The sequence below is a fragment of the Pleurodeles waltl genome, chromosome 8 (assembly GCF_031143425.1).
Source record: "Pleurodeles waltl isolate 20211129_DDA chromosome 8, aPleWal1.hap1.20221129, whole genome shotgun sequence".
NCBI classification, from domain to species: domain Eukaryota; kingdom Metazoa; phylum Chordata; class Amphibia; order Caudata; family Salamandridae; genus Pleurodeles; species Pleurodeles waltl.
The window spans coordinates 579,797,414-580,085,771 of NC_090447.1; positions in this window are offsets into that span (position 1 = coordinate 579,797,414).

Genomic DNA, 288,358 nt, shown 5'->3' on the forward strand with positions numbered 1-288,358 from the left:
CTTATGTGATCCCCAGGGGTCAGCCCGTGTTCGGAGGGACGACCCCACTATTTTTTTATTTTTTATTATATATATTTTTTTAATCTAGGGGGTGCGATTGCCCCCCAAAGCAACCCCAACCTATTGTTTTTCAATAGTGCCCCCATGGGGGGCAGTCCATTTACAAGAGGGCCTACCCCCCCCAAAGAAGATCCCTGGTGCCTAGGGGCGTTTCCTGGCCTTGGATCGCAGCCGCCCTGCGATCCATGTCCAGGAAACGGTGCCAGGGAGGTATCAGTGGAAAGGGGAGAGTCTCCCCTTTCCATTGATGCCTCCCTGGAATCTGGGGAGGCAGTTTTGGCCTTTTTTCCCCACCGGAATAGGGAGAGGACGCTTACCTGCTCCTCTGCTGCTCCGGTGGGGAAATTTGTGATGTCAGCGTGCCTCGCGGCGCGCTGATGTCACAGAGGGGCGGGAGGGAGGCAGGGGGAGACGCTGAAGATGTTCCACGTCTCCGAGACAGAAAAAAAAAAATTGGATTTTTTAAGCCCCTCTCTGGTATCGGCCACTGGTCGTGACTCGCACCAGGAAGGTAGTGCGGGCGTCGGCCAGTGGCTCACACCCACACTTAACGGGTTAAAAAACACATTTACCTTGCATTTCCATCAAGGAAGGTCCTGGAATCTGCAGGCAGACACAAATTTCCTACCACCCAGCGTTCCCCTAAGTCGCCCAAGGAAAATGTTACCTCACTTGTGTGGGTGTCAGAGTCACCAGATCCTCGGGGTCTGCGCACGTTCCCAACACGTCCACCACTGAACAGCTCCAAGTCTCTGATAGATAAATCACAGAGGCTAAGAGAGGGAAGAGGGGATTAGGAAGAGAAACAGCTGGGAAGGAGACCTGTAGTAAGAAAAAGGTTAGAACACACAATATGAAAATTATATCTCCTGAAATCAATACTAGACTATGATTCTAAGCATAGTCATTCTGAAAACATGAACAATCTAAGAATTAAGTTTAAAATGACTAAGTTTCAAGATGGCCGGATACCTGTAAGGGAATCAAGATGGATTAAATGAAAACTTTCTTATTCAAGTACTTTCCTTTACATGAGAATCAGAAAAACATTCTGACAAAATCTTAAACCAGTCATATAAATACTTTTTTGAGAATGCATACTAGGACCGTACAATATTGCATCTATACACTCTGATCTTCTGTGTACTCTTAAAATGTTTCAACACAAATTGCGCATATTGTAGATTTATATATATATATATATATATATATATATATATATATAGTAAACACCATAAAAGAATTATGCACCATGAATAACACAATATGGATTCAGGAAAAACAAATCACATAACTTGTCAACTTGAATATTACATAATAAATATCTTAGAATTAGTGGCATACAAAAAACAACATGAATGTAAAATTTCCTAGCTATCGTGAAGGAAAGTTTCAATTCTATTAAGGACACGGAGGCGAGGATTATGAAGTTCTTTCTTCACTTTTTATTAACCAGCAGATTCAAAGTAAAACAAAACATTTAACAGACTACAACTCCCATGAGTCCGTAGTCATGGAAACCATGAACCAATAACCATCAACATTATTGACAGTATAAATGCCATCGCGTAACGTCATCCACCCTTGACTTCACTGCGAAGGAACAGCAGAACTTCAAGTAGACGTTGACTCAGCACCTAAAAGCAAAAGTGATTCGACATCAGCCCCCAGATAATTAACCGCCAGACATAACCGCTGAAACCTAAGAAACATTAGGCATACAACGCAATTATAAATAAACAGTCATCAGGTACACATACCCAAATGTTACATCACTGTAAACAGAAAAACTATACAGTAGAAAACACATTGTACAACGGAGCCTGCATTCCAATACCTAACGTATACCACCTTGAACTTGGTCCCATGTCCATTCCGGGCGGGTGGAACTTAACATGTGACGGGAGGGATAATCCTCGCCTCCGTGTCCTTAATAGAATTGAAACTTTCCTTCACGATAGCTAGGAAATTTTACATTCTATATCAGGACCGGAGGTGAGGATTATGCAAGTTCAAAGCTTACTTACCACCAGCGAGGCCGCCTCATGGATCGGTTTAAAATAAAATTTCTTGAAAACTGACTCCGAGGACCAATCCGCTGCGTTCATGATGTCCTCTAATCTACCACCGACCTGGACGGCTTTAGAAGCCATGGCCCCTCGAGTTGAATGGGCGCCAAAGACCTGAATGTCCACCCCGCTTCGGAAAGGATCCATCTAACCCACCTAGCAATGGTAGGTGACGAGACCGCCTTGAACGGCCTCTGTAAGGATATCAATAACTCGTTCTCCCCAGAGGGGCGAAGAGCAGCCATGGTTTCTTCATATGCTTTCAAACAACGCACCACGCACAACTTTGGGGCAAAAGGAAACGCCGGATAAGAGACTGATCTAGTGCCACACTTTGTCCGTCGCGAGATCATGAAGGTAACGCCTTCAGGAGAAAAAACCCTGGCCGTCACATCAAGAGCCCCAACGTCTGAGACTCTCTTGCAGGAAATGAGACACAATAACATCGCCAATTTCGCTGACAACTGTTTCCTGGAAAGGAGAAAATTATCCTGCCAGGATGATAGAAGCCTTAGAACCAAGTTAACATCCCATAATTCAGAATATCTAGGGAGGGGAGGGCGGGACAGGCGTACGCCCTTGAGCAGTCTGCAAACCCATGGATGGGATCCCACTGGGTAGCCCTCTATAGGCGGATGCCCAGCCGAGATAGCGGACCGGGAAGAGTTCACTGTGCAATATGATAACCCTGAAGCGGCCAGTTCCGCCAAAAAATTGAGCACATCTGTAAGGTGGGCCCCCACGGGATCGGTATGTCTGCCAAGACACCAGCTAGCCCATCTAGACCAGGCTGATCTGTACCTCTTTCCAGTCCCAGGGGCCCAGGCTTGGGAAATGAGGGATTGAGCCTCTTGCGAAAGTCTGTGATCGTGCCAGCGGCTCCGGAAATCTTCCAGGTCGCCAACTTCAGGTAACCCTGGCGGACCAACGGATGGCACTGGCCCGATGCATCCCGAAGAATTGAAGGGTGTAGAGGAAGGCGAAGAGGAAAGTCGCATGACAGCTCCAACAGGGTTGGGAACCACGCCTGAGAGGGCCACAACGGAGTCACCAGAATAATCGTGGTTCGTTGACGGCGAACCAGAGATAGAACTCTTGGAATCAGCAAGAAGGGGGGAAATGCGTACCCCAGAAAGGAGGTCCAGTCCTGCTGCAACGCATTCACCGCTTCCGCCCCCGGATCGGGGCGCCAACTGAAATAGCGGGGAAGCTGCGCGTTCCACCTCGAGGCAAACAGGTCCACCGTACAAGGACCCCAATGGGCCGTAAGCGCCCGGAAAACCGCTGGGTCCAGCTGCCAATCGCTGGAATCCGTCAGGTATCTGGAGTTCCAGTCCGCCGTGGCATTGTGAATGCCCGGTAGGTATTCCGCTGTGACCGAAATCTGGTGGGCGAGGCAAAAATGCCCAAAATCCTTCGCCAGCTCGGCTAGAGGTCCTGGAACGGGTTCCCCCCAGGCGGTTGATATACTGAACCGCCGAAACATTGTCCATCCGAAGAAGGACCACACAAGAAACCCTGTCCCGGGTCATGGATTTGATCGCGAACGAACCCCCCAGAAGCTCCAGACAATTGATATGGAGATCGAGTTCCTGAGGTGTCCACCGACCCCCGAAGGACAAATCCCCGCAACGGGCTCCCCAGCCGTGTCGACTGGCATCTGACTCTATGATCAAATCGGGTGCAGAGCCGAAGATGGCCCTCCCGTTCCACGCTTCCATGTGATCCAACCACCACATCAGTTCCGTTCTGGCTTCCGCATTGAGGGCAATCCGTTCGGAGTAGGTCAGCCCCCTTCGTAAGTGATATGCCTTGAGGCGTTGGAGAGCCTGTAATGAAGAGGGCCTGGAAAAATAGCCTGAATCGATGAGGATAGTAACCCCACCACTCTGGCTAACTGGCGAAGCGAGATCTTGTCCCGTCTCAGTACGATCCTCAGCTTCTTCTTGATCTTTGCAATTTTCTGGAGCGGGAGACTCAGGGAAGCCGCCTGGGAATTTATCAGAAACCCCAAAAATGTCATCGACTGCGATGGGGTGAGGTCGGGTTTCTGGAAATTGATCACAAACCCCAGATCCTGAAGTAGCGCAATAGTCGTGTTCAGATTGGAAATAAGAAAATCCTTGGACTGATCCATCAGGAGGATATCATCCAGGTAAATAATGAGGCAGACTCCCCTCGAACGCAGGAGCTCCACCACCGGCTTGAGGAGTTTGGTGAAGCACCACGGGGCAGAGGACAGGCCAAAGGGGAGAGAGGTTAACTCGAATACCTGCTGCTGCCACCGGAATTGTAGAAACCTGCGATGCGGAGGAAAAATGGGGACTGTGAGGTACGCGTCCTTGAGGTCCAGACGGACCATCCATTCCCCTCGGAGTAACATATCCCGCAGGAGATGAATCCCCTCCATTTTGAAGTGGCGATACACCACCCACTCGTTGAAGGCCCGCAGATTGATAACCGGGCGAAACCCTTTGTCCTTCTTCTCCACCAGGAAGAGGTTGCTGATGAACCCCCTTGGATGAAGTGATGTGGGGCAAATAGCGCCTTTGCGCAATAGCTCCTGTACCTCCAAATCTACGAGGCGCGAATCCGCGTCCGAAAAAAACATAGGATTGGGAACTGAGTCCTGGACTGGGGTGCCCCAAAACTCTATGTGAACTCTATGTGAAAACCAGGGTCTTGCTGGAATTGGTGGCCGGAAGAGCGGCCCCTACCTCTTCCGGCCCCTCCAAAAACTTTTCCTGGGAAAATTTTCTTTATGGAGGACTGGGACTTGTCCAGGGCCGAAAAGGTGGCCACAAACCTCCCCAGGTCCTTGACGAAGGGGTCACCAAAAAGATTCCCCTGCGCCACCGCCACCGCCCCTGCCTCTGAGGTTCATAATTCCCCCAGCTTGGGGTCAATCTTAAGCAGCAGAGAACGGCGCCTCTCCATCGAAATGGCGCAGTTGGCATTACCCAGAAGGCATAAAGCCCGCTGGGCCCAACCCGCCACGACCTCAGTCTGAAGCGGTGTACCCGACAATTTGGCCCGCTCAGCCAATTGGATGATTTGTGTGAGGGGTCCCACGACGTCCAGGAGTTTATCTTGGCATGCCCGCCAAGACCTATCAATCCCCTTCTTGGGGTCCTTAACGTACTTCCCAAAGAAAGTACAAAGCTTCGGGTCCAACTCCGGAGTGGCGGCCTCTCTATCAGGAAGAGTGGGGCGGGGACACTCTGCCCTGAGTCGTGCCCGCACCTCTTTGTCCAGAGGTTGACGGATTTTACCCGCCACGTAATCCGCCACCTTAGGATCCGGGTGCCATTCGGAAGAGTGGGGATGATAAATGCCTTACGGCTCAAACATGTCGGAATCCGACTCCCCCGGGTCCTGAGCATCCGGGATAGAGGCAGCCGGACGCCACGGACGCCCCGTTTCCAGATCCTCAACTGAGGAAGAGTCTCCGTCCGAATCATCAACCATGCCCAATGCAGCTCCCACGAAGAGATCGGATTTGGGGTGACCTTTGTCACCAATAACCCTGGGCAAAGAGCCCTCCCGGGAGGGTAACCGCAGCTGCGAGAGTGCACCCTTATCAAAAAAGGAAGGAGGAACCTCCGATTCCCCAAGGTGCCCCGCATTACGCTTGCGTGGTTTCCTGGGGGAAGCCCCGTGGGCAACCCCCGTCACCCCCGTCACGCCAGGGCCCGTAGAAACCTGCGCGGCCAGTTGCTTCATGCTTTCTTTGAAAGGAGCCAAAGCCTGCGCATTGGCCTGCGATAAAACCACCTCCACCCCAGAAGGGAGAGCGCGGAGGGAAGGGGCCTCAGAGGGCATGAGGGGAAAGGACTCCTGGTCCTGGGCAGGTTGCATACCGTACAGACAGGAGAAAAAGCAAAAAATCTGCGCCCCAAAACTGTGGGAACAACCCCCTCCTACTCCTGTCGAAAGAGAGTGAAATCCCTGCAAGGGAAAATTCCTGAAGTAACCAACCGCCCAAGCTGTGTCCCAGGAGGGGGTCTGGCACCGGGCTGAAGGATCAAGCCCAAGGTGACAAAAAACGCAGCAGCGCACGTTGAAAAACGCGCGCGCAGCAGTCGCGGTGCCAAAAACGGGATGTGCGCCCTCTAGAGGGCCCGACACGTCAGTGCAGCAACAAACACGCTCGGGCTCAAAGCCTACCGTGCGACCGTAGCAACAGCGTTGCTACAACAAGAAAACCTGAAAAGGAATGGAGAAACCAATTGCGCTTGCCGCGCGCAACCAAATTGTCAAGTACACGCTCTACGACTAGGCAGAACAATAGCGAGAGGCAGGAAAGGCACTTATCTGTCACGGAGCAGTGAAGAAAGCGGGTGGATGACGTTACGCGATGGCGTTTTGTTTTACTTTGAATCTGCTGGTTAATAAAAAGTGAAGAAAGAACTGCATAATACTCGCCTCCGGTCCTGATATAGAATTAAACTCGAGGAGAGAATCGTGCGTCTAGCCGATTCGAGTGTCACCATGTAAAAAGCCAAGAAATGGTAGTACGCAATGAATATCAAAGTCAAATCATCATTAAACGAATCGCGCGTCTTGCCGATTCGTAAACCGCGATGTAAATGCCAAGAAATAACAGCTCACAATGAATAACAAGATCAAAGTACAATGAAACGAATCGCGCTTCTTTTGCCGAATCTTAAGCCACCATGTAAATGTCAAGAAATGGTAGTGCGCAATGAACAACAAAGTTAAAACATCATAAAACGAATTGCGTGTCTTGCCGATTCTTAAGCCACCATGTAAATGTCAAGAAATGGTAGCACGCAATGAACAACAAAGTTAAAACACCATAAAACGAATTGCGCGTCTTGCCTTATTCTTAATCCACCATGTAACTGTCAAAAAATGGTAGCAGTGAATAACAAGATTAACTTATCATGAAACGAATCGCAAGTCACCCTGCAAATGTCACAAACACTCAAACGCATATTTCACACGCGCAAAGTACTCTGAAGAATTAGGCCCAAGAACATGAGAGTTCTCGATAACGGCGTCGGGAGGCCAGCCCAACCACCGTCTTACCACCCAGAACAAGGATCTCCAAATGAAGAATGAAAGTCAGATGTCTGGAAGATCAAATAGGCCACTGGGACAGGAGCTCAGGAAGTAGCTGCTGCTCTGCACCGGGACCTCTGAATAGTGAGCACTTGGAGCTGGGCTGGCTCCTTTTTATAGAGTCTTGGCCCAGCCCACAACCACACACAGGCATGTTGCAGGGAAAGTCTCTAGAATGCTCTGGAAAGGGACCACACCCTAACACACTCTGAAAGCCTGCAGCAATACATTGGAAATGAACAACATTTGTAAGCACTTTAAAAATAAGTCTTCAGGATTGAACTCTGCAATGCAAAAGGTTAAACAATAACATATCAGCACAATGCATAAATTACGTTGTTTTGAGATTGCTGGGTTTTGCATTCTAGTCGCCAATAGAGCACACACTGCCCTGGTGTTGACAGTGGGTGAGCAAGTGGCTGTGAGAAGGAAGGGCCCAAAACATATTGTGGAGACAAAACTATGTATCACAAATGAACCTGGTTTTGTAAGGCGGGTGCCTGCATTTCTGGTCCTGGACTCGGCGACCATATAAGGAAACCTACCAAACCTTGTGTGACAGAACCTCATGAGAGTTCCACAAGTCACCCCATCCTGGATTCCCCTAAGGTAGCTAGTTTTATAAAATGTACAGATTTGCTAGATTTCCCTAAGTGACTGATGATCTAGAGCCCAAAATTGACAGCTAGGCACTTTGCAAAAAAACTTTCAGTTTTCAGTGTGAAAATTTCATGTGTCCTTGTTGCATTTCGGGGCATTTCATGTCCCCGGCACTAGGCCTACCCACGCGAGTGAGGTACCATTTTAATTGAGAGACTTGGAGAAATACTGGATGAAAGGACGTTTGTGGCTCCCCTCAGATTCCATAACTTTGCATCACTGAAATATGAGGAAAATTAGTTTTTTAATACATTTTGAGGTTTTCAAAGGATTCTGGGTGACAGAACCTGATGAGAGTCCCACAAGTCCCAAAAAGCACCAGTTTTTAGTGGAATAATGTGATGTGTTCATGTTGAGTTTTTGGTCATTTTTTGCGGCAGGCACTAGGCCTACCCACACAAATGAGGTACCATTTTATTGGGAGACTTTGGGAAACACAGAATAGCAGAACAAGTGTTATTACGAATTGTCCTGCTCTGCATTTGTGCCTTCCAAATGTAAGACAGTGTAGAAGAAAGAAGTCAGTTTGAGAAATTATTGGGACCCCCAAATTCAGAGATGTGCAAATAACCACCGCTTCTAAGCTTCACCTCTTGTGCCCATATCAGAAATACATAGGTGCCCTTGATACCTATTTTTCACTTTTTATATTTCACCAAATGAATTGATGTATACCAAGTATACAATGAAAACCCATTGCAAGGTGCAGCTCATTTATTGGCTCTGGATACCTTGGGTACTATATGGCCCTACAACCAGAAGGATCTGACAGATGTAACAGTATATTGCTTTCTAAAATCTGCCATAGCTGGAAACAGTTACAGATGATAGCACAGACAGAAATGGCTGTTTTGTAACTTAATTTCAATATTTTTTTTATTTCAAATGTTACTTTCTACAGAAAAAGCTTGGAGGATCTAAACAAATTACCTTTTGCTAAATTCAGAATTTCGTCAACCTTTCAGAAAAATGTATAGCTTTCCAGGATCCACCATTGATTTTACACCCATTTCTGTCACTAACTGGAAGGAGGTTGAAAGCACAAAAAAATATGAAAAAAGGGGTATGTCCCAGTAAAATGCCAAAACTGTGTTGTCAAATTTGTTTTTCTCATTTTAGTCTGCCTGTTCCTGAAAGTTCGGAAGATGATTATTTTAGCACAGCAAACCCTTTTTTGATGCCTTTTTCAGGGGAAAAAACAGATGCTTTCATCTGCAGCACTTTTTCCCAATTTTTCCTAAAAAAAACCTACATTTTAGCTGTATTTTGGCTAATTTCTCAGTCACCACTAGGGGAATCGGCAAACCCTGGGTACCTTTAAAATCCCCAGCACGTTGGGAAAAAAAGGACACAGATTTGACATGGATAGCTTATGTGGAAAAAAAGTTATGGAGCCCTAAAGAAGAACTAGTCATAATAGCCAAAAAAGGGCTCAGCAATGGGAGGGGTGGGGAAAGGCCCAGCAGCTAAGGGGTCAAAGTACAGTTGTTTTTTCCTTGTTACATAACTTCATCAGCCCTCACTTTAACACAGAAGGATTCATGGTCTCAAAAGCCAGCACACCCTAAAAAACAGATAGAAACAGGTCACCAAGTTAGCACACACTGAAAACGCAGAAACGAGCCTCCTGAAGCTGTAAACAAACATTGGCCCTCATTACAACACTGGCGGTTGGTGATAAAGCGGCAGTAATATCGCCAGTAGGCCGGCGGTAAAAAAAATGGAATTATGACCACGGCGGAAACTGCCCACACAGACAGCCACTTTAACACACTGACCGCCATGGCGGTAGCAACAAGCACCGTGGTGGTAACTGCCAACAGCCAGGAGGAGGACAATGTACCGCCCACACTATTACAACAGGCCTATCCGCCACCTTTTCCGGGGCGGTGCCAATGACATCAAAAGCACGGCAGAAACAATACACAGAAGGCAAAGGACTCTCCTCTGGAGACTCAAGGAAGAACCACGACGCCATGGAGCCCGAGTTGCACATCTTCCCTATGCTTCTATACCTCCTCATGCACTACGAACAGCAGTGCCGGCGAAGAAGACCACGGTGAGTACTGCCGCCTAGCACACGAGGGAGGGGGGAGGAAAAAGAGAGTGACACACACACGCAACACCCCCAGCCCCAACACAATCCCCAACACCATACACACAAACAGATGCAGTAACATTACATATACACCCCGTACCCCTCAGGAATAATGCAAGGACAAAAGGAATTGACTTAAATGAGTGCAATAAGATAAAATACTAGAAAATTGTGCTTCAAAAACAAAACAGTATATACATATATACAAATGAAGGGACACTGCCAAATCCTCAATGTCCATGGGCCACAGGGCCACATCACATAGGCCAAGGCCCCACTTGACTCCTGCAACAACACAGAGAGAACACTGCAGGGGCATCAGGTCGAAAATACACAGACACCTCAGGGGGTCTGTGAACAGGGTGGGGGACCTCAGCCAGAGGATGGTACAACACCACTGGTCCTAGAGGGTGCTACATGCCCTGTGCGATGTCCTGGAGAGTGCAAGGCCACAGTCTCTGAAGTGGGTGATTTACCCACTGCTTGGTCCTGGGGAGTGCAAGGCCACAGTCTCTCTAGTGGGTGGTTTGCCCACTGCTTGGTCATAGGGAGTGCAAAGCCCCAGTCTCTCTACTAGGTGGTTTGCCCACTGCTTGGTCCTGGGGAGTGCAAAGCCACAGTCTCTCTAGTGGATGGCTTCTCCACTGGTTCTGGATGGGGCCTTGTGCCCAGAGTGCTTCATCCTGGCAAGGGAGGGGGTGAGTGGATGGCTTCTCCACTGGTTCTGGAGGGGGCCTTGTGCCCAGTGTGCTTTATCCTGGCAAGGAGAGGGTGAGTGGATAGCTTCTCCACTGGTCCTGGAGGGGGCTTTGTGCCCTGTGATGCAGCACTTGGGGAGTGCAAGGTCACAGTCTCTCACCAGGGTGTCACACCTACAGGATTTGCAGGGTCCAGGATGCACTACAGCCCATGGAGGCACGCCTAACATTGCCCGCCGGCGGTGACGGCTGCTCGGTAGTTGCAGTGGTGGTGCTGTTGTCGGGGATGCCAGTGGTGGGGGGAGGATCCAGCCCTTCCCCTGCAGCCTTGGACGGCTGCTCACTGGGGCTGCTGCTACTGGCAGGGGTGCTGGTAGCGGTGCTGGTGGCGGGGATGCCAGTGGTGGGGGGAAGCTCTAGCCCTTCTCCTGCAGCCTCGGATGGCTGAACCGCCATGGTTGGTGGTGGGAACTCAGAATCAGTCCTAGCACTGGGCCTCCTGTCCTTCCTCCCTGCCGTTGAAGGTCCATTGCCCTTCCCCTTGGCAGCTGGTGGTGCCTCCCTGCCCTTCCCATTGGCAGCTTGTGATGCCTCCTTGCCCTTCCTCTTCATTCTGGTGGAGGTACACTGTCAGTGCTGCTGGCCGGTTTGCTAGAGCCTCTCACACCTGCAGTGGCTGCCCACACTACTGTGGCCATGGACTGGGTGGCTGAGGTGCTCGCTTGGGTTCTGACCACCCTAGTCCCGATGTGAAGGATGGAGGGGAGGGGTAGGGAAGCGGTCAACGGAAGAGAGGAAAAGCTTCTTAGGGACACTGGGGCGGGAAGAGGGTGAAGGTTTGGGAGTGGAGGAAGAGGGAGTGGTTGTTTGAGGTGTCTGTCTGCTGTGTTTGGGTGCAGGTGCATGGGCTGAATGCTGTTGTGAGGTGGATGGCTGTTGGGTGTATGAGTGCTTGCATTTGTGTACTTTGGGAGGAGGGGGCACAGACACAGTGGGAGAGGACACAGGGGACGTGTGCATGGATGTGAGGGTGGTGACTGCCAGTGAGGGGTGTGTAGTGATAGGCGTGATGGTGGTGGGGGTAGTGAATGAGGATGTGGTGCATGCAGGTGTGAGTGGAGGCGCTATTGGGAGTGTGGTGGACGTGGAGGAGGAGGGGGACACAGTGGAGGCAGTGGATGTTGGTATGTCTACATCTGGATGGTGTTTGTGTGGGAAACATCCTGAACAACTAGGTCTAAACCACTACTTGCCTGAACCACTACTGCTAAACAACTAAAAAGTCTCTACAACTAAGTACTGAACAACTACTGTCTGAACAACTACTGTGTCTGAATAACAATTGCCTGAACAACTAATTTTAAGGTAAGGTTTTCATTTTGGTTTTTATGGTTTATTAGTTGTTTAGAATATATATATATATTATATGTTCAGGCAATTGTTATTCAGACACAGTAGTTGTTCAGACAGTAGTTGTTCAGTACTTAGTTGTAGAGACTTTTTAGTTGTTTAGCAGTAGTGGTTTAGGCTATAGTTGTTTAGGACCTAGTTGTTCTGTCACATATTCTGTTTGTGAGTGCCATTGGGATCATGTGTGGTGCTTGTGTATGCCTGAGCCACTACTGTGTGTTGTCTCGGGTGCATGCTAGTCTGAATGTCTGCTTGGGATAGGTTGGGGTTGAGGGGAATGGGACTGGGTAGAGGAAGTTGGAGAGGGAAGGCTAGAGACAGGGACAATGGCTGTCATCAGGGAGGGTCCAGAGCCTGGATTGGTCTCTGTTGGGCTGCCATGCCAGAGTGAATGCCCTCCAGGAATGCATTTGTTTGTTGCAAATGACCTGCTAGCCCCTGGATGGCATTCACTATGGTTGACCGTGAAACAGAGATGGATCGCAGGAGGTCAATAGCCTCCTCACTCAGGGCAGCAGGGCTCACTGGGGCAGGGCCTGAGGTGCCTGGGGTGAAGAAGATGCCCACCCTCCTGGGTGAGCGGGCACGGGAAACTCGCTGAGGGGCTGCTGGGAGGGCAGTCCTGGTACTGGGTGGCAGCTGTACCTGTAGTTGGGGTGGGCACAGAGGTGTCCGCCACCAGCAGGGAGCTTCCATCGGAGGAGGTATAACTGTCAGAACTGTCCCCTCCTTTCTCCGCTGTGGTGCTCCCCTTGCCCTCCGTCCCACTGGTGCCCTCACCGTCAGTGGATTTGGCCTCCTGGGCCTTGTGAGATGCAGCTCCCTCCATCACCGGTGCCTCTGCTCCTCCACCAGATGATGCTATTGCACATAAGGACAGGGTGACAAAACAAAAAGGGGGGGAATAGACAAAGGATACACTTGGTCAATGGCAGCAACAACACCACAGTTGGCGTACACGACACACACACACACACACACACACACACACACAGGGAACAAACCTACACACTAGGCAAAGCACTATAAGTTTCAATGCTAGTCACAGCCCATGGTCAGGAATACCTAATGCCTATAGCAGCATACCTGACACTCACAGACCCCTGCCCAGAAGTGGATGACTACTAGCATGGTACCTACTCTGCAATGTCTGGCCTCGCCTAGGGGCAACCACAGACCCACATCCCCCACCAGGAGACCACCCCACCATGTGCAAGTAGTATGTAGGGAAACTGTACTCACCCACTTGTGGCTGCTGTGATACCCTTAAGCATCCATCTAGCTCCGGATAGGCCACCGCAGGTATGTGGGCTATCAGGGGGTCAGGGTTGTAATGAGGTCCATAGTAATGTGTTTTATATGTCCTGACAGTGAAATATTGCTAAATTCGTTTTTGACTGTTGCAAGGCCTGTCCCTCTCATAGGTTAACATGGGGGCTACCTTTAAATATGAGTAAAGTGTAGATTCCCTTTGGGAGCAGATAGACATGTGGAGTTTGGGGTCCCTGAGCTCACAATTGAAAAATACATCTTTTAGTAAAGTTGATTTTAAGATTGTATGTTTGAAAATGCCACTTTTAGAAAGTGAGTTTTTTTTTGCTTAAACCATTTCTGTGACACTGCCTGTGTGTGGATTCCCTGTCGGGGTCAGTTGGACAGTTGGGCTGGTTGCACATCTCACTAGACAGTGACACAAAGGGAGCTGGGGTGTAGTCTGCATTTCTTAATGAGCCATCTGTGTTAGGAGGGAGAGGAGGAGTGGTCACCCACACCTAAAAGGTCTGTGCCTGCCCTGACACAATGCAGTCTCCAACCCCCTGGTGTGTGTCTGGGGCCTGGCCTGGGCAAGGCAGGTTTTTACGTTCAAGAGAGACTTTTCTTTGAAGTAGGCCTACTTTAAAGGGAAAAATGGGTAGAAGAAGGGCACCCAAAACCACAGACTTTAGAACACTTCTGGAAACCAAGAGGAACCTCTGCCTGGAGAAGAGCTGAAGAGCTCAGGAAGAAGAGCTGCCCTGCCTGTATCTGTGCTTTGGGGAGCTATCCTGCAGTTGCTGCTTCTGCCTGTGCTAGATGACAAAGACTGGACTTTGTGTTGCCTTCCTTCTTGTGAAGAACTCACCAAGGGCTTGATTTAGAGCTTGCCTCCTGTTGTTTGAAGTCTCAGGGACAGGAAAGACTTTTTTCTGCCAGCACCTGGAGTCTCTGGAGAGACTCCTACTCTGCCAAGTTGTGCTCATCCAGTTCCTGGGACCCAGGAAGGAGAAGCTGGCAGCCCAAGAGTGAGAAATCCACGCACAGACCGCCATGCGTGCAAAAGATCGATGCAATTCCGATCTGCGGCTGAAAAATCAAAGCGCCGCCTGCTTCACGGCTGAAAATTGACACTCGCCTGCAACACGACTGGAAGATCAACGCCCGGAGCTGGGGAAACGACATGCAGCATCGCTGACGGAGGCTGGTGAAATTGCAACCTGCGCTGCGTGGTTTTCGCACTATTGTGCGGCTGAATTTCTGCTGCAAACACCGCAGGAGTGTAAAAATGTTGCAAGGCCTGCCTGGACCCGTGAGTGATGAACGGATTGATGCATCACTCTCCTGTGGAAAGAAAAAACGACGCACACCGGCCCAACTAAAGGAGAAACAACGCAAGGTCTCGCTTGTGAGTGGAATCGACGCATCGCAAGCCCTTTTTGACGTACACTAGCCCGTCACTGTACGGGGTTATTTTTGATACACCCAAGGTACATTTTCACACTAACAGCATTAGCATTGTGTTTAAAACTACATGAAGACTCTTTTTGCTTTTTAATTGATACCTTGACTTGTGTATTGTGGATTTTTGTCCTTTTGGTCTTGTTTTGTTTAGATAAATATTTTCTGTTCTTCTAAACCTGTGTTGTGTCATTTTGTAGTGTTTTCATTAAGTTACTGTGTGTGTTGGTAGAAATACTTTACATCTAGCACTCTGAAGTTAAGCCTACTGCTCATGCCAAGCGACCATGGGGGTAAGCAGGGGTTAGCTGAGGGTGATTCTCTTTTACCCTGACTGGAGTGAGGGTCCTTGCTTGGACAGGGGGTAACCTGACTGCCAACCAAAGACCCCATTTCTAACACATAGCAACACCTGTAATAGGAATTATAGTACAGCTAATTCATTAAACCTTGAAATTAGAAGTCATTCAATTACAATTCCTGTCCAAACTGCCCACATCAGCTAGTCAAAGGGTAGCAATAATTGACCCACTCTATTACATGTGCTCCCAAGTAACCATTAAGACATGATGTAGCGAGACAATAACATATGTGTCACTTTAATTGGTACGACTTTGGCACACATAGCATGGACATTGCATATTGTAAGAGTAGCTCTGCCCAGTCACTTACTGCCTAGAGAACAAAGCCATTGGGATAAATGTGATTTGTCCATATGTGAATGCCATGGAACTGCATAAAAAGGACAAATAGTCAAAATCAAACACCCAAAGTAGAATAGCCTTCCCTTACTACCTTCACATACCCCATAGTATGAAGATGATGGGACAATGGAGATACATCTACACACCTATATGTACTGTCTTATCATGGCCATATCTGTGTAGTGGTTGAGAGGCCTGCCACACATGGAGTAAATACCTGTACTAGGACAAATGTTACAAAGCCCCTGAACAAAATCTGTCAGGCACCCAGCTGCAAATATAGGTGATCAAGACAGATAGGATTGCTCAGTCACTTTAGAGCTACTAGAGCACATATGTTGAAGAATGGACCAGTACATACTCTATGGGCCAGATGAAACAGCAGCTTACAACCATAAATACGGATGGATGGAGTCACACATATGGCATTGTCGTCTGAGCATCTCCACATGCAGTCATAGATATGTCTTGACACAGGTGAAATAAACGTACACATAGGAAACCATGAATACCAGATCTACATCTAATAGTCAGGCAGTGTGGTTACTACATATTCCCACTAATCTACATACATGTAGCACCTACAACATTGTCACAGTTGCTATAGCGTGACTGCAAACACCATACAACCAGAACCAAGTATAAGGATATGGTCAATTCTTACCACATTGTGGCTTCTGTACTGCCCTCAAATGTCCATCCACCTCAGGGTAGACCACCACCAAAATGCAGACCATTGGGGGGTCAGGGTCTGGCAGAGAGACCTCCCTCATTGGGAGGACATCCCTAGCTGGGCCTCTGTGATCGTCCAGGCCCAGTGTCTCAGGTCTTCCCACTGCTTGCAATTACGTGTGCTCTGCCGGCTGTGGGCCTCCAGGGTCAGCACTTGCTTGGCAATGGCACGCCAGATCCCCTTCTTCTGATGGGCGTTCACATGCATGGATGACACAGACAAAAGGAGAAAGTCATGTATTCATACACCATACCAGTAGGAGTGGTCACTACACATCCGTCACTGCAAGTAGGCACACATACCCATCCTCTCTGCTCACATGCCCTCACAATATGGCATCTGCATGCATCTACACCTGACTAATTCACATCCCCGAATAAACATCACACAAAACACCTATCACACATGGCTGGACATTGAACTCACCTGCTCCTCTGGTGCCCCATATAGCTGTCCATTCAGGCGTGTGACATCCTCCAATAGATTATTGAGCTCTTAAGGGGTGAAGGCAGGGTACCTATCATCTGCAGGACATGGCATGATGGCTCCCAGATGCAGTACACAGCAGCTCATGTCATGGAGGTCTTGCTGGCAACAGTGTCAGGACTCAGCCCATGTTCAGCCTGGTGTTGAAGAATGTACTGTGTGCCATGTTGAATCACCTGGACAGCTGCACTAGGTTCCTCAAAAGAGTAAATTTGGCATTTGTGAAGGCAGACTTTTATGAGATGGGACACATTCCTCATGTGTTAGGCTCCATTGATGTCACCCATGTAGCCCTGGTCCCTCCCAGTGCCAATGAACTGGTGTATAGGAAGCAAGAACTACCACTCAATCAACGTACGTATAGCAAGAACTACCACTCAATCAACGTACAGGTGGTGTGACTGCCAGACCAGTACATCTTGCTGAACAAAAATGTCCCACATCTGGTGGCACGACTACAAACAGAGAGGGCCTGGCTGCTTGGTAAGTATGCATTATATTGTGTGTTTCAGTGTTATGTCTCCTGTCTTCACATAATAGCCAGTCACTGAAGCTATTTATGTTTTCTTCTACCATTGTGTTCACAGGTGATTCTGGCTATCCAAACCTTTGTTGGCTGTTGACAACAGTGAGGTACCCAGCCACGACAAAGGAATTCTGTTACAATAAGGCCCACGGGAGAACAAGGCGCGTAATCAAGCGTACATTTGTGCTCCTGAAGCCAAGATTCAGATGCCTGGACCTATCTGGAAGTGCCCTTTTCTACCGCCTCACAAGGCATGCCAAATAATCATTTCCTGCTGCATGCTCCACAATCTAGCCCTGAGAAGTCAGATACCATTGATAGCAGATGAGGGGAAAGCAGCAGGACCACTGACCAGTAATGCTGATGTGGCAAGTGATGAAGAGCCAGAGGAAGAAGGAGCTGCTGACTCTAGGACAGAGCTCATCAATCAGTATTTCCACTGACATCCAGGTATGTGAAGTAGACCTTTACATGTGTTGAATGTGCACATTTTGATATTGATGGCTGCCATAACCATCCTGACTAGATTTATCAGTGGTGGTGTAATGAGCTCCAATGTCTATATGTGAGTTGCGAAAGCAGACTAATAGATTGTAAGGTGTACAGTAACAGAGGATCAGCTGGGACATGTATTGTTATATCTGATCCTAACATTCACTTGTGGAATAGATTATTCAGTATTGAGCTATGTTTCTTACATTCTCCTATACTCTTTTCCTTCCACTCATTGCAATTGCCTCTGCAACAAATGGCTTGAGGTATTCATTGTCAGTAGCCAATGGTAGTAGATGACAGACCTGATAGTTGTTAATGACCAATAGCAGGTAAATTAGATATAGTTACAGTGAGATGAATACTAGTTTGCACTCCCTTCACACATATAGAAATGTGACAGCTTCATCCTTTCCTATTACCAGGGGGTTTGGGGGGATATGAAATTGTATTTTTTATGTTAGTTTTAGTATGTGGCACTTGTGTGAAAAATGTATCGTGGCCTCTGGCTACACAGTGGGTGGAGTAGTTTGTGATGACCATGGGGCCTAGCTGTGTTTGTATTCTGTCGTTGCTGTCCAAGGTGCAGATAAGTGTATAGTGACAAAGCAGTAATAACATTACTGCAGGTATAAGCCCTATGTTTGTGTATGGTTAATATACTAGGTTCTCAGTGATGTCATATGTGTGTTCTGTGGGATTTATGATCATGTAGCTATGTTATGTGTATGTGAGGAGTCTGTACCTTGTGAAATATAGGTCTATTCTGGCTTTGTAGGTGGGTTACCATGGCCATGACTTCTGTTACCTATATTTGTGCATTGTGTGCCACCATGCCTTCCATCCTGATAGTACTCTCTGTCATGCTCTATTTGCAGATTGGATTACTGACTATACTATGGCGTTGGCCTGGATTGCAACCTCTCTGACACCTGTCCCGTGACAACTCTGTTGTTATGAGTCTCATGCTGTGGGAGCCTCCATCTGATGACCATTACACTGGATGCTCATGGCAATTGTTGATGTATTATGAAAATCACCTATGCAGTAGCTGTGCTCATTTGTGATTTATTGTGTATATCATGATGAATAAGGTCAAAATAAAAGTGGTTAAACGAAAAAAGGGGTGATGAGTTAGGTCATGGTAGATGGATTCTTCAGAGTACCAGCTACACCAGTTGGTTACACAGGTCCAAAGTCCTTGTACCATGGAAAAATTGAGTCATGTCTCAGAACATTCTGCAGGGTGTCTCAGTGGCACTCAAGGGTGACATATCAGGCGAGGTTTCTTCCTGGCAGTGGGTTTGGTCTTGGCATCTGATCCAACCAGATGCCTGGGTGGAGGTCCACATTTGTGGGGAGTTCTTCAGCTACAGAGGAAGGGGTCGTGTAGTTCCCCTGGCAGGGCCTCCATTCCACTAGTTGCCGTAGGGCCTCCAATCCACTAGTTGCTTCAGATGTAGATGGGTCAGATGTTAAGTTGCTAGTGGAAGGGGCCTGATGGTGTGTTGAGGAACCTATGAGGGTGGTATTGATGTCCTTCAGCACCACTGCAACAGGAGCTATGGTGGCATTATGTGCTTGCCACTGTGCATGACTTCCTGGTGGTATTTCCTCTGCTGCCTTTGATTCTCCCCCAACATGGTGAGTATTTGGCCCATCCTGTCCTGGGAACTTTGGTATGCTCCAGGACTTGGGAGATGGTTTCCTGGTCAGTGGAGTCCCTTTGAGGACCCACCCTCTGACCTACTGCATCCCTCCCACGCACCCTACCCCCAGTTGCCTGTGCCTCTGGCACGTTACCCAAGCCCAGTGGTAATAGGGCCTTTATTGTCAGGGATGTCAAGATTTGACTCAGGTCCCTGTACTGTGGGTCACACAATTGATTGAACTGGCCTTGGGACACAGGTTGGAGGGTAAATGGTTGCTTGTGATGTGGTTCCACCAGGGGTCGGGGGTGTTGATGTGAGCAGGGTGAGACTGGGACTCATTGACTGACCAGGTGTCCCAGATGGGCCAGGTTGTTCGTCGTTGTTCAGACATCCAGGCGTGTTGTCCTCACTGGGTCCTTTATCCTGAGGGGGGCTGGCAGTGTCTGGTATCCTCACCATGGTAGCAATGGCTGGGTTATCTATGGAGGGAGTGAGACACAGATTTCATCTTGGAACGTGTGTTAGATTACCTTTTAATGAGATGCATGACAGTGGCTCTACATGATTCCCTGCAACAACATTGACAGATGCTGCATAGCATACCTTTGTTTTACATACTACTCTGTGACTTGATTGCGTTACTCCATGTTGGGACATGTCATACAGGTTTGATACAGATTGCACAGCAGATGAGTTCTGTTATTGTCTGATAATTGACATGACTGTTTACCTCTGTTACCTAGTAATTTGTGAGGCTTGCTAGATGTTACAAATTATAGCTGTACAATACACAATTGTCTCCTAGTGGAAACACAGTATATGAGTATGTAAGGATTAAAGTCATGCATATAGATGTTTTGCATGTGTGTCAACTCAGCCATCTTACTTTCCAACCCAGTTCAGTCTATTTCTGGAATGGGATCTTTGATCTGCACCCATTAGGAAGGGTCACTCAGCAGTAGCTGTACAGTGTTTTGTATGCTATTGTGAGTGTGCCACTACATTTCTGTCATTGCCATTTACTGGTCCTCACTAGGTCAATCTAGATGGTGTAGCTAGTACTAAAGTTGTACATGCATGAAATGTGATGTGTTGTGTACATGCAAGTTATTCAAAAGTAGTTTTAGTGCATTCTGGGATTGTAGTGATTTGATTTGCCAGTCATGAACATGCCATTGCTAAGGGCTGCGGGGCAGTTGGGCTGGGTGGAGTAGTGGCATGCAGGAGAAGGGAATTAGGTGAATAGGTGGGAGGTGCAGTGGTCAATTTCATTAATTAGGGAGTATTTGGGTGGTGAGGGGGCATGCAGGACAATACAGTGGTAAGACATGACTGTTGTAGGTACTTACCAGACTCCATCCCCCAGGTATTCTAGTCAAGCCCTCCGATGCAGTATGACCTTCTCCTCCCATGTTGTGAACTGTGGAATCCTACCACCAGTCTTGTGCACGGCGATCTGTTGGCATGATGCCATGGAATACACCTTCCCCCGTAGATCGCTCCAACTCTTCCTGATGTTGTCTTTTGTGCGTGGATGGCTGCCTACTGAGTTGACCCTTATGACTACCCTTTGCCACAACTCAATTTTCCTGGTAATCGATGTTTGTTGGACCTGTGCACCAAACAGTTGTGGCTCTACCCTGACAATTTAATCTACAATGACCCTCAACTACATTGCCAGTGAAACCTAGTATTGGTGATAAAGAGAGTGAGGAAGTGATTAAAAAGATGAATAATATTTGTGATGATGTGTGAGTGCTGTGACGTAAGTGGGTTATGGTTGATGTGTATTGTGTGGTTTTGTTAAATGTCAGTTGTGTATTTTTTGCAAGTGTTGGATGTGTGATGAGCGTAATGTGTAGTTGTGCCTATTATTTGTTTGGTTTGTTATCATTTCTTTGCTGGTGCTTGGCTGTGAGTGGTGCTCTGTTTGCAAAGGATTGTGTGTTGTGTTGGGGTGTGTTATATAGTGCAATGAGTAGGTGTGTCGGGTGTGTGGATGTGTGTCAGGTGTGGGGTATTCAAACTTTCCAATGTGGTGTGGTGTTCTGCCTGCTGTGAGTTTTGACCTCGGTGGTTCCCACCGCCAATGGTTTACCTCCATGGAAGAACCACTGTTCTGACTTGTGGCTCGTAATCTGGAGGGTGGATTTATGTCGGGCTGGCGGTGCTGGTGATGGAACTGCCTCTTTCTGGCCCTCCAGTGTCCTGGAGGTCTCTGAGTTTTGGCTGCTTTTTGCCAGTCTTCACTGTGTGACTCTTAATACGGCAATCAGATGACCGTCAACATGACGGTCTTTGGGGGGCCGCCACCACAATGGTCTTTCAAAAATACTGCTAAAGTCGTAATGAGGCTCTAAATCTAGGCATCAGGAAATGAAATAGGGAGCCGGAACGAAGAGAGTGCCTATGGGAATATTCAGCCATTTTGTCCTGAAAGATGCTGAGTGGATACCATAGAAACCTTTGTGAGCATAGCACAATGATTTAAACTGAATTTGTTCTGCTTCTTGTAACCAGAGATGCCCTCTAAGACTTCAGAGACTTTGTCAAATGTCCATAAATTGTGCACCATGTAAACCGACGAGTTCTGGACTTCTTGAAAAAAATGAGAATGGAGCATGTCAGAAGACTTAGGTTGCAGTCACTGGCATTGTTGAGTCTTGACCATGCCCTGGGGTGTATGACATACAAACATGTTTTTTCTGATGAATTTCATCGTTTGAAAGCAAGATGACACAGCCAAACCGATCTGCTCTTTAAGACTAACGTCTTCATCCGGGACACCTAGACTCCTCACCTTTGTGTCTGGTGACAGTGCATCACCTAGGCTGGTCATTCAGATTTCCAATTTAAAAGCAGTATTCTTCTAGAACATCCTGTTATTCCATTGTTTCATGCTGAGAGACAGGTGTTGAAGGTGCCAAGGATTTGGTAAGCAGTTTATCGAATCCCAAAATCAGTAGAATATTATTAACATAGGACTCTATCTTCACTTCACAGACTCAAATAATGTTGAACAGAGGGTGCATGCAAATATTAAATTAAAGGGGCGATAAAGATCAGGCCTGAAAGACTATGCAAGTATTAGCAAGAGGCTTCAAATGCTATGCAGGTAAAACGAGGATCTGAGTTTTTTTCTTAGAATAATGAAGCAAACCATTAACGGGACCCATATTGAAGTACTACCTCCACTGTCGAATGGAAAATAATGCACTCACTTAAACTGGTTATTGACCTACAAACAAGAAAACATATCTGTGGTTGAATCACTTCCAACTCATTCTCTTTTTCCTCTTTGTTTACCTTTTAATTTACTAACGGAAATACATATTTACTACAGCACAAATTCACATTAATAGAGAGTATTGCAAAAAAAAAGAAAATCAAATAGATATTCCATTGTAGGATGGATCACCATTTGCTTTACTGCTTTACCTTTAGCTTATTTGCTAATTTTTTTCACCTTTTACTACCACTATTATTTTAGTAACAACAATTATTAGGGATCAAAGGGATTCTATCTAGTACCTAGCTTGCGCTGTTGTGACATTTGTCTGTCCTTTATAGCTACACAGACTACCAGATCTTATCCTAGCTTGGTTTGCCCATTGTATTCAGATGTCCAGCTTTCGATAAAAAAAGACATCCAATTCGACAGTTTTTGAGTTTTCATATTATAGCGCCTCCTATTCTAGCTCAAGTAATTATGATGAGGCATGCAATTGAAGTGGCTATATACATCAAGTTCTGCTTTTCATCAGAGCCAGCCTAACATAAGCACTTCTCTGCTGATTTGCCTTAGCATTAAGGCGAGCTCCTGAAATGCCATTTGAACGGCAAACCTGTGCACCACATTCAAGGAAACATGTAGCATGTCTGCCTGGAACACCATGGACAAAAGGTGAAAGACTAACAAGTAATCCTGTACAGCATCTCTGCCCTCTAGTAAAAGTTATTTTAATAACATTGTTAAAAGGGTGTAGTTATGCATTTAATAGTAGAAGTATCATAGTTATCTTTACAAAATTCTCCTTAACTTGTGATGGAGTTACAAAGTGTTTGTTGCTACAAATCAACCGTTGAAATAATATGGATCATCGCCTTTTCCTTTAATAACGTATATACAGAGGTAAAGTCACATGTAAATCACAGGAAAAAGCATAATTAACTGTAACGAACAGCTGTCATAAATTTTCAGTTGATTCTCACAAAAACTCTGGTGATATGTTTAAAAAAGACCCTCGACTATGATTAGCTGGAAAGCAACCAGTCAGAGTAGAGATGGCAGAAAATGATGCTTTATGAATCCTAGCTATGTACACAGTTTGACCTATCTTCCTTCAGAATGAATGACTGAAAAGCAACCCATTCTGGTGTAAAAGCTTTCTATCGAATCAGCATTTCATCACTGAAATTACCCTTTCAGAATACTTGGTGCCAGCGATGATGACAGTGGCAGATACAGAGACGACAAAAACAGTTTAATGGCAACTAACCACACATTTGTCTCAGCCCTGAGTCTCAGGTTTAGGGGCACCATCTCTGTTCAGTTTAAACCTTTATTTTTATTTTGATAATTAGGAGGGGTCAGCGAACATATCTATGTGTGCCACTGAGCAGCTCTAGCTTCCAGCATTAACCACAGATACCATTTTGATGTTTGACTTGCCACGCAAATGTTTTAAACAATGGTGTGGTGTGTAGTAGTGCTGGTCACATAGCATATCTCTAGACAGCTGTGTCTACATTACTTGTCCCTGATTACAGCATGGCATCATTAGTTGTTGATGCAAAACAAATAATCCACCCAGGACTGCCGCTAGTGCAGTTCTGGCAAGGAGCAGGAAAGGGAGTCTCATGTTGGCAGATCTGCCTACCTTTGTCCCATTTTCCTGATGTCATTATCTTTTGCGGAGCTCATGAAAGTATCAAATCATAAGAGCAATGGCCTTGATAAACACCTGCGACATAAGTGTGATACTAGTTCCCTGATATCTATGTTTCGAGGTCAGAGAGTGAATGCATAAAGTAAACATGTAGTCTGAATTGACATACTTTTGTCATACTGGTTCATACCAGTTATGTCTTGTAATGTCATACTGGTTCATACTGGCTATGTCTGGAAGTAGGTGAAAAGTCTCCAGTGTAGGGTAGATGTCGGTGGTGAATCCTATAAAAAAAAACAGTATGACCACCAATTCAGAAACAGAGGTCTTTACCCGATGTTGTAACTAGAGGTCCTGCCAGTCTGCTGTACTGCTGCAGCATCCATTCCTGTTCTGAGAGCTGACATTGAGCCAATACTGAGAGAAGAGAAGCTGAGCAAAGCGTATGTGTATTTTCCTTTCAAGGGAACATTATCTACCGGCCAAAGTCAGATAACCAAAGCTTCTAAGCTGTGAACAGATATGGAGTGCTCTGAATCCCAAGAAACACAAGAAACAAGTTTTTTACTCCATGTTCTCATCGGGTATCTCATAGCTTTAGACGTTAGGGTGTAAGGTTGACAGGGACATTCCAACGATGCTAGAAATGTTCATATTATTCTTGCTAGTGGCATGTGTTAGTGCAGTTCTAATTATATTCTCTGTGGTTATCACTCATGTACTAAGCAATAGGAAGAGACTGTTGAAATAAACAGGTTTAAATATATTGGGTCAGATTTACAAGGCCCCTGCCCCCCTCACCGCCACATTTGCAGCAAACTTTTTGCCGCAAATGTGAGGCTAACGGGCCACTACCATAGCGCCATATTTACAAGGTGATGCAAACTAGGTTTGCGCCACCTTGTAACCCCTTTGCGCCACCTCACAAATAATATATGCATGATGTACGCAAAGGGGGTGTTCCCTTGTTAGAGGGTTGCTAAAAAAGGCACAATGGAATCTACAAGATTCCATTGCGACATTTCTAGCGTCATTTTTAACGCCTGCTTAAAGCAGGCATTAAAATGAGGCTCCCAATGATTTCAATGGGTCTCTTAACACTATATTGGTATTAGCATAACTTTTTATTTTACGCTAATCCAGAATAGCGTTACAACAGCATAAAAAAATGACGCTATTGCCCCTAACATGCGCCATTTCGTGCCGTATTGTAAATATGGTGCTACCATGGTGGCATTAGGGGACGCAAGGGGACCGCAAAAAAAGTGCGCATCACTAGTGATGCGCTACTTTCGTGTAAATATAGTACTTTTTTTTCCTAATGCAGTACTTGTGTGTGATATTCTAAAGAACAAAATTTGGTTTCAATAACCACTGTGTTCCTGGACTCTTTTTGGGACTGTTAGTAACCCATAAAGCACAGACGCCACACTGACAAGTAACAAAAATGGGGTTGTGTGGATCAACAACAACCTGGAGTTTCACTCTCAAGTGTGGTGTGCTGAGACAAGTTCAGGCACCCCTGGGTGGGAAAACTAAAATATGTAGAAGTAAACAAAAGGCTCAGGGGCATATTTATGAGCCCCTACCGCCACCAGTGCATCACTTTATGTGACGCTCTGGTGGTGCTATGCCCTGCACCGTATTTACAAGGTGGCATTAAGCCACTTTTTATGACTTAACACTACCTTGTAAATATGGCCCTTTGACACGCAGCACTTAAAAACATATTAAAAAAAATGTTACAGCATTTTAACTCTTCAAATGAAATGCTGATTAATTATTCAATTATTTTAAATACGTTAATTTAATTAATAAATAATCTGTTTTAAACAATATTTTTTTTTTTAATCCTACAGCTACTAACATTTGTATTCGTATTTGATATGTAGTAATTAAAAACAAAATTATGGACGTATTTCCTAAATTTTAGCTGAAATGCAATAGGAAATTTGCGGTATATGTAATCACATGGCCATGTGGATTGGAATATGTTGAGAGTATTGCATGTGAACTAAAGAAATAAATACTTGAGCACATCTGAGTTGTTAACAATAAAAAACAGTTATTCCACAGCTAAACACATGGAATTATTCCACTAAAATGGCTGGAAATAAATGGCCTTTTCCAACATAGCTCAGGTGCAAAAACATCCACACAGAGGTGACAGAGAAAAAATCCTATGACAACTGGAATCCAAATTTTTAATTGAACTCAGGATCTAATTGCCACTGGGGATGAAAACTGAAGAAGACATAACCTTTTGGGGTGTCTCACCAAAGGTTTCTTGAGCTTGGAGAGTGGGCTAAATTCTGAAGTATCTTGAGGTGTATCTAAGTAGTGTTCTGCTCTGTCTCTGGTTAGAAAACAGTGTTTGTTCAGTGAGCTGTGAGAGCTCTTCTCTTGCTCCAGAATGTTTCCAAAGTTGAACGTTTGCCAGTGTTGTCTCTGTTTTCTGATTAGAACCATATTTACCTATTAACATGAATCATTTTGCACTTCAAACCTATAATGCTGAGATGCATAGAACAATGGAACAGATTTGCAAGACCCTAGCGCCACTTAGTGCCGCCTTAGTATCATTTTTTTATGCAAAGGTGCAACATTCACAAATATATTTACAAAGTGGCCATATTTACAAAGTGGTGCAATGCATGCATTTCACCACTTTGTAACCCTTTGCACCACATTAGGCCTGCGCCAGGCATGATATATGCAAGGGGGTGTACCCCCACAGGGCAGGCATTAAAGAGAAGCTCCTGTGTTGGCCTATGGGCCTCTTTGTTCTTTGCTGCACAAGCGCCAACCTTTTTGGTGCTAGTGCAGCAAAGCGCCACAATATCATAAAAAATGTTGACGCTTTTGTGGTAACCACCCCCATAGTGCATTGTATTGTAAATACGGCACTGCCATGGTGTCATTCAGGGGGTGCAGGGGGATGCACGGAAAGTGGCACATTGAGCGCGAGAACTGTGGTTCATCGGGACTAATGCGCCACTTTCTTGTAAATATGCCCCTATATTTTCTTTGCATAGGCCAAACTGGGTTTTAACTCTATGTTCCCTCTTAGAGCCTCCTTAATATTCATTGCATGTTTATAGTTCTCATTAACACCACACATAGCAAAATGGGCACTCCTGTTTTGTGATGACATGCTGTTCTCGAAGAACTCCTGAGAAAACCTTAAGTTACTTTTCAAGGCTCTTCTTGTTTGTTCACTGTAGGCTACTCATTTACGAGACTAGTAATTGTTTATGTAACCAGATGTGTTCTGACACCTCTCATTATATTATGTAACAGAAAATTTAATAATATTCATTTTAGAAAGACAGTTCTAGAATTGTGGTATTATTTGACGTTTTGTAACTCCTATGTGATTTGACGATGTACTGTAACATTTGCTCACCTTATGTTGATTGTGCAATTTCCTTTGCTTTCTTTGGGAAATGTTATTACAGAAGGATGTGTTTTTTTTTGGGGGGGGCAGTCTCTTTCCCTGAGCTTCTAGGGATGCTGCACGTTTTTCAATTGATTTGCTATATATAATGAACACAGGCTATTTTTCTGAATTTGCTCTTACTTCATCTAGTTTAATGATTTCTGAGAATCAAGCTTATAACTGGAATAATATGCATTTTGAGTGTTTCTTTTTTTAAATTATTTTTTTATTTTAAGCAGCTTCTTTATTGGTGTTTAAACCTAGTTACAGCAGTCCTTGTCCACTCATTTAAACATTTAAACAATGTTATCAGTAGTGCTTACATTTGTCATTGGTAATGAGTCATAAAATATTACATTTATAGCTTGTGAGCCATTTGTAAACAAACCACAACAATAAAACCTGTATAACTTTCACCCTTTACCTAGATCATTCTTGCCTTTATTCTCTCGCTACTGTTGTCATACTTGTATTCGAGTTACTCTCACTCTGGTCCCTTCCCACGTTGGTCCAACCAAGACCTGTCTTATGTTTGGTACACAAGAATATTATCCATAATGTTCTACATATATCCTTCATTCTCTTCGGCAGACCATGTGTGCCGGATCACTGTCCCTACTAAGTATTGTTAGCTTACTTCTCCTGAGTCTAGGGGGCATTGCATCCGAGTTGGTCTACAGTGTCATCTGTAGGGTATCCCATTTATTAATGTGCACTCCCCTCCCCTGCTGTTTTTATATACGGACATTAACATTTATTTCTGCAGGGCAATATTTTATTAGTTCCCTAAGCTAGTGCATAGTAGGAGGAGCCTGCTTGCCTCCCATCTTATCACAGTGTTCCTTTTGCCTATGACCAATGCCAAATCTACGAATTTGGAGGTTTGTTTTGATCAGGGATCTCCAACCTTTTCTGTAACGAGAGCTACTTTTGATCGGTGAAAGTTATCATGAGCAACTGAAGGCTAAACAACTAGGACTTTGTTACCAGATGCCCAACGCCCAGCTTCACTGACCTTAAGCTTAATGTCCACAAAGCCAGACACTATGGTTTGAACAAAATACTGTAGTAAGTACTCAGATGGCAGAATGAAGAGAGTACACATTTATTTCTTCAAGCTACACGGATGTGGAGAAGCTCAGTCAATGACCATCCAGAGCATCCTCAGTCCACTCAATGACTGTCAAATAATTTTTAACATCAACATTCTAAGAATGCATTTTTCACTGTATTACATCACAGTACTGCAAATCAACACAGTACCACACATCTTCCCTTCTTCATGAAAAAAATAAAACATATACAAAATAACATCAACAAAGGTCAATACCATAAAAAATAAAATATAACAACAACATGTATAGGAAAAAATAGAGAGAGTTAATTCACCATATCACTTCGGAACGACTATATTTCTTAAACTTCGTCTTCTCTTGTTATTAACCAATTCACCCTCATCGTTATCTTTATTTTGTCTTTTCTCGCAAGAGTGTTCTGTCTCTAGAGCCCATTCTTTGGAACCACGTTTAACTTTTGCAACCTTAGCAAGAGTCCTCCAATGACCTCCTTGAACTTGAATAACATTCCCATGAATCTTTATCACTCTGACAGGTCTCCCAAATATTTTCATTCTTTTTTTCACATTTGTTGGCGACCTCATACAAACCATATTTCCAACTTGTAAGGAAGTTAACTTGACATCCTACTTGGTGTCATACCATTCCTTTTATTTTTTTTGAGTCTGAGTCATGTTTTCTCTTACTAACTGCATCAATCTTGTCACATCAGAATCATTTTTAAACCATCTTTCCATCTATGCTGGTCTGAAACTTGTGTTTGCCCTCCTTCCTCTTAATAACTCAAAAGGGGAAACTTTAATAGAAGAATGAGGTGTTGTTCTATCAAACCAGATCATACTGTTAACAGATTTTTCAACATCAGGGTGTGCATTTTTGGCCCACTTAATACATTCACCAACAACGCAGTTCATCCTCTCCGCTAAACCATTGGTTTGTGGATGATTAAGAGAGCGTTTTACCTATTTAATACAACAGGACTTTAAAAATCCCTCAAAATCATGGCTTACAAATTGAGTACCACTATCTGAAACAAGCGTCCTACGGAAACCTTCTCTCATAAACATTTCCTTGAGAAAGTCAATCACTACTCTAGTGGTAGGTTCCTTAAGCAGCCTAATCTCAGGGTACTTTGACACATAATCCATCAAAATGTACTTATTACCATTAGACAATACATCATAAGGTACCAAGATATCAATACCCAACTTTTCCCACTGTCTATCTGGGCACTCAATGGACATAAGAGGGAGCGTGACCATTTTCAAACTTTTATCAGCTGATGCACACACACAGCAATTGCCGATCTATTCCTCCACCTCCATATCCATTTTAAGCCACCAAAATATTTCTTGAATATGACGTTAGGTAAGGGACATACGCAAATGGCCCTCATGTGCTTTCCTGAAAATATCTACCATAACAGAATGTGGTGAAATAATCTTATCAGCACATAAGAGAATTCTATCTTCAATAGAGATCTCACTACTTACTTTAGAGTAAGTTTGCAACAACTGAGAAAACATTTTCTCACTGGGCCGCTCCTTTCTAACCATTTCATAAACCTGGTGTAAGATATCATCATTCAGCATGGCAATCATCCATTTATTCTCTGTACATGGTCTCATATTTGGTAGATCAAAAACTGATACTTTACAATCTTCACAATCTTCTTGCACAAGATCTGAAAATTCCATATTCTCATCTTCCTTCTTTTGTGGAAAACAAAACAAAAAATCAGCTCTCTCATTCTTTCCGCCGGATATATAGTCTATGTCAAATTGATACTGTAAGAGTTTTGAAACTAATCTCTGAATTCTGGGAGTACATCACTTATTCACTCCAGTACCCAGCATACAGACTAAAGGTTTGTGATCTATTAACAACTTGTAGCACCATCCCCAAACATAGGATCTGAACTTTTCAATGACCCATACACACACTAATAGTTCCTTTTCAAAAACAGAATATTGAAGTTCTGCTTCTTTACGCATCCTAGATGCAAATGCCATTGTATTTTTAACACCATCTAATTCTTGTGTTAACAGTGCTCCAAAACATACTTGGCTCACATCAACTGTAATACTGCATTATTGTTTGGGGACAAAAGGTTTGGGAGCTCCACTTTGACTGAACATTGCCTTAATTTTTTTCAAATGCCCTCATACACTCCTCACCCAGGAACGCTTTGCACCTTTCTTGAACAAATTGCTAACGGGAAGCACTTTGGTAGCAAAGTCTGGAATATACCTGAAGTAGAAATCACATAAGCCTAGAAAGGATTTAACACTAGTCTTGTCAGTAGGAGGAGGGGCTTTCACAATGGCATCCACTAATCCTGTTCTAGGTTTAATTCCTTCCACTGAAATCACATGCCCTAAGTACTCAACTTCAGCACACCCAAACTTACACTTTTCTGTTTTCAGTGCTACCCCATGTTTTTGAAAAATGCTCAATGCCTTCTCAAGAATTTCCTCATGATTTTTTTCATTGTTAGAAAAGATCAGAACATAGTCCTGAAATACAGGTACAACCTCAACTTATTTTAGCAAATTATACATGACTCTTTGAAAAACTGAAGCTGTGGAGGCTAATCCTCACAGCGTACGCCGGTATTGAAAAGTTCCTATGTCAGAAATTAATGCAGTGTCATAACGTGAGTCAGGGTGAAGTTCGCCCTGATGATAAGCACTACCCAAATCGAGTTTATCAAACATTTTAGCACCCTTAATACATGCAAAAATATACTAATCATTGGTAGTCAATGGGAGTCTACGCACATCTCCTTGTTTAAGGACCTCAGATCAATGCATACTCTTAATTGTGCATCCGTTTTACAAGCTACAATCAAAGGCGAAAGCCATAATGAAGATGCCATGGGCTCAATAATTCTGTTGTCACATAATTTTTTAAGTTATTTTTCTAAGTCTTCCCTAACACTAAAAGGAACACTTCTGAATTTATGTTTTAATGGGAACAAACCCTTCTTTGATTTAAATAACATGTTTGAACCCACAAATTTTACATAACCGATCTATGAACACTGAAGGAAACTTGTCCTTTCATTTACAATTTACCAATTCACATTCTACTACTAGAACTTGTTCTACTGCTCCAGGTTTCAATATCATGCCAAATAGACCCTGGTGAAACCACCCCAAGATGTCAAACCCTTTGACAACAACATACATGTTGCCTCTGATCACTCTGCCTTTAAACTCCCTATCATCTTCAGTGTATCACAAAAGTTTGATTCTACGACCTTCATATGAGACCAGCAGGTGCCATCAAGAGTCTTTCACCCCATTTTTCATTAAATAACTGTTGTGTTATCATAGTGGTTCTACAACTAGAATCAAACAATAATTTGATAACATTGTCCCCTACTTTTATTTCCACAATAAGATCAACTCTTTATGATTCTTGTCTTGATTGGAATCCTCAACAGCAGACACAGTTTCAGATTCTGATTCATATTCAGACTCCACAGCACATATTGTTGGTTTCTTTTGAGCCTTTTTTAACACACTTTGGCAAAATGCCCAACCTTTTGCAATAATTGGATATTACATTGACTGCAGGACACTTCCTCCTCTTAACATGTGGAGCATTACCACACCAAAAGCACATATTAGTGCTTTTAAACCATGAGTTTGAACCACTGTTTGATTTACCTACATTTTGTACAGTTTTGCTAATTGCAGCCACTTCCACTTCCACAACTTCAGCTTCTTTAAAGAGACTTGTGAAATTTCAGTGCTTTTAGCTACTTTGATGGGCTTCTCATGAGTTGGATTACTCATGGCTAATAATTTTGCCTGATTTGTTTGTCTCTAAATTCGCAGACAAACTGATTTCTAATCAGTTGATGTGTACATTTTTAAATACACAAATGGATGCCAGTCTACGTAATACTGAAATATATGTCTCTACATTCTCTCCTTCATTTTGTTTTTCTCTTTAAAAAAATGTGTCTAAGGACTATAGGACTGGGTTGTTTTTCAAACCTATTTTTCAATTTTAAAACAACTGTTCTGTTTCATATTCATTAGCAACATTATCACCTTCTTGTTGTGGTAAATCAAATACGTGTGTGTAAACGGACCAGCCCTTAAACCCCAATGAATGAAGAAGAATACATTTTTTCCTTTCTATGCTAAATCTTACAGCTTCAATTGCACCTAAATACATCTCAAACACATCAAACCACACATCCCATTTGACAAGATGTTCACCTGGGGTATCTAAGAATGCAGGTGGTGGTGACACCTCTTGAATAGTAGACATGTTTGAAATATAAGAACTAACTTAAAATGCTAAAGCCTGACTGGCTATAAAATCCAAGCAAGATTTTACAGTTATATATACAACACAAGTGCAGTGGCATAAAGTCTTAATAATAATACCCAAATTGAGTGTCTTGTGAAGACCAAACAATTTTTTTGATAGTAATGTGAAGTGGGTTAAATTTTAACAAAAGAAACAAAAAAAATGAAAATCTGAATGGCGTGCGAATCACCGTGATCCGCTCTTTGATGGTGAAGAACATTTTTTTTTTTTACATATAATATAGTGTGCGAATTACAGTGATCCGCTAGAGTGACAGTAACCATAAATTTCCTTGTGTAGGTGTGTGAACCACCACGATCCGCACTGAAGGTCAGGAACAGTCAGATATCAAACAGGAAATGGGGCCCTCAGGTGAGAAGAAGGAAATGACTGCCGGTGCAGAGTACAACGCAATGACGTGTCAATGCGATGTACTTAGGTACAACTCATGTACTACAGGTACGGCTAGGCAAATTAAAAGAAAATATCTGCACTGCCAGCGCTGAATGGCATGACGTGGTAGATCAAAAGGTAAAAGGTAAAATCCTCGGTGCTCACCCACATCGTCTTCCACACTGACGACTTCCACAACTGAACTAGAGTGTTGAGAAGGAAGGGGAAGGTAAAACCTCCTTCACAGCTCCTCTGTGGACTACTGTTACTCTCCCAACTCCAGAACGAAGATTGACACACCTCCGCAAAAAGCTAAGTATTTAAAAAAAACACAAGGAAAGCCACTAAAAGAAAGCATAGCAATGGCAGCTGGGATGATCCACTCTACTGCAATGTACAACAAAAGTTATGCGAAGAGTCCGGCAAGCAAAAAATCACCCGAGATGTTACGCATAGGTTGGTACGTGTAGCCAGCTCATTGCCAATAATCCTGTAGTGAGCACTCAGATGGCAGGATGAAGAGAATATGTGTTTATTTCATGAAGCTACGTGGTTGTGGAGCTGCACAGCCAACGACCATCCAGAGTACTGCACATCATCACAGTACTACAAATACTTTTACTAGGGGCACTATGATTAAGTCATCATGTCTTTCAGTGACACCATGGTCTTTGGGGATGTATGAACATGTGCATATGAATGGGATATATGTGTACTGGTAATAGAGCCCGGGTCATATGTACTAGTGGCACGGGAATACCTTTCTCCATATGTGGCACTGTTACAGGTATAACACAAACATTCATCCATTTTTTAAATGGGGGTAATTTAAAGTGCAAAAATGTTCATAATGTGGAAATCTTTTCTGCACTTGAAATTTCTCCCATTTAAAAATTTACTGTTATTTTCAGTTACAAATATGCCACTGTGTTCTACTGGCAACCAGGAGCAAGATGCCTGCTGTTTGTAAACACTTTGGAAAAGAAATTGAGAAAATGAAAATTAAAATGAAAAATTAACTTAACTGTTAGTTAAATTTACATTTAAATTTACATTGATTTAAAAGCATTGAGAAACATCCTTTTGTGCGCACCCAATACTGAGCTGACAAGGACTTTTATTTAGAGTTAAATACCTTAGTGCTTAAATTCTTCACCACAGTGCCCTGGGTCATAAATCTAACTCCAGCACTGCTCAATATTAGGACCCACATCCTGAAGATAATAAATTAAAATAAACACAGCCTTCTCTTAACTTTAAAAGGAAAATGTGACCCTGTGATAATTTAAAAGTGAACTCCAGGCTGTGTGCTACTCTGAAGGAGTCTGGGAGCAACTGGTTGGAGACACCTGCTTTAGATTTTGCTGGTTGAGCAAATCTTCTGAGAAGGCATACTTTTAGGATTTGAAGAAGCACTCCACAAATCAGCCACAACCTGCCTGCATCTAGAGCATTTTGTCATGAGCCCTGGGTGCATCTTTGTTACATGTGCCGGGTGAAAGTTTAAGCAGTGCAGGGTTTTCAGTTGCATATATTTAAATTGAGATTTGCTGTTCACTACGTTTAGGTATTCCAGTTTGTGTCTTCAGTCTGTGTCTGAGATTTCTTCCCCTAACCTCTGCTCCCAATGTGTCTTTAGAGTGTTTATAGCCAGGTAACATGCAAGGGCTAGGGCTGTATTCATGCATAGCACTGCCTTGCAGCCACCCCCATGTGTTAGTAAGGTAGTTACTACCATCTGTGTATTCAGCTCCATTACCCCTTCCTCCCACAATTACCCCATTGCCTCTACCATTGCAGTCAATACATTCTTTATTTCAGCTGTAAGCCATAAAAGCAGCATGCATACAGTAAAATCATAACATGTTATCCTAAAAGAGAAAAAAAAATATATATATATATATATATATATATATATATATATATATAAATATATATATATATATTTACAGCTCATAAAATTAGTCAATTAGGTTAAAATCTTTCTTTGCAACTTTTAAAATTCATTATTTGGTTAGGGTACTTGGTTGCGGTATTCCCTCTAGCAATTCCGTCTTTTATTTTGTTTGTTTTGCTACATTAGTCCTTCTATCACAAGTGAGTGTTCAGAACTGTTGGCATGGCAACACAAGTTAGACTCCCAGTTTAAAGTTTAAAAGGCTGTTGGGATCGGTAGGTAATAGATGTTAAACCTAGTTCAGATCCCAAGCCTCTCAACTAAGTATCAAGGTGCAATAAATTACAGTCAACAGGAAGCAAAATCTCTTTCATTCTCAAAATCCAGGCCCATTGTAAATACCGGGTAACTGCAAACAATACCTTTACCCTTGTTTAGCTTTTTAGAATCCAAAGTATTTCCTGGTAGTTCTGTGTACTGAGAAGTGTAAATAGAGGACTAATCCACTTCCTCCTTCACTTCAGGTATATTGGACATAAGAGAACACAATGGTCACATAGCATATCTCTAGACAGCTGTGTCTACATTACTTGTCCCTGATTACAGCATGGCATCATTAGTTGTTGATGCAAAACAAATAATCCACCCAGGACTGCCGCTAGTGCAGTTCTGGCAAGGAGCAGGAAAGGGAGTCTCATGTTGGCAGATCTGCCTACCTTTGTCCCATTTTCCTGATGTCATTATCTTTTGCGGAGCTCATGAAAGTATCAAATCATAAGAGCAATGGCCTTGATAAACACCTGCGACATAAGTGTGATACCAGTTCCCTGATATCTATGTTTCGAGGTCAGAGAGTGAATGCATAAAGTAAACATGTAGTCTGAATTGACATACTTTTGTCATACTGGTTCATACCAGTTATGTCTTGTAATGTCATACTGGTTCATACTGGCTATGTCTGGAAGTAGGTGAAAAGTCTCCAGTGTAGGTTAGATGTCGGTGGTGAATCCTATAAAAAAAAACAGTATGACCACCAATTCAGAAACAGAGGTCTTTACCCGATGTTGTAACTAGAGGTCCTGCCAGTCTGCTGTACTGCTGCAGCATCCATTCCTGTTCTGAGAGCTGACATTGAGCCAATACTGAGAGAAGAGAAGCTGAGCAAAGCGTATGTGTATGTGTATTTTCCTTTCAAGGGAACATTATCTACCGGCCAAAGTCAGATAACCAAAGCTTCTAAGCTGTGAACAGATATGGAGTGCTCTGAATCCCAAGAAACACAAGAAACAAGTTTTTTACTCCATGTTCTCATCGGGTATCTCATAGCTTTAGACGTTAGGGTGTAAGGTTGACAGGGACATTCCAACGATGCTAGAAATGTTCATATTATTCTTGCTAGTGGCATGTGTTAGTGCAGTTCTAATTATATTCTCTTTGGTTATCACTCATGTACTAAGCAATAGGAAGAGACTGTTGAAATAAACAGGTTTAAATATATTGGGTCAGATTTACAAGGCCCCTGCCCCCCTCACCGCCACATTTGCAGCAAACTTTTTGCCGCAAATGTGAGGCTAACGGGCCACTACCATAGCGCCATATTTACAAGGTGATGCAAACTAGGTTTGCGCCACCTTGTAACCCCTTTGCGCCACCTCACAAATAATATATGCATGATGTACGCAAAGGGGGTGTTCCCTTGTTAGAGGGTTGCTAAAAAAGGCACAATGGAATCTACAAGATTCCATTGCGACATTTCTAGCGTCATTTTTAACGCCTGCTTAAAGCAGGCATTAAAATGAGGCTCCCAATGATTTCAATGGGTCTCTTAACACTATATTGGTATTAGCATCACTTTTTATTTTACGCTAATCCAGAATAGCGTTACAACAGCATAAAAAAATGACGCTATTGCCCCTAACATGCGCCATTTCGTGCCGTATTGTAAATATGGTGCTACCATGGTGGCATTAGGGGACGCAAGGGGACCGCAAAAAAAGTGCGCATCACTAGTGATGCGCTACTTTCGTGTAAATATAGTACTTTTTTTTCCTAATGCAGTACTTGTGTGTGATATTCTAAAGAACAAAATTTGGTTTCAATAACCACTGTGTTCCTGGACTCTTTTTGGGACTGTTAGTAACCCATAAAGCACAGACGCCACACTGACAAGTAACAAAAATGGGGTTGTGTGGATCAACAACAACCTGGAGTTTCACTCTCAAGTGTGGTGTGCTGAGACAAGTTCAGGCACCCCTGGGTGGGAAAACTAAAATATGTAGAAGTAAACAAAAGGCTCAGGGGCATATTTATGAGCCCCTACCGCCACCAGTGCATCACTTTATGTGACGCTCTGGTGGTGCTATGCCCTGCACCGTATTTACAAGGTGGCATTAAGCCACTTTTTATGACTTAACACTACCTTGTAAATATGGCCCTTTGACACGCAGCACTTAAAAACATATTAAAAAAAATGTTACAGCATTTTAACTCTTCAAATGAAATGCTGATTAATTATTCAATTATTTTAAATACGTTAATTTAATTAATAAATAATCTGTTTTAAACAATATTTTTTTTTTTAATCCTACAGCTACTAACATTTGTATTCGTATTTGATATGTAGTAATTAAAAACAAAATTATGGACGTATTTCCTAAATTTTAGCTGAAATGCAATAGGAAATTTGCGGTATATGTAATCACATGGCCATGTGGATTGGAATATGTTGAGAGTATTGCATGTGAACTAAAGAAATAAATACTTGAGCACATCTGAGTTGTTAACAATAAAAAACAGTTATTCCACAGCTAAACACATGGAATTATTCCACTCAAATGGCTGGAAATAAATGGCCTTTTCCAACATAGCTCAGGTGCAAAAACATCCACACAGAGGTGACAGAGAAAAAATCCTATGACAACTGGAATCCAAATTTATAATTGAACTCAGGATCTAATTGCCACTGGGGATGAAAACTGAAGAAGACATAACCTTTTGGGGTGTCTCACCAAAGGTTTCTTGAGCTTGGAGAGTGGGCTAAATTCTGAAGTATCTTGAGGTGTATCTAAGTAGTGTTCTGCTCTGTCTCTGGTTAGAAAACAGTGTTTGTTCAGTGAGCTGTGAGAGCTCTTCTCTTGCTCCAGAATGTTTCCAAAGTTGAACGTTTGCCAGTGTTGTCTCTGTTTTCTGATTAGAACCATATTTACCTATTAACATGAATCATTTTGCACTTCAAACCTATAATGCTGAGATGCATAGAACAATGGAACAGATTTGCAAGACCCTAGCGCCACTTAGTGCCGCCTTAGTATCATTTTTTTATGCAAAGGTGCAACATTCACAAATATATTTACAAAGTGGCCATATTTACAAAGTGGTGCAATGCATGCATTTCACCACTTTGTAACCCTTTGCACCACATTAGGCCTGCGCCAGGCATGATATATGCAAGGGGGTGTACCCCCACAGGGCAGGCATTAAAGAGAAGCTCCTGTGTTGGCCTATGGGCCTCTTTGTTCTTTGCTGCACAAGCGCCAACCTTTTTGGTGCTAGTGCAGCAAAGCGCCACAATATCATAAAAAATGTTGACGCTTTTGTGGTAACCACCCCCATAGTGCATTGTATTGTAAATACGGCACTGCCATGGTGTCATTCAGGGGGTGCAGGGGGATGCACGGAAAGTGGCACATTGAGCGCGAGAACTGTGGTTCATCGGGACTAATGCGCCACTTTCTTGTAAATATGCCCCTATATTTTCTTTGCATAGGCCAAACTGGGTTTTAACTCTATGTTCCCTCTTAGAGCCTCCTTAATATTCATTGCATGTTTATAGTTCTCATTAACACCACACATAGCAAAATGGGCACTCCTGTTTTGTGATGACATGCTGTTCTCGAAGAACTCCTGAGAAAACCTTAAGTTACTTTTCAAGGCTCTTCTTGTTTGTTCACTGTAGGCTACTCATTTACGAGACTAGTAATTGTTTATGTAACCAGATGTGTTCTGACACCTCTCATTATATTATGTAACAGAAAATTTAATAATATTCATTTTAGAAAGACAGTTCTAGAATTGTGGTATTATTTGACGTTTTGTAACTCCTATGTGATTTGACGATGTACTGTAACATTTGCTCACCTTATGTTGATTGTGCAATTTCCTTTGCTTTCTTTGGGAAATGTTATTACAGAAGGATGTGTTTTTTTTTGGGGGGGGCAGTCTCTTTCCCTGAGCTTCTAGGGATGCTGCACGTTTTTCAATTGATTTGCTATATATAATGAACACAGGCTATTTTTCTGAATTTGCTCTTACTTCATCTAGTTTAATGATTTCTGAGAATCAAGCTTATAACTGGAATAATATGCATTTTGAGTGTTTCTTTTTTTAAATTATTTTTTTATTTTAAGCAGCTTCTTTATTGGTGTTTAAACCTAGTTACAGCAGTCCTTGTCCACTCATTTAAACATTTAAACAATGTTATCAGTAGTGCTTACATTTGTCATTGGTAATGAGTCATAAAATATTACATTTATAGCTTGTGAGCCATTTGTAAACAAACCACAACAATAAAACCTGTATAACTTTCACCCTTTACCTAGATCATTCTTGCCTTTATTCTCTCGCTACTGTTGTCATACTTGTATTCGAGTTACTCTCACTCTGGTCCCTTCCCACGTTGGTCCAACCAAGACCTGTCTTATGTTTGGTACACAAGAATATTATCCATAATGTTCTACATATATCCTTCATTCTCTTCGGCAGACCATGTGTGCCGGATCACTGTCCCTACTAAGTATTGTTAGCTTACTTCTCCTGAGTCTAGGGGGCATTGCATCCGAGTTGGTCTACAGTGTCATCTGTAGGGTATCCCATTTATTAATGTGCACTCCCCTCCCCTGCTGTTTTTATATACGGACATTAACATTTATTTCTGCAGGGCAATATTTTATTAGTTCCCTAAGCTAGTGCATAGTAGGAGGAGCCTGCTTGCCTCCCATCTTATCACAGTGTTCCTTTTGCCTATGACCAATGCCAAATCTACGAATTTGGAGGTTTGTTTTGATCAGGGATCTCCAACCTTTTCTGTAACGAGAGCTACTTTTGATCGGTGAAAGTTATCATGAGCAACTGAAGGCTAAACAACTAGGACTTTGTTACCAGATGCCCAACGCCCAGCTTCACTGACCTTAAGCTTAATGTCCACAAAGCCAGACACTATGGTTTGAACAAAATACTGTAGTAAGTACTCAGATGGCAGAATGAAGAGAGTACACATTTATTTCTTCAAGCTACACGGATGTGGAGAAGCTCAGTCAATGACCATCCAGAGCATCCTCAGTCCACTCAATGACTGTCAAATAATTTTTAACATCAACATTCTAAGAATGCATTTTTCACTGTATTACATCACAGTACTGCAAATCAACACAGTACCACACATCTTCCCTTCTTCATGAAAAAAATAAAACATATACAAAATAACATCAACAAAGGTCAATACCATAAAAAATAAAATATAACAACAACATGTATAGGAAAAAATAGAGAGAGTTAATTCACCATATCACTTCGGAACGACTATATTTCTTAAACTTCGTCTTCTCTTGTTATTAACCAATTCACCCTCATCGTTATCTTTATTTTGTCTTTTCTCGCAAGAGTGTTCTGTCTCTAGAGCCCATTCTTTGGAACCACGTTTAACTTTTGCAACCTTAGCAAGAGTCCTCCAATGACCTCCTTGAACTTGAATAACATTCCCATGAATCTTTATCACTCTGACAGGTCTCCCAAATATTTTCATTCTTTTTTTCACATTTGTTGGCGACCTCATACAAACCATATTTCCAACTTGTAAGGAAGTTAACTTGACATCCTACTTGGTGTCATACCATTCCTTTTATTTTTTTTGAGTCTGAGTCATGTTTTCTCTTACTAACTGCATCAATCTTGTCACATCAGAATCATTTTTAAACCATCTTTCCATCTATGCTGGTCTGAAACTTGTGTTTGCCCTCCTTCCTCTTAATAACTCAAAAGGGGAAACTTTAATAGAAGAATGAGGTGTTGTTCTATCAAACCAGATCATACTGTTAACAGATTTTTCAACATCAGGGTGTGCATTTTTGGCCCACTTAATACATTCACCAACAACGCAGTTCATCCTCTCCGCTAAACCATTGGTTTGTGGATGATTAAGAGAGCGTTTTACCTATTTAATACAACAGGACTTTAAAAATCCCTCAAAATCATGGCTTACAAATTGAGCACCACTATCTGAAACAAGCGTCCTACGGAAACCTTCTCTCATAAACATTTCCTTGAGAAAGTCAATCACTACTCTAGTGGTAGGTTCCTTAAGCAGCCTAATCTCAGGGTACTTTGACACATAATCCATCAAAATGTACTTATTACCATTAGACAATACATCATAAGGTACCAAGATATCAATACCCAACTTTTCCCACTGTCTATCTGGGCACTCAATGGACATAAGAGGGAGCGTGACCATTTTCAAACTTTTATCAGCTGATGCACACACACAGCAATTGCCGATCTATTCCTCCACCTCCATATCCATTTTAAGCCACCAAAATATTTCTTGAATATGACGTTAGGTAAGGGACATACGCAAATGGCCCTCATGTGCTTTCCTGAAAATATCTACCATAACAGAATGTGGTGAAATAATCTTATCAGCACATAAGAGAATTCTATCTTCAATAGAGATCTCACTACTTACTTTAGAGTAAGTTTGCAACAACTGAGAAAACATTTTCTCACTGGGCCGCTCCTTTCTAACCATTTCATAAACCTGGTGTAAGATATCATCATTCAGCATGGCAATCATCCATTTATTCTCTGTACATGGTCTCATATTTGGTAGATCTAAAACTGATACTTTACAATCTTCACAATCTTCTTGCACAAGATCTGAAAATTCCATATTCTCATCTTCCTTCTTTTGTGGAAAACAAAACAAAAAATCAGCTCTCTCATTCTTTCCGCCGGATATATAGTCTATGTCAAATTGATACTGTAAGAGTTTTGAAACTAATCTCTGAATTCTGGGAGTACATCACTTATTCACTCCAGTACCCAGCATACAGACTAAAGGTTTGTGATCTATTAACAACTTGTAGCACCATCCCCAAACATAGGATCTGAACTTTTCAATGACCCATACACACACTAATAGTTCCTTTTCAAAAACTGAATATTGAAGTTCTGCTTCTTTACGCATCCTAGATGCAAATGCCATTGTATTTTTAACACCATCTAATTCTTGTGTTAACAGTGCTCCAAAACATACTTGGCTCACATCAACTGTAATACTGCATTATTGTTTGGGGACAAAAGGTTTGGGAGCTCCACTTTGACTGAACATTGCCTTAATTTTTTTCAAATGCCCTCATACACTCCTCACCCAGGAACGCTTTGCACCTTTCTTGAACAAATTGCTAACGGGAAGCACTTTGGTAGCAAAGTCTGGAATATATCTGAAGTAGAAATCACATAAGCCTAGAAAGGATTTAACACTAGTCTTGTCAGTAGGAGGAGGGGCTTTCACAATGGCATCCACTAATCCTGTTCTAGGTTTAATTCCTTCCACTGAAATCACATGCCCTAAGTACTCAACTTCAGCACACCCAAACTTACACTTTTCTGTTTTCAGTGCTACCCCATGTTTTTGAAAAATGCTCAATGCCTTCTCAAGAATTTCCTCATGATTTTTTTCATTGTTAGAAAAGATCAGAACATAGTCCTGAAATACAGGTACAACCTCAACTTATTTTAGCAAATTATACATGACTCTTTGAAAAACTGAAGCTGTGGAGGCTAATCCTCACAGCGTACGCCGGTATTGAAAAGTTCCTATGTCAGAAATTAATGCAGTGTCATAACGTGAGTCAGGGTGAAGTTCGCCCTGATGATAAGCACTACCCAAATCGAGTTTATCAAACATTTTAGCACCCTTAATACATGCAAAAATATACTAATCATTGGTAGTCAATGGGAGTCTACGCACATCTCCTTGTTTAAGGACCTCAGATCAATGCATACTCTTAATTGTGCATCCGTTTTACAAGCTACAATCAAAGGCGAAAGCCATAATGAAGATGCCATGGGCTCAATAATTCTGTTGTCACATAATTTTTTAAGTTATTTTTCTAAGTCTTCCCTAACACTAAAAGGAACACTTCTGAATTTATGTTTTAATGGGAACAAACCCTTCTTTGATTTAAATAACATGTTTGAACCCACAAATTTTACATAACCGATCTATGAACACTGAAGGAAACTTGTCCTTTCATTTACAATTTACCAATTCACATTCTACTACTAGAACTTGTTCTACTGCTCCAGGTTTCAATATCATGCCAAATAGACCCTGGTGAAACCACCCCAAGATGTCAAACCCTTTGACAACAACATACATGTTGCCTCTGATCACTCTGCCTTTAAACTCCCTATCATCTTCAGTGTATCACAAAAGTTTGATTCTACGACCTTCATATGAGACCAGCAGGTGCCATCAAGAGTCTTTCACCCCATTTTTCATTAAATAACTGTTGTGTTATCATAGTGGTTCTACAACTAGAATCAAACAATAATTTGATAACATTGTCCCCTACTTTTATTTCCACAATAAGATCAACTCTTTATGATTCTTGTCTTGATTGGAATCCTCAACAGCAGACACAGTTTCAGATTCTGATTCATATTCAGACTCCACAGCACATATTGTTGGTTTCTTTTGAGCCTTTTTTAACACACTTTGGCAAAATGCCCAACCTTTTGCAATAATTGGATATTACATTGACTGCAGGACACTTCCTCCTCTTAACATGTGGAGCATTACCACACCAAAAGCACATATTAGTGCTTTTAAACCATGAGTTTGAACCACTGTTTGATTTACCTACATTTTGTACAGTTTTGCTAATTGCAGCCACTTCCACTTCCACAACTTCAGCTTCTTTAAAGAGACTTGTGAAATTTCAGTGCTTTTAGCTACTTTGATGGGCTTCTCATGAGTTGGATTACTCATGGCTAATAATTTTGCCTGATTTGTTTGTCTCTAAATTCGCAGACAAACTGATTTCTAATCAGTTGATGTGTACATTTTTAAATACACAAATGGATGCCAGTCTACGTAATACTGAAATATATGTCTCTACATTCTCTCCTTCATTTTGTTTTTCTCTTTAAAAAAATGTGTCTAAGGACTATAGGACTGGGTTGTTTTTCAAACCTATTTTTCAATTTTAAAACAACTGTTCTGTTTCATATTCATTAGCAACATTATCACCTTCTTGTTGTGGTAAATCAAATACGTGTGTGTAAACGGACCAGCCCTTAAACCCCAATGAATGAAGAAGAATACATTTTTTCCTTTCTATGCTAAATCTTACAGCTTCAATTGCACCTAAATACATCTCAAACACATCAAACCACACATCCCATTTGACAAGATGTTCACCTGGGGTATCTAAGAATGCAGGTGGTGGTGACACCTCTTGAATAGTAGACATGTTTGAAATATAAGAACTAACTTAAAATGCTAAAGCCTGACTGGCTATAAAATCCAAGCAAGATTTTACAGTTATATATACAACACAAGTGCAGTGGCATAAAGTCTTAATAATAATACCCAAATTGAGTGTCTTGTGAAGACCAAACAATTTTTTTGATAGTAATGTGAAGTGGGTTAAATTTTAACAAAAGAAACAAAAAAATTGAAAATCTGAATGGCGTGCGAATCACCGTGATCCGCTCTTTGATGGTGAAGAAAAAAATTTTTTTTTACATATAATATAGTGTGCGAATTACAGTGATCCGCTAGAGTGACAGTAACCATAAATTTCCTTGTGTAGGTGTGTGAACCACCACGATCCGCACTGAAGGTCAGGAACAGTCAGATATCAAACAGGAAATGGGGCCCTCAGGTGAGAAGAAGGAAATGACTGCCGGTGCAGAGTACAACGCAATGACGTGTCAATGCGATGTACTTAGGTACAACTCATGTACTACAGGTACGGCTAGGCAAATTAAAAGAAAATATCTGCACTGCCAGCGCTGAATGGCATGACGTGGTAGATCAAAAGGTAAAAGGTAAAATCCTCGGTGCTCACCCACATCGTCTTCCACACTGACGACTTCCACAACTGAACTAGAGTGTTGAGAAGGAAGGGGAAGGTAAAACCTCCTTCACAGCTCCTCTGTGGACTACTGTTACTCTCCCAACTCCAGAACGAAGATTGACACACCTCCGCAAAAAGCTAAGTATTTAAAAAAAACACAAGGAAAGCCACTAAAAGAAAGCATAGCAATGGCAGCTGGGATGATCCACTCTACTGCAATGTACAACAAAAGTTATGCGAAGAGTCCGGCAAGCAAAAAATCACCCGAGATGTTACGCATAGGTTGGTACGTGTAGCCAGCTCATTGCCAATAATCCTGTAGTGAGCACTCAGATGGCAGGATGAAGAGAATATGTGTTTATTTCATGAAGCTACGTGGTTGTGGAGCTGCACAGCCAACGACCATCCAGAGTACTGCACATCATCACAGTACTACAAATACTTTTACTAGGGGCACTATGATTAAGTCATCATGTCTTTCAGTGACACCATGGTCTTTGGGGATGTATGAACATGTGCATATGAATGGGATATATGTGTACTGGTAATAGAGCCCGGGTCATATGTACTAGTGGCACGGGAATACCTTTCTCCATATGTGGCACTGTTACAGGTATAACACAAACATTCATCCATTTTTTAAATGGGGGTAATTTAAAGTGCAAAAATGTTCATAATGTGGAAATCTTTTCTGCACTTTAAATTTCTCCCATTTAAAAATTTACTGTTATTTTCAGTTACAAATATGCCACTGTGTTCTACTGGCAACCAGGAGCAAGATGCCTGCTGTTTGTAAACACTTTGGAAAAGAAATTGAGAAAATGAAAATTAAAATGAAAAATTAACTTAACTGTTAGTTAAATTTACATTTAAATTGACATTGATTTAAAAGCATTGAGAAACATCCTTTTGTGCGCACCCAATACTGAGCTGACAAGGACTTTTATTTAGAGTTAAATACCTTAGTGCTTAAATTCTTCACCACTGTGCCCTGGGTCCTAAATCTAACTCCAGCACTGCTCAATATTAGGACCCACATCCTGAAGATAATAAATTAAAATAAACACAGCCTTCTCTTAACTTTAAAAGGAAAATGTGACCCTGTGATAATTTAAAAGTGAACTCCAGGCTGTGTGCTACTCTGAAGGAGTCTGGGAGCAACTGGTTGGAGACACCTGCTTTAGATTTTGCTGGTTGAGCAAATCTTCTGAGAAGGCATACTTTTAGGATTTGAAGAAGCACTCCACAAATCAGCCACAACCTGCCTGCATCTAGAGCATTTTGTCATGAGCCCTGGGTGCATCTTTGTTACATGTGCCGGGTGAAAGTTTAAGCAGTGCAGGGTTTTCAGTTGCATATATTTAAATTGAGATTTGCTGTTCACTACGTTTAGGTATTCCAGTTTGTGTCTTCAGTCTGTGTCTGAGATTTCTTCCCCTAACCTCTGCTCCCAATGTGTCTTTAGAGTGTTTATAGCCAGGTAACATGCAAGGGCTAGGGCTGTATTCATGCATAGCACTGCCTTGCAGCCACCCCCATGTGTTAGTAAGGTAGTTACTACCATCTGTGTATTCAGCTCCATTACCCCTTCCTCCCACAATTACCCCATTGCCTCTACCATTGCAGTCAATACATTCTTTATTTCAGCTGTAAGCCATAAAAGCTGCATGCATACAGTAAAATCATAACATGTTATCCTAAAAGAGAAAAAAAAAAAAATATATATATATATATATATATATATATATAAATATATATATATATATATTTACAGCTCATAAAATTAGTCAATTAGGTTAAAATCTTTCTTTGCAACTTTTAAAATTCATTATTTGGTTAGGGTACTTGGTTGCGGTATTCCCTCTAGCAATTCCGTCTTTTATTTTGTTTGTTTTGCTACATTAGTCCTTCTATCACAAGTGAGTGTTCAGAACTGTTGGCATGGCAACACAAGTTAGACTCCCAGTTTAAAGTTTAAAAGGCTGTTGGGATCGGTAGGTAATAGATGTTAAACCTAGTTCAGATCCCAAGCCTCTCAACTAAGTATCAAGGTGCAATAAATTACAGTCAACAGGAAGCAAAATCTCTTTCATTCTCAAAATCCAGGCCCATTGTAAATACCGGGTAACTGCAAACAATACCTTTACCCTTGTTTAGCTTTTTAGAATCCAAAGTATTTCCTGGTAGTTCTGTGTACTGAGAAGTGTAAATAGAGGACTAATCCACTTCCTCCTTCACTTCAGGTATATTGGACATAAGAGAACACAATGTGCCATAGTCTCTTTTTCCATGGGGCAATATGGACAGAAACTGCTATCCCTGACATCGTTTTTCCATTTAGAAGCAACGGATTTCAGTGGCAATGTACCCAGGCTCAATTTTATAAACAGATGTTTGGCCTGGACTGGGTGAATACTGTCAAAATAATGCTTGTACTTAGGAGTGCAATTACGTTTAGAAATTGTTCAGTTCTACAGCCTGCTGTCTAGGCACACCAAATATGGGATAGTACAGCTTACCAATAAAGTCGCTTTATGCGGTATACTATGCCCATAGTTATTTTTTGAGGGAATCCCATACTTTATCCATTTTGATCCACTGGCAAAGGTTCTTAACATGCTTAAGCCAGGAAGTTAATATGGCTTTGTTTATCGTAAGTAGGTCTAGCAAGGAGATCCTATAGGAACTCAGATCCTTGAAAGCCCATAGTCGTACCCAGTATAATAGTGGCTTCAGGAAGTTACACAATGGATTTGGTTGAGGGCCAAGTCAAATCTGAGGGGTATGAGAGGGGTACTAGTGGGCATATTTAGCAGGGAAGAATGAGCTTATTTTAAACGAGGGTTAGTTTATATGAGTTATGGTGTCCCAAAAGCTCGGCACCATACGTTGCTGCTGTCACTGCTGCAGCCTTGTACATCGTGAGGATGGGAGAGAGGGGGCTTCCCATGGTGGATGTTAGAAATGGGGTCTTTGGTTGGCAGTCAGGTCACCCCCTGTCCAAGCAAGGACCCTTACTCTAGTCAGGGTAAGTCACACACAATCCAAATTATCCTGTGCCCACCCTCTGGTAGCTTGGCATTGAGCAGTCAGGCTTAACTTAGAAGGCAATGCGTAAAGTATTTGTGCAATAAATCATGCAATAACACAGTAGGACACCACAAAAATACACCACACAGTGTTTAAAAAAATATATAATATTTATCTGATAAGATGAAGGTCAAAACAATCAAGATGCAATAAGTATACATTGAAATATCACTGTAAAAATGGTATAAAGTGTCTTTAGTCTCTTAAAAGCAACAAATGTCTCTTATAAGCACAAAGTGCCTGGTTTGCATTCAAATTCTCTGCAAGGAACTGCAGAGGAGGAGATGTGTGGAAAACAGGGAGGGGTGCGTCGATTACTTGGGCAGCACAGGCAATGCGTCATTTATTTTTCACGCAGTAAAAGCTGTGCATCGATTTCCGCCACTTTGTCTAGGAGCCTCTTTGGGTTGTGGGGTTTTTGGACCACCCTCGGGACGATGCGTTGAACTCTAGAACTGGCAGAATGAAGTCTCAGGGGCTGCGTTGATCTGGTGGGTGTTGCGTGGAAATTTCTACAGCACAGCAGGCGCTGTGTCGATTTCTCTAAGGAAGTCGGGTTTGCGTGGTTCCGGCTTGGCTGTGCATCGATCCAGTGGGCCGTGCGTCAAATTTCCAGTCGCTACGCTGGCACTGCATCAATCGTCTCACTGCAAAGTCGGGCTGCGTCGTTCCGGTTCAGCGTGCAGTGAATTTTTCACTGCAATGCAGGCTGTGCGTCATTTCTGGAAGACTGTGCGTCGATTTTTGCTGCACAGGGAGTTCTTTTGGTCGTGAGACTTCAGGGTACAGGAGGCAAGCTTTATCCAAGCCCTTGGAAAGAACTTCTCGGCACATCCAGCAGTCAAGTGAGTCTTTTGACAGGAAACAAGCATCCTGGGACAGGTTTCAGGGTATCACCCTTCATCAGCCAGGCTAGCTTGAATCCAGTGGCGCAGCGAGCAAGGGACCGACGTCTGGGCGTACCCCTGCCACTTAGGGCGCACAAAGCAACATCACAAAGCAAAATAAAATGATGGACAGAGTGTTGAAACTTTTCAAACACTCACCCCCAGTCACAGATCTGGGTTTAATCCGTCGTTATTTTGCTCGCCACGTCACACCAGTTTGGACCCAGCCATATGCAAATCAGTCTTGACCCTGTTCCCCATGGGAACAGTCCGGCCCGAACTGCTTGGCCAGGTCATCCCTGGACAGGAAACAAGCATCCTGGGACCGCTTTCAGGGTATCACCCTTCATCAACCAGGCTAGCTTGAATCCAGTGGCGCAGCGAGCAAGGGACCCACGTCTGGGCATACCCCTGCCACTTAGGGCGCACAAAGCAACATCACAAAACGAAATAAAATGATGGACGGAGTGTTGAAACTTTTCAAACACTCACCCCCAGTCACAGATCTGGGTTTAATCCATCGTTATTTTGCTCACCACGTCACCCCATTTTGGACCCAGCCAAATGTGAATCAGTCTTGCCCATGGGAACAGTCCAGCCCAAACTGCTAGGCCAGGTCCTTCCTGGACAGGAAACAAGCATCTTGGGACCGGTTTCAGGGTATCACCCTTCATCAGCCAGGCTAGCTTGAATCCAGTGGCGCAGAGTACCTTTCTGGCTGAGAGTGTCATCTATGTCACAAACTGTCCTCTGTGCAGACCATAGTCCCTTACAAAGTCATCAAACATTAATAGTGTGCCCCATTGCACAAGTTCCCCATAGTATCAATTCCAGATTGGTGCCATTCAGCTTGTGTCATGGTGATATTATGTGTCTGTCTGCCACTGTTGCCAGGGGTGGGGTTGTTCATAGAGGTAGGTCCGGTGAGTACGTAGGGTTCCCTCGCTGTCTTTTCGAATATTGTCCCACCAGGCCTTAATCATTTTCAGTGCCCCAGGGTAGGTATGATGTGTCTTATGCTTAGTGTATAGCACTCTCAGGACCAGATTTAAGAAAAGGGGCTCTGCACCAAGTGCAGTGCCACTTTCCCTGTGCCTCTTAGCATCCCCCTATTGCCACTGGGTGTGCACCATATCTAAGATACAACTTACGGGCGGTAGTTAGGGAGCTAGTGTCAGAATTTTTTACGCTAGTTCAGAGCTTTTCAGGAATAGCATAAAAAATGTGTAAACAATGGTGTGCCTCCTTTAACACCTGCTATGAGCAGACTTTAAAGTGCTGAAACAAACAGCGCAAAGAAATCTATTAGATTTCTTTGGGCCATTTTTCAACTCCCCTTAATGGGGGAACACCCCATTGCATACATTATGCCTGGCACAGGCAAAATGTAGCGCAAAAGGTTACAAAGTGGAGCAATGCATGCATCGCACCACTTCGTAAATATTTACCTCTTTAGGCCACCTTAGCATAAAATGATGCTAATGTGGCACAAGGAGATGCTAGGGACTCTTAAATCTGCACCTCAATATGTTAGAATCTTTTAGAGTTCTCACTATGTCTTGTCTTTTGGGGCCACTGTCAACCGCTATGCAGCATGCAATCCAGACCAGTTGGGCTGCCACACAATTGATGTCTGGATTGGGGACTCACGTTGCTCCCTCTTCTGTGGGATTCATGATCTTCTCTATTGATAGCACTTCCTGCGTACTCTCCAAATTAGGCCTAAAAAATGGATTGCAATTACCTAAAAAAGTATGCCCAGGGCCAGGTGGAGGGCCATGAAAAAAGTACAGCAACTGAGAATTATCATTTTAAGTGTGGGCCCCCGCCCAAGGGGAAACAACAGGAAACATAACCAAAACAGCATGATCTGGTGGATATTGCCAACACATCTATGTAAATTGCCTCCCTTATGTCCCAGGTCAGTTTGATAAATTTGAATTTAAGCCCCTAGGTATTTAAAAGTGGGGGTCTCTCAGGTGAGGGAGTCTCCTAGATCTGTAGGGGGGGGGGGCGGTGTTGCCATTGACCTGAGGGAGAAATAGGCAGGATTTCACATTTTGAATGTTTCTGATATATTATTTTTGCCGTCTGCATTTCCCTTTAAATATGAATAAATATTTGGGAATTCTAAATTACTTATCTCAAACCTTTTTGAGTCAGTCCTTATTTATCGTTTATTATTTTAAATGCTAGGTTGATTGTCTGAGAGATAGGTCTAACATCAGTTAAGTGAACCCTACTCCTGTAATACCTTACACCTAACTAGATGGGCACCATTGCTCATGGCAATGTGAAAGATAAGAAGATTTTGGGTTTGGTCAGTCAGTTCAAGACTGATTAGAACCACCTTTTATCACTCTAATCTCCACAACAGCCGACACAAGACCAGGCCACACTCAGTAAAGTGAAGGATGTGTTATAGCCTGTAACAAGACCAGTAAAGCAAGTATTTACAGGAATGTTCTACTTAACACAGCTTTTAACTGTCATACTTGCAAAAAGCAACTTTTAGGGGTTGGAGTCAAGCCTAGAGGAAAATGGCTTCTCTCTAGGCTCTCTCTGATGGTCTGACTTCTGCGTCTTCTGGCTCAGCAGGTGGTCTCTTGAGCTTTACAGGTGGCTCCTGATCTTGCCTTTGGTCTGGAGACCGACCCGTGATTGACTACTCTCTCTTCCATTTCACTGTGCAGTCCACTGAGAAGCTGTGCCTCCTGCTCACCTGCTTCTCTCCTGCTCCCAAAGACCAGAGCGGGAGCCCTGTCTGGGGGGCACAGACAGGTGCTGGTGCTGCTGGAGGCAGACCATCCTGGAATGCCCACCTGTTTGGCATCGCTGTGGCATCCCTCACCTATTGGGGGACTGACTTTTGAACAGTTCTCCGACACCTCTGGCAACCCTTTTTTTAATGTGGGTGGCTTGAAATTTCCTCCAGGTTCTGGCCTATACTTGTCTCTGTGTCGGAGGCCTCCAGGTGCTTGTGCTGCTGGTGGGTGAGCTTGCCCCCCACATTAAGCCACTTGTTGGCCTCCTCAGACTCCTTGTCACTTGCCTTGTTGGTGCTCTAGCACATTCTTCAGTGACTTTGGCGGCCATTTTTTACTGGGAAAAGCCTCCCTGGTTATGAAACTTTATTCATAAGGGCTCCAGTCCCTTTCTTTCTGTTACTACATGGGGGGCTGTCTACAGACTTAGCAACACCAGCCTACTACTGCTGAGGTTGCACCTCCCTCTCAGTCAATGGTGTACCCCTTTATTTGTGCCTACACAGACTTAGAGCTAGCACGTTGAACTTTGCTGCAGCCCACCAGCTTCAAAGGGCCTCCATCACTGCTCCATCCCACTCACCTTCCCCGTCATACAGTCTGTCTATGCTTTAGTAGCTGTGACCTTGATATTTCTACCCCTTTCCTTCAATATTGAGGGGCCTACGACAGCTTCTCTTCTCAGAGGCAGTGACTGGCCACCACCTATAGGAGGAGCTTTCCTACCCTGTAACTATGGACCCGATGGCACTGGAGACAAATTTGATGGAACTTAAACCATAAAGTCTTCCATGGAGACCATGAGACAGAATAAGGCAAAGTTAGCTGTGGACTTTAAGAGTACTCATTCAAACTTGACCTCTTTTCATGCTCAACTAGCCTGCACTGATGCAAGGGTGTTGGATTTGGAGGCAAGGCGGGACAAATCTCCAGAGATGGGCTCTAGCCCCTGCAATGGAGGGTGACAAGCTTGAAGGACTACAGCTGGTGAGACAACCTCCAGATTTATGGGATACTGGAAAAAATGGAAGAGCCCAGCGCTAGGCAACTCATTGCTACCTGGCTGCCTACTGTTTTGAACACTACCTTTGTCCCACCTTTAGAATTTCATAGACAATCACTAAAAAACAAGCTGCAAACCCATCTTGGATAATCCCCATCCGCTTATAACCTGCTTTTTATTCCACGACTAATAGCGTAGAATTCTTCACCTGTGGACTGTTGAAGCAGATATGCTAATTATAAATTATAAATGAATGTTTATGTGTTTTGATTAACAAAGTTCAAAGAGAAATTAATTATAGAGAAAATAATGTGCACTTTTGAAAATGTGTCCATGGGCAGTGGTAGCCACTTGTACTAATTTATATTAAAATGATTAAAAATGTGTGAAATAATGGAAATATGCAATAATGAAAAAGTAATGTGCCATAATGAAATGTATAACCTATGTTTTGCATTATATTGTAGAAGCTAACTTAGCTGAAGTCGTGGCTTACTTGCCAGGCCTCAAACAGAAGCAGAATTAATAAACAAACAATGTAGCAGTTACTGCTGCATATGAACTGACCGTGAACTGTGTGATTAGCTAGGATTTTCTGCAATGTACCGACCGAAAGGAGATGATGAAGTCAATTTGATACAATTATGTGTAGAGTAGGCTAAATGTACTTTCCCAGGACTTCAACAATGAGGACACTGACTGGAGAGGAAAATGCAACATTTTCGATACCTGAAGAGCCGGATGATGAAGACATCGTACAGTGGACCAATCCATGAACTGAAAAAGACAAAATATTAGAACTCATAGATATGTAGAATAAAAAGTATTGGGTAATGTCACATATGGAGAACTAATTGACCAATTAGAAATTAGGGGGATGGACTGAAAAACTCTAATAAAGTCATGACAAGAGGCTAAAACTTCAGAATTTAGGCAGATGAGAGATGTGAGGGGAGAATTGATGACGTCAAGAGACGCAGTTCGAGATTCAGTCATTGGGCTCATGCTCTTGAGAGCCTGATGCGTTGCTGATCTATTGATGACCTGAAGACGAAGACTGACTTTGTTGCTGATCCATTTTGTGGATAGGTAGCTGTGACAATGTGACTGACTAACTTTGTGCCTTTCCTTCTAGGTACCAACTGTGCTGTTTTATAGTTTTTCTTCTAGCTAGATGTTTTCCAAATTCATGTTTTCTAAATAGTTTTCACATGAAGTCCCATATGCTGATGCTAATCTGGGTTAGGTAGGTTTCTTTTGGGTGACATTGACAGTAACAAATGATTGACGGACTGGTTGCTGAACTCTGCTATTAATGTTGATATATTCATCTTTGTTGGCTTATGCTGAAGCTTTTGAGCACATGTTTTCTCAAGTTCTGATTAGATCGTGTTATTGGTGGTCGCTAATAAACTAATTCTAAGCTGATTGAATGAAGTTTGATTTAACCAAATTCATTAGAATTGTAATTAATAGGGAAATAAAAATTGTTAAACGCTTTATCGAGTTGTGGTTATTCATAAAATGTTGATTATAATTGTCTATTGACTAATTATTCTCTTAGCGGTTACTGCTTGATTACATTGATTATTGACATCATTGGTCACTACGTGACTAGGATACTGCATGTGATCCAAAAGGTTAATCGGCCTATATGCGTCCCCTTGTAAGTTTACTTATAAAGAACCAGGAGCGTTAGCAGTATTGGTAGCGGCTTGTTGGTTAGTTTCCTTTGAGAACTAGTTATGTGGTGATTAGTGGTTATCGTGGTAATTTAAGTTAGGGTTAGTTGTTCATTTTTTTTAATGAGGTTTGAATTTTGTTTTTATGAAATGCAATTGTAGCAAAGATGATGTCCCCTTAAGCCCAGAAATTACTTTCCCAGATCCTGAATCCCAGTAGTAAAGATGGGTATGTTGTCGGCTTTCTTGTGACAGTATGAAAGTGGTAGGTTGCGCTTGCAAAGGCTTATGCAAATCGCAGGTGAATTGTGACGTATGATAGGTAAAGTAGGGAGTTTGTGTACTCCAGTTGAGGTTTAGTAGGAGTGTGCGTACTCCAGAGTATGAGAGTAGGGAAGTCGTCGAACTTCATTTGTGTGGCTCTTTGTGCTCAAAAATTGTCCACATGGTTGTTGGTGATGTACGGACCCTGCGTGGTCTAGGACTCCGGAGTATATTGACAAGTGTAGGGGATACTTGCTTATATGTTATAATCTGTCTGGTTTAGTAGGTTGATTGGGCGTGGTCAACAAGTTGGTGTGTGAGTTAAGCGAGTAAGCAAAATCTTCAACTGAGATTTGGCAAGTCTTATGTGCACTAGGACAGACGCATTGATCAGTTAAGAGTAAAATTTGCGGGTCGAATTTTGCTTGCGAATGTGGGAGACTAAGAAAGAGGAATAGCTGCACAAGCGAAAGTGCCATCAGTGAAAATCCGTAAGGTCTCTGAAGCGATTGTGTACCTTCCTGTAGTAAACCAGCAGGTTTGTTTTGGTTTTTGGTTTTGGTTAAGTGCTCGCAGTAATTTTGCATTAGTTTCATGTGAGTCGAAGTTTAGGAGGACAAGCCACAAGACTTTGTCAGCTGCAGTGTGTGAATGTGACGTCAGATTGATCCGCGCTGGGATAGGTGGGTTAGTAAGAAGAGTTGTGACTGGATGGAATCTTGAGAGTAAAAGTCATTTCCTTATTGAATTGAATACACAAAACATAGCGAAAATGAAATTTTTCAAAGCCTTCAGAAGTGCCATGAAAGGTGATTCTTACATTAAGGTAACAGTGGGGGAGCCTACCCCACCGGAAAATTCTCCGGCATATATTGTGATGGAGGAGTGAGGTATCGCGCCATGTCTTTGGTTAAAGCAGTGGTGCAAATTGACAGAGAAACAGGAGCTTTAGTGTTTCCAGAGCATGGAACGTTTAATTTGAGAATTTTGGATCAGTTGCGAATGACATTATATGAAACTAAGCCACTTCCGAGACCAGCATAGGTTGAGGCTTTAGCAGTTTGGGAGCTTGTAGCTAGACAACAGCAAGAGATGAAATTCCAGAGGAGAGTAAGGAAGGTAGAGATTCCTTAGCAGAGGCAAGATGTGATTGTGAACAGAAGAAGTAGAGAATGACAATGTTACAAGGTGTTAGAACGTTCCCTGCTATTGTAGAATGAGATGAGTCAGAAGAAACAGAAGAAAACGAGGATACTGACAAAAGTGACAAGAGTTCAGGGAATAAAAAGAAGAAGAAGACCTATGTAGATGAAGAAGATTCAGATGTTGAGGATCTTATTACACAGATATTGAGGGATCGACCTCCGCCATATGCAGCACATGAAGGGGGTCCAAGTACTGGTTCTATGCAAACTGCTCCAGCTCAAGTGATGGGAACAGTCGGACCAGTACAGACAGATAAGAGACAAGTACAGGGGGTAGTGCAGAGTACTCCTAATGCAGTGACTACTTCGGTGGTCCAAGCACAGATGCACCCACCATGGGTACAGAGAATTTATCCAGATGTACCAATTCTTGAGACAACTTCGAACTTAGTGGTGTCATCAGAGCACGTGCTCCTGAAGCCAATGCTAGTTCAGACTGAGCCAACTCCAATGTTGTTACCTCAGGCACAGCCACAGGGTTTGCCGAAGTTCACACCAATGATACCCCACACAGTCAGATGTGACACCAGCGATGAATCAGACTATGGGAGTGGCTCTTGCACAAAATGTGAATGTCAGAACAGCACTAAATGCAATATCATTGCCAATTACATTTGGCCCAGCGGTACTATTGTTTGCGCAAAATAAATGAAATGCAGGAAAACAGGGTGAGATGTCACAGAGCCTCGTGAGGAGGGGAGTGAGTGATCATGTGCAGGTAATTTCATCTATAGGTCAGACCTTTGATGGATCTAGACAGTTAATGGATCTTAGTCCACTTGTTGCACTTCCAGACGCGGTAAATGGCCAGAGTGCAAGTCAGAGCTTGAAGCTCTTGACACTGCAAACTGCAGGTACTGTGGTACAGCAGGCGCCATTGCCAAATGCAAGTAACATCTCATTACAGGGATTGACAGCACAGCAATTGAGCGAGTGGTTGGATAGTTTGAATACTCCTCGAAATACATCTAAGGGTGAAGAGCAGATAAATCGTGTAAGATTAGCTAAAGAAATAACTGAGCTAGTTGAAGGAACAATGGGAGTGAATAGGTTAGAATCTTACACAGAAGAAGAGCTGAGGTACTTGTGTCCAAGGATTACAAGGGAAGTGAGCAAGATGCATCAGAAATTGGCAGATCTGGCAGATAAACATGACATAGAGATTGAGAGAAGAAAGCATTTGAAAAGAAGTTACAGGTTAGATTTTGAGGCAAAATAATTTTGAGCACATGAGATCAGCAGGGATGAAGGCACACCTAAAAGAGTTATTGCAGAGTGCTCAGATTTGGGGAGCATTAGAGAAGTGGGAAGGCAGATGGGCAAAGAAGAAGGATGAACGGAAACGAGATTCACAAGAAGGGTCTGAAAGTGTTGAGAAAGACAAGGATCCAGTAAAGATTTTACAGATGAGGGAAATTCCAGAAGGGAAGTTTGTTCATGTTGCATGGTACAGGAGTGATATACTGTCATTCACAAATGATTACCCAAAACTGAGAGAGAAACCGGTTGAGTAGTACCAGCAGACAGATAGATTTGTGAAACTTTCTAAATGTCTGTGGGAAGACTTGAATACCTTGTTAGAAATAGTGGTTCCAGCTGACTTATGGGTTGAATGCAAAAAAGCAGTGGAAGGGCTAATGAGTAAACCAGAAAGGGATAGAATTACCGGTGCACCATCACCTGAAGTGATGAAACATTATTATAAGGTGATTGAGTTCCTCAAGATGAGAATTTCTCCTAAAAATATTGACTGGCAGAGAATAGCCAGGACAGTGGTGAAAGAGTCGATACATACCTATTATGAGAGATTGCTGAAAGCATTCAAGGAGTACAATGACAAGGAAACAATTGAACCAAAAGATTTGTTGCACTTTGTGTTTAGATTAGTCAAAGGATTGAGACTTGAAATATGGCAGATGATTAAGAGTCGTTTGATTTGCTGGCAAGCGAAGCCGATTGATGAGGTGTTGCAGTATGTGAAATACTGTAGTGATGAGATTGAGTTGAAGCACAAAAAGTTGAAAGAAAAAGCAATGGTGATGCAGATTAAGGCAGCTCAGACAGGAGTGCAAGGAGCTTTAGTACAACAGATTCTGCAGCAACAGGGAACTGTTATGTTCTAACCTCAGATGAGAGGTAGGGGTCGTGGAATCAATACGACTCGTGGTCCGGATTTGAGTACTGTGGTGGTTTAGAATGATGTGCAGGGGATGAAAAAGATGTTACCAGGTCATCTGCGGAAACGTGGGACACTGGAAACGGGAGTGTCAGTTGATGGTACAGGATGGTGTTGTTCAGCAAAGTGGTGATGTCAATACATTTCAAACTGTGAAAGTCCCTAGAATGAGAGGACTTAATCCGAATGTTCAGAATCAAGCGCAGAATTTCCAACCCATTCAGCAGGTGCAAGTGCCGCGTGCACAAGTGACACAGTTGCAACCAATGCAGCAGCAGGTTCCTATGATACCTAGACAGCAAATGCAGATACCTCAAGCGCCGATGGAACAGGAACAGATGATGCTTGCTCAGCAGGTCACAGGTCAGAGACAAGACAGAAGTAATAACACAGTGCACCAATTCCCATTACATAGTGAGAATGAAATAAATGATGAATGGTTGAGTATTAGTTCGAATGAAGAGCCATGTATGCTTGCAGCGTCCTTAGGTAGATCGGAGAGGACCATTTGTGAAGGGAAAGGTGATGGGTCACAGGGTTTCATTTCTAGTGGACACAGGAGCTACACGCCCTACAGTGAGAAGTGCAGAAGTTCTGAATTTACCTCTTTCAGGCAGAACAGTTCAAGTTGTGGGAGTAGCAAACAGACAATTGACAAATCAGATCACAGATACAGTGCAGGTTGAGATTGGCAACTTCCAGGGACTACATAAGTTTGTAGTTTGCGACTCAAGTCCAGTATGTCTACTGGGAAGGGATTTGTTGTGCAAAACTAAGGCCCTCATTACATTATTGGCGGTAAATGCCGCCTACCGCCGTGCTGACGGCCACCAACATACAGTGACCGCTGCGGTATACATTTACGGGTGTTATGAACCACACAGAGAAATCCGCCACTATACAGACACCCATACAAGTCTGCCAGAACAAAGGTCAGTGAGAAACTGGCGGTACCAAAACCCACACCGTTACGCCAACAGAAATACACCCACAGTATCAGGACCAACAAAACACTGTGGCGGTCATTCAATCGCAGTAAGCCATTGGCGGTACACACCACCACGCTCAAAATACACACACACTAAAAAAACGACACCACATTGGGCAATTCAAACTACACACACCTGATACACATACACACACCATACCCACACACTCAGACCACTATAAAACACCCACCCACATTACCCACAACCCTTTCAACGAAAAAAAAGATTGCTAACTGAGAGAGAGACAAGCCAGTAGCACCCACTCAATCTGAGCCACAGAACACCATCACCTATACACCATCCACGCACCTCACAGCACACACCCCAACACATCACCCCACACACCCTCACACATACCACACACACTACATCCATGGCACCCGAAAGACACTCCAGGTTTTCAAAGGAGAAGCTAAGGGTTATGGTGGAGGAAATCTTCCGGGCAGAGCAACAGCTATTCGGATCACAGGTACAGCAGACGTCCATTGCTGGGAAGATGGAGCTACGGCGGACAGTCGTGGACAGGGTCAACGCCGTGGGTACCCCAGAACAAGGGATGACATCAGGAAGAGGTGGAATGACCTACGGGGGAAGGTGCATTCTGTGGTTGCAAGACACCAGGTTGTTGTACAGAGGTCTGGCGGTGGACCCCCACCTCCTCCCCACAACAGACAACATGGATCCTGAGGGCCTCGCAGGAGTAGCAGGAGGACTGGACTCTGGTAAGTCAAATCTTTACTATTATATCCCCCACCCTACTTGCATGCCATCACAAACTCCTACCCCTCCCCTCACCCCCATCACTCCACCACCTCACATATACCCCACTATCACAACCCACCCGTCCCAAAACCAAGCCCTGCATGCCACACCAATACATGGACACCCATCACAGACCTGCATGGACACCCATCACTAAAGCATGCACATTAGAGAGAATCACCTAGCCCACAAAATCACCACTCACAAAAGCCAAAGCTGACAGGGCAATCACAACCATACAGGGAAACACACCCATGCACAAGATGGCACACGCAGATACAATAACACTCCAGTTACATCCCCACAGGACCCCCACTCAACTTCACCGGAGAGGAGGTGCCACCAACATCCAGCCCCCCTCCAGAAGAGGCCCACAGTGATGACAGCAGCTCTGCACGCCTGGATCAGGATGACCACTCTGCCCCATCAGGGACTTCTGGACAGTCGGTTACCTTGCCACAGTCCCAAACCACCACAGAGCCTCCCCTCACAGGAAACACCAGCACAGCACACACCCAGCGGGCCCATACCACTGTCCCCAGGACACGTCAATCAGCAGTGTGTCCACCACTACAGGGACGCCAAGCAACCCCACAAACACAGGACGATCAGGGACGTGGGGTCAGTGGCAGTGGACACACGGTTCAGGGGACAGAGGCACAGGACAACAAGGAAGCTGGGAGGACTGCTGTGCGACGGGGGAGGACAGGACTAGGGAACCCACTCTCCACGATGCACTTGCAGGGATCCTGGGAGCATACCACCATTCCCAGGAGACCTTGGGCCAGATACTGGCCAAGTTGCAGGAGACCCAGCGGCTACCTCAAACACACCCACACCATCCTGGTCACCATTGCAGGGGTGCTGGCTGACATGGCCAACACCATGAGGAAGGCAGTGGCACACCAACTGCCCCTGACACTAGCCACACCAAAGATCAGCCCTCCACCTCCACCGGCGCTAGTGGACAGAAGGACCCACCACAGGACCAACAGGCCACCAGCACCCCACCCCCTGCAGAAGGAGAACCACCCTGCAAATGGTCCCTGCGATCAAGGCAGAAGCGAGAGAACATTGCCAAGACCCCGTCAGGAAATAAGACTCTCCTGAATGTCACCTTTGTGTCCCACTATGTCACCCTGTCCACCTTGAACTGCCATTGCTCCCCTTCCTATGCCCCCTTGGACAATACACCTGTGATACAAAGAGACTGGACTCTATCTGGACATTCCTCCATCATCACCCCAGCCCATTGCACATCCCCTCCACCTCTTAGCACTTTAATAAACACCCTTGGAACAAATACAAGTATGGAATCTGTCAAGTGATTGAAATATGTATTAGTTTAACAAGCTGTAAATATTTCAATTCATATGTACAGTTATATATACACATTGGTATAACCTTTAGTGGGCAGCAGTAAACACACCACGAGCCAGAGTGGGCCACAGAGATCTGAAAATAGAGATGCCAAAGGGTACAGTTAGTGGCCATAGAAATAGGGAAATCGGGCTGCCATGTCCAATGTCTAACACAAAACTGCAATGTAAAGTGAAGTTACAGTGTCTTACCTGTGTGTCAATGGAAGTACTGTTGAATGAGAGAACTTCTGTTGTCCACATCTTCATCCTCTGCCTCCTCTTCGTCACTGTCCACAGGCTCCACCGCTGCCACAAGACCATCTCCAGGCACATCCTCCTGTAGAAAAGGAACCTGGCGTCTCAAGGCCAGGTTGAGCAACATGCAACAATGATCTGGCACACATTCTTCAGTGAGTGGTACAGGGATCCACCAGTCAGATGGAGGCACCTGAACCTGGACTTCAGGAGGCCAAAGGTTCTTTCAATTATCCTCCTTGTTCGCCCATGTGCCTCATTATAACGTTCCTCTGCCCTTGTCCTGTCATTCCTTACTGGGGTCAGTAGCCATGAGAGGTTGGGGTAACCAGAGTCACCTGCAAATATCGAGGGATACCTGTTAGTCACACACTCACCCTTAGGGACAATCCCATACACCAATATATACTGGGTGAGGACCTTGGGCTCACCTATTAGCCACACCCGGTGCCTCTGGAGTTGAGCCATCACATATGAGATGCTGCTATTCTCAAGATAAAGGCATCATGCACAGAGCCAGGACACTTGGCTTTCACATGGGAGATGTACTGGTACACCAAACGCACCATCCAGAGAGTGAAAGCTTTTTCTATTCCTGAACACTTGTTCATTTCTCCGGGGGGGGGGGGGCAAATGCTACATGTGTACCCTCAATGGCACCAATGATGTTGGAGATATGTCCCAGGGCATAAAAGTCAGCCTTCACTGTGGCCAAATCCTCTACCTGGGTGAATACGATGTAGCTGCGCATGTGTTTCAGCAGGGCAGACAACACTCTGGTCAACACGTTTGAGAACATTGAATGAGACATCCCTGATGCATTGGCCACTGTCGTTTGGAAGGAACCACTTGCCAGGAAATGGAGCACTGATAGGACCTGCACTAGAGGGGGGATACCTGTGGGCTGATAGATAGCTGAAATCAGGTCTGGTTCCAATTGGGCACACAGTTCTTAGATTGTAGCTCGATCAAGTCTGTAGGTAAGGATAATGAGCCTGCCCTCCATAGTCACCAGGTCCACCAGGGGTCTGTACATGGGGGGATGTCTCCATCTACTATTCATCCTCAGCGGTTGAACTCTAGAGTGGAAAATGGTGAGCAGAGGATCATATTCACACATATGTGAAAATAAAAATGCATTTCTTCCTTTACAGAAACCGTATGTGAATTCGAAAGTCAGTTGATGTACCAATGTCTGCTGTGACACAGTTAGGTGCCATGGCCTGTGCCCCCTTGAAATGGCAGCTGCCTGACCTTTGAGGAGAGACAAGTGGAAATTAGGTAATTCCGCTGGCGTTGTGCGCCGTTGCGGTCGGCGGTCAATGACCGCCGTGCAACTTCGCATTCGTTATCATTGGGCCCTATGGGTTCCAGGAGCCAATGGCAATGTATGCCGGCGGTGACGGTACGCACCGCCGCAGATGTGACTGTCATTTTCTATCTGTTCAATCACTTGCTACCTGACCTTCAACAGGAGAGGACCTATACTGCAAGTGCTGCTGTGACCTGTGTCTGGAAGCGACAATGGATCGAGTATCTGGGGAAAGGGCCCCCGCATTCACTTCGAAGGAGTTGGAGAGACTGGTGGATAGGGTCCTACTCCAGTATACTTTACTCTATGGTCCTTCAGACAAACAGGTGAGTACACTGTGAGCTTGATGCCTGGGCCATGAATGTATGAATTGCTGAGTGTGCATGCCTAATGTAGGGGGGGGGCTAAGGGGTCCTGGGCAGAGTGCTGCATGTATGGTGGTCAATGTATGTGCGTAAGGGGATGGGAGGGATGTTGCTGGACATGAGTGTAACAGTCCGGACGGTATGACTAATCCCTTTTTTCTATGCATATTTTCCTGCAGGTCATTGCCCATCAGAAAAAAGGGTATTTGGCGTGCCATCGCCAAGGAGGTGCGGACCCTGGGGGTCTTTGAAAGGGGGAGCACCCACTGCCGTAAACGGTGTGAGGACCTGCGCTGCTGGGCAAGGAAGATGACGGGGGCCCAGCTGGGGCTGGCATCCCAACCAGGAAGAGGTGCCCGTTGTACCCTGAGCCCCCTGATGTTCCGCACCCTGGCCGTGGCCTATCTGGAGTTGGATGGGCGCTTAAAGGCATCACAGCAGCCACAAGGGAGGGAGTACAGATTCAGATTCATTACTTTGCGCACGTTTAGGTTGTACTTGGGTGGGGGATGTGAGCTGTGGGTGCCCCCAGGCCAGGGCGAACTGGCAGGGTTAGGTCCCTTATTGGTTAGGCTCTGAAGCACTCCAACCCCAAGAGTGTTAGTGGGCATCTACTACTAGGCAGGGTCCTGTTGGTTTCAGGTGTGCAGCCAATGGCATTGGGCAATGTAACCCATGGGCTGGTGACTAGCATTGTAACTGGTAGTACATGGCCTAGTGCATAGGGCTGCTCCCCGTGTGTTGTGTACGCCAACGGTAGTGTTGTTGCTGGCATTGACCAAGTGTATCCTCTGTCTGCGACGGAGGGAGCTGCATCGCACATGGGCCTGGAGGCTGAATCCACTGACGGTAAGGGCACCAGTGGGATGGAGGGCGAGGGGAGCACCACGATGGAGACAGGAGGGGACACTACAGACAGCGACTCCTCCTCCGATGGAAGCTCCCTGGCGGTGGTGGACACCTCTGTGCCCACCCCGACAACAGGTACAGCTGCCACCACCGTACCAGCACCGTCCTCCCAGCAGCCCCTCAGCGTGTTACCCATGCTCGCTCACCCAGGAGGGTGGGCATCTCCTTCGCCTGAGGCACCTCAGGCCCTGCCCCAGTCAGCCCTCCTGCCCTGAGTGAGGAGGCTATTGACCTCCTGAGATCCCTCACTGTTGTCTCCAGCCTCCAGCCTCCCCCTCCAACTTCCTCTACCCGCACAAAATCCCCTCAACTCCAACCTATCCCAATCACACCTTCAGACCAGCATTCACCCAAACCAACACACAGAAGTGGCTCAAGCAAACACAAACACCACACATCATCCCACAGGCACTCACGCAAACACCATCCAGAAACAGACTCACCAACATCCACTGCCTCCACTGTGTCCCCCTCCTCCTCCTCGTCCACCTCCCTCCCAGTAGCGTCTCCACTCATACCTGCATGCACTACATCCTCATCCACTACCTCCACCACCAGCACGCCTATCACTACACGCCCCTCACTGGCATTCACCACCCCAACATCCATGCACACGTCCCCTGTGTCCTCGCCCACTGTGTCTGTGACCCCTCCTCCCATAGTACACAAACGCAAGCACAAACCCACCCAACAGCCATCCACCTCACAACAGCATCCAGCTCATGCACCTGTACCCAAACACAGCAGACTGACCCCTCCTACATCCACTCCCTCTTCCTCCACTCCCAAACCTTCACCCTCTTCCCTTCCCCAGTATCGCTAAGAAGCTTTTCCTCGTCACCCTTGACCTCTTCCCTACACCTCCCCCCCATCCTTCACCTTGGGCTAGGGTGGCCAGAACCCAGACCAGCACCTCACTCACCAAGTCCATGTCGGCTGTGGTTTCTGCAGCTCTGTGAGGCTCTAAGGAGGCATCCGTCAGCCCAGCCAGTGTGCCACCAACACCTGCCAAGGCCAAGAAGGTTCCACCACCAGGAATGGGCAAAAAGGGGAGAACATCCAGCAAGGAAAAGGAGGGACATCCAGCCAGCAAGGCCAAGGCAAAGACTCCAGCTGGCAGAAGCAAGGAGGCACCACCATCTGCCAAGGGCAGGAAGGGACACAGAACACCAGCCAGGGCACTTCAGCTGTCTGAGGCTGCAGGGGATGGGGTGGAGCCTCTCCCCTCCACTGCCAGCACCGCCACCTCAACGCGGCCAGCACCGCCACCTGTACCGTGGCCAGCAGCACCGCAAGCACCGCAGTAAGCAGCACTGCCACCAGCAGCATCAGCCCTAGTGGGCAGCCGTCCGAGGCTGCAGGGGAAGGGCTGGAGCCTCCCCCCTCCACTGACAGCACCAACACCTGCACCGACACTGCAACCACTGTACACCCATCCCCGCCGGCGGGTTGACTGTAGTCCTGCATCCATGGTGTGTCATGCATCCTGCCCACAGAAACTCGTGTGGATCTGACACCCAGGTAAGTGACTGTGAACTTGCACCCCCATGTGCTGCATCACTGGGCACAAACCCCCTCCAGAACCAGTGGAAGAAGGCATTCACTCACCCTATCCTTGGCAGGATGAAGCACACTGGGCATAAAGCCCCCTCCAGAACCAGAGAAAGAATGCATCCGCTCACCCTATCCTTGGCAGGATGAAACACACTGGGCATAAAGCCCCCTCCAGAACCAGTGGAAGAAGGCATCCACTCACCCTATCCTTGGCAGGATGAAGCACACTGGGCACAAAGGCCCCTCCAGAACCAGTGGAAGAAGGCATCCACTCACCCTATCCTTGGCAGGATGAAGCACACTGGGTACAAAGCCCCCTCCAGAACCAGTGGAAGATGGCATCCACTTGGGAGACTATGGCTTTGCACTCCCCAGGACCAAGCAGTGGGCAAACCACCCACTTGAGAGACTGTGGCTTTGCACTCCCCAGGACCAAACAGGGGGCAACCACCCACTTGAGAGACTGTGGCATCGCACTCCCCAGGACCAGGCAGTGGGCAAACCACCCACTTGAGAGACTGTGGCTTTGCACTCCCCAGGGCCAAGCAGTGGGCATGGATACCCCTCCAGGAGCAATGAGATTGTACCATTTCTGGTTGAGGTTCTCAACCTGATGCCCCTGCAGTGTTCTCTCCATATTGAGGCAGGAGTCAAGTGTGGGCTTGGCCTATGTGTTTTGGCCCAGTGGGCCACGCACATTTTGAGTGACATTGTCCCGTCTTTTGTAAATATTGTATATTTTGTAAATCCTATTTTTGAATTATAAATATATTTCTAAATATTTCTAATATATCACTCATTATAATCCATTCCTTTTGTCCTTGCGTTATTCCAAAGGGTTACAGGGTGTATATGTAATGTTGTTGCATGTGTTTGTGTGTATGGTATTGGGGGTGGGAGTGGGGGTGCTGCATGTTGCGTGTGTGTGTCACTCTTTTTTCCTACCCCCTCCCCTGTGTGCTAGGTGCAGTACTCACTGTGATCGTCGTCTTCAGTGTTGGTACTCCTGGTATATGAGCACATACACCAGCATGGGGAAGACATGCAGCTCGGGCTCCATGGCGTCCTGGTTCTTTCTTGAGTGTCGAGAGGTGAGTCATTTCCTTTCAGAACACTGTTTCTGCTGAGCTTTTGATGGCGTTGATACCGCCCCAGAAAAGGTAGCACTGACTGTTGGCAGTTACCACTGCGGTGTTTGTTGCTGCCGCCGTGGCGGTAGGAGTGTTAAAGTGGCTGTATGAGTTGGCTGTTTCCACCGTGGTCATGATTGGTGTTACAGCTGCTTTTCCACCTACTGCCAGGGTTGTAATGAAGGCCTAAATGTTCCATTAGTTGTTCGACTGCTGGAATAGAGGTTCAGACTAATAGTGATGATGAGGAAGAACAGGCATCTGAGTCTGCAAATAAAAATGTTAACGAAGAGTACCCGTGCATTGAGTTTTTCCCGATGTTTACTGTGAAAGAATTACATGCGGATTTACAGGGAACAGTACAGGAAAACGTGTGGGACCTGACAGTGGGTTTGATCAAAGGAGTGGAGCCAATTAAGATTATTCTGAAGCCGAATGTAGTGTTCCCGCAGCTTCCACAGTATAACATGGCACAAGATGTTCTGATGAAGGTGGTGCAAATAATTGGAGATTTTCTGAAACAAGTGGTTCTGAAAGAAGTGTTGAGCAGTCCATGTATTTCACTGATAATGGGCTTGAAGAAGCCGTGTGGGAAAGTATGCCTTGTGCAGGACTTGCGAAAAGTGAATTACATGGTGGCCAAGTGCTGTCCTGTAGTGCCAAATCCAGCAGTGATACTGTTTCAGATTCCATGCGATGCGGAGTGGTTCACAGTGTTTGATTTGTCACAAGCTTTCTTTTCTGTGCCTCTTCATGAGGATAGTCAGTTTCTTTTTAGTTTCAAATTCCTAGACAGAGTCTACAGCTGGTGCAGACTTCCACAAGGGTATACGGAGTCACCGTCTGTTCAACCAGATCCTGAAAAAGGATTTTGAGTCATTGGAACTACTGTACCAATCAACTCTAGTGCAGTACATTGATGATTTGCTGATTGCATCCAGAACAAGGGACAAGTGTAAATATGACTCGATTGCCCTATTGAATCATTTGGGAAAGTTTGGACAAGTGTCACCTTTGAAATTGCAGTACTGTCAGAAGTCAGTGAAATATTTAGGACACCAGATTAAGAAAGGGTCAAGGAAAATTTCCAGAGAGAGGATTACCATGATACTGCAGAGAAGTCCTCTGACTTCACAGAGAGATGTCAGAATGTTTCTAGGAATTGTAGGTTATTGTCGTCAGTGGGTTCCAAATTTTGCTGAGATTGCCAAACCATTGCAGCATCTGACACATAAGGAAGTTACTGACCCCATTACTTTAGATGAGGATCAGATAAAGGCATTCACTGAGTTGCGAGAGAGTTTGTGCAGAGCTCCAGTGTTGCAAATGCCTGATTACACAAAGCCATTCACACTATTTTGTCATGAACGCAATGCTTGTTCTTTGTCTGTTTTGACACAAGTCCATGGAGGTGCTTATCGCCCAGTAGCCTATTTTTCAGCTACCTTGGACCCAGTCGTAGCAGCTTTACCAGGTTGTCTGGGTGCAGTTGCCGCAGTTGGTCAAAGTCTTTATCAATGTGAGGTAGTAGTGATGGGATACCCTTTGACGGTAATGGTACCACACTCTGTTAAGATTTTACTGACGAGGACAAAAACAGTATTTGACTGGTACAAGACTGACAAGGTATGAGAAGAGCATATTAATTGCTCCAAATGTAACATTTAAAAGATGTACAGTGTTCAACCTGGCAACATTACTTCCAAGTGATACTGCTGAAATTGAAAAAGAGGAAGACATCGAGCATGATTGTCTTAAGGTAACTGAACTGTGGACAAAACCAAGGCCTGATATCAGAGATACCCGATTGGAAGAAAATGATCAAATTGTCTTTGTTGATGGCTCATGTCTCAGAGATGGTACAGGGACATTGAGGGCAGGATATGCTGTATGCACAATCACAGGTACATGAGAAGCTTCCTGGCTTCGAGGTGTATATTCTGCACAAGTGGCAGAATTGGTAGCTCTTACTAGAGCATGCCATGTTTCTGCGAGACTGAGAGTCACAATCTATACTGACAGCCAATATAGATTTGGAATTGTTCATGATTTTGGTCAATTGTGGTCACAAAGAGGTTTCCTGACTTCTAATGGTACACCAGTAAGAAATGGCGACAAGATAAAAGAGTTGTTGTATGCAATGCAGCTACCTGAAGAAATTGCCATGATAAAATGTAGTGCACATAAAAAGGCCCAAGATTGCATAGCACTGGGAAATGGATATGCGGATCAAGTCGCAAGGTTTTGCACATTGAACTGTATATCGTTCAAAGACAAGTGGGTATGGATGACAGAAGAAGACAACACATGTACAAGTTTTGCATTAAAAGTGATCGATACTCTGGAAGAGTTGAAGACATTACAAAGTAATGTTGAAAAGGAAGAGAAACGTCTCTGGGCTAAATTGAAATGTGTCCAACATCCTGATGAGATTTGGGTTTCTGAAGAGGGTCAGATGGTCCTGCCCAATAGCTTATTGTCACAAATGGGCCGCTATTATCATGGCCAGGCGCAAATTGGAAGGGATGCCATGATTAGATTGTTTAAGATTGACTGGTTTAACCCTACGTTCAGACAGGCAGCAGAGGCAGTATGCCATCGCTGTATAGTTTGTCAGCAACTAAACGTGGGAAAAGGGACAGTGGTGAATTTGAGCCACATTGGAAGAGCAGGAGGTCCATTCAGCAGAATGCAACTGGATTTCAGTGAAATGCCTGCGTGTCGAGGTTTGAAGTACGTGTTGGTGATTGTGTGTGTTTTTAGTTACTGGATTGAAGCATACCCTCCAAGGAGGAATGACAGTCTCACAGTAGCAAAGCTGTTGCTTAGAGAGTTGATACCACGTTTCGGGTTTCCAATCTCTTTAGAATCAGATAGGGGAACGCACTTCAATAACAAGGTGATTAAACTCTTATGTGCAGCACTGAACATTGAGCAAAAGTTGCATTGTAGCTATCGCCCTGAAGCCTCAGGACTGGTGGAACAGATGAATGGTACCTTGAAATCAAGAATTGCAAAGATGTGTGCAGCTGCAAATCTGAAATAGCCAGATGCATTGCCTTTGGTGTTGATGTCGATGAGAAACACACCTGACAGGAAGACAGGGCTGTTGCCCCATGAGATCCTCATGGGCAGAGCAATGAGATTACCAACAGTTCCAGCTAATGCACTTGTAAACATTACAGATGATATGCTGTTGCACTACTTAAAGGGTCTGGCTGATGTGGTTCGCTCTTTTTCTCAGCAGGTGCAGGCCACCACCCCGCCACCCATCCATGATCCAGGGCACAACCTGAGAGCCGGTGACTGGGTCATTGTCAGAAAGCATGCTGGCAAGACTTGTTTGGATCCGCATTGGAGGGGCCCTTACCAGGTGGTGTTAACAACTGTGACAGCTGTGAAGTGTGCAGGGCTCCCGAACTGGATACACGCGAGCCATGCAAAGAGAGTGGTATGGCCACCAGGTCATGAAGAAGTGTTGTTGAAAGTACCAACAACAACAAAACAGGTTAGAACACCTGAGTCAGAAAAAGAACCAGCAGAGCCTGAAGTTGAACAAGAGCTGATCATGGTTCCATTACCCCTGTAAGAGGCGAAAGTGAAGAATTACAGGAGGGTGTACAAGAACCAATCTCGACAGATACAGCAGGAGAGCCTAGCTCAGCAGAGGTTCTCTCAGAAGCAGACAGTGCTGAAACGCAGACAGAGCAAGTGCCAGACCAAGAGGGGGAAAGAGCTGAGACGGATCAAAGTCAAAGTGATCTGACTCCTCCGGAACCCGTTGCAGGTCCATCAAGAGAAAACACCATAGAGAAAGAAAAGAAGAAGAGTCCAATCCTGAGAAGAATATTGACAGAAGGAACTAGACAAGGAGATAATTGGCCTGAATCGCAGATTGGGAGGGAAAAGGAATTGGTCATAAATGAAACAATAGAGGAAGTAGTGGACTCTATGAGAAAGGAAGATTTAAGTGAAGGTGAACTAAGTGGTGATCGAAGGTTGAAAAGAAAGAGAATAGCAAGTCGACGCTACACAGGTCCTGAATGGGCAGATGCAACTACCAATGAATGGCAACACGAGTTCATGTCTTTTTGTTTTGACAGAGAAGTCCCGAGTCAGTATTTTGATGTAACCTGAAGGTGATCAGGAAGCTGACTTGTTGAGCTAATCTGGAAAAACTTAAGAAAGAGAATGTTTTTGAAAATAAAACCGAAAAGAGACATTGATAACCTGTTATGACAATTGAAAACCGGATGTGACAAGCTGCTAATCAATTCTGACAAAGGAGAAGGTTTCCTGAATGTGAAACTGAACTGTGAGAAAATAATTTTTCCTCATTTTTTATTTTTACTGCACTTTATCTAAGATTTACTTCTGCTTTCTGATTCTTTACAGATCCTGGCTGAGCTAAATAATCAAGATGGAACTGCTAGGCGCTGTAGATACATGAGTGTTGGATTGGCAATTATGTGTGGAGTAATGTTTATGGTGATGATTGTGGGAATGACTGTTGATGATATGAAAAGAGCTACTATTACTTCTACTCCTGAAACTACTACACTAACAGCTTTATAGAGGTTTAAGCTAGATGAGAAATACTTGCATTACTATACTAATGCTCAAGGAGAGCTTTCTTCTAATGTTTTCTATCGCTTGTTGAGTGAGTATGTTGAAACGATGGATGCAAAGAAATGTCTTTTGTGTACGCAAATTCCTTTGTCAGTAGAAGAAGGGGTTATGTACCATAGTCTTCCACTAACATATGGAATAAGCTGTAGTTTGCTACTAACAAGATTCTATAACCAAGAGAATATACAGTATTTCTATTCAAACTATGATGTTGTGTTTTCATTTGTTCCTATTATTAGATATCTGAGTAAAATAGCTAGAGAGCATGATATACTGCTAGTTAGAAGATTCATTGAGCCAACACTAACATTTGGAACCGTATACGTGCATAAAAACAACCTTACATGCTTGCTTACACCTTTAGAAAAGAGCTTTATAGGGCATACTGATGATAGGATGATATGATGATTATGCTATTAAAACGCAAGGGAAATTAACTTTAGATGCATTACATGTAGGGAAGCTTTGAATATATAGGCCAAAGTCACGCATTGACACTTTATTTGTGGAAACAAGTGAAAGTAGGCATGTGTTTTTGTTTCAGAGGAAGTGGACTTCTATGCTGAACGGCCAGGTCCCTGCAATTCCTGGGATCTATTATATTTGTGGACTTAATGCTTATTACTGACTTCCAAGAGGATGGTATGGGACATGTTATTTGGGGATAGTTTTCCCTAAAATTTACCAGATAGATGACTTAAAGAAGTTTCCGAAATTGACTGAATTAAATCATAAGCGACAGAGAAGGGAAACCTCTTCTGCAATTGTGGGAGATATCTTTGGTGTAGTGATTCCTTCAGTGGGAGTCATTCTGAATTTGATCAAGATATGAAAGTTGTCTACTATTGTGGATAACATGCTGACAAACTTTACAGGGGCAATACTGCTGATAGATACTGAATTAACCGTGGATAGAGCTATGACGCTTCAAAATAGGCTTGCTTTATACATTCTTTTAGCGAAAGACGGCGGAGTCTGTAGGATGATTAATGGTAGGTATTGTTGTTCGTATATTCCGACCAACGATAGGGAGATAAGAGACTTAGGCCCTCATTCTGACCCTGGCGGTCGGTGATAAAGCGGCGGCCAAGCCGCCAACAGGCCGGCGGTCTAAAATATGCAATTCTGACCCTGGCGGGAACCGCCAACACAGCCCGCCAACTTAACACTCCGACCGCCACAGCGGTACAAACAAACAGCGCGGCGGTTCCCGCCAACAGCCCGGCGGCAGACAAAGTACCGCCCACCCTATTACGACCCACCAATCTGCCACCTTTTCCGGGGCGGGAGCACCGCCGATAAGAACACGGCGGAAACAGACTACGAACGGGAAAACGCTCACCTCTACGCACTCCACGCGAGATTCCGGCAGTATGGAGCCAGAGTTGCAGGTCATCCCCGCACTCCTATTCCTGCTCATATACCAGGAGCACGCCCGGCGGCGCGGAAGACATTGGTGAGTACGGCACCTACGACACAGGGGAGGGAAAAGATTACCGGCACACACCCACCCACCCACACCCACTACAACACACACATCAATGCATTCCCACAGATCACTGTCACAACCCACAAACCACCCCCCTCCGAAATAATGCAAAGACCAAAAGAAGAGATCATAAACGAGCAGATATATTGAAATATGTACACCAGTAATCCCAATAAATAAATAAACTATGTACAAAATATATACAGCTACTAAATGTAGTCCAACCACTGTCCGTGGATCACAGGGGTCCTGTGCAAAGGGGCAAGGCCCAGTCCCACGACAAGAACTCCACGGAGAGAACACTGCAGGGGCATCAGAAAGAAAATAGGACAGGCACCTCAGGGGGAAGGGAAGGGGGGGCACCTCAGCCACTTGAGTACACGACGCCAGATCCACGAGGGGACTCCATGACCACTGGCCCATCCTGGGGAGAGCAAAGCCACAGTCCAAACAGTCCATACAGTGGGTGGCCTGCCCACTGGGCCATCCTGGGGAGAGCAAAGCCACAGTCCAAACAGTCCATACAGTGGGTGGCCTGCCCACTGGGCCATCCTGGGGAGAGCAAAGCCACAGTCCATACAGTGGGTGGCCTGCCCACTGGGCCATCCTGGGGAGAGCAAAGCCACAGTCCATACAGTCGATACAGTGGGTGGCCTGCCCACTGGGCCATCCTGGGGAGAGCAAAGCCACAGTCCATACAGTCCATACAGTGGGTGGCCTGCCCACTGGGCCATCCTGGGGAGAGCAAAGCCACAGTCCATACAGTCCATACAGTGGGTGGCCTGCCCACTGGGCCATCCTGGGGAGAGCAAAGCCACAGTCCATACAGTCCATACAGTGGGTGGCCTGCCCACTGGGCCATCCTGGGGAGAGCAAAGCCACAGTCCAAACAGTCCATACAGTGGGTGGGCTGCCCACTGGGCCATCCTGGGGAGAGCAAAGCCACAGTCCATACAGTCCATAACAGACCCCACTGCCACTGGAGGAGGCAAGTTGGCCAGAGGACATCCTGCAGCCCTGCCCGAGATAGATCCTGCCCTGCCACGTCTGCCAAAGGGCCAGCGGTTCTTGCCCTGAAGGGCCCAGTTCAGCGGTTCTTGAGACGGCGGGGCCCAGTTCAGCGGTTCTTGAGACGGCGGGGCCCAGTTCAGCGCTCCTTGCCTTGAAGGGCCCAGTTCAGCGGTTCTTCAGACGGCGGGGCCCAGCGGAGCGGTGCTTGAGACGGCGGGGCCCAGTTCAGCGGTCCTTGCCTTGAAGGGCCCAGTTCAGCGGTTCTTGCCCTGAAGGGCCCAGTTCAGCGGTTCTTGAGACGGCGGGGCCCAGTTCAGCGGTTCTTGCCCTGAAGGGCCCAGTTCAGCGGTTCTTGAGACGGCGGGGCCCAGCGGAGCGGTGCTTGAGACGGCGGGGCCCAGTTCAGCGGTCCTTGCCTTGAAGGGCCCAGTTCAGCGGTTCTTGCCCTGAAGGGCCCAGTTCAGCGGTTCTTGAGACGGCGGGGCCCAGTTCAGCGGTTCTTGCCCTGAAGGGCCCAGTTCAGCGGTTCTTGAGACGGCGGGGCCCAGCGGAGTGGTGCTTGAGACGGCGGGGCCCAGTTCAGCGGTCCTTGCCTTGAAGGGCCCAGTTCAGCGGTTCTTGCCCTGAAAGGCCCAGTTCAGCGGTTCTTGAGACGGCGGGGCCCAGTTCAGCGGTTCTTGAGACGGCGGCCGGTCTATGGCCAACTGCTAATTGCCTGGTGGTGCCCTCCTGGGCAGCGGGGATGGTGCTCCTTCACTGCCCACCTGGGCTGTGGGTGGTGGGGCCCTCCTGGCCAGCTGGGCTGGGTCCTCCCTGGGCAGCGGCTATGGGGGTGGTGGGCTCTCCCGGGGCAGCTGTGCCGGTTCCTCCCGGGGCAGCGGCTATGGGGGTTGTGGGCTCCTCCTGGGCAGCAGGCCTGCTGCCTGACCTCTCCGACTTGCTGCCCTTGCCCTCCTTAGTCGTGGGCCTGTGGCCCTTTCCTCCCTTTGGAGCTGTGGCTGGTGACTGTCTCTGGGTGGTGTCCGGGGGGGATGTAGAAGGCGGGCTCCTGCGGCGACCCTTCCGCCTTCTGCTCCTCTTCCCAGGGGGTGGGCTGGCTGTCCCCTTGCTGCTGGGCGAAGACCCAGACATGCGGGCTGGCGGGCTCCAATACCCCTGCACCCTTGTCAAGGGGGCTGCAGGGCTGGTGGTGGCTGAGGTGCTCTTCTTACCCCGACGAGAAGGAGGGGGGGGCTCAGGGTCAGGAAAGAAGTTAGTAGTGGCGAGGAAGAGCTTCTTGGGACAATGGAGAGTGGTAGGTACAGTGGGAATGGGAGTGGAGGGAGAGGATGTGGTTGTAGGTGAGTCACGTTTGCTGTCTTTGGGTGCAGGTGCAGGAGGGATAGGCTGTCGTGAGGTGGATGGCTGTTGGGTGGGTGGGTGGCTGCGTTTGTGTGGTGTGGAAGAGGGGGTGACAGACACAGTGGGAGAGGACACAGGGGACGTGTAAATGGCAGTGGGGGTGGTGACTGCACGTGTGCGGACTGGAGTGGAGGGTGTGCTGGTGATGGAAACATTGGCTGATGGTGAGGTGAATGGAGGTGTGAGTGTAGACGTCACAGGGAGGGAGGAGGGAGACGAGGAGGTGGGGGTCACAGAGGTGGTAGTGACTGTTGGCATGTCTGCATCGGAATGTTGCGTGTGTGAATGTCTGCGTGATCTGTGGTGCTTATGTTTGGATGAGCTTCTCTTGGGTGTTGAGGTGTGTGCAGGCTGGTCTGATGGTGTGGGTGGGACAGGCAGAGGAACAGGAGACTGGGAGGAGGGAGTTAGTAGAGGCAGGCAGGAGACAGGGACAATGGCTGCCGTCAGTGCTGAGGCCAGAGCCTGGAACGATCGCTGATGGGCAGCCTGACCCGAATGAATGCCCTCCAGGTACGCATTGCTGCGATGAACCTCCCTCTCCACCCCCTGGATGGCATTCAAAAGGGTAGTCTGCCCAACAATGAGCGTTCGGAGGAGTTCAATGACCTCCTCACTGAGGGCAGCGGGGGTAACAGGGGCAGGGCCTGAGGTGCCTGGGGCGAAGGAGATGCCCGGCTTCCTGGCAGAGCGGGCACGGGGCGAACGCTGAGGGGCTGCTGGGAGGGCGGAGATGGTGCGCTGGGTGGCGGCTGTACCTGTAATGGCGGGGGGCACGGATGGTGCCACCCCCGCAAGGGAGCCCCCTTCCGAGGACGTGTCCGTGTCGCTGCAGGGTCCAGTCGTCCCCGTCGTGGAGCTCCCCTCGCCCTCCGTCTCACTGGTCCAGTCTGACTCTGTGGCATGGCTCTCCTGGGCCATGTGAGATGCAGCTCCCTCCTGCCCCGATGCCACTTCTCCTCCGCCTGATGATGCTGATGCACACAAGCACAGAAAGACAAACAAAAAGGGGGGGGGAGAGAGAAATAAAGGGATATTGAGTACATGGATCTCCGGTACAGTTAGCGGACATGACAGACACAGATGCCCCCTGCACTAAGTTGCGCACTTGGGGTACGCTACGCATTCCGTGGAACATGCCCTACACGCCTAGAGTTGACAACTGCACCCATGGATGACACGGCCCAGGGATGGCTGTACTGACAAACTACTGAGGGTGGTGGCTGGGGACACAGGGGCTTACGGGGGTGCCCAGCCTACAGATATCGCCCTGGCCTAGGGGGACCCCCAGCCCTCCTCCCCCACCCAGACACCTCCACTGCGCGACAACAGAGTAGATAATGCTTGTACTCACCCCCTTGTGTCTGCTGTGCTGCCCTCACGCGCCCATCCAATTCAGGGTAGGCCACCGCCAGGATCCGGAACATCAGGGGGCTCAGTTGACGGCAGGCACCCCGCCTACGTTGGGAGGCCATCCCCAGCAGAGACTCGGCGGTTCTCTTGGTCCCGCGGCGGATGTCCTCCCACCTCTTGCGGCAGTGGGTGCCCCGTCGATGGTGGACCCCCAGGGCCCGGACTTCCTTGGCGATGGCACGCCAAATCCCGATCTTCTCATGGGCGCGGACCTATGTGACACGTACAGGGAGGGAGAAATACCACGTTCAAGTTTCTCAGCATTTTCCTTTCCAGTGGCCCAACGCCCCCCATCCCCGCCAGGCCCCCCGCCAGGCCCCCCGCCATGCCCAACATGCCCCCCATCCCCGCCAGGCCCCCTGCCATGCCCCCCGCCATGCCCAACATGCCCCCCATCCCCGCCAGGCCCCCCGCAAGGCCCAACATGCCCCCCATCCCCGCCAGGCCCCCCGCCATGCCCCCCGCCATGCCCAACATGCCCCCCATCCCCGCCAGGCCCCCCGCCATGCCCCCCGCCATGCCCAACATGCCCCCCATCCCCGCCAGGCCCCCCGCCAGGCCCAACATGCCCCCCATCCCCGCCAGGCCCCCCGCCATGCCCAACATGCCCCCCATCCCCGCCATGCCCCCCGCCATGCCCAACATGCCCCCCATCCCCGCCAGGCCCCCCGCCAGGCCCAACATGCCCCCCATCCCCGCCAGGCCCCCCGCCATGCCCCCGCCATGCCCAACATGCCCCCCATCCCCGCCAGGCCCCCCGCCAGGCCCAACATGCCCCCCATCCCCGCCAGGCCCCCCGCCATGCCCCCCGCCATGCCCAACATGCCCCCCATCCCCGCCAGGCCCCCCGCCAGGCCCCCCCGCCATGCCCAACATGCCCCCCATCCCCGCCAGGCCCCCCGCCAGCCCCAACATGCCCCCCATCCCCGCCAGGCCCCCAAGCCAGCCAGTGGCCCCAAATCCATATTGAATTAAACTCACTTGTTGGTCTGGAGGACCGTAGAGTAGCGCATACTGGGGGAGGACCCCATCCACAAGTTTCTCCAACTCCTCTCCAGTGAAGGCAGGGGCCCTTTCCCCAGTCGCAGCAGCCATTGTCCCTTCCAGACCGAGGTCACAGCAACACTTGCAGTATAGGTCCTCTCCTGTGAAAGTTCAAGTCGCAAGTGGATAAGTAGATAGAAAATGGCGGTCACGTCCGCGGCGGTGCGTACCGCGGCGGTGCGTACCGCCACCGCCGGCGCCCTTCGCCATTGGCTCCTGAAACCCATAGGCTTCAATGTTAACCAATGCGGCTTCGCGCCGCGGTCTTCGCCCGCCGCCCGCCGCGGTGTGCCACGCCAGCGCATTGACCTCACATCCCATTGTCACACTTCACAGGTCAGGCAGCCGCCATTTCCAGGGCCCACATGGCTCAATTTCAACTGCGTCACACAGGCCTAGGCCTTGCATAGCCACTCAGACACGCCATTCACTGCATAGAGAATCGTATACTGTGCTAGCTGTGAGTACGTACCTGTGGGTTGCTTGACTGTGTGCTCCATGTTGTCCTTCCTAGGCACCGTCCGCTGGGTTGGGCGAGGAGACGGATGAATCCTCCCGTGTACCGACCGCTGGTGGACCTGTCGACAATGGAAGAACGCCACATTATCCTGACCTACCGTCTTAACCGTGCCACTATCCATGAACTGTGTGCCCAGCTGGAGCCCGACCTGATGTCCCCCATCCGCCAACCCACAGGGATTCCCCCTCTGGTGCAGGTCATGTCAGTACTCCATTTCTTGGCAAGTGGGTCATTTCAGACAACCGTGGGAATTGCTTCCGGGATGTCTCAGCCCATGTTTTCGAAGGTGTTATCCAGAGTGTTGTCTGCCCTGATGAAATCCGTGAGGAACTACATCATTTTCCCTGAGGTGGGCGAATTGGCTACAGTGAAGGGTGATTTCTACGCCCTTGGACATATTCCCAACGTAATTGGTGCCATTGATGGGACCCATGTGGCTTTGGTTCCCCCAAGAGACAGGGAGCAGGTGTACAGGAACAGAAAAAATTACCATTCAATGAACATCCAGGTGGTGTGTTTGGCTGACCAGTACATCTCGCATGTAAATGCCAAATTCCCAGGGTCAGTGCATGACGCCTACATCCTGAGGAATAGCAGCATCCCTTACGTGATGGAACAGCTACAGAGACACCGTGTATGGCTAGTGGGGGACTCTGGGTACCCCAACCTGTCGTGGCTACTGACCCCAGTAAGGAATCCCCGGACCAGGGCAGAGGAACGGTACAATGAGGCCCATGGGCGTACTAGGAGGGTGATCGAACGCACCTTTGGCCTCCTAAAGGCCAGGTTTCGCTGCCTGCATATGACAGGTGGATCCCTAATGTACTCACCTAAGAAGGTGTGTCACATCATCGTGGCCTGCTGCATGCTTCACAACCTGGCTTTGCGCCGCCAGGTGCCTTTCCTGCAGGAGGATGGTCGAGACGGTGGTGTTGTGGCAGCGGTGGAACCTGAGGAGAGTGACGAGGAGGAAGACGACGGGGCTGAAACAGACAACAGGGACAGAATCATTGAACAGTACTTCCAATAGGACACAGGTAACATTTAAAAGATAATTTAGTAAATGTTAACTACTCTCCAGCATCTCTGCTGCCTGTCTATTTGCCCCAGTGTATGATGACTGAGTTTTGGCTTTTCCCTCCCTATTTCAGATCTGGGGTCCCCACTACGAGTCCTGTGCTTCGTTTCCCCATGGACTACAGCTTTGTGGCAGCTGTTTGTTGACTTCACCATGTACAAGGACATATTTGCACTGTCATGTCAATTACAATCTATTGAAATCACAGCCAGACTCCTGATATTTTGGTGCAAAATAGGTGTTTATTTAAGTGCTCAAAATGGGATGGGTGGTTTCAAGTGGGTGGGGGCTATGGTGAAGGAATGTCCATGGCAGAGTCCAGAGTAACAGTCACACAGGTGCATTGTCCAGAGGCCTGTGGAGAGATGGAGCATGGGCAGTTCAAGGATGGACAGGGTGACAATGTGGGACAGTGGGATGACATCAGGTGGTATCCTTTGCTGGCGGGGGTCTTGACATCCTACTCTGTCTTCTTGCGAGATCTCAGGGCCCTCTTGCGGGGTGGTTCTTCTCCTGCAGGAGGTGGGGGTCTGGTGGGCTGCTGCTGTGCGGGGGCCTCCTGTCCACTAGCGCCGGCGGAGGTGGTTGGCTGTTCTTGGTCCAGGCTAGTGGCAGGGGCCCTTGGGTGTTGTTCAGTGTCCGCCCTGCTGTTTACGAGGTCCTGCAGCAGCCCTACCATGGTAACCAGGGTGGTGTTGATGGCTCTGATGTCCTCCCTGTATCCCCGATAGTGTTCCTCCTGCAGCACCTGGATCTCCTGGAACCGGGCCAGTACCGTCGCCATCGTCTCCTGGGAGTGGTTGTATGCTCCCATGATGGTGGTGAGGACCTCGTGGAGAGTGGGTTCCCTGGGCCTCTCCTCCCCCCCCTGTCGCACAGCTGCCCGCCGAGTTCCCCTGTTTCCCTGGGCCTCTGCCCCCTGGCCGGTGTGCCCACTACCACTGCCCCCAGGTCCCTGTTGTTGTTGGGTGGTGGGTTATCCTGGGTGCCCTGTAGTGGTAGACACACCGCAGATTGACGCGCCCTGGAGACAGAGGCATGGGCCCGCTGGGTGGGAGCTGTGCTGGTGTTCCCAGAGGGGTTTGGGTCTGTAGTGGCCTGGGCCTGTGTGAGGGGAACCGACTGTCCAGAGGTCCCCGATGGTCCGGGCTGGTCATCGGTGTCCAGGTCGACAGAGCTGCTGTCATCGCTGACGGCCTCTTGGGTGGGGGGTGTGGAGAATTCTGGCCCCTCCGCCGCGGTGTGTTGATGGTCGGGTCCTGCAGGGGTATAGAGGTATGGTTATAGTTTCAATGTGTGGCATATGGGTGTATCTGTGGGTTCTCGTGTCCCCAAGTGCTGGCATTCGTGTGTGGGGGCTTTGGTGAGGGTGGCTTGTGGGGGGGATGTGTATATGCATTGGGCATGCTTTGGTGATGGGTGTCCATGCTTAGTGGACGCATGCAGGCCTAGGTTTTGGGATGTGTGGGTTGTGATGGTGAGACATTGGCGGGGAATAGGTGTGCTGGGGGTGGGGGTGAGGATGGTGGTGGGGGTGAGGATGGTGGTGGGGGTGAGGGTGGGGGTGAGGATGGGGGTGGGGGTGAGGGTGGGGTTCGAGGATGGGGGTGAGGGTTGGGGTCTGATTTGGCATGCAGGTGGGGGGGAAGCAGTATTGAAGCTTCAACTTACCAGTATCCATTCCTCCGCCGACTCCTGCGAGGCCGTCAGGATGCAGGATGTTCAAGACTTCCTCCTCCCATGATGTGAATTGTGGGGGTTGAGGTGGGGGTCCTCCGCCAGTCTTCTGCACGGCGATGTTGTGCCTGGATACCATGGAACGCACCTTCCCCCGTAGGTCGTTCCATCACTTCCTGATGTCTTCCCGATTTCTGGGGTGCTGTCCCACTGCGTTCACCCTGTCGACAATCCTCTGCCATAGCTCCGTCCTCCGGGCAATGCTGGTGTATTGTATCTGTGTGCCGAACAGCTGGGGCTCTACCCGAACGATTTCCTCCACCATGACCCTGAGTTCTTCGTCTGTGAAGCGGGGTTGTCTTTGGGGTGCCATGGGGTGGTGTGTATGATGTGTGGGGTGGAGTATGTGTATTTAAGTGAGTTGAGAGTGGTGGTGTGTGTTGTTTTGTGTGTGGATAGTGTGTGGGTGATGGTGTTGAGTGGCTGTGGCTGTTATTTTTTGGATGCTGGTGTCTCGCTCTTGCCTTCTTGACAAATTTTTTAGCGTAGGGGTTTGTGGGTGATGTGGGTGTGTGTTTTATATTGTATTGTGTGTGTGGGAGTGGTGTGTGTATGTGTATCAGGTGTGTGGGATTCAAATCGTCCAATGTGGCTGAGTTTTGTTCGTTTGTGTGTATTCTGACCGCGGCGGTGTGTCCCGCCAATGGAATACCGCGTTTGAATGACCGCCGCGTGGATTCGTGGGTCGTAATGGAATGGGCGTATTTCTGTTGGCGTGGCGGTGGAAGTTTGGTCACCTCCACCTTTCCGCCGACCGCTGGTCTGGCGGTCTGTTGTGGCGGTCGGATTTTCGGAGGTTTGCCTTCTGCGGGTCAGAATGACCGTGGCGGGTTTCCGCGACCGCGGCGGGATTATGGAGGATTTCTGACCGGCGGTAGGCGCCTTTTACCGCCGAGGTCAGAATGACCCCCTTACTCACTAATCTGACTAACTCAAGTAAGGATTTGAAGGAATTGAAGGAAACAGGTGTTTGGGACAAAGTTGAGAAAGGATTTGCTTCCGTGGAAAATTGGCTTAGTAAAATTTTGAATGGGGTATTATTAAAAATCATACAGGGAATATTAATTGTGATTGCTTGCATATTAGGATTATGGAGTATATGTAAATTATGTCAAAAGATAAAATTGAAAAGACCAAAATATAATCAGAGGAGGGAAGAACGAAACAGGGAAATCATTTATAGGGAGGACTTAAGAAGGAGACAAAATACAGCTGAAACAGAATTTTGAAGTGATGGTAAAAGAAAGGTGTGATGACATTTAGTCATCAGAGGAGGGACTGTTGAAGCAGATGTGCTAATTAGAAATTACTAATGAATGCTTATGTGTTTTGATTAACAAAGTTCATAAAGAAATTAATTGTAGAGAAAATAATGTGCATGTTTGAAAATGTGCCCACAGGGAGTGGTAGCCACTTATACGAATTTATACTAAAATGATAAAAAATATGTGAAATAATGGAATTATGCAATAATGATGTAGTAATGTGCCATAATGAAATGTATAACCTATGTTTTGCATTATGTCGTAGAAGCTAACTTAGCTGAAGTCGTGGACTACTTGCCAGGCCTCTTGCAGAAGCAGAATTAATAAACAAACGATGTAGAAGTTACTGGTGCATATGAACTGACCGTGAACTGTGTGTTTAGCTAGGATTTTCTGCAATGTACCGATGGACAGGAGATGATGAAGTCAAATTGATACAATTATGTGTAGAGTAGGCTAAATGTACTTTCCCAGGACTTCAACAATGAGGACACTGACTGAAGTGGAACATGCAACATTTTCAATGCCTGAAGAGCCGGATGACGAAGACATCGTACAGTGGAACAATCCATGAACTGAGAAAGACGAAATATTAGAATTCATAGATATGTAGAATAAAAAGTATTGTGTAACGTCACATATGGATAACTAATTGACCAATTAGAAGTTAGGGAGATGGTCTGAAAAACTCTAATAAAGTCATGACAAGATGCTAAAACTTCAGAATTTAGGCAGATGCGAGATGAGAGGGGAGAATTGATGACGTCAAGAGAAGCGGTTCGAGATTCTGTCATTGGGCTCATGCTCTTGAGACCCTGATGCGTTGCTGATCTATTGATCACCTGAAGACGAAGACTGACTTTGTTGCTGATCCATTTTGTGGATAAGTAGCGATGACAATGTGACTGACTAACTTTGTGCCTTTCCTTCTAGGTACCAACTGCGCTGTTTTATAGTTTTTCTTCTAGCTAGACATTTTTCAAATTCATGTTTTCTCAATTCTTTTCGCATGAAGTCCCACATGCTGATGCTAATCTGGGTTAGGTAGGTTTCTTCTGGATGACGTTGACAGTAACAAATGATTGACGGACTGGTTGCTGAACTCTGCTATTAATGTTGATATATTCATCTTAGTTGGCTTATGCTGAAGCTTTTGAGCACGTTTTCTCAAGTTCTGATTATATTGTGATATTGATGGTCGCTAATAAACTAATTCTAAGCTGATTAAATAAAGTTTGAGCTAACCGAATGCATTAGAATTGTAATTAATAGGGAAATAAAAATTGTTAAATGCTTTATCGAGTTGTGGTTGTTCATGAAATGTTGATTATAATTGTCTATTGACTAATGATTCTCTTAGTGGTTATTGCTTGATTACATTGGTTATTGATATCACTGGTCACTACGTGACTAGGATACTCCATGTGACCCAAAAGGTTCATCGGCCAATACGTGTCCCCTTGTGAGTTACTTATTAAGGACCAGGCGCGTTAGCAGGACCCTACCTTCACAACAGACCAGGGATCACAGCAGCTGCTGACTAGTCCCCTGAAACAAAACTTCTACACATTCAGCTCCTGATATTTGAACCAAAGCACAAGGCCAAGGCAATACGCTATGGCCTTCTGACCCAGCAGTCATGCTTATCACACACAACGGTGTTACCTGTGAATACACTGACCCTACACTCCTGGAGTATTTTCTGGATTATGTTGATGGCCCATTGATGAACATAGCTGGAACTACTACCCTTAAATCCCAGGCAGAACCCAACGAAAGTGCCTCAGCCTCTCTGGACACAATGTAGGACCCCCACTGCTTATCTATAGACTCATACAAAGACAGCTCAATATTCTCTAAACCCAATCGATGGAGTGGGCATCCCCCGGTGACAGAGACAACTCCAGATTCCTGCGCAAACCAACCAACGATGCTCATGGCACTGATCTCTGATTACTTTGGTGGATCCCTAGTATCTGATCTCTTTCCTTTTCAGTCTGGGTGTGGCCACTACTACCTGACTACTGTTCACATTACATTACCATTTTCACTCACCACTTTTCTTGATCCCTGCTTATTGCAGTTAACAACATCTCTATGACTTCATTCTTCTTGGTAAGTCCTTATTTCCAGCCACCCGAGACCATTCATGAGGGCCCGTGACCTGACAGTTCTTTCCCTTAATGTTTAAGGATTAAACCAATGCATAAAATGCCAAGAGATGCTGTCATTCCTGGCTGCCCATAATCCAGAAAATGCACTGATTCAGAAAACCCACAAGGACAGCCCCTATGTCATACACAAATTGACCATACAATCATCTTAACCTATTGTAGGGAGCACTTACATGCCCAGTGATTTGCAACATACTTTGTTTTCACATCTTCATTGGTTTTTTTCCAGATTTTGGCTACACAGCAGTTTGTCTGGGGGAGACTGGAACTTTGCTCAAGACCCGATTCTTGACCCCATGGATGCCCCAATTCTTAGACTCGAGGTACTGTCTGACCTGCTTGCTGATCACTCCCTTCTGGACTTTTGGTGAGTTCCGCACCCTAGTGATCAGGACTATACCTTTTACTCCCACTCACATGCTACTGAATCTAGAACAGAATTTTTATGCTCACAAATGTGATTGTCCTACAACTCCGAGCCTGGAATTAAGCACCAGGCAAAACCTCTTTCCAAACTCTCATCAGAGTGATCTTGGACTAGCATATTGTCCAGACCCCAACATCCTCCAAAAAGTACCAAAGTAGTAGTTTAAAGACCCAAAGGCAACGCAGTCTTTATAATACATGTGGGGCCAAATCATGTGGGAATCCAAACTTTATAAAGGCAGGTTTGCTACCAGAAAGCAACAATTGGAACAGATGATACTTTCTATGCAGACTTTCTACAGGGCATGGCCAACAAGGGACCTCTTCCAACAACTGACACAGGCCAAGCTAGAGTTGAATTCCATTTAAACCTCCATTGTCGACAAAGCTCTGTCCCAAATTGAACATTGAAATTACGAATTTGGAGTGAAAGCCAGGCAACTGCTGGCATACCAACTTAAACAGGCAAACTCCTAATCAGCTATTCTGGCCATCCGGGCAGCCAGGGGCCCCTCACCCATCCACAACCCATATTAGAAGGATTCCTTGCCTTTTATATGGATCTCTATACAACTCTGTCAAGCAGAAGGTACTTTTTTTGACAGTCTGCATCTGTCCAGACCCGTGGATGCTGCCACTAATAAACTCTCCCAAGAAAATTCAGGAAGTTACTACTTGTAAATTTACTAGTAGTAAAGTTGCTAGTAGTAATGTACCTTTGTGAATACCGAAATGTAGCAAAGTTATACTTTTGGTCTAAGTTAGACTTTTGGTCTAAACTTAGACTTCAGGTGTAAAGTTAGACTTTAGGTCCAAACCTAGGGCCTGATTTACAAAGGTAAAGTTAGATCAAAAAAGTTAAACTAAAGTCTAAAGTTAGACTTTCGGTCTAGGTTGACCTTTGTGAATCGGGCCCCAGACTTCAGGTCCAAACTTGAACTTCAGGTGTAAATTTAGACTTCAGGTGTAAAGGTAGATATAAGGTCTAAACTTAGACTTTTGGTCTAACTTTGCCTTTGTGAATCAGGTCCTCAGGCCCATATTTATACTTTTTGACGCAAAAGTGCGCCAACGCAGTTTTGCGTCAAAAAAATTAGCGCCGGCTAACGCCATTCTGAAGCGCCATGCGGGCGCTGTATTTATTGAATGACGTTAGCCGGCGTTAGCCGCCGGCGCCGTCTGGTGTGCATTAAAAAAAACGACGTACACCAGGCAGCGCCGGCGTAGGGGGATATGGGGCTTGGGCGTCAAGAAATGGGGCAAGTCAGGTTGAGGCAATTTTTTCGCCTCAACCCGATTTGCGCCATTTTTTTCCACTCCCAACCCCCATAGAAATGACTCCTGTCTTAGCAAAGACAGGAGTCATGCCCCCTTGCCCAATGGCCATGCCCAGGGGACTTCTGTCCCCTGGGCATGGTCATTGGGCATAGTGGCATGTAGGGGGGCACAAATCAGGCCCCCCTATGCCACAAAAAAACAAAAAAAAAAAAAAAACTTACCTGAACTTACCTTAATGTCCCTGGGATGGGTCCCTCCAGCCTTGGGTGTCCTCCTGGGGTGGGCAAGGGTGACAGGGGGTGTCCCTGGGGGCATGGGAGGGCACCTCTGGGCTCCTTCAGAGCCCACAGGTCCCTTAACGCCTGCCTTTTGCAGGCGCTAAAAAACGGCGCAAAAGCGGGCGTACGTCATTTTTTTTTACCCGCCCACTCCCGGGCGTGATTTTTGCCCGGGAGTATACATCCGACGCACATGCCTCGGAGTCGATTTTTTAGACGGTAACGCCTACCTTGCATATAATTAACGCAAAGTAGGTGTTCACGCAAAAAAATGACGCTAACTCCATGGGCTTTGGCGCTAGACGCGTCTAACGCCAAAGTATAAATATGGAGTTAGTTTTCCGTCAAAATTGCGTCCAAAAAAACGACGCAATTCCGGCGCAAACGGAGAATAAATATGCCCCTCAGTGTCTTATTCCCATTCATCCTGAGTTCTTCCAGCGGCAATCTTAAATTGGGCATTTTATGTAAACTGAAATATATTCTTCTATGCTTGTATTCTAGAAGCATGAGTGGACTCAATTTACCAGTTCCTCACCCATTTATGGTGACTGCAGGAGAACTGAACTTAAAGTGGGAGGAAAAGAAATAATATTTTCTTAACTGTATTTCCACATTTGATTGTGAAGAATTCACTCCAAAGAGAATAAAATGAAATCTTATCACATTGTTTAGCCCCCAAAGGGATTGAAAGTGTATAAACATATTGAGAAAAAAAAACGATAATGGGATGAAGAAAACGTGTTTACCCACACACTGGCAGATCTAGATGTGTATTCTTCACCCATTGTGAATTTAGCAAATTACTGTTACAATTTTTATCATAGGAAACAAGGTGAACTTGAAAAAATAGAAGATTACATTGCAGCCTTAAGAGAGTCAGCCCTCACTTGGAGATTTGGTTCGAAAGAGGATGAGTATGTTAGGGACAAAGAGATTATGCACTGTAATAATCTTAGTTTAAGATAGACCATGGATACGTGGTCAGTCAAACTTACAAGAAGGTACATCAATCATTAGTATGGCAGAACTTACTTCTTGGTGCGCAAAACCATTGTTGTCTTCTAGTAAGCAAGCAACTGGGAAGAGATGGTGAAAAAAATAGATAGCAAGAAAGTTAACACTAATTATGAATGTGAGAATGACAAGATGAAAGGTATCAGAAAATACAGGCCCTCATTACAACCCTGGCGGTCGATGTTAAAGCGGCGGTAATACCGCAAACAGTCTGGCAGAAAAAAAATGGAATCATGACCATGGCTGAAACCGCCAACATAGACAGCCACTTTAACACTCCGACCGCCACAGCGGTAGAAACAAACACCGCAGCGGTAACCACCAACAGACAAGCAGAAGACAAAGTACCACCCACCGTATTACAAGAGGCCTATCTGCCACCTTTTCTGGGGCGGAACCAAAGCAAACAAAAACACGGTGGAAACAGAACACAGAAGGGAAACCACTCACCTCTCCACACCCCACGAGGAACCACGACGCCATGGAGCCCGAATTGCAGATATTGCCGATGCTGGTCTTCCTTCTCTTCTATCAGGAGCACCAAACACGGCGGTGAAAACCATGGTGAGTACTGCACCTACAACACAGGGGAGGGGGAGGGAAAAGAGAGTGACACACACACAGGCAAAACGCAACACCCCCACCCCCACCCTCACCCACAACACCATACACACAAATACATGCTGCAACATTACACATACTCCCCCACCCCCTAGAAGAACGCAAGGACAAAAGGAAATGATTTGAACGAATGTAATCATGTGAAATTTCATTGTCTAAGTTCACAATCCAGTAAATACAATTATGTACACAAACTACACAATTCCGGATAGTGCAACAATCATTGCCCGTGGACCACTGGGCCCAAAATGCATAGGCGAAGCCCACACTAGATACCTGACTGGAAACAGAGAGAGAACACTGCAGGGGCATCAGATCGAAATGAAACAGGAACCTCAGGGGGAGGGGAGCACCTCAGCCAGATGAACGCACAACGCCACTGCTGCACGAGGGGGCTCCATGCCCATTGCTCTATCCTGGGGAGTGCAAAGCCACAGTCTCTCAAGTCTCTCCAGTGGGTGGGTTGCCCACTGCTTTATCCTGGGGAGTGCAAAGCCACAGTCTCTCAAGTCTCTCCAGTGGGTGGGTTGCCCACTGTTCTATCATGGTGAGTGCAAAGCCACAGTCTCTCAAGTTTCTCCAGTGGATGCTTTGCCCACTGCTTTATCCTGGGGAGTGCAAAGCCACAGTCTCTCAAGTGGATGACAGTCTCCACTGGTTCTGGAGTGCTTCATCCTGCCAAGGACTGAGGTATTGGATGTGATTCTCCACTGGTTCTGGAGGGGGCCTGGGGCCAGATGTAGCAAGTCGGCAATTTGCGACTTGCAAATTGCGAGTCCCTGCGACTCGCAATTTGCAAGTCGCAAATTGCTATGCAGTACGGTGTCTCAGACACCGACTGCGACTCGCAATGGGGTCGCAATGACCCACCTCGTGAATATTCATGAGGTGGGTCGCAAATTGCGGCCCTATTGCGAGTATAGGCACTCGCTAACATGGAGGCCTGCTGTCTTCTTCAGACCTCCATGTTCGCGACCTGCTTTTCAATAAAGCAGTTTTTTTTTTTTTAAGTGTAGCCCGTTTTCCTAACAGGAAAACGAGCAGCACTTCAAAAAAAACGAAACCTTTAGTTTCGGGTTTTTTTCAGGGCAGGGAGTGGTCCCTTGGACCACTCCCTGCCCTGAAAAAATAATTTGGGGTCCAGTCACAAACTGGAAGGGGTCCCATGGGGACCCCTTCCAATTTGCGAGTGGGTAACCATCCACTTGAAGTGGATGGTAACTGCGAGTCCATTTGCGACCGTGTACGCGGTCGCAAATGGAATTGCATCCCACTGCGAGTCGCAAATAGGAAGGGAACACCCCTTCCTATTTGCGAGTCGGAAATGCATTTTGCGAGTCGGAGCCGACTCGCAAAATGCATTTCTGAATGGCAAAGTGGCTTTTGCGCCTCGCAAACGGCGATTTTCACCATTTGCGAGGCGCAAACACTTTGCTACATCTGGCCCCTGGTGCCCAGAGTGCTTCATCCTGCCAAGGACTGAGGTAGTGGATGTGATTCTCCACTGGCTCTGGAGGGGGCCTGGTGCCCAGAGTGCTTCATACTGCTAAGGACAGAGGTAGTGGATGTGATTCTCCACTGGTTCTGGAGGGGGCCTGGTGCCCAGGGTGCTCCACGTGCAGTGTGGCTAGTACAATTCACTCACCTGGGTGTGCGTGCCACGACATTGGCGAGGTACAGGTAGCATGAAACGCCATGGAGGCAGCAACATACCCCACACTGCTGTGGCTTCGCATTCCACCTGCAGGTGCCAACAGTGATGACAGTAATGCTTCATGGAAGCTGCCCAGGGTCCTGGAACTCACCACCAGCCTCGGACGACTGACCACTGGGGATTGTAGGCATGTCAGCGGTTGTGCCACAGTCCGAGGACGTCGCGGGGCAGCTGGCGGTGCTTGCGGCGGTGTCTGTGGTGGCGGTTCTGGCGGCGCTGTCTATTGTGGCGGTACTGGCGGCAGTGTCTGTGGTGGTGGTACTGGGGGTGGGGTCTGTAGCGGCGGTGCTGGCGGCGGGGTCTGTGGTGGCGGTGCTGGCGGCGGGGCATGTGTCAGCACCTGCTGAGGGAGAAGGCAGGATGTCTCCTGCAGACTCGGACGGCTGCCCACCGGGGAAGAGGCTGGGGACTGTCGCAGCGGCTGTAGGCGTGCCGGAGGTGGTGCAAGTGGTGGTGCAGGTGGCGTTGCAGGTGGCGGTGTTCCCTGCCGTACAGGTTGGTGTGGACGTGGACAGAAGGTGTGACACTGATCCCTCAGTCTGTGCCACCATGCCCTCTCCTGACCTGCCCTTCTGTTTTTGGCCCTTCCCCACCTTGGATGGTGGCACAGTTGTCTTGCCACTATCCCCTTTCGTTTTCACTGACCCCTTGGTGGCTGGTGGTTTCGGCTTCTCCCTCTGTGATATGGGCACCTTTTTCACCTTGGCAGGTGGCGGAATGTTCTTGCCCTCGCTGTGTGGCACACTGGCAGCCCTGATGGTTGGCTCACTCCATGACCCCACAGTTGCTGCCACCACTGTGCCTGGGAATGTGGTGGCTGATGTGCTGGGCTGGGACCTGGAAAGCCTGGCCCTAGGGGAAGGACGGGGGAGGAGGTGTAGGGAAGAGGTCAATGTTAGCCAGGAAGAGTTTTTTAGACACACTGGGATGGGAAGATGGAGGGGGTTTGGGAGTGGAGGAAGAGGTAGTGGTTGTAGGAGGTGTACGTCTGCTGAATTTGGGTGAAGGTGCATGGGCTGGATGCTGTTGTGAGGTGGATGGCTGTTGGGTGGGTGTGTGCCTGCGTTTGTGTACTTTGGGAGGAGGGCTCACAGACACACTGGTAGAGGACACTGGGGATGTGTGAATGGTAGTGGGATGGTGAGTGCACGTGAGCGGTGTGTGGTGATGGGCGTGCTGGTGATGGAGGTAGTGGCTGAGGATGTAGTGCATGCAGGTGTGAGTGGAGACGAGACTGGGAGGGAGGAGGGAGATGTGGAGGAGGGGGACACAGTGGAGGAAGAGGATGTTGGTATGTGTGCATGGGTATGTTGCTTGTGTGAGTGCCTGTGGGATGTGTGGTGCTTATGTTTGTCTGAGCCACTCTTGTGTGTTGATGTGTGTGCATGCTGGTCTGATGGTATGCTTGGGATAGGCTGTGGTACAGGGGATTGAGTGTGGGGGCAGGAGGTTGGAGGGGGGAGGCTGGACACAGGGACAAAGGCTGCCATCAGTGCTCAGGCCGGAGCCTGAAATGCTCTCTGTTGGGCTGCCTGGCCAGAAGGAATACCATCCAGGTATGCATTTGTTTGTTGCAAATGCCTCTCAACACCCTGGATGGCATTCAGAATGGTAGACTGCCCAACAGTGAGGGATCTCAGGAGGTCAATAGCCTCCTCACTGAGGGCAGCCGGGCTGACTGGGGCAGGGCCTGAGGTGCCTGTGGTGAAGGAGATGCTCACCCTCCTGGGTGAGCGGGCACGGGACACACACTGAGGGGCTGCTGGGAGGGCGGTGCTGGTAGGGGGGTGGCGGCTGTACCTGTTGATGCGGTTGGCACAGAGGGGCCCGCCACCGCAAGGGAGCTCCCATCAGAAGAGGAGTCGCTGTTGCTGGTCTCTGCTCCTGTCCCCGCCGTGGAGCTCCCCTCGCCCTCCGTCCCACTGGTGGCTTCAGACTCCATAGCATCACCGTCCAAGGCCAAGTGGGATGCAGCTCCCTCCTGCTCCGGTGCCAATGCTCCTCTGCCTGATGATGCTATTGCACACAAGAACAGGGAGACAAAACAAAAAGGGGGGAAAGACAGAAGAAAGACATGTTCAGTGCATGCAACACCACTACCATTGGCAGACACAACAGACAATGAGCAGCCCTCTGCACTACGCCATGCACTTATAGTTCCTATATTTTTCACATGCCCATGGGGTACGAGGCCTAAGCCCAATTGCTTCACACCCGGAAGTCACAGGAGCCTGATTAGGTGTAGATGGCTCTTGTCACTGGTGAGGTTTGTGTGCCACATAGCCTGCCTCACAAGGGACCTTGCCTACCAAAATCGCCCTGGCCTAGGGGAACCCACTGCCACCTCCCCCGCCCAGACACCTCGTAATGCGCGCAGAGTCAGCTGAATGAGAGTGTACTCACCCCCTTGTGGCTGCTGTGATGCCCTCAAGCGCCCATCCAACTCCGGATAGGCCACCGCCAGGATCCGGAACATCAGGGGGTCATGGTGCGACGGGCACCCCTCCCACGTTGGGAGGCCATCCCCAGCTGGGCCTCCGCCGTCTTCTTGCTCCAGCGGCCCAGGTCCTCCCTTCTTTTACAGCAGTGAGTGCTACATCAGTGGTAGACCCCCAGGGTCCGGACGTCCTTGAAATGGCACGTTAAATAGCCTTCTTCTGGTGGGCGCTGACCTAGAGGAATGGTACAGGGTGACAGGACATTACTCACCCGGCCGGACCGCCATACTCATTGCCCACCAGTTCCCACCCATGCCATGACGCACATACACTCACCATCCGCACATGTAGGCCTCAGCCCCCCATATATCTTCCAGCCACACCACTCAAAGCAGGCATTGCCCATTCAGCATGCTCACAGTGTACTCACCTGTTTGTCTGGAGGACTGTACAGTTGCGCGTACTGGGGGAGGACCCCATCAACTAGTTTCTGCAACTCCTCCAAAGTGAAGGCAGGGGCCCTTTCCCCAGACACATGAGCCATCGTCGCTTCCAGACACAGGTCACAGCAGCACTTGCAGTGTAGGTCCTCTCCTGTTAAAGGTCAGGTATCAAGTGAGTGAACAGACAGAAAATGGCAGTCACATCCGCGGCGGTGCGTACCGTCACCGCCGGTGTACATCGTCATTGGCTCCTCGGACCCATAGGGCCCAATGTGAACCAATGCTGAATTGCGCCGTGGTCTTTGACCGCCCACCGCGACGGTGTACAATGCCAGCGCAGTTACCTCATATCCCCTTGTCCCACCTTCCAGGTCAAGCAGCCGCCATTTCAGGGGGCCACGTGGCATTAATACTAACTGCTTCACACCTATCTAGGCCTGGAATACACACAGTTACAAGCACATTGCGGATTAATAAATTTCAGCAAATGACATTTTGTGATACCTCAGGGTTGGCTGACTCTCTGCTCGCTGTTCTCCTCGAGAGGGCATGTCTGCTGGGGCAGGTGATGAGATGGCGGCATCCTCCGGTGTACAGACCCCTGGTGGACCTGTCGACAATGGAAGAGAGACACATCATAGTCACATACAGACTTGATCGTGCAACAATCCAGGAATTGTGTGCCCAGTTGGAGCCAGACCTGATGTCAGCTATCCGCCATCCCACAGGGATACCCCCTCTAGTGCAGGTCTTGTCAGTACTCCATTTCCTGGCAAGTGCTTCCTTTCAAACAACAGTGGCCATTGAATCAGGGATGTCCCAGCCATTGTTCTCTAATGTGTTGTCTAGAGTGTTGTCTGCCCTGCTGAAACACATGCGCAGCTACATCGTGTTCCCTCAGGTGGAGGATTTGCCCACAGTGAAAGGTGACTTCTATATCCTGGGACATATCCCCAACATCATTGGTGCCATTGATGGTACACATGTGGCATTAGTACCCCCACGTAGGAGTGAACAGCTGTACAGGAACCGGAAGAGCTACCATTTGATGAATGTGCAGATGGTGTGTTTGGCAGACCAGTACATCTCCCATGTGAATGCCAAGTTTCCTGGCTCAGTGCATGACGCTTACATTTTGAGGAATAGCAGCATCCCTTAGGTGATGGGGCAACTCCAGAGGCACCGTGTGTCGCTAATAGGTGAGGCCAAGGACCCAATAAAGTGTGAATAGGTGTCTGGGTATGGGGTTGTCCCTAAGAGTTAGTGTGTGTCTAACAGTTGTCCCTCAATATTTGCAGGTGATTCTAGTTACCCCAACCTGTCTTGGCTACTGACCCCAGTGAGGAATCCTAGGGCAAGGGCAGAGGAACGCTACAATGAGGCACATGGGCGAACTAGGAGGGTGATCAAACGCACCTTCGGCCTCCTGAAGGCCAGATTCCGGTGCCTCCATATGATAGGTCATTCCCTATACTACTCACCAAAGAAGGTGTGCCAGATCATCGTGGCCTGATGTATGCTGCACAACCTGGCTTTGCAACAGCAGGTGCCTTTTCTGCAGGAGGATGGGCCGGCTGGTGGTCTTGTGGCAGCTGTGGAGCCTGTGGGCAGTGAAGAAGAGGAGGCAGAAGAAGAGGATATCGACAACCGAAACAACATAATCATGCAATACTTCCAGTGAGACACAGGTAAGAAGATGTCACTGCCTCCCACATCTCATACTATTGTTGGAGCTAGTATAAGTCTGTCATTTTCACTCAGTTTATGGACCCTGACTTGTCACTTTGCCTTTCCATTTCACAGATGTGGGTCCCACTTTGTGCCTTCTGCTATATTTCCTCCTGGCCTACAGCTGTGTTACATCGGTATGTGCACAAGTAAATTGACATTGCTATATTCCAAGGTTATTGCAATTACACATTTGTGAAAGCACAGACTGACTCCAGATTGTTTTGTGATTGAAGTGTGTTTATTTCTGTGTGAATAAGTGGAGGGGGTTGTAAAATGGGCTGTGGGCATGGTGGAGGAATGTCCATGGCAGAGTCCAGTCTATTTGTTTCACAGGTGCATTGTCAAAAGGGGCATAGGAAGTGGAGCAATGGCAGTTTAAGGATGGACAGGGTGACAGAGTGGGACAGAAGGGTGACATTCAGGGGGGTCTCATTTCCTGGCGGGGGTCTTGACAATGTTCTCTGTCTTGTTCCTGGATCTCAGCGACCGTTTGAGGGGTGGTTCTCTATCTGCAGGGGGTGGGGTGCTGGTGTCGTGTTCCTGTGGCGGTGCCTCCTGTCCACTTGCGCCGGCAGAGGTGGAAGGCTGTTCATCGTCCAGGCTAGTGTCAGGGGCCCCTTGTTGTGCCACTGTGTCCCTCCTGGTGTTGGCAAGGTCTGCCAGCACCCCTGCAATGGTGACCAGGGTGCTGTTAGTGGACTTCAAGTTCTCCCTGTCCCATGGTAGTGTTCCTCCTGCAGCCGCTGGGTCTCCTGAAACTTGGCCAGTACCGTTGCCATTGTCTCCTGGGAATGATGGTAAGCTCCCATGATGTTGGAGAGTGCCTCGTGAAGAGTGGGTTCCCTGGGCCTGTCCTCCCAATATCGCACAGCAGTCCTCCCAGCTTCCCTGTTGTCCAGTACCTCTGTCCCCTGAACTGTGTGCCCACTGCCACTGCCCCCAGGTCCCTGATCGTCCTGTGTTAGTGGGGTTGCCTGGGTTCCCTGTAGTGGTGGACACACTGCTGATTGACATGTCCTGGGGACAGAGGGATGGGCCCGCTGGGTGGGTGCTGTGCTGGTGTTTCCTGAGGGGGGGGGTCTGTGGTGGCTTGTGACAGTGTCAGGGGAACCGACTGTCCAGAGTTCCCTGATGGGCTGGGCTGGACATCTTGATCCAGTTGTGCAGAGCTGCTGTCATCACTGTGGGTCTCTTCTATGGGGGTACGGGATATTTCTGGCACCTCCTGTCTGGTGACGTTGGGTAGGGGTCCTGTAGGGGTGTAAAAGCATGATTATTACATTTGTGTTTGCCATTGTGTGCAATGGGTGAGTGACCCTGTACTCCAGTGCTTGTATTCTTGGCTTGGTCCTTGTGTGATAGTTGGTTTGGGGTCTGTGTGGGTATCTGTAGTGGACATGCTTTGGTGATGGGTATCCATGCAATGGTATTACATGCAGGGCTTGTTTTTGGGATGTGTGGGTTGTGTTGGTGGGGTATTTGAGGGTTGTTGGGGTGATCGGTGTGAGGGTAAGGTGGGGTATGTGATGGCATGCACGTAGGGTGGGGGATAAAGTAGTAAAGATTTGCCTTACCAGAGTCCAGTCCTCCTGCTACTCCTGCGAGGCCATCAAGATGCAGTATTGCCAAGACTTGCTCCTCCCATGTTGTTAGTTGTGGGGGAGGAGGTGGGGGTCCACCGCCAGTCCTCTGTACTGCAATCTGGTGTCTGGAGACCACGGAACGCACCTTCCCCCGTGGGTCGTTCCACCTCTTCCTGAAGTCATCCTGTGTTCTTGGATGCTGTCCCACTGCATTGACCCTGTCTACAATTCTGCACCATAGCTCCATCTTCCTTGCAATGGATGTCTGCTGAACATGTGATCCGAATAGCTGTGGCTCTACCCGGACGATTTCCTCCACCATGACCCTGAGCTCCTCCTCAGAGAACCTGGGGTGTCGTTGAGGTGCCATGATGTGGTGTGGGTGATGTGTGAGATGGTGTGTGTTGTGATGTGTGAGGGGATGTGTTGGTGTGTGTTGTTTGAGGTGTGTGGATGTTGTGTAAGTGATGGTGTTGTATGTCTGTGGATGCTGGTGTTGTTTAAGGTAGTGTCTCTCTCTGGCCTGCTATCAAATTTCTGGTAGTAAGGGTTTGTGGATGATGTGGGTGGGTGTTTTATAGTGGTGTGAGTGTGTTGGTGTGGTGTGTGTATGTGTATCAGGTGTGTGTATTTCGAATTGTCTAATGTGGTGGTGTTTTGTAAATGTGTGTGTATTTCGAGTGCGGCAGTGTACCGCCAATGGTTTACCGCGGTTGAAAGTCTGCTGCATTGATTCGTGGGTCGTGATAGTGTGGGAGTATTCTTGTTGGCGTGATGGTGTCGGTTTTGTTATCCCCAGTTTATCACTGACCTTTGGTGTGGCAGACTTGTGTGGGTGTCTGTATTGTGGCGGATTCCGAGCTGTGGGTCGTAATACCTGTAGCGGAATTCTGCAGCAGCAATGGTATTATGGCGGTCTTCTGCACGGCGGTAAGCGGGATTTACCGCCAGGGATATAATGAGGGCCATAATTTCAATAAAAGAATGGAAGATCTCAAGAGCAGATGTTATCACTGTGGAAGATCTAATCACTTAGCACATGATCAGAGATGTCAAGCTTTCAATTAAAAATGTTCCAAATGTGAAGATAATGGACACTTTGCAAAGGTGTGTCGCAGTTCTAAGGTAGTTAAATGCATAATTGATGATGGGTGTCAGGAGGAAGACCAATTCAATTCTGATAGGGAAGATCCACAAGTGCTTTGTTTAAAGACAAGGTACTAGAACTTAGGGGACATAATAGAAAAAAAACATTTTTGATATAGTAGCAAAGGTGTACATGTGCAGTTGATAACTGATTCAAGTTCACCTTATACTAATATTAGTAAGGGGCTTTAGTCAGAACTTTTTAGCTCTAAACTGGGATCTAAATCATCAAAACCAGAAATTAGACACCAAAGTTTTACGTGTGAACCTATCAACAGCCTGGGGTTCCACAAACTGATATTTCAATTCAAAGGTAGAACAGCTGACTGTAAATTGTATGTGGCTGGAAGTGGACCATCAATCCTAGGATGGTGGGATCAGGGAGAGCCAAGCATTTTACTTGATCCCAACAGTCCTGATCTGATGTTGATTGTAGAAGGCAGTTTAAAAGATGAGAGGATGTTCACCAGGGAGTTTCCATCTGTATTTTCAGGTAAAATTAGAGCATTGAAGGGGTTTGTACACAAAATAATTTTAAAGATTGACATTCCACCTTACGTATACAAAGTAAGAAATATTCCCCTGAGTGTTACGGAAGAAGTGATTGTGGAATTGAATAAGTTGTTAGAGTTGGGTGTTATTAAACAGGTTGAATCATCAGATTGGGCGGCCTCTTTGGTTGTAGTATGCAAAGCAAATGGTCATATTAGACTTTGTGTGGATCTAAGGGAAAATTAAACAAGAACATTTTTGTGGGTCAGTTTCCCTTGCCGAGCATCAGACAGTTGTTATCAGTGATGTTAGACCTGACAGCCTTAGGGTGGTCACCCCTAACTTTGTGCCTGCCTCCCTCCACTTTTTGGACACTGTTTTTGCTGGATTTTAGACTCTGTGTACTTTATCACTGCTAACCAGTGCTAAAGTGCATATGCTCTCTCCCTTTAAACATGGTAACTTTGGATCATACCTGATTGGACTATTTAATTTACTTATAAGTCCCTAGTAATGTGCACTATATGTGCCTAGGGCCTGTAGATTAAATGCTACTAGTGGGCCTGCAGCACTGGTTGTGCCACCCACTTAAGTAGCCCCTTTACCTTGTCTCAGGCCTGCCATTGCAAGGTCTGTGTGTGCAGTTTCATTGTCACCTCGACTTGGCATTTAAAAGTACTTGCCAAGCTTAAACCTCCCCTTTCTCTACATAATAGTCACCTCTAATGTGTGCCCTAGGTAACCCCTAGAGCAGGGTGCTGTGTGGGTGAAAGGCAGGACATGTACCTGTGTAGCTTACATGCCCTGGTAGTGTAAAACTCCTAAATTCATTTTTGCACTACTGTGATGCCTGCTCCCTTCATAGGCTAACATTGGGGCTGCCCTCATACAGTATTGAAGTGGTAGCTGCTGATCTGAAAGGAGTAGGAAGGTCATATTTAATATGGCCAGAATGGTAATACCAAATCCTGCTGACTGGTGAAGTTGGATTTAATATTACTATTCTAGAAATGCCACTTTTAGAGAGTGAGCATTTCTTTGCACTTAAATCTTTCTGTGCCTTACAATCCACGTCTGGCTGGGCTTAGTTGACAGCTCCTTGTGCATTCACTCAGACACACCCCAAACACAGGGTACTCAGCCTCACTTGCATACATCTGCATTTTGAATGGGTCTTCCTGGGCAGGGAGGGTGGAGGGCCTGCTCTCACACAAAGGACTGCCACACCCCCTACTGGGACCCTGGCAGACAGGATTGAACTGAAAGGGGACCTGGTGCACTTCTTAGCCACTCTTTGAAGTCTCCCCCACTTCAAAGGCACATTTGGGTATAAAACAGGGCCTCTGCCCTACCTCATCAGACACTTGCTGGAGAAGAAAGCTGAACCAGAACCTGCATCCTGCCAAGAAGAACTGCCTGGCTGCCTAAATGACTCACCTGACTACTTTCTACAAAGGACTGCTGCCTTGCTGTTGCCCTGCTGCCTTGCTGAACTCTTGCCTTGCTGCTGAAGTGCTCTCCAAGTGCTTGGATAGAGCTTGCCTCCTGTTCCCTGAAGTCTCAGGACCAAAAAGACTTCCCTTTTGCATTTTGACGCCTTGTGCGCCGAAAACTTCGACGCACAGCTTGCTCCGCGGTGAAAAATTCACCGCACTCCGATCCGGAAAGATGCCGCTCGACGCAATACCTGCGGTTCGACCGGAACTTCGACGCACGATCTCGCCTAGACAAACGCCGCCCGACTCCAGAAAGGAAATCGACGCGGCGCCTCCCGTGAGGGAGAAGATTCCACGCACAGCCCACCGGAACGACACGCAGACGGAAAACAAGCCTAGGATTCCACACACAGACCCCAGGACATCTGGTAATCCCGCGACCCACAGAAAGAGACTGTCTGCGAGCCGAAAAACGACGCCCGACTTCCCCGCGTGAAAAATAACGACACAAGTCCGTGTGTGCTGGGGAGAAATCGACGCACACACCACTTTTCCACGTATCTCTTCTTCTGCAGCCCTTTGCGGAGATTTTCCACTTTAAACCAGGTACTTTGTGCTTGAAAGAGACGTTGTTTGCTTTTTAAAGACTTAAGACACTTTATATCACTTTTCAGTGATATCTCTACAATTTCACATTGCATCTTTATTCGTTTTGACCTGCAATTATCCAGATAAATATTATATATTTTTCTAAACACTGTGTGGTGTATTTTTGTGGTGCTATATTGTGTTATTGTATGATTTATTGCACAAATACTTTACACATTGCCTTCTAAGTTAAGCCTGACTGCTCGTGCCAAGCTACCAGAGGGTGGGCACAGGATAATTTTGGATTGTGTGTGACTTACCTTGACTAGAGTGAGGGTTTTTGCTTGGACAGAGGGTAACCTGACTGCCAACCAAAAACCCAATTTCTAACATTGGTGATCAGCGGTGAGGATAGGACTTGTATTTGTGCAGTGACATACAGTAGCTAAGTATTTCACTACCTACCCACAGTTGAAGGTCAACTTGATTTTTATCTCTGTTTTGCAAATTCGTTTTTCCTGACAATTTTCCAAAACTAAATTCTCACTCAACATGTCTGTGGCTGGGTCTCAAGTAGGAGACTTTGACCTAGCCCTGTTGGATACATATACTGTCAAACAGCTAAGAGGGTTATGCAGGGTGATGAGAGTACCCACCCAAGGGGCCTCCAAAAAGGAGGACTTTCAAGTGGCGCTGAGGGCCTGGGCAGAAGCCCATTTAGAGGAGGATGATGAGGAAGAGGAGCCAGAAAATGGCCCTTCAGAGGATTTGTTGCTATCAGTGGATGATGTTACCACTGCAATTGTGCCCCCTTCCAGACCAAGGAGCAGTGTCTCTGTGCAAAGCCTGACCGCAGAGGAAAGGAGAGAAGAAAGGGAGTTCCAATTGAAAAAGGCAAAACTGAAAATTGAGGCTCAACAGGAGGAATGAAGGGCAAAGAGAGAAGCCAAGCAAGCTGAGGCTGAAAGAGCAGCCAAACAGATTGAAGCTGAAAGAGCTGAAGCTGCAGCTGAGAGAGCCTTGGCTGAAAAGAAACTTTTGTTGGCTCATGAACTGAGTCTCAAGGAGCTGGATCTCAAGGCAAAGCAGTCTGAATCCATCAGTAATGGTGGCAGCATAAAGACAGGACCTGCTGGAGAAAAGAAGGTTCGTATACCCAAAAATGTGGTGCCCGGTTTTGTGGTGGGAGATGACATAGATAAATGGTTAGCTGCTTATGAAGTTGCACTAGAGGCTTATGAGGTTCCTTAAGACCAGTGGGGTACAACTATGTGGAGTTATGTACCAGTACTGGGGAGGGACACACTTCTCACACTGGATCCTAAAGATAGAAACACATACCCACTTCAGAAAGCCATTTTACTTGCCAAGTTTGGGCTGACCCCTGAGAGATACCGTCAGAGGTTCAGGGACAGCACCAAACTATCCACACAAACATGGGTAGATTTCTTTGACTTTTCCAGTAAGGCACTGAATGGATGGGTGCGGGGCTGCAAAGTAGATGATTACACAGGATTATATAATTTGATTCTGAAAGAGCATATGCTTGGTATTTGTTTTACAGAGTTGCGCCAGCACCTAGTAGACAGTAAGCTGACTGATCCCAGGAAGCTTGCTGAGGAGGCGGATCTCTGGACTAGTACCAGAGTGTCCAAGAAGGTATCTGGGGGCGACACCCACAAAGGTGGTCAGGGTTCCCATCAGAAGAAAGAGGGGGGAGAAAAACTTAAAAACAAGGAGTTCTCAAAAGGCCCCCAAAATAGTTCCCAAGGGAGTAATGGTAACCAGACCCGGTCTGATTCTCAAAAGAAAGGTTTCACTGACCATAAGACAGGGAGGTTTGTACACCACTGTTCAGAGTGCAATAAGTATGGGCACGCTGAGGGTGACTCCAAGTGTCCCAAGAGGGCACAGCCCCCCCAAGGAGGGCAGACACCTGGGTTGGCTAGCGTAGCGCTCGGGAAGGAGATGGTCCCAGACAGTTTTGGGGTACAGACAGAGGTAACCCTAGTGTCCCTGGGGGATGCAGAGATGGTGCCAAAAGCCCACATGCCTGCCAATACTTCCAAGTATAGACAGTGGGTCACCATCAATGGGCAAAGGGTGGAGGCTCTGCGTGACACAGGAGCCAGCATGACTACTGTCAAGGGTCAGCTGGTGTCAGCAGAGCAGGTCATCTCCAATACATTTCACCAGGTCATAGTCGCTGACAATCGCGAGAGCCACCTACCGGTAGCTCTGGTTCCCTTTGAGTAGGGGGGGGTCTCTGGTACTCTGAAAGTAGCTGTGAGTCCTGCCATGCCTGTAGATTGTCTGTTAGGCAACGACCTTGAGCACACTACCTGGAAGGAGGTAGAGCAAAGGTCACACTTGGAAATGTTAGGATTGACTGAGTGGGTCTGCATGACCACACTGTCCATGGCTGACCGAGAGGGAAGCCAAGTGTGTCTGGAGCCTGGAACAATGGCCCAGACAACTGCCAAGAGGAGGGGCAAGGGGCGTGGGAAACCGGTCCCAGAAGTTCCCGCAGTGGTTGACGGGGTTCCTGAGGAGGAGGCCCCCGAGCCAACTGAGGAAGACATTGCCCCCCAGGTGATCTACCTGAGCTTGCTGGCTGGCAAGTTGAGGGTGGACCCACCAGGGAGGAATTCTGCAAGGCGCAGAAAGAATGTCCCACTCTAGAGGGTATGAGGAAGCAAGCCTCAGCCCAGGCAGCAGGTGAAGCCTCTGGCGATCACCACATATATTGGGAGAATGATCTCCTCTACAGTGAGCCTAAGGTTCCGGCCATTGGGGAAGCGCGTGCGCTGGTGGTCCCCCAGTGTTACCGAACCTTCCTACTGGGTCTGGCTCATGACATTCCCCTGGCAGGACATTTGGGGCAAGACAAGACCTTTGACAGGCTTGTCACCCACTTTTATTGGCCCAGAATAAGGACAAATTCAGATACATTCTGTAGATCTTGTCCTACCTGCCAGGCCAGTGGTAAAACAGGAAGAAGGGTTAAGGCCCCCCTGATTCCACTTCCTGTCATTGGCACCCCCTTTGAAAGGGTGGGCATCGACATCATTGGTCCATTGGACCCCAAAACTGCCCTAGGCAACAGGTTCATCCTGGTTTTGGTGACCATGCCACCCTTTACCCAGAGGCGATCCCTCTGAGGACCGTAACTGCAGCGGCGGTGACCAGAACTCTGATGGGGATATTTACCTGCCTGGGATTCCCAAAGGAGATAGTGTCTGACAAAGTCACTAACTTCATGTCTGCATACATGAAGTCTATGTGGGATGTGTGTGGTGTAACCTACAAGTTCACCACACCCTATCACCCCCAATCTAATGGTCTTGTGGAGAGATTCAACAAGACCTTGAAAGGCATGATTGGTGGCCTCCTTGAGGCCCTGAGGCATAAGTGGGACGTCCTCTTACCATGCCTTCTCTTTGCTTACAGAGAGGTACCCCAGAAGGGGGTAGGGATCAGTCCCTTTGAGCTTCTCTATGGGTACCCTGTCAGGGGACCCTTAAGCATTGTCAAGGAGGGGTTGGAGAAAGCTCCAAAGGCACCCCCTCAGGATGTGGTCAGCTGCATGTTTGCCCTCCGCAACCAGATGACCCGCTTCTGGAAAGAGGCCAAAAAGTAACCTTGAGGCCAGTCAAGAGGTAATGAAACGCTGGTATGACCAGAAGGCCACCCTGATAGAGTTTCAACCTGGAGACACAGTGTGGGTAATGGAGCCAGTAGAGCCTAGAGCTCTTCAGGACCACTGGTCTGGCCCATTTGAAGTAAAGGAGCGGAAAGGGGAGGCCACTTACCTAGTGGACCTCCAATCCCCTAGGAACCCCCTAAGGGCGCTCCATGTCAACTGACTGAGGCCTCATTTTGAGAGGTCTGAAGTCAACATGCTTCTGGTCACAGATGAAGGAATGGAAGAGGAGAGTGAACCTCTCCCCGACCTCCTCTCTGCCCAAGAAGGTGATGGGTCAGTGAAAGGTGTCATTCTCTCTGACTCCCTGACTCTAAACCAGAGAGGAGACTGCTATGAGCTGTTAGAGCAGTTCTTCCCCCTGTTCTCCCTTACTCCAGGACTGACCCACCTCTGTGTTCATGACATTGACACAGGTGACAGTCTCCCTTTGAAGAACAAAATTTACAGGTTATCGAATAAGGTGAAGGCCAGCATCAAGGAGGAGGTCTCCAAGATGTTAGGTTTAAGGGTTATTAAGAAATCCAGTAGTCCCTGGGCCAGCCCTGTGTTGTTGGTCCCTAAGGCTACTGCCCCAGGTGCGAAGCCAGAACTCAGGTTCTGTGTGGACTCCCGGGGTCTCAACTCAGTCACCCTGACTGATGCTCACCCCATCCCCCGGGCTGATGAGCTTGTTGACAGACTAGGCGCTGCCAAGTTCCTGAGTACGTTTGATCTTACTTCAGGGTACTGGCAGAACGCCCTGACTGAGGGGGCTAAAGATAGATCAGCATTTTCCTCACCTGATGGCCATTACCAGTTCCGGGTGATGCCAGTTGGGTTGAAAAATGCCCCCGCTACCTTCCAACGGTTGGTTAACGGGGTCCTAGCTGGCAAGGATGCCTTCTGTGCAGCCTACCTGGACGACATAGCTGTCTACAGTTCCAGCTGGAACACCTGCTCCACCTCAAGGAGGTGCTTCAGGCCCTGCAACAGGCAGGCCTGACCATCAAGGCTAGTAAGTGCCAGATTGGGCAGGGTTCCATGGTGTACTTGGGACACCTAGTGGGTGGTGGCAAGGTGCAGCCACTCCAGGCCAAGATTGAAACTATCAAGGCCTGGCAACCACCTAGAACACAGACTGAGGTGAGAGCCTTTTTAGGCCTCACAGGATACTACCGCAGATTTGTCAAGGGCTTTGGTACCATTGTCTCACCCTTGACAGAACTCACTTCCAAGAAACAACCTAGGTTGGTGAATTGGACAGAGGCTTGTCAGAAAGCCTTTGACTCTCTGAAGGAAGCCAGTGCTCAAGGCCCCTGACTACTTCAAGGAATTTATCGTGCAGACAGACGCTTCAGAGCATGGCATAGGGGCGGTCCTAGCACAGCTAAATGAGGAGGGCCTAGACCAACCAGTAGTCTTTATTAGCAGAAGGCTATTACCACAGGAACAGAGGTGGAATGCTATTGAGAGAGAAGCTTTTGCTGTGGTCTGGGCACTGAAGAAGCTGAGCCCATACCTGTTTGGGACTCACTTCCGGGTTCAGACAGACCACAGGGCCCTCAGATGGCTCATGCAGATGAGGGGTGAAAATCCTAAACTCTTGAGGTGGTCCATTTCCCTACAGGGGATGGACTTTACGGTGGAGCATTGCCCAGGGGTTGACCACGCCAATGCTGATGGTCTCTCCAGATACTTCTGCCTTAGCGATGAGAGCTCCCAGGAGGATCGGGTAGCTTTCCCCACTTTCAGCTGCGGGGGACACATGTTAGACCTGACAGCCTTAGGGTGGTCACCCCTAACTTTTTGCCTGAGTGTAAGGGTGTTGTGAGTGGGTGAGGGACAGGGTGTGCGTGTATGTGGGAGCGTGTGGGTGTGTGCGTGTATGCAGGAGGGTGAGGGATTAGTACGAGGATGGGGTGGGGAGTAAGTACGTTTATGCGGGGAGACACTACTGGGAGCAAGGGGGTGGGGGGTTACTGGGGGCTTGGTGAGGTGGAGGGTAGGAATGTTATAAGGGAACAGGGCTGGGGGGGCTCTTGGGTATATGGGGGCTGAGGGAGTCGTCTACCTGTTAAAGGAATGCAAAAAGACTGCCAGACTCGTAATGAGGGCCCACGAGTCTGAAGGCCTTTATGTCCCAGGTACTCACAACAGAATTGCTGATTGTCTCAGTAGGTTACCATTCCCCCCTTAACACAAGAAATGAGTGGGATGATTGTTTAGTTGTAACTGTGTTACGGTGACTTACAAAATACTGTGTAGCAGTATAGAAGGCAGAACTAGAAAAAGATAATATGCTGTCTAAAGTTAAGGTGTTTGCTGAGGATGGTTGGCCAGAGAAGAAGCTTCTTAAGAAAGATTTGGTTGCATTCTAAGAAGAAAAGAAATGAATTGTCAGTGGAAAATGTGTTTTCCTTAAGGAATGGAAGGCTGGTCCCACCTAACAATCTTCCTAGGATAATTATTAATTTATGCCATGAGAGTCACCTTGGCATTGTAACAACCAAGAGGAGTGTTAAATGATCACTCTGGTGTCCAGGGTTACACAGAAAAATTGGAAAAAATAGAACAAGTGTGCATAAAATGTATCAATTGGACAAATCAGTGATCACATTTAGGACCCCCCTTAAACCTATTGAAGTACCACAAACACCACAGTAGAGAATTGGGATAGACAGTGTTGGCCCAGTTTGGAGTGAGCAGGGTATAATCAAGTTCATTCTGTTGGCCAGAGATCATTTTTCCAAATGGTCGGAAATCAAGGTTGTGAGTAAAGTGGATGCTTGGGCTGTGATGGGATTTTTTAAAGACATTTTCTGCAGGAAAGGTTTGCCAAAATTGTAGTCAATGACAATCATGGCCAATTTATTTGGGATGTATTCAAGGAGTTTCTGACACAGACTGGAGCAGAGCATAGAACTACTGATCTTTACCATCCTAATGGGAATGGTAATGTGAGTGGTTTAACTGAGTTATAAAAGGTATACTTGAATTGCCAATCAGTAAAAACATGGATTGGGAAAGAGAAATAATGGAAAAGGACTTAAAGACTGGATCAGTGTGACTCAAGAGGGCATAGTCCATTTGAATTGTTGAGGGGGAGTACACCCCTCTAAAAGTCAACATGGGTTGGGTGTCAGGGATGAATAATGTTAACTGGTCACCTACTGGACTAAGAGATCGGATGAAAATGACTCAGAAGAAATATCAGAACAGATATGATTTGCTACATGGGGTAAAAAATTCAACCTTAAAGTAGGAGATGTTGTAAAAGCAAAAAAAGGAAAACTTGCTGAAAAGGGAGAAAGACGATTTTCTGAACCTATGCATGTGGAAAGGATTTTGAGCATTTCAGAATTGCTGAGCAATAGAAAAATATGGTCTGCAAAGAGGTTATCTTTGTTCAAAGGGGACAAAGTTGTGGTACCAAGGGTGAAGAGGTATGATTGGTTGGATGATTCACTGAGGGCATCCTTTACGAAGCCCTAGCGGTATACTGTATAGGAAAGTACCATCTTCCTTGGCATGTTACCCCCATTTTTGCCTGTATGTCAGTATGTTTATTCTTGTCTCACTGGGATCTTGCTGGTCAAGACCCCAGTGCTCATAGTTTATGGCCTAATGTGTGTGTCTGTATAGTGCTTGACTGTGTCACTGAGGCTCTGCTAAGAAGAACCTCAGTGCTTGTGCTCTCTCTGCTTTTAAATTTGTCACTATAGGCTGGTGACTTCATTTACCAATTTCAGTTAGCACACTGGACCCCCCTTATAAGTTCCTAGTATATGGTGCCTAGGTACCCAGGGCATTGCGGTTCCAGAAGATCCTTATGGGCTGCAGCATTTCTTTTGCCACCCATAAGGAGCTCAGACAAATCCTTCAACAGGCCTGCCAGTGCACACACTATTTCACAGCCATTTTCACTGCACTTAAGTAACGTATAAGTCACCTATATGTCTAACCTTCACTTGCTGAAGGTTAGGTGCAAAGTTACTAAGTGTGAGGGCACCCTTGCACTAGCAAAGGTGTCCCCACATAGTTCAGGGCCATTTCCCAGGACTTTGTGAGTGCGGGGACGCCATTACATGCGTGCACTACTAATAGGTCAATACCTATATGTAGCTTGTAGGTGTCTAAGATCATGGAATTGTCCCCCATTTCAAATGTGGTATTGGGGAGCCAATTCCATGAATCATGGGACTCCACTATGGACCCCCCAGTACTGCCAAACCAGCTCTGAGGCTTGCACTGCAGCTACAGCTGCTGCCACCTCACAGACAGGGTTCTGCTCTCCTGGGGTCTGAGCAGCTCAGTCCCAGGAAGGCAGAACAAAGCATTTCCTTTTGGAGCAGGATGTTACACCCTCTCCCTTTGGAAATAGGTGTTACAGGCTGGGGAGGGGTAGCCTCCCCCAGCCTCTGAAAATGCTTTGAAGGGCACAGATGGTGCCCTCCTTGCATAAACCAGTCTACACCGGTTCAAAGACCCCTTGTCCCCTGCTCTGGTGCACAACTGGACAAAGGAAAGGGGAGTGACCACTCCCCTATCCATCACCACCCTAGGGGTAGTGCCCAGAGCTCCTCAAGTGTGTCTCTGACTTCAGCCAATTTGCTTTGCAAGGAGTGGGGGCACTCTGGAGGGCTCTGAGTGGCCAGTGCCAGCAGGTGACATCAGAGACCCCTCCTGATAGGTTCTTATCTGATTAGGTAGCCAATCCCCCCCTCAGGGCTATTTAGGGTCTCTCCTGTGGGTTCTCTTCAGATTCTACTTGCAAGTTTCCAGCAGGAAGCCTCTGCAACTACTACTTCATCCTCTGACCTCGGATCAACCGTAGTCTGCTCCAGGAACCGCTGTAACAGCAACAAAGTATCCACAAGGGATACTTTTCTTCTGCAACTTCAGCTCCAGCAAGCAACAGTTTCCACGGTGTGCACACTCTGAGAACTCTCTGTCTTCATCCAGCACCAGAAGGACCGAAGAAATCTCTCTTGGGGTGATGGAGTTACTCCCTTGATCACACAGGCACCTTCTAAGATGATGACCAGTACCCTTGGACTTCTCTTCCAGCAATGAGCATGCTCCTAATGACAGAGAGCATGGACCCCATAGACATAGGCTGTTCTGAGGTCCTGCTGACGCAATTTGGAGGAGGAAAGACCCTGCCTTCCCTGAGAGCGACAGTAACCCTGTGTACTACATCTTCTTCACCTCCTGAGGCCTCTGTGCACTATTTGCAAAATCCCTTCATGCACAGCCTGGCCCAGGTCCCCAGCACTTTATCCTGCGACTCTCAACTCACTGAATTGACCTTTGTCGGCATGGGACCCTTCTTTGTAATCTGGCACCAACCACGTTTTGCACCTCCTTTGTCTCCATGTCCTGGGACTCCCGTGGGTGCTACCTGGCATCCTGAGGGCTCTCTAAAGTGCTGAGAGCCCCCTCTTCCTCCTCACACAAAGTTGAGGCCCCCAGGTCCCTCCTGGGTCCAACTAGTGCCATTTTGATGCAATATGCACATTTGTTATAACCAAGGCTTGTTGGCAAGTTCCAACACAAAATCACATCTGCTTCCATCTTCACATCGTGGGACATCCTTCCATCATGCAGGAATCTGCTGGCATCTTCCTAGGGTGCATTCCTGCAGTCTTCATCCAACCGGGGACTCTTCTTTTGCACCCTCTTCTGGGTTGGCAGGGGCTCCTGTCCTTCCTGGAACTTCTTTCGACTTCTGGATTTGGTCCCCTTCTTTTGCAGGTCTTCAGGTCCAGGAATCCAGCAGTTGTTGTTTGCAGACTTGGTTGGTTACTGCAAAATCCCAATCACGAGGTGTGGTGTGTCCTAAAAAACTTGCAGTACTTTACTCCTGCTTTTCTGGCTCTGGGATGGGGTAATTTACTTACCTTTACTGTATTCTTACTCTCTTGGCGATTCTGCACACACTACACTTCTCTAGGGGGGAATACTTTCTTAGTATATGGTTTGTGTTGCCCCTAGACCTATTTTCCCCCATTGCATTCTTTAGCATTTCCTATTGTTTGCACTATCCTATGTCTAATTACTTACCTTATTTTGGTGTCTAGTGTATGTATTGTGTATAATACTTACCTCCAGAAGGAGTATTGCCTCTAAGATATTTTTGGTACTGTGTCACCCAAATAAACTAACTTTATTTTTGGTAACATTGAGTATTGTCTTTACCTGTGTATAAGTACTGTGTAACTATAAGTGGTACTGCATGAGCTTTGCATGTCTCCTAGTTCAGCCTAAGCTGCTCTGCTATAGCTACCTCTATCAGCCTAAGCTGCTAGAATACTACTACTCCACTAATAAGGGATAACTGGACTTGGTATAAGGTGTAAGTACCCAAGGTACCCACTACAAACCAGGCCAACCGCCTACATATTGCACCACCGGAGCATCATTTTTTTTATGCTCCAGTGGCGCACTGTGCCAGTCCATATTTACAAGGGCACGTAAAGCCACCTTGTGTGGTTTTTCATGGCTTTTTAAATATGGGCCCCTTTCACGCTTAACACTGCATGAAAGGGGCATTCTATGGGTGTAGCTTGGGGTGTTCCCACACAACATCAATGGAACCCAGAGGAATCTGGTGCATTCCCAGACTTACAAGTCTCAAGGGTGGCGTAAATTTGATACAATGTGGAAAAATATCTTTATTTCTCACAGTTTTTTCTCTTTCCATGTGTGCTGCAGTTTGCATCCCCGCAAATCAAGCAACTTTGTACCACGGTGCAAGGGTGTCTGAATTGATGTTAGGCAGCAATTTGTGCACCTGCAGAGGGGAAGAGGACAGACATGCAACATATCTTGTAGATATGGCGCATTTCTACCCTTTCCCAGTGGCTCAGGTCAGTTCAGCAAGACAGTTGCTGCACTGCCCTGTGCCACGGGCCTCATAAATGAGTCCTTAAGTTCCCAGATGTATAACACACAATGAAGATGTCAAATGCAAGCGAGTGTTATAAGAAATATGAGTGAAACCAGGGAAGGAAGTGGTAGTGCATCAGAACATTTAATTATGAGATCCAAAAGATCAGTTGTGAAACCTAAGTCCTCATTTACATGGCCCTAGCAGCACACTGCACCACCAGAGTGGCATTTTTTTAATGCTCTGGTGGTGCAGTAGGGCAGCCCATATTTACAAGGCCACACAATTGGATGGCTTTTCATGGCCTTGTAGATATGGACTCGCATAACACTGAATGAAAGGGGCATTCCGTGGATGTTCCTTGGGGTGTTCCCGCATAACATCCATGGAACCGGAAGAAATCTGATGCATTCCCAGATTTAAAAGTCTGGGAATGCATCAGACTCCTACACCACCTCAGGGGTGCCATAAGAATGATGCAACAGAGAAAAATATATTTATTTCTCCCTGTTGCTTTCCTCTTCCTCATTCTGCAGCACACATAGAAAGAGGTAAAACCTCTTGTGGTTGCTTTTGTGCAGGAAGGTGTCCCTTCCTGCACAAAAACAATAATTCCTGCAACACAGGAATCCTTGCTCCATGGTTTAAGGGTACCTGCACTGGCACTAGGCAGCAATTTGTGCACCAGCTCAGGGGTAGAGGACACAAATGTGCCATATCTTGTAGATACAGTGCATTTCTCCCCTTTCCAAGTGGCACAGGGTGGCACAGCAAGGTACATGCTCCGCTGCCCTGCACCACAGGCCTTGTAAATGAGGTCCCCAGTTGCTACAAGGATTTTGCAGCATTAAGCACATAGATTTGGTCTTCATATTGGTACACTGTTCTTATGCAATTCCTGAGAATGTAATTTTTTGATGTTTATGTAATCTTATTGCATTGCAATGTTATGTGCATTAAAATAAACATTGCGGTGTAAGTTATTTCATGGCATGTTCTCACATGGTTCTCTTGAAGTTTATGTGCATGTTTAGTAGTAAATTAGCCATGTGATATGTATTTACTTAATATACTGCAATTTTAGGTTGAGTATAATGCAATTACTGACCATGTTTTTTTGTTCATCATTTCTTTCTTTGTTGAATTTTTGAAGGGGGAAGATGTGTTATTTTTTCTTAGGAATGGTCTGCTGTTAAGGGTTCTTAGAATATGAAGGGGCCTAGAATGTGATGAGCTCATAGGATGGAATTGAGAGAGAGGCATTCTGTCAGAGGGTTGGTGGCAGCAGTATAGCGACATGCGGTGCCAGTGGGTTTGAGCTCCATAGATAAATGTGGACGAAATACAGCTTTTCCAGAGATGTCTGTATATCAAAGAGACTCAATGCTGCTTTGGACATTACTGAAAAAAACAGATTTATGGGTACTGGATAATTTTCACTTGTTTTTTGACTGTCAGGTTGACATATGTTTTGCAACAGGAACAGTTGTAAATACTTAATAAGACTTTATGTAATGTTTCTATTTCAGTGAGCTCATTGAGTACTGCAAGTAAGTACCGGTACGAGAAATAATACATGAAAAAAAACAATTAAAAAGTGAAGAAGAAAGATTGATGCAGAACTGACTTTACATTTGTAATACGTGCATTTTTCTTATTGCACCTGTCTGCAGTTTGTGTCATTACAGTAAGGCTCTGATTAGTAGGACATCTAATGTGTTTGTTGTGCTTAAATGCTTTATTAGTCAATTTTACTGCCAGTTGTAGGCTGCTATTTTTTAACGAGTTCTTCCAGTGTGTGCTGTGCTGTCTGTCGTGCACATTAAAATATTATTTCATGATGTATGAATTATCTCCTTGGTATGAGTGCAGAGTATTCAAATGATGCTAAGTAGGGTGCAAGTATGAGTTGCATTTTTGAGCTAAACTCCAATGTTATTGTTAGGTTCAGTGATCCTTCACTGTGTATGCAAGTGAGAACTTTAAAGGTGCAGGGATTTTCAGTGCCTGTTGCGGTCACTTTTCATGATTCTTATTTTCATGTGTAGTCATTGCTTGGTAGGTTTTGTAATTGTAATTGCGTTTATATAGTGCTTACCACCCCTGACAATACGTCAAAGCACTTTTGGGCGAGTAGCACGCTACTCTGGAACCCAAGAAGAATTAGTGGTGGATTAGTATAGGGAAATATGAGTACAGTATTGGTATTATTATGAGTTAATTTGAGCAGAGGATATGTGAATTTGTTAGTTTGATTGACTAGAGTAATTGAAGTATAGAGGAGGGGAGAATCCAGAATTGTTACTTGAGAGTTTATAGTAATAGGATGAGGCTTGGGATGAGTAAAGGAGAGATGGAGGAGGGAAGAGTCTGTGGAAAGCGTTAGTGAGCTCATAGTAGCAGGAGGGGTTTTGGATGAGTCAAAGGTGAGATAAATGGTGGAGCATTTAGTAGGGTTGTTTGGGAGATCATGGTAGTAAACAGAGGTTTGGGGTGAGCTATATTCGGTAGTTGTAGGAGGCTGGCCTGGCTTATGGTGGGTACCTTGTGGTACTTACACCTTGTGCCAGGTCCAGTTATCCCTTATTAGTAGATTAGAGGTGTTCTACAGCTTAGGCTGATAGAGGTAGCTATAGCAGAGCAGCTTAGTCTGAACAAGGAGACATGCAAAGCTCCTACTATACCTCCTATATCATATAGCACTATGGGCCTGATTACGACCCTGGCGGTAAAAACCGCGAGGGTCGTGGTCCGCGGGAGCACCGCCAACAGGCTGGCGGTGCTCCTTTGGGCATTCTGACCGCGGCGGTACAGCCGCGGCCAGAAACGGAAAGTCGGCGGTGTACCGCCGGCTTTCCGCTGCCCAGGGGAATCCTCCATGGCGGCGCAGCTTGCTGCGCCACCATGGGGATTCCGACCCCCATACCGCCATCCTGTTCCTGGCGGTTTCGCCCGCCAGGAACAGGATGGCGGTATGGGGTGTCGTGGGGCCCCTGGGGGCCCCTGCAGTTGCAGGGGCCCCCGTAAGAGGGCCCCACTTAGAATTTCAGTGTCTGCTTTGCAGACACTGAAATTCGCGACGGGTGCTACTGCACATGTCGCACCCCTTCCACTCCGCCGGCTCCATTCGGAGCCGGCTTCCTCGTGGAAGGGTGTTTCCCGCTGGGCTGGCGGGCGGCCTTTTGGCGGTCGCCAGCCAGCCCAGTGGGAAACCCAGAATGACCGCCGCGGTCTTTTGACCGTGGTACGGTCTTCTGGCGGTTCCCGCTTGGCGGGCGGCTCCCGCCGCCCGCCAAGCTTGGGATGACCCCCTATATCATAAGAAAACACAATACTCAGAGTTATTAAAAGAAAGGTACTTTATTTCAGTGACAATATGCCAAAAGTATCTCAGAGGATATACTCCCTTAGGAGGTAATTAATATACACAAAATATATGCACAAACCAAAATTAGGTAAGTAACAGTTAGAAAAGTAGTGCAAACATTGTAGAACACAATAGAATGCAATAGGAGACAATGGGCCTAGGGACAACACAAACCACATACTCCAAAAGTGGAATGCGAACCACAAATGGACCCCAGGCCTAGTGTAGTGTGTAGAGGGTCGATGGGAGTGTAAGAAAACAACAAGGGTGTCCAAGACACCCCACCCCAAGACCCTGAAAGGTAGGAGTAAAGTTACCCTACTGCCCCAGAAAGACAGTAAAGTCGAGATCGGGGATTATGCAAGGACAACAACTGACTGCAAAACACTGAAGACGGATTCCTGGACCTGAGGACTTGTAAAGGAAGGGGACCAAGTCCAAGAGTCATGCAAGGGTCCAGGGGAGGTAGGACCCCACTAAACCCCGCATGAAGGTGCAAAAGGGCTGCCTCTGGGTGGAAGAAGCCAAAGATTCTGCAACAATGGAAGGTGCCAGGAACTTCTTCTTTGGTCAGAAGATGTCCCACAGCGTGCTGGAGGATGCAGAGTTGTTTCCATGCAGAAATACTGCAAACAAGCCTTGCTAGCTGCAAGAGTTGTGGTTGAGGATTTTGGGTGCTGCTAGGACCCAGGAAGGACCTGGAGGTCGCCCCTTGGAGGAGGAGACAGAAGGGGCGCTCAGCAACACAGAGAGCCCATGCAGAAGCAGGCAGCACCCACAGAAGCACCTGAACAGGCACTTAGAAGATCTGAGGATGACAGTCAACTCAGAACAACAAAAGAGGGTCCCACGATGTCAGAGTCCAACTCAGCGAGTTGGGCAATACAGGACGGAGTGCTGGGGACCTGGGCTATGATGTGCACAAAGGAAGTCTTACAAAAGTGCACAGAAGCTCGAGCAGCTGCAGTTCACACTGAACACAGGATTTCTGTCTGGCTTGGGGAGGCAAGGACTTACCTCCACCAAATTTGGACAGAAGGGCCACTGGACTGTCGAAGACACTTGGACCCAGCTCCTGTGTTCCAGGGACCATGCTAGTCAGGATGAGATGGGACCCAGAGGACCTGTGATACAGAAGTTTGGTGCCTGGGTTAGCAGGAGGGAGATTTCGTCGACCCACGGGAGATTTCTTCTTGGCTTCCAGTGCAAGGTGAAGGCAGACAGCCCTCAGAGCATGCACCACCAGGAAACAGTCAAGAAAGCCGGCAGGATGAGACGCTACAATGTTGCTGGTAGTCTTCTTGCTACTTTGTTGCGGTTATGCAGGCGTCCTGGAGCAGTCAGAGGTCGATCCTTGGCAGGAGTTGAAGAGGGAAGTGCAGAGGAACTCTGGTGAGCTCTTGCATTCGTTATCTGATGAGATACCCACAGGAGAGACCCTAAATAACCCACAGAGGAGGGTTGGCTACAGAGAAAGGTAAGCACCTATCAGGAGGGGTCTCTGACGTCACCAGCTGGCACTGGCCACTCAGAGCTGTCCATTGTGCCCTCACACCTCTGTATCCAAGATGGTGGGACACACTGGAGGAGCTCTGGGCACCTCCCCTGGGAGGTGCTGGTCAGGGGAGTGGTCATTTCCTTTTCCTTTGTCCAGTTTCGCGCCAGAGCAGGGCTGGGGGGATCCCTGAACCGATGTAGACTGGCTTATGCAAGGTGGACACCATCTGTGCCCTTCAAAGCATTTCCAGATGCCAGGAGAGGCTACTCCTCCCAGGCCCTTCACACCTATTTCCAAAGGGAGAGGGTGTAACACCCTCTCTCAGAGGAAATCCTTTGTTCTGCCTTCCTGGGACCAGGCTGCCCAGGCCCCAGGGGGGCAGAAACCTGTCTGAGGGGTTGGCAGCAGCAGTAGTTGCAGAGGAGACCCTGGAAAGTTAGTTTGGCAGTACCCGGGCTCTATGCTGGAGACCCGGGATGCATGGAATTGTCCCCCCAACACCAGAATGGTATTGGGTGACAATTCCATGATCCTAGACATGTTACATGGCCATGTTCGGAGTTACCATTGTGACACTACATATAGTTATTGACCTATATGTAGTGCACGCGTGTAATGGTGTCCCCTCACTCACAAAGTCCGGGTAAATTGCCCTGAACTATGTGGGGGCACCTCTGCTAGTGCAAGAGTGCCCTCACACTTAGTCACTTTGCACCTAACCTTCACTAAGTGAGGGTTAGACATATAGGTGACTTAGAAGTTACTAAAGTGCAGTGTAAAATGGCTCTGAAATAACGTGGACGTTATTTCACTCAGGCTGCAGTGGCATTCCTGTGTAAGAATTGTCTGAGCTCCCTATGAGTGGCAAAATAAATGTTGCAGCCCATAGGGATCTCCTGGAACCCCAATACCATGGGTACCTAGGTACCATATACTAGGAATTATAAGGGTGTTCCAGTGTGCCAATCAGAATAGTTAAAATTAATTAGTCACTAGCCTGCAGTGACAAATTTAAAAGCAGAGAGAGCATAAACACTGAGGTTCTGGTTAGCAGAGTCTCAGTGATACAGTTAGGCACCACACAGGGAACACATATAGGCCATAAACCTATGAGCACTGGGGTCCTGACTAGCAGGATCCCAGTGACACATTTCAAACATACTGACAACATAGGGTTTCCACTATGAGCACTGGGCCCTGGCTCGGAGGATCCCAGTGAGACAGTAAAAACACCCTGACATATACTCACAAACAGGCCAAAAGTGTGGGTAACAAGGCTAGAAAGAGGATACCTTCCTACAGTAGTGGAGGGAAGAGCTTAGGCAGGATTATTTTGGAGATGAAAGCAGTAGAATGGGTTTGGGATGAGTCAGACTGGGGATGGAGGATAGATTGATATAGACATAGGGTGATGGGGAGACAAAGTAAAGCTTACAAGAGAGTAAAGTTATATTATTTTTCTTTATTATTTTATATATATATATATATATATATATATATATATATATATATATATATATATATATATATACATAATTGTTTTTATTTTAATGTTTCTTTTATTTTTCATTTGTTTATTATTATTATTATTTTAATTTAATTATTTACTATTTGAATTTTATTTATAGATTTTATTTTAGATTTGTGATGTGTGAGATCTTGTATTTTATTGTGACGTGTGTATGATGACAGGATGAACAGCTTTGCCTTCTTTGGCAGCAGTGGTGAAACACAAATTTAGCCTCTCTTCTGTTATAAACCTTGAGGGGACCCTCAAATGTTGTTTTGTTCAATGAATGAGTTGAAGTAGCTCCTGCAAGGCAAAGATCTGTTTTGGCAGCTGCTGTTAATTGGTTTTCCAAGTCATTTCATCTTAAAACAGCAAACTTGACTGAGGGGATCCTCACAGGATAAAGAAATCTGTGGGGGCCTCTGCACTGCACTGCGAAGGCCTCTGGGCCTTGTGTTACGCTCCTGTTTGGGCTTTTGGCAATAAGAGCCAATGCCCAGGTATGGCAACAGTAGTCAATTAGGTTGTTGTGACTGGTATAACATTGATATTCTTAGTGGATTAATTCAGTCTCTTGCTTGATATTTTGCAATTGATGTCTGACTCAGGAATGAAGACTCCAGACTGGTATTTACCCCTTGGTATGCTATTTATGGTGGATAGCCAGTGTTGGAAGTTGTGGGGTATAGGCAGCCCACCGTTAAGGGTTCAAGGCAACCCCAAAGTTACCACACCAGCAGCTCAGGGCCGGTCAGGTGCAGAGGTCAAAGAGGTGCCCAAAACACATAGGCGCCTATGGAGAATAGGGGTGCTCCGGTTCCAGTCTGCCAGCAGGTAAGTACCTGCGTCCTCGGGGTGCAGACCAGGGGGGTTTTGTAGAGCACTGGGGGGGACACAAGTAGGCACACAGAATACACCCTCAGCGGCACCGGGCGGCTGGGGTGCAGTGTGCAAAGCAGGCGTCGGGTTTCAGCTAGGAAACAATGGAGGGACCCGGGGGTCACTCTAGCGGTGCAGGCAGGCACAGGGGGGGCTCCTTGGGGCAGCCACCACCTGGGCTAGGCAGACGGTCGCCTGGGGGTCACTCCAGCTTCAAAGTTCAGTTCCTTCAGGTCCTGGGGGCTGTGGGTGCAGTGTTTGTTCCAGGCGTCGGGTCCCTTGTCACAGGCAGTCGCGGTCAGGGGGAGCCTCTGGATTCTCTCTGCAGGCGTCCCTGTGGGGCCTCAGGGGGGTTGTCTCTGGTTACTCACGGGCTTGCAGTCACCTGGGAGTCCTCCCTGTGGTGTTTGTTCTCTGGATCTCGAGCCGGGGGCATCGGGTGCAGAGTGTGAAGTCTCACGCTTCCGGCGGGAAACATGTAGTCTTGGAAAATTGCTTCTTTGTTGCAAAGAAGAAGCTGGTTTTGAACAGGACCGCTGTTCACAGGAGTTTCTTGGTACTTTAGTCCAGGGCAGTCCTCTGAGCCTTCAGAGGTTGCTGGTCTCTGTCGGATGCGTCGCTGGAGCAGGTTTTCAAAGTTGGAGACAGGCCAGTAGGGCTGGGGCCAAATCAGTTGTCATCTTCCTCCTTCTCTGCAGGCTTGTAGGTCAGCAGTCCTTCTTGTTTCTTCGGGTTGCAGGAATCTGATTTCCTGGGATCTGGGGAGCACCTAAATACTGAATTTAGGGGTGTGTTTAGGTCTGGGAGGGCAATAGCCAATGGCTACTGTCCTTGAGGATGGCTACACCCTATTTGTGCTTCATCCCTGTGGGGAGGGGGCACATCCCTAATCCAATTGGGGGAATCCTCCAAACTCAAGATGGAGGATTTCTCAAGGCAGGGGTCACCTCAGCTCAGGACACCTTAGGGGCTGTCCTTACTGGTGGGTGACTCCTCCTTGTTTTTCTCATTATCTCCTCCAGCCTTGCCGCCAAAAGTGGGGGCAGTGGCCAGAGGGGCAGGCATCTCCACTAGCTGGGATGCCCTGGGGCACTGTAACAAAAGGGGTGAGCCTTTGAGGCTCACCGCCAGGTGTTACAGTTCCTGCAGGGGGAGGTGAGAAACACCTCCACCCAGTACAGGCTTTGTTCCTGGCCACAGAGTGACAAAGGCACTCTCCCCATGTGGCCAGCAACATGTCTGGTGTGTCTGGTGTGTGGCAGGCTGGCAGAAACTGGTCAGCCTACACTAGAAGTCGGGTAGGTATTGAGGGGGCATCTCTAAGATGCCCTCTGGGTGTATGTTACAATAAATTGCACACTGGCATCAGTGTGCATTTATTGTGCTGATACATTTGATACCAAACGTCCCAGTTTTCAGTGTAGCCATTATGGAACTGTGGAGTTCGTGTTTGACAAACTCCCAGACCATATACTCTTATGGCTACCCTGCACTTTCAATGTCTAAGGTTTTGCTTAGACACTGTAGGGGCATAGTGCTCATGCACATATGCCCTCACCTGTGGTATAGTGCACCCTGCCTTAGGACTGTAAGGCCTGCTAGAGGGGTGACTTACCTATGCTACTGGCAGTGTGAGTTTGGCAGGGCACTCTGAGGGGAGTGCCATGTCGACTTAGTAATTTTCTCCCCACCATCACACACAAGCTGAGAGGCAGTGTGCTTGTGCTGCATGAGGGGTCCCCAGGGTGGCATAAGACATGCTGCAGCCCTTAGAGACCTTCCCTGGCATCAGGGCCCTCGGTACCAGGCGTACCAGTTACAAGGGACTTACCTGAGTGCCAGGGTTGTGCCAATTGTGGAGACAAAGGTACAGTTTAGTGAAAGAACACTGGTGCTGGGGCCTGGTTAGCAGGGTCCCAGCACACTTTCAAATCATAACTTAGCATCAGCAAAGGTAAAAAGTTAGGGGGTAACCATGCCAAGGAGGCATTTCCTTACAGCCAGCATATCATGATGATTGGTATTAGACTCAGGTGCGAAGTCACTGGTCTGGTGTCTTTTTGTGATATGTTGTTCATGGTCAATCGCAGCCTTGCAGTGGGGAAATTCCAGCCACACACTGTAGGATTGTGTTTATGGTGATGATTTATATTGAAAGGAAACCTTTATAGCTTTGAAAGGTATTCATTACATGCAGCAAGCACGTTATTATTAGATAGGAAGGAATACTGCATTGATAATCGAGCACCTGGAATAACCCTATACATATGTGCCATTGAAGCTCCATGGAGATTTTGCCGTTGGGAATGAGGAATTACAGCGGGCATGTGTTATTTTTGAACCAGTTCCCATAAGATTTTCACCGTTTCGTGACCTTTCTCCCCACAACAAAATTAACCAGGTTTTATCTACTGAAATCTCCACAGGGAATGTGCCCTACAGTTGAGTTCCTCCTCACACCTCAAAATCAGTAGTTAGACTTTAAACGCACGTTTATGCCGAATAAGGAGTCTTAAGTGTTTTATTTCTGTCTGTTCTTTGAACAGGAACCTGGTTGTTCCGTTTTCATTGATATTATTTAAATTATCACACACAGATAAACGAGACTACTTTTTCAGAATCATACTCATCATTTTATAATTACCCTCGAATTTTGTTTTCCTTCACTCTAAATAAAAATAAATGCACAACGTTTCTGAATCTCTTACTCTTACTTACACTCATCCTGGCAGGAAAGCATGTTTTCATAATAACAGTTTTTACTTGTTCAAATAAATAAACAAAACAGCATGATTTATCTCAGTCAAACGTAGCTTACTGCGATGAAAGCGCAAGAGAAGCCTGGAAGGACTGACACTGCTTCCCTTAGAGCAAATTGAGGGCACTTTCTATGTATTCGTTCAAATCCTGGCAGTTGCCATGGATATAATGAAATCAAGAGTAATCAGGTCAAATGAAAATTTACTTAGCTCGTAAATATCCATTTTTCTGTGGAATAAGATTAATATTTTTTCTATATTTTCCAGGCAAGAACATGGTGCAGTGTAAAATTTGCCATTTGGCACAATATATATTCAATGCGGTGTTTTTTCTATCATGAACCCAGTGCTTTAAAAGGGCAGGCACTGGCACGGCCGGGCAGGCCTTTTATTTCACCAGGTATTTCCCTGGTGGAGTGGAGCCCTTGGTGTGCAGTTTGGAAAGCCCCGGGCCGCTCCTGGTGCTTCTTTCACTTTCCCCGACTCATTGAGATTAATTACAGGAGGCACTGGGGGTGCTTCAGAACAGGGAAGGAGGGGGTACATAGTGAGAAAGCAATTTGGTGAAAAGAGGTAAGAAGGAGAAAGAATGGATGGATGAAAGAGAGATTATGTGAGAAGGCGAAGGTGACGAGGCTGGTATGACCATTTTTTCCAGGGCTGCTTTTGGTTCCCCAATCCGGCCCTGGTTACTGCCTGTACAGAGTACCCGCACTTCTTTAATTTGAACCGCAGATAATCTGCACTTTTCAGGTCTGTTTCAATGCATTTAATGGAAGAGTACCGGCACCTCTCAAGAGAAAATAGGTACTCTGAATAGTGTTTATCACCACTTCTGTATTACTATTTAAAGCTCTGCTTATACCAATAGGAAGGAAAACAACAAAGTTTGATACCGCCAAGCACCAGAAGTTATTTTAGTTCATCTTCACCACATATAAATATTTTAAGTTCATAACTGATAAGAAATACTCAAAGCATTTGCTGATCTACACTATAAAGTGTACAGTTCATATGTTAATACTCTTCTCACCAAGAAAATGAACAAATAAGCAATAATTAAAGTAAAAAGGGTGAAATATGCAAAGTGCCCTTAAGGCCATCATTAGGAGTGGCCGAATGTTTTATCAGACTCAGTAAAATTGGACCCCACTGGGTCATAATTTAGCAGTCCTATAAATAATCACCAATTAATCTGTTTACCCCGCCCCCCAAAAAAGGTCAATAACATATGGATTTAGGTGTTAAATCACCTAATTCTTCATGTCCAGATAATTATTGGACATTTTTACCTGATAAACTTTGACAGGTTTGTTCTGCTAAAATGCATAGGGGAAAACTGCAGGACTGTGGTACTAGATGCCTAACGTCTGATTTCTATACATGCTGTAACAAAAGTTACCACACATATCACAATTAACAAAGCCACTCAGAATGAGGGCCACAGTAGCACAGACATTTGCAATAAGGCTTTGGTATTGATGGTTTTCCTTTTGTTCATGTTTTATGTTTTACTTTTGTTTTGGTCAGATGAGTTCACATAAGGATTGTCATAATTATTTTCATTTCTTGTTGGTTTCCTTTTATTTCATTAGATTATTGGTGTTTCTATATTGCTAACACCACGATGGAGAAAGTGAATGAATGACTATACTCCCTAAAAGAAAGGGGTATAAATAGAGGGCAGTCCCTGGATTGATGCACCATATGGCATTCAGACCTCAATATATCATTGTTTACATGTTAGATTATGGGGGTCATTCCAACCCTGGCGGTCGGTGTTAAAGCGGCGGCTAACCCGCCAACAGGCTGGCGGTTTAAAAAATGGAATTCTGACCCTGGCGGAAACCGCCAACAGAGACCGCCACATTAACACTCCGACCGCCACGGCGGGACAAACAAACAGCACGGCGGTCACCGCCAACAGACAGGCGGGAGTCAATGTACCGCCCACCCTATCACAACACACCAATCCGCCACCTTTTCCGGGGTGGTAGCCCCGCCGATAAAAACACGGCGGAAAACAGACATTTCAAACGGAAAACGCTCACCTCCATACACCCCACGAGGAATCTGGACAGCATGGAACCCGAACTACACATCCTATCAGCTATTGTATTCCTGCTCCTCTACCAGGAGCACGAACGCCGGCGCAGAAGACTACGGTGAGTACTGCACCTAGGACACAGGGGAGGGGGGAGGAGAAAATATTACGGGCACACATACGCTACACACCCACCACCACCCTCACCCACTACAACACACACATCAATGCATAGCAATACATCACTGTTATAACCCCCAAACCCCCCGGAAGAATGCAAAGACAAAATGAAATGATCATAAACAGTCGAATATATTGTATTATCGGCATATAAAAATATCACACATTTAAAACTAATATATACATAAATATTAAAAGTCCGATAATCTTAGCAGTCATTGTCCGTGGACCACTGGGCCCAAATCACATGGGCAAGGCCCACACAGGATACCTGACACCAACGGAGAGAACACTGCAGGGGCATCAGATAGAAAAACTACAGGCACCTCAGGGGGAAGGGAGGGGGGGGCACCTCTGCCACATGAGTACACGACGCCAGATCCACGAGGGGCCTCCATGGCCACTGTCCCATCCTGGGGAGTGCAAAGCCACAGTCTCTCAAGTCCATACAGTGGGTGGTTTGCCCACTGTACCATCCCGGGGAGTGCAAAGCCACAGTCTCTCAAGTCCATACAGTGGGTGGTTTGCCCACTGTACCATCCCGGGGAGTGCAAAGCCACAGTCTCTCAAGTCCATACAGTGGGTGGCTTGCCCACTGTACCATCCTCGGGAGTGCAAAGCCACAGTCTCTCAAGTCCATACAGTGAGTGGCTTGCCCACTGTACCATCCTGGGGAGTGCAAAGCCACAGTCTCTCAAGTGGATGACAGTGTCCACTGGTTCTGGAGGGGGACTGGTGCCCAGAGTGCTTCGTGCAGCCCTGCCCGACACAGATGCGGCACTGCCCCTTCCGCCAATGGGCCAGCGGTGCTTGAGATGAAGGGCCCAGTTCAGCGGTGCTTGAGACGGCAGTGCCCTGTTCAGCGGTGCTTGAGATGAAGGGCCCAGTTCAGCGGTGCATGAGATGGCGGTGCCCAGCGGAGCGGTGCTTGAGATGAAGGGCTCAGTTCAGCGGTGCTTGAGACGGCGGTGCCCAGCAGAGCGGTGCTTGAGATGAAGGGCCCAGTGCAGCGGTGCTTGAGATGAAGGGCCCAGTTCAGCGGTGCTTGAGACGGCGGTGCCCAGCGGAGCGGTGCTTGAGATGAAGGGCCCAGTGCAGCGGTGCTTGAGATGAAGGGCCCAGTTCAGCGGTGCTTGATACGGCGGTGCCCAGCGGAGCGGTGCTTGAGATGAAGGGCCCTGTTCAGCGGTGCTTGAGACGGCGGTGCCCAGCGGAGCGGTGCTTGAGATGAAGGGCCCAGTGCAGCGGTGCTTGAGATGAAGGGCCCTGTTCAGCGGTGCATGAGACGGCGGTGCCCAGCGGAGCGGTGCTTGAGATGAAGGGCCCAGTTCAGCGGTGCTTGGGACGGCGGTGCCCAGCGGAGCGGTGCTTGAGATGAAGGGCCCAGTTCAGCGGTGCTTGCCCTGTTCAGCGGTGCTTGCCTTGGCGGTCCTTGCCCTGTTCAGCGGTGCTTGCCTTGGCGGTCCTTGCCCTGTTCAGCGGTCCTTGCCCTGTTCAGCAGTGCTTGCCCTGTTCAGCGGTGCTTGCCTTGGCGGTCCTTGCCCTGTTCAGTGGTGCTTGCCGTGGCAGTCCTTGCCATGTTCAGTGGTGCTTGCCCTGTTCAGCGGTGCTTGCCCTGTTCAGCGGTGCTTGCCTTGGCGGTCCTTGCCATGTTCAGCGGTGTTTGCCTTGGCGGTCCTTGCCCTGTTCAGCGGTCCTTGCCCTGTTCAGCGGTCCTTGCCCTGTTCAGCAGTGCTTACCCTGTTCAGCGGTGCTTGCCTTGGCGGTCCTTGCCCTGTTCACCGGTGCTTGCCTTGGCAGTCCTTGCCATGTTCACCGGTGCTTGCCCTGTTCAGCGGTGCTTGCCTTGGCGGTCCTTGCTATGTTCAGCGGTGCTTGCCTTGGCGGTCCTTGCCCTGTTTAGCGGTGCTTGCCTTGGCGGGCCTTGCCCTGTTCAGCGGTGCTTGCCCTGTTCAGCGGTGCTTGCCTTGGCGGTCCTTGCCCTGTTCAGCGGTCCTTGCCCTGTTCAGCGGTGCTTGCCTTGGCGGTCCTTGCCATGTTCAGCGGTGCTTGAGTTGGCGCTCCTTCATTGCCCAGCTGGGCTGTGGCTGGCGCTCCTTCATTGCCCAGCTGGGCTGTGGCTGGCGCTCCTTCATTGCCCAGCTGGGCTGTGGCTGGCGCGCGCTCCTTCATTGCCCAGCTGGGCTGTGGCTGGCGCTCCTTCATTGCCCAGCTGGGCTGTGGCTGGCGCTCCTTCATTGCCCAGCTGGGCTGTGGCTGGCGGGGCCCTCCTGGGCAGCTGGCCTGCTGCTGGACTTGTCGGGCGTGCTGCCCTTCCCACCCTTCCCTGGTTGTCTGTGGCCCTTTCCCACCTTTGGCGGTGTGCCAGGTGGCACCCCACTTCCAGCCGGAGCCAGGGTAGGGATTTTGGTCCCTGGTGTCCTTGGCCTCTCGCGCCGGGCACTGGTAATCTTTGGGTGTTTTTCCGGGGGTGGGCTGGCCGTGCCTTGGCTCCTAGCAGAACTAGTTGCCCTTGAGGGTGGGGGACTCCACAGTCCTTGGACAACAGTCTTGATAGGTCCTGGTTTGGTGGTGGCTGAGGTGCTGATTGCAGTCTTATTCGATGGACGGGGTGGGGGAGTTGTTGGAAAGAGGTCAAGTTTGGAAAGGAAAATCAATTTGGAAAGAGAGGGACGGCTAGGTGTAGTGGGTATGGGAGTGGAGGAAGAGGATGTGGTTGTAGGAGTGTGAAGTCTGGTGTCTTTGGGTGCAGGTGCCTGGGCAGGAGGCTGTCGTGAGGTGGATGGCTGTTGGGTGGGTGGCTGCCTGCGTTTGTGTGGTTTGGAAGAGGGGGTGACAGACACACTGGGAGAGGACACAGGGGACATGTAAATGGTAGTGGGGGTGGTGACTGCACGTGTGCGGAGTGTTCTGGTGGGTGTGCTGGTGATGGACGTAGTGGCTGAAGATGTTGTGCATGCAAGTGTGAGTGGAGACGTCACAGGGAGGGAGGAGGGAGACGAGGAGGAGGGGGACACAGTGGAGGCAGTGGGTGTTGGTGTGTCTGCATGTGGATGTTGCTTGTGTGAATGCTTGTGTGATGTGTGGTGCTTATGTCTGGATGAGCTTCCCTTGGTTGTTGAGGTTTGTGCAGGCTGGTCTGTAGGTGTGTCTGGGATAGGCAGAGGTACAGGGGATTGGGTCTGGGTGGAGAAAGTTTGAAGGGGGAGGCTAGAGACAGGGACAATTGCTGCCGTCAGTGCTGAGGCCAGAGCGTTGAACGATCGCTGATGGGCAGCCTGACCCGAATGAATGCCCTCCAGGTATGCATTACTCCGGTGCACCTCCCTTTCTACACCCTGGATGGCATTCAAAAGGGTAGACTGCCCAACAATGATGGTCCTCAGGAGGTCAATGACCGCCTCACTGAGGGCAACAGGGGTGACAGGGGCAGGGCCTGAGGTGCCTGGGGCGAAGGAGATGCCCCCCTTCCTGGGTGAGCGGGCACGGGGCAAACGCTGAGGGGCTGCTGGGAGGGCGGTGCTGGTGCGCTGGGTGGCGGCTGTACCTGTTGTTGCGGGGGGCACGGATGTTGCCGCCACCACAAGGGAGCTCCCTTCAGAGGACGAGTCGCTGCCACTGACATCAGCACGAGTCCCCGCTGTGGAGCTCCCCTCGCCCTCGGTCCCACTGGTGTACTCAGAGTCCGTTGCATGGCCCCCCAGGGCCATGTGGGATGCAGCTCCCTCGTGCTCCGATGCCACTTCTCCTCCGCCTGATGATGCTAGTGCACACATGAACAGGAAGACCACAAAAAAGGGGGGGGGGGAGAAAAAAGACATGTTGAGTGCATGGATTACCGCTACCGTTGGCGGAGAGGACAGACACAGAAGCCCCCTGCAGTACGCTGCGCACTTGGGGTCCACTACTCAATCAGTGGGACATGGCCTACAAGCCTATGGACGACAACTGTACACATAGATGACACAGGGCCATGAATAGCTGTACTTGGCACCCTACAGAGGTGGGGGGCGGGGTAACAGGGCCATGCCTTACGGAGGGGCCTAGCCTACAGAAATCGCCCTGGCCTAGAGATACCCACAGCCCACCTCCCCCACCCAGACACCTCCACTGCGCGCAAAGTCATCAGAATGAGAGTGTACTCACCCCCTTGTGTCTGCTATGATGTCCTCACGCGCCCATACAAATCGGGGTAGGCCACCACCAGGATCCGGGACATCAGGGGGGTCAATTGACGACTGGTACCCCTCCTACGTTGGGAGGCCATCCCCAGCAGAGCCTCCACCGTCTTCCTGCTCCCGCGTCGGATGTCCTCCCACCTCTTCCGGCAGTGGGTGCCCCGTCTGTTGTGGACCCCCAGGGTCCGGACGTCCTTGGCGATGGCACGCCAAATAGCGATTTTCTGGTGGGCGCTGACCTATGTGACATGTGCAGGGGGAGAAAAAAAATAATCACCTTCTGCATGCTTGATGTGAGTGGCCCCCCATCCCCACCCTTGCCATGTGGCCAATGCTCTCATCTGTCGTCTGATGCATGCCTCAATCGCTCCCCTCCCCACCATCTTTCATCCACCCGACTAACCCAGGCATTGCTCACAAAGCATGGTCCCAGTGTACTTACCTGTTGGTCTGGAGGACCGTAGAGTAGTGCATACTGGGGGAGGACCCCATTCACGAGTTTCTCCAATTCTTCAGAAGTGAAGGCAGGGGCCCTTTCCCCAGTCGTAGCAGCCATTGTCTCTTCCAGACCGAGGTCACAGCAGCACTTGCAGTGTAGGTCCTCTCCTGTGGAAGATCAGGTATCGAGTGATTAAGTAGATAGAAAATGGCGGTCACGCCCGCGGCGGTGCGTACCGCTGCGGTGCGTACCGCGACTGCCGGCGCACATCGTCATTGGCTAGTGAAACCCATAGGTTTCTATGTTAACCAATGCGGCTTTGCCCCGCGGTCTTCGACCGCCTACCGCCACGGTGTGCCACGCCAGCGCATTGACCTCACATCCCATTGTCACACTTCACAGGTCAGGCAGCCGCCATTTCAAGGGCCCACATGGCTTAATTTCTACTGCGTCACACATACCTAGGCCTTTCCTCAACACTCATACAAACCATTCAATGCATAGTGAATCGTGTTGTGTGCAAGCTGTGGGAACGTACCTGTGGGTTGATTGACTCTGTGCTCGCTGTTGTCCTTCCTAGGCACCGTCCGCTGGGCAATGCGAGGAGATGGAGGAATCTTCCCGTGTACAGACCGCTGGTGGACCTGTCGACAATGGAGAAAAGACATGTCATACTGACATACAGGCTTGACCGAGCCACTATTCCTGAACTGTGTGCCCAGCTGGAGGCAGACCTGATGTCACCCATCCGCCAACCCACAGGGATCCCCCCTCTAGTGCAGGTGCTGTCAGTACTCCATTTCTTAGCATGTGGGTCATTTCAAACAACAGTGGCCATATCATCAGGGATGTCTCAACCTATGTTTTCCAAGGTGTTGTCCAGAGTGTTGTCTGCCCTGCTGAAACACATGAGGAGCTACATCATTTTCCCTGAGGTGGGGGATTTGCCTACAGTGAAGGGTGATTTCTATGCCCTTGGACATATCCCCAACATCATAGGTGCGATTGATGGGACACATGTGGCTTTGGTACCCCCCAGCAGGAGTGAACAGGTGTACAGGAACACATTAATTCGATGAATTTACAGATGGTCTGTTTGGCAGACCAGTACATCTCCCATGTTAATGCCAAGTTCCCTGGCTCAGTGCATGACGCCTACATCCTGCGGAATAGCAGCATCCCGTATGTTATTGGTCAACTCCAGAGGCACCGGGTGTGGCTATTAGGTGACTCTGGTTACCCCAACCTGTCCTGGCTACTGACCCCAGTGAGGAATCCCAGGAGCAGGGCAGAGGAACGCTACAATGAGGCCCATGGGCGGACTAGGAGGGTGATCGAACGCACCTTTGGCCTCCTGAAGGCCAGGTTCAGGTGCCTCCATATGACAGGTGGATCCCTAATGTACTCACCAAAGAAGGTGTGCCAGATCATCGTGGCCTGCTGTATGCTTGACAACCTGGCTTTGCGCCGCCAGGTGCCTTTTCTGCCGGAGGATGGTCCAGATGGTGGTGTTGTAGCAGCTGTGGAGCCTGTGGAGAGTGAAGAAGAGGAAGCCGGAGAGGACGACATAGACAACAGGAACACAGTAATAGAGCAATATTTTCAGTGACACACAGGTAAGAGTACACACCGGCATATTACATTTACTTAAAGACTCCTACCTCTCTACTATCTGACTTTTTCCCCCAGTGTATGGTAACTGTGTTGTGACTGTCCCTTCCGTTTTCAGAGATGTGGGCCCCACTGCGTGACATCTGCTTTGTTTCCCCATGGACTACAGCTGTGTGACAGCGGTTTGTTGGCATCACAATGTGAACAACAATTTTGGCACTGTCATGTCTAATACATTTGTTAAAATCACAGACAGACTCCAGATTGTGTAAGTGCAATAAGTGTGTTTATTCAAGTGCTCAAATTTGGATGGGTGGTTGCAAATCGGTGAGGCGTGATGGTGGAGAATTGTCCATGGCAGAGTCCAGACTATCAGGTTCACAGGTGCATTGTCCAAATGCCTGTGGGAAGTGGAGCAGGGGCAGTTTAAGGTTGGACAGGGTGACAATGTGTGACAGTGGGATGACAATCAGGGCGGTATCCTTTGCTGGCGGGGGTCTTGACATGTTACTCTGTCTTCTTCCTGGATCTCAGGGCCCGCTTGCGGGGTGGTTCTCCTTTTGCAGGGGGTGGGGTTCTGGTGGCCTGTTTGTCTTCTGTCAGGGCCTCCTGTCCACTAGCGCCGGCGGAGGTGGTAGCCGGTTCTTGGTCCATGCTAGTGTCAGGGGCCCTTTGAGGTGCCACAGTGGTCCCCAATGTGGTGATTAACCCATTCAGGGCCACTACGATGGTAACCAGGGCGGAACTGATGTTTCTTAGTTCCTCCCTGAACCCCATATACTGTTGCTCCTGCAGAAGCTGGATTTCCTGAAACCTGGCCAGGACCGTCGCCATCGTCTCCTGGGAGTGGTGGTATGCTCCCATGATGGAGGAGAGGGCCTCGTGGAGAGTGGGTTTCCCTTGGCCTGTCCCCCCCCTGTCGCACAGCAGCCCTCCCAGTTCCCCTGTTTCCTTGGGCCTCCGTCCCCTGGACCGTGTGCCCACTACCACTGCCCCCAGGTCCCTGTTGTTGTTGGGGTGGTGGGTTCGCCTGGGTTCCCTGTAGTGGTGGACACACCGCTGATTGACATGTCCTGGGGACAGAGGTATGGGCCCGCTGGGTGGGTGCTGTGCTGGTGTTCCCAGAGGGGGGAAGGTCTGCTGTGGCCTGTGCCTGTCTGAGGGGAACCGACGGTCCCGAGGCCCCCGATGGACCGGGCTGGTCATCTAGATCCAGGTCGACAGAGCTGCTGTCATCACTGTGGGCCTCTTCTGGGGGTGGAGGGGACTTTGGGGACCCTTCTGCGCGGTTACGTGGCGTTCTGGTCCTGCAGGGGCATAAAAGTACGGTTATTGCTTCTGTGTGTGCCAATGGTGTGCAATGGGTTGGTGCCCGTGTACCCCAGTGCTGGCATTTCTTTGTTGGGGCTGTTGTGACGGTGTTTTGGGGGGGGGTGATGGGTATGTGCATTGGGCATGCTTTGGTGATGGGTGTCCATGCTTTGGGGCCGCATGCAGGACTAAGTTTTGGGATGGGTGGGTTGTGATGGTAAGACATTTGCAAGGTGTAGTTGTGATGGGGGTGAGGGTGAGGGTGGGGGTATGAGTTGGCATGCAGGTGGGGTGGGGGGGATGAAGTAGTGAAGATGAGACTTACCGGAGTCCATTCCTCCAACGACTCCTGCGAGGCCCTCAGGATGCTGGATGTTCAAGACTTGCTCCTCCCATGTTGTAAATTCTGGGGGAGGAGGTGGGGGTCTGCCGCCAGTCCGCTGTACCGCGATGTTGTGCCTTGATACCATGGAACGCACCTTCCCCCGTAGGTCGTTCCAACGCTTCCTGATGTCGTCCCTATTTCTTGGGTGCTGTCCCACAGTGTTGCCCCTGTCGACTATTCTGCTCCATAGCTCCATCTTCCGGGCAATGGTGGTGTGCTGCACCTGTGTCCCGAACAGCTGGGGATCTACTCGTACGATTTCCTCCACCATGACCCTGAGTTCAGCATCTGAGAACCTGGGGTGTCTTTGAGGTGCCATGGGGTGGTGTGGATGATGTGTGGGGTGGAGTGTGTAGTGATAGGTGGGGTGCTATTTAGTGGTGTGTTGTGTGAGGTGAGTGGAAGTTCTGTGGGTATTGGTATTGTGTGCCTGTGGATGCTTGGTAGTTGACTGTGGTGTCTCTCTATCGCCTTCTCTCTGAATTTCTGGTTGTAGGGGTTTGTGGGTGATGTGGATGTGTGTTTTATATTGTATTGGGTGTGTGGGAGTGGTGTGTGTATGTGTATCAGGTGTGTGTATTTCGAATTGTCCAATGTGGTAGTGTTTTGTACGAGTATGTGTATTTCGACCGCGGCGGTGTGTACCGCCAATAGAATACCGCTGTTGAAAGACCGCCGCGTGGATCGTAATGGCATGGGTGTATTTCTGTTGGCGTGACGGTGGAGGTTTGGTCATCGCCAATTTATCGCTGACCTTTGGTGTGGCGGACTTTTGTGGATGTCGGTATTTTGGCAGTTTGCCTGTTGTGGGTCAGAATGACCGTGGCGGTTTACCGCGACCGCGGCGGTGTTTTGGCGGTCTTCTGTCTGGCGGTAAGCACCTTTTACCGCCGAGGTTGGAATGACCGCCTATATCTGTTACTGGATGGTGGTTGTGGTAAGGAAGCAGTTAAGGGAGCAGGTTAGATTAAGAATTATTTAGAAATCTAATTGGTTGGAATAATTTAGGATTTCAGCACAAGTTTCAACTGAAGTAGAGAAAGAGGTATTTTGTCTTTGATGTATAGTGTTAACATGCATTATATGGTTCTTTTTCCAGGAAGCTCATGAAGGTTTTGTTCAATTGTGGCTAGTTGCCCCAAGCAGATACTGCCTATTGCAAAATGCAGGAAGGATTGTGGTGCTCAGTGATGATGAGCATCTTCAACTCTGCAGAAAAATGAGCCTTCTCAAGTTCCAAAGAGCCCTGATTATTTTCCCTCAGTCCATGTAATGGAGGCCTACTGGGTCACAAGTTTATACTTCTGCATCTGTGTGCTAACCCTGATCCTAGAGCTATCTTCCTAAGACTATAATTTATAGGTACATGTTTCCTGAACGCACATGCATTAGTTCTATGAGTGAGTCATCAAGAGTCAGTATAGACACCTCAGGCCCGTTTCTATGAACAAAATGGAGGTAAGATTGCTTTCCCAGACATTGGAAGTGTTTTGCTGACATGTTTTGAAGCTGGGATGAGACCTAGTCGTTGAAGTGGGAAAAAGGAGAAAAAACTCCATTATAAGTTTTTAAAGTTCCTTCTGCTGAGAGGTGCTGATGATTAATCATCCAGAGCACTGACATTTGGTAAATTGTGGGTGTAAAGGGTGGGGTTTCAGACTCTTTTGATCTTAGTGTGAATTGTCCTCTAGGTGATTCTATTCTTCTGATTCTGCTGTGATCATTATTCAGTGTAGTCATTGATAAGCAGGTTTACAATGCTTACACATCTTTGTATCTTCATTGTGTTTATTACAGGTTCAACATTACTCTAATACGGGGAGAATCACTCTGCTCAAAAGTCATGTCTGGAAGGCAGCCTTGAAACATATTTTGAATTTGAAATCATCTCTAACCATTTATGAAATTGTGGGAGCCACTGACCCACTTGTTATCTCTGTTAAGTATTAAACACAGTACTCTGAAGGCTGCTGTGGAACTAGAGCCAGTGTTTGCCAGACAGCCAGCTTCCGTGGTCTATTATGATATTACCTGGCGTATAGAATGGATAGAAGAATCAAATCCATTGATCTGAAACAGTTGGAAACAAACCTTGGTGTACCTAGAGTGTAAAGAGTCTGCCCAGTTTGCAGGAGGTGAAACTGTCCAGGGTAAGCCACAAACAACTTAACCCAGGGTGATGTGTTGCTTCACCAGAATATTTAGAATGAGTAAAGTGTTATGCATACCAGTATGAGTGTAATCATAATTTTTATACATGAATGTTTCTAATTAAGAACCTCATTAAAGTCTCCATGCTTAAACATAATGTCTCACTACTTCCCAGAAACTGTGCATAAGACTTATTGTGCATCTCCTGAGAGTGTACTGAAGTGGACTATAACTGTTGGCCTATCTGGCAGATCTCGGTCTCAGCCAAACAACTAAAGCAGGATTGTCAGCAGCCAGAGGGCCACATCAATGCCACAGCAAACATGCATATAAGGACGGCAGTCATCTACCAACAATTCTGTCTCCTGCGACTATGGCAGAAGCACAAGAGAAATAAAAACTGCACATCTAGTCCCAGCAAAATGAGCTAGTAAGATGAGTTCTATATGTTCTTCAACTACCCAATGAGGATTTATACAGACCTAGTGTGATGAAAAAAGTAGCCAAGGGAATGTATAAGGTTCTTAATTATAAAAAATACTAAAATTATAATATGCTCCTGAACCTTGGTACTTGACCTAAAAAATCCAGAAGGGGTTGTTCTGTAATCTGTTGATCTGTCTAAGATATGAAGAAAGATCACTAGAGAAAGAGGGGAATGACACAAGACTCATTCCACAACTCACCAGTGTTGTAAGTTTATAAGTAAACTGTTATGTTCAATTTCAATATTATATTTGACTTGCGTATTAAGGTGCTTTCATTCATACATATATTTTTTAATTCAAAATACTTTTTTAAATTACTGAAACATTTCTTAAAAAAGGCAAAATATATTGGTAATATAATACGCACTTCAATATATTATGTTCAATAATGTTAGTGTGATTTGATACTTTTTATTAATAATTTGAAAACATTAAAAAACATTTTAGATGTTGTTTGTCAATACATTTTAATAGTCCATTTTGAAACTATTCAAAAATAAGGGGCCTCTGTGGGAAAAAGGTTTATTGGCAAGGGCAGGTAAGTACCTTCACTTAGCTATAGGCCACTAACCTCCACTTAGGTCCAGTTAGGTCTCAATAAATTAAACCCAGCTCAACCCTTGGTAGCTTGGCAACGAGCGACAAGGCTTAACTTAGGAGACATATGTGTAAAACATTTAAAAATAACAAAACAGTAAATAACTCAAACACAAAACACAATAAAAATCCAACACCAATTTATAAAAATAGATTATATTTGTATCTTTAAAATGACACCAAAACAATGAAAACCAGGTAAGGGGAACCAGAGATATCAATTTTTAAAGAATGCTTTATAGCACTTAGAAACAAATAGCGCAAATCTGGTCATCTGGTCGCACCTAGACTGGGGCAAAGTCAGAGTTTGAAGCCCACCACGAAGGAGCCCTTCTCGGCTACAGCTCGTGGGATGCCTCGGTCAAAAGTTTACTTTCGGACTTAGTCATTTTTCTGGAGATTTTTTTCAGCGGAATCAAGTTGCCAGTCCAATCCGAGCTCTTGGAACTCTTCCTCGGATACGCGTCGCTGTAGCCCTCGGTGGAGATTTTTACCTTTGGACTTAATCGTTTTTAAGAGATGAAAATCCTTCGACCGGGGCAAACCTGAATCTTGATGTGAAGTCCCTGGAGCCCTCTTCAGGTACACTGCCTGAGAGGTTCTGGTCAACTTCCTACATTCAGACGTAGTCACTTTTTCAGAGATTTTCTTCACTGGGACGAACCTGCAAGTCAGTCCGGGTCACGGTTGAGGCAAGCTGTCTAGAGTTGCAATGACAGGTCAGTCCCTTTATAGAGCTTTTTTCCAAAAGTTCTCCAAAGTTCACCAAACTTCTGGATCTTCTTCCCTACGTTCCATTAACGTTCTTTTGGGGTCCACAGCTCACCCCAAGGTTCCAGAAGCACTGAGATGCTCCTTGAGGGTGCAGACTACAACTCCCAGAATGCACCTGGCACAAACTCCTTTTTGGCCCCTGGTCAGCTGGTCAGTTTCTTCAGGAGTTGGTACAGGGGACTCTGGTTAGCAGGTTTCCACCTGTAGCAAAGAGGGAGTCCCTCCTTGAACCAGTTGAAGCCTGGCAAAGTCCTTATTGTGGACAAATATTAATACCTAAGAAGATGGAGCTATGGGAGAGAATCGTGGACAGGGTCAACGTCGTGGGACAGCACACCAGAATAAGGGATGACATCAGGAAGAGGTGGAATGACATACAGGGGAAGGTACATTCCATAGCAGCAAGACACCAGCTTGCTATACAGAGGACTGGCGGTGGACCCCATCCCATTCCCCACAACTCACAGTATGGGAGGAGCAAGTACTGGCAATACTGCAACCTGAGGGCCCGGTCGGAGTCAGAGGATGACTGGACTCTGGTTGGTCAACTTTCAACAATTATCACCCCCCCATACCTGCATGCCATCACATACCCTCACCCTCACTCTCATCACTCCACTCCATCCCACACACTCCACCATCACATCGCAGTAATCCCAGTGCCAAGCCCTGCATGCTGTACCAATGCATGGACACCCCTCACAACCCTGCATGGACACTCATCACTAAAGCTTGCACAGCATAGCGAAACTAACAATTCCACCATACACCAACATCCACAAGTAAAAACTGGCAGGCGCAACACCAACCATAGAGGGGAAGCCAGGGATGTACAATATGTCATACACATGAAGTATAATACATCATTTACATCCCCACAGGTACCCCTGCCAATGTCACTCAAGAGAAGGTGCCATCAGTATCCAGTCCCCCAACAGAAGAGGCCCACAGTGATGACAGCAACTCTGGTCTTCAGGATCTGGACAATCTACCTGGACCATCATGGACCACTGGACAGCCGGTCCCCCCAAGCCCAGTCACAGACCACCACAGAGCCTCACTCATCAAGAACCAACATCACAGCACCCACCCAGTGTCCCCAAACCTCTGCCCCTAGGACATGTCAATCAGCAGTGTGGCCACCTGTACAGGGACCCCTGGCTACACCTCACACACAAGACAATCAGGGACCTGGGGTCAGTAGCAGTGGGCACACGGTTCAGGGGACAGAGACACAGGCCAACAGGGACACTGGGAGGACTGCTGTGTGCCAGGGGGAGGACAGGAGCAGGGAACCAACTCTACAGGAGGCACTTGCAGAGATCCAGGGAGCCTACCAACATTCAGAGGATATGATGGGCCAGATCCTAGACAACATGCAGGAGAACAGGTGGCTGCAGGAGAGACAGTATCAGGGGATCAGGCAGGGCTTGCAGGCCATCAACAACACTCTGATCTCCATAGCAGGGGTAATGGCAGATATGGCCAACATTAGAGGGAGGCAGTGTCACACCAGGGGGCCCCTGCCTAGCCAGTCATCTGAACAGCCCTCCACTTCCACTGCCGCTAGTGGCCAGGAGGCCCCGCCACAGGACCAGCAGGCCACCAGCACCCCTCCCCCTGCAGAAGGTGAACCACCCCGCAAATGTTCCCTGCAATCCAGACAGAAGCCAGAGACACTTGCCAAGACCACCACCAGGAAATGAGACTCTCCTGATTGTCCCCCTTGTGACCCAATCAGTCACCTTGTCCACCTTGAACTGCCATTGCTCCCCTTCCTATGTCCCCATGGACAATGCACCTGTGCTACAAAAAGACTGGAACAATATACTGGACTTTCCTCCATCACCACACTACAATAAGCACCCTTTGCTAAAAATCGACTTAGAGTATGTCATGTATTTCAAATATGTATTGATTGAAACATCTACAACCATTGTAAATGAACTGTACATAGAATGAGCACAGAATTAATGACCTGCAGCTGGCTGTTGTGATCACACCAGGAGTATTTGTCATATCACCAACATCTGCAAAATGAATATTCAGAGGTAACAGAAAGTGGGCAAATAAGTGGGAAATACCAGCATGCCAGTGCCACACAGAATACATATAAAATCATTGAAATGTAAAGTTGCACTGTCTCACCTGTGTGTCATTGGAAGCACTGATGGATCACAGATGTTCTGTTGTCCACATCCTCATCCTCTGCCTCCTCATCCTCACTGTCCACAGGGTCCACTGCTGCCACAGGGACATCTCCAGTCTCTTCCTCCTGCAGAAAAGGTACATGGCGTCTGAGGGCCAGGTTGTGCAACATGCAGAATGCCACTACTATCTGGCAGACCTTCTTGGGTGAGTAGTCCAGGGATCCACCTGTCAGATGGAGGCACCGGAACCTGGCCTTCAGGAGGCCAAAGGTCCTTTCAATGATGCTTCTGGTTCGCCCATATGCCTCATTATAAGGTTCTTCTGCCCTTGTCCTGGCATTCCTCACAGGGGTCAGGTGCCATGATAAGTTGGGTAACCAGAGTCACCTGCAAATATTGAGGGAGAACATTTAGCCTCACACCATCTAAATGACCAACACTATAGGCATACACCAACATATACTGGGTGGGAACCAGTGCTCACCTATTAGCCACACCCTGTGCCTCTGTAGTTGGGACATCACATTTGGGATGCTGCTATGCCTCAGGACAAAGGCATCATGCATTGACCCAGGATACTTAGCATTGACGTGGGAGATGTACTGGTCTGCCAAGCACACCATCGGCACATTCATGGAATGGAAACTCTTACGATTCCTGAACACCTGTTCATTCTGGCGAGGGGGAACAAATGCAATATGTGTTCCATCAATCGCACCAATTATGCTGGGGATATGTCCCATTGCATAGAATCCGGCCTTCACAGTGGCCAAATCCTCAACCTGGGGGAATGCAATGTAACTGCACATGTGTTTCATCAGGGCAGACAACACTCTTGTCAGCACTATTGAGAACATTGGTTGTGACATTCCTGCTGCCAAGCCCACTGTCACTTGGAAAGAACCAGTTACCAGGAAATGGAGAACTGATAGCACTTGCACAAGAAGGAGGATCCCAGTGGAGTGACGGATAGCAGATATCAGGTCAGGCTCCAATTTGGCACACAGCTCTGTCTAAAGGTGAGAATAATGTGCCTGTCCTCCAGTGTAGGCAAGTCCACCAGGGATCTGTACACGGGGGTATGTCTCCATCTCCTATTTATCTGCAGTAGTAGATATCTAAGGGACAAAAGGGTGAGGAGGCTGTCCAAACTGAACAATGGAGCCACAATAGCAGTCCGCAATCTGAATACATGTTATGGGAAAGTGTAATTTGTGAAGTATGTGCCTATCCTGTGAGGTAGCATTAATCCATAGGCCTGTCCCCCCCCCCCGAAATGGCGTCCGCCTATCCTGTGTGGAGGGACAGGTGGAAGTGAGGTAATGCCACTGACATTGTGCGCTGTGGCAGTAGGCGGTCGGGAACCGCTGTGCAATTCCTCATTTGTTAATATTAGGCCCTATGGGGTACAGTGGCCAATGTTGATCTATGCCGGCAGTGACGGTATGCACTGCCGTGGACATGACCGCCATTTTCTGTCATATTCCTCACTTGTTTCCTGACCTTCCATAGGAGAGGACCCACACTTCATGTGCTGCTGTGACCTGTGTCTAGAACCTACCATTGCCCGTGTGACCGGGGAAAGGGCACCCCGCCTTCACTTCTTAGGAGTTGCAGCAACTGGTGGATGGGGTCCTACCGCAGTACAGACGGCTGTATGGGCCTCCAGACCAACTGGTGAGTACACTGTGGGCACGATGCATGTGGCATGAATGCATGGAGTTGTGTGTGTGAAGGCCTCGTGTAAGGGGAGTGGGTGGATGTCCTCTTGGCGGTGTACACGTTGTGTGCTGGGCTCTGTGTGTGCCAATGGTGATGGAAAAGGGTATGGTGGGCCATTTGTGTTACTGGCTGGACTGCTTGTCTAATGGTGTTCTCCTGTCTGTATTGCCTCTGCATGTCAGCGCCCATCAAAAGAAGGGTATATGGTGTGCCGTCGCCAAGGATGTGCGGACTCTGGGAGTCTATGACAGGCGGAGCACCCACCGTCAGAAACTGTGGGAGGACCTGAGATGCTGGGCACGGAAGACGGTGGAGGCCCAGCAGGGGATGGCCTCCCAACGAGGAAGGGGTGCCCGTCGGACCCTGTCCCCCTGATGGCCTGCATACTGGAGGTGGCCTATCTAGAGCTAGATGGGCACTTGAGGGCATCACAACAACCACAAGGGGGTGAGTACAGTGGCCATCATTGAAGCTCACGGCTGGAGGGGTGGTAGCCGGGTGGTGGTTGTGTTTCAGTGGGTGCTCCTAGGCCAGGCCAGACATAGCAGCGTAGGTCCTCTGGTGGCTAAGGGTCTGAAGGGGAAATACTGCTTACGTCGCTTGCTAGTATTCACTACTGATCAGGGCTGCGTGGGTCCCAGGTATGCTGCAGTTGGCGGCGTGCACCCCTTCTCATTCCTTGTTGAGTAGCCATTTCACTGGTAGTGCAATGCATAGTGCGTAGGCCTGTTCCCTGTGTGTGAGGGTGCTGTTTACACCAACGGTGGTGTTGGTGCTGTCATTGACCCAGTGTATCCTTTGTCTCTCTCCCCCCTTTCTTTTTTTGTCGTCCTGTCCTTATCTGCTTTAGCATCATCTGGCAGAGGAGCAGAGACACCGGCAACCGAGGGAGCTGCATCCCACAGGACCCTGGAGGCAGAGTCCACTGATGCTGAGGGCACCAGTGGGACAGAGGGCGAGGGGAGCACCACGGTGGAGACTGGAGGGGACAACACAGACTCTGATACCTCCTCCGATGGAAGCTCCCGGGTGGTGGCGGACATATCTGTGACCACCCCAGCTGCAGGTACGGCCGCCATCCCCTGTACCAGCACCGCCCTAACAGTAGCCCCTCAGCGAGTTGCCTGTGCCCGCTTACCCAGGAGGGTTGGCATCTCCTTAACCCCAGGCACCTCAGGCCCTGCCTCTGTGAGCCCTGCTGCCCTCAGTGAGGAGGCTATTGACCTCCTGAGATCCATCTCTGTAGGGCAGTCAACCCTTGTGAATGCCATCCCGGGGCTGGCAGCCCAGATGCAGCAATCAAATGCATTTCTGGAGGGCATTCACAGTGGATTGGCAGCCCAACAGAGATCGATTCAGGCTCTGGCCTCCTCTCTGTTGGGAGCCATTGTCCCAGTTTCAACCGCCCCCCCCCTTCAACTTCCACTTCCCAGTCCCATTCTCCTCAATCCCAACCCATCCCAAGCGCACAGGCAGACGAGCATGCACACAAGACAACACCCAAGAGTGTCACAGGCAAACACAAGCACCACACTTCATCCCACAGGCACTCACACCAACACCATTCATTTGCAGACACACCCACTATTTCCACTGTCTCCCCCTCCTCCTCCACCTCCCACCCACTTCCGTCCACACTGACACCTGCATGCACTAAATCATCATCCACTACCAGCATCATCACCACACCAAGCAGAACACACACCTCACTGGCGGACACCTCCAGAACATCCATGCACACGTCCCCTGTGTCCTCTCCCACTGTGTCTGTCTCCATCCTAAAGTACACAAACGCAAGCACTCAGACACCCAACAGCCATCCACCTCACAACAGCATAAAGCCCACGCACCTGCACCCAAATCCAGCTGGCAATCATCTCCAACAACCACTCCCTCATCCTCCACTCCCATTACTCCTCCTTCTTCCCACCCCAATGTCCCTAAGAAGCACCTCAGCCAAACAGTCCACGAGCCCAGTGGAAGCAGCACCTACTTATGGTGGAAAGGATTCCAGACCACAGATACAGAAGGGGAAGGAACCTGCACCAGTCACAAAGAAGGGCAAGGAGCCTGCCCCAGCCACAAAGAAGGGGAAGGAATCTGCACCAGCCACAAAGAAGGGGAAGGAGCCTGCACCAGCCACAAAGAAGGGGAAGCATCCTGCACCAGCAGCTGTCACAGAGCCCCCACCGCCAGCCATGGTTGTGCAGCCATCAGAGAGTGCAGGGGCTGAGCAGGAGCCTCCTACAACCACCACCACAGTGCACCCATTGGACGGTGCAGGGGCTGAGCAGGAGCCTCTCACAACAACCACCACAGGGCAGCCATCACCGCCGGTGGACGCCATATAGTCCAGTCTCCAAAGGCTGCTGAGTGGCCTGCCCCCTCCAGAACCAGTGGGGTATTCACCCACTCAAGAGACTGTTGCCTTGCACCCCCCAGGACCAAGCCCAGGGCATGTTGGCCCTCCAGAACCAGTGGGGAAGACACCCACCTGAGAGACTGTGGCCATGCACTCCCCAGGAACAAGCAGAGGGCATGTTGCCTCCTCCAGAACTAGTGGGGAAGACACCGCTCAAGAGACTGTGGCCATGCATTTCCCAGGACCAAGCACAGGGCATGTTTTCCCCTCCAGAACTAGTGGCTTGTTTCTGCTCCCACCTGAGGTGCCCCCCTCCCCCTGAGGTGCCTGCCTATTTGTCAACTGATGCTCCTGCAGTGTTCTCTCCGTATTGGGGCAGAATTTGAGTGGGGCCTTCAACTTTGCCCTGTGGCCATGTGGGCCCTGTGAACTATGGACTGGGCAGTGTCCCTTTTTTATACATGTGTACAGATCTGTTTAATGTGTTAATCAGATTGTTGAATGTATTGCTGGACTGATCACAATCATTTTCATCAATTCCTGCTGCCTTTGCATAATTCTACAGATTTTCGTGATCAAATTGTGTTTTGTAATACATATGGTTGCTTGTATGGGGTGTGTGTGTGTGTCAGGTGTATGTTGTGCGTGTGTGTGTCACTCTCTTTTTCCTCTCCCCCTTTTTGTGCTAGGCGGCTGTACTCACCATCAGTCGTCTTCACCGGCATTGGTGTTCCAAGTGGAGCATAACGTAGAAGATGATCAGGAATACTTGCAGTTCTGGTTCCATGGCGGCGTGGTTCTTCCCTGTGTCTCCAATGGTGAGTCCTTTGACTTTTGTGCTCTGTTTCCAGCAGGCTTTTGATGGCGTTGGTACCGCCCCAGAAAAGGTGGCAGTTTGCAGGGTCATAAAATGGTGGGTGGTACTTTGTCTTCCGCCTGGCTGTAGGCGGATACCTCCGTGGTGCCTGTTGTTTCCACCCTTGGTGTGGTACATTGGCTGTCTATCGGAGATATCACCGCCATGGTCATAATTTGGCAGTAATTACCACCAGCTTGTTGGCAGTATTACCGCCACTTTATCACCGACCACCAGGGTTGTAATGAGGTCCTAAGTCTTCCCATTCTAGCCAATGAAGGCCATTCACTACAATGAGGGAAAAACTAATTTGGAGGTTTTACCTCACGAGGGCGAATAAAACTATTTTCATGAGGTCCCTGTTTATAGTTACATGGCACCCAGCCTTAGGGGCACATAGGGCACACCTTAGGGTGATGTATATTTAAAATAAGGTAGTTTAAGACTTTGGAACTACTTTTAATTCCAAATTACATGTAACTGTAATTCAAAAGCAGCCAGCAAGGCAGGCCTGCCTTTAAAAGGACGCTGGGCACCTCAGCAGTGCACCTATGGGGGACACCACCTATGCTGGGGTCCCCAAACCTACATGCCCTACCATATACTAGGGACTTATAGGTAGGTTGACTTAGCCAATTATAATTAGCCTAATTTGCATATTAATTTTACACAGAGCATAGGCCCTGGGATGAGTTAGCAGTACCCAGGGCACCATCAGAGTCAGGAAAACACCAGCAAAAAGTGAAAAATGGGGGCAAAAAGTCAGGGGGCCTCTGCAGTCAGCCCTGTTTTCCCACAGCTTCATTACAAGTTTGGTGGTTGGACCGCCAGACAGCCATGTTGGCGGTTCCAAAAAGACTCTTATTTAGGGCATCTTACAGACTGCTGTATTACAAGTCAAACAGGTAGGACCGCTGATTGCCAACCAAATATGGCAGACCGCCAGTGGTGCAGAAGCCCATCAATAGGTAGTCCAACCTCCACTCCCGACAGCACAGCGACCAAACACTGACTGTATTACAAGTCTAAAGTCTCAGTGGTGGGCGCCTATGGTGGTTAGCCAATGGCTGTCTAAACTATGGTGGTTCGCGGTCACCAAAGTAATACACAGCTGCACATTGGATGCATTTGAAAACAACACAGCTGACACACATTTCCACACTTGGCATACCTGCAAAGGACACTATAAAACACACTTCTTCACACAACCCAATCCTTTGCATTTACACTGAAGGACAATAAAGCGGGAGCACCTTTTTTTGTAGAGTACATAGATTAGGCACCCCTTTTTGCCACCATCACATTGAACACCTTGCACACACTTGTGTTCATTCACACCATATTGCACTTCCCTTCTTTTGTAAGTGTATCCCACCAGTATTTATTTAGTTACACTATGTCATGCTCCAAAAATCCCCATTTCTCTGAAGACAAGTTAAGAGCCATGGTGAATGAAATCATAAGAGTAAAGACACAATTGTTTGAAGCACAAGTCCAGCATACTCCTCTCAGTAGGAAAATGGAAATGTGGGAGAGGATCATCAACAGAGTGAATTCTGTAGGCACCACTCTGCGCACAAGGGAGGACATTAGAAAGAGGTGGAATGACCTCGGGGGCAAGGTCCATTCCCTGGCCTCGAGTCACTAGCTGCAGGCCAAATAGACTGGTCGTGGCCCTTCCTGTGTCCCATTACCAATATTTCCCTGGGAGGAGCAAGTCTTGCCCATCCTGCATTGGGGCTTGACAGGAAGACCTAGGGGAGTGGAGTCGGGTAAGTTACAACATAAAAAAGGTAGCAGAAATGCTATGTCATGCATGCCCACAGCTCACCTTTGCCCTAATTTACTTTTAACCCCACTCACCAGCCCATTCTTCTCCCATCCAAATACTCCTGTATGTGAACTCCCAATTGAAGTTTACCCACCAGGGGTATATCTGTATGTAGAGAGTTCATTGTACAGGGAGTGACAGGACGGTAAATCCCAGGAGACACTGATACTATAACTCCAAACACCATCACAGTGTTCTCTTGTCCAAACACCCTTTTGGAAATCTCTCAAATGAAGTCTACTCATCCGGGGGATTCAAATATGTATTGTCTGTGTACTACATGGACTGACAAGACTGCAACTCCCAGCAGACACTGTTTCTTTAGCCCCAAACACCAGTATAGTGTTCCCTGCTACACATACTGTTAGAATTGGCATCCTTGGCATGGTTACCTCTAACATTTTGCCTCTGCTTCCCAGGTAGTTGATGTGTGCTGGACTCTGTTTTTGCTGATTTTGATACTCTAGGCACTTTACCACTGCTATCCAGTGCTAAAGTGCAAGTGCTCCTATGTAAAATGTATGTGTAATTGGCTTATCCATGTTTGGCATATTGATTTACTAGTAAATCCCTAGTAAAGTGCACTAGAGGTGCCCAGGGCCTGTGAATCAAATGCTACTAGTAGGCCTGCAGCACTGGTTGTGCCACCCACATGAGTAGCTGACTGATCCCAGGAAGCTTGTGCAGGAAGAGAACCATTGGGAGAGCACCAGGGTCCAAAAGAGTTATGGAGAGACAACGCCAAGGGTGGCCATGGTCCCTCTCAGAAGAAAGGGGAGGGTAAGGGTAAACAGGGGTAGTTCTCTAAAGGGCCTGCTAACATTTGGACTCTCAGCTGAGGCTCCTGCCCTGCCAAGTGGTGTCCTATCTAGTTCCGGGGTACTTGAACGGTGATGTTGGCAGACAAGAGCTGAAAATCCATGCACAGAGTGCCGTGCGGGGAAATTTTCAACACACTATCTGCAACCCGGGTGATAAATGATGCGCCGCCAGCTGCATGGCTAAAATTAACGCTCCACCTGCATCGCAGCTGGGAGGTCGATGCATTGTGGCTGGAGATACGATGCGCAACACTCACTTGCAGCTGCTGATAACGATGCAAACCCCACGTAGCACAGTTTTCTAACACCGTGAGACAGGATTTTCCACGCATCGTCCCTGGGCAGCAAGGTCAACCTGACTCTGCCCAGATCCAAGGATCCCCGTCCGGAAATTGACGAATCACTCTCATGCGAGGGAGAAGAAATGACGCATTGCTGATCTGACCGCAGAAGAAACAACGCAAGGCCTCCCTTGCAAGGGAGGAATCAACACATCAGTGCCTTTTCCGATGCACACTCGCCCATGCGGCTTTATTTTTAACGCTAACCATGTACTTTGTGCAGAATTATAGTTTCCATTGTTTTCTATGGAGTAAGACTGTCATTCTTAACTTGTGTATGTTGGATTTTTGTCATTTTGATCTTGTTTGATTTAATTAAATATTGCCTATATTTCTAAACTGGTGTGGTGTTCATTTTGTAGTGTTTTCACTGTGTTACTGTGACTTTACACATCGCTTCTGAGGTAAGCCTGCCTTCTCATGCCAAGCTATCAAGGAGGTGAGTGGGGGTTAACTAGGTGTGTTTCTCTTTTGCCCTGACTAGAGTGAGGGTCCTTGCTTGGACAGGGGGTAACCTGACTGCCAAACAAAGACCTCATTTCTAACAAATACCCTTTTGGTAATCTCTCAAATGAAGTCTACTCACTTGTGAGAACCTCAAATGCCAGGAAGGCTCTTTGTCTGTGAATCCAACCTCCAACCCAGTGTTCACTGCTACAAATAACCTTGTTGGGCAAGTCTCATATGTAGTGTACTCACCTGAGGGGGTTCATATATGTATGATGTGAGCACTACAGGGACTGACAAGACTGCAACTTGCAGCAGGCACTGTTTCTGTAACTCCAAACACCAGCCCATTGTACCCTTGTCCAAATACCCCTCTCTCTCAACTCAGAAATGAAGTGCACTCACCTTGGGGGATGACATTGGTGAGGTGTGTCAAGTTAGACTTCCCTGACTGCAACTCACAGGAGGCACTGTTACTCTGGCTTCAAGCACTAACACTAGAACAGCATGCATACAATCAAAGAGCACAGTTCCCCAACTCTCAATATCAAGTTACTCAAATGTGTGGATATTGTTTGTATAGTGTGTGTCGTAGAGGGAATGACAGGATATTTGAGATTGAGCAGCATACAGATCATGCCAAACTCTGAGAAGTGTCTGGCTACCTACCTCCATCCTGACCTACTAAAACAAGAGGGAACCATTGAGGACAGGCATTGAGGACAGCTTACCCACTGTGCTAAACAATGATCCCAAAGGCTGCAAGAGGCATAATCAGATTGGTATTGACAGCACACACATTAACACTGCACTAACCACATGGTGTATTCTGTCACACATACTAGAAACTCCTCGTCCTGCCTATATCACATTCAACTAGGCCTCAAAATGGCAAAAACCCTAACTTCCCTGGCTACTGGGTGGTCTGTACTGGTGGCAACTTAACACTCCTAGGCCATCCCGCCAAGGGACAATGTATTTCAAGTCTCAGCAGCAGTGACAGTCAAGGGCAGCTGGCATGTCATGTCAAATAACCACTACCATGTGTACTTATCACAATATGTTTACATGCTAGATAATTGTGTAGAAAGTGTCTGTGAAATGTTACTGTAAATGATTGGAGGTAGATGTCACAATACCACCAAGAACATGGTATCTTTCACATCAACAGGTCATGCTGCCAATGGCCATACAGAGGCCACTGAAGAAACTGCCACAACCCCACTGGTTGAAGCCTTTAGTGATAATAACACTCCTGGATATCTGTACCCTTACTGGAAAGGAGCTTACATTGCAAAGAGACTAACACAAATGATGTAGCTACATCAAGGTGGGGACATGTCAAAGAGTAACCCTTCATGTGCCTTTTGGCTGAACCTTGCAGAGTAATAGCTCCTCAGTTCCTGCAAAAACACTCTACTACACACATTCTCACAACTCCAGTTCTTCATACAGTCACAGTCATTACGTCACATGACTTCCTTACACTCAAAAAAAGTAGCTGTTGATGAGATCATCCCTCAAGTCAGCTTCTTCCTCTTCACTACTGTCATCCTCACTCAGCATTTCGTGAGTCCCACCAGGTGGGACTGCAAGCTGCCTCTCCTCTGGGATGTACGGGATGCTCCTCCTCAGGGCGAGGTTGTGAAGCATGCAGCATGCCACAATGATCTTACACACTTTTTCGGGTCAGTAGAGGAGGGCTCCACCAGTCTGGTCCAAACACTGAAATCTGGCCTTCAGGAGTCCAAAAGTCTTCTCCACTGCCTTTCTTGTTTCTACATTGGCCTCATTGAAGTGGGCTTCCCTGGCATAGATGCATTGATTAATGGGTTCAACAACTATGACCAGTTTGGATATGCAGAGTCTCCTGTTTGGTAATGGGATATAAGTGCAACAATAGTCCCTCTTATCAGAATTGTGGAACCAGACATTGCAATCACGCAAACAGGACACATGTGACTTACCAACAAGCCAGGCTCTCTCTAGGTATAGTTGTAACATCAGCTGGGGGATCATGATGTTCTGTATAATGAAGGAATCATGGATTGAACCTGGATAACTGGCACAGACTTGTGAAATGTATAGGTCCTCCAACACCTTGGACGTTTATGGAATGGAAGCTCTTTTGGTTGCAGTATACTTGTTCATGAGCATGCTGTGGGACCAAGCCAACATGTGTGCCATCAACAGCCATGTGGGAGGTGTGCAAAACCATAAGAGTCAGCTTTTCCATGTATTACATCCTCCTGTCAGGCAAACTGGATGTAGCTGTCAATGTGTGTCAATATTGCTGAGAGGACATCCTTCAACACCAGACTAAACACACTTTGGGACGTTCCAGCAGCTAGATCCACAGCATGTTGGAAGGACCCTGTGGCTAGGAAGTGCAATACTGACATGACTTGTGCAATGGGTGGTATGCTAGTTGTATAACTAACAGCTGGCATAAGATCTGGCTCCAACTGATGACATACGTCCACTATTGTTTGCCGATTCAGACGGTATAGGAATATGATGTGGCATTCTTCCATACTCTATAGGTCTGGCAGTGGACGGTATTCAGGTGGTTGATGCATCCTTCCTCTCCCTGGGTACCTATATATGATAAGAAATGAATTCTGACATTAGTCTCCAGCTACATACATGATGCATGTTAATGACACAATGTGACAATAGATTTTAGAAGGGGTGGACATAGCAATCAGTACACATCACAGCTGCTAAAGACACAATGGTCACATGTGAACCCCATGGTTTGCCACACATGTGTACACATCATGTATATGGACCTAACTCAAAGATGTGCATCACAAATGCACCTCAAAAAGTGACTGGGTATCCCGACTGTAGAAATTACCTTTGACGGGCTGGACTGTGCCCCACTGTAAAATGGCATCTGTGCTGTACAGCATTCTACAATGGTGTTTGAGTAGTAGGACCTACATAACAAGACAGGCGTAGCATGTTTGTGAGGTCAAAACAACAGTTTCAGAGGTGTGATGCAGTTTGTGAAGCCCAATACTGCATTTTAGGCCTCTAAAATGGGGAATGCCTGACCTACTCTTCTTGGAACATTAGGAACCACATGCAACCGATTGAAGAAGTTGTCATGGCGGTAGGTGGTTGTAACAGGCCAATGGCTGTGTCCGCTGGCCGTGATCACAATGTACATGGTGGATGTGACTGCCCTGTTCTGCAGATTCCCTCACTTGACTGCTGACACTGATGGCAGTAAGACCTCCACTACCTGAGCTGCTATGTACCACCTCTGGGAGCAATCATGCCACACCCAGCAGATGATAGGGCCCCTGCCTTCTCTCAAGAGGAGATGGAGAAGCTGGTGACTAGGGTCCTACCCTGTGCGGACAGCCCTGTGGTGCACCAGAGGAGCAAGTAAGTGCTTCATGTGCACACTTGTTTCTGTACTTTACCATCCTTTCCCTCCTTGCAGGCTAGATTTTGCCCAAGTGTGTCAGATTGACTACTCATGTGGCTGTAGGTGCAATGTGGGTAGCATCCATGGGATGTACAATGTGCAGGTATTGGTGGCCAGTGCCATATGTTGAGTTCACTCACATTGTGGTGTATGTATGTTTTTGTGCTCCTAGATCCACCTTGTGCTGGATGCACTTAACTAGGTGAGGTAACATTACAGCCATCCACTGACATTTCTTTCATTATTGTTGTATATGTGAGACAACATATATGTGCATGACAACATGAGCTGAGTATGCATGTTGTATAAGTCAGTTAAGAGCAATGTGAGCAATGTGTATAGTGCCACAGAGATTTCTTTACACATCTATCCTTGCTAAACTGTTATTTGGAAGGTATATCATGATTCCCTCTGTCCTTCAGGTTGCTTGCTACACACACAACATGCCACATTGTTGTTGGCTACATAATGTACTGTCAGGCATGGACGTGATGGGAATGGAGTTTCATGTAGGTTCTGTCTGCTCAGCCTGGAGAGACCATGGCCTGATAAATGTATCTCCAGGTATGGGTCCTACTCTAGGCTGGGGTGGAGGTACTGTGGCTAGGAAATTGGGGCACTGTGCTCACTCCCTGCACCCAAGCAGATCCTGTCATATGGGAAATGAGCCTCTGGTGTAAAGTCCTGCCCAGAATTCCCCCATTCCTTTGATTAGATTAGCAATGGGTACAGGGGTAAGTCATTAAGCTAGTACGTATGTGCATTTTGCCTCATTATTAATGTGTATCTTTGACTCATGACAGGTCCCTTACTACCACAGCTCTGTTGTGACCTTCTCATGGGTACTATTTGTCCTGCACAGGCTTATTGCAAAGATGACAGTCCCACATTGCAGACAATGTGTTGATTCCTGGGAGGCCATGATATTTGACTCGGTAGTCTGGTCACATAGCTGAAAATGGAAAACAAATCTTTTTGTTTGTTGGATGTCATCCCTGTGGGGTGGACACTTATGTTTAGAGGAGTTTTCTGTGGTGTGGTACAGCTACAAACCACAGAACCCCACCCCAAAGTGGCGTGAGTATGCATTTGTTAGTCCACTTATCAATACATGGACAGGGAAGACACTTTCAGTACCCACCATTCCAATCTATTTGTTATTACCCATGTGGGATATTTGAGTTTGTACTCTGGCAATAGTTTGTGAGGACTGTACGCAGAAACTCATCCTCACAGAGTATGAATATGTTGTGTTACTACTTTCCCTTGGTAAGTGGGGAATGTCCAATGCCATCACTGTTGCCAAAATTCCTTGTGTCTACATGTCAGCATCTGTCCGTTTCTCTTTAGAAAATGTTTGAAAGCTGCAATTTCATGCATGGTCTACCTATGTTGATGGGATGTTGTTTGTACTCACTCACATATGTGTGCATGGCAAACTGTGGAAAAGTACATTTACAAAAGAGATACATTTCATGTTGTACCACAGACAGAAGTGTGTCACCATTGTCTATTGGCTGACACATACCCTCACCTGTGATAGCATGTCATTGGGCATGTACAGCTGCAAAAGCAATGAGGGGCATGACAGGGAGGCCTAGAGTTTAGGGACACAATGTGGATATCTATGCCCTTGATGTGGCGTCAGGTGGAACAGTTACTTGCAGTCATGTTGAAATCACGTCTTTGGGTACAGGCATTCATCAACAGACAGACATCTGGGTATTCATGCGCAAAATGGGGACAGTGATATATCTTTCAAGTGATCAACATATTGAGTCCATATTGAGGGCCTTCCACAAGTCCTTTAAAATTTCTGTGTCTTTCAAACATGCAATGGACTAAGGGCCAGATGTACGAAAGGATTTTACCCATTCTGGCCCTCATTCTGACCTTGGCGGGCGGCGGAGGCCGCCCGCCAAAGTCCCGCCGTCAGGTTACCGTTCCGCGGTCGAAAGACCGCAGCGGTAATTCTGACTTTCCCGCTGGGCTGGCGGGCGGTCGCCTTCAGGCCGCCCGCCAGCCCAGCGGGAAAGAGGCTTCCACGATGAAGCCGGCTCGGAATCGAGCCGGCGGAGTGGAAGCTGTGCGACGGGTGCAGTTGCACCCGTCGCGTATTTCACTGTCTGCGCAGCAGACAGTGAAATACATTTAGGGGCCCTCTTACGGGGGCCCCTGCAATGCCCATGCCAGTAGCATGGGCACTGCAGGGGCCCCCAGGGGCCCCGCGACCCCCCCTACCGCCATCCGGATCCCGGCGGTCGGACCGCTGGGATCTGGATGGCGGTAGGGGGGGTCGGAATCCCCTCGGCGGCGCAGCAAGCTGCGCCACCTTGGAGGATTCAATGGGGCGGCGGTACACTGGCGGGAGCCCGCCAGTGTTGCCGGTCCGACCGCGGCTTTACCGCCGCGGTCGGAATCCCCATTGGAGCACCGCCGGCCTGTCGGCGGTGCTCCCGCGGTCCTCCGCCCTGGCGGTCTTTGACCGCCAGGGTCAGAATGACCGCCTCTGTGTCTATGGGAAAAAGCTTTCGTACATATGGCCCTAATGGCTTCTACTGAAGCACTCCGAGTATGTCATTGCAAGGGATGCCAGAGTTTAGTGGTTATAACCCTGGGGCTTGCTGATTCATTGTGTTGTGTATTTTAGGGACATCTCTCTCTGACATCATGCACATTATGTATACAGTGTTCATTTCCATGCCACGTGTGTGGCCTATCTGACCAACAGTAAGACTACCACCTTGACTCTATGGGGACAAATATTCCTTGGTGAAGTGTACATTGTTGATATGTTTTCAGTGTGACATGGGTATTTCCATGTCACCTTCTCTAGGATATTGTACTTTTGTCATAAACATGGCATGATTTTGTATCATCAGTCCTCATTGTTGGGTCATCATGCATGTAACAAAGAGATGGGTGCATGACCTTGTGTGCGATTTGTGGAAATGCATTTTGTATTGGCCTACTGTTGTATGCCAAATGATGACTGTGGTCTGCTCCATGGAGCAAAGCTTTGAGGGTGATGGTGTCTCCTGAAGTTTGAATAGTCATTGTGTTTGCACAACTTCAGCCTTGCAATTGTAGCTGTGTGAGATCCTGATTTCCCAGTGGGCACTTGTTGCCAGTTCAGATGGCAGTCATGCACATAGTATGGCACATGTATGATCCGCTTTGGTGGAATTTGTTGCCGGGGCCAACTTGACATCATGGTAATCTTTGCTAATCAGAACTGTTGTTCAACTGTGATCATGGACATGTGATGACCCTATTTCTCCTTGTATTTGCAGCATGGCACCGACAAGCAAAGGAGACAGGGCAGAACCAGGTGGGGAAGCATCTGGCCACATGACATCAGGTCAAGACACCACTGACACAGAGGGACCCAGTGGCCCTGAGGGCGAGGGGAGTGTCACAGGGTAGACTGCAACATCATCCTCATCATCATCGGATTTCTTCTCCAGTGGACCTCATTGTGGCAGACCCATCGGGGCATCCTCAGTACCATCCTTGTCCACCACTTCCCTTTTATCACTGCCCTCCCTGTTGCTCCCCACCAATTTGGCTGTGCCAGCTCACCCAAGAGGGAGGGTGACTCCTTTGCTGCAGGCACCTATGCCCTAGCCCTATCATCCCTTTTGCCATCAGTGAGGAGGCTTTCGACCACCTGAGAAGTATCTCTGAGGGTCAGTCACCCATTGTGAATGCCATCCAGCAGTTAGCCAACCGAATGCAACAAACCAGTGCATTCCTGGGATTATGCATGTTCCTGGGAGGTATTCATGGTGCAATGTCTGGACTACAGAGATCTTTTCAGGTTCTGGCCTCCATACTGATGGCCGCAAGTCACCCCCCACCTTCCGCCCCCCTTCCACCTCCCTCTTCCCAATCCAAATCCACCTTCCCTACCTACAAAAAGTACTCAGACCGATCTACATGCATCCACATCAACACACAAGAGGAGCACTCACAAACACAAGTACCACATAACACACCATCACAAGCAAACAACATCCACCCACAGATACAACAGCCATGACTTGCCTAGACACCCCTACCACCCCAGCATCATACACATGACATCAAGCATACCCACAGGCACAACACCAACAGTCACTGACACACCTACAACACCTATCATACCCACAGACACCACCGCCAGCAGACCCCCACACATCCACCATGGGCACCAGACCCACAGACACCATAACTACAGACACACAGACATCTACCACATCCAGCCAACCCGCAGTCACCACTGCAACAGCCACACACATCCACTACTCCATCCCCCATCACCTCCACCTACCAGTCCCCTAAGACATACAAGTGGTTTCACTCACCCTTCCAACAGACACAACCACACACAAGCATACCTCCCAGAAGCACACACCCACGACATACACACTAACACAGCATACAACCACTCCCTTGACCTCCAAATCCTGACCCCCATCTGATGTCCGTCCCAGTGTCCCTAAGAAATTAGGTATGTTTGGCCTTTGCCCTGTCCCCTCCAGCCCCTCCCAAACCCAAGAGGTACCTACCAACCTCCCAGCCCCCCTCTTCCAACTCCCAGGCCTCCCCCCAGCAAGCACCTATACCTCTCCCCCTCAAGAAGAACACCAACCTCCTCAAAAAGAAGACCATGCCTTCCAAGCCCAACCCCTCTTCCAAATCTGACCCCTTCCCCACCCCCCGGATAATCCAGATAATCCCAGAGGTGACTTGTCCCCTGATATGCCTTATGGATTCACATATGTGTCAGCTTGAGTTTTCTTTGAGCAGACATGTATTGTGTTCAGTTGTGCTATCTTTGTTTGCATTTGAGTGTGCATGTGTCCAGTTAGCTGTGTGTACCTTGCAGCTAGTTCTTGTAGAGGTATGTCCCATGCAGTTGGAACTGTATATGGTTTGTTGAATTACACTTCCACATTGTGCGTGGGCCTGACATTTGGGTCTAGTACTGTTTGTCCCTGAGACACATGTAGGGCCATTTCCCGTGCACATGTTGTTTTAGGAGCATGTGTAAAGCGATATGTTTCCTAGTGCAGCCTCCTTCCATGAATGCTCCTGATGCCCCATCTCTATTGTGCAGGTATTTGTGGCATGGTGATCTTTGTCTTTTTGTGTCTCTGTCTATTGTGTATGCCATTGTCATTCCAGTGTGCTGTGATGTGTGTGATGTGTGCATCCATTGCAGGGCAGTTTAATGGGAATGTTGTTTGTGTTCCATGCCACATTGATACATTTGTGTGTTGTATGTGGCTACAGTCCTTGGCCTGTGTGGAATGTGAGTGTGTGAGTTGCATTGGTAGATGTGATGTTTGTGTGTTGGTGATGTGTGAGACAATGTTGTGTTGCCTCTACTATCCCTGTGCCTGAGATGTGTGGACCTGTGTTTTTGTGTAGTGTTGCTGTGCAGTGTAAGTGACCAACCCAAAGGGGGCGTATTGTGACAGTGAATGTGTCCATCATCATGTATGATTTGGACTGTGTACATGGTGAGACGTATACTTGGCACCCATGGCATGACCCCCCATACGATGGGGACGACGGCACTGCGATCTACTGGTGAGGTTAATGACACAGGTAGGCATGTGTACTTATGGTCGGTTGCACCCATGGGGCTTTGATTTTGTGCTCCTTTGACGATCAACAAAGTGGCCTAATGTAGTTTAATTTTTCCATGGCAGCACCGGGCATGTGAGGTTGTCTGCAGGTGAGTGCCTCATTTTCTAGTCCCTGTTTACGCCTTCTGAGACGTAGTGGTTGGATGGCCATGGTCACATTGTCGGTGTGAACCTCATAATGTGTCTGGCAGAAACACAGACTCCACTGGCCTGTTTGTGCTGCCTTGTGACTGTGGCAGTATGTGCTGTTTGGTGGTGCCAGTGGGACCGGGCTGGTCATTGCCCCATAGGCCTGCTTGACTCCTAATACGGTGGTCCAACTGCCATCCCGATGGCAGTCGGACCACCACTACTGCCATGGCGGTCGACAGACTGCCAAACTTGTAATGAGGCCCAAAGTTTTAAGAAAAAATTGTCTTTTTGTGTCTTAATTGCATAATATTGTGCTATATTTGTAATGCAACAAGGGTCATTTCCTTTTACGTAGCACTTGTGAAAGAAAGTCATGCAGGACAATGCAAAATATGCTTAGTTCAGTAATAAGGAAACCACCCAAACGGCATGGTAACCATTTTCTTTTTTGGATTATGAGTATAGTAAGTAAAGAGGTGATTAAATGTTTGCTTGTGTATCTTGGAATTCAGAAGAAATATTAGGGTAGTGCCTTTCATGTTGTTGATTGTGAATTTGTTGCCATCACTTGCAAGTTTCGTGTTAGCTTCAATGTTGGATTGTTAAGTTTGGTGAAGGTGAGGCTATCACATATTTGTCTAGTGTTTGCTTTGTATTTTAGGGATTTTATTTTAGTTTGATTTAGGGTTAAAGATGCCAGGGAGAAGAAGGGAAGGAATGAGGCAGGCAAATATTAAAATGTGAGAGTTAGGGTCAGCATGTTGGTTATGATTCCATTGTCTGCCCTGCATGTTAGGGGCAAGTGGAAGAGTCAACTAGGGCTTCCTCACCTATGAATGTCAGCAATCGTGGAAGATGCTCATCAGGCATTTCAGTAATTTCCATAATAATGAGAGGATGTTACAACAATTTTGGCATTGCTGGGCTGATATTATCTTGCAGAAGGGGTGTTTTTTTCCCCCATATGGGGATAGAGATAAAAAAATTATGGTCCTCATTACAACCATGGTGGTCGGTGTTAAAGCGGCTGTAATACCGCCAACAGGCCGGCGGTAAAAAAACCAGAATCACAACCATGGCGGAAACCGCCAACATAGACAGTCACTTTAACAGTCCGACCGCCACGGCAGTAGAAAAAAAAATGCTGCGGTAACCGCCAACAGACAGGCGGAAGACAAGGTTCCGCCCACTGTATTACAACAGGCCTATTTGCCTCCTTTTCCGGGGCGGTACCAACGACATCAAAAGCACTGCGGAAACAGTGTTCTGAAGGGAAACGACTCACCACTCGACACTCAAAGAAGAACCAGGACACCTTGGAGTTACAGATCCTGCCCATATTGCTTTACCTCCTCTTGTATCAGGAACAGCAAAGACGCTGGCGACGACCATGGTGAGTACTGCACCTAGCACACAGGGGAGGGGGGAGGTAAAAGAGAGTGACACACACCCAACATGCAACACCCCCACCCCCACCCTCACCCATTACACCATACACACAAATACATTCATCAACATTACACATACACTCCCCGTCACCCCCTGGAAGAACGCAAGGGCAAAAGGAAATGTTTGTAACAAGTGTAATCATCGAAAAATCAGATAGCCCAAATTAAAATATCAGTATATACAAATATGTACACCAACTACACAAGTCTGGAAATGAATGAAATCATTGTCCGTGGATCAGTGGCCCAAAATGCATGGGCGAAGCCCACACAAGATACCTGACTCGAAACGGGGGGAACACTGCAGGGGCATCAGATGGAAAGTAAACAGGCACCTCATGGGGAGTGGGGGGGCACCTCAGCCGGATGAACGGACGATGCCACTGCTCCATGAGGGGAATCCATGGCCACTGACTGGTCCTACGGAGTGCAAAGCCACAGTCTCTCAAGTCTCTCCAGTGGGTGGTCTGCCCACTGCTTTATCCTGGGGAGTGCAAAACCACAGTCTCTCAAGTCTCTCCGGTGGGTGGTTTGCCCACTGCTTTATCCTGGGGAGTGCAAAGCCACAGTCTCTCAAGTCTCTCCAGTGGGTGGTTTGCCCACTGCTTTATCCTGGGGAGTGCAAAGCCACAGTCTTTCAAGTCTCTCAAGTGGGTGGGTTGCCCACTGCTTTATCCTGGGGAGTGCAAAGCCACAGTCTCTCAAGTGGATGTGATTCTCCACTGGTTCTGGAGGGGGCATTGTGCCCAGAGTGCTTCATCCTGCCAAGGACTAGGGTAGTGGATGTGATTTTCCACTGGTTCTGGAGGGGGCATTGTGCCCAGAGTGCTTCATCCTGCCAAGGACTGAGGTAGTGGATTTGATTCTCCACAGGGTCTGGACGGGGCATTGTGCCCAGAGTGCTTCATCCTGCCAAGGACTGGGGTAGTGGATGTGATTCTCCACTGGTTCTGGAGGGGGCATTTTGCCCAGAGTGCTTCACATGTAGTGTGGCAGGTCCAATTTCCTCACCTGGGTGTGTGCGCCACTAGATTGCCTGGGAACAGGTAGCATGATACGCCATGGAGGCAGAGACACACTCCACCCCACTTTGCATGCCACATGCAGGTACAAACAGTGCTGGGTGTCGTGCCTCATGTACGCTGTGCAGGGTCCATGACGTCTCCTGCAGCCTCGGATGGCTGCCCACTGGGGATGATAGCCATTTCAGCTGTGGTAGCACTGTCTGAGCACGTCGCTGGGCTGGTGGCAGTGGTTGTGGCGGTGTCTGTGGCGGTGGTGCTGGCGGTAGTGCATGTGTCTGCACCTGTGGAGGGACACAGCAGGACGTCTCTTGCAGCCTCGGACGGCTGTCCACTGGGGATGATGCTAGGGACTGTTGCTGAGGCAGCAGACTTGCAGGTGGCCGTGCAGGTGGCGATGCAGGTGGCGGTGCAGGTGGCGGTGTCCACCGGCGTACAGGTTGATGTTCTGGTTGACAGAAGGGGTGACTCTGGTCCCTCAGCCGGAGCCTCCGTGCCCTGTCCTGACCTACTCTTCGCCTTGTGTCCCTTCCCCACCTTTGATGTCGCTGCTGGTCCCTTGGCACTGTCGCCTTTTGGCTTGGAAGAGCCCTTGCTTGGTGGTTGGTGCGGCTTCTCCCTCTTGCATGTGGGCACCTTCTTCACCTTGGCAGGGGGCGGAATGGCCTGCTCCTTGGCCTTGCTAGGTGGCACACTGGCAGCCCTGATGGGTGCCGGCCGGGATGTCACCGGACTTGCTGAGACCACTGTGCTGGATGATTTTGTGGCTGAGGTGCTGGGCTGGGACCTGGACATTCTGGCCCTAGGAGAAGGACGGGGGGAGGTGTAGGGAAAAGGTCAATATTAGCCAGGAAGAGTTTCTTAGACACACTGGGACAGGAAGATGGAGGGAGTTTGGGAGTGGAAGAAGAGGTAGTGGTTGTAGTAGGTGTACGTCTGCTGAATTTGGGTGAAGGTGCATGGGCCGGAGGCTGTTGTGAGGTGGATGGCACAACACACAGGGAGCAGCCCTATGCACTAAGCCATGCACTAACAGGGAGGACTCTGTCTTGACACATTTTATGCACAGCTGGAACCCATAGGAGTCTGAATAGGTGTAGAGGGCAAGTACCACCTTTGGGGTTGGACTGGGAATGAGGCTGCAAATCAATGGATCTACCTTTGAGCGTCTGCTCTGGCCTAGGGGAACCCACAGCCCACCACTCCCACTCAGACACCTCGTCAAGCTAAATGAGAGTGTACTCACCCCCTTGTGGCTGCTGCGATGCCCTCAAGCGCCCATCCAACTCAGGATATGCCACCGTCAGGATCCGGTACATCAGGGGGGTCATGGTGCGACGGGCACCCATTCCATGTTGGGAGGCCATCCCCAGCTGGGCCTCAGCCGTCTTCTTGCTCCAGCGGTGTAGGTCCTCCCATCTTTTCTGGCAGTGGGTCCTCCGTCTATGGTAGACCCCCAGGGTCCGCACTTCCTTGGCGATGTCACGCCAAAAACCCTTCTTCTGGTGGGCGCTGATCTAGAGGAATAGTAAGGTAAAAATGTGTATTACGCCAACATACATTTCTTCTCACACATTGGCCACAAACCTCCAAACCTGGGCCGGAGAAACATAAACACACCGTCCTCACATGCTGGCCTGTCCCCCCTGTCTCTTCCATCCACGACACTCCATACAATCATGTGCCATCTACCATGCACACAGTTTACTCACCTGTTTGTCTGGAGGATCGTAGAGTTGCGTGTACTGGGGGAGGACCCCATCCATCAGTTTCTCCAACTCCTCCGCAGTGAAGGCAGGCACCCTTTCCCCAGACACTGTAGCCATTGTCGCTTCCAGACGGAGGTCACAGCAGCACTTGCAGTGTAGGTCCTCTCCTGTTGAAGGTCAGGTATCAAGTGAGGGAACAGATAGAAAACGGTGGTCACGTCCGCAGCGGTGCATACCGTAGCCGCTAGTGTACATTGTCATTGGCTCCTGGAACCCATAGGGCCCAATGATAACCAATGCTGAATTGCGCAGCGGTCTTCGACCGCCTACCGCGGCGCTGCACAACACCAGCGCAGTCACCTCATTTCCCCTTGTCCCACCTTACAGGTCAGGCAGCCTCCATTTCAGGGGGCCACATTGCAGGCCAACTAACTGTGTCACACCTATTTAGGCTAGGAATACGCACAGACAAAGGCACATAGAGAAAATTTTACGATTATGGTAAACAGCCTTGTGAAAGCTATGTGGTATATGACCCCCTGCTCACCGTTCTCCTCCATAGGGCATGTCCGCTGGGGCAGGTGATGAGATGGTGGCATCCTCCGGTGAGCAGACCCCTGGTGGACCTGTCGACAATGGAAGACAGACACATCATTTTCACTTACACACTTGATTGTGCAACAATCCAGGAACTGTGTGCCCAGTTGGATCCAGACCTTATGTCAGCTTTTCGCCATCCCACAGGAATCCCCCCTCTGGTGCAGGTCCTGTCAATGCTCCATTTCCTGGCAAGTGGGCCTTTTCAGACAACAGTAGCCATGGCATTAGGGATGTCACAGCCAATGTTCTCTAACATGTTGTCCAGAGTGTTATCTGCCCTGCTGAAACACATGCGCAGCTACATCGTTTTGCCTCAGGTGGAGGATCTGCCCACAGTGTAAGGTGACTTTTATGCCCTGGGACATATCCCCAACATTATTGGTGCCATTGATGGTACACACGTGGCATTTGTTTCCCCCCGCAGGAATGACCAGGTGTACAGAAACCGGAAAATCTACCATTCAATGAATGTGCAGATGGTCTGTTTGGCAGACCAGTACATGTCCCATGTCAATGCCAAGTATCCAGGCTCTGTGCATGACGCTTACATTTTGAGGAATAGTAGCATCCCTTATGTGATGGGGCAACTCCAGAGGCACCGAGTCTGGCTAATAGGTGAACCCAAGGTCCCCACACAGTTTAATTTTCTGTCTGGGTATGGGAGATTCCCTAATGTTTGGAGGATGTGTAACAGTTGTCCCTCGATATTTGCAGGTGACTCTGGTTACCCCAACCTGTCATGGCTACTGACCCCAGTGAGGAATCCCAGGACAAGGGCAGAGGAACGCTACAATGATGCACATGGGCGAACTAGGAGGATAATAGAGCGCACCTTCGGCCTCCTGAAGGCCAGTTTCTGGTGCCTCCATCTGACAGGTGGATCCCTATACTACTCACCGAAGAAGGTATGCCAGATCATCGTGGCCTGCTGTATGTTGCACAACCTGGCTTTGTAACGCCAGGTGCCTTTTCTTCAGGAGGATGGGCCTGACGGTGGTCTTGTGGCAGCTGTGGAGCCTGTGGACAGTGAAGAAGAGGAGGCAGAAGAAGAAGATGTAGACAACCGTAACAACATCATCATGCAATGCTTCCAGTGAGACACAGGTAAGAGGGTGGCACTGCTTCCCACATCTCAAACTATTGTAGGACCTAGCATTATTCTGCCTTTTTACTTCTGTGTATGGACCCTGACTTGTCACTTTGGCTTTCCATTTCACAGATCTGGGTCCCACTTTGTGCCCTCTGCTATGTTTACTGCTGGCCAACAACTGTGTAACATTGGTATGTGAACAAGTACATTGGCATTGCTGAATTTCAGAGAGGTTGCAATTACACGTTTGTGAAAGCACAGATTGATTTTTGATTCAAGGGTGTTTATTTCTGTGCTAATAAGTGGAGGGGTTGTGAAATGAGCTGGGGTGATGGTGGAGGAATGTCTATGGTAGAGTCCAGTCTCTTGGTCTCACAGGTGCATTGTCCAATGGAGCATAGGAAGGGGAGCAATGGCAGTTTAAGGTGGACAGGATGACAAAGTGGGACAGCTGGGTGACATTCAGGAGGGTCTTATTTCCTGGTGGGGGTCTTGGCAATGTTCTCTGTCTTGTTCCTGGATCTCAGGGACCGTTTGCGGGGTGGTTCTCCTGCTGCAGGGGGTGGGGTGCTGGTGGCCTGTTGTTCCTGTGGCGGTGCCTCCTGTCCTCTAGAGCCGGCGGAGGTGGAGGGCTGTTCATCGTCCAAGCTAGTGTCAGGGGCCTGTTTGAGTGCCACTGTGTCCTTCATGGTGTTGACAAGGTCTGCCAGCACCCCTGCAATGGTGACCAGGGTGGTGTTAATGGACTTCAAGTCCTCCCTGATCCCAAGGTAGTGTTCCTCCTGCAGCCGCTGAGTCTCCTGAAACTTGTCCAATACCGTGCCCATGGTCTCCTGGGAATGGTGGTATGCTCCCATGATGTTGGAGAGTGCCTTGTGGAGTGTCGGTTCCCTGGGCCTGTCCTCCCCCTGTCGCACAGCAGTCCTCCCACCTTCCCTGGTATCCTCTGCCTCTGTCCCTTGAACCGTGTGCCCGCAGCCACTGCCTGGGGTCCCCGTAGTGGTGTACACACTGCTGATTGACATGTCCTGAGGGCATGGGCCCGCTCGGTGGGTGCTGTGGTGGTGTTTCCTGAGGGGGGAGGGTCTGTGGTGGCTTGTGCCAGTGTCAGGGGATCCGACTGTCCAGAAGTCCCTGATGGGCTGGGCTGGTCATCTTGATCCAGGCGTGCAGAGCTGCTGTCATCACTGTGGGTCTCTTCTGTGGGGGGACTGAATATGTCTGGCACCTTCTCTCCGGTGATGTTGGGTATGGGTCCTGTTGGGGTGTAAATGCATAGCTTTAGTATCTGTGTGTGCCATTTTGTGCATTGGGTGAGGTACACTCTACTCCTGTGCTTGCATTATTGTGTTTGCCATTTTGTGATAGTTGGTTTGGGGTCTGTGTGGGTATCTGTACGGGACATGCTTTGGTGATGGGGGACCATGCATAGGTGTTGCATGCAGGGCTTTGGTATTGGGATGTGTGGTTCTGATAGTGGGGCATATGTGAGGTTTTGGAGTGATGGTGGTCAGGGTGGGGGTATGTGATGGCATGCAGGTGGGGTGGGGGGATTTGGTAAATAAGATATGACTCCTGCTACTACTGCTAGGCCCTCAGGATGCAGTATTGCCAAGACGTGCTCCTCCCATGTTGTTAATTGTGGGGGAGGAGGTGGGGGTCCACCACCAGTTCTCTGTGTAGCAATCTGGTGCCTGGATACCACGGAACGCACCTTCCCCCATAGGTCGTTCCACCTCTTCCTGATGTCATCCTGTGTTCTTGGATGCTGTCCTACTGCGTTGATCCCATTGACGATTCTCCACCATAGCTCCATCTTCCTAGCAATGGAGGTGTGCTGCACCTGTGATCCTAAAAGCTGTGGCTCTACCCGGATGATTTCCCCCACCAGGACCCTGAGCTCCTCCTCTGAATACATGGGGTGTCTTTGAGGTGCCATGATGTTGTGTGGGTGATGTGTGAGGTGCTGTTTATTGTGCTGTGTGATGTGTTGTGTTGGTGTGTGTTGTTTGAAGTGCATGGATGTTGTATGAGTGATGGTGTTGTGTGCCTGTGGATGCTGGTGTTGGTTTGCTATTCTCTCTCTCTCAGCTTTTAAAAAAAAATGTGGCTGTAAGGGTTTGTGAGTAATGTGGGTATGTGTTTTATAGTGTTGTGAGTGTGTGGTGAGTGTATGTGTATCAGGTGTGTGTATTTGGAATTGTCCAATGTGGTTATGTTTTGTAAATGTGTGTGTATTTTGAGCGTGGTGGTGTGTATCGCCAATGGATTACCGCAGTTGTAAGACCGCCGCGTTGATTCGTGGGTCGTGATAGTGTGGGCGTATTCTTGTTGGTGTGACGGTGTAGGTTTTGGCATTGTCAGTTTATCACTGACCTTCGGTGTGGCGGATTTGTGTGGGTGTCTGTATTGTGGCAGATTCCGAGATGTGGGTCGTAATACCTGTAGTGGATTTCTGCTGCCGCAACGGTATGTTGGCAGCCTTCAGCACGGCGGAAAGCGGGATTTACCGCCAGGGTTGGAATGAGGGCCTATGTCTTGATCAATAGTTTAATTTTAAATTTTAAAAACACTATTGAAAGTGTAATAATTTTTCTTTTTTTTATGTGTGAAGAACTTGTCTTACAAAACATTTTTTTAAATGATAAATATAATAAAGAATGAAACAAAAAGGGCCAGAATTTTCAACACTTGGAAACCAAATTCTACACGAACCAGGGCAAAATGTTGATTTGGTATTCACTTTCCAGCACAAATTATTTTTGCACTTGAAAATTGTCTGTAAGTAATGCAAATAAGTGTTTGGCACTCCTTTACGTTTCTTTGCATAAAGGTGTTGTTCCATGAGTGGTACACAGGTGTTTCCATTTTACCTCTTAATGATAGACAGGGCTTCATGACAAATAATTATAGCTCCTTGAGGCAGACGAAAAGTAGTTGTTTTCCCTCTAAACTTTGCATTCATGCTGTACCATCATCAAGATCAGTGTGCTGCTGCTGTCATCCCATGCGCAAATACTCTAATTAGTTTGCCTACTGCAACAAACACTCTCCTACCACGCTACAGAGGTGATTGGGTGTCATTCAACATATGATTTTGATGTAAATTATTCCCTTTCAGTATAACATTCTATGGCTAGACAACATCAGAAGTATGTCATGCAAGAAATGTGTGCTATACACTACAGCACACATGCACCATGCTTGTTTTGGGAACAGAAGAAAACATTTCCATTTATGAATAAATACTTCATAAAAAAGGTGTTACTTTTGCCACAAAGCAGTCTGAAAAATTGAATATTTTACTTAGTGTCAAAATTAGTCAGCCTCTAGGCAATTTTAAGCAAAGTAGCATATTCATTTTTGTGTTGAGACAAGGGCAACTTTTACCTTCACTGCGAAAACCCCCTTTTTTATTCAGAAGTATCAATGTGTAACTTTGTGTAGTGAAACAAACCTTTGTGTCACTGTTCAATGGGGCAATTTCATAGTTCATTTGTGACTTTGTGTTGTTGTAAAATCACATAAAGTGACACAAACCGCAAAAAGTTTTAAATTGTTTACAATAGCAGAACTGTTTTTTTTTTTTTTTTACTGGAAAGTAGTCACTTTTTTTTTTAATGTTGCTTTGTGTTACTTTACAATACTATGCATCAAGGTAAGATGGCATGAGTCTTACATGTGAGTTCATATGCTAGTCCCCTTCAGTATTTTACACAATTCCAATGTACTAACAATGTAAAGCTTTTTTTTCTTTTTTTTGTAAAGCTTTCTTCTCAAATAAAAAATGCTATCTGAGGCAAACATTTACAATTTAAATATATTTAATAAAGTAGTTTGAATAGCTTTTATTTGTGGGGAACTCTAAAACTCATATGCCATGGTTTTTAAAAATAAAACATCAGTCTAAGCATAGACCTTTGTGGTCATATAAAAAATGTTTCCTTGATGTAGGTGTATACAATTTTAAGTATATTTAATAAAGTAGTTTAAAAACAGATATCATGTATGAGAAACTCTCCAACTCACATTCAGGCCCATATTTATACTTTTTGACGCAAAACTGCGCTAACGCAGTTTTGCGCCAAGAAAATTTGCGCCGGCTAACGCCATTCTGAAGCGCCATGCGGGCGTGGTATTTATTGAATGGCGTTAGCCGGCATTAGCCGACCGGCGCTGCCTGGTGTGTGTGAAAAAAAACCACGTACACCAGGCAGCGCCGGCGTAGGGAAAAATGGCGTTTGGGCGTCCAAAAATGGGGCAAGTCAGGCTGAGGCAAAAAAATTGTCTTAACCCGATTTGCGCCATTTTTTTGGGGCGCCATTAACATGACTCCTGTCTTAGCAAAGACAGGAGTCATGCCCCCTTGCCCAATGGCCATGCCCAGGGGACTTCTGTCACCTGGGCATGGTCATTGGGCATAGTGGCATGTAGGGGGGCACAAATCAGGCCCCCCTATGCCAAAAAAATAATAAAAAAAAATACTTACCACAACTTACCTTTTCTTCCCTGGGATGGGTCCCTCCATCCTTGGGTGTCCTCCTGGGGTGGGCAAGGGTGGCAGGGGGTGTCCCTGGGGGCTTGGGAGGGCACCTCTGGGCTCATTCTGAGCCCACAGGTCCCTTAACGCCTGCCCTGACCCAGGCGCTAAAATCCGGCGCAAATGCGGGTTTTTTAGACCCACCCACTCCCGGGCGTCATTTTTGCCCGAGAGTATAAATACGACGCATATGCATCGCAGTAATTTTTTAAGACGGGAACGCCTACCTTGCATATCATTAACGCAAGGAAGGTGTTCACGCAAAAAAATGACGCTAACTCCATGAACTTTGGCGCTAGACGCGTCTAACGCCAAAGTATAAATATGAAGTTAGTTTTGCGTCGAATTTGCGTCGAAAAAAACGACTCAAATTCGGCGCAAACGGAGTATAAATATGCCCCTCAATATTTTTAAAAACAGAACATTTGTCTGGGCATACATATATGTGATTAAAATGTACTGCTCCTGTACAACATCCATGGCTTGGATTATTTTTCTACATATTAAAGGACTGGACATGTCATCACAAGTAAAATATTCTAACATATGTGATGCATTTTGTATTTCTTTCTTTACATTTGCTTGATGGATATGGTTTTTCGTTTAACAAAATTGTCTTGAAAGATATTAGTTTGGTCTCTGCATAAAATCACATTTTGCACATGATAATAAATAAAATTGGACACTTTGCACCTAGTTGCATCCCTCTTGGTTAGTGCGCACTGACACAAATGGAGTCATTACGAGTTTGTCGGTATCAGGACTGCCATTTTGGCAGAGGCAGTCATACCGCCAATAGACTGGCGGAGAAGACCGCCAAATTATGACCATGTCAGTATTCCCAACAGTATACAGCCAAACCACCGTCGGCATCACCACTGTGGTCTGACAGCAACGGGCAAAGGAAGGCACCTGCAAGCCGGCAGATGCCCTATTACTGCCAGGCAGATTACGAGGAAGCACACTGCCAAAGTTTCCGCTGAGGTCGCCCCACCACGGAAACCCAGGCAGAAACTCATAGCATAAAAGGAGACATCCACCTTCAAGAAGCCATACTCGTCGGGCCCTGCCATGGAACCAGAACAACATGCTCCTGCTGGCACAAAGACTACTAGTACTCTTTGCCGCCACCGCGGACAGCAACTGTAAGTACACACACACTTACCTGTAACTGTTGTATATTGTCAATGTATGTACAGTCACACAATATACCATCAGGAAGGGGCGCAAGAGTGACATCCACACGGTACTACACACTGACACTCACATACACAGCACACAAACTAAGATTAACACACACATATGTCAAGAACACACACTTACACACAGAAGCACACCACAGGCCCAGTTAAACACAATAACACACAACATCCCAACACGTCACAACAACACCACAACCATAGCATCGTCAATACGTTGGCAAGCACTCACTATAGACACCATCCAGGGACACATCACACATACAACACAACCTACAGCCAACAAGAAGGAACACACACAATCACACAACCATACAGCTTACCAATCAACATACACATCACACAGTGCATCATATCTATGACACTATGCACTAAACGCACACATGCACACTGTCAAAGCACACCAAGTCACTCAACACAGCAACAAAATCCACTCAATAACATGACAACAAAATGTTTCGAACAGACACATGCCCATCACACAACACACCATCACTGTGGGACAAAAGCATAGCACACAACCTCACATAGTGCCCAAACAATACAGGTAGCACAAGCACCACACACACACAAACACTGACACACAACCAATGTCAGCTAAAAACAACTCCATACTAGGAAAAGAAATGCATGGCAAAGATGTAACCACCAAACAAACAGCAGGTTGGTTTGAAATATATTTAAAACATCTGAAATTGAAAATCAAAGGTCATAGGTCAGTCCTGCAACAACAGACTGAATGCACACAGTGCACATATGTGTGCCCCAAACTTGATTCCTGACTGCCATGTAACCTCCACAGGAAAGGGCATCAAGGGGGCAGGCAGGAACCTCAGGGATTATCAGGGGGTGGCAGAGGGGTGTTTGGGATTAGGTTTGGGAGGGTGGGCTTTGGAATCTGACTTGGGAGTGGGGGTTTAGGTTTAGGCTTGGGGGTTGGCTTTTTTGGGAAGGGTGAACTTCTTGGCAGGGGAGGGGCATTGGTACTTGCAGGGGGCAGGGGAGGCCCATGAGGGGAAAGGGGCAGACTTGGGGAGGGAAACAGAACATTTAGGGGTTTCACGGAGGAGAGAGACGTAGGGAAAAGGGCATACTGTAAAAAGAAATCTTTTTTGACACTCAGGGACAGTCATAGAAAAAGGGTTTGGGTGTGGAGGGAGAGTGAGTGGTTGTAAGAGGTGTTGGAGTGGATGTCTTGAGTGCATATTTGTGTGAGGTATGCTTGTGGGTGTTGGGTATCTGTTGGGTGAGTGAGTGAGAGCATTTATGTGTCTTGGGATGAGGGGGTGGAGGTGCTGGGGGATGCTTTAGTGGGTGACTGTCTGCTGGGGTGGTGACTGAAGGAATGGCAGATGTGCTACATGTAGGAGTGTCAGTGGTTGTGGTGTCTGTGGGTTTGGTGACTGGGATTGATATCTGAGGGTCTGCTGTGGTGCTGTCTGTGGGTAGAAGAGGTGTAGTGGCTGGATCTGTGAATGTTGGTTTGGTGTTCGTAGGTGTGCCAGGTGTGCTGTCTGTAATGTTCTGTGTCGTGGGGGTGTCAGGGCAGGTTGTACCTGTTGTTGTGCATGCATCTGAATGTTGGTTGTGTGCATGCTGGTGGTGTGTCTTGTGGTGCTTATGTCTGTTTGAGCTAACCTTGGATGTTGTGGTGGATGCATGCCTGTTTGTGTGCTTTGGCTGGGTCTTGGAAGAGGGGTTTGGTATTGGGAAGAGGAAGGTGGAGGGGGACGGTAGACAAAGGGTGACTGGCTGCCATCAGTGTGGATGCCAGAGCCTAAAAGGATCGCTGTAGGCTAGCCAGTGCACAGTGAATCCCCTCCAGGAATGCATTACTCTGTTGGTTTTGAGTTGCCAGTCCCTGGTTAGCATTCACGATGGTTGACTGACCCACAGAGCTGGATCTCAGGAGGTCAAGAGCCTCTACCACTGAGGGCAGCAGGGCTAACAGGGTCTGGGACAGAGGTGCCTGTAGGAAAGGAGACACCCACCCTCTTGGGTGAGTGGGAACAGGTAATTGGGTGGGGAGCAACAGGGAGGACAGTGGTAGAAAGTGGATGGTGGACAGAGATGGTGCTGGGGTGGTCCCAAATGGGTCCAGATACACCAGGCAGTGACCACTGGAGGAGGATTCTGAAGATGATGAACTGGATCCTGTCTCCCCCGTGGCACTCCCCTCGACCTCTGGGCCACTGGGTTTCTCGGTGACGGTGGTATCATAACTTGAGGTCCAGTGGCCAGCAGCTTCCCTACCCAGCTGTGTCCTGTCTCCTTCACCTGCTGATGCTGATGCTAATGCTGTGAAACAGAAAGAGAAATGAGGTCATCATATTATTTTCAAACGCTAACATCACACTGCCCATATCAATCAAATTACAAGCACTTATACTACACCCCCAGGTAGAAACAGGTTAGTGCCAACATCATGTCACAACTATATACCAAATACACCCCTACATTACAACAATGTCACACATCAGTTAAGCCTTGTATCGCCTACCTACTATACCATCAATTCAGTAGGGCTATCACAATAACCATTCCATACCAACCTGACTTGTCAATATGAATCTGAGTCCTTATCAACAGCAGCATAGTCAACCAACAACCAAGCAATGGGAAATAGTGGTAACATAAATTTCAACATATCACATACAAAAGTTCCACACATGCCTACATTTTTAGAAGATGTAACATATCAGGAAAGGAACCTCAACATATGCCAAACACAAGACAGCATGTTATACAAGGAAAAACCATTTCATGTCACAGAGTCCACAAGATTCACAATTGGCATTTGTAAACATACACCTACAATATTTGGCATATCTAAATTTGGAGTATGATAGAGTATAACCACATGTCACCAACACATGTCCCAATAGTCATGTAGGAAAGGTTGACACATACTTTGTGGAGCTACTCATCTTAATCATACTCCACTTGTAAACAAAATCATGTACACTTAATCCACATGAGGTTCCCACAGATAACCCCAGGTACCATACCAACACCTTCAATACATGTACACCTGTCATGTGCATGAAGGCCACCTACATTACAACTAATCATGATGAGTGGCAACATAAATAGCCCATCATACAAGTGGAACATTACTATCCACACTTCAGACATGATCAATCTTACATCTTTATATAAAAATCACAATGCCACAACACACTTCTGAGCTTACCATGAAAGAGACATTGTTAGACTTGGCATCCTTGGCGTGGTCTCCCCTAACTTTTTGTTCTCTGCTTCCCAGGTTCTTGATGTGTTCTGGACTCTTTTTTTACTGTTTGTGATACTCTGGGCACTTTAACACTGCTAACCAATGCTAAAGAGCAAGTGTTCCTATGTAAAATGTATGTGTAAATTGACTTATCCATTTTTGGCATATTTGATTTACTAGTAAGTCCCTAGTAAAGTGCACAAGAGGTGCCCAGGGCCTGTAAATCAAATGTTACTAGTGGGACTGCAGCACTGGTTGTGCCACCCACACGAGTAGCACTGTAAACATGACTCAGACCTGCCACTGCAGTGTCTGCGTGTGCAGTTTTAAACTGCTGATTTGACTTGGCAAGTATACCCACTTGCCCGTCCTAAACCTTCCATTTTCATACATATCAGGCACCCCTAAGGTAGGCCCTAGGTAGCCCCATGGGCAGGGAGCAGTGTATGTCAAAGGTGAGACATGTATTCATGTGTGTTACATGTTCTAACAGTGAAATACTGCTAAATTCAGTCTTCACTGATGCAAGGCCTATCTCTTTCTTAGGTAAACATGATGGCTGCCTGTAAATAACTTTAAAGTGCAGATCGCCTATGAGAGCAGATAGAAATATGGAGTTTGAGGTCTCTTTACTCACAATTTAAAAATACATACACTTGTAGTGAAGTTGGTTTTTAGATTCCTAGTTTGAAAAGCCACTTTTAGAAAGTAAGCATTTCCTTATTTAAACCATTCTGTGACTCTGCCTGCTTGTGGATTGCCTGTCTGGGTCAGTTTGACAGTTGGGCTGTTTGTGAATCCCCTCTAGACAGTGAGACAAATAGAGCTGGGGTGTAGCCTGATTATCCTGGTGAGCCATCTGTGCTAGAGTGGAGGGAGGAGTGGTCACTTATACCTGAATGGGATGTGCCTGCCCTCTCACAATGCAGTATCAAACCCCCTGGTGTGTGTCTGGGGCCTGGCCTGGGCATGGTAGGATCTTGTGAACAACAGAGACTTTCCTTTGAAGTATGCCTACTTCAAAGGCAGAAAGGGGTATGAGTATTGGACCCAAAACACCTGAAAATCAGACACTTCTGGAAACAAGAGGAACCTCTGCTGAGGAGAAGAACTTAAGAGCTGAGGAGAAGTGCTGGCCCTGTCTGTGACTGTGGCTTTTTGGACTATCCTGCAGTTGCTGATTCTGCCAGTGAAAGGGGACAAAGACTGGACTTTGTGGTATATTCATGCTTGTGAAGAATCTCCACAGACTTGAAGTGAGCTTGCCTCCTGTTTTGAAGTCTCAGGGCCATCAAAGACTTCCTCTGCTAACATCCGGACTCTCTGCTGAGACACTTGCCCTGCCAAGTGGTTTCCTATCCATTCCCTGGGCACTTGAAAGGTGAAGTTGGCAGAAAAGAACTGAAAATCCATGCCCAGAACAATGTGCCTGGAAATTGTCGATGCACCTTCTGCAACACAGCTGATAAACGATGCTCTGTCAGACTTGCGACTAAAATCAACGCTCCACCTGCATCGCGGCTGGGAGATCAATGCATTGCAGCTGAAGAAATGACACGTGCTTGCGGCTGCTGATAATGACGCAAACCCCATGCAACGCGGTTTTCCAATACCGTGCAACAGGATTTTCCAAGCATCGTCCCTGGGCATCAAAGTCAACCCGACTCCAGAAATCAATTCATTGATCTCTTGCAAGGGAGAAGGACCAACGCATTGCCTCCCTTGCAAGGAAGGAATCAATGCATTTCTGCCTTTTCCAAGAGTGCAGCTTTATTATTGGTGCTAACCAGGTACTTTGTGAAAAATCATAGTTTCCATTGTTTTCTATAGAGTAAGGCTCTTAGGTGGTCATTATGAATCCAGGGTTAATGTGGCAATATCACCGCCAAGAGGCTGGTGGTAAAAGACCGCCACATTATGAGTGTGGCGGGTTGGCTGCTGCCAACCTGCCACACCACCACTCATATCACCATGGCGGTATGAACTGCCAGGCCAGAGATGTTTATCTCTGACCCGGCAGTCCACAGAGGACCGCGGACAGTATTATGAGTTGGCCTACCACCATGGTTTCCGCGACAGTAGCGCTGCCACAAAAACCACGGGAGTAGGGCTACCGGTGACAGGGAATCCCTTCTCTTTCACCAGTAGACAGCTCTCTCATCCCCCAGCAGGCACCTGACCCCCCCAATCCCCTACAGTCACAATGCCCCCCCCTTACATGATGCCCCCCTCTGCCCCTCCTCCCCACATACATGCACACAGACACCCACACGCACCACGCATACACCCATTCACCTACACTTCCATACACACATTCACTCACACATACTCACATGCATCAATACACACATTCACTTACACAAACACACGCACTCCAGCACGCATACACACAAACATCCAAACATGCATACTTACACGCAAACACATTGACATGCAGACATGCACTCACTTTAACATTCATACACGCATTCACTCACAGTCACTTTCACACACATACACACATTTATACACACACGCAGACACCACACACTCACACACAACACTTCCCACCCTCCCACACCCTCCCCTGTCGGACACCCGAGTTACCTTGTCCAGTGAGGACGTCGTCCGCAGGGAATGGGAAGGGGTGCTGCCACCGCCGGCAACACCCCGCCAGCAGGACACCGCCAGGCCATCTTAATGGTCTTAATACGGCAGGCGGCGTCCTACTGGCAGGGCAGTGTGGTGGTAGCAATGCCAGAAAGCCACCGCCCGCCAGCATGGCTACTGCCGGATATCCATCCAAAGTATGGCGGAAATCTGTCAGTAACAATTATATGGCGGGCGGAAGACAGCCAGCACTGGTGGTCTTCTGGCACCCGTAGCTTTGGCGGTCTTGCTCAGAGAACGCCAAAGTCATAATGAGGGCCTTAGTCTTTTGACAATTCATATATTAACTTGTGTATGTTGGATTTTTGTTGTTTTGGTCTTATTCGATTTAGATAGATATTGCCTATTTTTCTAAACTGGTGTGGTATCCATTTTGTAGTGTTTTCACTGTATTACTGTGTGTGTTGGCACAAATATTTTACACATTGATTCTGAGTTAATCCTGCCTGCTCATGCCTAGCTACCAAGGGTGAGAGTGGGGTGTAACCAGGTTTGTTTCTCTTTTGCCCTGACTAGAGTGAGGGTCCTTGCTTTGACGGGGGTAACCTGACTACCAACCAAAGACCCCATTTCTAAGAGACATAAACCTTGAGGCAAGACAAATGGCTGACTACACACACCATTCCAACAACATGTGAGGGTGAACTACCACACCTGCAACACAATTACTTCAGATCGAGCATTAGGATTCCATGCAACAGTCCATCAAAACATATTCACAATAGCAAAAGTAAGTATGTTAAAGATGTATCATAATGTTGAAATATGTCTGAACCTAATACATGATATTGGCAAAAATCAGTGTAGATTGTACCTATTACTAAGACATAATGGCCTATTTAGCATGCCCACAACACATTGGAATAGGAAATTGCTGTGCAGGCATTTCCCATCCAGGTAACATGTACAAGGTATAAATATACTGAGTTCTAATATCAATGATGTGGGTTACACTAGTAGTCTAGTTTTACTACCATGGTTTAGTACATGCAGGATGTCCATTCTGATGAAACAACACAGGTGCCAATATTTAGTCCTCATTTAGGAATTGGGGCACCTCATAACAGGTCTGAGTAAGTGCAGCAAGTGTGGCATGTGAAATGTCAGATTGAGATCACAGCCTCACAATAAGTTGACACTCATTGGAAACCTTAGGGATAGTAGGCATGTTCTCAACTTGTCTGACTCTATGTTGCCCATAGATGGATCAAGAGGCATTTGAATGGACAGAGGGCAAAGACCAGGACAACTTATCATCAGGATATTGGGAGTATGGATCTGTAGGTGGCAAGGAACAACCAACAGGGCATTAAGACCTGTATAGTGGAACACTCATGACACAGTCACATGTGCATCACCATATGTTACTGTACAGAAGGGATGACATAGGTGAGTAATATGTCCCTAGACACATTGACAATAGAATGTGCACACCTATGTACCAATGATGAGGACTGTACATCTAGGTGTTCCAAAGAGACATATAACCTTTTGCACTTACCACATTGTCACAGCTTAGAGTCTTTCACACCATATACTGACCTTGCAGAGGAATGCAAATTAGTGTAGTCAGTACTCACCCCCTTGTGGCTGTTGTGCTGCCCTAAAATTCCTATCCAACTCAGGGTAGGCCACTGCCAATATGCAGGCCATTAGAGGGGTCAAGGTCCGACGGGTACCCCTTCCTCCTTGGGAGGAGATCCCTAGCTAGCCCTCTGCAGTCTTTGGGGCCCAGCATCGAAGGTCCTTCAACCGCTTCCTACAGTGGGTGCTCTGCCAGCTGTGGACTCCCAGGGTCAGCACCTTCTTGACAATGGAATGACAGATCCCCTTTTTCTGATGGGTGTTGACCTGCATGGAGGACACAGACAAGATGAAAAAGCCATGTGCACATGCTCATCCCAAGACAAGTATGGTAAACAATCAAGATAGTGCAAGTAGCTAAACATACCCTTCCTCACACTTCAAACTCATTTTCAAGTCACCCTCTGCAGTCAGGCCATGTGTAAAGTGGAGTCAGGCATACAACATACATACCCAGTACCAGGTTTTGGCAAGAAACATATGACCAGACCACAAGTATGCCCTTAAAATGGTACATCTCACTATTTGTCACATCAACATTGATGATCATGCTGTAATGTACATATGTGGATCATGGTACATACATCACACACTACCTACTATGTATCAGGTGTAGTGAGGTATACTATGATAGCCAAGGAATGAGTTGGTAAAAGGAAACCCTGACCTTGATTTCATAGATGTGCACAATGAAGCAGAGCTTAAAGTCCTGACTAGGGAATCTGCAAGGTATGTTTATGTGTCCCATGAAACACTGGTGGCAAATGGGGGTTGGCAAAACAATTTGGAACTGACATGACTAAACGTCAGAATTTAAATAAGAATTTTAGATTGTTCATTACTGAGTATACACTAAAAAAGAAAAAAACACTGGTTTGCAAATACATGTCAGAGAGTTGCTAAAATGCATCAGAAGGTGGATGGATGCACAAAAGTACAAGGACCGATGGGTAACAAGGGAGAAGTAAAAGAAAGAGAAAGAAGACATAGGTAGGGCAGAAGAGGGAGTGATAAGTAAGAGATACAGATACAGGTTGTAGAGTATGCATTGAGAGAGGTGCATGAAGGTAGGTATAGTCATTTGCCTTGGAAATATAGTGATCGTTTCACATTCACAAATAATTTCCCAAAGCTATGGGAGAATTCTGACTAATGATAATCTACAGTGGCCAGAATTGTGAAGATTTTGAATATGCTTTGGGAGGACTTGAATAATTTCTTTGATGGTGTAGTCCCTAAAGATTTATGGGAAGAATGCAAGGTGGTAGTACATTGGTCAAATGCTGAACCACAGAGAGACCCTAGCATAAGTATAGCTTTCCCTACTGGACAAGTATAACTAGATAATTACTCATTTGAAAACAAAAGTCCTGCAGAAAGAGGTTGACTAGCTCAAAATAACCAGAACTACACCAATGTCTAAAGTGTGCTTACTAGGAGAGATTGATGAGAGTTTTCAGACAGCACAGTGGTGTCAAAAATCCTGAAAGAAAAATCTTAGTGGGTTCTTTTCACAGTTTGTTCTTGATTTGCATCCAGAAATTAGTTTTCATATATAGCAGAATGTGATTTATTGGCAGTTGAAGTCCCTAGATGAGGTTTAATGCTATGCAAAATATTGCAGTGACAATTTGAAGGCAAAGCACAGGAAGATTAAGGAGAGGTTCACGTTGTCACAGTCTAAATTGGAACAGAGAAGATATCAGAACAGTCCATATGGGACAGATTCATGGTATAAATCTGTTCCAGGTATCTGTAAAGGGTAGTAGGGAGTGGGTTACCAAGAGATGGCTCAGGCGGGGAATTTGGGTTTGCAGGGCAGATACCGGACGACAGCTATGATCACAGTGCAGAGAATGACAAAAACATGTTGCAGAAGACAACTAAATGCTATATTTAAAATATGGATGGCCACTGAAGCAAGAATATAGATCATGCCCGAACCAAATGCAGAATGATGTACAAATGCCAAATATGAATGCAATGCCAGTGCAGAACATGCAAGTTCAAAAGTTGTATAATCCCAATATGCCCCATACTTCAGTGGTGCAGCAAAACTTGGATAACCAAAGATACAATTCAAATCCAAATCCAAAGATTCAACAGAGCCCTTTCATCAGTGGTAAAAGTGTACAATTCCTTGTTTTTGACTGTCCTATTGGACTGGACCCGGATCAATCACAATGACGATTAATGCGAGGAGAGGAAGATTGCTTACGTGGTCCAGTTCTAAAGGTAGACGAGAGTGACCTATATGTAGGCGGAGAAGAGAATGACCATCCTGTATCATACTTGATTGATACTGGAGCTACCCACTCTGGTATTAGAACAATAGAGATCCTAAACCTACCCTTCTCTGGGAAAACAGTCCGAGCTATAGGCATTTCAAGTCAGCAAAGTCGGAACCTAGTTTCAGTATAAGTCGTTGTAAAAATAGGGCCCCTCGAAGACGACCATGACTTTGTAATATGTGACTCTAGTCCATTCAATATGCTGGGGAAGGGTTTGCACTGCAAGTTAAATTGCATGATCTGTTCTACACCGGACAGTGTGGAACTCCAAACACCTGTTGAGATATAGGTTTCAAACTCACGAGAAGCAGGAGTTGAGTTGTTCCCAGTCCTAACAGAGAAGACTTGCCTCCTGACTTAAGATGTGAGGCAAAAGAGTAAGCCTGGGTTTTTATAGGCAAAGACATTGGCCTGATTAAAAATGTCAATGCAGTGAGAATCACACTGAAGCCTATGCAGAGTATCCCTGAAAGCCCTGATTCAGTCTTATATGTGGTGCCTGGAATTACCCTAGTCAATGAAAATATTCTAGAACAAGTCACCTTAAAAATGTGTTAGGGAGTCCCATCAACTTACCTGTGATGGGTTTCAGAAAACAAACAAGAAGTGGAAGATAGTTCAGGACCTTGTAAAGTTGAATCAATTTGTTGTCCCATGTTCTCCTGTAGTATCAAAACTTGCAATAATAGTTTTCCAACTTCCATGCGATGTCAAGTGGTTTTCTGTCATTAATTTGTGCCAAGCCTCTTTTCTTTTTCCTTTCATGATGATAATCAATTCCTGTTTGCATCCCAAATTTTAGGGAATAGTGCCAAGTCCCACTAGGCTTCAATATCACCAGAACCCTGCAAGCAAGACACAATTGCATTACTGAATCACTTGGCAGAGAATTGACACAAGATGCTCCCTTCAAAATTGCACTACTGTTACAGAGGGGTTCTGTTGATGGTGTATAACACTGAGAAAGGAGATAGGATTGTTTTGCAAGAACGCAGCTCTATAATCCTGAAAATGAACTGCCCTTACAATGCAGAGAAAAGTCAGGATTTTCCTGTTAATGATGGACTACTGTGATCAGTGAATTATGAACTTTTCCCTAGTAGCAAATCTGTTACAAACCTTACGCACAATTACATGTCTCATCTTCTACCCTGTGACAAGACATCCATGAGTGTCTTCCTAGAGGTCAGAGTCAAACTCCAGTGCACCAGCACTAGGAATGCCCAGTAATGAAAAGGACTTTGGATTATACAGTCAAGAGCATGAAAGTTGCATGTTGTCTTGACACAGACCCACTGTGAAGCAAAATGGTCAGTGGTTTACTTCTCGGCCGGACTTAATCCAGTGGCTGAAGCACTTTTTGAATGCCTCAGGAAGTGACTACAGTGGGTTTTAATATCCAACAGTGTGAGGTTGTTGTTATTGGCTAGTCATTTGTTACAATGGTTCCACATCCACATTTAAACACAGCACTCGACAAATAGCAGACTCACTAAATTGGAACAAGTGATTTTGGCAGCAGAAAATGTATAATTGAAGAGATGCAACATATATAATCCTGTAACACTTTTGCCACTTCCATAGAATGATACAGATGATGATGGGGTCAACCATACCTACTTGAATGTTACTGAATTGTGTGCCAAGTTCTGACATTCGAGACATCTTGTTGGAAGAGCCTGATTTGAATTTCTTTGCAGCCTGCACTTCTTAATGAAATGATCAAAGAATTCCGAAAGCAGCTTATGCCGTGTGTACCTTACAATGTGCCATGGAAACCTTCTATCTGTACAAAGTAGAATAGAAAACGTCTGCACAGGTGGCTGAATTCACTGATCTTACCAGAGCATGTTGTGTTTTCAACAGTCTGAGTGTCACTATTTACACTAATAGTCAATAATGTTTTGGCAACGTTCATGATTTCAGACAGCTATGGTCACAAAGGAATTGCCTGACTAACCTTTGTAAAAGTCTTATGGTACTTTTTTTTAGCAAGTTGTCACACACTTTCTTCATACCCCAGGACTCAATGTACTGAACACCCCTGGAGTCAATCGAAACCTCACTGTAGTACCATCAATTAATTCAACATTGTCATTTATGAGCATTTCATACCATTATTTAAACATTTTTTTCTGACACACGTAATCAAGTGATATAGAAAATAAGTGCACACATACCTACAGGTCCGCCACCAGTTTCCAAACCAACGAGGTCTAAAAGGATTGATTTCCTGGCCACATCAACCAATCTGTGTTGCAGTTGGTTGATGCTCCTGTCCACAGAAGTGGCATGTGCTAGGCCTTTGTGCATACTCTCCCACAGTCTCTCCTCCAGGCTGTACCCCTGACTCACTCTGCCTCCTGCCCCAAGCATTTGAGGGAGGTAGTGGACAATGATCCAGATCAAAGCTCCTACCTCCCTCTCCTCACAGTTACACCCACTACCCTTCCTAGTCATAAACCAAAAACATAAAATCCTAACACCCCAAAAACATAACTGCCCCTACCACTCGAGAACAAACCTACTATGAATAAACCCCACAAACCCACTATCAGGCAGGGAATTACATTAAGCACTAAATTACGCACTTATAGACAGACAAATATGACATAACCAACACTGATATATAAAGGGACACACTGGAGACACTTGACAAGCTATACACTTCACAATGCTCTACAAATCTCCCTGTATACCATTTGTGAACAATCATGTTACATCTAAATTTACAATGAATTAACATTTCTTTAGGTAACTTATAGTGGTGTTTCAATATATAAAATATTGCATCCAATGATAAAACAGTCGGCACATGTGCCTGGGGTGCCTGTGTAATGGGCATTTTTTGTGCTTAGATGTAAGGAAGTACTACCATCACAAAATTGATGTGATTTACTGATTGACCTCTCTCAATCTATTTAGCCTAGTGCAGCACACATGCAAAGTATTAATTTCACTGACTCCATAAATGAATATTAATCCATCTTATTGTTACAGGAGTACCATGTGAGCACACAACTACATGTCTGAATACCATTCAAAGGGCCATGGGCCAAGTAGGGGTTACTGTTCCCAACCAAGGTGGAGGAGCCCTTGTACTCCTGATGTCCTGTGCTCACCCTGCTCAACTGGATCAAGCATCCCCTTCTGCACCTGACTTTCAGCTGGATAGTATAGCATTAGCTGTCAAGCCTCCTTTGGATGGAAGGCTGGATGCAGATTAGTGAACTCACCAGGACTCATAACTCAACATGCAGTCAGCACATACAGAAATATATATGTCCAGTCAGATGCTAGATTTTTCCATAATTAGAACTATACGTAATCAAAATTTGTACATGCAAAGGTAATCAACATTCAAAATTAAGAACACTAATTCCCCTTGAGGTAGGATGCTTGAAGTTGTCAGGCCACACCCTGTCTTCCCAACCCTATTGTAACAGAACTGCTATTATTCACAATTCATATATGACAGCACCCAGGGATGTAAACTATTAGTCAGACTCAAAAGTTCTCCACTGGTTGACTCTGTTCATAAGCTGTGGTAACTTAGAGTCAATGGGGTTGTGGAAGCAAAGGCAGTATGTCACCTGGAGCCCCAAAGGCACAGTTCCCAGCTTACCTGCTCTGCTTGTATAAAACCTGCCTGTGGTGCAGCACAGTCCTAGTCTGGTTTCACAAACTTGGGCTGCACACAGCCATACAAGGCGGCACCTGGTGTTTTCTCTCTCTCTCTCTCTCTCTTTCTCTCTCTCTCTCTCTCTCTCTCTCTCTCTCTCTCTCTCTCTCTCTCTCTCTCTCTCTCTATCTCTCTCTCTCTCTCTCTCTCTCTCTCTCTCTCTCTCCTCTCTCTCCACACCAGAGAGTTGCTCCAGCTACAGTGATCAGACTGTAAATCAGTGTTTCCTTCCTGAAGAATGTGGGGGTCTTACCCTTGCTGTGACAGGCCTCCTTCAGTACAATCCACACCATGTACGCTGCTCCCATCTTGTTAGCAGCAGCGGTTCCTTGGTCATTGCCAACAACCTGGACCTCCACCTTCAAGGTCTCAGGCAGCCCCTCCAAGGATACTGTTTTGCGGACACCATCCAGCACACAGGAAGCAGGCCAATTGGTGGGGCACTGATCATCACAACTTGCTCAGGAGTATCTAAGGAGTCTTGCATTCCTTTAATGCAACTCCCTCATGGGCACATCCGCAAGCAGGCAGACTCGGGTGCTCCAGGTTCCAGGGAAGGAGGTTTCAGTTCCCCTGAGTGATATCCCCTCACCCAGCAGGGACACTAGTAGGCTGGGCACCTAGTCTTAGTCACAGGTAGAAGTATTCCCTGAAAATAATATATATGCATATATGTACTTTAAGGTCTGGGATGAGGTGGAAATAATCCATGAATGAACACGGAAAATCCCACTGAATTTCTTCACATATGGCTTGAAATCAGCTCACAGTGCCCTGGCCAGAAGTAGCCCTCTTTCTGCATTCACATTTATCAATTTGTTTATTTGGTCATTTTTTCACTTTGATAAAGTCCACATATTTAATTGAATAGTATTTTGCGTCTTTATATAATTATTCTTTCTCTACATTTCATTCCTTCTTTAAAACATATAAGGGGTCATTCCAAGTTTGGCGGGCGGCGATTGCCGCCCGCCAAACTTCCCCCGTCAAAAGACCGCTCCGCGGTCAGAAGACCGCGGGGGTCATTTCGACTTTCCCGCTGGGCCGGCGGGCGCCCGCCAAGGGAGCGCCCGCCGGCCCAGCGGGAAAGGCCCTGCAACACAGGAGCCGGCTCCGAATGGAGCCGGCGGTGTTGCAGGGGTGCGACGGGTGCAGTTGCACCCGTCGCGATTTTCACTGTCTGCTAAGCAGACAGTGAAAATCATGCTGGGGCCCTGTTAGGGGGCCCCTGCACTGCCCATGCCAGTGCAGGGGCCCCCAGGGGCCCCACAACACCCGTTCCCCCCATCCTGTTCCTGGTGGTAAAAACCGCCAGAAACAGAATGCCGGGAAGGGGGTCAGAATCTCCATGGTGGCGCTGCAAGCAGCGCCGCCATGGAGATTCAGCCCAGCCAGGGGTAATCCGGCGGGAAACTGCCGGATCCCCTTTTCTGACCGCGGCTTTACCGCCGCGGTCAGAATGGGCAGGAAAGCACCGCCAGCCTGTTGGCGGTGCTTTCCGTCGGTCATGGCCCTGGCGGTTTTTACCGCCAGGGTCGGAATGACCCCCATAATAGTCAACAAGGAAAATCACTGTTTACATATTTTCTTAAAACTGTACATGAATGATTGAGTTACATCTCTATAATTTTGCTACCCCCTTTGCAATGTGACACTCCCACTCCCACTCACATCTGCATTTGTATGCAGGCATTCATCTACTCACATGTACCATGCATCCCCACCCCAGCCAACTCATCAAATATACTACAAAGTGCAAGAGGAAAAGAGAACTCTAATTTCCATTGTTGTTGTGTTGTGGGCTAGGATGTTCACTCAAAGTCAGTCAACGCATGTGTCGGAGGAATGAAAAAAAATGTCTGTCCACCGTTTTCAGGACCACCTTTAGAAAAAAATCAATGCTGGTGGATATATGGGGTAGTATTCTGCAAAGCAAATGAGCAGATACACAATTGGGCATAGTGCTTTGCTACAGCCTAAAGTATAATATATTGCTTGAGCCATGTATCCAGGCAGAAGCCTTGCAGAGCTTCTCCTCCTCAAGCAGCATGGCTTGTTGCTCAGTCTAAAGTCATGTTTGGGGTCTCAAATGCCCCTACATATTCTTTATGAATATTTGAATATTAATTAGCGTTTCTGCTTTCATGAAGTGGATATTTCTCCCCTTTCTTCTTCCTCAAGAAGGATGGATGTGTCTCACAACAGGCAGGACTCCAAAGATGATGAATCCCACAACAAGATCCATATGGGTGACTAGAGTTCACACCTAGATGTAAGCCACAGTGATATGTGCATCAAAAGGTGGTCCTAGCCCCTCAGCCTCACTTTTTTTGATTCCACTATCAAGCCAATCTATCTCTTCCTGAGATGTGCTCATGCCCTTTCCTTGTGATTGATCAATGAATCAAAAAACACTCAGGAATGCACAGAGAAAGCCCGGCTCTCCCATCATTCAGTGCATGTCCCACCCATCTCACAGGTTTTTAGGAATATTAAACTTTGGGCCGGATTTAAGAAGCATCTTGCACCACTTTGCGCCACATTAGCGTAATTTATCTGATGCTAATGTGGAATAAGTTTGGCAAAAATGCTGTGTCATGTTTACAATGAGGCACAATGCATGCATTGTGCCACTTTGTAAACCCTTGGCCACATTATGCCTGCACCAGGCATAATTCATGCAAGGGGGTGTTCCAGCATTAGTAGGCCCAGAAAAATGGCACAGTGGAATCTATGAGATACCACTGCACCATTTCTAGCGTCATTTTAAATGACAGCTTAAGGCAGGTGTTAAAATGAGGCTTCCATTGTTTTCAATGGATCTCCTTTCACTTTGTAGGATTAGCATCAATATTTTTGGTACTAATCCTGCAAAGCGCCAAACTAGCACTAGTTCCCTAACATGCGTCATGGTGCGCTGTATAATAAATATGGCGCACACATGGTGGCGTTAGGGGTGAGCAATGGGGTGCAAGAAAAGTGGCGCATCATAATTCTGGCCCTTAGTCTGGGGGGATTCCTATACTCCTCATGTTTTCTTCAGGCAGGCCTGGCCTAACCCAAGATGGAACCTGTTAGACTTTTTCATCCTTGGCGTGGTCTCCCTTAACTTTTTGCCTCTGTTTCACAAGTTGCTGATGTGTGCTGGACTTTGATTTTGCTGTTTTTGTTACTCTGGGCACTTTACCACTGCTAACCAGTGGTAAAGTGCAAGTGCTCCTTTACACAGTGTGTATGTAATTGGTTTATCCATGATTGGCATATCTGATTTACTAGAAAGTCCCTAGTAAAGTGCACTAGAGGTGCCAGGGCCTGTAAATCAAATGCTACTAGTGGGCCTGCAGCACTGGTTGGTCCACCTACATAAGTAGTTCTGTAATCATGTCTCAGCCCTGCCACTGCAGTGTCTGTGTGTGCAGTTTTAACTGTAAATTCGACTTTGCAAGTGTACTCACTTGCCAGGCCTCAACCTTCCCTTTTCTTACATGTAAGACACCCCTAAGGTAAGCCCTAGGTATCCCCAAGGGCAGGGTGCAGTGTGAGGTAGGACACATAGGGCCTGATTACAACTTTGGAGGAGGTGTTAATCCGTCCCAAATGTGACGGATATACCACCAGCCGTATTACGAGTTCCATAGGATATAATGGACTCGTGATACGGCTGGTGGTATATCCGTCACTTTACCGTCACTTTTGGGACGGATTAACACCTCCTCCAAAGTTGTAATCAGGCCCATAGTACTGTGTTTTATATGTCCTGACAGTGAAATATTGCTAAACTCGTTTTTCACTGTTGCAAGGCCTGACCCTCTTATAGGTTAACATGGGGGCTACCTTTAAATGTGATTAAAGTGTAGATTCCCTTTGGGAGCAGATGGAAATGTGGAATTTGGGGTCTCTGGGCTCACAATTTAAAAATACATCTTTGAGTAAAGTTGATTTTAAGATTGTGTGTTTGAAAATGCCACTTTTAGAAAGTAAGCATTTTCTTACTTATACCATTTCTGTGACTCTGCCTGTTTGTGGATTCCCTGTCTGGGTCAGTTTGACAGTTGGGCTGGTTGCACCTCACACTAGACAGTGACACAAAGGGAGCTGGGGTGTAGTCTGCATTTCCTGATGAGCCATCTGTGCTAGGAGGGAGGGAAGGAGTGGTCACTTACACCTGAAAGGGCTGTGCCTGTCCTCACACAATGCAGTCTCCAAACCCCCTGGTGAGTGTCTGGGGCCTGGCCTGGGCAAGGCAGGATTTCACATTCAAAAGAGACTTTACTTTGACGTAGGCCTACTTCAAAGGAGAAATTGGGTATAAGAAGGGCACCCAAAACCACAGGCTTTAGAACACTTATGGAAACAAGAGGAACCTCTGCCCGGAGAAGAGCTGAAGAGCTGCCCTGCCTGTGACTGTGCTTTGTGGAGCTATCCTGCAGTTGCTGCTTCTGCCAGAGTAAGATGGCAAAGACTGGACTTTGTGTGCCTTTCATCTTGTGTAGAAATCTCCAAGGGCTTGATTTTGAGCTTGCCTCCTGTTGTTTGAAGTCTCAGGGACAGCAAAGACTTCTCTCTGCCAGCACCTGGAGTCTCTGGAGAGACTCCTGCTCTGACTAGTGGTGCCCATCCAGTCCCTGGGCCCTTGAAAGGAAAGCTGGTGAAAATCCAAGGAAATCGACTTCGGACGCCTCCGGACCGACGCCGCTGCTGGATCCGGTGACGCCGCTTGCAACCGACTCCGTGATCTTCGCTGGAACACGATGACCTTTGCAGGCCTGACATCGCTGCAGCCCTGCCGAAGTCAGCGACTCTGTGGAAGTCGCCGCACCACGTCGTGACCGACGCCGCTCGAAGTGCTCAGATTCAACATTTGGCACAGACGCCGCGATCCCCGACTTCACGCATCAGCTTGTTTTTACTCTTCATCAAAGGAACTCTACCTGTGGGTCTACGCGACTCCGTGTCCGGTGCCGCTGGTGTCGGATTGTTGGGAACGACTCCGTCACGACGCCGTGTTAACACCTCATCGAAGCATTTTGTGTTTCCAAGCGCTATTTTTTAGTTTAATCTTTAAAAATTCATAACTTGACTTGTGTATGTAAGACTTTAGTCCTTTTCGTCTTGTTTTGTTTAGATAAATATTTTCAATTTTTCTAAACTGGTGTTGTGTCATTTTGTAGTGTTTTCATTAAGTTACTCTGTGTGTTGGTACAAATACTTTACACCTAGCACTCTGAAGTTAAGCCTACTAAATTGCCAAGCTACCAAGGGGGTAAGCAGGGGTTAGCTGAGGGTGATTCTCTTTTACCCTGACTAGAGTGAGGGTCCTTGCTTGAACCGGCGTAAACTGACTGTCAACCAAAGACCCCATTTCTAACAGAACCCAGAGTCCTCCTTCTCATGTAGCAGCCCACACAGTTCTGCACTCGGTGTACAGTCACAGGACATCCACTTTCCAGTACTGTAATCTACATGTATTATGCTACCACCAGCAAACTCACATGCAGCACATACACTCAGTCTGTACACACTGTTCAGTACTACAGCCCCCCTGTTCAGTGCCACAGTGTGACACTTTGAACACACACCACCAGCACACACTCATTTACCATGTTCACATTATACCACGCCACCCTATGTGTAGTGTATGTCATGCATGTGCACAGGCATCCAGCACATGCTTTTATCATGCACACACTTCCATATCAACCTGATGTTGGTCTGGAGTGAGTTAATCACACAGCAGCAGAATGCTAGAGAAGTGAGTGAGTCTATAGGCCTCGCTCCACTGAACCAGGATGGAATGGTCATATTCACTACTACTGATCACTTGACAGCAGGCTGCCATCACTGCACTTGTGCTGTTTTGCTCCTGGTGAAGTCAGCAGGCCTCCAAAACTATGAAGGTAGCTTTTTGGGTGGTCATACCAGTCCAACAAGACAGCAGTCTGTGAGACAGGCCAATGTCATGTCACACATGCATAATCCATGTTTGGCTATGTAAACAGCCCAGCATTAGGGATTGTGCCAACAATACAGAAAGGCACTCAGGGCAGGGGTACCCATCTCTTACCTTGGAGGGGACTTTTCCACCCCAACGCCACTATTAAACCATAATTCTCAAAATTAGTGTATGCCCACAAACATTTGTGGTTGCATGTTGACATCCATGTGTCGCACATCACACATCTCTATATTCCTGAAGTAAGGTGATGCTTTGCAAACATCTCCCTTGTCTCACTTTTCAGATCAGTAGTATACATTGCTACTTTCTCAGTTTAGTATGTTTTGGTACAGGCCATTGAGACTCCTTGATTTCTCAGCAAAGCATGAAAAATGTGTACTGTAGCAAGTGTGGGCAAATTTAGACCTTACATTAATCAGCCCTGGGATGGTGTTAGATATGTGTTTTGTATAAATCTCCACACATGCCAATTGCCAAATGACAAGGTGACATGAACATTTACAGGCTAAGGCCCTCATTCTGACCTTGGCGGTCTTTTCGCAAGACCGCCGAGTTACCGCCGCGGTGAAGACCGCCGACCGCGGCGGTATGCCGCTGTGCGCATTCTGACCGCTGGGAGCGTTCCGCCGGAAAACCGCCAGCAGCCACACTGGCGGTCGGCGGGAAAGTGGAGACTGGTCAACCTCCACCGCCACGCCAGCAGAACACCGCCCACAGAATTACGACCCACATTTCTGTGTGGCGGTCTTCTGTTGGCGGTCTTCTGTTGGCGGTCACCTCCCCATGGCTCCCGTCGCCTCCCGGAGGACCAACGCACAAGGTAAGTTGACCGTCCGTGAGGGGAGGGGGTGGGGGGGTGTTGTGTGATGTGGGCGTGCATGGGGGTGTGCGTGTGAGTGTGTAGAGGGGGTGTGTGAGTGCGTGTATGCGGGCGGGGGGTGCTGCTGTGTCTATGGGTAATGTGTGCTGTTCGGCAGGTGCGCATGTCTGCATGTATGTGTGCGGGTATGTGTCCCCGTTGTGTATGTGTGTGTAGGGGGTGTGTATATGTGCATGTTGGGGGTGTGTGCATGTCGGGGTGCATGTATGTGCATGTCGGGGTGGGGGTGGGGAGGGGGTTCGTACCACCTCTGGGGGGTGGCAGGGGGGTGGAGGGTGTGGGGGGAGGACTCGGGTGGGTAGTGGGGGGTGGAGGAGACCCCTATCAGTGCCAGGGAAGGAATTCCCTGGCCCCGATAGTGCTTACCGCCATGGTTCGCACGGCGGTTCCCGCCCGCAAGAAACCGCGGCGGTAGGCAGGGTCATAATACCCTTGGCGGTCTTGGGACGACCGCCGGGCCGGAGTGCGCAAACTCCAGCCCCGCGGTCATGACCGCCGTGGCGGTCGGAGTGGAGAAGTGGCGGTCGGTCGCGGCGGGGACCGCCGCGGTCAGAATGCCATTTTTAATACCGCCGGTCTGTTCGCGGTCCGACCGCCGTCTCTCCGCCGACCGCCAGGGTCAGAATGAGGGCCATAGTCTTGACAATGACAGATGCCTCCCATAATATGTGATGGTATCTGCTGCAAAGTGCTGCCACTCTTCACGCATGTTCAAATCTGCAACACATAATTTTGAAGATTGCCTCAGAGACTGACGTAATAGGAGACTTTTGATCCATCATACACCAAGGGCTACATTGAACACACTTACTTGTAGCAGAATACAACAAGGCAACTAGCTGCGCTGCACTGTACTGCTTCAGAGAGGGGGAGCAGGAATGCCTCATATCTATCTACTTATGGGTCATCATGAACTCTCCCTTTCATGCTGCACACTGCATCAAGTTGGCTTGCTGAGTTGATTTGTTCTTAGTTTAAGATATTTCCCCATGCTTGTAACAACTAGGAAAACAAGATTGATGCACATTGATGCCTGCATGTAGTTGAGAAGATGTTAGTAACAATATATGTAGCTTGCCATTCACATAAACACCAAACAATGGATACATTAAAAAATAATTTATTTGATTATATGTTTGCATATTTTTTTCATTACTTCCATCATTTTCATACTATTATGTGAAAAAAGTTGCTACATTTTCATCTCCTTTGGCACAACCTCACTTGAGTGTACTATTTCAGACAGTGATTCTTTATCCTCCTCATCATTTGATGTGCTTTTGAATTAAGCTCCCATGTTAGATTGTGCCTCAAACAGTTATCATGCAGAATGACACACAGAAGTATAATTTTGCACACCATTGGTGGTGAGTAGAGACATTTACCACCTGTGTGGACCAGGCATGGGAAACATGATTTCAACACTTTAAACATTCTTTCTACAATGTTGCAAGGCTCGCTCAATGCTACATTAATCGCTTCTGCCCCTTTTACATTAATTCAAAGCAGTTCATGTTTGGGATCACCATCCAGTTTAGGACCAGCTCTATACTATTTCACCAATATAGGAAAAATTTAATATGAACATCAGTAGTATTCACAACAGCGGGCATTGCACAAACTAAATATTAGGCACTTAAAGCACAGAAATTCATTTGCACATATGCAAACCTGGATGGGTAATCTAATTTTTCCACAGGTACGTACTGTTCATGATTTGGTCTCAGAAGCATTGTCTCGAGTAGATGCCACCTAGGAATTCTGTACTTTGTAAATTTTTCTTGAAATTTGTTAAAATATTATGAAACTTATATCAAATTGTGTCATGCATGAGTGTAGATTACTATCATAAAGACTGATTGTAAAGGCATACCTTATGAGATATCAGTACGTCACTGACTCAAGGAGAAATTGTATTTCAGATGTACTTTTACTGATGCTGTGAAACATTTTGTGCTTGAAAATGTGCCCAAAATGCATGCAAAATGTCATGTGAATCTTTGGAAAATTCACCAACCATAACGTTTGTGAAATTCTCAAGACATTGCTGGTATAATTGTAGGCAATAATCACTGCGCGACATTCTAATTGGCCTTTGCAAGGCATTGAGTCAAATCCATAAAACTTGTTTTGATACTGTACTATAATCGGTGTTACATTCCACTCTCTTTTCATCTCCTTGTGCTTTTAAGATTATTAATATTGCGTGAGATGTTAAAGCGTGCATCAGACACTTTTGCTTCTGTTTACTACACTACACACTTTCATGACTTTGCTTAGCTTTGATGAGATGTGATCTCTGAAAGTGGTTCGCCAAGGCATTTATTTTGATTACTCGAGCTGACTCACTCTTTTTGATTACTGCAAATATCTTTAGCATCCACAAAATTGCACCGATCCTCACGATATAAACTTAAGTAAAGAAAAGGCGAACAAGATGGTGGACAGAAGTGACTGAACACGAAAAGGAGCGCAGTGAACGGAGAAACAACTAGCCCAGAACAGAATTGTGCAGAGATAAGCAGACATGTTCTGTGAAGGTCAGCAATGTGCTCCATTTGAAGAACGTTTCAGGAAACAGAGGTCACATGAGAAAAAATTAATAATCATCTAGCCAGTGTCTCGGAGGAAATCCCAGAGCCTCCGGGGCAGTTCACTGTACTATCCAGATGTCCGCAATAGTTGTTTACTCTCATTAACATAAAGTTCATATATAAGTGAATTAATAAAACAATACTTTACAGAGCGCATCCAATTGTGACTATCTCCATATCAGGCAAGGAAGCTTTACAGAATGTTGAGTTAGTGGAGCCTCATACATCATACTGTCCAAACCTCTTCGGTGATATGGGGAAGATATCCATAAAGCCCCACTAATTGTCTTCCTAGGTTATCTTCAAGCCGCATAGTGATGAACTTACTTGTTATGCTCTTAGCTGAATATTGCAAAAGCTCTGTCATTTGAATGTCTGTCTCCCAGCCTTTTGTCTAAGAGGATGTATACAAAAAGTGTATTCCGAGAAAGAAAAAGGGATAGGCTTTTATGTGCACTGGTACAGTATCTTCAGCCGCACAACACACCATCCTCCTCTTCTCACTGGATTTAGTTGATGAAAATAGACACCCAGGGCCTCATTTGCATCATTTTTTTTACGCTCCGGTGGCGCAGTGTGCCGGCCCATATTTACAAGCCCACGAATAGCCACCTTGAGTGGCTTTTCATGGCCTTGTAAATATGGACCCCTTTCATGCATAAAACTGCACGAAAGGGGCATTCCATGGGTGTTGTTAGGGGTGTTCCCTTGCAACACCATGAAACCTGGAGGAATCTGACGCATTCCCAGATTTACAAGTCTGGGAATATGTCAGATTCCTAGGCTACCTCAAGGGTGGAGTAGGACTGATGCAAGAGAGAGAAATATCTTTATTTCTCCCTGTTTTTCCTCTTTCTATGTGTGCTGCATTATGCAGCGCAAGAAGAAGGAGGAAAACAGCTCTTGTGATTGTTTTTGTTCAGGAAGGGGTAATTAGTTGGGCGCAGGTGCTTTAAATCAGGTATGGTGAGGTGTCTGTTGTATTTCACCAGAAATGTTTGCACACAGACAATAACGCACACACCCTCTCTCCCTCTCTTTGTTTGGAAAGACTTAATTTTTTTTAGTTAAATCACAAAATAATGCACTTTCTCTCACTTAGTACACCCACTAATCCTAATTCCTCTCTCTTTCCACTGCCTCTTAAGCCCCTCTCATGCATCTTGCTTGTCATATAATGAACTTTAACATCCTGTGCCCGTGTGATTGTTGGGAAATCTGAAGCTAACACCCCCCCCATCATACTGACCAAGCTACGTTCCTGAGGACAGAAATGTGTTGCATCTTGAAGCAAATATCTTCCCTTTCCCAGTGGTGCAGGGCAGCACATCAAGGCACTTGCTGCTCCGTATGGCACCACATGCCTCTTAAATGACATCCCCAGTGTTTGAGATATGTTTTTTTTTTACAAGCCCCTTGCACCGCTCTTGTGTCACTTTTATATGGGAATAATGGCGTACCGGCAGCGCTTGTAAATAATCCCCATATTTTGGAATCGTACAACAAGGGTGTGTAGTGAACAGATATGGGGCACAAAAATGGAAAAAGTGCTATTTTGTTGAATGGACAAGCGTTTACCAACTTGGATTGTGAAATTGCTACATCTGTAAAATAAAGAATAACTGATATTTCAAGTAGTGATCCCAAAAATGCCAGTTAAAGAATTCAAGTGAGTAAAAGCAGGGCTCTTTTCACTGAGATTTGGAGGCTGTGACACTGATTTGTTCCGATGTGCACCGGGGTATACCAAACAAAAAGATTTATTGTCAAACTGCTATTTGGACTATAGACAGATGGTTTTGGTGTTTCAAGTGGAACTTTGGATGATGATGTGAAAAGTAGTGTTGTGAATGCCTTGAAGTCTAATTATGCATTGATGTGTCTGAGAGTTTGTTAGAAATGGGGTCTTTAGATGGCAGTCGGGTTACCCCCTGTCCAAGCAAGGACCCTCACTCTAGTCAGGGTAAAAAAGAATCACCTGAGCAGAAGGCCTAACTTCAGAGTGCTAGGTGTAAAGTATTTGTACCAACACACAGAGTAACTTAATGAAAACATTACAAAATGATACCACCCAGGTTTAGAAAAATATAAAATATTTATCCAAACAAAACAAGACCAAAACGACAAAAATCCACAATACACATGTCAAGTTATTGCTAAAAATGCAAAAAGAGTCTTCATGTAATTTTAAACACAACGCTAATGCTGTTAGCGTGAAAATGTACCTTGGGTGTGTCAAAAATAACTCTGCATGGGCTAGTGTGCATCAAAAAGGGCTTGCGATGTGTCGATTTCACTCACAAGCGAGACCTTGCATCATTTCTCCTTTAGTTGGGTCGCGTGCATCATTTCTTCTCTCCGCAGGAGAGTGATGCGTCAATGCGGTCAGCACTCTCGGGTCCGGGCAGGCCTAGTGTTGTTTTTACACACCCAGTGGTGTTTGCATTAGAAATCCTGCTGCACGAAGATCCGAAAACCACGCAGAGCGGTTTGCGATCTCACCAGCCTCCATCAGCGATGCTGCGTGTTGTTTCCCCAGCTCCAGGCGTCGATCTTCCGGTCGTGTGCAGGTAAGCATTGATTTTCAGCCGCGAAGCGTCGATTTTTCAGCCACAGATCGGAGTCGCATCAATCTTTTCCCCGAGCGGCAGTCTGTGTGTGGATTTCTCACTCTTGGGCTGCAAGCTTCTCTTCTCAGGGTCCCAGGAACTGGATGGGCACCACTTGGCAGGGTAGGAGTCTCTCCAGAGGCTCCAGGTGCTGGCAGAGAGAAGTCTTTGCTGTCCCTGAGACTTCAAACAACAGGAGGCAAGCTCTAAATCATGCCCTTGGAGATCTTCAAAAGAAGGAAGACAATACAAAGTCCAGTCTTGGTCCTTTAGCACAGGCAGAAGCAGCAACTGCAGGATAGCTCCACAAAGCACAGTGACAGGCAGAGCAGCTCTTCTTCCTCAGCTCTTCAGCTCTTCAGATTCCTCTTTGTTTCCAGAAGTGTCCTAAAGTCTGTGGTTTTGGGTGCCCTTCTTATACCCATTTTGCCCTTTGAAGTAGGCCTACTTCAAAGCAAAGTCTCTCTTGTTTGTGAAATCCTGCATTGCCCAGGCCAGGCCCCAGACACTCACCAGGGGGTTGGAGACTGCATTGTGTGAGGGCAGGCACAACCCTTTCAGGTGTGAGTGACCACTCCTTCCCTCCCTCCTAGCACAGATGGCTCATCAGGAAATGCAGACTACACACCAGCTCTCTTCGTGTCACTTTCTAGTGAGATGTGCAACCAGCAATTGCACCCGTCGCGACAATTGGAGCCGGATCCCATGTTGCAGCCGTCATCCCCACTGGGCTGCGGGTGGAAACTGAGTTTCCGCCCGCCGGCCCAGCGGGGATGTTGAAATGGCCACTGCAGGAGTGCGGCCACATTGGCGGCCGCTGGGCGGTTACAACTTGGCAGGCGGCGGTTGCCACCCGCCAAAGTTGTAATGAGGGCCATAGGTTCCAATTTTAAAGAGATAGCTCAAGTGGTTGAGTGTTGAGGTACGTAACTTCCTGGTGACTTGCTCCTGTGCAGTAAGATACTTTGACGGGTTAATGTACCTGCTGCTTAAGTATTTGCTTGTGTGTCTTCCATTATTATTATTTCATAATAGATATTGATATAACACGGACCTGACTGTAGGGAGCCACATCAGACTTAACGGAGAACATTTCATGTCAACAGTATCTTTTTAAACATGAGATACTGGACACAGAAAAATATTATATGTGTTGGGCTGAGTTGCATCCACATCAAAAAGCACAGAATATGATTATGAGGGTGATAGTAACATTATTATGAAACTAGACATCATACTGTAAAGTTAGGTTTTGCATACCATGATTTCTATTAAACAGAATTACACTTTCAGATACATGGATTTGCCTGAAAGCACGTAATTTTAGGTCACATGATGAAACAGAAATAAAGTGTTCTATAGATTCTTAGGTCAAAAGAAGTATGTTTGAAAAAGATAAAAAAGCTATATCTCATATTTGAATGTCGGACTAGTAACAAACAAACCTGCTATGTCCTGTCCCTTGTAAATCAGCAAAAGCTTTTCAAATTGCACCAGAATCATAACGGAAACGTGGTGAAGTTTAACTTAATGAAAGGAAACAAATATAGCCCTTTAATGCAGTAAGAATGCTTCTGATACCAAACGGGATCCATGATCTTAACCCAGTGGCGGCCCGTCCTTTATGGCGGAGGGGCCACACCCCCCCACCTTTTGCCCCTCATGGAGAGTGTCAGTCAGGCTGAACAAAGGTCAGCCTGACAGACACTCTCCATGTTCAGCTCAGGCAGCCAGGAGCAGACATGCGCAATTTGCACACACTCCTGGCTGCCTGAGCTGAACTTTGCTGGGCTGAGGAGGTCACAGCTCCTATGGGCGTGACCTCCTCGGCTCAGCAAAGGTGCCTCGAGGCCCTCCCCTGGGTGACAAGGAAAGCAAAACCAATTGACACTCTCCCTGGGCGCTTCAGGTTGAAGCCCTGAAGTGCCCAGGGGGAGTGTCAATCAGTGACAATTCGTCACAGAGTGCGGTGGGGTCAGCAGTCTCACTGACCCCATCCCCCTCTGTGACGAGGCTGGGACTGCTGCCTTCCCTCACTGGGTGACCTAAGGTCAGCCAATGAGGGAAGGCAGCAGTCCCAGCCCTCCTGGGACCTGGAAGCTGAAGGTAAGTGTGTGTATGTGTGTGATGTTTTAAATTGAATGTTTGGTGCATGCGTGCATGTTTGAGTGTTACGAGTGTTGTTAATGGATGTGCGTGCATGTGTGTGTGAAAGAATGAGTGTGTGCAATCTTTTAAAATGAATGTTTGGAGCGTGCGTGCATGTTTGAATGGTATGAATGTTGTTAATGGATGTGCGTGCGTCTGTGAAAGAATGAGTGTGTGATGTTTTAAAATGAATGTTTGGTGAGTGCGTGCATGTTTGAATGGTATGAGTGTTGTTAATGGATGTGTGTGCGTGCGAGTCTGTGTGTGAAAGAATGAGTGTGTGTGTGTGTGTGTGTGCATCCCGCCCGCCCCCTCCCTCCTAAAGCTGCCGGCCGCCACTGTCTTCACCCTTACAACTGCTTTCAGGTACAACAAACCTCTCTTCTTTCCCCACCGCTTAGCGTCTGAGGACAGGATTTCGTAACATGGTAATTAAATACTTATATTTCTTGCTGGTAATTACATTACTAGACCCTCATTTTAACTCATCACATTATGACGTTGTATGCCTCTGCAGAAATGCATAACCACAGGGTCAAGAAATTAAGGGGCATATTTACAAGAAACTGGTGCATCAGTTTTCTTGCGTCTCCACAGCCCTATCTAACAATGCACTTGAAGGAAGAGAAGACTTAAGCACCAAAAATCCTTTAGATCTATCTTTTGCACATTTCTACAATGATTTACAAAGGTGCAAGACATATTCCAAGTGCCTGCTGTGTACATCTCTGCAATAAAGACCCCCTGATTATCTATAAGAGTAGCAGACAGGCCCTCGTAGATCTGCCCTCCTACAGGTGACAGTTAGCCTACTGCCCCGTAGGCTAAGGTGAATTAGGATCTGATCCATCTACTTAGAGAAGAAGATGAAGTTTCCCCCCTCCTGGCAGGACCAAATTTTACTAAATTTGAATCCAAACCCCTAAAGGAAGATGTTCTCTTTAAATAAATCAGTAGTGCCCTTCTCACTTCAGGGTTGCCGAGTCTAGCATCTCCCTCTGACCCCAAAGATGAGAAGAATTTTACTAAAATTATCTCCTGCTTCCTATGAAAGGAAGAACTGATCTTGGGCAAAAAGGAGGGCTCAGGTAAAAAGCTGACTCTAGTCTCAAAACATTACAGAATGGATGTCTAAAAGAAAGGGAACCCCATTCTCACAGTCTTCTAGCGGAAGTTATTGCCAGTGGAAAGAAAGCCTTCAGCTTCAAAATCTTAAAATTTAGGCCCTCATTCTGACTCCGGTGGTTGGTGTTAAAGTGGCGGTTAACAGGCCAGCGGTAACTACCACCAAGTTATGACCATGGAGGAATGATTTCCGAAAGACAGCCAATGTACCACACCGACCGCCAGGGCAGAAACAACAGCCAACAAGGCGGTAGCCACCTACAGCCAGGCAGAAGTCAATGTTCCGCCCACCATATTATGACCCAGGAAACCGCCACCTTTTCCAGGGCGGTCCCAGCAACATTAAAAGCCTGGTGGAAACTGAGCTCAGAAGGGATAAGACTCTCCATTGGAGACACAGGGAACAACGATGCCACCATGGAGCCTGAACTGCATGTCTTCCCCATGATCTTCTACGTTCTGCTCCACCACGAACACCAACGCCAGCGAAGACAACGACAGTGAGTACAGCTGCCTAGCTCACAAAGGTGGGAGGGAGGAAATCAAGAGTGACACACACATGCACAACACCGCACCCCCAATACCATACACAAAATCAGCTGCATTACAAAAACAATTTTACCCCGTAACTCGGGTGAATAATGCAAGGACAAAAAAGTTTTGCAAAAGTGAATGTAATGAGATCAACACAGCATGAAAAATAAGTTAGGCAAGATAATAGACAAATACATATGTACAGAAAAAGGGACACAGCCCAGCCCACTATTTGCGTAGTCCACATGGCCACAGACCAAAGTCCAAGGCCTCAAATTTCACCTACTTCAACATGGAGAGAACCCTGCAAGGGCATCAGTTAGTAAATAGGCAGACACTTCAGGGGGATGGGGGACAGTGGGGCACCTCAGCCGGGAGATTAAACAAGACCACTGGTTCTGGAGGGGGCAACATGCCCTGTGCTCTTGATCCTGGGGAGTGCAAGGTCACAGTATCTCAGGTGGGTGTCATACCCACTGGATTTGCAGAGGGCAGGCCGCACAGCAGCCCATGGAGGCAGGATTATATACCGTCCACCGACGGTGATGGCTGCACAGTGGTGGTGGTGCTGCTGCTGGTGGGGGGAGGCTCCTGCCCAACCCCTGCAATCTCGGACGGCTGTTCAGTGGTGGTGCTGCTGCTGGGGGAGGAGGATCCTGCCCATACCCTGCAACCTCGGACGGCTGCTCAGTGGTGGTGCTGCTGCTGGGGGTGGAGCTCATGCCCATCCCCTGCAACCTCGGACAGGCGCTCAGTGGTGGTGCTGCTGCTTGGGGGGTGGTTGCACAACCATAGTTGGAGGTGGGGGCTCCGTCATAGTTCCTGCCCCAGGCCTCTTGGTCTTCCTGCCTGCTGATGCAGGCTCCTTGCTCTTCCTGGCAGCTGGGACAGCCTCCTTTCCCTTCTTGCCTGCTAATGCAGGCTCCTTTGTCTTCCTGGCAGGGTGGGGCAGGCTCCTTTCCCTTCATGCCTGCTGGTACAGGCCCCTTTGTCTTCCTGGCAGCTGGGGCAGGCACCTTTTCTCTTCTTGCCTGCTGGTGCAGGCTCCTTGCTCCTTCTGGCAGCTGGGACAGGCTCCTTTCCCTTGAGGCTGCCTAGTGCAAGCTCCTTCACCTTCAGGACATGTGGCCTGGATCATTTTCTACCAATTGTGGGTGTGTTGACGACTCGGCCCATGGACTGTGTGGCTGAGGTGCTTTGCTGGGTTCTTCCCACCCTGCCCATATGTGCAGGATGGAGGGAGGAGTAGGGAAGAGGTCAATGGTGGATAGGAACAGTTTTTTAGGGACATTGGGGCAGGAAGAGGGAGACGGAATGGGAGGGAGGAAGAGGGAGTGGTTGTAGGAGGTGTCTGTCGCTTTTGGGTGCAGGTGCATGGCCTGTATGCTGTTGTGAGGTGGATGGCTGTTGGTCGTCTGAGTGCTTGCGTTTGTGTACCTTAGGAGGGAGGGCAGACACAGTGGGAGAGGACACAGGGGCCGTGTGCATAGCTGTTGTGGAGGTGTCTGCCAGTGAGGTGTGTGCTCTGCTTGGTGTGGTGGTGATGCTGGTAGTGGATGATGATGTAGTGCATGCAGGTGTGAGTGTGGATGGAACTGGGTGGGAGGTGGTGGAGGAGGAGGAGGAGGAGACAGTGGAAATAGTAGATGTTGGAGTGTCTGCATCTGGATGGTGTTTGTGTGAGTGCCTGTGGGATGAAGTGTGGTGCTTGTGTTTGTCTGTACCGCTCTTGCGTGTTGTCTTTTGTGCATGCTCATCTGGCTGTGTGCTTGGGATGGGTTGGGGTTGAGGAGAATGGGACTGGGCAGTGGAATTTGGAGGGGGGGAGGTGGAAACAGGGACAATGACTGCCATCAGAGAGGAGGCCAGAGCCAGGATCGATTTCTGTTCGACCGCCAATCCAGTGTGAATGCCCTCCAGGAATGCATTAGTCTGTTGCATCTGGTCTGCCAGCCCCTGGGTGGCATTCACAATGGTTGACTGCCCTACAGAGATGGATCTCAGGAGGTCAATTGCCTCCTCAATCAGGGCATCAGGGCTAAATTGGGCAGGGCCTGAGGTGCCTGGGGCGAAGGAGATGCCCACCTTCCTGGATGAGCAGGAACGGGAAACTCACTGGAGGGCTGCTGGGAGGGCGGTGCTGGTACAGGGGTGGCAGCTTTACCTGGAGCTGTGGTGGTCACAGAAGTGTTCCCCACTACCAGGGAGCTTCCATCGGAGGAGGTATCTGTGTCAGAACTGTCCCCTCCAGTCTGCGCAGTGGTGCCCACCTCACCCTCTGTCCCACTGGTGCCCTCAGGATCGGTGTACTCTGCCTCCTGGTTCCTGTGGGATGCAGCTCCCTCTGTCGCCGGTGCCTCTGCTCCTCGGCCAGATCATGCTAATGCACATAAGGACAGGATGACAAAACAAAAAAGGGGGGAAGAGACAAAGGATACACTGGGTAAATGGCTGCACCAACACCACCGTTGGTGTACACAGCGCCCTCACACACAGGGAACAGGCCTACGCAATATGCTATAGCACTAACAGAGAAATAGTTAGCAACCAAGGCATGGGGAGGGGAACACACCGCCAAATGCAGCACACCTGGGACCAATGCAACCCTGACCGGTTGTGGATGCCTACGAGCTAATTAGCAAGATTTTCCCTTCTGAACCCTAGCCACCAGGGGACTTACGCTGCAATGTCAGGCCTGGCCTTGGGGCACCCACTGACCTACATCCCCCACCTGGATACCACCCAACCATGAGTAAGTTGTAATGATGGGCACTGTACTCACCCACTTGTGGCTGCTGTGATGCCCTCAAGCGCCCATCCAGCTCAGGAAGGGCCACCGCCAGTATGAAGGCCATCAGGGAGGTCAGGGTTCGGAGGGCACCCCTTCCTCGTTAGGAGGTCATCCCCAGCTGGGCCTCCGCCGTCTTCTGTGCCCAGCTTCTCAGGTCTTCCCACTGTTTGTGAGAGTGGGTGCTTCACCTGCCATAGACCCACAGGGTCCGCACCTGTTACACATACAGCCCACCATACCTGTTTCCATCACCATTGGCACACATATGGCTCAGTACAGAACCTATACGCTGCCCAGAGGACATCCACCCACCCCCTTACACGAGGCCTTCACACACACCACTCCATGCATTCATGCCACATGCATCGTGCCCACAATGTACTCACCTGTTAGTCTGGAGGCCCATATAGCAGTCTGTAATGGGGTAGGACCCCATCCACCAGTCTCTCCAACTCCTCTGAAGTGAAGGCTGGGGCCTTTTCCCTGGTCACATGGGCCATGGTAGGTTCCAGACACAGCAGCACATGCAGTGTAGGTCCTCTCCTGTGGAAGGTCAGGTAGCAAGAGAGCGATCAAATAGAAAATGGCGGTCACATCCAAGGCGGTGCATACAGTCACCGATGGCGTAGATCACCATTGGCCACTATAACCCATAGGGCCCAATGTTAACCAATGAGGAGTTGCACGGCGGTTCCCGACCGCCTCCCGCAATGGTGCCCAACGTCAGTGGAATTACCTCACTTCCACCTGTCCCTCGACGCCATTTCAGTGGGAGAGGGGGAAAGGCCCTGAAAAATTCCTGCGTCACTGGTGAAATTAGGACATACTGGACAAATCACACTGACCCATTACAAGTTAACAGCATGCAAAGTTCTGTTGTGGCTCCATTGCTCAGTTTGTTACCGGCTCCTCACTCTTTTGCTCCATAGATTCCTACTGCTGTGGATGAATAGGAGATGGAGACATACCCCAGTGTACAGACCCCTGGTAGACTTGCCAACACTGGAGGACAGGCACATAATACTCACCTATAAACTTGACAGGGCCACAATCACTGAGCTTTGTGCACAATTGGAGCCTGACATGATATCTGCTATCCGTCACCCCACTGGGATCCTCCCTCTTGTGCATGTTCTATCAGTGCTCCATTTCGTGGCAACTGGTTCTTTCCAAGTGACAGTGGGCTTGGCAGCAGGAATGTCACAGCCAATTTTCTCAGTAGTGCTGACAGGAGTGTTGTCTGCCCTGATTAAACACATGTTCAGCTACATTGTTTTCCCCCAGGTTGAAGATTTGGCCACAGTGAAGGCCGAGTTCTATGCAATTGGACATATCCCTAACATAATTGTGGCGACTGATTGAATACATATTGCATTTGTCCCCCCCGCCAGAATGAACAGGTGTTTAGAAATTGGAACAGTTTCCACTCTATGAATGTACAGATGGTGTGCTTGGTGGACCAGTACATCTCCCACATCAATGCTAAGTATCCTGGGTGGGTGTATGATGCCTTTGTCCTGAGGAATAGCAGCATCCTAAATGTGATGAGCCAACTCCAGAGGCACAGGGTGTGGCTAATAGGTGAGATCGGGTTCCCACCTAGTAGATGTTGGTGTATGGGTATGGTGTGGGCAATATGGGATAGTGTGTGGCTAAATGTTGTCCCACAATATTTCAGGTGACTCTGGTTACCCCAACCTCTCATGGCTGCTGACCCCTGTGATGAATGCCAGGACAAGGGCAGGAGAATGTTATAATGAGGCCCATGTGCGAACCAGAAAGATAATTTAAAGGATCTTTGGCCTCCTGAAGGCCAGGCTCTGGTGCCTCCATCTGACAGGTGGATCCCTGTGCTACTCACCCAAGAAGGTCTGCCAGATAGTGGTGGCATGCTCCATGTTGCATAACCTGGCCCTCAGATGCCATGTCCCATTCCTGCAGGAGGGGGAGGTTGGAGATACCCGTGTGCCAGAAGTGGACCCTGTGGACAGTGAGGATGAGGAGGCAGAGGATGAGGATGAGGACAACAGAACATCAGTGATCAGACAATACTTCTAATCACACACAGGTAGGACAGTGTTACTTCACATTTCATTGAAATTTGTTTGAATTTCTGTGGCAATGGCATGCTGATATTTCCCACCTCTATGCCCACTTACTGTTCCCTCTGGCAATTCATGTTGCAAATGTTGGTGACATCACATTTACTCCTGGTGTGATCACTGCAGCCAGCTACAGGTCATTAATCTATGCTCATTTTCTGTACAGTGGAGTTGCAATGTTTGTACCTGTTTCAATGAATACATAATTGATATACATGACATACTCCAAACTTCTTTTTTGTCCAAGGGTGTTTATTGAAGTGTTAAAATATAGAGGGGCAAGTGCAGTGGGATGGGGTGATGATGGAGAAAAGTCCAGGGTATTGTTCCAGTCTGTTTGTAGCACAGGTGCATTGTCCAAGGGGACATAGGAATGGGAGCAATGGCAGTTGAAGATGGACAGGGTGACTGAGTGGGACACAAGGGTGACAATCAGGAGAGTCTCACTTCCTGGCGGGGGTCTTGGCAAGTGTCTCTGGCTTCAGTCTGGATCACAGGGAACGTTTGCAGGGTGGTTCTCCTTCTGCAGGGGGAGGAGTGTTGGTGGCCAGTGAGTCCTGTGGCGGGGCCTCCTGTCCACTAGCTGTAGCGGAGGTGGAAGGCTGTTCAGATGTCTGGCTAGTGGCAGGGGCCCGCTGTTGTGTGCCTGCCTCCCTCATAATATTGGCCATGTCTTCCCGGACCCCTGCTATAGAGATCAGGGTGTTGCTGATGGCCTGCAAGTCCTCTCTGATCCCCTGGAACTGTCCCTCCTACAGCCACCTGTTCTCCTGCACATTGTCTAGCATCTGGCCCAACGTGTCCTCGGAATGTTGATAGGCTCCCAGGATCTTTGCAAGTGCCTCTTGGAGAGTCGGTTTCCTGGGCCTGTCCTCCCCCTGGTGCACAGCATTCCCCCCAGGTTCCCTGTTGGCCTGTGCCTCTGTCCCCTGAACCGTGTGCCCGGTGCCACTGACCCCAGGTCCTTGATTGTCTAGGATTTGAGGTGTGGCCTGAGGTCCCTGTAGAGGTGGACACACTGCCGATTGACATGAGGTGTGGGTACGCTGGGTGGGTTCTGTGGTGGTGTTTCCTGATGGGGAGGCCCTGTGGTGGTATGTGACTGGGCCTGAGTAACCGGCTGTCCAGAGGTCCCTGATGGGCCAGGTAGGTCATCCAGATCCTGAAGACCAGAGTTGCTGTCATCACTGTGGGCCTCTTCTTTCGGGGGACTGGATATTGCTGGCACCTCCTTTCCACTGACATTGGCTGGGGTACCTGTGGGGATTTAAATGATGTGTTATGGTTTCTGTATCTGACAAATTGTGCTTTCGTGGCTTGCCCTCTTTGGTTGTATTTGCCCTGGCAGCTTTCACTTGTTTATGTTGGTGAATGGTGAGATGATTAGTTCTCTATAGTGTGCATGCTTTAGTGATGAGTGTCCATGAAGGGCTGTGAGGGTTGTCCATGCATTGGTAGAGCATGCAGGGCTTGGCATTGGCATGAGTAAGATGTGATGGTGGGGTGTGCGGGAAGTGGTGGAGTGATGGGATTGTGGGTGAGGGTGGGGGTTTGTGATGGCATGCAGGTAAGGGGGTGATAGAAGTAGAGAGTTGACTTACCAGAGTCCAGTCCTCCTCCTACTCGGGCCAGGCCCTCAGGATGCAGGATTACCAAGACTTGCTCCTCCCATGCTGTGAGTTGTGGGGGAGGAGGTGGGGGTCCACCACCAGTCCTCTGGATCGCAAGCTGGTGTTTTGCTGCAATTCAATGTACCTTTCCCCATAGGTCATTCCACCTCTTCCTGATGTCATCCCTAGTTCTTGGGAGCTGTCCCACGGAATTGACCCAGTCCACGATTCTCCAACATATCTCCATCTTCCTAGCTATCGATATCTGCAGCACCTGTGCTCCAAATAGCTGTAGCTCTACCCCAATGATTTCCCTCACCATGACCCTTAGCTCCTCCTCTGTGAAACGGGGTGTCTTTGAGGTGCCATGGGTGTTGTGTGAGTTGTGTACGTGAGGGTGTGTTGGGTAATGTCTTGGGGTGTGTGATGTGGGGTGCGTGAGTGGTGTATGGGTGTGTATAGTGTGTGGCTCTGGTTGTGTCTGTGGTCTTGATGTCTCTCTGTTGGCAATGCTTTGTAGTCGTAAAGGGTTGTGTTTTATAGTGGTGTGGGTGTGTGGGTGTGGTGTGTGTATGGGTGTCAGGTGTGTGTTGTTTGAATTGTCCAATGTGGTATTGTTTTGTCTGTGGGTGTCTATTTTGACCACGGCAGTATGTACCGCCAATGTTTTACCACCGTTGAATGTCCGCCGTGGTGATTTGTGAGTCGTAATGTGGTGGGCGTAGTTCTGTTGGCGTAACGGTGTGGGTTTTGATACCGCAAGTTTATCCCTAACTATTGGGTATGTGGCTGAATACTGACGGATTGGTGTGTGTGTGTCATAATATGGTGAATGGATATCCGTTGCAGCGGTGGTAAGTTGTCAACAGTCAGTGTGGCGGTAAGTGGGATTTACCGCCAGTGTCATAATGAGGGCCTTAGTGATTCCAACAGTTCAAATGGTGGATCTTTTAGGGCCTCTCAAAAAAGATCCCATGTAGGAAGAATAGGAGCAGTTAAAGTGCAGGCAATGTTAAAACCCCTTAACCCCTTCGCTGCCAGGCCTTTTCCCCCTCCTGTGCCAGGCCTTTTTTTGCCTATTTGGGGTAGTTCGCGCTTAGGCCCTCATACCTTTTTGTCCACATAAGCTAACCAAGCCAAATTTGCGTCCTTTTTTTCCAACATCCTAGGGATTCTAGAGGTACCCAGACTTTGTGGGTTCCCCTGAAGGAGGCCAAGAAATTAGCCAAAATACAGTGACAATTTCGTTTTTTTCAAAACAATTGGAAAAAGTGGCTGCAGAAGAAGGCTTGTGGTTTTCCCCCTGAAAATGGCATCAACAAAGGGTTTGCGGTGCTAAACTCAGCAGCTTCCCAGCTTTCAGGAACAGGCAGACTTGAATCAGAAAACCCTATTTTCCAACACAATTTTGGCATTTTATTGGGACATACCCCATTTTTGCAATTTTTTGTGCTTTCAGCCTCCTTCCAGTCAGTGACAGAAATGGGCATTAAACCAATGCTGGATCCCAGAAACCTAAACATTTCTGAAAAGTAGACAAAATTCTGAATTCAGCAAGTGGTCATTTGTGTAGATCCTACAAGGGTTTCCTACAGAAAATAACATCTGAAAAAGAAAAATATTGAAATTGAGGTGAAAAAAAAACATCAATTTTTCTCTTTGTTTTACTCTGTAACTTTTCCCTGCAATGTCAGATTATCGAAAGCAATATACCGTTACATCTGCTGGACTCCTGTGGTTGCAGGGATATATAGGGCTTCTAGGTTCATCAAGAAAGCCGAGGAACCCAGAGCCAATAAATGAGCTGCACCCTGCAGTGCGTTTTCATTCTATTCCGGGTATACAGCAATTCATTTGCTGAAATATAAAGAGTAAAAAATAGCTATCAAGGAAATCTTTGTATTTCCAAAAAGGGCACAAGATAAGGTGTTGAGGAGCAGTGGTTATTTGAACATCTCTGAATTCCGGGGTGACCATGCTAGCATGTGAATTACAGGGCATTTCACAAATAGATGTCTTTTTTACACACTCTCCTATATTTGGAAAGAAAAAATGTAGAGAAAGACAAGGGGCAATAACACTTGTTTTGCTAATCTATGTTCCCCCAAGTCTCCCGATACAAATGATACCTCACTTGTGTGGGTGGGCCTAGCGCCCACGACAGGAAACGCCCCAAAACGCAACATGGACACATCCCATTTTTTTTAAAGAAAACAGAGGTGTTTTTTGCAAAGTGCCTACCTGTAGATTTTGGCCTCTATCTCAGCCGGCACCTAGGGAAACCTACCAAACCTGTGCATTTCTGAAAACTAGAGACCTGGGGGAATCCAAGATGGGGTGACTTGTGGGGCTCGGACCAGGTTCTGTTACCAAGAATCCTTTGCAAACTTCAAAATTTGAATAAAAAAACACATGTTCCTCACATTTCTGTGGCAGAAAGTTCTGGAATCTGAGAGGAGCCACAAATTTCCTTCCACCCAGCGTTCCCCTAAGTCTCCCGATAAAAATGATACCTCACTTGTGTGGGTAGGCCTAGCGCCCGCGACAGGAAACGCCCCAAAGCGCAACATGGACACATCCAATTTTTTATAAGAAAACAGAGGTGTTTTTTGCAAAGTGCCTACCTGTAGATTTTGGCCTCTAGCTCAGCCGGCACCTAGGAAAACCTACCAAACCTGTGCATTTCTGAAAACTAGAGACCTAGGGGAATCCAAGATTGGGTGACTTGTGGGGCTCGGACCAGGTTCTGTTACCCAGAATCCTTTGCAAACCTCAAAATTTGGCTAAAAAAACACGTTCCTCACATTTCTGTGGCAGAAAGTTCTGGAATCTGAGAGGAGCCACAAATTTCCTTCCACCCAGCGTTCCCCCAAGTCTCCCGATAAAAATGATACCTCACTTGTGTGGGTAGGCCTAGCGCCCGCGACAGGAAACGCCCCAAAGCGCAACGTGGACACATCCCATTTTTTTAAAGAAAACAGTGCCTACCTGTGGATTTTGGCCTGTAGCTCAGCCGGCACCTAGGGAAACCTACCAACCCTGTGCATTTTTGAAAACTAGAGACCTAGGGGAATCCATGATGGGGTGACTTGTGGGGCTCTGACCAGGTTCTGTTACCCAGAATCCTTTGCAAACCTCAAAATTTTGCTAAAAAAACACCCTTTCCTCTCATTTGGGTGACAGAACGTTCTGGAATCTGAGAGGAGACACAAATTTCCTTCCACCCAGCGTTCCCCCAAGTCTCCCGATAAAAATGATACCTCACTTGTGTGGGTGGGCCAGGTGCCTGCAACAGAATAAGGCCCAAAACTTGAAGAGATAGAGGGGATAGCACTGCGAGTTTATAAGGGCATATTCTTTTATACATCTTTAGACGGACTCTGCTTTGGGGACCCACATAAGTGAGGTGTCATTTTACTTAGGAGACTGAGGGGAAAACTGGGGAGTAGGAATTTTGTGCTGGAGCGGTGATCCTACTAAGAAAAGTCAGGAAAATATGCTTTTTTATGCAAATTCTGAGATTTACAGAGGAGTCTGGGTAAGAAAATGTTGGGGGAGCCACGCAAGCCACACCTCCCTGGACTCCTTGGGGTGTCTAGTTTTAAAAAATGTCTGGGTTTTGTAGGTTTCCCTAGATGAAGGCGGAACCCAGGACCAAAAACATAGGTGGGCCCTCCCCCCCAAACACAGGTATTTTTGTAATATATCATTTTGATGTGTGCACATACGTCCGTGATGTGCCAAACACTAAAATTGTGAAAAGAAACACACTTAGGTTATGTGAAGAAGACCCCTCACCCACCAACCAAGTTGGTGGCATGCTTCATCATCGGGGTCCCACCCGAGGCACCTAGCGTGTCACAGGTGTGCTGCGACGCCTGATTACAGCGGAGCAGGTTTTGTCATTTTTACCACACATACTGGTTGGATTTTGCACGAGGGTGAGTGATGGTTCAGTGGATCAAATTTTATTAACAAGAGATTTCACAAAAATGAAATGCACTGTTAATAACTGAAAGAAAAAAAACTGAACCAATGACTCACAGCTCGTGAGCTGTAAAGCCGCGACAAGGCACCAACCGCTTTACAGTCCATTCACACACCTTTCATACATGACACGCACAAGACCATTCACACCGCCAGCCATGGGCCCAGCACATTACAACACTCACATCGACAGACCGCGCCACTCAAGGGCCCATCACTTACATACGCCCACATGCCTGATACAAGAATCACACCAGCTGATGGGAGTGTGGACTGGCGTTTGGCTGGCACCGCCAGCCAAGCGCCACCCCAAGCACACCGCCAGCCAAGCGCCACCCCAAGCACACCGCCAGCCAAACCCCACCCCACGCACACCGCCAGCCAAGTGCCACCCCACGCACACCGCCAGCCAAGCGCCACCCCACGAACACCACCATCACTTTTTTTGTCTATAAACAACAAAGAAACCACTAATTATAAAATAAGCACAAAACTACAAACACAAAAGCTCTAACTAAATACATGACAGAGATGCCAACCGTGAAACATATGAAAATATAAAACAGACAGCTTACGCTCACGGTATTTCCCAGACGTTTTTTTGGGTATGGTAACTTCTATAACAGCTGGGCACACACAGCCCAGGCTTTGAAGGGCATTCGGGGCAGTACATCCGGCTCTCCCTCCGGATTACTCTCCGGGCACATACTCTACATTTCTTTGTGGGCAAGTCTTTTTTGGGAGTGGGAGGAATGTGATCCGGAAAGTGCCGATCTTTCAATCTAGCCACATCCTCCACCACTTCCACTCTAGGAACTCTTGCCGGTTCCACCACAATAAGGCTTTCTATCACCGACTCCTGAAATTTAACAAATGTCATCCTTGACTCAGGTGAACAATCCTTGTATACAACAAAGGCATTAAAAGTTGCCAAACGAAATAAATGTAGGGCCAACTTTTTATACCACACATAAGACTTACGAAGAGCAGTGTAAGGTTCCAACCTCTGATCTACTCTATCAACACCACCCATGTGCCTATTGTAGTCCAAAATGCACGCAGGTTTGCTCACTTCCGCAACTTGATCCCAAACAGCCACAGGGGAAGTACTCTCATCATGGATGGTCAATAGCATGTACACATCCCTCCTGTCTGAAAATTCATAGCTAGCAGCTCATTATTCTGCAAGGCACTGCACTGTCCCCTCTGAAGTTTTTTACAGACAAGCTCCCTTGGATAGCCTTTCCGGTTAGAACGGATTGTGCCACAAGCAACAGTGTCCACTCCAAACAACTCCTTGAACAACTGCACTCCAGTGTAGAAATGATCTACGTACAAATGGTGACCTTTGTTAAACAGCCGTCTAGGAAGTTCCCACACAATTTTTTCGCTAACTCCAAAAGTGGCCGGACAACCAGGAGGGTCAATACTGGAATCCCTACCAGTGTAGACCCGGAAATTATACGCATATCCTGTACTGCTTTCTGACAGCATATACAATTTAATCCCATACCGTGCCCTCTTACTAGGAATGTAAACGCCCCTTGAAAAGGACCAAAGACTCGTCCACACTTATCTCTTTGCCTGGAACATAGACCTCTGAAAACCGATCCACAAAATGATCAAGGACAGGCCTAATCTTAAAAAGACGGTCACAATCAGGGTGATCTCGTGGCAAGGCTAAAGCATTGTCTACAAAATGCAGCATACGAAGAAGAAGCAAATACCGATTATGTGTCATAGTTGCAGGAAATATAGCAGTTGCCATCAAGGGACTAGTAGACCAATAGGAAGCCAGTGATGGCTTGCTGATCAACCCCATCAAAAAAGTCAAACCTAAAAACCTTTTCATCTCTTCCAGATATGTGGGAACCCACTGAGTAGCTCTAGACTGAGGCTTAAGTCTGGCAGCGTTGTCCCGCAAATATTGCTCTGCATACACATTTGTCTGCTCCACAATCTCTTCCAAAAATACATCGTCCATAAACAAGTGAAAGAAATGGACAGGCAAAAAGTTTTCCGTATTAACTCTACACCCTGGGAGACCAGTAAATGCAGGTAACTGTGGCTGCTCCATGTTTGGGGCAATCCAGGTGTCAGGTCTTCTAATGGGAAACCCTTCAGCCCCAGGCTGCTGCACTCTTGGCACATCAATGTCCTCCTCTAGCACAGGCCCTTCATCTGCACTGAGAGTCGCTTCCTCATCAGAAGAGTACTCTCAGACAGAAAACTCACTTCCAGAATCTCCTGCTTCCTCCTCTGCCTCAGATGCAGAGTCAGTGTCGTAATCATGGTCTGAAGACGACTCAAAGAGCATGCGAACAACCTGCTGAGCGGTCACTTTGCGGCTAGCCATGATCCTCACTAAAAACAAATGGATTGCCAACAACAACTAGCACTAAAATAAGTAATAAACAAAGTGTAGCTTTATCACAAAGAGTTATGTACTACAAAAAACGATACCACTCACTTGCCTGAAAAAGCTACTCACCAAGCAACTACTCTGCACAGACACAGCAATCACCAATGATATCCCACTAAAAAGAAAAAAGCAAATTAGACATATGACAACACAAACATCACTGTGCTCAAATCTAAGGACAATGTCAAACACACAATACTGCATTTAGTACACCACCTACAAACATGTCATTCATGCATGTCAACAATACTCCTTTGGAATAAATTGCTTTCACTTACCTAAAACATGCAACTATGCAAACCGCAGGCCAACTACTGCCAAAACCTCAAAGATCCACAGCAAAGGAAGCAAAAGCGTTGAACTAGAAGAAAAATAAGAAATAAATTGTTATAATCACAAATACAAATACTTTGCCAGTTGACAAACACCCCACCACCAAGAACTTAGAAGTTGTCCCTGGTACCTAAGTGGATCCTGCCCCCCTCGGGGGTAGATGGGCGTAAAAAAATTGGCCAATCTGCCCCCAAGGGGGGCAGAAATGGGCAACACCTCTGTGCCCCCTTTAGGGGGCGACCCTTCCCAAAGGGGGCACCCCCAGCACAAAACAAAACAAAAAAAAAATCCCTGGAGTATTGGTGGTTTCTGCCCTCCTTGGGGGCAGATGGGCCTACAAAAATAGGCCCATCTGCCAAAGGGGGCAGAGATGGTCAATACGAACTTTCCCCACTTTAGGGGGGCGACCGTTGCCCAAGGGGTGCCCCCAAACACACACCACACACACACACACACACCACACAATCCCTGGCGCCTAGTGTGCTTCCTCCCCCCCGGGGGCCAGATCATCCAAAAAATGGCTGGTCTGCCATCGGGGGGGCCGAAACAGAAAAAAAAATAGCCCCCCAGGGAAGACACCCTTGCCCAAGAGGTTGCCCCCAAAATAAACAATAAAAACAAAATCCCTGGTGTCTAGTGGATTTCGCTTCCCCCTTGGGGGCAGATCAGCCCAAAAATTGGCGATCTGCCACCAGGGGGGGGCGAAATACTAAAAAAAATAGCCCCCCCAGGGGTGCCCCCCTTGCCTAAGGGGTCGCCCCCAAAAGAAACTTTACAGTAAAAATAAATCCCTGGTGTCTAGTGGATTTCGCCCCCCCCCCCCCCGGGGGCAGATCCGCCGAAAAAAAGGCGATCTGCCCCCAGGGGGGGGGGGGGGTGAAATACTAAAAAAAATTGACCCCGGGGGGGCGACCCTTGCCCAAGGGGTCACCCCCAAAATACACAGACAAAACAAAATCCCTGGTGTCTAGTGGTTTTCGACCCCCCCCCCCCCCGGGGGCAGATCCGCCGAAAAATCGGTGGATCTGCCCCCAGGGGAGGGCAAAATACTAAAAAAAAATGCCCCCCAGGGGGGCGACCCTTGCCCAAGGGGTTGCCCCCAAAAGAAACATAATCAAAAAAATCCCTGGTGTCTAGTGGAGATTCCTGCTCCACGATCGCGGGCCCTGCCCGCGATCGTGGAACAGGAATCTTGTGAAAACAGGCACAGGGGGAAAGGAAAAACCCTTTCCTTTCCCACATGTCTGTTCCCTCCCACCCCCCAAAAACGGAAAAGACTCACCTGTTGGGTCCTTTCCCCACGACGCGCTGGAAGCAAATGGCTTCCAGCGCGCCCGGCAACACTTGATGACGTTGGCGCGCTGTGCGCGCGCTGACATCATCGGATTGCCGGGGGGTCGGGGTGGAAGGGGAAGGTCTTCCCCTTCCATCCCGGCCTTGGGGGGAGGGGGGTGCACGGGGGGTGCGCAAGAGCTCCCCCAAGTTCCCCTGTGCCTTGGACGAGGTGACCTCGTCCAAGGCACAGGGGAACTGTAGCCTTGGACGAGGTCATCTCGTCCAAGGCACAGAACAGGTTAACAGATGTCAAACCAATCTTATGTTTTCTGAAATGTTTTCAAAGTAACACCTGAATTCTCTCATTGCTTCCTATTGAAGTTTCAAATTGGCCAGGACAGAGCTTGTGGAGTTCTGCTACATGGAATTCAGTGATGCGCGTTCTTGACTTGGAAACTGCACACGAACGGCACCACGCATTCTCATTTTGTGCCCTTTTTGTTTTTTCTGTTCTGTGCATGGTGCTAAGCCCTGTTTTGACTTTACCCTTACTCTTTTTAATTCTTTCCTATCTGATTCATCTACCCCTCATTTTCCTTTATTGTATCATTGTGTGTCTATGTTTATGTGTATTTTACAGTTTTTTAATTTTGTGTGTTTTTATGTGATTTTTCCTTTCCTTCGACTATTTCTTCCCTTTTTTTTAACCATCCAGCTACATGGCACAGCAGGGTGAACAAGCGAGTGGTGGTGTCAGTGCAGCTGCTATTGAACAATTATTCCACCACTTCATTGCGCTTTAGTGACTTAACTCTGCCCCTCTTTTACAAAACGTTTGTGGTTGTCTTGACTTGTCTATGTTGCTTTTCTAACATAGTTAAACCAACAAAATTCCAGAAGTGAATGACAGAAGAAGATAGAACTGTGGTGATCTATTGCAGGTCCTTCACCTACCTCGCTACAATGAGCTGGAATAACCTACTCCCGCACCTCAGACATAGCTGATCGCTCACCATCTCCAGGAAGAACCTCATGACTTGGCTCTTCAAATGAGTCTCTGTCTGCCCACCTCCCAGTGCCTTGAGACCCTCATGGGTGAGTAGTTGCACTCTGCAAATACTGATTGATTGATTGATCTTTTTTCTAGAAAAATAACAATGGAGGGTGTATTTGGCACGACCACCAGTTACGGGCCAAAGGCAGCACCAGTACACCAGATGCAGCGGCAGTTGGAGTGGGATGACCAGCAGCAGCAGGGACTGGCGTTGGTAAGTCACACTGCTTCCTTATCGACAATTTCCAGTATACTCACTGCAAGGGCATTGTGAACCCCTCACTTAAGCAGCTACAGTAGGGTTGAGTTCTTAATCGCGTCTTCGATCTGCAACTCAGCAGACAAAAGCTCATAATGAATTATACAAATGAAGGGTTGATTGGAAAGGGAACGAAGAAAGGACAGTTGAAAGAAAGGATGGGTGAAATAGTATATGAGTCAAGGGATATGTGGTTGGGTGAAAGGATGCATAGGTGGTGATAGGAGATGCATGGGTGGGTGAAAGGATGGATGAAAGGATATATGAGTGAAAGGATTCCTGCGTAGGTGAAGGGTAGATGGGTAAAAGGATGTTTCGTAGGGTTGAAGGATAGGTGGTTGAGTAATGATGTGTGGGTAAATGGATGGATGAGTGAAAGGATGGCTGAAAGGCTGGATGGGTGAATGGATGGATAGATGGATAGAAGGACAGAAGGATGGATATTTGGATAGATAATTGGAATGCTGAAAGACTGAATGAGAGAATGTAAAGCTGAGATGGTGGGTTTCCAAGGGTGAAAAGAACAATGAAATGATGAATGGATAATTGCTTGGATGAAGAAATAAGGGAGCTCTTCTGTAGAGGGACGTGTTCACCTTCTGCGCTTGCTTTGCTTGGTTATCAAAGCTTTGATTCTAGGTGGGGGGCATTTTAATTTTCTGTCTCCTCCATTAACTTACTGTATTTTTTAAGCAAGGCAGATATGTATCCTTTGACCCATCATCATTCATCACCTTTCTGCCCATGGCATTTAATCACCCATTCCATGACCTAAACGCAGCATGTTTCAATTCGGCAGTACAGTAGTGTTGACTGTGCCATGCACATCTGCTTTAATTTATGCAGTATTTACAAAGTTTTCAATGCAAGGCAAACTGAAAACAAGATATGTTTCCCTCTTTCCCATTACCCAATCAGTAGCCTCTTACTACTTTATTCTATTTTTCATGCCTTGAAAGTCTGGAATTATGACCTCACAAAAAGCAACTTGTGGAGCACACATATATATAAGTTTTTAACTGTCAAATATGATGGATTCAATGATCTGTAGACAGTGACAGTAATATCTGGAATTACAATAAGATATCCAAATACAAACAAGAACAAACGTTACACAAATAATACAACTGGTATGTGGCAAGTATATATAAATCTTATTTAATCAACATATTTCATTCAAAATACAACCCATGTTAACCTTGATTAAAAAATGTTGAGATATGTTGGTGTAAAGTCCAACCTAATTGAACAAATGAGTCAACAATTCGTCCATCTGAGAACAATCTCGCTTGTGTTTGCAGGATTCAGCAGACACGGGGTTCATCCTATTAAGGACTTTTTCAAGGCTCCTTATAGATAATGGGATCCATAGTATTCCAAAAAGTCACTTGTATGCCGAGTTTTATATAGAGTTAATGTTATATGCATATAATTAAAGCATAGACCTAGTGGATGTGATCCCCAGGGCCCATTTGGCCTGAGGGAGGCGGGCCAAATGCCCCCTTCCCATAATGGCCTCTAAAGGTTAGGGGAGGGGGACCTTGCAACCCTGTCCCCTAATATTTATTTTGGCCCTGGAGGGTGAGGTCACTGTGGCCAATAATGGCTGGGAGAGTGATCTGCATGCACTTCCTCCCCTTTTTAAAATCAAAGGGTCCTGGGGTCCCCAGGGCCAGTAGTGGCTTGGGGAGGGGGTTGTGCAACCACCTCCTGTATTAGGAGGTTGAGTGCTTATGAGGGGGTAGCCAACCCCACACTCCTCACCACTGAAGGCTATGTGCGGCATCGGGTTACTTGACTGCAAGGGTTTGACTTCATGGTCTGACAGCAGGCTATTCTGTGCAACCAACTTCCCAGGCAGAGGTCTTGTACACCAGGGGTTGGCTTATGTATGGTAATAAAATATTACTTCATTTTAGAAAGAACCCTGGAGTTAACTGAAAAACCTTGGGCTTAAAGTGACAGTTTATTTAGGTGTGATAAAAATATCTGATTTTGTTAAAAAAAAACTTAGAAATTCACTGATTTTTTTTTTTCATGTGATGTTATAGTTATATGAACACATCAGTACCAACATATCGTTTTGAACAAAAAAAAAGACACTCACCAATTGGCAGAGCTAACTATAACTAGCGCCTCATCATGCACTGCATATGACCTCACATTTTACATCACTCATGACATGTTCTATGACATAATTTAGGATATCACTGATGAAATCTCATTTGTCATAATTGTTGACATCACTGATGACATCTCTCAAACTACTTTTCTACATAGTACCCTATAAACAAGTATGATATCAGAGGTCTGAAAGTAAGTACTAAATAGCTCAGAATACTGTGAGAGATCATTAATGCCATCACACATACAACCCCCTTAGGTGAAGGAAGGTTGTGTTATGTGCAACATTGACATTATACTATACACTTCACAGGTAGCTGAGTTCATATTAACAATCAACCACACGTATATGGATAACCTCTACTGCACACGGTGTTCAATCTGTATATAACTGTTCAGAGAAAATCAAGATGCTCCAGATACTCAATTTCTGTTACATAACAAATGCCCTACAGTGGACAGCCTTTACCTGTAACAAATCCCTTCACAGTCACCAGAACTACAGTGAAAAATGAAGTGGATAAGTGTACAAAAGTAGGTATTGTAAACAGTGTTTAATCTATGGAGAGAGCTTACTCTGTACCACACTATTTGCAGGCAGTAAAACTCTCATGAGAAATATACCACATCTCTGTGCAGCCCTCCTGTCCCTGAGCCTTCTTGAGCCCTGAGAATCACATCCCTGGGGCCAAATTCTAAGAGGGGGAGGCATGTGGCCAGCCTCTAGCCTCAATAGGGCCTGGTGACTCCTTCCCCCGAGGCCAAATTCAGAGAAAAAGGGGAGGGGTCATGCCCCCTCCCCCAAGCCTTATTAGGTTCCGAGGAACCCACCCTCGGAGCCAAATATAATAAAAAAGGAAGGGGCCATCTAGACCCCCTCCCCAAGCCCTATTAGACCCCGGAGATGTCATTCCATTGGTCACATGTTATTGTGGTGTGGTGTGGCAGGCAGCATTTCTCCCTCCCAGAGGGAGCAGCTGGTTTCTGATGGCTTCCAATGGATGGTAGCAGTATCTGTTGTGTTTCTCTGCCCTCAGTAGTGAAGGAAGGGAAAAAGCAGTCCACTCCCAGCCTGTGGGAGCATGTTTAAGTCTCATGCCGGGTGGGAGTAGACGTGCTTTCCCTGCCCCCACCTCTACAGGCAAAGAAGACATGTTTGCTCCTGTTAGAAATGGGGTCTTTGGTTGGCAGTCAGGTTACCCCCTGTTCAAGCAAGGACCCTCACTCTAGTCAGGGTAAAGGAGAATCACACTCAGTTAAACCCCCACTCACACCATAGGTACCTTGGCAAGAGCAAGCAGGCATAACTTCAGAAGCAATGTGTAAAGTATTTGTACCAATACACACACAGTAATACAGTAAAAACACTACAAAATAGACACCACACCAGTTTAGAAAATAGGTAATATTTATCTAAATCAAACAAGAACAAACCAACAAAAATCCAACATACACAAGTCAAAATATGAATTTTCAAAAGAATAAGAGTCTTAGGCCCTTATTACAACCCTGGGGGACGGCGGCAAAATGGAGAAAAGTACTGCCAACAGGCTGGCGGTACTTTTCCCCATGTACCACACCGTCCGCCACAGTGGTAATGACCGCCAGGCTGGAGACTGCATTCTCCAGCGAGGCGCCTGTCACTAGCCCGCCTGTGGGATTATGACCCCACCTACCGCCAGGTTTTTCGTGGCTTCCTCACCATTAAGAAAACCATGGTGGTAGGCACTATCAGTGATAGGGAATCCCTTACCACCATCTACCACCATGACCGCAGCTGGATTTCTGCCATCCTACTGGGGGAATTCCAGCTACGGTCATAATTTGGGGGACGGCTAGTAGTCGTGGCAACTGTCTTTTGGCGGCCTTCGCAGCAGCGGTAGGCGGTATATACCGTCATTGTTGCAATGAGGGCCTTAATCCTTAGAAAACAGTAAGAATTATGTTGTTTCACAAAGTACCTGGTTAGCATAAAAAATAAAGCTGCACCGGTGCAAGGGCGAGCGTGTGTCAGAAAAGTGTAGCGATGCGTCTATTCCTTACTCGCAAGTGAGGCTGTGCATCGTTGCCTTCCCTGGTGAGTCGGTGATATGTAATTTTTCTCCCTTGCAAGAGAGCAATGCGTCGATTTCCGGATGGGGCACCTTGAATCTGCACAGAGTCAGGTTGACTTGGAAGCCCAGGGGCGATGCATGGAAGATCTGGTCACATGGTGCAAGGAAACTGTGCTAGATGGGGTTTGCCTCATTATCAGCCTCCGTAAGCGGGTGTTGCACATCGTTTCTCCAGCCGCATTGCATCGATCTCCCAGCCATGATGCAGGTGCAGCGTTGATTTCAGCCGGGAAGCCGGCGGTGCAATGTTTATCAGCTGAGTTGAGGAAGGTGCATCGTAAATTTCCCCACACAGTGTTTTGTGCATGGCTTTTCAGTTCTTGTCTGCTAGCTTCATCTTTCAAGGGCCCAGGGACTAGATAGGGCACTACTTGGCAGGGCAGGAGTCTCAGCAGAGCGTCCAGGTGCTGGCAGGGGAAGTCTTTGATGGCCCTGAGACTTCAACAACAGGAGGCAAGCTTAGTTCAAGCCCTTGGAGATTCTTCTCAAGCATGAAAGCACAACAAGGTCCAGTCTTTGTCCCCTTTCACAGGCAGAAGCAGCAGCTGCAGGATAGTGAACAAAGCACAGTCACAGGCAGGGGCAGCTCTTCAGCTCTTCTCCTTGGCAGAGGTTCCTCTTGATTCCAGAAGTGGTCTAATTTTCAGGGGTGTGGGGTCCACTACTAAAACTCCTTTGTGCCTTTGAAGTAGGCAAACTTCAAAGAAAAGTAGTTCTTGTTTGTAAGATCCTGCCTTGCCCAGGCCAGGCCCCAGACACACACCAGGGGGTTGAAGAGACTGCATTGTGTGAGGTCAGGCTCAGCCCTTTCAGGTGTGAGTGACCACGCCTCCTCTCCCTCCTAGCACAGATAGCTCATCAGGATATGCATGCTACACCCCAGCTCCCTTTGTGTCACTGTCTAGAGAGAGGTGCAAACAGCACAACTGTCAAACTGATTTAGACACGGAATCCACAAACAGACAGTCACAGAATGGTTGAAGCAAGAAAATTTCACTTCCCAAAAGTGGCATTTTCAAACACACAATCTTAAAATCAACTTTACTAAAAGATGTATTTTTAAATTGTGAGCTCAGAGACCCTAAACTCCATGTCTATCAGCTCCCAAAGGGATCATATTTAAAGGCAGCCCCATGTTAACCTATGAGAGGGATAGGCCTTGCAACAGTGAAAAACGAATTTAGCAGTATTTCACTGTCAGGACATATAAAAAACATTAGTATATGTCCTACCTTAAACATACACTTCACCCTGCCCAAGGGGCTACATAGGGCCTACCTTAGGGTTGTCTTACTTGTATGAAAATGGAAGGTTTAGGCCTGGCAAGTGGGTACACTTGCCAAGTCGAATTGGCAGTTTAAAACTGCACACGCAGACACTTCAGTGGCAGGTCTGGGGCATGTTTACAGAGCTACTAATGTGGGTGGCCCAACCAGTGCTGCAGGCCCACTAATAGCATTTGATTTACAGGCACTGGGCACCTCTAGTACACTGTACTAGGGATTTAGCAGTAAATCAAATATGCCAATCATTAATGAACCAATTACATACGCATTTTGTATAGGAGCACTTGCACTTTAGCACTGGATAGCAGTGGTAAAGTGCCCAGAGTAACAAAAACAACAAAAACAGAGTCCAGCACACACCAACAACCTGGGAAACAGACACAAAAAGTTAAGGGAGACAACACCAAGGATTAAAAGTCTAACACATGTGTGTACCACAAACATGGCTAGTATATGGTACATCAGCAATGTTGCTGCTATTGATGGTACATTTAGTGCTTGCTTCTCATCTTTCTAAAGTTCATTGTCCAGTTCTTCCTGCACCTCATTGTTATTAAGCCATAGTAGACTCTGTCCTGCATATATATTCTGAAACATGAAGCACACTAGGATGTGTTCACTTGCCATTGTGTGGGAGTAGAGTAATTGACACCCAGACATATCCTGATTCCTGAAGTGTACTCTGGAAGTCCCCTCCACAATGTAGCAGGTCCTGTTTAGGGCCATAATGTTACTCCGTATGGGTGTGTTTGTGATGAGTACTCACCCACAGCTGCAGACTACATCCTATGTCAGTTGCACAGTGACTGGGGTGGATTGGATGTATACTCATGCCAGCTAATGGCCCCACATCAATATACAAATTATTTGTGTCCCGATTGACTCATACACATTGCCAACATCATGAGACACGCTATGACCTTGTTTGGCATACATGCAGGATGATCACTGATTTGACTTACACAATGCTCCACATACAGGTGTACTGTCCTCTGTGATACACTTGCTATTTGTCATACATGTGATTGCAAATGATGTGGATGTCGTGAGTTGTCACCAGTGAAATAAATCTTTTGGCCATTGAGCTGTCGCATATCTCACACTGATCTACTGTTGCAGTTTATGACTACGATTTACAGGCATTAACATACAGTTTGGGCCTAATGCAGCACATAGTGGTTTAGATCTGTCTGTTTTTCTTTTGCACCAACAATCATTTTGCAGTTATGACTGTTTCAGTTCAACATGTTTTTTTCCACAGGCAATGAAAACATTCCACACTACACTTTTCAGAGATCAGTGCTTTGTGTCTGGTGATTTGAAGATGTAGCAATTATTCACACTTGATTGATATCTGTTGTGGCCTACTTATGGTTTTCCTGGATCTGGGTGATTTGTATACTAGAAGTACGGATAATCAGAAATATTAGTTGTTATGAATCTGCAAGCGAGAAGGATCTTGCATTTAGTGATACGAAAACACATTTGATAAATAATTATTTGTCGCTCTAAAGTGCATAATAACGATTGTATCACTATGAGAGGAACACAAAAAATCTTTACACCTCATAGAAGATTCAAAGTCTGTTATTTATATGCATTTGCACGAGTACTGTTCATCAAATTGTGACAGGAACGAGGAGGTTCCAGTACTTAGCTATAGGCCCTCATTACAACCCTAGGGGTCGGTGTTAAAGCGGTGGTAATACCGCCAACAGGCAGGCTGTAAACAAAATGGGATCACGACCATGGCAGAAACCGCCAAGACAGACAGCCACTTTAAAACTCCAACCGCCACGGCGGTAGCAACAAACACCGCGGCGGTCACCGCCAACAGAAAGGCAGAAGACAATGTACCGCCCACCTCATCACAACCCGCCATTCCGCTAGCTTTTCCGGGGCGATACCAATGCCATCAAAAGCATGGTGGAAACAGTGTTTGGAAGGGAAACCACTCACCACTCGACACTCAACGAAGAAGCAGGACACCATGGAGCCCGAGTTACAGGTCCTGCCCATGATGGTCTACCTCCTCATCTACCAAGAATACAAAAGACGGCAGCGACGACCACGATGAGTACTGCACCTAGTACACAGGGGAGGGGGGAGGAAAAAGAGAATGACACACACGCAACACGCAACACGCAACACCCCCACCCTCGCCCACAACACCATACACACAAACACATGCAGCAACATTACATTTACACCCTGTACCCCCTAGAAGAAGGCAAGTACAAAAGCAATAGAGTCAAATCAGTATAATTTTAGAAATAGGCAAATCTACATAACGATTATAAAAACAGTATCTACAAAAATATACAATATGTGCATAAGGCCGTACATTGTCCCGTCCAAATTTCCATGGGCCACTGGGCCAAAAATCATGGGCCAAGCCCACACTTGACTCCTGCCTCAATACGGAGAGAACACTTCAGGGGCATCAGGTCAAAAACACACAGGCACCTCAGGGGGACGGGGAAGGGGGGGGCACCTCAGCCAGAAGATGGAATAACGCCATTGCTCCTCGAGGGGGCTCCATGCCCACAGCGATGTCCTGGGGGATGCAAAGCTACAGTCAGTCAAGTGGGTGGTTTGCCCACTACTTGGTCCTGGGTAGTGCAAAGCCACAGTCTCTCAGGTGGGTGGTTTGCCCACTGCTTGGCCCTGGGGAGAGCAAAATCACAGTCTCTCAGGTGGGTGGTTTGCCCACTGCTTGGTCAGGAGGAGAGCAAAGCAACAGTCTCTCAGGTGGGTGGTTTGCCCACTGCTTGGTCCTGGGGAGTGCAAAGCCACAGTCTCTCAAGTGGGTGGTCTGTCCACTGGTTGGTCCTGGGGAGTGCAAAGCCGCAGTCTCTCAAGTGGATGCCTTCTTCCACTGGTTCTGGAGGGGGCCTTGTGCCCAGTCTTCTTCATCCTGCCAAGGATTGGGTGAGTGGATGCCTTTCTCCACTGGTTCTGGAGGGGGCCTTGTGCTGAGTGATACAGCACTTGGGTTGTGGAAGTTCACATTCCTTCACCTGGGTGTCTGAGGCACGGGATTTTCAGGGACCAGGTTGCATGATAGTCAATGAAGGCAGGGCTAGACTCCATGCTCCATGATTGATGTGTCCTGGGGACAGTGGCATTGGCACGCTGGGTGGGTGCTGTGCTGGTGTTTTCTGAGGGAGGAGACTCTGTGGTGGGTTGGGACTGTGGCTGGGTACCCGACTGTCCAGAGGTCCCTGATGGGCCAGGTTGGTCATCCTGATCCAGGCGTGCAGAGCTGCTGTCGTCACTGTGGGCCTCTTCAGGGGGGACTGATGTAGCTGGCACCTCCTCTCCGGTGACATTGAGTATGGGTCTTGTGGGGATGCAAATGCAATGTATCTGCGTGTGCCATCTTGTGCATGGGTGTGCTTCCCTGTATGTTTGTGATTTCCCTGTCAGCTTTGCCTTGTGTGAGTGATGATTTTGTGGGCTGGATGAGTCTCTCTACTGGGCATGCTGTGGTGATGGGTGTCCATGCAGGTCTGTGTTGGGGGTCCATGCTTTGGTGTTGCATGCAGGGCTTGGTATTGGGATGGGTGGGTTGTGATCGTGGGGTATATGTGAGGTGGTGGAGTGATGGGGGTGTGGGTAGGGGTAGTATTTTGTGATGGCATGCAGGTAGTGGGGGTGAAAGTAGTAAAGATTTGACTTACCAGAGTCCAGTCCTCCTGTGACTCCTGCGAGGCCCTCAGGATTCATTATTGCCAAGACTTACTCCTTCCATGTTGTTAGTTGTGGGGGAGGAGGTGGGGGTCCACCGCCAGTCGTCTGTACTGCTACCTGGTGTCTTGCAACCACGTAACCCACCTTCCCCCGTATGTCGTTCCACCTTTTCCTGATGTCATCCCTCGTTCTTGGGTGCTGTCCCATGGCGTTGACCCTGTCCACGATTCTCTGCCATAGCTCCATGTTCCTTGCAATAGACATCTGCTGAACCATGTGATCCGAAAAGCTGTGGCTCTATCCGGATGATTTCCTCCACCATGACCCTTAGCTCTTCCTCATAAAATCTGGGGTGTCTTTGAGGTGCCATGGATGTGGTGTGTGTGATATGTGTGAGGATGTGTGGGGTGATGTGTTGTGGTGTATGCTGTGAGGTGCATGGATGGTATATGGGTGATGGTGTTCTGCGGCTCTGATTGAGTGGGTGCTCCTGGCTTGTGTCTCTCTGTTTTGGCAGTCTTTTTTTCATTCAAAGGGTTGTGGGTAATGTGGATGTGTGTTTTATAGTGGTGTGAGTGTGTGGGTGTGGTGTGTGTATGTGTCTCAGGTGTGTGTATTTTGAATTGTCCAATGTGGTGGTGTTTTGTAAATGAGTGTGTACAGCTGCGGTGATTCCTGGGTCATGATACTGTGGGCGTATTCCTGTTGCTGTAACGGTGTGGGTTTGGCTATCGCCAGTTTATCACTGACCTTTGGTCTGGTCGATTTGTGTGGGTATCTGTATTGTGGCGGAATTCTCAGTGTGGGTCATAATAACCGTAGCAGAATACCGCCGCGGTCACGGTATGCTGGCGGCCGTCAGCACGGCAGTAGGCGGCATTTACCGCCACGGTTGTAATGAGGGCCATAGTGTCCAAAGCATGAGCACTAATATCATGGAAGGCATTGAGTATAATATGAGAATATAGGAATGTTTGAGAGTCAGGATGACAGCCCTTCCGGTTTCATATACAATGCAAAGTAAGAAGTAGTCAGAGTAAGTGACTCAGCCACAATGCTGACCATGGTGGCAGCTGTGGGGAGTGAAAAATGCACATCACATGGAAGATTCTCTACAAAGGAAATAATTAACAAAAATACTCAGCTTCTCACATTCATATAGAGTGAGGATTTACAGAAGCTGTGATATCCTTTTACTGCTCGTGTTGCCGACACTCACCGTTTCTTACATCATAAAGGTCAGGGACGAATGTGGAGCTTCAAAGGAAATTGTCTATCTCTGTCAGCTAGGTTGATCAGAATTTTGAAGTAAAAAAACACGACATTTCATAAACATAGAAAATGGGCTACAATTTTACTTCAATGGGGCACGCAGAATGACTAACCCCACCACCCCAAGGCTACATAATCTTGATTCTATTTCATGTCTTTTCGCTGTCTGGCCACACTTGCAACTACCATCTAAAATAAGTACACAATGCATCAGTCTCATGGTTCTGCAACCTTTTATCTATCATAATACATAGAATCTCGCCCCTTACTGACCACGTTTTTTAGGGTCGAGCCTGCGTTGCATTCGCATGCGTACCGCAGCGAGACGCTTTAGTGTTTAGAAAAGGGCTTGGAGCCCTGTCGACATCACGTCAGTGTTTTTCATTGGTTCGTGGGCCTGCCTAATAAAATCTGCTTGTTTTCATTAGTCGAATGCATGCATACGTCATGCCTTTTCCGGTGGCTAGTCCTCCTCTAGCGCATCGACCAAGTACAGAAAACATGCAAGGCTCGCTGTTTTCTGTCTGGCTCGTGGACTACTTTTTCTCTAATTTACTGGCGCGATTTCGCTTGGCAGAAGTCGAGCGCTTTACATAGTTAATTGCACTTTTTCGGGTTACGTACATAAATGCACTTCTGCCAATAGGTTAAAAGTCGGGTTAGGAGTTTACAACGCTATCAGCTCTAACATGAGCAAACGCGAGACCCGTTGCATTGCAAATGCTTGTTTACTTTTATAGTGAACTTCATGTTATTTTTCTCATGGGGTGCTTTTTAAAGTAGTACTGTGCAAAATTTTTAATACGCTTGAAAATTTCGCATCCACAACATTTTACATATAGTTTGTTTTGCTAAGGACACCGCTACGGGCAGAAAAGCTATTACGGGAAGAATTTTCTTCTTGAAACACCCCCATCACTGTTATCACGCGTGACGTTTGTACCTGAGGGGTGCCCTAACGTCCAATGTGCACTTGAAATACCCCGAAATGTAGTATCACGAAAGTTTGCTTACATTTTGGAAGATTTCATAAAAAGTATTTTTGACGTTTCGCATAGGGAAGAGAAAATAAATAATGTGACATTTGTTCGGGAACGCTTTTCTATGTTCTGAACTGAGCCGCTCTTAAACAATGTATTCTATTTTTATTATGTACTTGTGCCTTTACCCGCAATGAGTGTCTGACCGACTTAGCTGCAGTTGTGATCATATCACAGGCACACATGATTATGGAAATGCCTTTGTTCATCAACATTTTACCAGCATCAGTAGCTTTGCACTTGCAAATAATATTAAAATGTCAAATAGCTTAAAGCACAAAGTAGCCATTAATTATAATCAATGTGGGTTTTGATCAGATTTAGGAGATGCACACTATGTAATTCATCACAATACGTTTGCAAAGGCAAAAGGAAAAAAAATGTTAAGGCAACGTATCTTAGAGGATTGCCCCCAGGGATCTCTGTTTATAGCACACCAAGCTGTGGCTCACAACTATCCTGCATGCTCACATTGATTATTTGAATGAAAAATGAAACCCTCCTGGGAAACCAAGAATTGCAAAGGTGAAAACATTAGGTAGATTTCTTACAATCATTCAAAGCTAGCAATCCATGCCTGTGCCTTATTTGTTAATTAAATGGCAAATTAACGTGCCTACTTTTAGTATGAAGGATTTCATTACAAAAAGGTCGGGGAAAAGAATAGCAACCAATCACGGGACCGAAAGATGCGATTCTTACAATTGAGGCAAGACAAACGATGCCAGCACAAATGACTTTATTACTGAAGAAAATGGCTTCATTTGAAAAGAGGAAAATGCATCATTTATGGAATTATCAATGTGAAGGGACATAAACTTTACAGGAGTGACTTATGTCTAAAAGATGGCCACAGCTCCAAGTATGATATAAATAGCCTTATATATAAGGCCGTTTAGCAGTCAAAGCACTGTATTTCACAAAAAAACAGTGTCTGTGACCTCACAAGGGCTTTTTACAATTTACAGAGTACTTTTACAAGTTATGAAAGTGTTTCTGGTTCATAAAAGATATTTTGGACTCCTTCTGAATCGAAAATATGAGGGGGATCAAAGTGATTTCACCTGCCAGTTTACAGGTTGAAAAGCTATATATTTATGGCTTATCACTGCAACTGTGGTCACAAACCATTGATCAATTACTGGTCCCCGATTAACATATTAGTACACACATTAGTACATCGCTTGCATCGAAAACTGACAGGCAAGTGACAACAAGCTGGTACACATTTTGCTATCCATATTTGCAATCTGTTAGTTTACACATTGGACTCTTAGGCCCTGATTTATACTTTTTGACGCTAAACTGCGCAAAACTGCGCTAACGCACTTTAATGTCAAAAAGTATACTGCCAGCAAGCGACATTCCAAGCCGACGGCCAGGCGTCATATTCATGGTATGACGTTAGCCGGCAGAAAGGCCAGGCTAGCGTCTTGAAAAAGGACGCTAGCCAGATGGGGGAGGTGTAAGGGGAACAGGGGGCTTAGCATCAAAGGATGATGCTAGTATGGGCAGAGGCATAAATAATGCCTCTACTCAGACTAGTGTCTTTTTCTGACATTAAAACCATATGGACATGACTCCCGTCTTAGTGAAGACAGGACTCATGCCCCACAGCCCACTGGCCATGCCCAGGGAACTTATGGCCATATAACGCAGTGCCATGTACAGGGGCCCAAGTTAGGCACTTTAAAATAAAATAAAAAATAAAAACCGTTACTCACCTGTACCTACCTGGGATGGGGTCCCCCCATCCTTGGCTGTCCTCCTGGTGTGGGTGGGGGTGTCCCTGGGGCCAGGGAACGCACCTGTGGGCTCTTTCAATGGTCTTTGACCATGGAAACATGCCCGCAGGTCCCCTTACACCTGGCCATACCCAGGTGTTAAATAATGGCGCTAAGCAAGCTTAGCACCATTATTTAAGGCCCCCATCCCCCATGCTTGATTTTAGCACGGGGATAAATATGTCCCTAAGGCCATATGGTCATTTTTTGTCTGGGAATGCCTACCCTGCATCTCATGCAGGAAACTTTTCAAGACATGGCTATTCGAGCAGTAGCAGCACCTCCCCCCCTCACTCTCCCCCTCCCCTCCTCAGCACCTTGAGACCTTCACGGGTGACTAGTGCACTTTACAAATCCCCTGATTGATTGATTGATTGACGCAAGGTAAGTTTCCACGTTTAAAAAATGACTTTAACTCCATTACTTTGGCGCTAGACGTGTCTAGCGCCAAAGCATATATATGGAGTTAGGTCTGCGCTGAATTAGCGTAAAAAAATGGTGCTAATTCAGTGCAAACCAAGTATAAATATGCTCCTTAATGCCCTAAGTGTAATCTATAAAGTCTGTGTAGAATATATGTTTGCAAAGTGAGAATGTATCATGTTCAGTGATTTACCTGAATCTACCTTTTTTTTTGGAATGTTACATTTAGAATTGTACTGAGATAAGTGCCATTAAGAGGGTGTTTTTCACTGATGGATTTAGATGGCACCATCAACAATGCCAACAGTGTTTATTATTGTTGTCTATGATTTCTAGGTGGAAAACATCTACTTGAGATAACACTGTGCCATATCTACAAAGTTGCACAATGTATGCATTGCACCACTTTTCAACCCCTTGCACGATATTATACCAGTGCCAAATATTAATTTCTGCCATTTTTAGTGGCATTTTTAACGCCTGCTGAGAGCAGACGTAAAAAGGAGGCACACCTTTGTTTTCAATGGGCCTCAATGTGATTTGCAGGTTCAACATTTTTGGTGCTAATCCTGCAAAGAGCCAAACTAGCATCAAGAATGTTGATGCTAGTTCCCTAACTAATGTCATGGTGCGCCGTATGTTAATTATGGCACACACATGGTGGCGTTAGGTGGAGCACTAACAGGCACAAGAAAAGTGTTGCTGCATTGGATGCAGCACCACCTTTCATAAATTCACCCCTAAGTGTTTTCTGCTTTTGTTGTGTAAGTGCTTCCTTCTAACCTTTCCCCAGCTGTGCCTTCACCTTGACCCACTCCCTTGAATGGGTGATGCTGAGGTTTCGGGGTAAATTGCTGACTTTATTAGCTGGCACCCTTGACTCTAGTCTTGTATTCAGCTTTCCACTAATTACTCTCTCTCTCTCTCTTTCTCTCTCTCTCTCTCTCACTCTCAAAATATTAAGATGCATAATTTGTATTTTTAAAGTGCAGTGACCTAATGTCATGTTCCTATCCTCCTTCTCAGACATTCTGGTTTATGTGATCATGGTTCATTCAGAAACCACGATCAAGACTATGCTATGAATACCACTTCATGGCGCAGATGCTCATACAGCAATAAGAATATACTCATTAAATGTGTGTTGGACCCGGCCCTTTCTACAGGGTCATTCCCCAAACATTTAGCCTTCTCCTCCTAATTTTTCTGACCGTTTTTGTCAGACTTTATGACTCTGATCACTTTATCACTGTTAATCAGTGCTAAAGTGCTTGTGCTCTCCCTTGTAAACTTGATATGATTGGCTTATACCTGTTTGGCACTTTTAATTTACCTGTTAGTCCCCTGTACAGTGGTATCCCTATACCCAGGGTCTGTAAATTAAATGCTACTAGTAGGCTTGCAGCTTGCGCCACCCACAGAAGTAGCCTTCCAAACCTGTCTCAGGCCTGCTAGCGCAGGATCTGCGTGCACAGTTTTCTGCCACAGGGGCCTGGCATCTAACTTTTCTTGCCAGGCCCAGAGCTCCCCTTTTACTACATGTAAGTCAATCCTATGACTCCTAAGGTAGGCCCTAGCTAGCCCTATGGGCAGAGTGCTATGCACGTAGATGGCAGGACATGTGCCTGGTAGCGTGGCCAGTCCTGGTAGTGACAAACAGCCTAATTTGGTTTCTCACTGCTGTGACTGCTGCCTTCCCATAGGATTGTATTAGAAATGCCCTGCCTTATGTCTAGTTGGTATTGTCTTACTTATGAGGGGCAGTATAGGCATGTTTGGTGCAGTTGTAAAGGTAGTGAGAAAGGCTGCTTACTGGTGTAGGTGGATTTGTTATTATCATTACAGAAATGCCACTTCTAGAAAGTGCTTATGACTCTGGTGTTTTGCAGCTTGACTCCAATCCACGTCTGGGCAGAGTGACAGCTGGGCTTTATGCATACATTTCAAACAGCCTGTACACCTCTGTGGGGGTGTCACAGATGTGCATCTCCATATTGAATGGTCTTCTTGGCCTGAGAGAAGGGGGGGCGGGGCACACTTGCATCTGTACAGAGTGTGCCGTGGACTCACACAAAGGGCTTGTTTACCCCCCAATTGATGTCTGGAGCCTGTGTTGGAGGAGAGTGGGGACACTCTTAAAACCAGTTGTAACTGGTTGAAACCTTCTCTCCCCCTCATTGAAAATTATTTGCAAAACTGAGTATAAGTACAATGGATTTTATCCCCCTAAAGCCACACAAGAAACATACTTGGAACTGGACACAGAATGCTGCTGGAGGAACTCACCAGGAACTGCCTGGGACTGCTGCTGCTGTGCTGACCTGTGACCTGCTGGGTCAATAGGAGGAACTGCCACTGATTGCATCCCCCTTGTGCTGGCCTGTTGTGGGGCCCTACTGCCTTGTGTTACATTTGTGTCCCCAGGGGTTGTGTGCTATGGCCCGTCTTCCCATGCATCTTTACTGCTCTGGGTGGATCCTCAAAGAGCAGGAGGAGTGCCTCATTTTCGCTGTCTGGAGCGCTTATGAGAAACTTTGCTGGAGCTGGACTCAGCGCATGCAGAGCACTCCAATTTATTTATTTAAGCGCATGACGAGCGCTGGTGTTGCTGGGGTCTTTATCACTTTGTGAGCACCTCCTGTGCCGTGGACAAGCAGAAATCCCTGCTGCGACCCGGGTTACACTCACACGTCTGTAACACACTTCTTAATGTGCCCCTGGGGCATGAGGAGATGAAGCCCAGAGCGACTGCGCTCTGCAGGGTGCCCCTGGGGTCCGAGGCACTGTGGATAATTCAACCCTGGGCACAAGTAGGCGTCCACTGTCGGAGCCTGTGGGATCTTGGACTTAGCTAGGGAGATGGATGCCGATTGATTGAAGAGAGGAGGCGCGCATCCTCCTCAGTGCAGGAAAAGGATGTCTGCGGCTCGGAGTTCTCCTCTGGATCACAGGGCCGACCTGAGAGCAGGACTATGGGGAGGTGAGGGTAAGTCCCCCTTTCCCCCAGTTGCTGCCAGAAGAGCTTAATGCTCCGGTTCTTATGCCTTTGTTTTGGCTCCCCGGCCCCCGTGAGAGTCGCCATGGCCCCGGGGGGCCCCCAAGGCAGGAGTCACCCTGGCCTGGGCGCTGGCCCTAGGAGGGGTCAATTCACCAGAACGGAAGGGGTGCGTGCAGTGCCCCTCCCCTTTATCCATCACAAGACAGCCCCCATTTTGACGCTGAGGAGTGCTGGGGGCCCCCTTTGCCCTACACCAGACAGAAAGGGGTCTTGTAATACTAGATAAGGAAGACATCATTGGGCTAATTTGCCAGGTTCTCCCTGACACTCCTCTATATGGGCATATGAGGATGTGCTTTGCATGACTTACCATATGTTTTCTAATGTTTCGAGTATGGGCATTTAGGATGATTTCAGACAAATGCATTACAGTAGTAATGACAACCTGACTACTGCTTATGTTGCAGAATAATGAGTAACCTGTGTGTTATATGTGACTACTGCTTATTTCTGCAGGGTAACAATATTGTGTAACATTCTGACAAATGCTGGGATAGCAGGGTATTACTGAGATATTGTGTTTGGTCTAATGATGTTGTGTACAATACAGTTTATTTTTTCTATAACTTGGGCGGTCATTCTGACCGCGGCGGTCGCCGCCCGCCAAGCGGTTCCCGCCGAAAGACCGCACCGCGGTCCAAAGACCGCGGTGGTCATTCCGGCTTTCCCGCTGGGCCGGCGGGCGACCGCCAGAAGACCGCCGGCCGGCCCGGCGGGAAAGCCCCTTCAACAATGAAGCCGGCTCGGAATGGAGCCGGCGGAGTTGAAGGGGTGCGACGGGTGCAGTGGCACCCGTCGCGATTTTCACTGTCTGCTAAGCAGACAGTGAAAATCTTTGTGGGGCCCTGTTAGGGGGCCCCTGCACTGCCCATGCCAGTGGCATGGGCAGTGCAGGGGCTCCCAGGGGCCCCACGGCACCCGTTCCCGCCATCCTGGTTCCGGCGGTGGACACCGCCAGACACAGGCTGGCGGTAAGGGGGTTGGAATCCCCATGGCGGTGCTGCAAGCAGCGCCGCCATTGCGGGTTCCCTGGGCCAGCGGGAAACTGGCGGGAAACTGGCGGGAAACTGGCGGGAAACCGCCGGCTCCCCTTTTCCGACCGCGGCTTTACCGCCGCGGTCAGAATCGCCGAGGAAGCACCGCCAGCCTGTTGGCGGTGCTTCCGCCGCACTCCGCCTTGGCGGTCATGGACCGCCAAGGTCAGAATGACCCCCTTGGTGTTGTGTTCCCTTTGTGGTGTATTTTTTTGCATCACATGTGTTGTGTGTGTGTTGTGCAAACGCTTTACACATTGCCTCCAGGTTAGGCCTGACTGCTCGTTCCAAGCTACCAATTGGGTGAGCAGGGGTTATCCTGGATGTATAACGCCCTTGCCCTGACTAGAGTGGGTGGGTTCTGCCTGGCTTAGGTGCATACCCTAGCCAACCAGAAACTCAATTTTTAACAATGTTGCATAGCTAATTTGAGGTAGATTAGTTCCATATCGAATCTAATAAATGATAGCTGGAAATGGATGAAAATGTAAGTTCTAATAGATTCCAATAGAGCATGGTGTTGCTGAAAGATCTACAGATTACCAAGAGAAAACCCACCCCCCTGTTCTCTTGCCTTCTGGGACAAGCCAATCACACATACAAATAGCTGGCACCCTATCATCCTCTATTGCAGCTCTGAATTTAATTAAAAACAGGAATGCCATACTCCTCAAATTCCCCTCTTCTCTTGGAAATAATCTCCCCCCTTGTATTTCAATTCTTTGCTGTCTCAGGCAACACTCCCCCATATCACCCCCCCATGGCTGCCTTTTCTCTTAAAATATACTTCCTGAAAAAAAGGAGTACAACAAGCAAAACTTCTTAACAGGCTTTTGCACTCACATCCTCGTCCCCTTTCCTTAGACCCTGGCTGCTTCAACTACCACTCTGCGCTTTTATAACAACAGTTCTTGATGGCTACTCTGCAAGCATGACAGGACAGTACTCAGTAACTCATTGCGACCTTTATGCCCTGTTTTAGTGAAGTTGTGAATATGTAGATGGTGGCAGTGGGTGGCTGAATAGGCATTTATTCCAGGAAACATCTTTTATCATGCAATGCCATTATCACACAGTTTTTACCACCCATATGTCTTTACCACGCATGACCTGCCACGCTTACCGTTACCACACATGCCTTTACCACGTTGTAAGTATATGTAAGTGTTTGTAAGTATTCTTCTGTTTAACAAATAAAGACATTTAAAATGTTTTTCCAATATTTGTCTTAAGTATGATAAATATCGTAAAATATATCTAAATGCACAGTTATACCGGGAAACATTCTTTACAAAAAAGTCTTTATCACGCAATGCCATTTACACGCAGCCTTTACCACGCATATCCCTTTTCCATGCATGGTTTTACCATGCAAGCCTTTACCTCAAATTATGGTGAGCATTTTTTTGTTTAACAAAAAAAGAAATGTAAAACTTTTTTTTATGTTTGTTTTAAATATGCTAAATATAGTAAAAAATGAAATATACATTATATAGATATAATAAATATGTTAAATATTTTAAAATATGGCTGGATATACATTTATACTGTGAAGTATCCTTTACCACACAGTCTTTACCTCGTAATGCCTTTAAGATGCATGCATGGCTTTACCACGCATGCCTTTACTATGCATAATGGGAAGTATATGTAAGTATTTTTATTTTTGTTTTGTTTAAAAAACAGAAATCTAAAATATTTTTCCAAGATTCGTTTTATATGTGTTAAATATAGTGAAATAGAAATCTATCTCTCTATCTATCTATCTATCTATCTATCTATCTATCTATCTATCTATCTATCTATCAATCTATATGACCTTCATGAAGAAATACGGCATACCACAACAGCAACTGACAGAGAAACAAACCAGTTTCCAACAAGAGGCATCATCAAATGTTTCCAATTTAGCTGTAAGCTCAGACCCTGAAAATAGCCAGGGCACATCTGTCGATACCACTGACACTTTTTTAGTCTGTTAATTCAGATTATTCAAACAAAACCATGAGTCACCCAGGGGGGACAAACCGAGAGGATGGGGAAGAGGATGAAGAAGATGTGTCGGCAGAGGTTGAGGGAAATGAAGAGGAGCGGCATAGGATCCCGGATGGGGACATGGCATGGAGCACATGATCACAAAGGTGAGCAAACTATCTTTAATTTATCTGAAATAACATTAACAGAAGATGAACAGTCTGTATTGCGCTTAGGGCTTACTTTCTGTCCAATAGTGATTTTTAACTATATTTAGGCCAGGATAGATCTGTTCCTTTATTGTCATAAATTGAAACTGATGAAATTGCATAAAACATGTAGGATACATGCATGTGAGAAGTCCTTTCAGACTGATGGTGGCCAAGATAATTTTGGATTAGTTTCATACCTTACATCATGACATTCCAACAGTTAGGGGATAACACTGGGGATGACACAGTTTTTGACACAAACAACTCCTGACACAGATTGAGTAATGAGGGCAATTTTTGGGCCTTTCTACAGAGCTAGGTACAGTTGCAAGGGATTTGATACGCTCTGATAGAAATAGGCTAGAAAGTGGATTCATCATCCTTAAGTGGGTTCAAACCTAGGAGGCATACTACCCCCAACACAACATATGATGCTATTGATTCCTTGCAGGACACTGGCGCTTGAAATGCACAAATTCAGGGGCCATGGTTGCCAGGGCCCTTATAATCTCACTGGGTCCCAAATAAATGCCTTGAATACCAGAGCTGATGACACAAGTATTATAATCAAGTCCTCAGACAAGGGTGGTAACATTGGAATAATGACCATTACTGTGATGAGGCCCTGACACAACTCAATGATGATTACTGATCATTACTGATTAATGATGTTACAAACTGAACAGCCAGTCAGAGAAAAAGCAATTCATCGCTGAATATCACAATTTGTTGAAAACCTAGAAACCAAAGGAAATCATTAATGGGGAAGAATATCACTTCCTGAGGGATGACCTTCCCAGGGTGCCCAATATATAAGTTCTAACCAAGATACACAAATATCACACAAGACCACCAGGTAGAACCATTGTCTCCACTAATGGAAGCCTCCTTGAACCCACTGCCATTTATTTTAATCACTTCTTTGCACCACATGTTTCAGCCCTACCTTCGTACTGCATAAACACAACTGACAAAGATACATAGCATCCACTGGGAAAGCACATATCTCATGATGACCCTAGAAGTAAACTCACTATATACATGCATAGATCAACAGCAGGGCACTAGTGCACGTGTTTCTTTCCTAAAGACCAGATCCATCAAGTTACTAGATCCTAAGTTGAGGCTAGATAAGATAATAACCATTTGCTTAAACAGAGTATCTTCATATTTTATGACACATTCTACCGCCAAATGTCCGGGACAGTGATGGGCACCTGCTTCGCCCCCAGCTTTGTAAATCTCTTCCTTGGCTGGTGGGAGAAGCAGGTGGCTCGGACTGATGAATATGAAACGTACAACTCTCATATAAGACAATGTATAAGGTATACAGATGACCTTTTTGTCATTTGGGAGTGGGAGGAGTCACTTGCCACTGAGTTTGTGGCAAAACTGCAACATAATGATCTGAATATATGTTTCACCTTTATGAGGTATCAGGAAACCATTGAGTACCTGGATGTGTGTATTAGAGTGGAAGATCATCAGCTAATTACAAGCTTATACAGGAAGAAAACTGCAGGAAATAGCATCCTGCATGCTGACAGCTTCCATCCCAAAGCCTAAAGTAGAGCAACCCATTAGGGCAATTCCTCTGTGCCAGGAGAAATTGTGTAAATGATAAATCCTTTGAGATATTTTCTATAGTTGATTGGGGACAGAAAGGTTGTAATAGCCGAAACGCGTTATCACTGACATCAATGCAATAAAACATTTCATCACCCTGAAGGAGTGACTGGCAGTGATTTAGAGTTTTTGTTTCATAATTGCAGGTCGTAAATCCAATGCATAGGACAGACACACAAAAAGAAAGGTGGAAGTGATGAGCACTTCGGATCCACTGGGTATGGAATGTGGCTCTGAAATTTGTGTAAAGTAACAATGTAAATTAAGTTTTATCTGGTGAGTGTTGAACACAATTGGTGGATGTGTGATCACATGAGAGTTTAAATGTGATGGAAAGATGGTGGTACACAGGTTGACAAAGGCACCAGTTTTTGAAATGCGTTCTGTTTTTGTAAGCATCCAATAAAGGTTGGACAAAAGCACTTGGAGTGCTTGTCTTCTCTTAATCTGTGGGGAGGAAGTGGTGTGGTTGCATATATATATATATATATACATCTATATATATATAGATGTGTGTTTGTGTGTGTGTATATATAAAAAATAAATAATATATATATATATATATATATATATATATATATATATATATACAAGGCTACCATTGATTACAACAGGACTCTGGGTGCTTTGCAGGATTAGCGTCATACATTTTGATGCTAATCTTGTAAAGCATTGGACTAGCAAAAAACATTCTGACACTAGTCACCCTAACTACCACCATGGTGCACCGTATTTCAAATACAGCGCTACCATGGTGATATTAGGGGGGAGCTATGGGGCGCAAAAAAGTGACGCTGCACTAGGTGCAGTCCACTTTTCATAAATCTGCCACTGAATGTTTTTTAGTGCATTGAAACTAAAAGCGCCAATCTGGACATCTGATTGTATTCTACCAGGGCAAAGTCAAAATTTGAGGCCAACCACAATGGAGCCCTGCTCAGCTACGGTGAGCGGGAGGCCTTGGTCAAAGTTTTACCTTCGGACTTCATCTTTTTCTTGAAGACTTTCTTCACCAGGATGAAGTCACAAGTTGGATCCGACCTCCCTGGAGTCCTCTTCAGATACTCATAGTTGGCGAACTTGGTGGAGAATTCTACATTCAGACTTAAATGATTTTCATGACGGAAATCTTTGTCCAGGATGAACTGCACATTGAAGCCGACCTCCATGGAGCCCTCTTCAGATACACTACGCAGGAAACATCAGTCAACTTTTTATGTTCGGACTGAGAAACCTTTTTGGAGCTTTTTCTCTCTGACGTAGGATGACCCTCAACAGCAAGCCGATTTCGATTTGATGTCGTCGGATTGCCTTTCCATGAGCCCTTGGTGAAATCCTGGAAGTCTGGGGCTCCAGAGCTTTTCAATGGTTTGAAACTGCAAGCCAGGCTGGGTCGCGTTCCACATAAGCCTGCTTGAGTCACGACATCAGGTCAGTCCACTTATAGAGCTTTGTTTCCAAAGTTGCTCAATTTCGTCACATTTCTGGATCTACTTCGAGAAGTTCTTTGTAGGTCCTTTAGGAGTCCACAACTCACCCCAAGGTTCCAGAAGCTCTGAGCTGCCCCTTGAGGATTAGGACTCCAGTTGCTAGAATGCACCTGGCTCAAATCCAAAAATTACCCCTAGACACTAGTCAGCTGGTCAAGTTTCTTAAGGGCTTGATTCAGGGGATTATGGTCAGCTAAGTTTCTACCTGTAGCTCAGAGGGAGTCCCTTCTTGAAGCAGTTGAATACAGGCAAAGTCCTGTTAGTGGTAAAGCCCAAGTGTGCAGCTAGTGCAGTACTTCAGAGTTTGGTGTCCAGGTGTAGGTCAGAGTTCCAGCAGGGCAGTCCTTCTTCTTCTTGTCTTGTTACTGTAACAATCTGAATTGGGGTGCAACTCTGCCAGTTTTATCCTTGCTCCTGGGGGTGGAAAGCAGGGAGGGCCTCTGTCCAATCATGTGCATGCAACCACCCTCTTGAGTGACAACTTCCTGGGAAGTGTGGCTAAAATCAATCCCAGAGAGCAACATTCTCCAAAAATTAAAGATGGCAAAAATGCTATCTCAGAGGTTAGGTCTGGCTGAGCCCATCCATTGGTATCTTAAGATAAATGTTTCTCAAGTTAGCCTATGGAGCCTATTCACTACAATGGGGGGGAAATGAATTTAGCTATTTTTCCCTCACTAGGGGTTATGAAGCAGCTTTCATAAAGTCCTTGCTCATAGTTAAACTGCACCCACCCCGGGAGGCACCTAGCGCACATCTTAGGGGTGACATATGTAAAAATAAGGTAGCTTAGGACTTTGGAAGTCCTTTTAATTCCAAAGTCAATTTGGGGTTACATTTAATTTAAAAACAGCCAGCAAGGCAAGCCTGCCTTTAAAATAACACTGGGCACCTATGCTGGGGTTCCTAAACCTATATGCCCTCAGATATACAAGGAACTTATAGGTAGGTTGGTACAGCCAATTATCATTAGCCTAATTGGCACAATCCATTTTACACAGAGCACTGGCCCTGGGGCTGGTTAGCAGTACCCAGTGTACAGTCAAGAGTCCGTAACTACCAGCATCTGTCCAAAAAGTTTGGGGGTGACCAGGGCAAAAAGGAGGACTTTCCTACACTCAGGTTCCAGAAACAGCGAGAAAGCACCACACTCCTCTCACAATCCCTTTCTCACATTCCACAGTGAAAAGTGTCCATATAAATCCTCATATATTGTGTAAGTGAGTGAGCAAAGAAAATGCTGCTGTTATATATATATATATATACATACATATATATATATATATATATATATATATATATATATATATATATATATATATATATATATATATATATATATATATATATATATATGTATATATATATATATATATATAGATATATGTGGCACTGTGAATTAAAGAAGATAAATAAATACTCACAGACCCACTAAAGCATACGTACACTTATGTACCCCGTATAGAAGTATACATAGCGCTCACACATTTACCCTGAGACCCAGAAAAACACTATCACACCTACTCACAGACCCACACAGACCCTCACACACCCACTCACAAACCCACACAGATGCACTAACAGACCTACTGGGACACTTACACACCCACTCACAGACCCACTCAGACACACACACCAAACCAGAGACCCTCACAGACACTCACATGTCCACACAGAGACGCACACAGACACTCACACACTCACTCACAGACCCACACAGGCACTCACACGCTCATTCACAGACCCACAGAGAGACTCACACATCTACTTGCAGACCTAATCAGATAATCACACACCAACTCACAGATAAACTCAGACACTCACACAGCTACTCACAGACCCACAAAGCTGCTCACACACCCACTCACAAACCCACTCAGACACTCACACACCCACTGACAGACCTGCCTTGACAGTCACACACCCACTCAATGACCCACACAGACACTTTCACACCCACTGTCAGACCCATAAAGACACTCACCCATTTACAGACCCACACAGACACTCACACATCCACAAACAGACAAACACAGGACACACACACACACTCACAGACCCACGGAGACACACAGACCCACTCATGGACCTACTCAGATAATCACAGAGATTCATAGACCTGCTCTGGTACTCACACACCAACTCACAGACCTACAGAGACACTCAGACACACACTCATAGACACACACAGACACTCACACACCTAATCATAGACCATCAGAGATACTCACACACATACTCACAGACCCACTCAGACACCCACAGACCCACACAGACACTCGCACACCCACACAGACACTCTCACATGCACTGACAGACCCATGGAGACAGTCACACACCTACTGACATACCTACTCAGACGTTAACACACCCACTGACATACCTACTCACAAATTTGCATCCTGACTCAGACACTCCTAGACTCACTGACAGATCCACTCAGACACTCACACATCCACTCACATACCCACACAGACACCCACACACCCGCACAGAGACCCACAAAGACACAAAGACACTCCCACTCACAGACCCACTAAGAAATGCATATGTCTACCCACAGACCCACACAGACATGGTCATGCTCATTCACAGAACCATGCAGACACTTACACAGCCACTAACAGACCCATACACTCATTCCCAGACCCACACCCACTCACAGTCCTACTCACACACATACTTATGCATCACATACATTTGTATATAGCTACTCACACATGCACTTGCACAGAAACACTCTCACAACCACTCACAGAACCACAGACATTCACACTACCACTCACAGATCCACAAAAACACTCACACACCCACTCACAAACCCACTCAGACACTCACACACCCACTCGCATACCCACTCAGACACACACACCCAGTGACAGACCCACTCAGACACTCACACACTAACTCACAGACCCACTGAGACACTCTTACACCCACTCACAGACCTTCTCACACAATCACACACCCACACATAGACCCACTCAGACACACCCCTACTAACAGACCAAAAGAGATGCTCCGACACCCACTCACAGACCTACACACACATTCACACACTTATGCACAGATTCAGAGAGACACTCTCACACCTACTCACAAACCCACTTAGACACTCAGACACTCGCTCACAGACCCATAGAGACATTCACATATACACTCAGACACTCACACACCCAGTGGCAGACCCACTCACAGACCTACCCAGACAGTCGCACCCGAGCTCACAGACCCACAGAGATGTCAGACACAGCTCACAGACCCACATATAAGCTCACACACCTACTCACAGACCCACAGAGACACTCACACACCCACACACAGACCCACTCAGACACTCACACACCAACTCACAAACCCACTCTGGAACTCACACACCCACTCACAGACCCACCCAGAAATTTACACACCCACTCACAGACCCACAGAGATACTCAGGCACCCACTCACAGACCCACACAGACACTCACTCACCTATTGTAAGAATGGGCCTCTTTTGACATGGTAGCCCCCATTTTCTGCCTGGAAAATGATGCAGTTTCAAACTGTAAGTGCCTTGGGCCCCTGCTAAATAGGTTCCCAGGACCAGATCTCTTTCCCCCAAAGCTGAACTATGTTTGGCTCTTCAGCCACCTTTGTAAGTCCCTAGTACCTAGGGCATGGGTACTGAAGAGCCCCCCCCAGAGCTGCAACACCAATTGTGCCACTTTGAGAAGCCCCACACCCGCCTCATGCAGTCTGTCATTTCAAGTGCTGGACAAGGTGTATCCAAAGTTGCAAACTTGACCACTAACACTGCATGCAATATAGGTAAGTCACTGATTTGGTAGATGTTACAACCCTTAGGCAGGGTGCACTATTATGCGTGAGAGGGCATATGTGTGCATGAATAAATAGGCCCCTATTGTGTATTTGCTAATTCTTAGACATTCTAAGGGACAGATTTAGGAAAAGTGGCGCTGCACTAAGTGCAGTGCCACTTTCCTTGCACCCCTTAGCGTTCTCTTAACGCCACCATGTGTGCACTATATTTACGATATGGTGCACCGTAGCAGTAGGTAGGGAACTAGCATCAACATTTTCAATGCAAGCTCAGAACTTTGCAGAAACAGTGTCAAAAATATTGACGCTTATCCTGTAAAGCCCATTGTAAACAATGGTGTGCCTCCTTTTAACGCCTCCTCTGAGCAGGCATTAAAAGTGCAGATAAAACTGACACAAATAAATCTCTTTTGCCATTTTTTCAGCCCCCCTAATGCGGGAACGTCCTTTTTGGATACTTAATGCCTAGCGCAGGCATAATGTAGCGCAAAGGGTTATAAAGTGGCTTGCCGATTTTGGCCTCATTGGGCCACATCAGCATTAAAAAAATGGTGCTAATGTAGCACAAGGAGGGGCTAGGGGCTCTGAAATCTGCCCCTAAGTTTTCAGGGAAGCCATAGCAAATGCATGTGCTGGACACTGGTCATTACGAGTTCCCCAGCTACATGATGTCCTCTGAACTCTGTGTTGTTTGGTATAACAAAACTCAGAATAATAAACCAACACTGATACCTGTGTTGGATTTATTTTGGAAAAGTACCCAGAGGGCACCATAGAGATGCCCCCTGCAAAATCTAACAGCCTTGGCATGGTTGCTGACTGGTCCTTGACAGCCTGCAACCACCAGGCATGGTTCTGGACTCCGGGGGTGAGAGGCTTTTGCTCTCAGGAAACTGAACACAAAGGCCCTCATTATGAACACGGCTGTTCGTTCCACTACGCCGTCGGTGGCGGTAGAAACCGCCAACAGAGGAGCGGTCCGGACTGCCAAATAATGATCCAAATGAAACACATGCATCCCGCGAACCACCCTCTGCCAGGAAAGGAGTTCCGCCGACGACGGCAGAGTCCTCCCACAGGCCATCGGAAAGGCCCAACCCGCCCATCAAATTATGAACCACCATTCCGCCGCCAGTTCTGGGGCGGGAACCACCGCCACACAAAGCCTGGCGGAAATTAACCAAATATAAGGAAACACTCACCGGAGTTCCACAGAACGTGCAGCGGCAGCCATGGACAGAGAATGGGAAGGCTCGACCGGGGTGGGCTGTGATGTGGAAGGAGCGGAAAGGGCAAGGAGGTGGGCTAGTTTGTGGACAAGACGGGGTGGGCCAGTGGGTTGGAAGAGGTCAGCACGGGAGAGTTTTTGGTGAGCAATTGGGGTGGGCATGGATGAGGGCGTGGGAGTGGAGGCAGAGGGAGCTGATGTATGGGGTGTATGTCTGCGTGTATTGGGTGCAGGTGACTGCTCAGTATGCTGTGGTGTGGTGGATGTCTGATGGGTGGGTGTGGGTGGGTGTCTTGGTACGTTTGTGTGTTTTGGGAGGTGGGGGGTGGACACAGTGGAAGAAGACAGACAGCTAGTGTGGATCTATGTTGGGTGGATGTCTGCAAGTCTGGTGAGTGTGCTGCATGTGTCAACTAGAGTAGAGGTGGTGAGTGCAGGTGTGGTGTATGGGGTACGTGTATGGCTGTCTGCTATTGTGGTGAGTGCAGGAAGAGGAGCAGTAACAGTGAGTGAAGGTGCAGTGCATGAGGGTGTGGATGTAGGGAGACAGACAGGGAGGCGGAAGAGGTGGGCACACTGAGGGAAGTGGACGTTGTTGTGTGTGCAGGTGTCTGTTGGCTGTGTGAATGCTTGTGGTGGGAGGTGTGGTGCTTGTGTTTTGAAGTGTGCTTCTTGTGTGTTGATGTGCCTGTAAGCAGGTCTGATTGTGTGCTTTGGACGGGAGAAGGGAGTGGGGGTGCTGGAAGGGGTAGAGGAGGTTGGAGGGGGGACGGAATGGCCAGGGAAACTAACTCCCGGAAATCGTAATCAGCATGCCATTCCAACTGAGGTGTAGGTGCTCTTCGCACTCCATTTCCTGGCCACAGGATCTTTTCAAGTGACAGTGGGCATGGGAGCTGGTTTCTCACAGCCAATGTTCAGCCAGGTACTGACAAGATGTCTGAATGCATTTGTACAACATCTGCAATCCTATGTGAGATTCCCCAAAGTGCTGACCTCCCTGCCATCCAGTCTGACTTATATGCCTTTGCAAACATTCCCCATGTAATAGGTGTCATCGATGGCACACACATACCCATCATCCCCCCAAGAGTGAGTGAACAGGTGTACAGACACAGGAAGAACTTTCACTCCATGAACATCCAATTGGTGTGTACTGCAGACCAGTACATTTCCCATGTGAATGGCATGTTTCTGGGTTCAGTCCATGATTCATTTGTGTTGAGGAACAGTAGTGTGCGACAGAAGATGGAATAACTACAAGACAACCGAGGGTGGATCATAGGTAAGTTTGCCTGTCTGAGAGGAAGCCAGAGCCTGAAAAGATCTCTGTAGGGCAGACACGGCACCATGAATGCCATCCAGATAGGCATTGGTCTGCTGCACCTCTGATGCCAGACCCTGGATGGCATGACGATGGTTGTCTGCCCTACAGAGATGGTTCTCAGGAGGTCAATAGCCTCCTCTGTGAGGGCAGCAGGGCTGACTGGGGCAAGGGAGGAGGTGCCTGGGGCGAAGGAGATGGCCACCTTTCAGGGTGGGCGGGCACGGGCAACTCGGTGGGGAGCAGAAGGGAGGGCGGTGATGGTATGGGTGGTGGCGGAAGATCTCACGATAATGGTGTGTGCACTAGGTTCTGCCACCGCCGGAGGACCCCCATCGGAGGAGGTCTCAGAGTCACTACCTCCTGTGATAGTAGCCTCCCCCGGTGGAAGTCCCCTCACCCTCCCACCCGCTGGTCCCCTGGGCGTCCGTTGTCTCTGCCTCGGAGGATCCGTGGGCCACTGCCTCCTCACTTGCCGATGCCTCACCTCCCTTGCCTGATGTTGATGCTGTACCAAACCAACACAAGAGAACAGGGATGGGGAGACAAAACAGGAGAGACACATGTAAATAGCTGAATGCTGATACACAATGGCCAGACATACACCCACCCAGCAAACACACTCAACAGGCAGCACCATGCACTATGCCCATTGCCATGTCCCTGACTACTGACCAGAATACTGATCTACAACCATCCCCTGAAATATTTTTGGAGCTGAGGTAGGTGAAACCTGACAGGGACACCCCTACACCCTTTGGGAAACATACAGTAGATGGGCACCAGTCAAATTCCCTGCACTAAGCTGCATGAGCCCTATCGCACACACAGTCATCCTTCCAGACTGAAGTATGGTCAGTGAGTACTCACCCCCTTGTGACTGCTGTGCAGCCTTCAAGCGCCCATCCAGATCTGGGTACGCCACCACCAGGATCTGTCGCATGAGGGAGGTCAGTGCCCGACGGGCACCCCTTCCACGTTGGGAGGACTTCCCCAGCTGGGCCTCAGTGATCTTTCGCGCCCAGCGCCGCAGGACCTCCCACCTCTTTCGACAGTGGGAGCTCCGCCGGTTGTAGACCCCCTGGGTCCGCACCTCCTTGGCGATTGCACGCCAATGTGCCCTCTTCTGGTGGGTGCTGACCCAGAAGGGTGACACAGAATTGGAATACAGAGGTCAGGCACTTGCCTGATGGGAACAGCTGGCAGATAGTCCAACATAGGACTGACAGTACTCTCAGACATACAGGACAGTGGCACGCAGCATTACATGCACCATGGCACATCAAGGCTCAGAGGAGCACACATATGTGCAATCCACACCATCCATTACTCACACAGTGCCCCCCAAACCCAGACTCACCTGTACCTCTGACCGTCGGTAGAGTCTGCCTTACAGGGGCAAGACCCCTTCCACTAGCTTCTCCACTTCTTCCTGGGTGAAGGCCGGGGCCCTTTCCCCAGCACCACGTGGAAAATCCATAGCCAGAGGCAGGCCACAGCAGTACACAGAGTGGAGTACCCGTCCGCATGAGATCAGGGACTCAACGATGACGAACTTGTGTACGTTCCGCGGCGGTATCCATGTTAGCCAATGAGGGTGTGAACAGCGGTCAACATCGCCGTCCGCTGTGACATCCACCTCTAGCGGTATGAGGTCACTTCCACAAAGACGGGGCAGACATTTTGCCATCACCTACGCATCTTGTAATTCCTACTACTCACAATGCAGGGCCTACTAGCTACATGAAGCACCTAGGCCTCTATCCATTCCGTATAGTAGCACACATGAATTACACTGTTCCCTACTAGTGATGTACATGAACATCTGTCAGGTAGCAGTTATTGTACAGACACTACTATGGACAAAGCAGTGCATGTATTTTGCAAATTTTGTATATGTATGTGTGCACATCACTCTTTTTTGTAACCCCTCGTAGGTACCGACCCTTGTGGCGAGGAAGGGCACCAGTGTTGTGCAGACCATTTGTGGATATGGGGACCATGGTGCGGGCGTCAGATCATTATCACTTACAGACTCACACGTGCAAATATTCAGGACCTATGTGCATTACTGGATCCTGCACTAACTCCCGGAAATCGTAATCAGCATGCCATTCCAACTGAGGTGCAGGTGCTCTTCGCACTCCATTTCCTGGCCACAGGATCTTTTCAAGTGACAGTGGGCATGGGAGCTGGTTTCTCACAGCCAATGTTCAGCCAGGTACTGACAAGATTTCTGAATGCATTTGTACAACATCTGCAATCCTATGTGAGATTCCCCAAAGTGCTGACCTCCCTGCCATCCAGTCTGACTTATATGCCTTTGCAAACATTCCCCATGTAATAGGTGCCATCGATGGCACACACATACCCATCATCCCCCCAAGAGTGAGTGAACAGGTGTACAGACACAGGAAGAACTTACACTCCATGAACATCCAATTGGTGTGTACTGCAGACCAGTACATTTCCCATGTGAATGGCATGTTTCTGGGTTCAGTCCATGATTCATTTGTGTTGAGGAACAGTAGTGTGCGACAGAAGATGGAATAACTACAAGAGAACCAAGGGTGGATCATAGGTAAGTTTGCCTGTCACTAACTGACACATTGCAGAAAACCAGACTGTCTGACTAAGGGACATTACAATGACGACTCTGTATTGAACCATTTTCTAGGTGATTCTGGATATCCAAACTTGCATTGGCTCCTGACACCAGTGAGGAATCCCAGGACGGATGCAGAGAGGAAATACAATTAGGCCCATGGACGTACTAGGAGGGTCTTAGAGCGTACTACAGGTCTCCTGAAGGCTAGATTCCGGTGTCTACATATCTCTGGGGGTTCCCTGGCCTATGGGCCTGATAAGGTGTGTAGAATAGTGGTGGCCTGCTGCATGCTGTACAACGTGGCAGTGAGACATTCTATCCCCTTTTGGAGGTGGAGGGTGCTATAAGTCCTGATCAGCTACCTCAGAGAGGTGAGGAGAGTGACGGTGAAGATGAGGAAGGGGAATATTCAATTCCAGGAACCAACTGATACAACTCTACTTCCAATAACTGTGTGGGACTTAAGCCTGTCATTGGGGTTAGTGACTAATACTGTCAGTGTGCTCTGTCATATAGGGGGGATTGGTCATGATAGGCGATACATGGACCACTTCTGCATGGTACTGACTGACAATATATGCATTCCCTCCTTGCCTAATTTAAACACACAGTACCACCATCAAGCACAAAAGTTGTTCTCTGCCAGTTGCATCCATACTCCACTTTGTTCGACATTTAAGACAGGAAACAGTGTTACAGATGTGAAATGTGTTTTATTGTTAGAATAGAGTAAATTGTGCTATATACAGTGATGGGAGTCGTAAGGGTTGGGTGTCCTCAAAACCTACTTGGTGGCAGCCCTGTTGGATGTCTTAGATGGGTCAATTTTGTAGAATAGTACTTCAATTTGCCCTCAGTATTGGTGAATGGGTGGGATGGTTGCTTTGCATTAGTAGCAGTGTCAATTGTTGGACGGGGGCTTGTTCTTAGCTGGGTTCCCAGTGCCATATCTCGGCCTAAGACTATGGCGGTCATTCCAACCCTGGCGGTCGGTGTTAAAGCGGCGGCAAAACCACCAACAGGCTGGTGGTAACAAAAATGGAATTCCGACCGAGGCGGTAACCGCCAACAGAGACCGCCACTTTAACACACCGACCGCCACGGCGGTACAAACAAACAGCGCGGCTGTCACCACCAACAGACAGGCGGGAGTCAATGTACCGCCCACAGTATCACAACCTACCAATCCGCCACCTTTTCCGGGGCGGTAGCCCCGGCGATAAAAACACGGCGGAAACAGCCATTTTGAAGGGAAAACGCTCACCTCCATACACCCCACGAGGAATCAGGACAGCATGGAACCCGAACTCCACATACTCCCAGCGATAGTCTTCCTGCTCCTCTACCAGGAGCACGAACGCCGGCGCAGAAGACAACGGTGAGTACTGCACCTACAACACAGGGGAGGGGGGAGGCAAACAATTACGGGGACACACATACGCGACACACCCACCCCCACCCTCACCCACTACAACACACACATCAATGCATAGCAATACATCACAGTTACACCCCCCAAGGCCCCCGGAAGAATGCAAAGACAAAAGGAAATGATTTTAAACATTGAAATACATTGCAATACTGCCAAAAAATATATATACACATCAAAAACTCTTATATACAGAAATGTACAAGTCCGAGCATTGTAGCAGGCATTGTCCGTGGACCACTGGGCCCAAATCACATGGGCAAAGCCCACACAGGATACCTGACTCTAACGGAGAGAACACTGCAGGGGCATCAGATAGCTAAACTACAGGCACCTCAGGGGGAAGGGAAGGGGGGGCACCTCAGCCAGATGAGTGCACAACGCCAGATCCACGAGGGGCCTCCATGCCCACTGTTCAATCCTAGGGAGTACAAAGCCACAGTCTCACAAGTCTATACAGTGGGTGGGCTGCCCACTGCTCAATCCTGGGGAGTGCAAAGCCACAGTCTCACAAGTGGATAACAGTCTCCACTGGTTCTGGAGCGGGCCTGGTGCCCAGAGTGCTTCTACCTCTGCAGGACAGAGGTAGTGGATGCATGTCCCCACTGGTTCTGGAGGGGGCCTGGTGCCCAGAGTGCCTCGTGCAGCCCTGCCCGACACAGATGCGGCCCAGCCCCTGCCGCTCATGAGCCAGCGGTGCCTGCGATGGAGTGGCCAGTTCAGCTGTGCTTGAGACGGCGTGCCCAGTTCAGCGGGGCTTGAGATGAAAAGCCCAGTTCAGCGGTGCTTGAGATGGAGTGCCCAGTTCAGCGGTGCTTGAGATGAAGGGCCCAGTGCAGCGGTGCTTGAGACGGCGGTGCCCAGTGCAGCGGTGCTTGAGATGAAGGGCCCCGTGCAGCGGTGCTTGAGACGGCGGTGCCCAGTTCAGCGGTGCTTGAGATGGAGTGCCCAGTTCAGCGGTGCTTCAGATGAAGGCCCAGTGCAGCGGTGCTTGAGACGGCGGTGCCCAGTTCAGCGGTGCTTGAGATGAAGGGCCCAGTGCAGCGGTGCTTGAGACGGCAGTGCCCAGTTCAGCGGTGCTTGAGATGGAGTGGCCAGTTCAGCGGTGCTTGAGATGAAGGGCCCAGTGCAGCGGTGCTTGAGACGGCGGTGCCCAGTTCGGCGGTGCTTGAGATGAAGGGCCCAGTGCAGCGGTGCTTGAGACGGTGGTGCCCAGTTCAGCGGGGCTTGAGATGAAGGGCCCAGTGCAACGGTGCTTGAGACGGCGGTGCCCAGTTCAGCGGTCCCGGCCATGGCGGGGTGCTCATTTGCCACCTGTCCTGTGGCTGGCGGGGCCCTCCTGTGCCGGGGCTGTTGGTGGCCTCCTGCCCACCTGAGATGGGGTTGGTGGGGCCCTAATGGCCAGCTGGGCTGATGGCAGTGTTGTTGGGCGTGCTGCCCTTCCCAGCCTTACCTGATCACCTGTGGCCCTTCCCCACCTTGGGCGGTGTGCCAGCTGTCTCCACACTCCCTGCCGGAGCCCTGGTAGGGGTTTTAGTCCCTGGTGTTTTCACCCTCTCCCGCCGGCCACTGCCTATCTTGGGATGTTTCTCCGGGGGTGGGCTGCCCGTGCCTTGGCTTCGCACCAAACTGGCTGCCCTGGTGGGTGGGGCACTCCACTGTCCATGGCAGACTGTGATGACAGGGGCCGATTTTGTCGTGGCTGAGGTGCTGACTGTAGTCCTATGACATGGACGGGGTGGGGGAGTTGGTGGAAAGAGGTTGAGTTTTGACAGGAAAAACTTTTTGGGAGCAGTGGGACGGGTAGGTGTAGTGGGTATGGGAGTGGAGGAAGAGGTTGTGGTTGTAGGAGTTGTAAGTCTGGTGGCTTTGGGTGCAGGTGCTTGGGCTGGAGGCTGTCGTGAGGTGGATGGCTGTTGGGTGGGTGGCTGCCTGCGTTTGTGTATCTTGGAAGGGGGGGCACAGACACACTGGGAGAGGACATAGGGGACGTGTAAATGGCAGTGGGAGTGGTGACTGCACGTGTGCGGGGTGTTCTGGTGTGTGTGCTGCTGAGGGACGTAGTGGCTGAAGATGTTGTGCATGCAGGTGTGAACGGAGAGGTGACAGGGAGGGAGGAGGGAGAAGTGGAGGAGGGGGACACAGTGGAGGCAGTGGGTGTTGGTGTGTCTGTATGTGGATGTTGCTTGTGTGACTGCCTGTGGGATGTGTGGTGCTTATGTCTGGCTGAGCTTCCCTTGGGTGTTGAGGTGTGTGCAGGCTGGTCTGATGGTGTGTCTGGGATAGGCAGAGGTACAGGTGATAGGATATGGGCGGAGGAAGTTGGAGGGGGGAGGCTAGAGACAGGGACAATGGATGCCATTAGGGCCGAGGCCAGAGTCTGGAACGATCGCTGAAGGGCCGCCTGACCAGAATGAATACCCTCCAGGTATGCATTACTCTGGTGCACCTCCCTTTCTACACCCTGGATGGCATTCAAAATGGTAGACTGCCCAACAGTGAGCATCCTCAGGAGGTCAATGACCTCCTCACTGAGGGCAGCAGGGGTGACTGGGGCAGGGCCTGAGGTGCCTGGGGCGAAGGAGATGCCCACCTTCCTGGGTGAGCGGGCACGGGCCAAACGCTGAGGGGCTGCTGGGAGGGCGGTGCTGGTGCGGTGGGTGGCGGCTGCACCTGTTGTTGCGGGGGGCACAGATGTTGCCGCCACCACAAGGGAGCTCCCTTCAGAGGACGAGTCGGTGTCACTGATGTCTGCCCGAGTCCCCGCTGTGGAGCTCCCCTCGCCCTCCGTCCGTCCCACTGGTGAATTCGGAGTCTGTTGTGTGGCCCTCCATGGCCATGTGGGATGCAGCTCCCTCGTGCTCCAATGCCACTTCTCCTCCGCCTGATGATGCTAATGCACACATGAACAGGAAGACCACAAAAAAGGGGGGGGGAACAGAATATAGACATGTTGAGTGCATGCATTGGCGACACCGTTGGCGGACAGGACAGACACAGAAGCCCCCTGCACTACGCCGCGCACTTGGGGTCGACTACTCAATCCCTGGGACATGGCCTACAAGCCTATGGATGACATCTGCACACATAGATGACACAGGACCATGAATAGCTGTACTTGACACCCTACAGAGGTGGGGGGTGGGGGCACAGGGCCATGCCTTACGGAGGAGCCTAGCCTATAGAAATCGCCCTGGCCTAGAGATACCCACAGCCCTCCTCCCCCACCCAGACACCTCCACTGCGCGCAAAGTCAGTAGAATGAGAGTGTACTCACCCCCTTGTGTCTGCTGTGATGCCCTCACGCACCCATCCAAATCGGGGTAGGCCACCGCCAGGATCCCAGACATCAGGGGGGTCAAAGTCCGACTGGCACCCCTCCCACGTTGGGAGGCCATCCCCAGCTGAGCCTCCGCCGTCTTCCTGCTCCAGCGGGGGATGTCCTCCCATCTCTTCCGGCAGTGGGTGCCCCGTCTGTGGTGGACCCCCAGGGTCCGGACGTCCTTGGCGATGGTACGCCAAATATCGATCTTCTGGTGGGCGCTGACCTATATGAAATGTACAGGGGGAGAAGAATAGTCATTACCTTCTGCACCCTCAATGTGAGTGGCCCCCCAATCCTATCCTTGCCATGTGGCACATGCTCTCACCGTCGTTTGATGCATGCCTCAATCGCTCCCCTCCCCCCCATCTTTCATCCACCCCACTCAACACAGGCATATTCCATACAGCATGCTCCCATTGTATTTACCTGTTTGTCTGGAGGACCGTAGAGTAGCGCGTACTGGGGGAGGACCCCATCCACAAGTTTATCCAACTCCTCCGCGGTGAAGGCAGGGGCCCTTTCCCCAGTCGCATGAGCCATTGTCTCTTCCAGACCGAGGTCACAGCAGCACTTGCAGTGTAGGTCCTCTCCTGTCGAAGATCAGGTATCGAGTGATTAAGCAGATAGAAAATGGCGGTCACGTCCGCGGTGGTGCGTACCGCGACCGCTGGCACACATCGTCATTGACTCCTGAGACCCATAGGGTTCAATGTTAACCAATGCTGCATTTCGCCGCGGTCTTCGACTGCCTACCGCCACGGTGTAGAACGCCAGCGCAGTTACCTCACATCCCATTGTCGCACTTTATAGGTCAGGCAGCCGCCACTTCATGGGCCCACATGGCTTACTTTTTACTGCGTCACACAAACCTAGGCCTTGCATCAACACTCATACCAGCCATTCTATGGATTAAGAATCGTGTTCTGTGCAAGCTGTGGTTACGTACCTGTGGGTTGATTGACTCTGTGCTCGCTGTTGTCCTTCATAGGCACCGTCCGCTGGGACATGGGAGGAGATGGAGGCATCCTCCGGTGTACAGACCGCTGGTGGACCTGTCGACAATGGAGGAGAGACATGTCATACTGACATACAGGCTTGACCGTGCCACTATTCAGGAACTGTGTGCCCAGCTGGAGCCAGACCTGATGTCAGCTATTCGCCAACCCACAGGAATCCCCCCTCAAGTGCAGGTGCTCCATTTCCTAGCAAGTGGGTCATTTCAAACAACAGTGGCCATATCATCAGGGATGTCCCAGCCTACGTTTTCCAAGGTGTTGTCCAGAGTGTTGTCTGCCCTGCTGAAACACATGCGGAGCTACATCGTTTTCCATGAGGTGGGGGATTTGCCTACAGTGAAGGGTGATTTCTATGCCCTTGGACATAGCCCCAACATCATAGGTGCCATTGATGGGACCCATGTGGCTTTGGTCCCCCCCACAGGAGTGAACAGGTGTACAGAAACCGGAAAAGTTATCATTCCATGAATGTCCAGATGGTACGTTTGGCAGACCAGTACATCTCCCATGTTAATGCCAAGTTCCCTGGCTCAGTGCATGACGCGTATATCATGCGGAATAGCAGCATCCCTTACGTGATGGGGCAACTCCAGAGGCACCGTGTGTGGCTAATTGGTGACTCTGGTTACCCCAACCTGTCATGGCTACTGACCCCAGTGAGGAATCCCAGGACAAGGACAGAGGAACGCTACAATGAGGCCCATGGGCGAACTAGGCGGGTGATCGAGCGGACCTTCGGCCTCCTGAAGGCCAGGTTCCGCTGCCTCCATATGACAGGTGGATCCCTATTCTACTCACCAAAGAAGGTGTGCCAGATCATCATGGCCTGCTGTATGCTTCACAACCTGGCTTTGCGACGACAGGTGCCTTTTCTGCAGGAGTATGGTCCAGATGGTGGTGTTGTAGCAGCTGTGGAGCCTGTGGAGAGTGAAGACGAGGAAGCCGAAGAAGACGACATAGATAACAGGAACACAGTAATACAGCAATATTTCCAATGACACACATGTAAGAATACACACCGGCATACTACATGTACTTAAACACTACTACCTCTCTACTGTCTGTCGTTTTCACCCAGTGTATGGTAACTGAGTTGTGACTTTCCCTTCCGATTTCAGAGATGTGGGCCCCACTGTGTGACATCTGCTTTGTTTCCCCATGGACTACAGCTGTGTGACATTGGTATGTTGGCATCACAATGTAAATAAGCATTTTGGCACGGTAATGTCTAATACATTTGTTCAAAATCACAGCCAGACTCCTGATTGTTTTGTGCAATAACTGTGTTTATTAAAGTGCTCTATATTGGAGGGTGGTTGCAAATTGGTGAGGGGTGATGGTGGAGGAATGTCCATGGCAGAGTCCAGACTATTAGTATCACAGGTGCATTGTCCAAATGGAGCTGGGGCAGTTTAAGGATGGACAGGGTGACAATGTGGGACAGTGGGATGACAATCAGGGTGGTATCTTTTCCTGGCGGGGGTCTTGGCATCTTACTCTGTCTTCTTCCTGGATCTCAGGGACCGCTTGCGGGGGGTGGGGTGCTGGTGGCCTGTTGGTCCTGTGGCGGGGCCTCCTGTCCACTAGCGCCGGCGGAGGTGGTAGGCAGTTCTTGGTCCATGCTAGTGTCAGGGGCCCTTTGTGGTGCCACAGTGTCCCGCAATGTGGTGACTACCAGATTCAGAACCCCTACAATGGTGCCCAGGGCGGAACTGATGGTTCGTAGTTCCTCCCTGAACCCCAAATACTGGTCCTCCTGCAGGCGCTGGGTCTTCTGAAACCTGGCCAGTACCGTCGCCATCGTCTCTTGGGAATGATGGTACACTCCCACGATGTTGGAGAGGGCCTCATGGAGAGTGGGTTCCCTGGGCCTGTCCCCCCCCTGTCGCACAGCAGCCCTCCCAGTTCCCCTGTTTCCTGGGCCTCTGTCCCCTGGACCGTGTGCCCACTACCACTGCCCCCAGGTCCGTGTTGTTGTTGGGGTGGTGGGTTAACCTGGGTGCCCTGTAGTGGTGGACACACCGCTGATTGACGTGTCCTGAGGACAGAGGTATTGGCCCGCTGGGTGGGTGCTGTGCTGGTGTTCCCAGAGGGGGGAAGGTCTGCTGTGGCCTGTGGCTGTCTGAGGGGAACCGACTGTCCCGAGGTCCCCGATGGGCCGGGCTGGTCATCTAGATCCAGGTCGACAGAGCTGCTGTCATCACTGTGGGCCTCTTCTGGGGGTGGAGTGGACATTTGTGGACCCTCCTGCGCGGTGATGTTGCGTTGGGGTCCTGCAGGGGTATATAACCATGATTATTGCATCTGTGTGTGCCATGGTGTGCAATGGGTGGGTGCCCGTGTACCCCAGTGCTTGCATTCCTGTGAGGGGGCTTTTGTGACGGTGGTTTGGGGGGGGATGGGTATGTGCAGTGGGCATGCTTTGGTGATGGGTGTCCATGCTTTGTGGTCGCATGCAGGGCTTGGTGTTGAGATGGGTGGGTTGTGATGGTGAGACATTTGCAAGGAGTAGGAGTGATGGGGTGAGGGTGAGGGTGGGGGTAGGAGTTGGCATGCTGGTGGGGTGGGGGGGATGAAGTAGTGAAGATGAGACTTACCAGAGTCCATTCCTCCAGATACTCCGCCGAGGCCCTCAGGATGCAGGATCGCCAATACCTGCTCCTCCCATGTTGTAAATTCTGGGGGAGGAGGTGGGGGTCCACCGCCAGTCCTCTGCACTGCAATGCGGTGTCTGGATACCACGGAACGCACCTTCCCCGTAGGTCGTTCCACCGCTTCCTGATGTCATCCCGATTTCTTGGGTGCTGTCCCACAGCGTTGACCCCGTCGACTATTCTGCTCCATAGCTCCATCTTCCTGGCAATGGACGTCTGCTGCACCTGTGTTCCGAATAGCTGTGGCTCTACCCGGATGATTTCCTCCACCATGACCCTGAGTTCCTTCTCAGAAAACCTGGGGTGTCTTTGCGGTGCCATGGGGTAGTGTAGGTGATGTGTGGGGTGGATTGTGTGGTGCTAAGTGTGGTGATGTGTATTGGTGTGTTGTGTGAAGTGCGTGGTAATAGTGCTGAGTGATGGTAATATGCGCGTCTGGGTGCTCGGTTCTCTATTTCTCTGTGCGTGGTCCCGATTTTTGTAGGAGTGGGGGTTTGTGGGTGATGTGGGTGTGTGTTTTATATTTAATTGGGTGTGTGGGAGTGGTGTGCGTATGTGTATCAGGTGTGTGTATTTGGAATTGTCCAATGTGGCTGTGTTTTGTAAGTGTGTGTGTATTTTGAGCGCGGCGGTGTGTACCGCCAATGGAATACCGCGGTTGAAAGACCACCGCGTGGAATCGTGGGTCGTGATAGTGTGGGCGTATTTCTGTTGGCGTGACGGTGTCGGTTTGGTTATCTCCAGTTTCTCGCTGGCCTTTGGTGTGGCGGACTTTTGTGGGTGTCTGTATTTTGGCGGTTTCCGTGTTGTGGGTCAGAATGACCGTGGCGGTTTACCGCGGCCGCGGCGGTATGTTGGCGTTCTTCTGACAGCGGTATGCACCTTTTACCGCCAATGTTGGAATGACCACCTATGTTTGGGCTCCTGCTGTGGAGCGTCTTGGGGTGGCATGGTTGGTCCTTGTGATTTCTGGGAGGATATTTCCTGTGCTGTTTCTGCTGCTTGGGTCATCTGTTGCTGGTTGTCCAGGGCTGTTGTGGGGGCCTCTTGTCCGGTGTGGGTGTCAGACTGTTTACCAACCGCAGCAGTGCTCCAGCAATGGTGACCATTGTGGCATTGTGCTCTTTCCACTGCTCCATGGCCTGTTGGTGTTGTTCCAGCTGCATCCTCTGACTTTGCTCTAGGGTGGACACAATCTGTGCCAACCTGTCTTGGGTATGTTGGTAGGCCCCCAATACCTCTGCAATAACGTCCTGGGCTGCTGCATCCATCCGGTCCCCTACCCCCTGACTCACTTGGACACTTGTACTTGCCCTAGCCCCCTGTGCCTGTGTCCCCTGCGCAGGTCTTGACGTGCCACTTGTACTGGGGCCCTCGCCTTCCTGCATGTTGTGAGTGGGAGACTGTGGCCTCTGTAGCTGTGTTCCACCAGTCTGTGCCCTGGGTACACTGGTGTGGGTATGCCTCACCTGGCCTGCTGGTCTTGACTGGGTGTTGGGGGTGACAGTGGTTTCCTGGGTGGGGCTGCTGCATGGTGAAAATCCAGGACTGTGTGAGGGGCCTGCCTGCTCATCAGTGTCCAGGGATCCTTCTCCAAGGTCTGGTGATGTGCCTCTGTCTCCCTGGAGGGCTGTGGCACTCCTTGTCCCCTCCATTAGGGTTGCATGGGTGGTGGTGCCTGTTGGGGGACATAGAAATGTTTGTTGCATATGCCTGAAGGTTTGAGGAGTACAGAACTGGGCTAGTTTGTGTTGGTGTTACTTTCAGTGGCCTTCCAGGGTGCCTTTGTGAAGTGGACATTCCATTTAGTGGCAGTAGTGGGGTTGCATTGTGGTGGGGGGTATTATTCCATTGTGGGTAGGTGCAGGGATGGGTGGCTGTGCACAGCGGGAGTGATGTGGGCTGTTCGTGGGTTGTAGGTGATGCCGGGTGGTGGATGTGGTGGGTTATGGCTGGGTGGGGTGTAGGTCGAGGTGGGTGTGGGTGGGGTGGGGTGTTGCATACATTGCAGATGTGTTGTATATGGGGTAAATGTAGATGACTTACCTGAGTCCATTCCTCCTGTGAGTCCAGTGAGTCCCTCTGGGTGCAGGATGGCGAGTACCTTCTCCTCCCAGTCGGTGTAGTCGGGTGGTGTTGGTGGCGGTCCTCCCCCAGTCTTCTGCACTGCGATTTGGTGCCTAGATGCCATGGCCTTGACCTTCCCCCGCAGGTCGTTCCATCTCTTCCAGATGTCATCCCTGGTGCGTGGATGGTGTCCCACTGCATTCACCCTGTTCACAATGGCCTGCCACAGCTCCAATTTCCACGCAATGGGTTTGTCTGCACCTCGGACCCGAATATTTGTACACCATGGTCCTTAGCTCCCTTTCGATGAAGCGTGGATTTTTGGGGGGGACATGGTGAGTGTGGTGGATGGCGTTGGAACTGGGGACGGGGTATGGGTGCTCCTGTGTGGGTCGATATGCGTGTCCTGTATGCTGGCGTTCGCTGTCTGGTTCTGGTGCTCTCCATCTTCTGGTCCTGGTTTTGTTTCAAGGGATTGTGGGGTGTGTCTGGGGGTGCTTTATGGGGTTCTAGATGTGTGTCAGGTGTGTGGGTGATACGCCTATACAATGTGTGCACTTGTTGCTGTTGTGTCTACTTGCCGCCCATGGCAGTCGCAGCCGCCCATAGTTGTCCGGGCTCCACTGTCCGCCGAGGTGATTTGTGCATCATTATTTGGAGGGTGGGATGTGGGTGTGCTTGGCAGTGGTGGGGTGGGCCGGCATTCCCGCCAACAGAGTCCTGGCGGGGAGTGGTGCTCTGGGAATTTTTGGCGGGTTGGGTTTTTCAATCATTATATGGCGGGTTTCCATTCACCGCCAACGGCGGGATTCTGTTCACCGCTGACATGGCAGTCAGCGGTCTTTCCGGAATTGTTCATAATGACCACCAAAGCCTTTCCTGGGTGGAGGCACTCTGCACTATTGGTCAACTTCAAAGGCTTTACCGCCTTTGTAATCTGGCCTCTGCTGCTAGCAGCAGATGGTTGCCCAATGGTTTTGCCCCCATTTTAGGTAGGAAAAGTGGCGGGAAACCTATCAAAGCAAGCGAAGGAGGAGTGGCCACATCGCCAGCCTGCACCACCCCTCAGTTGTGGCAGGCAAGGTGACCACTCCATGTCATTTTCACTATCTTGGAAGGCAGGAAAATAGCCATTCAGGGTTAGGGATGTGACCCCTTCCCACAGGAAGGGGTCACTAAGCGTGTGTAGCCACCCTAAGGTGGGTGGCCCTTTGGCCTCTATGAGGTACTCCCCTAACACCGTCTAAATGCAGTATTTAGAAGGCATCCCTAGACCAAGAAATTAGATTCGATGGACACAAAGAAGATCAGGAAAAAGAAAACCCAAGGCACAGGAACTGAAGTCTTGCTTCAGAAAGAAAAAGGCACCAAACCCTGCCTTCTGCTCCAAGGACTCGACAATCGCTGCTGAGGTGTCACATGAAAATCTGAAGGACTCTACAAAACCCCAGAGCACATCCAGCCTTCTAAAAATCACCAAGAACCTCCCTTTGAGTGAAGGCATCACTCCCTGCACTCAACATGCACGGAACCCGCAAAGTTCAGTAAAGAGACCAGCTGCTGACCAATGACTCAAATCCAACACCCCAATCAAATTTAGTACAACAGCCCTTAACGACAAGTCCTGCCACCTTGCCAAGTTTGGTGGCACTACAACTCTCCAGGACTGTGTCAAACTACTATCCGTGGTACCGGGCCCTCAACTTCCCACACACAGAAGAAAAGTCAATTTGACTCTCAAGAGCCCAGAAGCAAGCACCAGTCAAGGGACTTCAGGACACCCCAGAACCATTCCCGGAGTGGGACTGCTGACCTACAATCCACCCTCAAAGTTGCCTGTTCTTGACTTCGAGAACTCAAAGACACACAGCTCCAGGCTGACCTATCTATGCTGCACCAGGCCTCCCTGGCCCCTACATTGACAAACCATCTCTGCTCCAGGTGTCCCTAACCCTTTGTGACCTCCACCCTCCAAGGGGATCCACACGACTTACTTTTAAGTCCAACTTTGCAGAGTGTTTACAAGTGGTCCCCTTCTCGTTTGGGTACCAGCTTTAAGTCCTTCAACAGCTGCCTCCACTTTAACCAGAAACGGCCGATGTTCTCTTGCCTTCCCATTGGTCAATTCGATGACCTCGACCGTAGAAGGTGACATTTGTGAGAATATTGCCTGATTTTATATGCATTTTTAAAGTTTATTTTACCATTGATTCCTACGGTGCGCAAATACGTGAAAAAACAGAACACGTTCTAAACTTTGAAAAAACATAACTAAAAAAGTACATACTGTATGTTGATGATCATGATCTGGAAAATGTGATAAAAATCTGAAGTATTTTTTGTAAATTGGTCTTGAGCTATTCTTCCCAGTGTGTTTCCACATTTATTGATACTGTGAGTACAACAAACGCTTAGCACATCTCCAAGATAAGTCTAACTGCTCGCCCGCCCTACCACAAAAACAGAGCATTAGGTGGTCTGCATTTTACCTTTGGATACCAAAGTGGGATTGCTTGGACTCTCTGCACAGTGCATGTCATTTTCCTGCACTATGTAGAGAGCCAGCCTCCTACATGTACTGACAGACCCACAGAGACACTTACGCACCCACTCACAGACCAACTCCAACACTCACACACACCCTCACAGACCCACTCAGACATGCACAAACCTACTCACAAACCAACACAGACACCCTCAGACCCACTAACAGACCCACCTACACACTCAGACATACACTCATAGATCCACTTACACACCCACTCAGAGACCCTTTCACACTCTCACACACCTACTCACATACTCACTCAGACACTCACACACCTACTCACATACCTAGTCATACACTTACACATTGACTCATAGACCCTTTCAGACACTCACACATCCACTGACAGACCCGCTCAGACACTCACACACCTTCAGCACAGACCCTCACAGACACTCACAAACCCACTCACAGACATACACAGACACTCACACGCCTACTCACAGACCCACAAAAAAACTGCCTCACCCACTCACAGACCTACACAAACCTCACACATCTATATGTCCACTCACATACCCATACAGACACAGTCATGCCCACTTACAGACCCACTCAGACACTCACACCCCCGCTCACAGACCCACAGAGATGCACACACACACACACCAGCTCACAGACCCACACAAACACTCACATATACTCACAGACTGACAGAGATACTCATGCACCCACAGACCCACTCATACACTCACACACCCACACACTAGACCCACTCAGACACCAACAGTGAAACACCCAGTCACAGACCCACACAGACACTCAAACACCTACTCACATACTACAGGTGATTCTGACATACTCACACTCAGACCCACTTAGACACTCACACGTCCACTCACAGACCCACACAGACACTCCTACACTCACCCATAGACTCACAGAGACACTCTCAAACCCACTGTTAGAACTACTCATAAAATCACACTTGCACTCACAGACACACTCAGACTTTCACATAGCCACTCATAGACCCACAGAGATGCTCAGACACCCACTCGCAGACCAACACAGACACTCACATGTCTACTAACAGACTATCAGAGACACTCACAGACCCACTCACAGACCTACGCACACACTCACAAACCTACTCACAGACCCACTGAGACACTCAGTGATGTCATTTAAGATCATCACTGATGTCATTAGTGTTGTCACTGACCATGTCATAAGTTATGTATTTATGTAATATGTGAGGTCATAAGTGATGCATTGGAGTGTCGTAAGTTATTGTTAGCTGATGTAACTATAACTGCTGATTTTCTATGCATTTTTTCATTTAAAATCTGAGCCTAACTATAACCTCTCTGGAGATTACGTAACCCCTGACTGATATGCAAGGCAACAATTAAACATCTAACTTCCGTTGATTAATATATCTCATGACAGACAAAGGAAATCCAGAAAAGCACTCATTGCCCTGGAGAGATTCTACGGCATTTAGGGTTTTTCCATAGTTATGAAATAATGACCGCAGTAAATGACAGATATATATTTTTGTAACTGAAAGACGAGAGTCTGTAATTGTAAGAGTTTTTGAAGAGTCCTAGTAAGTGGACAAGAAACCTATTCATAAGGCTGGACTTCACACATGTTGTCTTGGATCTGTTTCAGGGCTGCATCACACCTGTTCTCTGTGGAGTTTAAAGCAGGACAATTTGTTTTAGCTGGAACAAAAGTCAAATAAAAGCTCAAGAAGTGTTGACAGTAAGGGCTGTTGCTGAATTTTTGAACCACATATATCGTTCCATATAATCCAACACAATCTCCTATGCTGCCACATGGTCCCAGTGCCAGTTGCAGGAGCTGGACAACATTCAATATTCAGGCAATTTGCTCCATCAATGTTCAAGGAAACGCTAGCACTCCAAAATTCTTCATACACCAATGCTTCTTTCTTGTGATGTGTTTCTGTGATCTCTGCCTTTGTTAAATCAATGTGCCCAATCACTTTAGAAACATTTAAAATTAAATAATACAGGTAAGAACAGTTAAGGCTCATTGCGAACATCACTGTATAACATATAATCATATATCTGTATTCAGGTTTTGCACTGAAAATAAATGCAGTGTATTTTATGCTTTTAGAAATCAGTAAATACACACTTCATCATTAAATCAATTCTTAAATTTACAGTTAAATTATATTCTTGAACATATATTAATGTACAAGAGAATCACCTCTCTGTCAAATCCAAAAATAATAATCTTGCGCCCTTTCAGTGCTTCAGGTTTGTGACAAAATAATGTGAATTCAATGATTCATTCATGCTCAGTGACTTAATGTATATGTACCAATGTTAATTATAATACATTGAATTCACAGTCCTAGTGAATACCTGTTTATCACCCAGCTACAGAAATGTAATAAGGGGTTGGTGCGATGAACAGGTGGTCTTGTCCTGTGACTATGAGGAACATAAGAACCATAATATAACGTGGAGTCGTTCTCCAGATGGTCTTTCACTCATATAGCATGCCAATTATTGGATAGCCCAAAACATCCTTGAAAAGATGCAACAGAATGGTCTCAATCTAACTTTCAATGGAAATGTCAGTGCAAGAGAAAATAGTTTGTTCAACGTTTGTGTAGAAATCATTAATGGGAAGGTACACTCACATCTTTTTTGTAAAACCACTGCAGTCTTTAGCCTGCCACATGACAGAAGTCATCACCCACCCAGCATAAACTGGAGTATCTCCTATGGGGAGCTGTCTAAAACAGAGACAACTACTCTACAACTGAGTCATATATAAGGGAAGAGAAAGACATAGGGCCTCTTTAGATCTTGGCAGTGTTACTGCCAAACCACCCCCTTGGTGGGCCCAAGAAGACTGTCAAGCTGACGGCATCCCACCCACGGTATTTAGATGTATTGTAGCTGAACCACCGACAGCCACAATGGAGTGTTCTTCCTAGCTGTCAGTCAAGGGGGTTCCCGACAGCAATATTTAGATTAAATCAATAAATCAATCAATCAATCAATCAATCAGTCAATCAGTGTTCTTGTAAAGTGTGGCTAATCACACATCAGGGTCTCAAGACACTGGAGGATGGTGGGAGTTCTGTTGAAGAGCCAAGCCTTGAGGTCCTTCTTGAATTGAGGTAGTGAGGGTGATTGCCTGAGGTGTAGTGTAAGAGTGTTCCATGTCTTTCCAGTGAGTTAAGAGAAGGATCTTGCTTCGGCTGAGTTCTTGCGTATCCATGGTGTTGTGGTAAGGGCCAGTTGGGCAGAGCAGAGTGGTGGGCAAGTGGAAGGTCAGGCAGTGGTTAAGGTATGCAGGTTGGATGTTGTGGAGTGCCTTTTTGGTGTGTAAGTGGAGCTTGAAGATGATTCTTTTGCTGATTGGGAGCCAGTGAAGGTCTCTCAAGTGACTGGAGTTGTAGCTACAGTGGGGGATGTCCAAGATGAGTCTGGCTGAGGTGTTTAAGATTTCTGCACTTTCTTTTGGAGTGTTAGGGTGGTGCCTGCATAGAGTGTGTTGCCGTAGTCTAACTTGCTGCTGATGACCACCTGTTTGACTGTTCTCCTGGACTCAATCAGGATCCATTTGAAGATCCTTTGGAGCAGGTGGAGTGTGTGGAAGCATGAGGATGAGATGGCGTTGACTTGGTTGTTCGTTGAGAGCGAGGAGTCTAGGATGATGCTGAGGTTTTGTGCATGGTCGGAGGGCTTCTGAGCATTGAGGGCCACCAGAAATCATCCGAAGTAGAGGGGGTGGACCCGAGGATGAGGACCTCGTTTTTGTCCGAGTTGTGTTTTAGGCAGCTGTCCTTCATCCAGGCGGTGAACGCCTCTATTGTGTTGTGGAAGTTGATTTTTGCAATTGTAGGATTATTAGTGAGGGAGAGAATTAGCTGGGTGTCATTGGCATAGGAGACAATGCTGAGTCTGTGGTTTCTGACAATGTGAGTAAGTGGGGCCATGTAGATGTTGAAGAGGGTGGTGCTCAGTGAGGATCCCTGAGGAACTCCGCAACTGATCTCTGTCAGTTTAGATAAGAACGGTGAGAGCCTGACTCTCTGGGTTCGGCCGGTGAGGAAGGAGCAGATCCACTCTAGGACTTTTCTGTGGATGCTGGCATCATGGAGTCTAGTGCAGAAGGTGTGGGGGGAGACAGTGTTGAAGGTGGTAGAGAGGTCCAGGAGGATGAGGGCTGCGAATTTGCCTCAGTTGAGGAGAGTACAGAAGCCGTCTGTTGCTGCGAGGACTGCGGTCTCGGTGCTGTGGTTGCTTCTGAAACCTGATTGGGAGGGGTCCAGGGTATGGTTGGTTTTGATTAACTTGGTGACTTGGGTGTTGATGGCCTTCTCAATGACCTTGGCTTGGCTGGGAAGGGAAGCAGAGAGATGAGTCTGTTGTTCTTGTGGGCCATTGGGTTGGCAGAGGGTTTCCTCAGCAGTGTGTTGATTTCTACGTGCTTCCTGTCTTCCGGAAGGTGGCAGACTCAAAGGAACAGTTGATGGTGCTGCATACTTTGGGGGCGATGTTGGCGTCTGCTCGGTTGTGGATGTGATGGGGATACAGGTCTGTCCGAGGGGGCTATGGAGTGGAAGGTTCTCATGACCTTTAGGGTGTCATCAGTGGAGAGAGTGGTCTAGTTGAACAGGGTCTGTTGGGAGCTGGAATCTTTGGGCATGGTGACTTGGGTTGCAAAGCTGTCATAGATGTCTAAGATCTTATAGTGGAAGGTGGCAAGGTTGTTGCAGAGGTCTTGGGAGGGGGTATGTCAGTGGAGTCTGTGCTGGGTTTAGTGAATTATTTGATCACGGTGAAGAGTTCTTTGCTGTTGTGTGCGTTGTCATTGATGCGTTCCTGAAAGGCCACTTTCTTTGTGGTTCTCATGAGGTGGTGGAGTGTGGTAACAGCAGATTTGAAGGTTGCGTGGCCAGCTGGGGTCTTGCTGTTCCTCCATCTTCTCTCGAGCCATCTTCAAGTGTGCTTGGACTCTTGGAGGATGGGGGAGAACCAGCTGGCTTTCTTGGGGTTGTTTTTCAGAGGGTTTAATGAGGGGGGGGCAGTGTGTTGGTGCATTGGTGGAGATTGTGTACTGATGTGTTGGCATCCGTGGTGGCAGATGCTACAGTCCTGCAGGCAGACTACTGCCAGCAGTTTGCTGATGAGGGAGGACATTGCTGGACCCAATGGAGATCGAACAATGGCAGTGGCAGTGGAATAGAGTTAAGTCACACGCACACTCTCTACCCTTGACATATGTGTCCTCCTGCATCATACATGAAACAACACTCCACATACATACCATTATCCATTGCCATTCCACCACAATACAACACGTACATGCTGCGATATATATCCATCACACACACACACACTATTGATGCTGTCCCACACATGGCAAAACCACAACTGCACACTCATCTACACAAACACCCATGCACAGAAGCACAACTACACACATCGTGACATCCACTTCCACACAACATACACCTGAATTTTCCATGCAGCAACACAACACACAACACAACATACACAACTATGTCCACACCATATGCAAGTGGCGCACATACTGACATAAACACATCATCCACTACATCTCCCTCCACCTCCCCCAGTCAATCACATCACACACACACATACGCGTACTGAGTCAAACACAACTTGATGCACAACATGACAGGCACAGGTCCCTTTGCAATGTGCACAAATGAACACAATTGACAAGAGTGATTTTACCGTCATTGTGGGGCCAGCATTCAACTGGCAATAAATAATTTCACCATAAGGACAGTTGTGTATGTGTGAGATTTCTGTTGGGTACCAGTGTGACCCAATCTGTGTCTGACCCACTTGTGGCCCCAAAATATGCATGTCACAGTAATAAAAAAATTACTGTCATGTGTATATATCTGCAGTTGTCCCAAGCTAATGTGCAGTAACCCCCCAACGTACACAGCCAATGTGAGTTCCCTACCTTAGTGTCCAGTGATGGGGGGTCCTATTTTCTCTGGGGTCCAATGGCAGCAGCAATGGAGGGTGTTATCCAGTCACGTCTAGTTGAAAACGGAGTGGAATTGGGAAAAAAACTAAAAGGTACATTTTCACCCCTCCCCCAAATCCACCAACTCAGAAGTGGAGGTCGACCACCACTTTTTGCTTGGCAGCAAGGCACATTCAAATCTTCTTAGTGGTAAGTTTAGCTGGAGTCCTGTCATCATTATTTCCTATGGGGCCGTTGTGGCAGTTGGGAATCTTTGGCAGAGTCGGCGGGACTTGGTTAGTTTAAAGTCTTTGTGACCACCAACATTTAAATAGAGTGGGAGGACGTCAAGGTGACGGACTGGGCCTCGACGAAAAGGTGGCTAAGCAACCATTACTACCAATATCTAAATCAGGCTCATAATCTTGAGGTTCAGCTATGGGGGATATCTATCTAATGTGCTTAAAGAGCAGCAGGGAGTAAAGCACTTACCAAAGACAGAAAAATACTGCTATAATCCACGAGGACCAAAAGGAAATCTAAGTAAAGCTCATCAGAGGTGTGGAGGGTGAAGGCAAAATACTGGAAATTATTTACCACATACAATCATTGGTCTGGATGTCACACCTCATGCCTGTAGTACTTATAGGAAATGCAAGTCCTTGCAAGATATACTTGTGCATAACAACATGGAACTTGGCCTTTTCCCCTTATAAACCAAAATTAGTTTTAGAGGCCAACAGAAGCAGTGTTGACAGCAGCAGAGTTAGGTTCAAAGACAGACTGTAATCACTCTCTAATAAAAGCGCAATTTCTGCTATAGAAAATTGAAAAGTTCATAATGTTTTCAACACCCTCAAAATAAAAATGTAGGCATTTACCATGAGGCTGCTCACTACACAATACAAATGACATAAGACTGAAAGCAAATAGCCCCCCTAAATATTTCAGGCCATGGAAGATAACCTGTAACTTAGGAGTTAAAACTGTTTGCGGAGTGAAGCTAAATTTAATCATTTGCTGGAATGCTTTAAAAAGTCACATTTGACCAAGGACAGAAGACATAATTCGCCTGTTTAGATGCAAGTTACACATACTCAGATGGTGTAGACAGAGGTTCAGCTTTAACTGTGCAGCAGGTGCACAGACAACTGGACACAGTGGCATGTGGGGCCCACTGAACCATGATTATTACTGTATTTCATGATTTAAACAGCAGTCAGGCGTCCTACTTCTGTCCCTGCACTACGGCTCATGACACTAATGTAGCAGAAACATCAGTACTGTCCCTCAGGTCACAGTGATTATCTATATATGATAGCCTATGCATTATGTTAACCAAAGTACTAATAGTTTGAATGTAGAATGATGCACTAAAGTGTTGTGCTAGTTTGCATTTGTCTTATATTACTTAGTGAAACATAGGTAGTATTGGGGTTAAGTCACATGTTTTAAGAATTAAACTGTCATAATGTTATATTTTAGAGTCTAAGCTAACAGTTTGGATTGAAACAGTATTGATTTGTTTAGAATACATGTTATAAATATGTGTGAAAAAACAGAGAAATGCAGTTCTACGTCACAGTGACTGAAATGTATTTACAGTCATTTCATTCAAAGTTACTGTAACATGAACGATAATGAAGAGTTATTAATGCAGAATATAGTTTGCGTATTAAAATGTGTTTTATTTGAATGCATTAATGTGCTGTTTTAATTTGCTCGCATTAGCCTAAGTGAAGCCTGCTAGGCCCTGTATTTTGTGACTGTGCAGGAAATGTCAAGTCATCTTGATAGAAAGTACCTTTCTTTCAGACTCTGTTCCCATAAGAAGACTAGTTTGGTAATAGATTTTGTTTCTCACATAGAGAGTTGTGAGAAACTGACCTTGGATATGGAACATCCTGGACAGTGAACTAATAATTTAAGCATTTGTTTCAATCTCGCATGGAAGTACACTAATGGACACTGTTCTCATGACAAACTTGGTAAAGCATGAAGATGTTTCAAGTTGGAGTCATATGATCGATGTGTATTGGATGTTGCTCCTTCAATGACAAATGAACTATTGCTTTGATGAATCAGCATGCTTTATGAACTTTAAAATACTGATTCCCAGCTGGACTCAGATCAGATCTGACAGAGCCCCTGAAGATGAGAAGCAGAATCCTTTTCTTCATGTATACTGAATGCTGAGCCCACTTGGAGAGGTATCTTCCTCTCTGTCCTTGCCTCCTTGAAATGCCTTTCTGAGACTCTAAGGGCCATATTTATACTTTTTGACGCAAAACTGCGCTAACGCACTTTTGCGTCAAAAAAATTAGCGCCGGCTAACGCCATTCTGAAGCGCCATGCGGGCGCCGTATTTATTCAATGACGTTAGCCGGCGTTAGCCGCCGGCGCTGCCTGGTGTGCGTGAAAAAAAACGATGTACACCAGGCAGCGCCGGTGTAGGGGGATATGGAGCTTGGGCGCCAAAAAATGGGGCAAGTCAGGCTGAGGCAAATTTTTCGCCTCAACCCGATTTGCGCCATTTTTTTCGACTCCCAACCCCCATAGAAATGACTCCTGTCTTAGCAAAGACAGGAGTCATGCCGCCTTGCCCAATGGCCATGCCCAGGGGACTTCTGTCCCCTGGGCATGGTCATTGGGCATAGTGGTATGTAGGGGGGCACAAATCAGGCCCCCCTATGCCACAAAAAAAAAAAAAAAATAACACTTACCTGAACTTACCTTAATGTCCCTGGGATGGGTCCCTCCATCCTTAGGCGTCCTCCTGGGGTGGGCAAGGGTGACAGGGGGGGTCCCTGGGGGCATGGGAGGGCACCTCTGGGCTCCTTCCGAGCCCACAGGTCCCTTTACGCCTGCCCTGACCAGGCGCAAAAAAACGGCGCAATAGCGGCCGTACGACATTTTTTTTGACCCGCCCACTCCCGGGCGTGAATTTTGCCCGGGAGTGTAAATACGGCGCACATGCCTCGGAGTCAATTTTTTAGATGGGAACGCCTACCTTGCATATCATTAACGCAAAGTAGGTGTCCACGCTAAAAAATGACGCAAACTCCATGGACTTTGGCGCTAGACGCGTCTAACGCCAAAGTATAAATATGGAGTTAGGTTTGCGTCGGAATTGCGTAAAAAAAAACGACGCAATTCCGGCGCAAACAGAGTATAAATATGCCCCTAAGATTTTCTCCTTGGCCGAGGGAAAAAGTCTCTTGTCTGAGCTTCTGATACTCTGAGGCTTTCCCTTTTTAGTTACATTTTGCCTATCTTATTAACCTGTTGGCCGAGATTACCTTTTTTCAAATTCTTTTTGTCCTCTTTGTTCTTTTTGGCTTTTTTCTGCATGTGTTCGGTCCCTCACGTAATTCCATAATTGACTAAACTGCATGGCTTTCCCCTTGCCTAGCTAAATTGAACTTTGATGATTTGAACTGCCTCGATACTTATTACAACAGAGCAGTGTTTGTTTTCCATACATTAAATTATCTTACTGATGTATTTTATTGTCTTAGTTGAGTGCCTATTTCTCTTAATGTTAATCCGCCTGAACTTATTTCATCGCCTTGGTCAGCCTTGGTGAATTGTCTACATACATTTGAGCTTCAGTTTGTAATAAACCCCTTTCCTTTTTTCCTGACGGGAGTTTTCTTTGTATGGCCACATTGGTCATACTCTGTCATTTAAATGGTTGGTATTCAAATTCTGTTGTTTGGTTCTACCGCATCCTATGTAAGGTCCAAAGATCAATTGACCTTGATGTGCGTAGATTCCTGAAAAAGATGAAAATGCTCCAACAAAAACTAGCTCCTCCACTGAGAGTAGGTTGAAGTCTCATAATTCATAGGTCACAGCATGGAAAATGATTTAACAGGCTGAATGGAATGCATGTAAATGAATTTAGCAGCACTTGTTAGAACTGGGGCGTATGATGTTTTCTTCTACTCAGTCATGGTAGAGTCTGCTAATTCCAGGAAAACAAGACCCGTTATACAACAATGTAGTTCAAAGCAATCAAGAGGACGGCAAGAAGTGAGCTTTAATATGGTATTAGAAATAAATAGAACACAGTACAGCTTTGCAGTTGCTAAGCAATATTAGCCCTTAGCCAACAATGAGACTACCTATACCTCTTTGATCGCGTCAGTTCGTACTTTGCAAAAAGCTAAATTACATTTGCATATACATTCAGAGCTGACATTTTAATATCATATCTAAATTATTAACTTCAAGTATGGAGAGTGTTGATTGGCGCTAAAGAAACTATGTAAGGACAGCTGAGAAGGGACATCACAAACACTCCTTAAAAATCAATGTTCAAGACAAAAAAATAACAAGAAAATGAGAATGTATATTAAATATTGTGAAATGTAAAATTAATGTGCGGCTCTTAGATACTGCAGAAAAATGAAGCTTTTTTTGCCATGCCTGTGCCATGGTTGAAAAGGGGATGAATGGACAGCCACTAAAATATGGGTATGTAGAGGTTCCTACAGAAACAATGTGAGACCTCATTCCTTCCTTTCCACTGTACCTTTCTTGGTGCGGATGAGTGCACTTGTCAAATGAGATGTCAATATAAGGGAAGGTGGGAGGAGATGGTTGAGCTTCCTGATGAGGAGCGAGAACTCTTCTTGATTTTTTCCAAGATTCACAACAGATGTTTTCCCTGCATGACTTTGTTATTTTCAAATTTTTTCTCTTGTCGTAAAAGTGTGCAAGAAGGTTCTCAGTCTAATGCCTGATTTATACATTGATTTTGATATCTCTTAAATGTTTTAACTGGCACTATGCTTACAGTTTATTAAATGTGTCCCAAGAGTTCTTTTGATACCTCTATGAAGACCAGAACTCCAAGATGGCTCCAGTAGCAACTAGCGGGGTGCAGCAAGGGCTGGTCAGAGCCGGGAGGAGGGGGAATAAACATTCACTTAATAAAAAATAACACTTACCTCCATTCACCGCTGCGCCACTCCTCTCCTCTGTCACTGCAGGTAGGGACAGGCTCCCAGCCTGCCCTGCAGCCAATCCTGATGCTGCTCAGAGCAGCGTCAGGATTGGCTGGGAGCGCCCAGACAGGGCACTCCCAGGCAGACTGGGAACCTATGCAGGTTCTCTCCAACCCGGAGACTGTGTTGCTGGGCTGGAGAGACCCTACTGTGCATGTGTGTTTAGCTACCCCAAGACATACATGCGCAGTGAAGCTCTCTGATCGTCAACCCCATGGCCCGCCCCCTTTACCAGAAAACAATAATAAACTCCGTTTATTATCATTTTCTGACAAAGGTTTAGCAGCTGCCGCCCCTGACTGGCTTCCAAGGTCAGGAGACTCCAGGCACCAACTCAAAAATCTTCCTTCATTAGAGCCTTTAAAACCAAGACTTTGCTCTTAGGTGTGGTACCAAACCACACCCAAGATTGCCACAGAGACTTGAGTTCTCACAAGATTACAGCGATCTCACAAGAACACTGATACTCATGTTACAGAAACCAATCACTGGACTACCTTCAGTGGAAAGGAAGGTCCCATTAATAGCTGCATACTTATCTCGGGCACAAGCAATGGAACCATTGAAGGGGCTACAGGCAGTGAGAGGAAATACCAAGTAGTGCCAGACAAATGGTGTTGCGTCCCTGGCAATGTGTTAGAGTGCACCAGTGATAATGATCACTAAGAAAAATTCTATCCAAATCTCTCAGTGCTTCATTATGAGTGGCCAAGTAAGTAGGCCAAATTTTCCCCATCCCGAGTTAATGTTAACGGGACAACCAGTAACTGGCAGTGGAGAAAATATGGCCTATTATGTGTTGGATCCTGAGTATCCACTACCAAATGAGGAATTACCAGGGTAATTGATAATTCCATGTCTTATTGTCCTGGTAATTTCTCATTTTGTGCTGCAACTTCATGTGGAGATTTCAGCTATTTGCAACTTTTTAGCAGCTTGTCATTGATAGGGAGAGGCACTGAACGTAGTCACTGAAATGATGTTGGAGTGCAGCCATATCTCTTTCTTCCCTAGTGAAGTAGGCAATGAGAATGGGAAATTCTTCCGAAAGCGGGTCAAGGCTTGGGGTGGAGGGTGTGTGTCAGTGGTGCTGTGATGTACTGCCGTAGGTATGGAGGAGAGGTGAAGCGTCTACATTGAGCATTGGAAATAGCCCTTTCTGCAGGGTTATCCCCCAAAATTTTACCTCCTCTTTCCTAGTTTTATGAACTTTTTTTGTTGTCTTTAGGGCTCTGGGCACTTTACCACTGCTAACCCATTCTAAAGTGCAGGTGCTCTCTCCCCTAAAACATGGTATGATTGGCTTCCACCTGTTTGGCATATTTAATTTACATATAGGTTCCTTGTAAATGGAATACCGTATACCCAGGACTTGCAAGTTAAATTCTACAGTGGGCCTGCAGCATTGAATGTCCTACCCACAGTAGTACCCCTTTAAACCTGTCTCAGACATGCCACTGTAGGGCCTGCAGGTGCAGTTTACTTCCATATTATCTCGGCATTTCAAACTACTTGCCAAGGCCTAAACTCCCCTTTTACTACACCTAAGTCACCCTAAGGTAGGCCATAGGTAGCTCTATGGGAAGGGTGCTGTGTAGGTAAAAAGGTAGAATATGTACATTTATGTTTTACATATCTTAGTAGTGACAAGCAGCCTATTTCTTTTTTCAATCCTGGGAGGGATGTTCCTCTCATAGGTTAGCTTTGTGAATTCCCTTCTATACTTTTAAGTGGTAATTTCTAAACTGAAAGAAGTAGTGTTGTCATATTTGGTATGTTGGAATGGTAGTGAAAAATCCTGCTTACTGGTGTAGTTGGATTTTACACTACTATTTTAGAAATGCCACTTTTAGAAAGTGGGCATTTCTCTATGCTTATAACTCCATACGCTTTAAAGGCTGACTCCAATCCATGTCTAGGGCAGAGTGACAGTTGCACTGTGTGCATACTTTCCACACAGCTACAACACAGGAAGGGCTGGGTGTGACAGGAGAGGCCTCTGCATCCATCTGGATACTGACAGACTTCCTGGATTGGGAGAAGGAGATGTCGTTCACACCTTATATGTCCAATAGGCTGTGTCCTGCCCTCATAGAAAATGGCTGATTTACCCCCAATGATGTCTGGAGCCTGGGCTGGGTTGAAAGATTTTGTGTTGCATTTGAAAGGGTTTCTTTGAATTCACCCCTTACATTAAAGACATTTTTGAGTATAAGTACAGGGACTCTAACCCCATGATTTAAGAGCACTTTTGGAACTGGGAATGAACTCTGTCAGGAAGATTGCTGTGTTGCACAAAGGACTCACCTGGACTGCTCTCCTTCTGTTGCCCTGAAACCTGCTACTGGCTGGGTGGCCTAAAGGACTCACTGGATTGCTTTTCTGTTTGTTGCCCTGCTGCCAGCTGTTTCTGGAATTTGTTCTGCCAAGGCACTGGGTGCTGCAAGGAGGAACCACCATTGGAGCTACTTGCTGTGTGTTTTTTGGCCTGCTTACCTGCTACGCTGCTCATGGAACTGCCACCCTGCAACTAGGACCCAACTTTTAGAACAGCCTAGGTCAACTATTGCCACATTAGTGTCATGTTTTTAAGCTAATGTGGTGATAATATGGCAAAAATGCTGTGCCATATTTACAAAGTGGTACAATGCACGCTAGAGGCATAATGTATGCAAGGGGGTGATCCTCCATTAGGGGGCCCGGGGAAATGGCACAGTAGAATCTAGGAGATTCCAGTGTGTCACTTTTAGTGGCATTGTTACCGCCTGCACAGAGCAGGCATTAAAAGGAGGCACGCTATTACTTTTAATGGGCTTTGCAGGATTAGCGCCAACATTTTTGGCACTAATCCTGCAAAGTACAACAGTAGCGTAAAAAATTATGACACTATTGTCCCTAACCTGCGCCATGGTGTGCCGTATCTTAAATATGGTGCACACATGGTGGCGTTGGTGGGGTGCAATGGGCCACAAAAAAGTGTCTCTTCATGACATGAAGTGCCACTTTTCTTAAATCTGGGTCTAGGTTTCTTGTGCTGGACTGCCTGTCTCCTGTGCCCCTCAAGTGCTCCCAAGAAGTCCAATGCATGGGGAGTGCTGTTCCTGCTCCTTGGTTCCTTCAATCGAGCACGTGGTGAGTGTTTCCTGGCCCTTAGCGCATGCTGAGCACTTTGTTCTCTCTGTAGGTGTGGAGTGCCTCGTTTTGGGACCACTTTGCAGTGCGGTCACATTCATGAGAAGAGTTCTGCCCCTGGTGAGTGAGAGCCCTTTACAATCAAGAGATTTCTGTTGCAACTAGCTTTGTTAACACTGAGCCGCATTCCTCTACCATTGTGTTGCTAGAGGTGCAGGAAAGTCTCCCCGTGACGACTGCCTGGCTGTGGACATCACACCCGTCTCCCGTCCTGGATGGCGGGAACACCATTCAATTTCTGCATTTCCTGCCACAGCAGAGGACCAAGGGTGGTCTCTCCACTCCTACAACATGAGTCTCCCCGCCCACATTTGTCTCTCTTTTCCTGCTGCATTTAGGTACTCCTTAGTACATTTCACATAATTGTGAAAACATTTTCACATGAGAACAGAAAACAGTGATACATTGCTTGAAATAGTAGGTTTCGCTTTCTATTTAAATAAAGAATGATAGTGTGTAAGAAATGGCAACCAGACTTCCATCTTTTAAAATGCAGCCCACATTGCTGTGGTCAAACTAAATGTAAAAAATACACACAGTGCATTGTGAAGTTAAATTTTAACGTCATATTGTGACAAAACAATTATGAAAAAAATCATCATCAGATGGAGGGTGAAGCATGCAACTGTGGTGAGTGAGGGGCTCCTAGCCTGAAAACAGATATGTCAGGCAGCAAGATGAAAATGTAGTATTAAGTATGGCATTATTCTGAATTCTCCTATGTTAGAGGTCTCCCTCTATTACATGTGCATTATTACCACATCAAAGTGAAAGTAGTACACAGTTTACAACACTACTGAATCTCCCCTTTTCTGGACAGTGTTCAGTACTGTAAGCCAATATAATATTTCTGCCAGTTGATATAGGTCCAAGAATTTCAGCATACGTTATAACAAATGGATTATTATAGCAATAAACCAAGCACATACTAACAGGCAGGATAACATTGTTGTTGTCATAGCTCTGGCTAGAATAATATTGCAACCTTCAGTTCAAGTGCTTAGCGATATTAGTCTTATGCCACTCAATTCCCAATAAATGGAGGCCTCAGGCATTAAGATAAAATGTCTACCACTTGGCCATCAGAATAGTCTTCATGAAAGAGCTGAAGGTACATTTCCGGCACAGCAATAAGAAATACAGTTGAAGGGTGTAAACGTGAGGGAGGACAATCAAAGATTTTTATGACTCAACTTATGAAAATGAGAAAATAATCTTCCAACCTTATGGGTTGCAACAGACCGCCTATGGCTGATCGGCCCAAATGTGCTTGCATTTAATGCACTTTATGCCTTGTCATGCAGCTTTTTAGCATGCCTTTACTAAGTAAGTGAGGCCTTGACCCACATAGGGTTGGTTAGGACTGCCAGGATAAGGGAGAATCAGTCAACCAATATAGGAGCAGAGAACCCTCAGTGCATGGATCTGCTACCATGAACTGCCAGGCTCTGAAACAGCCAGTGATAATTTGCACTTGTGGAGATGAATGGGAGACTTGTACTTAAACTATAGTGCATGCTGCTGTTAACTAGGCCCAGGGTCAGGCCAGTTACTTAGGCAATAATATTAGAGTGATGTGAATCAGAGGTTTCCCAACAAGCGATAGGGAACATGCGACAAAAGAGGACAGGTGCGACCTGGACAGGCTAGTGGGAAAGTTAATGGGCAAGGTAAGGAATATTCTTGGTACCATGTTTTTGCACAAAGATATATAAGCTGGTGAAAGAGAACCTTCTTACACCCCTACCAGGCACATGATGTACAGCCAAATTGTAATAAAAGTACATATTAAAAGCCTAGTGTTAGAAATGGGATCTGGTTGGCAGTCAGGTTACCCCCTGTCCAAGCAAGGACCCTCACTCTAGTCAGGGTAAAAGAGAATCACCCTCAGCTAACCCCTGCTTACCCCCTTGGTAGCTTGGCATGAGCAGTAGGCTTAACTTCAGAGTGCTAGGTGTAAAGTATTTGTACCAACACACACAGCAACTTAATGAAAACACTACAAAATGACACAACACAGGTTTAGAAAAATAGAGAATATTTATCTAAACAAAACAAGCCCAAACCGACAAAAATCCACAGAACACAAGGCAAGTTATCAATTAAAAAGTAAAAAGAGTTTTTATGTAGTTTAAAACACACACTAACACTGTTAGCGTGACAGTTTACCTTGAGTGCATCAAAAATAACCCCGTTCAGGCGAGTGTGCATCAAAAAGGGCTTGTGATGCTTTGATTTCACTCACAAGCGAGACCTTGCGTCGTTTATCCTTTCATCGGGACGTAGCGCATCATTTCTTCTCTCCGCAGGAGAGCGATGCGTCGATCCAGTCAGCACTCTCGGTCCGGGCAGGCCTTGCGTTGTTCTTACACGCCCAGCGGTGTTTGCATTGGAAATCCAGCTGCACGATGATCCGAAAACCACGCAGCGTGGGTTGCGATCTCCCAGCCTCCGTCAGCGATGCTGCGTGTTGTTTCTCCAGCTCTGTGCGTCGATTCTTTGGTCGTGTTTCGGGCGAGCGTTAATTTTCAGCTGCGGAGCAGGCGGCACGTAGTTTCTTCAGCCGCAGATAGGAGTTGCGTCGATCTTTTCCCCGCACGGCGCTCTGTGCGTGGATTTCTTCCTCTTAGGCTGCCAACTTCTCCTTTCAGGGTCCCAGGAACTGGATGGGCACCACAGGGCAGAGTAGGTGTCTCTCCAGAGACTCCAGGTGCTGGCAGAGAAAAGTCTTTGTTCTCCCTGAGACTTCAAACAACAGGAGGCAAGCTCTAAACCAAGCCCTTGGAGATTTCTTCTCAAGATGGAAGGCACACAAAGTCCAGTCTTTGCCCTCTTACTCTTTCAGAAGCAGCAACTGCAGCATAGCTCCACAAAGCACAGTCACAGGCAGGGCAGCTCTTCTTCCTCAGCTCTTCAGCTCTTCTCCAAGTGGAAGCTCCTCTTGGTTTCCAGAAGTGTTCTAAAAGTCTGGGGTTTTGGCTCTTCTTCTTATACCCAGTTCTGCCTTTGAACTTGGCAAACTTCAAAGCAAAGTATCAAGTGTTTGCAAGATCCTTCCTTATCCAGGCCAGGCCCCAGACACTCACCTGGGGGTCGGGGACGGCATTGTGTGAGGGCAGGCACAGTCCTTTCAGGTGTGATTAACCACTCCTCCCGCACAGATGGCTAATAAAGATATGCAGGCTACATCCCAGTCTCCTTTGTGTCACTGTCTGAAGGAGAGGTGTGAACAGCCCAACTGTCAAAGTGACCCAGACGGACAATCCACAAACAGGCAGAGTCACAGAATGGTATAAGCAAGAAAATGCCTACTTTCTAAAAGTGGTATTTTCAAACAGACACTTTCAAAACCAACTTCACTAAAAGATGTATTTCATAAATTGTGAGTTCAGAGACCCTATACTCCAAGTTTTTATCTACTCTCAAAGGGAATCTGCGCTTTAAGGATATTTAAAGGCTGCCACCATGTTAAACCAATGCGAGAGATAGGCCTTACATGGTGGAAACCGAATTTGGCAGTATTTCACTGTTAGGACATCTAAAACACACTAGTATATGTCCTACCTTAAACATACTCCCCACCCTGCCCCTGGGGCTACCTACGGCCTACCTTAGGGGTGCCTTACATGTAGTAAAAAGGAAGGTTGAGGCCTGGCAAGTGGGTACACTTGTCAAGTCGAATTGGCAGTTTAAAACTGCACAAACAGACTCTGCAGTGGCAGGTCTGGGCTATGTTTACAGGGATACTAATGTGGCTGGCACAACCAGTGCTGGAGGCCCACTAGTAGCATTTGATTTACAGTCCCTTGGCACCTCTGGTGCACTTTACCAAAGACTTGCCAGTAAATCAGATATGCCAATTATGGATAAACCAATCAACAGTACACTTTACATAGAGAGCATATGGACTTTAGTACTGGTTAGCAGTGGTAAAGTGCCCAGAGTACTAAAGCCAACAAAAAAAGGGCAGAAAAAAAGGAGGAAGGAGGCAAAAAGACTGGGGATGACCCTGCAAAAAGGGCCATTTCCCACACCTATCGTGTGTCACAGTACTGTATTTACAAACTGGCACAATGTGGTGTCAAATTCACGAGACATACATTATGCTCACAAGGTAGGACACTGTGCATGTTCCGGCACTATGTTGTATGGTAGTCTTGGATCACTGAATTGTACTTTTTTCCAATAAAATGTTTAAAAAGATGCTTAAATATAGGTCCCTGTATATAAAATACACACTGCAGGGCCAAACAGCCATGCAGTGCTTTAATGGGGTCTAGAGGTGTACTCAGGCAAACATAAGTAAATACAGCAGACATTGTGCCACCATCGCCCCCATGAAGGGCAACCACTACAAAAGGTCCACCAAACAGGCCAGTTGGTACACGGAAGAGCTTAGTGCACCCAAACACACCTGCAAAGAGTAGGAGAGAAGTTAGAGCAGCACCATTACAGAACCTCCTTCAAGGCCCCACTAAACCTCTACCATTGGCTTCTAAGGAAGAAGAAAAGAGAGACCTTAGCTGCCCGCATTGGCTCCAGCTCCAACAACACTAAGGAACTCTTCAACACTATCAGAGAGTTCTTCAACCCCACAGCCACCCAGAACTGGATCACTCCCTCTCAGGAACTCTGTGAACACCTCGCCATCTACTTCCACAACAAGATCTCCACCAGTTACAAGAACTTCACACCCCAACTTGAGCCCACTGACTTTCTCAACACAATGCAATGCAAGCAGACTTATAGAGCATGGCTAATCACCCGCAAGGGTATCCAGGTCCTGAGAGCAAGCAGCTCAGATCAGTCGAACCGCCAGGTCTTGGGTCCTTTCCTAAAACCCAGAAGAGAAGTTGCGGGTCATTGGTGAAGGGGGAGGTCATGCTATGGTTTTGCCACTTGTTAGGAGAAGAAGCATCCTCCACTGTTGCTTTGGTGGATGCAAGAGTGTTTGTGGGAGACAGGGAAACAGAGCATGGAAGTCTCAAGAGTTGGTGGAAGTTCGGGTGGTGGTTGATGGATGCTGGACCCTGAGTATGTAGGGCTTTGTAGGTGTGGATTAACATCTTGAATTGACATCTCTTCTTAATGCTGAGCCAGTAGAGCTTCTTTATTAGGAGGGTGATGTGGGGCTGTGCATCATGATTCCTATGTAGAGAGTGCTTCTATAGTCCAGCCGGCTGGTGACTAGGGCTTGAGTGACAATTCATCTGGTGTTGACGGAGAGCCATTTGAACATCGTATGAGCATACAAACAGTTAGGAAGCAGGCAGAAGGAAATTCGTTTATCTGGTTTGTCATGGTGAGCTTGCTGTCAAGGATGATGCCAAGTGTGTGAGCATGATCGGGGTGGGTGCTGGTCCAAGTTCTATAGGCCACAAAGAGTTATTGCACAGGAAGGTGTTGTTCCTGAAGATCAGCATTTTCGTGATGTCTGTATTGTGTTTTCGGCAGCTGTTTTAATTACGATCGGGGATACTTGTCATGCATCTGTGGATGTTCGCGTTGACAGTGCAGGGGTCTTCTGATAGTGAGAGGATCTGCTGGGTGTTGTCTGCATAGGATATGACGTTCATTCCTTAAGACCTGACAATGTTGGCCAAGGGAGTCCTCTAGATGTAGAACAGTGTGGAGCTGAGAGACGAGCCTTGAAGGACACCCCACAAGTCATGGCACAGAACCCCATCTAACCACTTGGAACACCCTCACCACCCAGGAAAATGCAACCCTTATGAACTCCATCCACCCAGGAGCACCAAATGATCCCTGCCCACACACATCTTCACCTGCAAAAGGCCGAAATCAGACATTAACTCACCTCCCTGCACAACACCTCTATAACCATGGGCATGTTCTCAGAAGACTGGAAGGATGACGAGGTCTAATCTTTACTCAAGCAACCATCATCTGACCCCAGCGAACTCAAGATCTATGGACCCACCTCCATGCCCCCCTTCCTGGCCAAAGTACTGAAAAAGGCCATCATCATGTAACTCACCACCTACCTCGAGCAACATCACCTTCTCTGCACAAATTCCCTAAGCCTTATGCAACCAATTGTTGCTCGTCCGCTATATTAAACGAGGAAACTTTACCACTGAAAGAAAGAGAACTGGCACAGGAAATAATTTACAGTACTATAGCAATCTTTCTTTAAATTGATGTGTATCGAATGTGTGGTTGAAGCTTTACTGTGACAGAAAAGTTCAACACCTTATTTTACAATACATTTTTGTACATTTATTGTTTGGAAACGATAATGTAGAATGGTTGATAAAGTGTTCTGCTTTCAAATGTTATAGTTTATTGAGTACTCAAGTGTTGAACTGTGCATCAACGGGCAGGTGACTGCCCCTTCAATATGGCAACTAAATTTTCTGAGCCCAGAGAGAACTGGCTCGCTCAAGATCTGTCCTCGTGTCTCAAATGGGGTAGAAGTGGCCCTGAGCGCAGTGCACACACGCTGAAATCTGCCTTGGTAGCTTTCGGTACAGGCTTAGCAGGTGGGTGATTGCTGTGCTTTGTGGGTATCCCAAGGCTGCTGACGAAGCCAGACCAGGCGGCGGCGGGTGATACCCTGCCCGGTTCTTACATGGAAATTAACCAGGCTGCCTGAGAGCATACTTTAAGCTAGCAGACAGGCCAAGAGCTGATTAGCACTCCGCTTCCCCACCCCCTAATCGGTCTAACAAACGTTAGGCATACACAAGGAACTTGTGTTAACTCACACAAGCACGTGCTCCTGAAAGGCTGCTATCACTGCACTGTGTATCTCTTGAAGGTATAGCAATACCATTCCTTTGTTACGTTGACCGGCATTTCAGCAATTTTTGGAAATGCTACCACACAGCTTTCCACCCATGTTGGATGCTATGAGTTCTCATCTGTTCAAATTTGCTAGCATCTCGTTTAGTCGGAGTGTCATTCTCTAATGCACAAGTGTCTGTCTTCTCGAGAACCTCACTACCTGATACATATACAGACTGTTGTTGGTGTCCACCACGTAGTGTAAGCATTAAAATTAATACTTAATAAGTTTAGACTACACGCTCATATTTTTTCCATCTGTCCGTAGATTTTTTGTGATTGTTCCTTGTCCGGTGAATCTCATATGTTTTGGAATTCAGCACTGATATAAATGTACAGTGAGCCTGTTGAGACCTACTATTGGGCCGCTTGACAGGAAAAACATACTTGTAAATCTATGCTCAATGGCCTATCTTTAAGTTAACCCCAAACAAATTGACCCTACTTTGTTTCAAAACTAATTTAACAGTGACCATGACTGCCCTTCAAAACAACACATTCTATAGAACGAGAAGGTTGGATCAAAATTCTTAGCTATGTAACAGAATGCAACAGACAGCTTTCGTTCTTCTGTTTACTTCTTTTTTTTAACCAACCTCACATATGCACATGTATTTTGCGCCTTGTGATTGCACTGTTATGAGATGCTTTGGTCAAAGGAAATACCACAAGTTAAGCAGGAGGTTGGTTGTTAGCTCTAGTAAGTTCAAGTCATTGTCGGACATTTTCAAGTACAGTTGAAGTTATTTCAATTGTTTGTCTGAAGTTTTTATCTGCATGCTCGTGTTCTTCAACCGTGCAATCGAAGAAACGCCAGTAACCCTAACTCGCATTGCCTTTTATACTTAGTTTATGCTCATATTTATTTATATGCATCCGTAATTGGTTATATAGCAAAGTACGCAAACCTGCTTTGTGCGATAATCAGTAATTAAAATAAATAAATAGCATGATAGAAGTGCGACATCATTAGGTAGACAATATCTTTTGAAATAGCTCCCAGTGTTTCTTTTCTTAGTATGCAGACAGAAACCTGCTAGTTCTGTCTCCATGGAAGTTTAAACACAGAAATAGTTGTATTAGTGTTAGGCCGGTAGGTACGTGTGCAGAATGATCGGAAGGAGAGTTAAAAAAAAAAGAAATATAAGGTTTCATAATAAAGCTTTAAACGGATGATGATGTGCACGTCCTTAACTAAAATGCTCATATTTGTATCCATGTGTGTTGCACATGAGTGAATCATAACGTACAGTTTCTTACACCCCCAAAACCTTCAGGCATCCATTTGCACGGGTATCTTTGTATATAAAAATTAATTTGAAGCTTGAAGCCCTGACTAAATGACAGCATCTGACAGACTATTTAGAAGTTTTATCTCAGTTTAATCTAGGTGATGTAATGTCTCTGGTTATTTCTGCCCTTCTCTCCCTCACAATTCCACCAACCCTGTCACCTTTCATTAACACTCCCACTGCCACCTCTCATCTTTCCCTCCCACTCCCACTGACTGTAATCTCTCACTTACAATCCCACTGCCCCCTCTCATCTCTCCCTCACACTCCCACTTCCCCCGCATCCAACCCCTCACACTCCCTGTCTCTTCCCTGTATTGTCTACTCACACATGTTGCCTACCTGTACCTCCTCATGCTGTGCACTCATCGACTTCTTGCCACCCCCCCTTCTCTGGGTGCCTTGACCACTCGTCTCAGTAATGCTCTCACTTTTACTCGGAAACTGGAAAATGTGCATAGCCTGTCTCTCTTTGCTCACACTTTCAACTCATACTCCTCTTTCGGTCCAGTGCCAAACATCAGTACCCCACCGTCTGCTGGGGGGTGTACATTGCCTCTCTAAAAATCTGTCTTACTTTGAGTTTAATAAGGTTTCTTCTGGAAGAGCAACCAGTCCCTCTCTCACACACTCTTCCCACCTCTATCATGTGGTTGACTTCAGGTCTTCGAGAGCACTTTCATTCCTGTGCCTTTTCAAAGTTGAAGGACCCCCCTCAATCCCACGCTTTCTTCTGCTTCTTGGGGTGTCTTCTATGTACACAGGAGCTCCCTTTATATGCGCCATTCGCCTGACCTTCCCTTATTTCTTTCTCACAGTTTCTGCTTCTCTGGAATTCATTCACCATCTTGTGCACAAACTACCTATCCCTCCCTGTATTCCTGTCTATCTATTCTGTGCAGCTCTCACTCTGATCTAGCTACCATACCACATAATTCCACTATCATGTCCACTGCACATGGCACAATTCCACCCCACACAATCCCACAACTAACTGTTCCAATCCAACCCATGCTGCAGCACCACGAAATCCTAGCTATAACTTAAACTGAATAGTGGGGGTCTGGCCAAGAGATAAATGGATCGACACGACAAAGGATTGAGGGGATGTCATCAATGAGCAATATGATTATCAACAGTAATCAATATAATCAAAACTCTGAACCTCAAAAAAGAACCACACCAGTTTATTAAAAAGAATTATACATTTATTTCCCGAGATGAACAATGCTAATGTCACGAAAATAACTCTCAAACACAAATGATAAGCATATAGAATCAATAGTGGCTGATTAAAACATCTTAATATCTGAGTTTAATCAAAATAATCAAGCAAATAATTTCAAGTATCATAACACTGATTAATAACACTAGAATTGGCAATAAAGGTAAAGTATGCATTAGTACAAACAATCAAAGTGTGTCAATATGAATCTTAAGCATATGAAGGTTAATTCCCTCACTAACCACAAATTAGCATCAACATGTTGGATTTTATGTAAAAGAATTTAGAAACACGAATTTAGAAAAATACACTAACTCGGGTTATAAAAAATAAAAAAAACATTAGTGTTATTATGCAGCATTTAATCTACATTTTGCAGCTGGTACCTACAAAGCAAAAGAGACACATATTTCAATGCAATTTCATACATTACCCATAGAACAACAACATGTATCCTACTTCAGCAAAGGGGCACCATCAGGTAAGTCTTCAGAGAATCGGGCCTATCTACAGTGCTGAAGCAGAATATCTTAATTAGAAATTATTAATGAGTGTTTACGTATTTTCAATAATGGCTTAGGTAGAAAAATGAATAACGTAGAAAAATAATGTGCACGTTTAAAATTGTGACCTCAAAGAATGGCCACCAGTGTTCACGAAATGTACTAAATAATTATTAATACTTATGAAATATTGAAAATGTATGAGATTAATGTAGTAATATGTCATATTAAGTGTTATGACGTATGTCTTAGCTTATTAATTGTAGGCCTTAACTTAGGGAGTGTCTTTGCCTAGTTTTCCAGGCCTTATGCAGAAGCTATATTTCTTAGCGCTTAATGAAAAATGCTGACAGGGTGAACTAACTGTGAAATGCTCATTGTCTTGTTAAAATGCTTAGGAGAAGCTTTCCATGAGAACCAACTAACAGAAGACAGTGTCCTTAAAATGTTTCAATCCATGTGTAATGTGTGCTAGAGGATCTTTCCCAGGACGCGAACAATGAAGACACTGACTGGAGAAGAAGATGCAACAAATTCGATGCCTAACAATCCGGATGATGAGAACATCGTAGGGCAGACCAATCAACGACGTGTGAAGTGTGAACTACTACAATTCATAGATTTGGTATTAGAAAATTATTGGACAGAGTAATAACGTATGATTAATTGACCAATTGGAAATTAGTGGATAGTTTGAGTGACTTTGATATAACAAAGTGACAGAGGGAACTTAGACAGACGATGAGACCAGAGATCTAGAGTGACTCTGGGAGAAGAAACAATTTCAGATTCTGTCATTGGGCTCATACTCTCTGACTGAGTGCCTGATGCTTTGCTGATCGACTGATGACCTGAGGACGAAGACTGATTCTGCTTGCTGACTATACCGTGGAGAGGTAGCTATGACAATGTGACTGAAGTACATTTTTATGCCTTTTCTTTCAAGGTACCAACTGTGCTGTCTTAATTCTTTAGGTAGATGTTTTTCCAAATGTGTGTTCCAAATTGTTTTGCATGAAGCCCCACATGCTGATGCTAATTTGGGTTAATTGAGGCTATTCACATGACGACTGACAATTTGCAGGGTCAAATGGTTGACAGCTATTTTGCTGAACCCTATGGATCTTGCAGTATTATTGAAATTGGTTTTACTAATGATTTGTGCTGATGCTTCAGCATGCATTGTGATTCAAGCTTTCATTAAATCATGTTTCTTGCATCTTTTTGGTTAACAATTAATATTAATTGTGTTTGATTTGACTTGGAGATTAATCTACATGACTTTAGCATTGTTAATAATAGGGAAATAAACTTACTAAACTTTAATTAAAGGTGTGGTTATTCATGGCTGAAAGGTTATGGTGTGTGTAATTTACTGACTCCATTGATTATTGATATAACTAATGAGTATTAATTATTGTGTATTGATTATTGTTTCTGCTCTGGAACTATGGTAAGATCATCTTAAACGAGTCAACAGGTTAATCAACCTATACATGTCCACTTGTAAGTTTACTTAATAAGGTCTGACGTGCTAACAACAGCTAAACCCACACCGCTAATATGACTCGAACAACCATGGACTAAACTGGAACACTTCTCTCACTTTCCTCCTCTCTCTCTCTCACTGACCTGACAAGATTACTACCCAGATTGTTATACTAAACATCAAAAAGTTTATCATTGGTCAGTACATGAGGTGGTTTACGATTCAACCAATAGTCACTCTAATTGATAACCTAAAATGCAATGACATCAAGTAATAACCAGGACACAATCATAACAGTAACTTTTCCTCTTCTGTCTCATCTGTGACTCCATTGTTCCATCTCGTCTCAACTTCCTCTTCTCAGGGAGAAACTTCTCAACTCAAAACATTTGCTTCCATCCTTGAGGAAGAAACCACGTATTAGTGACAATTTCAAACAATAGAACATTCAACTCGTATTATGATTTTATAAATTTGACCTTGTAAGTCATAGTGCAGCAACCCGCTAGGGGTAGCTGCGTGCACATCTATTAAGCTATTTAGCACATGCTTTTATGTAGGCATTGAACAATGGAAAATAACCACAACTTCAGTTAGAATTTTGCTTAGCCAGAGAAGAAAAATGAATTATGGCAACCATTTTCAAAAGTCACCCGTTTTCACATGTTAATTCACTATATGATTAATACATTGAAATCATTAATACATGTATTAGAAAATTCACACTCTCACAATCCCTCCTCTGATGACTATTTATGTCATCACATCAATCCATATTAAATTTATTATCCCCCAAAATTCTAAATCTGATCTCATTTACTTTTGCATTATTTTTCTTTTTCCCTCTATTTTTTCCCAATAAAATGTCGTCATTTGTATATCAAATCTTCTCCGATTCTTTTCAAGTCTTCTTCTTTTCAAACATTTCATCAATTTATATATTCCACAGATTCCAATTAGGCAAAACACAATTAGTGAGGTCCATTTTATTATTGTTAATATAATTCCTTTTCCTACATTGCCAAGCCAATTTCCAACAGCTGCAATTCCCTTGCGAGCTTTCTCCCAAATTGTAGTTTCAGTTAGTTCTTTTAAATCTTCTTTGTTATTTGTTACGTTTTTAATGAACTCTCTAACCTCTCCTGACTTATCAGGGACATATGCACAACAATTACTTAAACCAAGTCATTTACAAACTTAGCCCTCTTTTGTCAAGAGAATGTCTAACGCAAAGTGGTTCTGAAGTGCCATAGCTCCTGTAGCAGCCAACTCAGTATCTAGAAGAATGATAGCTCCAGAATAACTAATCAACATGTAATCCACTATTGTAGACAAATTCTGTATCTTGATAGAATTCGGAAATACTCCTACTGAAAGAATTATAGCTTCATAAAGGTCTTCCACAATGCTAGAAAATGATTCTCGCTTGTGTCTCGTTTGAATTTTCATCATCTTAGGAAATGTACTCAAGTCTTCCAGCTGATAATTTTTGGAAAGAATTTTCCCAAATAACATGTTCCATACCATCATATAGGAAGACAGTAATATGCATTTCTTCCACAAATATAGTAAATGCCAGGAACTTGTGGATCCTGTCCATTCCTCATAAAATCCCATTTACTCTGAAACATAAACACATGTCTACACTCACTCGTTCCCACAAACACTCTATCATTCTTACTCCTTGGCCTGTATACACAAAGTTTTCCCATGTGCTCAGCATCCAATGTTAGTTTCATTGTTTAGTAATGTCAGTATAAGCATAATCAATCCCAGGTCTCCAACTAATTCCCTTATCTATCCTTGCCTTTATTTCTCTCCTTCTATCTTCTGTATTATCTAAAAATGTCCTCTCTACAAGTGTTAGTAACCATGTCAAATTGTTACGATGAGCAATTGCAGTACCAAAGGTTAAAGTAGGCTCAAAGAAATCTCTCATAATAACTATGTTATTATCCTTGGCTATTCTATTAAAAACAACCAATGACAGGTACAAACGAAAATACCATGTAATAGTTTGAATAGAAATAATGAATATATTTTTGGTTATAAAAGTGCGTTAGTAAAAGCCTGCAGCTTATAGCATAAGTGACTGGCAAACTAGGGTAAGTAGTTCCATCTTCCACTGAAGTCGGAATCTGTGTACATACATAACAATCTTTCTCGTCCATCACCCCAACATACTCATGCAATAATAGATAAAAAGCATTAGAGGAAAGCTCTTTCTCTTCATGTAAGTATATGACATCTGTTCTAAACTTGTCTTTCGTTATCGTTAAATTATCAATCTTTGCAGTATGGTTGGCTCCATTCGTCTCATAAACAATCACTCCTACGAATAACAATAAACACATTAACAAACTCACTACTGCCAAGCCAATACCTAAAACCTCACAACAGCTCATTCTGATTTTGGTTATGAAAGTTTCTCATGGTCTCCATGATCTCCAAAAAATACAGAAAAAAAGAAGAAAAGAGAAAAAAACAAAGATTTTCAAATTTTTTAAAAATAAAGTAAACAAAATCCTAAATAAAATCCCTCCTAAATTGTTTTTTTTTTTCAATAGTTCATTTACTCAGGACAGTCTTTTGTCAAAACCAGTATAGCAGCTTGTCAAGTCCTATTATCAATTTGTCTATTTCAGTTATTAATGTCTCTTTTAAGCACAACTTTCAGATAGATAATTTTCAACTTCTTTTCCCTAATCTTGTCTCATAATCTTCATGTGCCAGAATAAACATGTTTAGTGTCTCTATCAAAACAATAACTCAAAAATTCTTCTTGCCATTCACTTGTGGTTATATATGCCTATTCTGGACTAGAATATCGCTTGCTTGGGACTGTTTTTCTTTTTGGTCTTTTACTGCTTTCGCCTTCTTCTCCACTACTGTTTTCTCTTTCATTCAACTTTTTTTCTTCCTGAATCAGTGGTACTTCATTAATTCTTCCACCTTTTGAACTTTTGTCTGGCCAATTGTCTCCTTTCAATGTCTTCTTCGTTAACAACTTTCTCAAGATTGAGTTTGCACGTGAATTTGAACATTTTTCTTCTGACGTTCCCGCAGCTGGTTCAGGAAGACTATAATCCTATTGGGTGGGACTATCCTCAATTCCTTTCCCAATGGAGTTGGTCCTTTGTTCGGTGTGGTATGTCAAGCCACCTGCTACTGACAAAACCCTCCTCTGAGCAGATTTTCTTTTAGCCGATTGTCTCTGATCACTCTAATTTGAGGACACCCTCCTTTGATCATAATTTCTCTCAACCGATATTTTTCTTTCTTCATGAACTGACTCCCCTTCTACTTCATCTGCAGATTATTCAGTCTCTTCTGAACCTTGTTCTTTCTCATCTGTCATATGAGTAGGTAGATCGCGATCATTCTCAGGATCTGGCTATTCACTTTCTTGCTCTTTATCTGTAATGTTCTCAGCTGTTGATACCCTCAACAGCTCCTCTTCTTGTTCTGTTGGGTAATTCACCTTTCTCATGTGGCTGGTGTGAACCTGTTTGGTAAACCTGCACACTTCACAGCTGTTGTTGTTGTGAGAATGACTTGATAGGGCCCCTTCCACCGTGGCTCCAGACACTACTTCCTCACATGCTTCCGTATAATTACCCAATCACCAGCTGTTAAGTTGTGGCCTTGACGTTGTATTTGTTGCACCGTCATTGCTTCCACCTGATGAGAAAAAGACTGAAGCACATCAGCCAGGGTTTTACAATAATCTACCACCATGTCATTTGCAGGTATCGCTGGCAATCTCATTGCTCTCCCTATTAAAATTTTTATGAGGGGACAACCCAGTCTTCTTGTGAGGAGTACTTCTCATTGACATTAGATCTAATGGTACAGCATCTGGTCTATTTAAATCTGTTGACGCACACACTTCTGCCAATCGAAACTTTAAAGTTCCATTCTTTTGCCCTACAAATCCTGATGCTTCTGGGTGGTAACTACAATGTAGGTTCTGCTGGATGTTTAATGCTGAAAAAAGTGATTTTATCACTTCGTTATTGAAGTGGCTTCCTCTATCTGATTCTAAAGAGACCAGAAAACCAAAACGTGGAATTAACTCTCTTAAAAGTAACTGAGCTACTGTAAGGCTATCATTTCTCCTTGTTGGATATGCCTCAGTCCAGTGACTAAAAATGCACACAATCACCAACACATATTTCAAACCAGCATATGCAGGCATCTCAATAAAATCAATTTGCATTCTGCTGAATTGACGTCCTGCCATGCCTATGTGTCCCATGTTGACAACTGTTCCTATGTCTACATTCATCTGTTGGCAAACAATGCATCTATGGCAGACCAGTTCAGCAACTTGCCTAAATTTTGGATTATATCAGAACTGTTTGAAACATCTGATCATCGCATCTCTCCCTATGTGTGCTTGACCTTGATAATATCTGGCCATTTGTGTCAACAGACTGTTTGGCAAAACCATTTCTTCTTCTATTGTCACCCAAATGTCATCTTCTCTTTGAATGCAATTATGTTTTACCCCATCTCTACGCTGTTCTTCTGGAACATTGTTCTGTATGGCTTTCAGCTCTTCATAGGTCTCAACAATTTGCATTGTGAAATTTGTATGCACTTCATCATTGTCAGACATTAATTCCCAATTTCCTTTAAATGAGATACCATTTAAGGCACAAAATGTTGCAACCTAGTCTGCATAAGCATTTTCCCAAGTTACATAATCTTGTCCTCCTTGATGTGCGCTCCATTTAACCATGGCAATTTTCTCAGGTTTCTGTTCAGCCTGTAGTAATTCATGTATCCTTTCACCAATCCTTACAGGTGAACTCGATGAGATTAAAGAACCTCTCTGTGATCAGATTTACCCAAAATCGTGCACAATGCCAAATCCATACTTGCTGTCAGTGTAGATCGTTACTTTCACCTGATCTGATAATTGGCATGCTCTAGTAAGAGCCACCAATTCTGCAACCTGAGCAGAAATCACTCCTTTAAGCCATGAAACTTCTAGTATGCCAGTAATTGTGCACACTGCATAGCCTACTCTCAATGCACCTCTTTTATCTCTTAGACAGGAACCATCAACAAAGATAATTTGATCATTGTCTTCTAGACAAGTATCTTTAATATCATCTCTTGGTTTTGTGCACAATTATGTCACTTCTAAACAATCATGCTCAGTATCATCTGTTTTGTCTGGATCATCTCTCTTATCTGGTAACAACGTTGTCGGGTTAAGCACTGTTCACCTATTGATCATTACATTTGGTGCCCCAAGAATCACTGTCTCATAACGTGTTCATCTTGCATTGGTCAGGTATTGTGTCTTTGATTGTGTCAATAGAATTTCTATTGAATGAGGTACCATTAATGTCAGAGGGTAATCCATTATAATATTTTCACTTTGAGTTATACTCTTCTAAACTCCTGCAACTGCTCATAAGCATCCTGGTAAGGCTGCTGCAACGGGATCCAAAGTAGCTGAAAAATGTGCTACTGGTCGATTGACACCACCATGTGTCTGTGTGAAGACAGACAAAAAACATCCATCACCCTCATGACAAAACAACAGCAAATTTTTTGAGTAATCAGGCATACCTAAAGCTGAGGCTTGACACAAACTTTCTCTCAACTCAGTAAATGCTCTCATGCATTCTTCATCCATCATTATCGGATCTGAAACAACCTTATGCGTCAGCCTTTGAAAAGGTTTACAAATGGCTGAAAAATTTGGAATCCACTGACGACAATATCCTACCATTCCCAGACACATTTTCAACTCTTTCCGTGAACTTGGTATTTTCATTCTCATAAATGTTGCTACTCTTTCCCTTGAGATTCTTCTAGATCCTTTTTCAATCAAATGATCCAAATATTTTACTTCTCGCTGACAATACTGCTACTTGGTAGGAGATACCTTATGACCATTGTCTCCTAAAAAGTTCAACAATGCAATTGTATCCTCTTTGCAACCTTCTTTTGTCTTTGATGCAATTAATAAATCATCAATATATTGCACCAATTTCGATTGGTAAGTCATTACCAATGACTCCAGGTTTTTTTTCAAAATCTGATTGAAAATCGATGGTGACTCTGAAAACCCTTGAGGAACTCCATACCGTTAATAGACACTGGTCAGAACTTTGAAACAAAAGAGATGTCTACTGTTCTCAAGTAGAGGCACAGAAAAGAATGCTTGACACAAGTCAATCACTGTGAACCATTCTGCATCACACGGAATCTGTAACATTATCACAACTGGATTTGGCACGACTGGACAACATTTCACCACAATATCATTTATTTTCCTCAAATCCTGGACAAGACAAATTTTC